The sequence below is a fragment of the Anarhichas minor genome, unplaced genomic scaffold (assembly GCF_050575085.1).
Source record: "Anarhichas minor isolate MPS153535 unplaced genomic scaffold, ASM5057508v1 ptg000069l, whole genome shotgun sequence".
Lineage (NCBI taxonomy): Eukaryota > Metazoa > Chordata > Actinopteri > Perciformes > Anarhichadidae > Anarhichas > Anarhichas minor.
In genome coordinates this window covers 207,085-441,887 of record NW_027466515.1, presented here as the reverse complement: position 1 = coordinate 441,887, position 234,803 = coordinate 207,085, and the positions used below count along the sequence as shown (strand labels likewise).

General features: G+C 41.5%; 6 protein-coding genes and 401 non-coding genes across 409 annotated transcripts in view; 2 read left to right on the top strand and 405 right to left on the bottom strand.

The window, feature by feature from the left end:
* The window catches only part of LOC142934563 (clathrin heavy chain linker domain-containing protein 1-like), a 13,214-nt gene extending 8,707 nt beyond the window's left edge, over positions 1-4,507 (bottom strand). For 2 of the 3 annotated variants that reach the window (XM_076078968.1, XM_076078967.1), the window contains exons 1-9: positions 3,652-4,507; positions 3,219-3,406; positions 2,482-2,570; positions 1,445-1,643; positions 1,203-1,318; positions 711-810; positions 525-631; positions 271-442; positions 1-192 (exon numbers count right to left, since the gene is read on the bottom strand). The exon at positions 1-192 is cut by the window's left edge and continues 11 nt beyond it. In XM_076078968.1, coding sequence (XP_075935083.1) covers positions 1-192; positions 271-442; positions 525-631; positions 711-810; positions 1,203-1,318; positions 1,445-1,643; positions 2,482-2,570; positions 3,219-3,406; positions 3,652-3,849 — 1,361 coding nt within the window. In that variant the 5' untranslated portion in view covers positions 3,850-4,507. The remainder of the gene's footprint in view (positions 193-270; positions 443-524; positions 632-710; positions 811-1,202; positions 1,319-1,444; positions 1,644-2,481; positions 2,571-3,218; positions 3,407-3,651) is intronic. The other variant, XM_076078969.1, reaches the window with a different exon arrangement.
* rps27a (ribosomal protein S27a) lies at positions 4,245-6,287 on the top strand. The gene is made up of 6 exons (XM_076078971.1): positions 4,245-4,329; positions 4,442-4,506; positions 4,889-4,943; positions 5,602-5,687; positions 5,789-5,920; positions 6,095-6,287. The coding sequence occupies exons 2-6, from the start codon at positions 4,459-4,461 to the stop codon at positions 6,242-6,244; spliced, it is 471 nt and encodes a 156-aa protein (XP_075935086.1). The 5' UTR covers positions 4,245-4,329; positions 4,442-4,458; the 3' UTR covers positions 6,245-6,287.
* A 1,417-nt stretch (positions 6,288-7,704) lies between these two features.
* Positions 7,705-19,571, bottom strand: LOC142934565 (bone morphogenetic protein receptor type-1A-like). Its single transcript, XM_076078970.1, has 11 exons — positions 19,505-19,571; positions 13,636-13,798; positions 13,391-13,493; positions 13,157-13,256; positions 12,982-13,069; positions 12,682-12,817; positions 12,199-12,391; positions 11,608-11,905; positions 11,344-11,519; positions 10,367-10,497; positions 7,705-9,755 (listed from the first exon to the last, which is right to left on the bottom strand). The coding sequence occupies exons 1-11, from the start codon at positions 19,569-19,571 to the stop codon at positions 9,630-9,632; spliced, it is 1,581 nt and encodes a 526-aa protein (XP_075935085.1). The 3' UTR covers positions 7,705-9,629.
* Positions 19,572-43,853: 24,282 nt separating this feature from the next.
* Positions 43,854-43,927, bottom strand: trnat-agu (transfer RNA threonine (anticodon AGU)). Its single transcript has one exon. It is a non-coding gene; the product is annotated as a tRNA-Thr (tRNA).
* An 88-nt stretch (positions 43,928-44,015) lies between these two features.
* Positions 44,016-44,089, bottom strand: trnat-ugu (transfer RNA threonine (anticodon UGU)). The gene has a single exon. It is a non-coding gene; the product is annotated as a tRNA-Thr (tRNA).
* Positions 44,090-44,177: 88 nt separating this feature from the next.
* On the bottom strand, positions 44,178-44,251 carry trnat-ugu (transfer RNA threonine (anticodon UGU)). The gene has a single exon. It is a non-coding gene; the product is annotated as a tRNA-Thr (tRNA).
* A 159-nt stretch (positions 44,252-44,410) lies between these two features.
* trnat-agu (transfer RNA threonine (anticodon AGU)) lies at positions 44,411-44,484 on the bottom strand. The gene has a single exon. It is a non-coding gene; the product is annotated as a tRNA-Thr (tRNA).
* A 159-nt stretch (positions 44,485-44,643) lies between these two features.
* Positions 44,644-44,717, bottom strand: trnat-ugu (transfer RNA threonine (anticodon UGU)). The gene has a single exon. It is a non-coding gene; the product is annotated as a tRNA-Thr (tRNA).
* Positions 44,718-44,806: 89 nt separating this feature from the next.
* On the bottom strand, positions 44,807-44,880 carry trnat-cgu (transfer RNA threonine (anticodon CGU)). Its single transcript has one exon. It is a non-coding gene; the product is annotated as a tRNA-Thr (tRNA).
* An 88-nt stretch (positions 44,881-44,968) lies between these two features.
* On the bottom strand, positions 44,969-45,042 carry trnat-agu (transfer RNA threonine (anticodon AGU)). The gene has a single exon. It is a non-coding gene; the product is annotated as a tRNA-Thr (tRNA).
* A 159-nt stretch (positions 45,043-45,201) lies between these two features.
* On the bottom strand, positions 45,202-45,275 carry trnat-cgu (transfer RNA threonine (anticodon CGU)). Its single transcript has one exon. It is a non-coding gene; the product is annotated as a tRNA-Thr (tRNA).
* An 88-nt stretch (positions 45,276-45,363) lies between these two features.
* trnat-agu (transfer RNA threonine (anticodon AGU)) lies at positions 45,364-45,437 on the bottom strand. Its single transcript has one exon. It is a non-coding gene; the product is annotated as a tRNA-Thr (tRNA).
* Positions 45,438-45,596: 159 nt separating this feature from the next.
* On the bottom strand, positions 45,597-45,670 carry trnat-ugu (transfer RNA threonine (anticodon UGU)). Its single transcript has one exon. It is a non-coding gene; the product is annotated as a tRNA-Thr (tRNA).
* Positions 45,671-45,758: 88 nt separating this feature from the next.
* trnat-cgu (transfer RNA threonine (anticodon CGU)) lies at positions 45,759-45,832 on the bottom strand. Its single transcript has one exon. It is a non-coding gene; the product is annotated as a tRNA-Thr (tRNA).
* A 159-nt stretch (positions 45,833-45,991) lies between these two features.
* trnat-ugu (transfer RNA threonine (anticodon UGU)) lies at positions 45,992-46,065 on the bottom strand. The gene has a single exon. It is a non-coding gene; the product is annotated as a tRNA-Thr (tRNA).
* Positions 46,066-46,224: 159 nt separating this feature from the next.
* trnat-agu (transfer RNA threonine (anticodon AGU)) lies at positions 46,225-46,298 on the bottom strand. Its single transcript has one exon. It is a non-coding gene; the product is annotated as a tRNA-Thr (tRNA).
* Positions 46,299-46,386: 88 nt separating this feature from the next.
* On the bottom strand, positions 46,387-46,460 carry trnat-ugu (transfer RNA threonine (anticodon UGU)). The gene has a single exon. It is a non-coding gene; the product is annotated as a tRNA-Thr (tRNA).
* A 159-nt stretch (positions 46,461-46,619) lies between these two features.
* trnat-agu (transfer RNA threonine (anticodon AGU)) lies at positions 46,620-46,693 on the bottom strand. The gene has a single exon. It is a non-coding gene; the product is annotated as a tRNA-Thr (tRNA).
* An 88-nt stretch (positions 46,694-46,781) lies between these two features.
* On the bottom strand, positions 46,782-46,855 carry trnat-ugu (transfer RNA threonine (anticodon UGU)). Its single transcript has one exon. It is a non-coding gene; the product is annotated as a tRNA-Thr (tRNA).
* A 159-nt stretch (positions 46,856-47,014) lies between these two features.
* Positions 47,015-47,088, bottom strand: trnat-cgu (transfer RNA threonine (anticodon CGU)). The gene has a single exon. It is a non-coding gene; the product is annotated as a tRNA-Thr (tRNA).
* A 160-nt stretch (positions 47,089-47,248) lies between these two features.
* On the bottom strand, positions 47,249-47,322 carry trnat-agu (transfer RNA threonine (anticodon AGU)). The gene has a single exon. It is a non-coding gene; the product is annotated as a tRNA-Thr (tRNA).
* Positions 47,323-47,410: 88 nt separating this feature from the next.
* trnat-ugu (transfer RNA threonine (anticodon UGU)) lies at positions 47,411-47,484 on the bottom strand. Its single transcript has one exon. It is a non-coding gene; the product is annotated as a tRNA-Thr (tRNA).
* Positions 47,485-47,573: 89 nt separating this feature from the next.
* trnat-cgu (transfer RNA threonine (anticodon CGU)) lies at positions 47,574-47,647 on the bottom strand. The gene has a single exon. It is a non-coding gene; the product is annotated as a tRNA-Thr (tRNA).
* Positions 47,648-47,735: 88 nt separating this feature from the next.
* On the bottom strand, positions 47,736-47,809 carry trnat-agu (transfer RNA threonine (anticodon AGU)). Its single transcript has one exon. It is a non-coding gene; the product is annotated as a tRNA-Thr (tRNA).
* A 159-nt stretch (positions 47,810-47,968) lies between these two features.
* trnat-cgu (transfer RNA threonine (anticodon CGU)) lies at positions 47,969-48,042 on the bottom strand. Its single transcript has one exon. It is a non-coding gene; the product is annotated as a tRNA-Thr (tRNA).
* An 88-nt stretch (positions 48,043-48,130) lies between these two features.
* trnat-agu (transfer RNA threonine (anticodon AGU)) lies at positions 48,131-48,204 on the bottom strand. The gene has a single exon. It is a non-coding gene; the product is annotated as a tRNA-Thr (tRNA).
* Positions 48,205-48,363: 159 nt separating this feature from the next.
* On the bottom strand, positions 48,364-48,437 carry trnat-ugu (transfer RNA threonine (anticodon UGU)). Its single transcript has one exon. It is a non-coding gene; the product is annotated as a tRNA-Thr (tRNA).
* An 88-nt stretch (positions 48,438-48,525) lies between these two features.
* trnat-ugu (transfer RNA threonine (anticodon UGU)) lies at positions 48,526-48,599 on the bottom strand. Its single transcript has one exon. It is a non-coding gene; the product is annotated as a tRNA-Thr (tRNA).
* A 159-nt stretch (positions 48,600-48,758) lies between these two features.
* Positions 48,759-48,832, bottom strand: trnat-cgu (transfer RNA threonine (anticodon CGU)). The gene has a single exon. It is a non-coding gene; the product is annotated as a tRNA-Thr (tRNA).
* Positions 48,833-48,991: 159 nt separating this feature from the next.
* Positions 48,992-49,065, bottom strand: trnat-agu (transfer RNA threonine (anticodon AGU)). Its single transcript has one exon. It is a non-coding gene; the product is annotated as a tRNA-Thr (tRNA).
* Positions 49,066-49,153: 88 nt separating this feature from the next.
* trnat-ugu (transfer RNA threonine (anticodon UGU)) lies at positions 49,154-49,227 on the bottom strand. Its single transcript has one exon. It is a non-coding gene; the product is annotated as a tRNA-Thr (tRNA).
* A 159-nt stretch (positions 49,228-49,386) lies between these two features.
* Positions 49,387-49,460, bottom strand: trnat-cgu (transfer RNA threonine (anticodon CGU)). Its single transcript has one exon. It is a non-coding gene; the product is annotated as a tRNA-Thr (tRNA).
* Positions 49,461-49,620: 160 nt separating this feature from the next.
* On the bottom strand, positions 49,621-49,694 carry trnat-agu (transfer RNA threonine (anticodon AGU)). Its single transcript has one exon. It is a non-coding gene; the product is annotated as a tRNA-Thr (tRNA).
* An 88-nt stretch (positions 49,695-49,782) lies between these two features.
* On the bottom strand, positions 49,783-49,856 carry trnat-ugu (transfer RNA threonine (anticodon UGU)). The gene has a single exon. It is a non-coding gene; the product is annotated as a tRNA-Thr (tRNA).
* An 89-nt stretch (positions 49,857-49,945) lies between these two features.
* On the bottom strand, positions 49,946-50,019 carry trnat-cgu (transfer RNA threonine (anticodon CGU)). The gene has a single exon. It is a non-coding gene; the product is annotated as a tRNA-Thr (tRNA).
* Positions 50,020-50,107: 88 nt separating this feature from the next.
* Positions 50,108-50,181, bottom strand: trnat-agu (transfer RNA threonine (anticodon AGU)). The gene has a single exon. It is a non-coding gene; the product is annotated as a tRNA-Thr (tRNA).
* Positions 50,182-50,340: 159 nt separating this feature from the next.
* On the bottom strand, positions 50,341-50,414 carry trnat-cgu (transfer RNA threonine (anticodon CGU)). The gene has a single exon. It is a non-coding gene; the product is annotated as a tRNA-Thr (tRNA).
* An 88-nt stretch (positions 50,415-50,502) lies between these two features.
* trnat-agu (transfer RNA threonine (anticodon AGU)) lies at positions 50,503-50,576 on the bottom strand. Its single transcript has one exon. It is a non-coding gene; the product is annotated as a tRNA-Thr (tRNA).
* Positions 50,577-50,735: 159 nt separating this feature from the next.
* Positions 50,736-50,809, bottom strand: trnat-ugu (transfer RNA threonine (anticodon UGU)). Its single transcript has one exon. It is a non-coding gene; the product is annotated as a tRNA-Thr (tRNA).
* An 88-nt stretch (positions 50,810-50,897) lies between these two features.
* trnat-ugu (transfer RNA threonine (anticodon UGU)) lies at positions 50,898-50,971 on the bottom strand. The gene has a single exon. It is a non-coding gene; the product is annotated as a tRNA-Thr (tRNA).
* Positions 50,972-51,130: 159 nt separating this feature from the next.
* On the bottom strand, positions 51,131-51,204 carry trnat-cgu (transfer RNA threonine (anticodon CGU)). Its single transcript has one exon. It is a non-coding gene; the product is annotated as a tRNA-Thr (tRNA).
* Positions 51,205-51,363: 159 nt separating this feature from the next.
* On the bottom strand, positions 51,364-51,437 carry trnat-agu (transfer RNA threonine (anticodon AGU)). Its single transcript has one exon. It is a non-coding gene; the product is annotated as a tRNA-Thr (tRNA).
* Positions 51,438-51,525: 88 nt separating this feature from the next.
* On the bottom strand, positions 51,526-51,599 carry trnat-ugu (transfer RNA threonine (anticodon UGU)). Its single transcript has one exon. It is a non-coding gene; the product is annotated as a tRNA-Thr (tRNA).
* A 159-nt stretch (positions 51,600-51,758) lies between these two features.
* trnat-cgu (transfer RNA threonine (anticodon CGU)) lies at positions 51,759-51,832 on the bottom strand. Its single transcript has one exon. It is a non-coding gene; the product is annotated as a tRNA-Thr (tRNA).
* A 160-nt stretch (positions 51,833-51,992) lies between these two features.
* On the bottom strand, positions 51,993-52,066 carry trnat-agu (transfer RNA threonine (anticodon AGU)). Its single transcript has one exon. It is a non-coding gene; the product is annotated as a tRNA-Thr (tRNA).
* An 88-nt stretch (positions 52,067-52,154) lies between these two features.
* trnat-ugu (transfer RNA threonine (anticodon UGU)) lies at positions 52,155-52,228 on the bottom strand. The gene has a single exon. It is a non-coding gene; the product is annotated as a tRNA-Thr (tRNA).
* An 89-nt stretch (positions 52,229-52,317) lies between these two features.
* On the bottom strand, positions 52,318-52,391 carry trnat-cgu (transfer RNA threonine (anticodon CGU)). The gene has a single exon. It is a non-coding gene; the product is annotated as a tRNA-Thr (tRNA).
* Positions 52,392-52,479: 88 nt separating this feature from the next.
* Positions 52,480-52,553, bottom strand: trnat-agu (transfer RNA threonine (anticodon AGU)). Its single transcript has one exon. It is a non-coding gene; the product is annotated as a tRNA-Thr (tRNA).
* Positions 52,554-52,712: 159 nt separating this feature from the next.
* Positions 52,713-52,786, bottom strand: trnat-cgu (transfer RNA threonine (anticodon CGU)). The gene has a single exon. It is a non-coding gene; the product is annotated as a tRNA-Thr (tRNA).
* An 88-nt stretch (positions 52,787-52,874) lies between these two features.
* Positions 52,875-52,948, bottom strand: trnat-agu (transfer RNA threonine (anticodon AGU)). The gene has a single exon. It is a non-coding gene; the product is annotated as a tRNA-Thr (tRNA).
* A 159-nt stretch (positions 52,949-53,107) lies between these two features.
* Positions 53,108-53,181, bottom strand: trnat-ugu (transfer RNA threonine (anticodon UGU)). The gene has a single exon. It is a non-coding gene; the product is annotated as a tRNA-Thr (tRNA).
* An 88-nt stretch (positions 53,182-53,269) lies between these two features.
* Positions 53,270-53,343, bottom strand: trnat-ugu (transfer RNA threonine (anticodon UGU)). The gene has a single exon. It is a non-coding gene; the product is annotated as a tRNA-Thr (tRNA).
* A 159-nt stretch (positions 53,344-53,502) lies between these two features.
* trnat-cgu (transfer RNA threonine (anticodon CGU)) lies at positions 53,503-53,576 on the bottom strand. The gene has a single exon. It is a non-coding gene; the product is annotated as a tRNA-Thr (tRNA).
* Positions 53,577-53,735: 159 nt separating this feature from the next.
* trnat-agu (transfer RNA threonine (anticodon AGU)) lies at positions 53,736-53,809 on the bottom strand. Its single transcript has one exon. It is a non-coding gene; the product is annotated as a tRNA-Thr (tRNA).
* An 88-nt stretch (positions 53,810-53,897) lies between these two features.
* Positions 53,898-53,971, bottom strand: trnat-ugu (transfer RNA threonine (anticodon UGU)). The gene has a single exon. It is a non-coding gene; the product is annotated as a tRNA-Thr (tRNA).
* A 159-nt stretch (positions 53,972-54,130) lies between these two features.
* trnat-agu (transfer RNA threonine (anticodon AGU)) lies at positions 54,131-54,204 on the bottom strand. The gene has a single exon. It is a non-coding gene; the product is annotated as a tRNA-Thr (tRNA).
* An 88-nt stretch (positions 54,205-54,292) lies between these two features.
* Positions 54,293-54,366, bottom strand: trnat-ugu (transfer RNA threonine (anticodon UGU)). The gene has a single exon. It is a non-coding gene; the product is annotated as a tRNA-Thr (tRNA).
* Positions 54,367-54,525: 159 nt separating this feature from the next.
* On the bottom strand, positions 54,526-54,599 carry trnat-cgu (transfer RNA threonine (anticodon CGU)). The gene has a single exon. It is a non-coding gene; the product is annotated as a tRNA-Thr (tRNA).
* Positions 54,600-54,759: 160 nt separating this feature from the next.
* trnat-agu (transfer RNA threonine (anticodon AGU)) lies at positions 54,760-54,833 on the bottom strand. The gene has a single exon. It is a non-coding gene; the product is annotated as a tRNA-Thr (tRNA).
* Positions 54,834-54,921: 88 nt separating this feature from the next.
* trnat-ugu (transfer RNA threonine (anticodon UGU)) lies at positions 54,922-54,995 on the bottom strand. The gene has a single exon. It is a non-coding gene; the product is annotated as a tRNA-Thr (tRNA).
* Positions 54,996-55,084: 89 nt separating this feature from the next.
* Positions 55,085-55,158, bottom strand: trnat-cgu (transfer RNA threonine (anticodon CGU)). The gene has a single exon. It is a non-coding gene; the product is annotated as a tRNA-Thr (tRNA).
* An 88-nt stretch (positions 55,159-55,246) lies between these two features.
* trnat-agu (transfer RNA threonine (anticodon AGU)) lies at positions 55,247-55,320 on the bottom strand. Its single transcript has one exon. It is a non-coding gene; the product is annotated as a tRNA-Thr (tRNA).
* An 88-nt stretch (positions 55,321-55,408) lies between these two features.
* trnat-ugu (transfer RNA threonine (anticodon UGU)) lies at positions 55,409-55,482 on the bottom strand. Its single transcript has one exon. It is a non-coding gene; the product is annotated as a tRNA-Thr (tRNA).
* An 89-nt stretch (positions 55,483-55,571) lies between these two features.
* Positions 55,572-55,645, bottom strand: trnat-cgu (transfer RNA threonine (anticodon CGU)). Its single transcript has one exon. It is a non-coding gene; the product is annotated as a tRNA-Thr (tRNA).
* Positions 55,646-55,733: 88 nt separating this feature from the next.
* On the bottom strand, positions 55,734-55,807 carry trnat-agu (transfer RNA threonine (anticodon AGU)). The gene has a single exon. It is a non-coding gene; the product is annotated as a tRNA-Thr (tRNA).
* Positions 55,808-55,966: 159 nt separating this feature from the next.
* On the bottom strand, positions 55,967-56,040 carry trnat-cgu (transfer RNA threonine (anticodon CGU)). Its single transcript has one exon. It is a non-coding gene; the product is annotated as a tRNA-Thr (tRNA).
* Positions 56,041-56,128: 88 nt separating this feature from the next.
* trnat-agu (transfer RNA threonine (anticodon AGU)) lies at positions 56,129-56,202 on the bottom strand. Its single transcript has one exon. It is a non-coding gene; the product is annotated as a tRNA-Thr (tRNA).
* Positions 56,203-56,361: 159 nt separating this feature from the next.
* On the bottom strand, positions 56,362-56,435 carry trnat-ugu (transfer RNA threonine (anticodon UGU)). The gene has a single exon. It is a non-coding gene; the product is annotated as a tRNA-Thr (tRNA).
* Positions 56,436-56,523: 88 nt separating this feature from the next.
* Positions 56,524-56,597, bottom strand: trnat-ugu (transfer RNA threonine (anticodon UGU)). The gene has a single exon. It is a non-coding gene; the product is annotated as a tRNA-Thr (tRNA).
* Positions 56,598-56,756: 159 nt separating this feature from the next.
* trnat-cgu (transfer RNA threonine (anticodon CGU)) lies at positions 56,757-56,830 on the bottom strand. The gene has a single exon. It is a non-coding gene; the product is annotated as a tRNA-Thr (tRNA).
* A 159-nt stretch (positions 56,831-56,989) lies between these two features.
* Positions 56,990-57,063, bottom strand: trnat-agu (transfer RNA threonine (anticodon AGU)). The gene has a single exon. It is a non-coding gene; the product is annotated as a tRNA-Thr (tRNA).
* An 88-nt stretch (positions 57,064-57,151) lies between these two features.
* On the bottom strand, positions 57,152-57,225 carry trnat-ugu (transfer RNA threonine (anticodon UGU)). The gene has a single exon. It is a non-coding gene; the product is annotated as a tRNA-Thr (tRNA).
* Positions 57,226-57,384: 159 nt separating this feature from the next.
* trnat-agu (transfer RNA threonine (anticodon AGU)) lies at positions 57,385-57,458 on the bottom strand. Its single transcript has one exon. It is a non-coding gene; the product is annotated as a tRNA-Thr (tRNA).
* Positions 57,459-57,546: 88 nt separating this feature from the next.
* On the bottom strand, positions 57,547-57,620 carry trnat-ugu (transfer RNA threonine (anticodon UGU)). The gene has a single exon. It is a non-coding gene; the product is annotated as a tRNA-Thr (tRNA).
* Positions 57,621-57,779: 159 nt separating this feature from the next.
* Positions 57,780-57,853, bottom strand: trnat-cgu (transfer RNA threonine (anticodon CGU)). The gene has a single exon. It is a non-coding gene; the product is annotated as a tRNA-Thr (tRNA).
* Positions 57,854-58,012: 159 nt separating this feature from the next.
* Positions 58,013-58,086, bottom strand: trnat-cgu (transfer RNA threonine (anticodon CGU)). Its single transcript has one exon. It is a non-coding gene; the product is annotated as a tRNA-Thr (tRNA).
* Positions 58,087-58,174: 88 nt separating this feature from the next.
* Positions 58,175-58,248, bottom strand: trnat-cgu (transfer RNA threonine (anticodon CGU)). Its single transcript has one exon. It is a non-coding gene; the product is annotated as a tRNA-Thr (tRNA).
* Positions 58,249-58,407: 159 nt separating this feature from the next.
* Positions 58,408-58,481, bottom strand: trnat-cgu (transfer RNA threonine (anticodon CGU)). Its single transcript has one exon. It is a non-coding gene; the product is annotated as a tRNA-Thr (tRNA).
* An 88-nt stretch (positions 58,482-58,569) lies between these two features.
* trnat-cgu (transfer RNA threonine (anticodon CGU)) lies at positions 58,570-58,643 on the bottom strand. The gene has a single exon. It is a non-coding gene; the product is annotated as a tRNA-Thr (tRNA).
* Positions 58,644-58,965: 322 nt separating this feature from the next.
* Positions 58,966-59,039, bottom strand: trnat-cgu (transfer RNA threonine (anticodon CGU)). The gene has a single exon. It is a non-coding gene; the product is annotated as a tRNA-Thr (tRNA).
* Positions 59,040-59,127: 88 nt separating this feature from the next.
* Positions 59,128-59,201, bottom strand: trnat-agu (transfer RNA threonine (anticodon AGU)). Its single transcript has one exon. It is a non-coding gene; the product is annotated as a tRNA-Thr (tRNA).
* An 88-nt stretch (positions 59,202-59,289) lies between these two features.
* On the bottom strand, positions 59,290-59,363 carry trnat-agu (transfer RNA threonine (anticodon AGU)). The gene has a single exon. It is a non-coding gene; the product is annotated as a tRNA-Thr (tRNA).
* Positions 59,364-59,451: 88 nt separating this feature from the next.
* On the bottom strand, positions 59,452-59,525 carry trnat-agu (transfer RNA threonine (anticodon AGU)). The gene has a single exon. It is a non-coding gene; the product is annotated as a tRNA-Thr (tRNA).
* An 88-nt stretch (positions 59,526-59,613) lies between these two features.
* Positions 59,614-59,687, bottom strand: trnat-cgu (transfer RNA threonine (anticodon CGU)). Its single transcript has one exon. It is a non-coding gene; the product is annotated as a tRNA-Thr (tRNA).
* Positions 59,688-59,846: 159 nt separating this feature from the next.
* On the bottom strand, positions 59,847-59,920 carry trnat-agu (transfer RNA threonine (anticodon AGU)). The gene has a single exon. It is a non-coding gene; the product is annotated as a tRNA-Thr (tRNA).
* An 88-nt stretch (positions 59,921-60,008) lies between these two features.
* trnat-agu (transfer RNA threonine (anticodon AGU)) lies at positions 60,009-60,081 on the bottom strand. The gene has a single exon. It is a non-coding gene; the product is annotated as a tRNA-Thr (tRNA).
* Positions 60,082-60,241: 160 nt separating this feature from the next.
* On the bottom strand, positions 60,242-60,315 carry trnat-agu (transfer RNA threonine (anticodon AGU)). The gene has a single exon. It is a non-coding gene; the product is annotated as a tRNA-Thr (tRNA).
* Positions 60,316-60,403: 88 nt separating this feature from the next.
* trnat-cgu (transfer RNA threonine (anticodon CGU)) lies at positions 60,404-60,477 on the bottom strand. Its single transcript has one exon. It is a non-coding gene; the product is annotated as a tRNA-Thr (tRNA).
* Positions 60,478-60,799: 322 nt separating this feature from the next.
* Positions 60,800-60,873, bottom strand: trnat-cgu (transfer RNA threonine (anticodon CGU)). The gene has a single exon. It is a non-coding gene; the product is annotated as a tRNA-Thr (tRNA).
* An 88-nt stretch (positions 60,874-60,961) lies between these two features.
* trnat-agu (transfer RNA threonine (anticodon AGU)) lies at positions 60,962-61,035 on the bottom strand. The gene has a single exon. It is a non-coding gene; the product is annotated as a tRNA-Thr (tRNA).
* Positions 61,036-61,123: 88 nt separating this feature from the next.
* trnat-agu (transfer RNA threonine (anticodon AGU)) lies at positions 61,124-61,197 on the bottom strand. Its single transcript has one exon. It is a non-coding gene; the product is annotated as a tRNA-Thr (tRNA).
* An 88-nt stretch (positions 61,198-61,285) lies between these two features.
* Positions 61,286-61,359, bottom strand: trnat-agu (transfer RNA threonine (anticodon AGU)). The gene has a single exon. It is a non-coding gene; the product is annotated as a tRNA-Thr (tRNA).
* An 88-nt stretch (positions 61,360-61,447) lies between these two features.
* Positions 61,448-61,521, bottom strand: trnat-cgu (transfer RNA threonine (anticodon CGU)). The gene has a single exon. It is a non-coding gene; the product is annotated as a tRNA-Thr (tRNA).
* An 88-nt stretch (positions 61,522-61,609) lies between these two features.
* On the bottom strand, positions 61,610-61,683 carry trnat-cgu (transfer RNA threonine (anticodon CGU)). The gene has a single exon. It is a non-coding gene; the product is annotated as a tRNA-Thr (tRNA).
* A 322-nt stretch (positions 61,684-62,005) lies between these two features.
* trnat-cgu (transfer RNA threonine (anticodon CGU)) lies at positions 62,006-62,079 on the bottom strand. Its single transcript has one exon. It is a non-coding gene; the product is annotated as a tRNA-Thr (tRNA).
* Positions 62,080-62,167: 88 nt separating this feature from the next.
* On the bottom strand, positions 62,168-62,241 carry trnat-agu (transfer RNA threonine (anticodon AGU)). The gene has a single exon. It is a non-coding gene; the product is annotated as a tRNA-Thr (tRNA).
* Positions 62,242-62,329: 88 nt separating this feature from the next.
* Positions 62,330-62,403, bottom strand: trnat-agu (transfer RNA threonine (anticodon AGU)). Its single transcript has one exon. It is a non-coding gene; the product is annotated as a tRNA-Thr (tRNA).
* Positions 62,404-62,562: 159 nt separating this feature from the next.
* On the bottom strand, positions 62,563-62,636 carry trnat-agu (transfer RNA threonine (anticodon AGU)). Its single transcript has one exon. It is a non-coding gene; the product is annotated as a tRNA-Thr (tRNA).
* An 88-nt stretch (positions 62,637-62,724) lies between these two features.
* On the bottom strand, positions 62,725-62,798 carry trnat-agu (transfer RNA threonine (anticodon AGU)). The gene has a single exon. It is a non-coding gene; the product is annotated as a tRNA-Thr (tRNA).
* Positions 62,799-62,957: 159 nt separating this feature from the next.
* trnat-cgu (transfer RNA threonine (anticodon CGU)) lies at positions 62,958-63,031 on the bottom strand. The gene has a single exon. It is a non-coding gene; the product is annotated as a tRNA-Thr (tRNA).
* An 88-nt stretch (positions 63,032-63,119) lies between these two features.
* On the bottom strand, positions 63,120-63,193 carry trnat-agu (transfer RNA threonine (anticodon AGU)). Its single transcript has one exon. It is a non-coding gene; the product is annotated as a tRNA-Thr (tRNA).
* Positions 63,194-63,281: 88 nt separating this feature from the next.
* On the bottom strand, positions 63,282-63,355 carry trnat-cgu (transfer RNA threonine (anticodon CGU)). The gene has a single exon. It is a non-coding gene; the product is annotated as a tRNA-Thr (tRNA).
* A 322-nt stretch (positions 63,356-63,677) lies between these two features.
* trnat-cgu (transfer RNA threonine (anticodon CGU)) lies at positions 63,678-63,751 on the bottom strand. The gene has a single exon. It is a non-coding gene; the product is annotated as a tRNA-Thr (tRNA).
* An 88-nt stretch (positions 63,752-63,839) lies between these two features.
* trnat-agu (transfer RNA threonine (anticodon AGU)) lies at positions 63,840-63,913 on the bottom strand. Its single transcript has one exon. It is a non-coding gene; the product is annotated as a tRNA-Thr (tRNA).
* Positions 63,914-64,001: 88 nt separating this feature from the next.
* trnat-agu (transfer RNA threonine (anticodon AGU)) lies at positions 64,002-64,075 on the bottom strand. The gene has a single exon. It is a non-coding gene; the product is annotated as a tRNA-Thr (tRNA).
* An 88-nt stretch (positions 64,076-64,163) lies between these two features.
* Positions 64,164-64,237, bottom strand: trnat-agu (transfer RNA threonine (anticodon AGU)). The gene has a single exon. It is a non-coding gene; the product is annotated as a tRNA-Thr (tRNA).
* Positions 64,238-64,325: 88 nt separating this feature from the next.
* trnat-cgu (transfer RNA threonine (anticodon CGU)) lies at positions 64,326-64,399 on the bottom strand. The gene has a single exon. It is a non-coding gene; the product is annotated as a tRNA-Thr (tRNA).
* Positions 64,400-64,487: 88 nt separating this feature from the next.
* Positions 64,488-64,561, bottom strand: trnat-cgu (transfer RNA threonine (anticodon CGU)). The gene has a single exon. It is a non-coding gene; the product is annotated as a tRNA-Thr (tRNA).
* A 322-nt stretch (positions 64,562-64,883) lies between these two features.
* trnat-cgu (transfer RNA threonine (anticodon CGU)) lies at positions 64,884-64,957 on the bottom strand. The gene has a single exon. It is a non-coding gene; the product is annotated as a tRNA-Thr (tRNA).
* Positions 64,958-65,045: 88 nt separating this feature from the next.
* On the bottom strand, positions 65,046-65,119 carry trnat-agu (transfer RNA threonine (anticodon AGU)). Its single transcript has one exon. It is a non-coding gene; the product is annotated as a tRNA-Thr (tRNA).
* Positions 65,120-65,207: 88 nt separating this feature from the next.
* Positions 65,208-65,281, bottom strand: trnat-agu (transfer RNA threonine (anticodon AGU)). Its single transcript has one exon. It is a non-coding gene; the product is annotated as a tRNA-Thr (tRNA).
* A 159-nt stretch (positions 65,282-65,440) lies between these two features.
* On the bottom strand, positions 65,441-65,514 carry trnat-agu (transfer RNA threonine (anticodon AGU)). The gene has a single exon. It is a non-coding gene; the product is annotated as a tRNA-Thr (tRNA).
* Positions 65,515-65,602: 88 nt separating this feature from the next.
* trnat-agu (transfer RNA threonine (anticodon AGU)) lies at positions 65,603-65,676 on the bottom strand. Its single transcript has one exon. It is a non-coding gene; the product is annotated as a tRNA-Thr (tRNA).
* A 159-nt stretch (positions 65,677-65,835) lies between these two features.
* On the bottom strand, positions 65,836-65,909 carry trnat-cgu (transfer RNA threonine (anticodon CGU)). Its single transcript has one exon. It is a non-coding gene; the product is annotated as a tRNA-Thr (tRNA).
* An 88-nt stretch (positions 65,910-65,997) lies between these two features.
* On the bottom strand, positions 65,998-66,071 carry trnat-agu (transfer RNA threonine (anticodon AGU)). The gene has a single exon. It is a non-coding gene; the product is annotated as a tRNA-Thr (tRNA).
* Positions 66,072-66,159: 88 nt separating this feature from the next.
* On the bottom strand, positions 66,160-66,233 carry trnat-cgu (transfer RNA threonine (anticodon CGU)). The gene has a single exon. It is a non-coding gene; the product is annotated as a tRNA-Thr (tRNA).
* A 322-nt stretch (positions 66,234-66,555) lies between these two features.
* trnat-cgu (transfer RNA threonine (anticodon CGU)) lies at positions 66,556-66,629 on the bottom strand. Its single transcript has one exon. It is a non-coding gene; the product is annotated as a tRNA-Thr (tRNA).
* Positions 66,630-66,717: 88 nt separating this feature from the next.
* Positions 66,718-66,791, bottom strand: trnat-agu (transfer RNA threonine (anticodon AGU)). The gene has a single exon. It is a non-coding gene; the product is annotated as a tRNA-Thr (tRNA).
* Positions 66,792-66,879: 88 nt separating this feature from the next.
* Positions 66,880-66,953, bottom strand: trnat-agu (transfer RNA threonine (anticodon AGU)). The gene has a single exon. It is a non-coding gene; the product is annotated as a tRNA-Thr (tRNA).
* Positions 66,954-67,112: 159 nt separating this feature from the next.
* On the bottom strand, positions 67,113-67,186 carry trnat-agu (transfer RNA threonine (anticodon AGU)). Its single transcript has one exon. It is a non-coding gene; the product is annotated as a tRNA-Thr (tRNA).
* An 88-nt stretch (positions 67,187-67,274) lies between these two features.
* trnat-agu (transfer RNA threonine (anticodon AGU)) lies at positions 67,275-67,348 on the bottom strand. Its single transcript has one exon. It is a non-coding gene; the product is annotated as a tRNA-Thr (tRNA).
* Positions 67,349-67,507: 159 nt separating this feature from the next.
* On the bottom strand, positions 67,508-67,581 carry trnat-cgu (transfer RNA threonine (anticodon CGU)). Its single transcript has one exon. It is a non-coding gene; the product is annotated as a tRNA-Thr (tRNA).
* An 88-nt stretch (positions 67,582-67,669) lies between these two features.
* On the bottom strand, positions 67,670-67,743 carry trnat-agu (transfer RNA threonine (anticodon AGU)). Its single transcript has one exon. It is a non-coding gene; the product is annotated as a tRNA-Thr (tRNA).
* Positions 67,744-67,902: 159 nt separating this feature from the next.
* On the bottom strand, positions 67,903-67,976 carry trnat-agu (transfer RNA threonine (anticodon AGU)). Its single transcript has one exon. It is a non-coding gene; the product is annotated as a tRNA-Thr (tRNA).
* Positions 67,977-68,064: 88 nt separating this feature from the next.
* Positions 68,065-68,138, bottom strand: trnat-agu (transfer RNA threonine (anticodon AGU)). Its single transcript has one exon. It is a non-coding gene; the product is annotated as a tRNA-Thr (tRNA).
* Positions 68,139-68,297: 159 nt separating this feature from the next.
* Positions 68,298-68,371, bottom strand: trnat-cgu (transfer RNA threonine (anticodon CGU)). Its single transcript has one exon. It is a non-coding gene; the product is annotated as a tRNA-Thr (tRNA).
* An 88-nt stretch (positions 68,372-68,459) lies between these two features.
* trnat-agu (transfer RNA threonine (anticodon AGU)) lies at positions 68,460-68,533 on the bottom strand. Its single transcript has one exon. It is a non-coding gene; the product is annotated as a tRNA-Thr (tRNA).
* Positions 68,534-68,621: 88 nt separating this feature from the next.
* On the bottom strand, positions 68,622-68,695 carry trnat-cgu (transfer RNA threonine (anticodon CGU)). The gene has a single exon. It is a non-coding gene; the product is annotated as a tRNA-Thr (tRNA).
* Positions 68,696-69,017: 322 nt separating this feature from the next.
* Positions 69,018-69,091, bottom strand: trnat-cgu (transfer RNA threonine (anticodon CGU)). The gene has a single exon. It is a non-coding gene; the product is annotated as a tRNA-Thr (tRNA).
* Positions 69,092-69,179: 88 nt separating this feature from the next.
* On the bottom strand, positions 69,180-69,253 carry trnat-agu (transfer RNA threonine (anticodon AGU)). Its single transcript has one exon. It is a non-coding gene; the product is annotated as a tRNA-Thr (tRNA).
* Positions 69,254-69,574: 321 nt separating this feature from the next.
* Positions 69,575-69,648, bottom strand: trnat-ugu (transfer RNA threonine (anticodon UGU)). Its single transcript has one exon. It is a non-coding gene; the product is annotated as a tRNA-Thr (tRNA).
* Positions 69,649-69,737: 89 nt separating this feature from the next.
* On the bottom strand, positions 69,738-69,811 carry trnat-cgu (transfer RNA threonine (anticodon CGU)). The gene has a single exon. It is a non-coding gene; the product is annotated as a tRNA-Thr (tRNA).
* Positions 69,812-69,899: 88 nt separating this feature from the next.
* On the bottom strand, positions 69,900-69,973 carry trnat-agu (transfer RNA threonine (anticodon AGU)). The gene has a single exon. It is a non-coding gene; the product is annotated as a tRNA-Thr (tRNA).
* An 88-nt stretch (positions 69,974-70,061) lies between these two features.
* On the bottom strand, positions 70,062-70,135 carry trnat-agu (transfer RNA threonine (anticodon AGU)). Its single transcript has one exon. It is a non-coding gene; the product is annotated as a tRNA-Thr (tRNA).
* Positions 70,136-70,224: 89 nt separating this feature from the next.
* trnat-cgu (transfer RNA threonine (anticodon CGU)) lies at positions 70,225-70,298 on the bottom strand. Its single transcript has one exon. It is a non-coding gene; the product is annotated as a tRNA-Thr (tRNA).
* Positions 70,299-70,386: 88 nt separating this feature from the next.
* On the bottom strand, positions 70,387-70,460 carry trnat-agu (transfer RNA threonine (anticodon AGU)). Its single transcript has one exon. It is a non-coding gene; the product is annotated as a tRNA-Thr (tRNA).
* Positions 70,461-70,619: 159 nt separating this feature from the next.
* On the bottom strand, positions 70,620-70,693 carry trnat-ugu (transfer RNA threonine (anticodon UGU)). Its single transcript has one exon. It is a non-coding gene; the product is annotated as a tRNA-Thr (tRNA).
* An 88-nt stretch (positions 70,694-70,781) lies between these two features.
* trnat-agu (transfer RNA threonine (anticodon AGU)) lies at positions 70,782-70,855 on the bottom strand. The gene has a single exon. It is a non-coding gene; the product is annotated as a tRNA-Thr (tRNA).
* A 159-nt stretch (positions 70,856-71,014) lies between these two features.
* On the bottom strand, positions 71,015-71,088 carry trnat-ugu (transfer RNA threonine (anticodon UGU)). The gene has a single exon. It is a non-coding gene; the product is annotated as a tRNA-Thr (tRNA).
* Positions 71,089-71,177: 89 nt separating this feature from the next.
* On the bottom strand, positions 71,178-71,251 carry trnat-cgu (transfer RNA threonine (anticodon CGU)). The gene has a single exon. It is a non-coding gene; the product is annotated as a tRNA-Thr (tRNA).
* Positions 71,252-71,339: 88 nt separating this feature from the next.
* Positions 71,340-71,413, bottom strand: trnat-agu (transfer RNA threonine (anticodon AGU)). The gene has a single exon. It is a non-coding gene; the product is annotated as a tRNA-Thr (tRNA).
* An 88-nt stretch (positions 71,414-71,501) lies between these two features.
* Positions 71,502-71,575, bottom strand: trnat-agu (transfer RNA threonine (anticodon AGU)). The gene has a single exon. It is a non-coding gene; the product is annotated as a tRNA-Thr (tRNA).
* Positions 71,576-71,664: 89 nt separating this feature from the next.
* trnat-cgu (transfer RNA threonine (anticodon CGU)) lies at positions 71,665-71,738 on the bottom strand. Its single transcript has one exon. It is a non-coding gene; the product is annotated as a tRNA-Thr (tRNA).
* An 88-nt stretch (positions 71,739-71,826) lies between these two features.
* Positions 71,827-71,900, bottom strand: trnat-agu (transfer RNA threonine (anticodon AGU)). The gene has a single exon. It is a non-coding gene; the product is annotated as a tRNA-Thr (tRNA).
* A 159-nt stretch (positions 71,901-72,059) lies between these two features.
* Positions 72,060-72,133, bottom strand: trnat-ugu (transfer RNA threonine (anticodon UGU)). The gene has a single exon. It is a non-coding gene; the product is annotated as a tRNA-Thr (tRNA).
* Positions 72,134-72,221: 88 nt separating this feature from the next.
* Positions 72,222-72,295, bottom strand: trnat-agu (transfer RNA threonine (anticodon AGU)). Its single transcript has one exon. It is a non-coding gene; the product is annotated as a tRNA-Thr (tRNA).
* Positions 72,296-72,454: 159 nt separating this feature from the next.
* trnat-ugu (transfer RNA threonine (anticodon UGU)) lies at positions 72,455-72,528 on the bottom strand. The gene has a single exon. It is a non-coding gene; the product is annotated as a tRNA-Thr (tRNA).
* Positions 72,529-72,617: 89 nt separating this feature from the next.
* On the bottom strand, positions 72,618-72,691 carry trnat-cgu (transfer RNA threonine (anticodon CGU)). The gene has a single exon. It is a non-coding gene; the product is annotated as a tRNA-Thr (tRNA).
* Positions 72,692-72,779: 88 nt separating this feature from the next.
* trnat-agu (transfer RNA threonine (anticodon AGU)) lies at positions 72,780-72,853 on the bottom strand. Its single transcript has one exon. It is a non-coding gene; the product is annotated as a tRNA-Thr (tRNA).
* An 88-nt stretch (positions 72,854-72,941) lies between these two features.
* Positions 72,942-73,015, bottom strand: trnat-agu (transfer RNA threonine (anticodon AGU)). The gene has a single exon. It is a non-coding gene; the product is annotated as a tRNA-Thr (tRNA).
* Positions 73,016-73,104: 89 nt separating this feature from the next.
* trnat-cgu (transfer RNA threonine (anticodon CGU)) lies at positions 73,105-73,178 on the bottom strand. Its single transcript has one exon. It is a non-coding gene; the product is annotated as a tRNA-Thr (tRNA).
* Positions 73,179-73,266: 88 nt separating this feature from the next.
* On the bottom strand, positions 73,267-73,340 carry trnat-agu (transfer RNA threonine (anticodon AGU)). The gene has a single exon. It is a non-coding gene; the product is annotated as a tRNA-Thr (tRNA).
* An 88-nt stretch (positions 73,341-73,428) lies between these two features.
* On the bottom strand, positions 73,429-73,502 carry trnat-agu (transfer RNA threonine (anticodon AGU)). Its single transcript has one exon. It is a non-coding gene; the product is annotated as a tRNA-Thr (tRNA).
* An 89-nt stretch (positions 73,503-73,591) lies between these two features.
* trnat-cgu (transfer RNA threonine (anticodon CGU)) lies at positions 73,592-73,665 on the bottom strand. The gene has a single exon. It is a non-coding gene; the product is annotated as a tRNA-Thr (tRNA).
* An 88-nt stretch (positions 73,666-73,753) lies between these two features.
* On the bottom strand, positions 73,754-73,827 carry trnat-agu (transfer RNA threonine (anticodon AGU)). The gene has a single exon. It is a non-coding gene; the product is annotated as a tRNA-Thr (tRNA).
* A 159-nt stretch (positions 73,828-73,986) lies between these two features.
* Positions 73,987-74,060, bottom strand: trnat-ugu (transfer RNA threonine (anticodon UGU)). Its single transcript has one exon. It is a non-coding gene; the product is annotated as a tRNA-Thr (tRNA).
* An 88-nt stretch (positions 74,061-74,148) lies between these two features.
* Positions 74,149-74,222, bottom strand: trnat-agu (transfer RNA threonine (anticodon AGU)). The gene has a single exon. It is a non-coding gene; the product is annotated as a tRNA-Thr (tRNA).
* Positions 74,223-74,379: 157 nt separating this feature from the next.
* Positions 74,380-74,455, bottom strand: trnat-ugu (transfer RNA threonine (anticodon UGU)). The gene has a single exon. It is a non-coding gene; the product is annotated as a tRNA-Thr (tRNA).
* Positions 74,456-74,544: 89 nt separating this feature from the next.
* Positions 74,545-74,618, bottom strand: trnat-cgu (transfer RNA threonine (anticodon CGU)). The gene has a single exon. It is a non-coding gene; the product is annotated as a tRNA-Thr (tRNA).
* Positions 74,619-74,706: 88 nt separating this feature from the next.
* On the bottom strand, positions 74,707-74,780 carry trnat-agu (transfer RNA threonine (anticodon AGU)). Its single transcript has one exon. It is a non-coding gene; the product is annotated as a tRNA-Thr (tRNA).
* A 159-nt stretch (positions 74,781-74,939) lies between these two features.
* On the bottom strand, positions 74,940-75,013 carry trnat-ugu (transfer RNA threonine (anticodon UGU)). Its single transcript has one exon. It is a non-coding gene; the product is annotated as a tRNA-Thr (tRNA).
* An 89-nt stretch (positions 75,014-75,102) lies between these two features.
* On the bottom strand, positions 75,103-75,176 carry trnat-cgu (transfer RNA threonine (anticodon CGU)). Its single transcript has one exon. It is a non-coding gene; the product is annotated as a tRNA-Thr (tRNA).
* An 88-nt stretch (positions 75,177-75,264) lies between these two features.
* trnat-agu (transfer RNA threonine (anticodon AGU)) lies at positions 75,265-75,338 on the bottom strand. The gene has a single exon. It is a non-coding gene; the product is annotated as a tRNA-Thr (tRNA).
* Positions 75,339-75,497: 159 nt separating this feature from the next.
* trnat-ugu (transfer RNA threonine (anticodon UGU)) lies at positions 75,498-75,571 on the bottom strand. Its single transcript has one exon. It is a non-coding gene; the product is annotated as a tRNA-Thr (tRNA).
* An 89-nt stretch (positions 75,572-75,660) lies between these two features.
* On the bottom strand, positions 75,661-75,734 carry trnat-cgu (transfer RNA threonine (anticodon CGU)). Its single transcript has one exon. It is a non-coding gene; the product is annotated as a tRNA-Thr (tRNA).
* Positions 75,735-75,822: 88 nt separating this feature from the next.
* trnat-agu (transfer RNA threonine (anticodon AGU)) lies at positions 75,823-75,896 on the bottom strand. Its single transcript has one exon. It is a non-coding gene; the product is annotated as a tRNA-Thr (tRNA).
* An 88-nt stretch (positions 75,897-75,984) lies between these two features.
* Positions 75,985-76,058, bottom strand: trnat-agu (transfer RNA threonine (anticodon AGU)). The gene has a single exon. It is a non-coding gene; the product is annotated as a tRNA-Thr (tRNA).
* An 89-nt stretch (positions 76,059-76,147) lies between these two features.
* Positions 76,148-76,221, bottom strand: trnat-cgu (transfer RNA threonine (anticodon CGU)). Its single transcript has one exon. It is a non-coding gene; the product is annotated as a tRNA-Thr (tRNA).
* Positions 76,222-76,309: 88 nt separating this feature from the next.
* On the bottom strand, positions 76,310-76,383 carry trnat-agu (transfer RNA threonine (anticodon AGU)). The gene has a single exon. It is a non-coding gene; the product is annotated as a tRNA-Thr (tRNA).
* Positions 76,384-76,542: 159 nt separating this feature from the next.
* trnat-ugu (transfer RNA threonine (anticodon UGU)) lies at positions 76,543-76,616 on the bottom strand. Its single transcript has one exon. It is a non-coding gene; the product is annotated as a tRNA-Thr (tRNA).
* Positions 76,617-76,704: 88 nt separating this feature from the next.
* Positions 76,705-76,778, bottom strand: trnat-agu (transfer RNA threonine (anticodon AGU)). The gene has a single exon. It is a non-coding gene; the product is annotated as a tRNA-Thr (tRNA).
* Positions 76,779-76,937: 159 nt separating this feature from the next.
* On the bottom strand, positions 76,938-77,011 carry trnat-ugu (transfer RNA threonine (anticodon UGU)). Its single transcript has one exon. It is a non-coding gene; the product is annotated as a tRNA-Thr (tRNA).
* An 89-nt stretch (positions 77,012-77,100) lies between these two features.
* trnat-cgu (transfer RNA threonine (anticodon CGU)) lies at positions 77,101-77,174 on the bottom strand. The gene has a single exon. It is a non-coding gene; the product is annotated as a tRNA-Thr (tRNA).
* Positions 77,175-77,262: 88 nt separating this feature from the next.
* Positions 77,263-77,336, bottom strand: trnat-agu (transfer RNA threonine (anticodon AGU)). Its single transcript has one exon. It is a non-coding gene; the product is annotated as a tRNA-Thr (tRNA).
* An 88-nt stretch (positions 77,337-77,424) lies between these two features.
* Positions 77,425-77,498, bottom strand: trnat-agu (transfer RNA threonine (anticodon AGU)). The gene has a single exon. It is a non-coding gene; the product is annotated as a tRNA-Thr (tRNA).
* Positions 77,499-77,657: 159 nt separating this feature from the next.
* Positions 77,658-77,731, bottom strand: trnat-ugu (transfer RNA threonine (anticodon UGU)). The gene has a single exon. It is a non-coding gene; the product is annotated as a tRNA-Thr (tRNA).
* An 88-nt stretch (positions 77,732-77,819) lies between these two features.
* Positions 77,820-77,893, bottom strand: trnat-agu (transfer RNA threonine (anticodon AGU)). The gene has a single exon. It is a non-coding gene; the product is annotated as a tRNA-Thr (tRNA).
* Positions 77,894-78,052: 159 nt separating this feature from the next.
* trnat-ugu (transfer RNA threonine (anticodon UGU)) lies at positions 78,053-78,126 on the bottom strand. The gene has a single exon. It is a non-coding gene; the product is annotated as a tRNA-Thr (tRNA).
* Positions 78,127-78,283: 157 nt separating this feature from the next.
* Positions 78,284-78,359, bottom strand: trnat-ugu (transfer RNA threonine (anticodon UGU)). The gene has a single exon. It is a non-coding gene; the product is annotated as a tRNA-Thr (tRNA).
* Positions 78,360-78,448: 89 nt separating this feature from the next.
* Positions 78,449-78,522, bottom strand: trnat-cgu (transfer RNA threonine (anticodon CGU)). The gene has a single exon. It is a non-coding gene; the product is annotated as a tRNA-Thr (tRNA).
* Positions 78,523-78,610: 88 nt separating this feature from the next.
* Positions 78,611-78,684, bottom strand: trnat-agu (transfer RNA threonine (anticodon AGU)). Its single transcript has one exon. It is a non-coding gene; the product is annotated as a tRNA-Thr (tRNA).
* Positions 78,685-78,843: 159 nt separating this feature from the next.
* Positions 78,844-78,917, bottom strand: trnat-ugu (transfer RNA threonine (anticodon UGU)). The gene has a single exon. It is a non-coding gene; the product is annotated as a tRNA-Thr (tRNA).
* An 89-nt stretch (positions 78,918-79,006) lies between these two features.
* On the bottom strand, positions 79,007-79,080 carry trnat-cgu (transfer RNA threonine (anticodon CGU)). The gene has a single exon. It is a non-coding gene; the product is annotated as a tRNA-Thr (tRNA).
* An 88-nt stretch (positions 79,081-79,168) lies between these two features.
* On the bottom strand, positions 79,169-79,242 carry trnat-agu (transfer RNA threonine (anticodon AGU)). Its single transcript has one exon. It is a non-coding gene; the product is annotated as a tRNA-Thr (tRNA).
* Positions 79,243-79,330: 88 nt separating this feature from the next.
* On the bottom strand, positions 79,331-79,404 carry trnat-agu (transfer RNA threonine (anticodon AGU)). The gene has a single exon. It is a non-coding gene; the product is annotated as a tRNA-Thr (tRNA).
* An 89-nt stretch (positions 79,405-79,493) lies between these two features.
* trnat-cgu (transfer RNA threonine (anticodon CGU)) lies at positions 79,494-79,567 on the bottom strand. The gene has a single exon. It is a non-coding gene; the product is annotated as a tRNA-Thr (tRNA).
* An 88-nt stretch (positions 79,568-79,655) lies between these two features.
* On the bottom strand, positions 79,656-79,729 carry trnat-agu (transfer RNA threonine (anticodon AGU)). The gene has a single exon. It is a non-coding gene; the product is annotated as a tRNA-Thr (tRNA).
* Positions 79,730-79,888: 159 nt separating this feature from the next.
* On the bottom strand, positions 79,889-79,962 carry trnat-ugu (transfer RNA threonine (anticodon UGU)). Its single transcript has one exon. It is a non-coding gene; the product is annotated as a tRNA-Thr (tRNA).
* An 88-nt stretch (positions 79,963-80,050) lies between these two features.
* On the bottom strand, positions 80,051-80,124 carry trnat-agu (transfer RNA threonine (anticodon AGU)). Its single transcript has one exon. It is a non-coding gene; the product is annotated as a tRNA-Thr (tRNA).
* A 159-nt stretch (positions 80,125-80,283) lies between these two features.
* On the bottom strand, positions 80,284-80,357 carry trnat-ugu (transfer RNA threonine (anticodon UGU)). The gene has a single exon. It is a non-coding gene; the product is annotated as a tRNA-Thr (tRNA).
* Positions 80,358-80,446: 89 nt separating this feature from the next.
* trnat-cgu (transfer RNA threonine (anticodon CGU)) lies at positions 80,447-80,520 on the bottom strand. The gene has a single exon. It is a non-coding gene; the product is annotated as a tRNA-Thr (tRNA).
* An 88-nt stretch (positions 80,521-80,608) lies between these two features.
* trnat-agu (transfer RNA threonine (anticodon AGU)) lies at positions 80,609-80,682 on the bottom strand. The gene has a single exon. It is a non-coding gene; the product is annotated as a tRNA-Thr (tRNA).
* Positions 80,683-80,841: 159 nt separating this feature from the next.
* On the bottom strand, positions 80,842-80,915 carry trnat-ugu (transfer RNA threonine (anticodon UGU)). The gene has a single exon. It is a non-coding gene; the product is annotated as a tRNA-Thr (tRNA).
* An 88-nt stretch (positions 80,916-81,003) lies between these two features.
* Positions 81,004-81,077, bottom strand: trnat-agu (transfer RNA threonine (anticodon AGU)). Its single transcript has one exon. It is a non-coding gene; the product is annotated as a tRNA-Thr (tRNA).
* Positions 81,078-81,165: 88 nt separating this feature from the next.
* trnat-agu (transfer RNA threonine (anticodon AGU)) lies at positions 81,166-81,239 on the bottom strand. Its single transcript has one exon. It is a non-coding gene; the product is annotated as a tRNA-Thr (tRNA).
* Positions 81,240-81,398: 159 nt separating this feature from the next.
* Positions 81,399-81,472, bottom strand: trnat-ugu (transfer RNA threonine (anticodon UGU)). The gene has a single exon. It is a non-coding gene; the product is annotated as a tRNA-Thr (tRNA).
* An 89-nt stretch (positions 81,473-81,561) lies between these two features.
* trnat-cgu (transfer RNA threonine (anticodon CGU)) lies at positions 81,562-81,635 on the bottom strand. Its single transcript has one exon. It is a non-coding gene; the product is annotated as a tRNA-Thr (tRNA).
* An 88-nt stretch (positions 81,636-81,723) lies between these two features.
* trnat-agu (transfer RNA threonine (anticodon AGU)) lies at positions 81,724-81,797 on the bottom strand. Its single transcript has one exon. It is a non-coding gene; the product is annotated as a tRNA-Thr (tRNA).
* Positions 81,798-81,956: 159 nt separating this feature from the next.
* trnat-ugu (transfer RNA threonine (anticodon UGU)) lies at positions 81,957-82,030 on the bottom strand. The gene has a single exon. It is a non-coding gene; the product is annotated as a tRNA-Thr (tRNA).
* Positions 82,031-82,118: 88 nt separating this feature from the next.
* trnat-agu (transfer RNA threonine (anticodon AGU)) lies at positions 82,119-82,192 on the bottom strand. Its single transcript has one exon. It is a non-coding gene; the product is annotated as a tRNA-Thr (tRNA).
* Positions 82,193-82,351: 159 nt separating this feature from the next.
* On the bottom strand, positions 82,352-82,425 carry trnat-ugu (transfer RNA threonine (anticodon UGU)). The gene has a single exon. It is a non-coding gene; the product is annotated as a tRNA-Thr (tRNA).
* Positions 82,426-82,616: 191 nt separating this feature from the next.
* Positions 82,617-82,690, bottom strand: trnat-agu (transfer RNA threonine (anticodon AGU)). Its single transcript has one exon. It is a non-coding gene; the product is annotated as a tRNA-Thr (tRNA).
* Positions 82,691-82,849: 159 nt separating this feature from the next.
* On the bottom strand, positions 82,850-82,923 carry trnat-ugu (transfer RNA threonine (anticodon UGU)). Its single transcript has one exon. It is a non-coding gene; the product is annotated as a tRNA-Thr (tRNA).
* Positions 82,924-83,012: 89 nt separating this feature from the next.
* On the bottom strand, positions 83,013-83,086 carry trnat-cgu (transfer RNA threonine (anticodon CGU)). Its single transcript has one exon. It is a non-coding gene; the product is annotated as a tRNA-Thr (tRNA).
* An 88-nt stretch (positions 83,087-83,174) lies between these two features.
* trnat-agu (transfer RNA threonine (anticodon AGU)) lies at positions 83,175-83,248 on the bottom strand. Its single transcript has one exon. It is a non-coding gene; the product is annotated as a tRNA-Thr (tRNA).
* An 88-nt stretch (positions 83,249-83,336) lies between these two features.
* trnat-agu (transfer RNA threonine (anticodon AGU)) lies at positions 83,337-83,410 on the bottom strand. Its single transcript has one exon. It is a non-coding gene; the product is annotated as a tRNA-Thr (tRNA).
* Positions 83,411-83,569: 159 nt separating this feature from the next.
* On the bottom strand, positions 83,570-83,643 carry trnat-ugu (transfer RNA threonine (anticodon UGU)). Its single transcript has one exon. It is a non-coding gene; the product is annotated as a tRNA-Thr (tRNA).
* Positions 83,644-83,732: 89 nt separating this feature from the next.
* trnat-cgu (transfer RNA threonine (anticodon CGU)) lies at positions 83,733-83,806 on the bottom strand. The gene has a single exon. It is a non-coding gene; the product is annotated as a tRNA-Thr (tRNA).
* Positions 83,807-83,894: 88 nt separating this feature from the next.
* trnat-agu (transfer RNA threonine (anticodon AGU)) lies at positions 83,895-83,968 on the bottom strand. Its single transcript has one exon. It is a non-coding gene; the product is annotated as a tRNA-Thr (tRNA).
* Positions 83,969-84,056: 88 nt separating this feature from the next.
* On the bottom strand, positions 84,057-84,130 carry trnat-agu (transfer RNA threonine (anticodon AGU)). Its single transcript has one exon. It is a non-coding gene; the product is annotated as a tRNA-Thr (tRNA).
* A 159-nt stretch (positions 84,131-84,289) lies between these two features.
* trnat-agu (transfer RNA threonine (anticodon AGU)) lies at positions 84,290-84,363 on the bottom strand. The gene has a single exon. It is a non-coding gene; the product is annotated as a tRNA-Thr (tRNA).
* Positions 84,364-84,522: 159 nt separating this feature from the next.
* Positions 84,523-84,596, bottom strand: trnak-uuu (transfer RNA lysine (anticodon UUU)). Its single transcript has one exon. It is a non-coding gene; the product is annotated as a tRNA-Lys (tRNA).
* Positions 84,597-84,685: 89 nt separating this feature from the next.
* On the bottom strand, positions 84,686-84,759 carry trnat-ugu (transfer RNA threonine (anticodon UGU)). Its single transcript has one exon. It is a non-coding gene; the product is annotated as a tRNA-Thr (tRNA).
* An 88-nt stretch (positions 84,760-84,847) lies between these two features.
* On the bottom strand, positions 84,848-84,921 carry trnat-agu (transfer RNA threonine (anticodon AGU)). The gene has a single exon. It is a non-coding gene; the product is annotated as a tRNA-Thr (tRNA).
* Positions 84,922-85,009: 88 nt separating this feature from the next.
* On the bottom strand, positions 85,010-85,083 carry trnat-agu (transfer RNA threonine (anticodon AGU)). Its single transcript has one exon. It is a non-coding gene; the product is annotated as a tRNA-Thr (tRNA).
* Positions 85,084-85,242: 159 nt separating this feature from the next.
* On the bottom strand, positions 85,243-85,316 carry trnat-ugu (transfer RNA threonine (anticodon UGU)). The gene has a single exon. It is a non-coding gene; the product is annotated as a tRNA-Thr (tRNA).
* An 88-nt stretch (positions 85,317-85,404) lies between these two features.
* Positions 85,405-85,478, bottom strand: trnat-agu (transfer RNA threonine (anticodon AGU)). The gene has a single exon. It is a non-coding gene; the product is annotated as a tRNA-Thr (tRNA).
* Positions 85,479-85,566: 88 nt separating this feature from the next.
* trnat-agu (transfer RNA threonine (anticodon AGU)) lies at positions 85,567-85,640 on the bottom strand. Its single transcript has one exon. It is a non-coding gene; the product is annotated as a tRNA-Thr (tRNA).
* A 159-nt stretch (positions 85,641-85,799) lies between these two features.
* trnat-ugu (transfer RNA threonine (anticodon UGU)) lies at positions 85,800-85,873 on the bottom strand. Its single transcript has one exon. It is a non-coding gene; the product is annotated as a tRNA-Thr (tRNA).
* An 89-nt stretch (positions 85,874-85,962) lies between these two features.
* trnat-agu (transfer RNA threonine (anticodon AGU)) lies at positions 85,963-86,036 on the bottom strand. Its single transcript has one exon. It is a non-coding gene; the product is annotated as a tRNA-Thr (tRNA).
* Positions 86,037-86,195: 159 nt separating this feature from the next.
* trnat-ugu (transfer RNA threonine (anticodon UGU)) lies at positions 86,196-86,269 on the bottom strand. Its single transcript has one exon. It is a non-coding gene; the product is annotated as a tRNA-Thr (tRNA).
* Positions 86,270-86,357: 88 nt separating this feature from the next.
* On the bottom strand, positions 86,358-86,431 carry trnat-agu (transfer RNA threonine (anticodon AGU)). Its single transcript has one exon. It is a non-coding gene; the product is annotated as a tRNA-Thr (tRNA).
* Positions 86,432-86,519: 88 nt separating this feature from the next.
* On the bottom strand, positions 86,520-86,593 carry trnat-agu (transfer RNA threonine (anticodon AGU)). The gene has a single exon. It is a non-coding gene; the product is annotated as a tRNA-Thr (tRNA).
* A 159-nt stretch (positions 86,594-86,752) lies between these two features.
* trnat-ugu (transfer RNA threonine (anticodon UGU)) lies at positions 86,753-86,826 on the bottom strand. The gene has a single exon. It is a non-coding gene; the product is annotated as a tRNA-Thr (tRNA).
* Positions 86,827-86,915: 89 nt separating this feature from the next.
* trnat-cgu (transfer RNA threonine (anticodon CGU)) lies at positions 86,916-86,989 on the bottom strand. The gene has a single exon. It is a non-coding gene; the product is annotated as a tRNA-Thr (tRNA).
* An 88-nt stretch (positions 86,990-87,077) lies between these two features.
* On the bottom strand, positions 87,078-87,151 carry trnat-agu (transfer RNA threonine (anticodon AGU)). Its single transcript has one exon. It is a non-coding gene; the product is annotated as a tRNA-Thr (tRNA).
* An 88-nt stretch (positions 87,152-87,239) lies between these two features.
* Positions 87,240-87,313, bottom strand: trnat-agu (transfer RNA threonine (anticodon AGU)). Its single transcript has one exon. It is a non-coding gene; the product is annotated as a tRNA-Thr (tRNA).
* A 159-nt stretch (positions 87,314-87,472) lies between these two features.
* trnat-agu (transfer RNA threonine (anticodon AGU)) lies at positions 87,473-87,546 on the bottom strand. The gene has a single exon. It is a non-coding gene; the product is annotated as a tRNA-Thr (tRNA).
* Positions 87,547-87,705: 159 nt separating this feature from the next.
* Positions 87,706-87,779, bottom strand: trnak-uuu (transfer RNA lysine (anticodon UUU)). The gene has a single exon. It is a non-coding gene; the product is annotated as a tRNA-Lys (tRNA).
* An 89-nt stretch (positions 87,780-87,868) lies between these two features.
* trnat-ugu (transfer RNA threonine (anticodon UGU)) lies at positions 87,869-87,942 on the bottom strand. Its single transcript has one exon. It is a non-coding gene; the product is annotated as a tRNA-Thr (tRNA).
* Positions 87,943-88,030: 88 nt separating this feature from the next.
* Positions 88,031-88,104, bottom strand: trnat-agu (transfer RNA threonine (anticodon AGU)). The gene has a single exon. It is a non-coding gene; the product is annotated as a tRNA-Thr (tRNA).
* An 88-nt stretch (positions 88,105-88,192) lies between these two features.
* On the bottom strand, positions 88,193-88,266 carry trnat-agu (transfer RNA threonine (anticodon AGU)). The gene has a single exon. It is a non-coding gene; the product is annotated as a tRNA-Thr (tRNA).
* A 159-nt stretch (positions 88,267-88,425) lies between these two features.
* trnat-ugu (transfer RNA threonine (anticodon UGU)) lies at positions 88,426-88,499 on the bottom strand. The gene has a single exon. It is a non-coding gene; the product is annotated as a tRNA-Thr (tRNA).
* Positions 88,500-88,587: 88 nt separating this feature from the next.
* On the bottom strand, positions 88,588-88,661 carry trnat-agu (transfer RNA threonine (anticodon AGU)). The gene has a single exon. It is a non-coding gene; the product is annotated as a tRNA-Thr (tRNA).
* An 88-nt stretch (positions 88,662-88,749) lies between these two features.
* On the bottom strand, positions 88,750-88,823 carry trnat-agu (transfer RNA threonine (anticodon AGU)). Its single transcript has one exon. It is a non-coding gene; the product is annotated as a tRNA-Thr (tRNA).
* Positions 88,824-88,911: 88 nt separating this feature from the next.
* trnat-agu (transfer RNA threonine (anticodon AGU)) lies at positions 88,912-88,985 on the bottom strand. The gene has a single exon. It is a non-coding gene; the product is annotated as a tRNA-Thr (tRNA).
* A 159-nt stretch (positions 88,986-89,144) lies between these two features.
* Positions 89,145-89,218, bottom strand: trnat-agu (transfer RNA threonine (anticodon AGU)). Its single transcript has one exon. It is a non-coding gene; the product is annotated as a tRNA-Thr (tRNA).
* Positions 89,219-89,377: 159 nt separating this feature from the next.
* trnak-uuu (transfer RNA lysine (anticodon UUU)) lies at positions 89,378-89,451 on the bottom strand. The gene has a single exon. It is a non-coding gene; the product is annotated as a tRNA-Lys (tRNA).
* Positions 89,452-89,540: 89 nt separating this feature from the next.
* trnat-ugu (transfer RNA threonine (anticodon UGU)) lies at positions 89,541-89,614 on the bottom strand. The gene has a single exon. It is a non-coding gene; the product is annotated as a tRNA-Thr (tRNA).
* An 88-nt stretch (positions 89,615-89,702) lies between these two features.
* trnat-agu (transfer RNA threonine (anticodon AGU)) lies at positions 89,703-89,776 on the bottom strand. Its single transcript has one exon. It is a non-coding gene; the product is annotated as a tRNA-Thr (tRNA).
* Positions 89,777-89,864: 88 nt separating this feature from the next.
* On the bottom strand, positions 89,865-89,938 carry trnat-agu (transfer RNA threonine (anticodon AGU)). Its single transcript has one exon. It is a non-coding gene; the product is annotated as a tRNA-Thr (tRNA).
* A 159-nt stretch (positions 89,939-90,097) lies between these two features.
* trnat-ugu (transfer RNA threonine (anticodon UGU)) lies at positions 90,098-90,171 on the bottom strand. Its single transcript has one exon. It is a non-coding gene; the product is annotated as a tRNA-Thr (tRNA).
* An 88-nt stretch (positions 90,172-90,259) lies between these two features.
* trnat-agu (transfer RNA threonine (anticodon AGU)) lies at positions 90,260-90,333 on the bottom strand. The gene has a single exon. It is a non-coding gene; the product is annotated as a tRNA-Thr (tRNA).
* An 88-nt stretch (positions 90,334-90,421) lies between these two features.
* Positions 90,422-90,495, bottom strand: trnat-agu (transfer RNA threonine (anticodon AGU)). Its single transcript has one exon. It is a non-coding gene; the product is annotated as a tRNA-Thr (tRNA).
* Positions 90,496-90,654: 159 nt separating this feature from the next.
* trnat-ugu (transfer RNA threonine (anticodon UGU)) lies at positions 90,655-90,728 on the bottom strand. The gene has a single exon. It is a non-coding gene; the product is annotated as a tRNA-Thr (tRNA).
* An 89-nt stretch (positions 90,729-90,817) lies between these two features.
* Positions 90,818-90,891, bottom strand: trnat-agu (transfer RNA threonine (anticodon AGU)). Its single transcript has one exon. It is a non-coding gene; the product is annotated as a tRNA-Thr (tRNA).
* Positions 90,892-91,050: 159 nt separating this feature from the next.
* On the bottom strand, positions 91,051-91,124 carry trnat-ugu (transfer RNA threonine (anticodon UGU)). Its single transcript has one exon. It is a non-coding gene; the product is annotated as a tRNA-Thr (tRNA).
* An 88-nt stretch (positions 91,125-91,212) lies between these two features.
* On the bottom strand, positions 91,213-91,286 carry trnat-agu (transfer RNA threonine (anticodon AGU)). Its single transcript has one exon. It is a non-coding gene; the product is annotated as a tRNA-Thr (tRNA).
* An 88-nt stretch (positions 91,287-91,374) lies between these two features.
* Positions 91,375-91,448, bottom strand: trnat-agu (transfer RNA threonine (anticodon AGU)). Its single transcript has one exon. It is a non-coding gene; the product is annotated as a tRNA-Thr (tRNA).
* Positions 91,449-91,607: 159 nt separating this feature from the next.
* Positions 91,608-91,681, bottom strand: trnat-ugu (transfer RNA threonine (anticodon UGU)). Its single transcript has one exon. It is a non-coding gene; the product is annotated as a tRNA-Thr (tRNA).
* Positions 91,682-91,770: 89 nt separating this feature from the next.
* On the bottom strand, positions 91,771-91,844 carry trnat-cgu (transfer RNA threonine (anticodon CGU)). The gene has a single exon. It is a non-coding gene; the product is annotated as a tRNA-Thr (tRNA).
* Positions 91,845-91,932: 88 nt separating this feature from the next.
* Positions 91,933-92,006, bottom strand: trnat-agu (transfer RNA threonine (anticodon AGU)). The gene has a single exon. It is a non-coding gene; the product is annotated as a tRNA-Thr (tRNA).
* Positions 92,007-92,094: 88 nt separating this feature from the next.
* On the bottom strand, positions 92,095-92,168 carry trnat-agu (transfer RNA threonine (anticodon AGU)). The gene has a single exon. It is a non-coding gene; the product is annotated as a tRNA-Thr (tRNA).
* Positions 92,169-92,327: 159 nt separating this feature from the next.
* On the bottom strand, positions 92,328-92,401 carry trnak-uuu (transfer RNA lysine (anticodon UUU)). The gene has a single exon. It is a non-coding gene; the product is annotated as a tRNA-Lys (tRNA).
* Positions 92,402-92,490: 89 nt separating this feature from the next.
* trnam-cau (transfer RNA methionine (anticodon CAU)) lies at positions 92,491-92,564 on the bottom strand. The gene has a single exon. It is a non-coding gene; the product is annotated as a tRNA-Met (tRNA).
* An 88-nt stretch (positions 92,565-92,652) lies between these two features.
* trnat-agu (transfer RNA threonine (anticodon AGU)) lies at positions 92,653-92,726 on the bottom strand. Its single transcript has one exon. It is a non-coding gene; the product is annotated as a tRNA-Thr (tRNA).
* An 88-nt stretch (positions 92,727-92,814) lies between these two features.
* trnat-agu (transfer RNA threonine (anticodon AGU)) lies at positions 92,815-92,888 on the bottom strand. Its single transcript has one exon. It is a non-coding gene; the product is annotated as a tRNA-Thr (tRNA).
* A 159-nt stretch (positions 92,889-93,047) lies between these two features.
* On the bottom strand, positions 93,048-93,121 carry trnat-ugu (transfer RNA threonine (anticodon UGU)). The gene has a single exon. It is a non-coding gene; the product is annotated as a tRNA-Thr (tRNA).
* An 89-nt stretch (positions 93,122-93,210) lies between these two features.
* trnat-cgu (transfer RNA threonine (anticodon CGU)) lies at positions 93,211-93,284 on the bottom strand. The gene has a single exon. It is a non-coding gene; the product is annotated as a tRNA-Thr (tRNA).
* Positions 93,285-93,372: 88 nt separating this feature from the next.
* trnat-agu (transfer RNA threonine (anticodon AGU)) lies at positions 93,373-93,446 on the bottom strand. Its single transcript has one exon. It is a non-coding gene; the product is annotated as a tRNA-Thr (tRNA).
* An 88-nt stretch (positions 93,447-93,534) lies between these two features.
* On the bottom strand, positions 93,535-93,608 carry trnat-agu (transfer RNA threonine (anticodon AGU)). The gene has a single exon. It is a non-coding gene; the product is annotated as a tRNA-Thr (tRNA).
* Positions 93,609-93,696: 88 nt separating this feature from the next.
* On the bottom strand, positions 93,697-93,770 carry trnat-agu (transfer RNA threonine (anticodon AGU)). Its single transcript has one exon. It is a non-coding gene; the product is annotated as a tRNA-Thr (tRNA).
* Positions 93,771-93,858: 88 nt separating this feature from the next.
* trnat-agu (transfer RNA threonine (anticodon AGU)) lies at positions 93,859-93,932 on the bottom strand. Its single transcript has one exon. It is a non-coding gene; the product is annotated as a tRNA-Thr (tRNA).
* Positions 93,933-94,091: 159 nt separating this feature from the next.
* trnat-ugu (transfer RNA threonine (anticodon UGU)) lies at positions 94,092-94,165 on the bottom strand. Its single transcript has one exon. It is a non-coding gene; the product is annotated as a tRNA-Thr (tRNA).
* An 89-nt stretch (positions 94,166-94,254) lies between these two features.
* trnat-ugu (transfer RNA threonine (anticodon UGU)) lies at positions 94,255-94,328 on the bottom strand. Its single transcript has one exon. It is a non-coding gene; the product is annotated as a tRNA-Thr (tRNA).
* An 88-nt stretch (positions 94,329-94,416) lies between these two features.
* trnat-agu (transfer RNA threonine (anticodon AGU)) lies at positions 94,417-94,490 on the bottom strand. The gene has a single exon. It is a non-coding gene; the product is annotated as a tRNA-Thr (tRNA).
* Positions 94,491-94,578: 88 nt separating this feature from the next.
* trnat-agu (transfer RNA threonine (anticodon AGU)) lies at positions 94,579-94,652 on the bottom strand. The gene has a single exon. It is a non-coding gene; the product is annotated as a tRNA-Thr (tRNA).
* A 159-nt stretch (positions 94,653-94,811) lies between these two features.
* On the bottom strand, positions 94,812-94,885 carry trnat-ugu (transfer RNA threonine (anticodon UGU)). The gene has a single exon. It is a non-coding gene; the product is annotated as a tRNA-Thr (tRNA).
* Positions 94,886-94,974: 89 nt separating this feature from the next.
* On the bottom strand, positions 94,975-95,048 carry trnat-cgu (transfer RNA threonine (anticodon CGU)). Its single transcript has one exon. It is a non-coding gene; the product is annotated as a tRNA-Thr (tRNA).
* An 88-nt stretch (positions 95,049-95,136) lies between these two features.
* Positions 95,137-95,210, bottom strand: trnat-agu (transfer RNA threonine (anticodon AGU)). Its single transcript has one exon. It is a non-coding gene; the product is annotated as a tRNA-Thr (tRNA).
* An 88-nt stretch (positions 95,211-95,298) lies between these two features.
* On the bottom strand, positions 95,299-95,372 carry trnat-agu (transfer RNA threonine (anticodon AGU)). Its single transcript has one exon. It is a non-coding gene; the product is annotated as a tRNA-Thr (tRNA).
* A 159-nt stretch (positions 95,373-95,531) lies between these two features.
* Positions 95,532-95,605, bottom strand: trnak-uuu (transfer RNA lysine (anticodon UUU)). Its single transcript has one exon. It is a non-coding gene; the product is annotated as a tRNA-Lys (tRNA).
* Positions 95,606-95,694: 89 nt separating this feature from the next.
* Positions 95,695-95,768, bottom strand: trnam-cau (transfer RNA methionine (anticodon CAU)). The gene has a single exon. It is a non-coding gene; the product is annotated as a tRNA-Met (tRNA).
* An 88-nt stretch (positions 95,769-95,856) lies between these two features.
* On the bottom strand, positions 95,857-95,930 carry trnat-agu (transfer RNA threonine (anticodon AGU)). The gene has a single exon. It is a non-coding gene; the product is annotated as a tRNA-Thr (tRNA).
* Positions 95,931-96,018: 88 nt separating this feature from the next.
* Positions 96,019-96,092, bottom strand: trnat-agu (transfer RNA threonine (anticodon AGU)). Its single transcript has one exon. It is a non-coding gene; the product is annotated as a tRNA-Thr (tRNA).
* Positions 96,093-96,251: 159 nt separating this feature from the next.
* trnat-ugu (transfer RNA threonine (anticodon UGU)) lies at positions 96,252-96,325 on the bottom strand. The gene has a single exon. It is a non-coding gene; the product is annotated as a tRNA-Thr (tRNA).
* An 89-nt stretch (positions 96,326-96,414) lies between these two features.
* trnat-cgu (transfer RNA threonine (anticodon CGU)) lies at positions 96,415-96,488 on the bottom strand. Its single transcript has one exon. It is a non-coding gene; the product is annotated as a tRNA-Thr (tRNA).
* Positions 96,489-96,576: 88 nt separating this feature from the next.
* Positions 96,577-96,650, bottom strand: trnat-agu (transfer RNA threonine (anticodon AGU)). Its single transcript has one exon. It is a non-coding gene; the product is annotated as a tRNA-Thr (tRNA).
* An 88-nt stretch (positions 96,651-96,738) lies between these two features.
* On the bottom strand, positions 96,739-96,812 carry trnat-agu (transfer RNA threonine (anticodon AGU)). Its single transcript has one exon. It is a non-coding gene; the product is annotated as a tRNA-Thr (tRNA).
* An 88-nt stretch (positions 96,813-96,900) lies between these two features.
* Positions 96,901-96,974, bottom strand: trnat-agu (transfer RNA threonine (anticodon AGU)). Its single transcript has one exon. It is a non-coding gene; the product is annotated as a tRNA-Thr (tRNA).
* Positions 96,975-97,062: 88 nt separating this feature from the next.
* Positions 97,063-97,136, bottom strand: trnat-agu (transfer RNA threonine (anticodon AGU)). Its single transcript has one exon. It is a non-coding gene; the product is annotated as a tRNA-Thr (tRNA).
* Positions 97,137-97,295: 159 nt separating this feature from the next.
* trnat-ugu (transfer RNA threonine (anticodon UGU)) lies at positions 97,296-97,369 on the bottom strand. Its single transcript has one exon. It is a non-coding gene; the product is annotated as a tRNA-Thr (tRNA).
* Positions 97,370-97,458: 89 nt separating this feature from the next.
* trnat-ugu (transfer RNA threonine (anticodon UGU)) lies at positions 97,459-97,532 on the bottom strand. The gene has a single exon. It is a non-coding gene; the product is annotated as a tRNA-Thr (tRNA).
* An 88-nt stretch (positions 97,533-97,620) lies between these two features.
* On the bottom strand, positions 97,621-97,694 carry trnat-agu (transfer RNA threonine (anticodon AGU)). Its single transcript has one exon. It is a non-coding gene; the product is annotated as a tRNA-Thr (tRNA).
* Positions 97,695-98,015: 321 nt separating this feature from the next.
* trnat-agu (transfer RNA threonine (anticodon AGU)) lies at positions 98,016-98,089 on the bottom strand. The gene has a single exon. It is a non-coding gene; the product is annotated as a tRNA-Thr (tRNA).
* A 159-nt stretch (positions 98,090-98,248) lies between these two features.
* trnat-ugu (transfer RNA threonine (anticodon UGU)) lies at positions 98,249-98,322 on the bottom strand. Its single transcript has one exon. It is a non-coding gene; the product is annotated as a tRNA-Thr (tRNA).
* Positions 98,323-98,411: 89 nt separating this feature from the next.
* On the bottom strand, positions 98,412-98,485 carry trnat-cgu (transfer RNA threonine (anticodon CGU)). Its single transcript has one exon. It is a non-coding gene; the product is annotated as a tRNA-Thr (tRNA).
* A 319-nt stretch (positions 98,486-98,804) lies between these two features.
* trnat-agu (transfer RNA threonine (anticodon AGU)) lies at positions 98,805-98,880 on the bottom strand. The gene has a single exon. It is a non-coding gene; the product is annotated as a tRNA-Thr (tRNA).
* A 159-nt stretch (positions 98,881-99,039) lies between these two features.
* On the bottom strand, positions 99,040-99,113 carry trnat-ugu (transfer RNA threonine (anticodon UGU)). Its single transcript has one exon. It is a non-coding gene; the product is annotated as a tRNA-Thr (tRNA).
* Positions 99,114-99,201: 88 nt separating this feature from the next.
* On the bottom strand, positions 99,202-99,275 carry trnat-agu (transfer RNA threonine (anticodon AGU)). The gene has a single exon. It is a non-coding gene; the product is annotated as a tRNA-Thr (tRNA).
* A 321-nt stretch (positions 99,276-99,596) lies between these two features.
* On the bottom strand, positions 99,597-99,670 carry trnat-agu (transfer RNA threonine (anticodon AGU)). The gene has a single exon. It is a non-coding gene; the product is annotated as a tRNA-Thr (tRNA).
* A 159-nt stretch (positions 99,671-99,829) lies between these two features.
* Positions 99,830-99,903, bottom strand: trnat-ugu (transfer RNA threonine (anticodon UGU)). The gene has a single exon. It is a non-coding gene; the product is annotated as a tRNA-Thr (tRNA).
* An 88-nt stretch (positions 99,904-99,991) lies between these two features.
* trnat-agu (transfer RNA threonine (anticodon AGU)) lies at positions 99,992-100,065 on the bottom strand. Its single transcript has one exon. It is a non-coding gene; the product is annotated as a tRNA-Thr (tRNA).
* Positions 100,066-100,386: 321 nt separating this feature from the next.
* On the bottom strand, positions 100,387-100,460 carry trnat-agu (transfer RNA threonine (anticodon AGU)). The gene has a single exon. It is a non-coding gene; the product is annotated as a tRNA-Thr (tRNA).
* Positions 100,461-100,619: 159 nt separating this feature from the next.
* On the bottom strand, positions 100,620-100,693 carry trnat-ugu (transfer RNA threonine (anticodon UGU)). Its single transcript has one exon. It is a non-coding gene; the product is annotated as a tRNA-Thr (tRNA).
* Positions 100,694-100,781: 88 nt separating this feature from the next.
* trnat-agu (transfer RNA threonine (anticodon AGU)) lies at positions 100,782-100,855 on the bottom strand. Its single transcript has one exon. It is a non-coding gene; the product is annotated as a tRNA-Thr (tRNA).
* Positions 100,856-101,176: 321 nt separating this feature from the next.
* Positions 101,177-101,250, bottom strand: trnat-agu (transfer RNA threonine (anticodon AGU)). Its single transcript has one exon. It is a non-coding gene; the product is annotated as a tRNA-Thr (tRNA).
* Positions 101,251-101,409: 159 nt separating this feature from the next.
* Positions 101,410-101,483, bottom strand: trnat-ugu (transfer RNA threonine (anticodon UGU)). The gene has a single exon. It is a non-coding gene; the product is annotated as a tRNA-Thr (tRNA).
* An 88-nt stretch (positions 101,484-101,571) lies between these two features.
* trnat-agu (transfer RNA threonine (anticodon AGU)) lies at positions 101,572-101,645 on the bottom strand. The gene has a single exon. It is a non-coding gene; the product is annotated as a tRNA-Thr (tRNA).
* Positions 101,646-101,966: 321 nt separating this feature from the next.
* trnat-agu (transfer RNA threonine (anticodon AGU)) lies at positions 101,967-102,040 on the bottom strand. The gene has a single exon. It is a non-coding gene; the product is annotated as a tRNA-Thr (tRNA).
* A 159-nt stretch (positions 102,041-102,199) lies between these two features.
* Positions 102,200-102,273, bottom strand: trnat-ugu (transfer RNA threonine (anticodon UGU)). Its single transcript has one exon. It is a non-coding gene; the product is annotated as a tRNA-Thr (tRNA).
* An 88-nt stretch (positions 102,274-102,361) lies between these two features.
* Positions 102,362-102,435, bottom strand: trnat-agu (transfer RNA threonine (anticodon AGU)). The gene has a single exon. It is a non-coding gene; the product is annotated as a tRNA-Thr (tRNA).
* A 321-nt stretch (positions 102,436-102,756) lies between these two features.
* Positions 102,757-102,830, bottom strand: trnat-agu (transfer RNA threonine (anticodon AGU)). The gene has a single exon. It is a non-coding gene; the product is annotated as a tRNA-Thr (tRNA).
* Positions 102,831-102,989: 159 nt separating this feature from the next.
* On the bottom strand, positions 102,990-103,063 carry trnat-ugu (transfer RNA threonine (anticodon UGU)). The gene has a single exon. It is a non-coding gene; the product is annotated as a tRNA-Thr (tRNA).
* Positions 103,064-103,151: 88 nt separating this feature from the next.
* trnat-agu (transfer RNA threonine (anticodon AGU)) lies at positions 103,152-103,225 on the bottom strand. Its single transcript has one exon. It is a non-coding gene; the product is annotated as a tRNA-Thr (tRNA).
* Positions 103,226-103,546: 321 nt separating this feature from the next.
* trnat-agu (transfer RNA threonine (anticodon AGU)) lies at positions 103,547-103,620 on the bottom strand. The gene has a single exon. It is a non-coding gene; the product is annotated as a tRNA-Thr (tRNA).
* A 159-nt stretch (positions 103,621-103,779) lies between these two features.
* On the bottom strand, positions 103,780-103,853 carry trnat-ugu (transfer RNA threonine (anticodon UGU)). Its single transcript has one exon. It is a non-coding gene; the product is annotated as a tRNA-Thr (tRNA).
* Positions 103,854-103,941: 88 nt separating this feature from the next.
* On the bottom strand, positions 103,942-104,015 carry trnat-agu (transfer RNA threonine (anticodon AGU)). Its single transcript has one exon. It is a non-coding gene; the product is annotated as a tRNA-Thr (tRNA).
* A 321-nt stretch (positions 104,016-104,336) lies between these two features.
* trnat-agu (transfer RNA threonine (anticodon AGU)) lies at positions 104,337-104,410 on the bottom strand. Its single transcript has one exon. It is a non-coding gene; the product is annotated as a tRNA-Thr (tRNA).
* Positions 104,411-104,569: 159 nt separating this feature from the next.
* Positions 104,570-104,643, bottom strand: trnat-ugu (transfer RNA threonine (anticodon UGU)). Its single transcript has one exon. It is a non-coding gene; the product is annotated as a tRNA-Thr (tRNA).
* An 88-nt stretch (positions 104,644-104,731) lies between these two features.
* On the bottom strand, positions 104,732-104,805 carry trnat-agu (transfer RNA threonine (anticodon AGU)). The gene has a single exon. It is a non-coding gene; the product is annotated as a tRNA-Thr (tRNA).
* A 321-nt stretch (positions 104,806-105,126) lies between these two features.
* trnat-agu (transfer RNA threonine (anticodon AGU)) lies at positions 105,127-105,200 on the bottom strand. The gene has a single exon. It is a non-coding gene; the product is annotated as a tRNA-Thr (tRNA).
* A 159-nt stretch (positions 105,201-105,359) lies between these two features.
* Positions 105,360-105,433, bottom strand: trnat-ugu (transfer RNA threonine (anticodon UGU)). Its single transcript has one exon. It is a non-coding gene; the product is annotated as a tRNA-Thr (tRNA).
* Positions 105,434-105,521: 88 nt separating this feature from the next.
* On the bottom strand, positions 105,522-105,595 carry trnat-agu (transfer RNA threonine (anticodon AGU)). Its single transcript has one exon. It is a non-coding gene; the product is annotated as a tRNA-Thr (tRNA).
* Positions 105,596-105,754: 159 nt separating this feature from the next.
* On the bottom strand, positions 105,755-105,828 carry trnat-ugu (transfer RNA threonine (anticodon UGU)). Its single transcript has one exon. It is a non-coding gene; the product is annotated as a tRNA-Thr (tRNA).
* An 88-nt stretch (positions 105,829-105,916) lies between these two features.
* trnat-agu (transfer RNA threonine (anticodon AGU)) lies at positions 105,917-105,990 on the bottom strand. The gene has a single exon. It is a non-coding gene; the product is annotated as a tRNA-Thr (tRNA).
* Positions 105,991-106,078: 88 nt separating this feature from the next.
* trnat-agu (transfer RNA threonine (anticodon AGU)) lies at positions 106,079-106,152 on the bottom strand. The gene has a single exon. It is a non-coding gene; the product is annotated as a tRNA-Thr (tRNA).
* Positions 106,153-106,311: 159 nt separating this feature from the next.
* trnat-ugu (transfer RNA threonine (anticodon UGU)) lies at positions 106,312-106,385 on the bottom strand. Its single transcript has one exon. It is a non-coding gene; the product is annotated as a tRNA-Thr (tRNA).
* An 88-nt stretch (positions 106,386-106,473) lies between these two features.
* trnat-agu (transfer RNA threonine (anticodon AGU)) lies at positions 106,474-106,547 on the bottom strand. Its single transcript has one exon. It is a non-coding gene; the product is annotated as a tRNA-Thr (tRNA).
* A 159-nt stretch (positions 106,548-106,706) lies between these two features.
* On the bottom strand, positions 106,707-106,780 carry trnat-ugu (transfer RNA threonine (anticodon UGU)). Its single transcript has one exon. It is a non-coding gene; the product is annotated as a tRNA-Thr (tRNA).
* Positions 106,781-106,868: 88 nt separating this feature from the next.
* trnat-agu (transfer RNA threonine (anticodon AGU)) lies at positions 106,869-106,942 on the bottom strand. The gene has a single exon. It is a non-coding gene; the product is annotated as a tRNA-Thr (tRNA).
* Positions 106,943-107,263: 321 nt separating this feature from the next.
* On the bottom strand, positions 107,264-107,337 carry trnat-agu (transfer RNA threonine (anticodon AGU)). The gene has a single exon. It is a non-coding gene; the product is annotated as a tRNA-Thr (tRNA).
* Positions 107,338-107,496: 159 nt separating this feature from the next.
* On the bottom strand, positions 107,497-107,570 carry trnat-ugu (transfer RNA threonine (anticodon UGU)). Its single transcript has one exon. It is a non-coding gene; the product is annotated as a tRNA-Thr (tRNA).
* An 89-nt stretch (positions 107,571-107,659) lies between these two features.
* On the bottom strand, positions 107,660-107,733 carry trnat-cgu (transfer RNA threonine (anticodon CGU)). Its single transcript has one exon. It is a non-coding gene; the product is annotated as a tRNA-Thr (tRNA).
* Positions 107,734-108,054: 321 nt separating this feature from the next.
* Positions 108,055-108,128, bottom strand: trnat-agu (transfer RNA threonine (anticodon AGU)). The gene has a single exon. It is a non-coding gene; the product is annotated as a tRNA-Thr (tRNA).
* Positions 108,129-108,287: 159 nt separating this feature from the next.
* Positions 108,288-108,361, bottom strand: trnat-ugu (transfer RNA threonine (anticodon UGU)). The gene has a single exon. It is a non-coding gene; the product is annotated as a tRNA-Thr (tRNA).
* An 88-nt stretch (positions 108,362-108,449) lies between these two features.
* trnat-agu (transfer RNA threonine (anticodon AGU)) lies at positions 108,450-108,523 on the bottom strand. Its single transcript has one exon. It is a non-coding gene; the product is annotated as a tRNA-Thr (tRNA).
* Positions 108,524-108,844: 321 nt separating this feature from the next.
* trnat-agu (transfer RNA threonine (anticodon AGU)) lies at positions 108,845-108,918 on the bottom strand. Its single transcript has one exon. It is a non-coding gene; the product is annotated as a tRNA-Thr (tRNA).
* A 159-nt stretch (positions 108,919-109,077) lies between these two features.
* trnat-ugu (transfer RNA threonine (anticodon UGU)) lies at positions 109,078-109,151 on the bottom strand. The gene has a single exon. It is a non-coding gene; the product is annotated as a tRNA-Thr (tRNA).
* Positions 109,152-109,239: 88 nt separating this feature from the next.
* Positions 109,240-109,313, bottom strand: trnat-agu (transfer RNA threonine (anticodon AGU)). Its single transcript has one exon. It is a non-coding gene; the product is annotated as a tRNA-Thr (tRNA).
* Positions 109,314-109,634: 321 nt separating this feature from the next.
* On the bottom strand, positions 109,635-109,708 carry trnat-agu (transfer RNA threonine (anticodon AGU)). The gene has a single exon. It is a non-coding gene; the product is annotated as a tRNA-Thr (tRNA).
* Positions 109,709-109,867: 159 nt separating this feature from the next.
* trnat-ugu (transfer RNA threonine (anticodon UGU)) lies at positions 109,868-109,941 on the bottom strand. Its single transcript has one exon. It is a non-coding gene; the product is annotated as a tRNA-Thr (tRNA).
* Positions 109,942-110,029: 88 nt separating this feature from the next.
* On the bottom strand, positions 110,030-110,103 carry trnat-agu (transfer RNA threonine (anticodon AGU)). Its single transcript has one exon. It is a non-coding gene; the product is annotated as a tRNA-Thr (tRNA).
* A 159-nt stretch (positions 110,104-110,262) lies between these two features.
* On the bottom strand, positions 110,263-110,336 carry trnat-ugu (transfer RNA threonine (anticodon UGU)). The gene has a single exon. It is a non-coding gene; the product is annotated as a tRNA-Thr (tRNA).
* An 89-nt stretch (positions 110,337-110,425) lies between these two features.
* On the bottom strand, positions 110,426-110,499 carry trnat-cgu (transfer RNA threonine (anticodon CGU)). Its single transcript has one exon. It is a non-coding gene; the product is annotated as a tRNA-Thr (tRNA).
* A 319-nt stretch (positions 110,500-110,818) lies between these two features.
* trnat-agu (transfer RNA threonine (anticodon AGU)) lies at positions 110,819-110,894 on the bottom strand. The gene has a single exon. It is a non-coding gene; the product is annotated as a tRNA-Thr (tRNA).
* Positions 110,895-111,053: 159 nt separating this feature from the next.
* Positions 111,054-111,127, bottom strand: trnat-ugu (transfer RNA threonine (anticodon UGU)). Its single transcript has one exon. It is a non-coding gene; the product is annotated as a tRNA-Thr (tRNA).
* Positions 111,128-111,215: 88 nt separating this feature from the next.
* Positions 111,216-111,289, bottom strand: trnat-agu (transfer RNA threonine (anticodon AGU)). Its single transcript has one exon. It is a non-coding gene; the product is annotated as a tRNA-Thr (tRNA).
* Positions 111,290-111,610: 321 nt separating this feature from the next.
* trnat-agu (transfer RNA threonine (anticodon AGU)) lies at positions 111,611-111,684 on the bottom strand. Its single transcript has one exon. It is a non-coding gene; the product is annotated as a tRNA-Thr (tRNA).
* A 321-nt stretch (positions 111,685-112,005) lies between these two features.
* Positions 112,006-112,079, bottom strand: trnat-agu (transfer RNA threonine (anticodon AGU)). Its single transcript has one exon. It is a non-coding gene; the product is annotated as a tRNA-Thr (tRNA).
* A 159-nt stretch (positions 112,080-112,238) lies between these two features.
* trnat-ugu (transfer RNA threonine (anticodon UGU)) lies at positions 112,239-112,312 on the bottom strand. Its single transcript has one exon. It is a non-coding gene; the product is annotated as a tRNA-Thr (tRNA).
* An 88-nt stretch (positions 112,313-112,400) lies between these two features.
* trnat-agu (transfer RNA threonine (anticodon AGU)) lies at positions 112,401-112,474 on the bottom strand. Its single transcript has one exon. It is a non-coding gene; the product is annotated as a tRNA-Thr (tRNA).
* Positions 112,475-112,795: 321 nt separating this feature from the next.
* On the bottom strand, positions 112,796-112,869 carry trnat-agu (transfer RNA threonine (anticodon AGU)). The gene has a single exon. It is a non-coding gene; the product is annotated as a tRNA-Thr (tRNA).
* A 159-nt stretch (positions 112,870-113,028) lies between these two features.
* On the bottom strand, positions 113,029-113,102 carry trnat-ugu (transfer RNA threonine (anticodon UGU)). The gene has a single exon. It is a non-coding gene; the product is annotated as a tRNA-Thr (tRNA).
* Positions 113,103-113,190: 88 nt separating this feature from the next.
* trnat-agu (transfer RNA threonine (anticodon AGU)) lies at positions 113,191-113,264 on the bottom strand. Its single transcript has one exon. It is a non-coding gene; the product is annotated as a tRNA-Thr (tRNA).
* Positions 113,265-113,423: 159 nt separating this feature from the next.
* Positions 113,424-113,497, bottom strand: trnak-uuu (transfer RNA lysine (anticodon UUU)). The gene has a single exon. It is a non-coding gene; the product is annotated as a tRNA-Lys (tRNA).
* Positions 113,498-113,585: 88 nt separating this feature from the next.
* Positions 113,586-113,659, bottom strand: trnat-agu (transfer RNA threonine (anticodon AGU)). Its single transcript has one exon. It is a non-coding gene; the product is annotated as a tRNA-Thr (tRNA).
* Positions 113,660-113,818: 159 nt separating this feature from the next.
* On the bottom strand, positions 113,819-113,892 carry trnat-ugu (transfer RNA threonine (anticodon UGU)). The gene has a single exon. It is a non-coding gene; the product is annotated as a tRNA-Thr (tRNA).
* Positions 113,893-113,980: 88 nt separating this feature from the next.
* Positions 113,981-114,054, bottom strand: trnat-agu (transfer RNA threonine (anticodon AGU)). Its single transcript has one exon. It is a non-coding gene; the product is annotated as a tRNA-Thr (tRNA).
* An 89-nt stretch (positions 114,055-114,143) lies between these two features.
* Positions 114,144-114,217, bottom strand: trnat-ugu (transfer RNA threonine (anticodon UGU)). Its single transcript has one exon. It is a non-coding gene; the product is annotated as a tRNA-Thr (tRNA).
* A 159-nt stretch (positions 114,218-114,376) lies between these two features.
* Positions 114,377-114,450, bottom strand: trnat-ugu (transfer RNA threonine (anticodon UGU)). The gene has a single exon. It is a non-coding gene; the product is annotated as a tRNA-Thr (tRNA).
* An 89-nt stretch (positions 114,451-114,539) lies between these two features.
* On the bottom strand, positions 114,540-114,613 carry trnat-cgu (transfer RNA threonine (anticodon CGU)). The gene has a single exon. It is a non-coding gene; the product is annotated as a tRNA-Thr (tRNA).
* Positions 114,614-114,772: 159 nt separating this feature from the next.
* On the bottom strand, positions 114,773-114,846 carry trnat-ugu (transfer RNA threonine (anticodon UGU)). The gene has a single exon. It is a non-coding gene; the product is annotated as a tRNA-Thr (tRNA).
* Positions 114,847-114,934: 88 nt separating this feature from the next.
* trnat-agu (transfer RNA threonine (anticodon AGU)) lies at positions 114,935-115,008 on the bottom strand. Its single transcript has one exon. It is a non-coding gene; the product is annotated as a tRNA-Thr (tRNA).
* Positions 115,009-115,167: 159 nt separating this feature from the next.
* Positions 115,168-115,241, bottom strand: trnat-ugu (transfer RNA threonine (anticodon UGU)). The gene has a single exon. It is a non-coding gene; the product is annotated as a tRNA-Thr (tRNA).
* Positions 115,242-115,329: 88 nt separating this feature from the next.
* On the bottom strand, positions 115,330-115,403 carry trnat-agu (transfer RNA threonine (anticodon AGU)). Its single transcript has one exon. It is a non-coding gene; the product is annotated as a tRNA-Thr (tRNA).
* A 159-nt stretch (positions 115,404-115,562) lies between these two features.
* Positions 115,563-115,636, bottom strand: trnat-ugu (transfer RNA threonine (anticodon UGU)). The gene has a single exon. It is a non-coding gene; the product is annotated as a tRNA-Thr (tRNA).
* An 88-nt stretch (positions 115,637-115,724) lies between these two features.
* On the bottom strand, positions 115,725-115,798 carry trnat-agu (transfer RNA threonine (anticodon AGU)). Its single transcript has one exon. It is a non-coding gene; the product is annotated as a tRNA-Thr (tRNA).
* A 159-nt stretch (positions 115,799-115,957) lies between these two features.
* Positions 115,958-116,031, bottom strand: trnat-ugu (transfer RNA threonine (anticodon UGU)). Its single transcript has one exon. It is a non-coding gene; the product is annotated as a tRNA-Thr (tRNA).
* An 88-nt stretch (positions 116,032-116,119) lies between these two features.
* On the bottom strand, positions 116,120-116,193 carry trnat-agu (transfer RNA threonine (anticodon AGU)). The gene has a single exon. It is a non-coding gene; the product is annotated as a tRNA-Thr (tRNA).
* A 159-nt stretch (positions 116,194-116,352) lies between these two features.
* On the bottom strand, positions 116,353-116,426 carry trnat-ugu (transfer RNA threonine (anticodon UGU)). Its single transcript has one exon. It is a non-coding gene; the product is annotated as a tRNA-Thr (tRNA).
* Positions 116,427-116,514: 88 nt separating this feature from the next.
* Positions 116,515-116,588, bottom strand: trnat-agu (transfer RNA threonine (anticodon AGU)). Its single transcript has one exon. It is a non-coding gene; the product is annotated as a tRNA-Thr (tRNA).
* Positions 116,589-116,677: 89 nt separating this feature from the next.
* trnat-ugu (transfer RNA threonine (anticodon UGU)) lies at positions 116,678-116,751 on the bottom strand. The gene has a single exon. It is a non-coding gene; the product is annotated as a tRNA-Thr (tRNA).
* Positions 116,752-116,839: 88 nt separating this feature from the next.
* On the bottom strand, positions 116,840-116,913 carry trnat-ugu (transfer RNA threonine (anticodon UGU)). The gene has a single exon. It is a non-coding gene; the product is annotated as a tRNA-Thr (tRNA).
* Positions 116,914-117,002: 89 nt separating this feature from the next.
* Positions 117,003-117,076, bottom strand: trnat-cgu (transfer RNA threonine (anticodon CGU)). Its single transcript has one exon. It is a non-coding gene; the product is annotated as a tRNA-Thr (tRNA).
* A 159-nt stretch (positions 117,077-117,235) lies between these two features.
* trnat-ugu (transfer RNA threonine (anticodon UGU)) lies at positions 117,236-117,309 on the bottom strand. Its single transcript has one exon. It is a non-coding gene; the product is annotated as a tRNA-Thr (tRNA).
* An 88-nt stretch (positions 117,310-117,397) lies between these two features.
* On the bottom strand, positions 117,398-117,471 carry trnat-agu (transfer RNA threonine (anticodon AGU)). The gene has a single exon. It is a non-coding gene; the product is annotated as a tRNA-Thr (tRNA).
* Positions 117,472-117,630: 159 nt separating this feature from the next.
* Positions 117,631-117,704, bottom strand: trnat-ugu (transfer RNA threonine (anticodon UGU)). Its single transcript has one exon. It is a non-coding gene; the product is annotated as a tRNA-Thr (tRNA).
* An 88-nt stretch (positions 117,705-117,792) lies between these two features.
* trnat-agu (transfer RNA threonine (anticodon AGU)) lies at positions 117,793-117,866 on the bottom strand. The gene has a single exon. It is a non-coding gene; the product is annotated as a tRNA-Thr (tRNA).
* A 159-nt stretch (positions 117,867-118,025) lies between these two features.
* Positions 118,026-118,099, bottom strand: trnat-ugu (transfer RNA threonine (anticodon UGU)). The gene has a single exon. It is a non-coding gene; the product is annotated as a tRNA-Thr (tRNA).
* Positions 118,100-118,187: 88 nt separating this feature from the next.
* trnat-agu (transfer RNA threonine (anticodon AGU)) lies at positions 118,188-118,261 on the bottom strand. The gene has a single exon. It is a non-coding gene; the product is annotated as a tRNA-Thr (tRNA).
* A 159-nt stretch (positions 118,262-118,420) lies between these two features.
* Positions 118,421-118,494, bottom strand: trnat-ugu (transfer RNA threonine (anticodon UGU)). The gene has a single exon. It is a non-coding gene; the product is annotated as a tRNA-Thr (tRNA).
* An 88-nt stretch (positions 118,495-118,582) lies between these two features.
* On the bottom strand, positions 118,583-118,656 carry trnat-agu (transfer RNA threonine (anticodon AGU)). The gene has a single exon. It is a non-coding gene; the product is annotated as a tRNA-Thr (tRNA).
* Positions 118,657-118,815: 159 nt separating this feature from the next.
* Positions 118,816-118,889, bottom strand: trnat-ugu (transfer RNA threonine (anticodon UGU)). The gene has a single exon. It is a non-coding gene; the product is annotated as a tRNA-Thr (tRNA).
* Positions 118,890-118,977: 88 nt separating this feature from the next.
* On the bottom strand, positions 118,978-119,051 carry trnat-agu (transfer RNA threonine (anticodon AGU)). The gene has a single exon. It is a non-coding gene; the product is annotated as a tRNA-Thr (tRNA).
* Positions 119,052-119,210: 159 nt separating this feature from the next.
* On the bottom strand, positions 119,211-119,284 carry trnat-ugu (transfer RNA threonine (anticodon UGU)). The gene has a single exon. It is a non-coding gene; the product is annotated as a tRNA-Thr (tRNA).
* An 88-nt stretch (positions 119,285-119,372) lies between these two features.
* Positions 119,373-119,446, bottom strand: trnat-agu (transfer RNA threonine (anticodon AGU)). Its single transcript has one exon. It is a non-coding gene; the product is annotated as a tRNA-Thr (tRNA).
* Positions 119,447-119,605: 159 nt separating this feature from the next.
* Positions 119,606-119,679, bottom strand: trnat-ugu (transfer RNA threonine (anticodon UGU)). Its single transcript has one exon. It is a non-coding gene; the product is annotated as a tRNA-Thr (tRNA).
* Positions 119,680-119,767: 88 nt separating this feature from the next.
* trnat-agu (transfer RNA threonine (anticodon AGU)) lies at positions 119,768-119,841 on the bottom strand. Its single transcript has one exon. It is a non-coding gene; the product is annotated as a tRNA-Thr (tRNA).
* Positions 119,842-120,000: 159 nt separating this feature from the next.
* On the bottom strand, positions 120,001-120,074 carry trnat-ugu (transfer RNA threonine (anticodon UGU)). Its single transcript has one exon. It is a non-coding gene; the product is annotated as a tRNA-Thr (tRNA).
* An 88-nt stretch (positions 120,075-120,162) lies between these two features.
* Positions 120,163-120,236, bottom strand: trnat-agu (transfer RNA threonine (anticodon AGU)). The gene has a single exon. It is a non-coding gene; the product is annotated as a tRNA-Thr (tRNA).
* A 159-nt stretch (positions 120,237-120,395) lies between these two features.
* trnat-ugu (transfer RNA threonine (anticodon UGU)) lies at positions 120,396-120,469 on the bottom strand. The gene has a single exon. It is a non-coding gene; the product is annotated as a tRNA-Thr (tRNA).
* Positions 120,470-120,557: 88 nt separating this feature from the next.
* On the bottom strand, positions 120,558-120,631 carry trnat-agu (transfer RNA threonine (anticodon AGU)). Its single transcript has one exon. It is a non-coding gene; the product is annotated as a tRNA-Thr (tRNA).
* An 89-nt stretch (positions 120,632-120,720) lies between these two features.
* On the bottom strand, positions 120,721-120,794 carry trnat-ugu (transfer RNA threonine (anticodon UGU)). Its single transcript has one exon. It is a non-coding gene; the product is annotated as a tRNA-Thr (tRNA).
* Positions 120,795-120,882: 88 nt separating this feature from the next.
* On the bottom strand, positions 120,883-120,956 carry trnat-agu (transfer RNA threonine (anticodon AGU)). The gene has a single exon. It is a non-coding gene; the product is annotated as a tRNA-Thr (tRNA).
* Positions 120,957-121,115: 159 nt separating this feature from the next.
* On the bottom strand, positions 121,116-121,189 carry trnat-ugu (transfer RNA threonine (anticodon UGU)). Its single transcript has one exon. It is a non-coding gene; the product is annotated as a tRNA-Thr (tRNA).
* An 88-nt stretch (positions 121,190-121,277) lies between these two features.
* Positions 121,278-121,351, bottom strand: trnat-agu (transfer RNA threonine (anticodon AGU)). Its single transcript has one exon. It is a non-coding gene; the product is annotated as a tRNA-Thr (tRNA).
* Positions 121,352-121,510: 159 nt separating this feature from the next.
* trnat-ugu (transfer RNA threonine (anticodon UGU)) lies at positions 121,511-121,584 on the bottom strand. The gene has a single exon. It is a non-coding gene; the product is annotated as a tRNA-Thr (tRNA).
* An 88-nt stretch (positions 121,585-121,672) lies between these two features.
* Positions 121,673-121,746, bottom strand: trnat-agu (transfer RNA threonine (anticodon AGU)). The gene has a single exon. It is a non-coding gene; the product is annotated as a tRNA-Thr (tRNA).
* A 159-nt stretch (positions 121,747-121,905) lies between these two features.
* On the bottom strand, positions 121,906-121,979 carry trnat-ugu (transfer RNA threonine (anticodon UGU)). The gene has a single exon. It is a non-coding gene; the product is annotated as a tRNA-Thr (tRNA).
* Positions 121,980-122,067: 88 nt separating this feature from the next.
* Positions 122,068-122,141, bottom strand: trnat-agu (transfer RNA threonine (anticodon AGU)). Its single transcript has one exon. It is a non-coding gene; the product is annotated as a tRNA-Thr (tRNA).
* Positions 122,142-122,300: 159 nt separating this feature from the next.
* trnat-ugu (transfer RNA threonine (anticodon UGU)) lies at positions 122,301-122,374 on the bottom strand. The gene has a single exon. It is a non-coding gene; the product is annotated as a tRNA-Thr (tRNA).
* Positions 122,375-122,462: 88 nt separating this feature from the next.
* On the bottom strand, positions 122,463-122,536 carry trnat-agu (transfer RNA threonine (anticodon AGU)). Its single transcript has one exon. It is a non-coding gene; the product is annotated as a tRNA-Thr (tRNA).
* An 89-nt stretch (positions 122,537-122,625) lies between these two features.
* Positions 122,626-122,699, bottom strand: trnat-ugu (transfer RNA threonine (anticodon UGU)). The gene has a single exon. It is a non-coding gene; the product is annotated as a tRNA-Thr (tRNA).
* A 159-nt stretch (positions 122,700-122,858) lies between these two features.
* On the bottom strand, positions 122,859-122,932 carry trnat-ugu (transfer RNA threonine (anticodon UGU)). The gene has a single exon. It is a non-coding gene; the product is annotated as a tRNA-Thr (tRNA).
* An 89-nt stretch (positions 122,933-123,021) lies between these two features.
* Positions 123,022-123,095, bottom strand: trnat-cgu (transfer RNA threonine (anticodon CGU)). The gene has a single exon. It is a non-coding gene; the product is annotated as a tRNA-Thr (tRNA).
* A 159-nt stretch (positions 123,096-123,254) lies between these two features.
* Positions 123,255-123,328, bottom strand: trnat-ugu (transfer RNA threonine (anticodon UGU)). Its single transcript has one exon. It is a non-coding gene; the product is annotated as a tRNA-Thr (tRNA).
* A 159-nt stretch (positions 123,329-123,487) lies between these two features.
* Positions 123,488-123,561, bottom strand: trnat-ugu (transfer RNA threonine (anticodon UGU)). The gene has a single exon. It is a non-coding gene; the product is annotated as a tRNA-Thr (tRNA).
* An 88-nt stretch (positions 123,562-123,649) lies between these two features.
* Positions 123,650-123,723, bottom strand: trnat-agu (transfer RNA threonine (anticodon AGU)). Its single transcript has one exon. It is a non-coding gene; the product is annotated as a tRNA-Thr (tRNA).
* Positions 123,724-123,882: 159 nt separating this feature from the next.
* trnat-ugu (transfer RNA threonine (anticodon UGU)) lies at positions 123,883-123,956 on the bottom strand. Its single transcript has one exon. It is a non-coding gene; the product is annotated as a tRNA-Thr (tRNA).
* An 88-nt stretch (positions 123,957-124,044) lies between these two features.
* Positions 124,045-124,118, bottom strand: trnat-agu (transfer RNA threonine (anticodon AGU)). Its single transcript has one exon. It is a non-coding gene; the product is annotated as a tRNA-Thr (tRNA).
* Positions 124,119-124,277: 159 nt separating this feature from the next.
* On the bottom strand, positions 124,278-124,351 carry trnat-ugu (transfer RNA threonine (anticodon UGU)). The gene has a single exon. It is a non-coding gene; the product is annotated as a tRNA-Thr (tRNA).
* Positions 124,352-124,439: 88 nt separating this feature from the next.
* trnat-agu (transfer RNA threonine (anticodon AGU)) lies at positions 124,440-124,513 on the bottom strand. The gene has a single exon. It is a non-coding gene; the product is annotated as a tRNA-Thr (tRNA).
* A 3,616-nt stretch (positions 124,514-128,129) lies between these two features.
* On the bottom strand, positions 128,130-156,836 carry LOC142934575 (LIM domain-binding protein 3-like). The gene is made up of 13 exons (XM_076078986.1): positions 156,687-156,836; positions 147,192-147,343; positions 144,563-144,632; positions 140,553-140,575; positions 138,502-138,675; positions 133,191-133,280; positions 132,281-132,337; positions 130,225-130,565; positions 129,778-130,141; positions 129,052-129,232; positions 128,715-128,835; positions 128,508-128,623; positions 128,130-128,219 (listed from the first exon to the last, which is right to left on the bottom strand). Exons 1-13 carry the CDS (start codon positions 156,780-156,782, stop codon positions 128,130-128,132), a joined length of 1,875 nt encoding a protein of 624 aa, XP_075935101.1. The 5' UTR covers positions 156,783-156,836.
* trnat-agu (transfer RNA threonine (anticodon AGU)) lies at positions 149,895-149,968 on the bottom strand. Its single transcript has one exon. It is a non-coding gene; the product is annotated as a tRNA-Thr (tRNA).
* A 7,222-nt stretch (positions 156,837-164,058) lies between the features above and the next one.
* LOC142934571 (melanopsin-A-like) lies at positions 164,059-184,679 on the bottom strand. The gene is made up of 11 exons (XM_076078982.1): positions 184,482-184,679; positions 171,964-172,106; positions 170,137-170,270; positions 168,968-169,171; positions 167,870-168,041; positions 167,217-167,393; positions 166,835-166,942; positions 165,747-165,942; positions 165,497-165,661; positions 164,759-164,818; positions 164,059-164,223 (listed from the first exon to the last, which is right to left on the bottom strand). The coding sequence occupies exons 1-11, from the start codon at positions 184,677-184,679 to the stop codon at positions 164,059-164,061; spliced, it is 1,722 nt and encodes a 573-aa protein (XP_075935097.1).
* Positions 184,680-195,909: 11,230 nt separating this feature from the next.
* On the top strand, positions 195,910-231,080 carry arfgef3 (ARFGEF family member 3). The gene is made up of 41 exons (XM_076078984.1): positions 195,910-195,994; positions 198,223-198,274; positions 201,153-201,234; positions 201,593-201,727; positions 202,165-202,233; positions 205,429-205,579; positions 206,813-206,897; positions 207,199-207,303; positions 207,539-207,657; positions 208,349-208,563; positions 208,862-208,974; positions 209,342-209,474; positions 209,632-209,933; positions 210,057-210,236; positions 210,518-210,870; positions 211,725-211,891; positions 212,030-212,192; positions 212,483-212,590; positions 213,326-213,541; positions 214,964-215,074; positions 215,595-215,745; positions 216,155-216,466; positions 217,086-217,219; positions 217,780-217,925; positions 218,273-218,452; positions 218,555-218,696; positions 218,945-219,067; positions 219,424-219,527; positions 219,810-219,954; positions 220,064-220,192; positions 220,518-220,694; positions 221,324-221,438; positions 222,280-222,382; positions 224,761-224,892; positions 225,878-226,008; positions 227,208-227,426; positions 227,574-227,745; positions 228,391-228,492; positions 228,970-229,333; positions 229,762-230,156; positions 230,294-231,080. The coding sequence occupies exons 1-41, from the start codon at positions 195,910-195,912 to the stop codon at positions 230,483-230,485; spliced, it is 6,612 nt and encodes a 2,203-aa protein (XP_075935099.1). The 3' UTR covers positions 230,486-231,080.
* The last annotated feature ends 3,723 nt before the right edge of the window (positions 231,081-234,803 follow it).

Below are 234,803 nucleotides of genomic sequence, written 5' to 3'. Positions count from 1 at the left end.
TCACAGCAGTGGTTCATGAACTCGGCGGCGCTGTGGATGAAGCCTCTCCTGCAGAGGCTCAGGGCGGTCTTCCTTTCCAGCCTGCAGGCCTCGTAGACGGTGGTGGCCAACGCCAGACACAAGTCAGCCACGCCGGGGTTCTTCTGAGCATGCTCAGTCAGGATGTCGCCCACATCCTCAGAGAAGGTCAGTCTGGATAAAGGAGGATAAAGACTGTTAAGAGCCGAGCAGCAGCAGCTGATCATAAAAACAAACACTTGTTGTGTTTACTTGTTGTTGTTGACAGCGTGGGTGATGAGCTGCCTGGCGCCCTGCTGCAGGGAACAGCTGACGAGTTGCAGGGAGAGAGCAGCTGATAGCTCCTCACCGGTCGGGACGGTCACCAGTAAGGCCTGGAGGAAGAGGAAGAGAGGGGGGAGAGAGCCCGGGGGGCCCTTCACACCTGGGAGAGAGACAGGTGTACAGGGAGACATGTTTCAATAACAAACAAGAACCAATAAACAGAAACAAACTTTGTTTCCCACCGTTAAACATCTCCATGGTGTCGAGGTTCCTCAGGACTCCTCGAGGAGATCTAGCAGCGAGGAGAGCCGCCTCCTCATACTGAGCCGAATCAAAGAGCTCAATGAACCTGTTGAAGAGAGAAATGTGATTCAGCGAGTCCGCAGAGTTCAGATAAACTGACCAAGAGTTGTTTGTGAACGCAGCACCTGTTCAGGTAGTCCGCCAGCAGTTTAGACTCGTCCACTCCGGTCGGCTCTTCGTGCTCGAACAGTTCGGCGTCGATGCTGCGGCCTTCATCCTCTGTCACTGCAGGATGAAGGGGAAGATTAAAGGTGTTTAAATATGAAATATATTTAATGGGACGCCTTCACTTCACCTAAGAGGTGACACATTGAATACCCCCGAGGATAACATTTAGATTGTTACATGCTGAAATATAAAGGCAGGTTTTGACAATTATGAAAATAACTTTTGTGTAAATGTGTTTGTTAAAGACATAAAATTAAATTGGGTGTTGGAACTTTATGAAATGATACCTAAAAACAATTTGTAGTGAACATTTTTACCATTTTAATGCTAGAATGCTAGAAGCTGTTGGTTGATCAACATCAGATTGCATAGATCGACTACACTTGCTCCCACATAAAACCCATGAAGATGAATCCTAAAGTTGTTTTTTGTTTGCAGCAGTGTCTCACCGCTGGTCTGTCTGATGTTCTCCAGTGTGGAACCAAAGAGTTCCTCCAGAGGAACCGGCTGATTCTCGCCCTCCCAGCTGGACAGACTGTCAGACACTAATCTCAGACGCTTGTATCTGCAGACAAACAGTGTGTGACTGTTGTTATGAATGTGTGACAGTTGTAAACGTGGTAGGTTGATGTCTTATGCTAAGTTCGTCTTCAGCTCCATTTAAATATGAGCCACTTCACAGGGCTCTTACAGGACTTTCAGTTGGTTGTTCTTGATGCTCAGCTGGTCTCTGTGGTCCTTGGCGGCCTGCAGCTCGGCGTCCAGCTCAGCTTTGACCTCCAGAGAGACGCAGTGACTCTTCCTGTCCAGTAGAGCAGCTCTCTGGGATTCCAGATGCTTCAGGTGTCCGTCCAGAGACTCCGGGTCCTCCGATTCAGCTACCGTCAAACCTGGGAGACGAGACGGACGTGAGGAGGAAATGTGGATGCTTTACCGGAGATGATACAGTGTTTACAAATGATTGTGAGACAACCTCTCCTACAAGACATCCAGACTGAGCCTGGGTCTTAAGCAGTCGCATTTTTAACACTACCACGGTTTTAAGGGGTTTAAAAGGGTCCTTTTAGTTTGGACGGAGGGCTGAAGACGAGAGAATAAGATGCTTAATGTGAATGTTTTCTGAAAATAGCCGCAAAACACTTCTTTCAATGCGTCTCTTCTCTCGTTTTGGGTCTTTTTTTAGTAGTTTTGCATCTCTTAGTCATCATTTTGTGTCTATTTATAGTAACTCTGTGTCTCTTGTGCCGTATTTCTAATGCATGGTAGGTCACGGCTCTTAATCAACACGACTGACTCTTTTTTGATTTTCCATTAGCAGAAGTTGTGGCTCGTACCAATACATCAATAATAATCTCTTCGTGGTCATTTTGTGTCTGTTTGTAGCTCTTTGTTTATCTTGTTCGAGTCTCTTTGTTGTCATTTTCCGTCTCTTTGTGGTCACTTGAAACAAAAGCTCGGCCCGATTTACTATAGAAACAATGCAACACAACTGACTGATAAGTGAACATGGACAACATGTATAACGAGATGATGTCTGTTTTTGTTTTCATGCAGACACTGCATGGACCATAAACCACCTCTACTTTCATACAAATACATAGGTATATAAATCAATTTATCACGGTAGAACGAGTTGTCTACCACAGACAAACCCCAAAGTTACATTGCCTGTATATAACACTTAATACACTGTATTCTATCAGGCCTGAGTGTTCGTATCAGTGGTACCAGGTATCCATGTGCTCTGCTCTTGAGATGATTTCTGTCTCTTCATCTCCTCTTCAAGTTCTGCTGTTTCCTTCTGAACGACACAGATTCTGGAGAGAGTCAAAGAGAGGAATGCAGTCAGTAAATGGACGGAAATTTGTGTTTAAAACCTCACAACGATCCCTCAGACAAACTTTCAAACATCGCCATCACATCAGGAACTCACACAAAAGGTTTATCTTCTAATTAAATAGGCAGCCATGACACTTTTTGTTTTAGGTCAGCCAGGTCTATTTTGTATAAAACATAATGTACCTCAAAAAACGTTCTGCATAAAATACATCTAATTATATTGTATGTACCCCCTTACCTTAAAGAGGTAATAGAAGGGCTTCGCTTCTTAAGCTTTTATAAATAACATTAAATATTTATGACTAAATAGGCACCAAAGTTAAAGTTTTGATAAATACTATCTTCTTTGTAGTTTGTAGTGTAGTAGTAGTGTTTGTAGTAGTGTTTGTAGTGTTGTAGTAATTTGTAGTGTGGATTGAACAGATGTATTTGTATCTGAAATTCGTATTTGTATTTGTACAATAATACAAGAAGTGGGTACTTTAATTGAGCGTTTTCTTTGCATCTCACTTTATTCATTTTAAATTAGCTAAAATAGAGTTTCAGGGCCTTTAACTAAAGTTTGAACCCAAACACATTCTTCTCAAGATAAAATGTCCTCACAAACATAGCACAATAGCACACACCTGTCCCTCAGGTGTGCGGCTCGTCTCTGGCAGGTCATCAGTGATTTTGGGTGTGACGTTGTGGCCGCCAGAGTTCTCTGAGCCGTCCTGGCCTCGTCCTCCCTCTTCTGCAGCGCCCCGATCACATCATCATACTCCCCCTTTATGGTCAGCAGAAGTCTCTTATAGGCCGTCGCTCGTCCGATCACCTGTAGACAAGACCAGGAGGGAAAATAACAAGTGAGAGAGTCACAGTCAGAGATACAAACACAATCATCGAGTACCAGCAATAATACTAGTGTGTGGAAAATACCCACAGGTTACATGTAAAAATACTATCTGTCTGTCTGTCTGTCTGTCTGTCTGTCGGTCTGTCTGTACTCAAGAAGTAACAGTAACGTTGTTTGAGTAAATCTACTTTACATTCCACCACAAAGTTTCGATGACGTAATACCTTGTTAAACACGTAGCGGTAGACCATGTACCGGAGTTTGTCCTCTTCTGGACACCGTAGGTACCGTATCTCATGTTCGATAAACTCATCCAGAGATCTGAGAAACCTCTCATCGCTCCCATAAACCAAAATGTCCGGTGTTGAACATCTTTCTTCTGTTCTTGAAGATAAACTGCTGGAGTTTCGTGGCTCAGACATTTGTTATTATTTTATACACCTATTTTTTTAACGCTATCTTTCTTTCTTTCTTTTTTAAGCATTTGGTTGTTTCCTTTTTACATATGCCCCAACATACATTTAGACTAATACCAACTTAAATAGCGATAGAGTTATCAAAAAAGACGTAAATCGACCACAACATAAAACATTTGGACTAACTAGGATTGCTCGTCTACCGCGTTGTTATGGTTACAGTGAAAGTGTACCTGGGGAATTATGTTTTTTTATATATTTCAGTTTCCTTTTTAATTAGATAAAAATTATGCGCGGTGATACATGTTTAGACCAACGTTATTACCGATACGTTTGACAAAAAGGTCACAAAAAAATTAATGTGTTGATAATTTCGATCAGGCATTGTTGACGGGCTACCCACCCCGTGCAAACTCGGGCAGAAAACCCCGTCGCTGGCTTTCGGAAGCCCTCTTCTCATGATCCGCCATTAGGAGTGAGCCTGTGGTAAGATCGTGCTCTGTGTTTAAAACCGAATGATTACCACAAAATAACGATTTTAGCGAGCATTTCTTTGCAGCAGCAACAGCTCATAAGAATTGTGTGTTTTTCCGTGTAGGTGGGTTGAACGCCAGGATGCAGATTTTCGTCAAAACCCTCACGGGGAAGACCATAACCCTCGAGGTGAGCGAGCCGGGATGTGGCGTTCAATGGCTGCAGTTACCTCAAGTTGTATTTACTGAATTGTCAAATATGCGAATATTTACGCCTATAATTAACCCCATTATTACTTAAATCAGCTGCGACTGTGCTTAAACGTATTTAAACACCGCTAGAGTAGATGATATTCACTGTCGTAGCTTATAATTTAAGCTAAGTGGCTAAGCTAGCAGTTACGCAGAGCATCGTAAACACGTGTGGCTGAAGCAGACTTAAAATCACTATATTTCCACTTTTCAATATCGTATTGATGGAAAAAACGTTTTGGGCCTTATACCCCAAATGTGATGTCAGTATTGACCGGAAGAAGATGTCATAGCTGACATGTCTCTTTACTCGTTCACAGGTTGAACCTTCAGATACTATCGAAAATGTCAAGGCCAAGATCCAGGACAAAGAGGGTGAGTTACTTTAACTGTTTATTTTTGTCATATGTGACGTTATTGCTTTGGTGGCAGATAACTCACTGCTGAGTTACTGTAGGCAGGAAACCAGCGGTTGAATGTAACTAAAGTGTAACTTAACTACACATGTGTGGCACTTGTACTACTACAGGGGACATTTATGTACATCTATTTACATACATTTTGTTTGTTGTTTCAACTCACTGAAGCTACATGTTGAGCTGAGATATATTTGGCTTCTTTTGAAACGTTGAGAGCTCCACTAGAAATGAAAATACGGATCTGAGTGTTTGAACAAAGTCTGGCTCCTCAGCTGTAACTTGTTATAAATTAACAAATGAATGTCAGAGAAAAACAAGAGATTTTCAAATAGCCGATGTGTAATTGTAGAATCAAGCAAATTGTATGTATATAACGTTGGTTATTAAGGTGAACATAAGGTGAACATTAAACATGCTGTGCTGCATAACTTAAGTCTTATTTCCTTGGATCAGTTTTTACCTGAAACAGTCAAATTTGATGTGTTCAGCTCAGCCAGGAGTTTTGAAATAATTGGATGTAAATCAAATTTTTCTGGCGCGACATTGGTTTTAACATTTAAATACACATCTGTCAGTCGGACTATCAGTGTGTTGATCTGTTTTCTTGTCTGCAGGAATCCCTCCTGATCAGCAGAGGTTGATCTTCGCTGGAAAGCAGCTGGAGGACGGACGCACGCTGTCCGACTACAACATCCAGAAGGTGAGACAAAAGTCCTGACCGGACCTAAAATAGATGTTTTTATCTCTTATGAAAAATAACTGTTTTTGAAAGACCAACAAGCTAACTTCTCTTGTCTTCAGGAGTCCACCCTTCACTTGGTGTTGAGGCTGCGTGGTGGTGCTAAGAAGAGGAAGAAGAAGTCTTACACCACCCCCAAGAAGAACAAGCACAAGAGGAAGAAGGTCAAGCTCGCAGTGCTCAAGTACTACAAGGTACAAAATATTACATTATTTAAATAGTGTGTAATGTCATTCAGGTTGAACTACGTCATCGGTTTTGATCAAGTGAGGAAGCAACATCTGAAATACTGAGTTCGATCTTTGAAAACAACGTTTTACTAAGTTTATTCTTTCTGAACTAAAGTGTTTTTGTTTTTTCTCCTCCAGGTTGACGAGAACGGTAAAATCCACCGGCTGAGGCGCGAGTGTCCCGCTGACGAGTGCGGTGCCGGTGTTTTCATGGCGAGCCACTTCGACCGTCACTACTGTGGAAAGTGCTGCCTCACCTACTGCTTCAACAAGCCCGAGGACAAGTAGACTGGTGTTAATAATAAAATAAAGACTCAAATGTTTTGACACATCTCAAACTGTTTTCTCTGAAGCTTTTCCATCCTATCGTCTTTACGATAAATATATAACCCTATATTACGACATTATAGCCATGACTATACATTTATAACCTGGTAGCTAGAATCTATGGATAGTGAAGTGATAGTCTTTCTAAGAATGGATACCCAGAAATACTTCCAAGTATCAACGTAAAATAATTTTGTAACTATTTTGTGGAATGTCAAGTCTTAGATTAGAGCAAAAATTACAAATTTCCAGCGACTAAACTGAATATTTTGGCATCGGACTTCAGGAAATTAGGTTTGTTTTGCCTTTTTATTTCATAGAAAATATCAAATTTGGTTACATCTGGAAAGATTATATACAGAGGACTTGATGTTCAAGATGAAGTTTAAAAACCCTAACCTGACACGTAACCTCATTTACACTGATGCTGCATCAGGAGACCGAATTTAAACCAAGTTCAGTGGACGACCTGCTCACCTCAGTTATAGTTAGTGCACGTCTGGAGTTAAAACATGATAGTTGAGTCCTGATGAGGATAATTACAGCATTTAAAGACAATCTTGGGCACAAGGAAATTAAATTGACATTCCTCAGTCATTGCTGATTATAGGTAAATGATTTGTATCCTTTTGAGTTTAAAATCATGTAAACTGTCCTTTCAGACTTTCCCACCTGGTTCTTACATTTGTGTAAGTTGTAGCAGCAGCTTTTGTCCAGCAGGTGGAGCTGTTCAGTGTTCAAAGGTCTGGAAAAAAACCTGCAGAACCAAAGTAAAAAAATGTTCCACATTCCTCACATCTGACCAAAAAGCGTTAAATGGGAATTGGCAATTGAAATGCAAATATTTACTTCCATGTAAAAATATTAAATTATAAGGTGGGTCAAAATATAATATATAATTTAAGACATTTAAGACAAGGTTTTCATATCGGTAACATACGTAACGTCAATATGGTTTTAACTTTGTTTCAGGTGTGACATAAATAACTCCTGACGTTCATTTCTCGTCTTTTCAACATTCCGCTCCAGATAAGAAGGAAACATTAAGAAATGAGGAATCTAAATCATCTTTAAAGTAAACAGGTAAAAAAATGTGATTTATCAGTTTAGATTTTCTCAGTCTTCACAAATTGACATTTTAAAGTCTTAACTTTGACTTCCCAGTAAATTTGTCTTTTCCTGGCATCTTATAAAAAATCAAAACAAAGCTAGGTTTTATTTTGCCAAAAATACTTAAAATGTATATTTTGGGAAATTGTTAATCAAAGTTTGACCATCTGGTTATTTTCAGTTTCATTACAAATTGCTTTGAAAATAAATAAAGATGGTCTGTATGTCATAGCATATTTTAATCTCTTTTCCTGTCAGAAACAAGCTTCCATGAGTCAAAAAACAAACCACAGGTGAAAGAGGAGTTCGTGTACTAAAATAAGGTTATTTACTTAAAAATCGTTACATTGGACAGACTGTATACAGAGTTTATCATTTCCTTGGTAAACTCATAAGGCACCAAACCAGATGCTGTACAAAACAACAACAGCAAAACATTACAGATTTACATATTAGAGATTATTCCTATACGTTGTCCTGCATATTTATTACAGAGAAAAACACTAAAGTCGCTGCTCTTAAATGTATGAACTATGATCGGTTAGCTTCATTCACACACACACGTGCACACCGAGCCATCACGTGCACATCATCCGACCGCTGAGGAGAATAAAGGAACAGGTGAATGTGTCCAGTAGAGATAGGCCTAGGGTGCGTTTAGCCTAGCTTAGCACAAATACTGTAAGCATAGGGGAAGCTACTAGCCTAGCTCAAATGCTAACTGCTACTAAAATGTTTAATTTTATATATTTGTTTCTAAACCTGTTCCAAAAACCCGGATTAAACGCATCAATCCAAAAATATTTAGAGCACTTTATCATGCTAAGCTAACAGTTTCCCCCCGCTTCCAGTCTTTGTGCTAAGCTAGGCTAAACATTCTGGACTTGTTTCCAAAATATTATTAATGAGAAAGTCCCAAACTGCAACTTAAGTAATGCTTTTAATGCAGCAGAATGAATAATTATTGAAATAAATCTGATTGAAGAGTGAAACCTGAGTGGGAGGAGCCAAAGTTATTACAGCAACAATTTTAAGAGCAACTGGTTTTGTTTTATTTATAAATGGAGTCACGTCCTTTTTTTAAACCATATTTAAAAATGTTTTGAAATTTTAACGTCTGAGACTTCAGTTTTAGACTTCATCTTTCTTTTTACTTAGTAGCCTGAAATGTTAAAAACAGCAAATTAAGAGATGTGGGCGTTGATCCAGAGGTTTTTAGGGAGTCAGAACGAGCTAAAGCGGAGCAAAAAGGACGTATTTACTTTGATATTTTTGCATATTTCTGCAGTTCTTGTTCCGGTGGACCACCATGGGACATTATTTCAGAAAAAATATGTATGGTAGTAAACGGTTAGAGACAGAAATCTGTGATCATGTTTGAATTGTGCCATGAATTACACACGTTTGTCCATTTAAGGGCCCTCTGGTCCTTTAGGCTCCACCCACTGAGGTTTAACTCAACCAATCAGGTTTCTTTGTGACACCGGAGCAGCTCAACCTCTTCATAACTGATCAAACCTTCAGACAGACAGCTGACAGACAGACAGACGGACGGACAAACAGACAGACAGGACGGTAGACGTCTCTGTGGTGACTCATCGTCTCCTGGAGTCAGCTGGACGTCAACACCACTGCAGCACAGTGTTCTGTTGTGTTTTAAATCCTCTCGTGAGGAGGCACGATATGATAACATTTATTTACACGTTAAAATTCACGTTATAATAGTACCTTTTTTTTTTATAATTAACTCTACTTTTTAGAGTGGAGATATATTTCAATATGGCAGGAGAACTCAGTCCTGAAAGTAACAACAAAAAAATCTGCTTTTTTTGCGTTTTGAAACAGGCAGAAGTTGAGGAAGGTGACGAGGGTCCTTTAAAAAAACAAAAATAAATCTGTGTTCATTCACAACGAGCATCGAGAGCTCTCCTTCTCTTCCCTCCATCAAAATTATCTTTATCGCCGCGTTTGGCTTTCACAGAAAGCGTCAAACCCGGCAGAGAGCGGAGGAAGAGGAGGAGGAAGGACTCCATGTTTGTTTCCAGACAGACTGAAGATGGAGGAAGGAGGAGGAGCAGACGCACAGTTCAGCCCTGAAATGGGTCCATTATTATTATCTCCCAACTTCTCCTCCTCTTCCTCCTCCTGATGAAGAGGAGCTGCACTGAGCCTGAGCAGGTCGAGTGTGTTCAGGGTTCAGGTGGGACGAAGAGGAGGAAGAAGAGGAGGAGGGCGGTCAGATCTTGATGTCCTGGGACTCCACCATCTTGGAGAGCGTCTTCTTCACTCGGAGGATGGTGAGGCGGGAGGCGGGGTTAGGAGCCCAGCACTCTGACATCAGCTTCAGCATGGCCCGAAGGCACTACGGAAGGAGGAAGGAAGGAAGGAAGGAAGGAAGGAAACACACACACACAGAGTTAGGAAAACATATTTTTTTAGTTTTACCGTTTTAATTATTCATTTTCTATTTGATTACTTATTTATTATACTTTTGTTTTTTTTACTGAGGCCTTTTGTTGTTTCAATCTCCCCTTTGCTGCTGTAATAATACTACATAATAATAATAATAATAATAATAATAATAATAATAAAGGACAATCTTATGTTTCAGCAGTTTCAATTTCAGTAATTTTCTAGAAAAACAAATGACAAAATTCTCTGGATCCACTCTCTCGAAAGTGAGAATTTTCTGTTTTTCTCAGTTTCATATCTCAGTAAAATTAATCTCTGGGCTGTTGGAAGTTATACCATTTTTCCCTGACATTTTACAGACAAAAATGTCCAAATTTGATGCTTTTCATCATCATATATGACAGCAAAGTTGAGTTTTGGAGTGTTTGTTGCACAAAACAAACAATTTAAATACATCTCCTTAAGCTGTTGAAAGTTTTAACATGATTTTTTTAAATTATCTTTCTGTTTTATGTCACAATAAATGTAACATTTTTGGGTTTTTGACTGTTGAAGTCTCACCTCATCACTGTTCCAGCGGTTGGACACCGTCGGCCGGAGTCCTTTCACACAAACCACCTCCAGCATGTCTTCATACGACGGGTCAGAAGGAACCATCTCGTAGTACGGCAGCTGGTAGTCCTCCGCAATACCTGAGACAAAAAATACATTTTATTACACACATCTGGATCACGTCTGTTCAGAAAAATGTAAAAAGGTAAAGTTTAGAAAGTACATTAGAACAAAAATATTGTCTATTAACATGCCAAATACTTTGTTGATTAATCATTTAAATGTTTGGTCTATAAAATTTCAATTTTAAAATCTATAAAAATGTTTTTCCCACTAATGTTTTAATAATATTTTGGTAAAGATGGAAGATCCTCTGAACGGTGTGCAGTAACGTGTTTTCACCAGCAGGTGGAGCCTCTTCATTTAATAAAGAAACTAACTGTAGTTCTGCTCTGTGCTGATTTCATTAGACAGGAAGCAGCTGACGTTAACTCAACAAGATTAAAGCTTTGAATGTTTTCACTGACCAATCACAGCCGAGCATCAAACCAAAGAACATCTGCACTCGCAGAAAATGACAGAAATGGGTTGTGACATTAAATTAAGGATGAAGCCAATGATGATTGACGACTGACAGAACATCTGAGAAGCTGAAACCAGAAAACTTTTGGCTTTTTTGCTTGAAAATGACTGAAACTATTTAAAGTTACCAGTTAAATTTCTGTTGATCGACTATTTTTAATTAAGATCAGCCTCAAAATAGTTTGAAATCCTATTAATGCGTTTATTTTCCTCGTTAAAATTAAATACAGACATACCACTTCATTAGGAAAACCTGTACATTCTAATGCAATCCAGTACAACACAAGAGAGTGAGTGAGTGAGTGAGTGAGTGAGTGAGTGTGTGAGTGAGTGAGTGAGTGAGTGTGTGAGTGTGTGAGTGTGTGTGTGTGTGTGTGTGTGTGTGTGTGTGTGTGTGTGTGTACCTCCGGTGACGCAGCGTCTGGCCATCTCCCAGATGACGAGGCCGTAGCTGTACATGTCGGCCATGATGTAAGCCTGGAAGTGGTTCTTGTTGAGGCTCTCGTCCAGGACCTCGGGGGCCATGTAGCGCCTCGTCCCGACCCGGGTGCTCAGGGGGACGTCCACCTCGTTAGTGTCGCTGAGCAAAGGACAAAGAGAGAGCGCCGTCAGTCACATGCTGAGATCACAGAAGTCCGTACAGTGGACTCAGAAACGCGTCCGTCTACCTGTTGAACTTGACGGCGAGGCCGAGGTCGGCGATGCAGCAGGCGCCGTTCTTCTTGATCAGGATGTTCTTGCTCTTCAGGTCTCGGTGGGCGATGGCCGGCTTTCCCTGCGTGCCGTAGATCTCGGTGTGCAGGTGACAGAGGCCGCAGGCGGCGGAGTACGCCAGCCGCAGCAGGGTCTGCGTGTCCAGCGTGGTCAGCTTCAGGTAGTCGTACAGAGAACCGTTCTCGTGATAGTCGGTGATGAGGAAGAGCTGCGTGAAGGCGCCGGTGCCTTTGATGTCGGCCGCGATGAAGCCTGCAGGACGGAGAGAGAGAGAGAGATGATTGACAGGTCAGACCTCCACCGATAATGAAATATGGAAAGAAAACTGAAATAAACTGCATCCATGTTTACTTTCCTCCTGACACCTTCAGCTTAAAATATATAAAGAAGTGTTAAAAATAATGAGACAACTCGACTGTTTCTCCCTCTACACTCCAACATTAAAACGTACCAATAATTATGATAAAGAAGTCCCAAAACTGTGGAACTGCCTTTAAAGAACCTGTTGTAAAAGTGAAGTATAAGTGAAGGATGTGATTCGGTACCGAGGATGTTTTCGTGTCTCATCAGGACCGTCTGGTAAATCTCCGTCTCTCTGAACCAGCTGGCTTCCTCTCGGGTGAAGAAGACTTTGACGGCCACCTTCTCTCCCCTCCAGCGGCCGAGCCACACCTCTCCGTACCGCCCCTTACCGATCTGACGCACCATCTGGATCTGCTTGGCGATGGTCCGTTGCACCTGAGAGGCCGAGAGAGGAAGAAGAAGAGTGGAGAGACAGAGAGAGAGAGAGAGAGAGAGAGAGAGAGAGAGAGAGAGAGAGAGAGAGAGAGAGAGAGAGAGAGACAGACAGTCTTTGTTAAATGGCATTACAAAAAGTTAAATTGTTGGTTGCATTGTACACGTTTAACTTTAGAGTCTAAATTCTGGGGAAACTTGGATAAACATGTAAATACTATTCCTTTAATTTTGAATGTGCATGTTTATGTAATGAATGTGATTGTCCTCCAGGTGCAGTGCTGTGTTCCTACCAGCAGGGGGAGCCCAGAGCCGCTGCCGGAGCTCTGTGATTGGTGGATGAGGTCTTTGAGGGACTCTCCAACCGGGATGAAGACCTCCTGCTCCAGATCCTTGTGATACCGCTGACGCTCACTCTGCCACTTGTACCTGACACACAGAGTTATATCACTAAATACAGAATAACAGGCAGTTTATTTCAACCGACAGTCACTTCTACCTGAGAGACCACCTTCATTAAAAGGTTACATGGCCTACAAGTCTTAAAATGATGATATCTTTAGGTATACGAGGTGCTGAGGATGACGTCCTACCTGTAGTAACAGACCACGGTGACACAGATCAGAGTGCAGCAGCAGACCGCCATCGAGATGAGGAAGGCCAGCCAGTGAGGGCTGCCGTCTGTAAAACAAAAAACACTGGAGGTTAACTCTACGATCACCTGATGAACACCTGAACCTCTCCGCTGTGGGGGAGTGTGGATGTTACCGGGGGGAGGCTGAGGGGGGAGGGTGGGCTGCAGGTCTCTGTTGCAGAAGTCGGTGTTGCAGCACTCGATCGTCCTCCTGGTCTGAGCGTTGGGAGAGTCCTGTCGATCACAACGATCACACGATCAATCAATTAAACATTGTTTTCTGTCTCACAGCTGACAGGAACACTCTCACTCTTATAGTGACACAAGTGTGTGTGTGTGTGTGTGTGTGTGTGTGTGTGTGTGTGTACCTTGCACTGGAAGTGTGATCCTTCATACTTCATGCAGCCGGAGGTGAGGACGGCATCCCCGTGCTCGTCCTCCTCGATGATGGCGAAACACTGACCGTTGGTCCTGAGGATCAGATCACAGATCAGTCATACGGATCAATAACAATGACTTTAACCTTCTGTGGCTGATTGGATGTCAGTCTACCATCCTTCAAAGCTGGACTGAATGTTTTCAGGGCCCTTGGTCAGATTTATCCTCTACTCACTGGCAGGTGCTGTTGATGGCGTCCTCGGGACAGTGTCCGGAGCACGAGCAGCTGAGGAAACGGGCGGCGTCCTCGGGAGCAATCGTCGAGTCCTCGCCGGGCCGCCGGGCCTCAGGTTTCACCCCCGTCCCCTGCAGGACGTGGTCCGGGTTCTGACCTGCAGCTGGAAGGAGAAACGCGGACAAGAAGTCAGAACCAGAACCAGGTTTAGAGTTTAATTGAATGTTTTAAATGAAGAAAGAGAATAATTCTTCAGTCAATACAATCTAATCTCATTTAATGGTCTCAATTTAAACTCAGTGTTAAATACAGGACTCATGAGGGGAGAGCTGAGAGGTCAGACCTATCAGAGTGACTCCTGCAGGAGGTGAAACATTCCTCCTCTATCAGCAGAACAGGAGGAGGAGGAGGAGGAGGAAGACCATAAAAGGACCACAGGCTATTTATACAACTGTGACTGAATCCCATTATAATCTTTACATTTTAGGCAATTTTATTCTCCTTTTATTATACGCATATTAAATCATTGGATGAACACTTTACTATGAAAATGATTATGATCCCAACTAACAGACCAATTACCCTCCATGTGGGACAACGATTATGTTCAACATCTGCCGATATTTTCAGATTAATTGCTTCGTCTGTAAAATGCCAGGATATTGTTAAAGATGCAGATATCGATAATCAAGTTTCTGTTTAAAAATCACACAATAAGCACATTTAAAAAGGGGCCATTGGCTACAAACGCTTGGTTAAGGAGATAATATTCCAGAGATGTAAAGAGGTCAGACAGACTTAATCCACTTTAACGGTCTTTTGATTATCTCCAGTCCTCCTTTAATCTCTCTTCTCTCCGTTACTTTGTATTTCTTTTGCATCAACCTCACATCTCTCCTCTCTTTCTTTAAGCTCAAAGTAAAAACAGAGTGAGGTGTGCAGACGTGGATGCTGTCATGTCTGGACATGAACTACCTGCACAGCTACACTTTGAGCTGCCTGTCTGTCTGCACGTCTCTCTCTCTCTCTTTTCTCTACTGCCACCACAGAAGACATCTACTGTGACTCTGCAGACTGGAACGCAGACGTAATTGTGAGAAAGCAGACTAATAATAATAATAATAAGAAGAAGAAAAAACGCCTGATTTTGATGAGCTTCCTCTTATTAAGCCGAGTCGGCACATTAGGGCTGAGGGCAGCTCTGATTGGCTAAAATAAAATAAAGTTACGCGTGCCTGAAGCGAGGAGAAGGAGACGTAAAGGCAATGGTGGGTGTGCTGAGGCTGGAAATGGCTGCTCCATACACATGTGTGCTTAATTGTACCGGCAGCCAGAGTGGAGACTGAGGTCTGGCAGAGAGCACGCTGGGTAATCAGACTCTTAAAGTCACAGCGTCGTTTCAGGCCGACTGTTTATTTACATCCAGCAGCAGCAGCAGCAGACTGATGAAACACTCTTGATCTGAACGCTGCCGTCCTCTCTCATTTTAAAACACCGAACTAGAGGAAGCTGTGAACACGGACGCTCAGTTTCGGGTCGAAGCCGTCGGTGAGGTCCGCAGACACAAAGTGAACGGCTCAGCTCTCACGCAGAGACACTTTACGACTGTGAGTTAGTCAACAATGACTCACTGTCTGCTAAAGTTTATAAAAAAAAAAAAAAAAAAGAAAAAAAAATAAAAAATAAAAAATAGAAACCAAAACAGCTGAAAGAATGAATCAATCGAAGGAGAAAGAATCGGCACCTCTCTTGTTAATCAAGAGATTTAATTCAGTTGAAAGATTTGCTGCTTTTCTCCGATAATTAATATCTTTAGGTTTTAGACTTCACAACAGTCAAAGACATCACCTTGGAAATTAAGCAGGTTTACGGATGAAAGTATGAAGTTCGGAATGTGGGTGAGAGCAGACTGGGGAGCGTTTGTTTTAGCCGTTTTATGTTCCAGTTGCTGAATTTGCTCAGTTTTGGTCGGTGCGGTCTGCAGACACAACGTTATCTGTTCTGCTCTCCTGCAGAGAAACTTTACGACGCTGAGCGAGTCAACAATGACTCACTGACTGCAAATACGCAGAGAAATAAAGATGGTTTGATCAAACTCAATGGACACCCACACTGTAAACAAATGGAAATAAAAGATGGTAAAAGAATAATTGAGATGTAGATAACAGGAAACAGCACTTTGGGAATATAAATACTTCAGTCTATGAACTGTTCCCTCCCTTTAGTAAAACAACTGTGGTGGAGGAAGTATTCAGATCCTTTACTTCAGTAAAAGTACAAATAGAACACAGTAAAAGTACTCCGTTACAAGTAAAAGTCCAGTGAATGTGGCCGAGCTGCTGGTAAAGCAGGCCACAGAGCGCTTGTTTTACCACCCGGCCCGTCCCAGTTGCTTGTTTTTTAAAGTGTGGCTGAAGGAGAGGAGTTGAACGGTATCTGAAAGTCGGCGTTATCTCCTCCTCTGTGTTGGAAATGTACCAGACTCACTCTGAACTACCCCGAGGTGATAAGCTCCACCCGTCTGGTACGGCATGCGTTGTAAAACAAACAAATGATCTGTAAACACTGTGACTTCACAGCAGGGCTGAGGACAGGAGTGTTATTGTTGTTTGGGCTGAATGAGTGGCAGCTGTGACACGTGACACTCAATATAAACTATCTGTTTTGGTTGTGGATGATACGATCAGACGGGGATATTTAATAGTTTTAAGTGTGATGATTTTATTTGTTTTTGGGATATCCGGCCTCTGATAAGACATCACTGGACTCTCGTTTCAGGCCACAAAACGGTGAAGTACTGAATATTATTTATAATCTTGCAAGTGTTTTCTTAAAGAAATGTGTTTGTAAATCTGCTTGTGTTCATAAAACATTTAACAGCTTTGGCTATAAAAAGGCATTTTGTAGCAACATTTATACTATTTTTTTTGGTATCAGACGCCTTTTAAAACTATTTTTTAATTCAAACATTAAGGTTAAAAGGTGTAAATGATTTTACTGCTGCCCGTCCAAACAGAGACAAATAAAAAAAAGAGGAAAGAGAGGACAGAAAGGAAAGAGAGGAAAGGAAAGAGAGGACAAAGGAAAGAGAGGACAGAGAGGAAAGGAAAGAGAGGACAAAGGAAAGAGAGGACAGACAGGAAAGAGAGGACAGGAAAGAGAGGACAAAGGAAAGAGGACAAAGGAAAGAGGGGACAGCTCAGCTGTCGAACACACTGAAACCCCGAGAGGATGATCGGTGTCTCCTCCCACCGCCTCCTCTGACCTTGGACGAGGAGGAGGAGATGAGGAGGAAGAGCAAGTGTACGAGACGAGAAAGAGAAACGGGGACAAACTGCCTCTGAGGCTGAGAGGGTGAAAACGATATACTGCAGGATTCACTTCACAATCAATTCTCGATCCACTGAACAGAAATAAGGGAACTGTTTCTGTGTTTCCTGTTTAGTTCCACTGCAGCACACCGCTGACTCGTTTCTCCACTGAAACATGAACATGAATCATAACTGGTGCTTAAGCTGAATGGCCCTGATGACGGTCACTGTCAGAAGCTGAGAACAGTGTAACAGCACACATCTTCCTCATGCATTGATCTGAGCGTGTTGCAGTATGTTTTCTGAATGAGAATGAAATAAAAGTAACTTAATTACCAACATCACAGGTCCATTGTTGTTTTTGTAAAAACAGAAGTTGAGTGTAAAGAGAGTAAGGAAGGAAACACCGTCAGTGGTCCGTTTAAGTTGTTCTGTAGGCGATGGATTACAAAGCATTCACACAATGCTTCAATCTCCATATCGCAAAGCTCATTATTAAGTTATTAAATCACAGATACTGCCTTTTTTATCTGAACGGCAAACACACGTTATTAACATTATTTATTACAGAAAGAATTTTGTGAATCGCTTCAGAGTTGTAGAAGATAAGAATTGCTGCTATTTTTTTTTTTAAATGAGCACCAACAGACATTGAAAGAGTCATTTCTTGAGCTCGAACAAAGCTTGAGTGTGTCCAAAATCTACAGTGTGAAGCTCATCCTGCCAAAATGTCAGCGATTTGATAGTTTGTGACATACTTGACATGTGGAGACTTGTTGTAAAATAACTTTTAGAGTGGGAAGTATTTCGGGAGGAACCTGGCGATAGCAAATAAACATCCTGAATATCCTCACAGACTTCTTTCTGTCTACCGTCTGAAGGAGGACCGGGACGCAGAGGAGAGACGGGTTCGCTCTCGTTACGAGCCGTCATCACTTCTGCAGGTCGACCGGAGAGGACGACGCACAGCTGATGATCAGAGAACGTGATCCATTCCTGATACAACACCCTGCACCAGTCATGTCACCTCTATCACCTGAGAGTAGCTGTACAGGTACAGCCACGTATGCAAAGGCATTTCAGGGTATTTCAGCTAATTATTTAAGTTTATTCATCAGAAACTTGGACATCAGGAGTTGAAGCATTCTTACTTATGTCATGCTCTTATTTTGAAGGCCTCTATAATTATTATTATCGAGAAACACAGTTGAAGCGTGAAATCAGCCGCAACTCTCGATGTCAGTGTCAGAAAAGATCCAGTGAGAGGAAATAAACAGTGTTTCAAAGCGTCTCCAGAGGGACTGAAGGATATTTCCGGAGAACAATGGCTGTTTGGAGCATTTAGCGCCGCTGACAGCTCGTACAGCGCCATACAGGAAGCAGTTAATGTGCAGAGAGGAAACCAGAGCGGCAGCAATCAGCTCAACAGCTTCCTGCAGGACGAGAGAGAGAGAGAGAGAGAGAGAGAGAGAGAGGGGGGGGGGGCGTCTACTGCCACATTCAGACCAGCACTGGAAATTTAAAGCCAGTGCGAAGGACTTTCGAGGGAAGTCTTTTGAGTCTGGAAACGTGAATAAACAAGAGGAGAAATAGTCCGATAGTCTGATAAGACGACAGAAGCGGTCTCTCCTTTTCCTCCACAGATTTGACAATCACAGTCCGTAACACTGTGCAGAGCACCGCCCTGCTCTTATCAGCCGGCTCGCTGTGTTTGCAGGGCAGAAGGTGACCTTTCACATGTTCAGGGCGGCCGTTTTTGTGACTATGGACACATCCACTCAGTGCTGACGAAATCTGAACAAAAAGCATATCTATATTCCTGTTTTAGCCCCAAAAACTGAGCTTTAAAACCGGTTATCTTCCCTTTGTTTCACATAAGGAAAAACTAATGCGGGTTGGAAAAAGCTATTTGTTTTTAGCTCTTGGGTGCTACACGAACACCTTTCTTTTAATGCATTAAATACTGCAGTTTTAAGCTTGCTATTTTACTCAAAAAGACTTCCTCTTACCAAACACCATTTTAGAAAACACTAAATCAACTAGTTAGTTGCACAAGCTTCCCAAACACATGATCATCTAGTTACTTCAGAAAGGTAAAGGAGTGAAAATGTTCCCGTCAGGATCTGTTTTAGTTTTAGAGGATTCTCTATTGTTTCTAAAAGTCCCTCCATTATCAGCCAATTGACACTTAATCACAGCTTTAACAAAAGTCCTCTGATACAGAGCTGTGTGCACAGGGAGGGGGGGCATAATGACTTTTAATGTTAATATACTGCTTATCTCACTGAAAACAAACCGAAGGGTTAATGAGTAACTCTACTCATGAAACTCCCTCGGTGCGTTTAAAGTCGATGACTGAAAAACAAGGATAGATCAGAGGGGATGTTGTAATTCATGAAATGGTTGAGCTTGTATGTTTTGCAGCGTAACGTTAGAGAAGTATGTCTCTCATGTCTGCGGATGATGATTTTTAAGGTATTTCAAAGATGCAGTTTGATATAATCCCCATATAAATGATTGAAAAAGCCGAGCAGTGAAGTGGATGTTGAATGTCTTACCGTCAGCCCTGAGGGTCAGCAGCAGAGCGGCGGCCATCACAGCCAAACAGAGCGGTAGACCTGCCATCCTGCAGCAGAGACCGGACTGAGACCGGACCGGAACTGGGCCCAGACCGGGCCGGGCTCTGTGGTCAGGAGCTTTCTGGTTTGCTGATACTCAAAGAGTCTTGATAAAAGTTTTTAATAATCCACAGCAGGAGTCAAGGGAGGTGGGGGGGCCCGAAGAGGCCTCAGAGAAGATGAGGATCCGCAGGAAAAGAGGCAGGAGTGATGCAAAAAGGGGGGAGACAACGGGGAGGGTGATATCACAATATCAGGTCTTCTTCTGTCTCACTGGCTCTTTGGGTCCAAAACCCTGAAGAAGGAGAAGATACACAATTAGGTTGATTTAAACATCAGCTGATAAAGTCTGTGAGAACAGAGTAAGACTTGGTTTTTAAACTTCTAACAGGTGGTTTGGTTTAGTTGGGCTCCTTTTCTCTCCCTCTACACCTCCCCCCCCCTCAGTGAGCCGTGACCCGGTGACCCCAGCCGGCCCGGCGCTGGCCTTCGACGGTCCAACTAACTACCAAATCATTTGTCCAGGGATGTTCTGCAAATTACAGGCGCTGGCCCTGCGCAGCGCTTATAAAGGCATGTCGCAATTAGTGGGTGCCGAAAGGGATGGAGGGGTGTGTGTGTGTGTGTGTGTGTGTGTGTGTGTGTGTGTGTGTGTGAGAGTGAGAGTGAGAGTGAGAGTGAGAGAGAGAGTGAGAGTGAGAGAGAGAGAGAGAGAGAGAGAGAGAGAGAGAGAGAGAGAGAGAGAGAGAGAGAGAGAGAGAGAGAGAGAGAGAGTGATTAGTGGTGATGCGTGGCCGGTGTCCGTCACTTTTCATTTGCCCGGGGGGACAAAGAGGCCCGACCTGCGACCCACTTTTCACACATCTCTGGCTGAGGAGACCGAGAACAAAGACAAAGACAAAGACACACACACACACACACACACATACACACACACACACACACACCCTGACGGGTGTATATGAGTAAGCGTGTGCATGTGTGTATTATGGCAAGTGAATGAGGGGTCAGCGTAGTGGGATGTGAGACAGGAAAAGTGTGTGTGTGGAATGAGAGGCAAGATAGGGAAACGAGTGGATGTATGTGTGGGCTTGTATTGCCCTCTTTGTGAGGACCACTTTCAGCTTTAAACCATCGTAGTGAGGACATTTCTGCATTGTGAGGACAGTCTGAATCAAGGCACAACATGGTGTCTCCAGCCACCTCTTTTCACCAGCAAGCAGTCTGATAACATGATATTGCTCAACAGTAAAAGCTGTATTTAACAAAGACGTCAAACTCTCAGGACCCACGTTTTTGTATAATAAAAGAGGGTTTTATGATCCTGGAAGGCAAAACACTGGAGAGTGATATATTTATTTGGACTTTTCCAGTTCCATCTCCCTGTGGCATTTATAATCTTTCAGTCATGTTGGGGAGCGACTCCAAACAGATATTATGACATTTTCAAACCCACGAGTACAGATAAGTAATGTGCATGAGAGAAAAGGAGGATTTTTGGTGTGTGTGTGTGCAGTAACTGAAGGTGTGTGTATTGAGATACTGTATGCAACACCGAATGGGTTTTTATCTGTGTGTCGGCGTCACTGTGTCGATAACAGGAAAGTGGAAGAATTTGCACCTCGCTGCCACAACAAAACCTTTAGTTTATGTGTGTCTCTTTGCTCCATTTAGAGAGCAGACAACAACAAGAGCAGCAGTACCAGCAGGAGGAAGAGGATGGTGAGATAACACACACACACACAAAGACATACATTCAGATATTCAGAGAGGAGGGCAAGACAAGGCAGGTTCAGGAAGACAGGAAGCTGCCTCCACTCCATGCAACCCCCTCCTCTGTTCACCCACCCTTTCCTAAATCAGCTAACACACACACTTCCCTTTAAAAACACAAGGTAAAGTGGTTGCATACACTGCACACAGTATATACACACACACACACACATATGGAGGCTGAGATACAACAAATGATTACATCAGTCAAATTGAAATGTACATTTAAGAGAGGAAATGCAAGAGTCTACAAACTCTAAACCCTCAAGGTGTCAGGAAACTTTCACTCCTCCTCTTCTTCTTCCTCCTCCTGTTCAAACTTGTCTCTAATCCTTCGTCTGTTTCTCGGTCAAACAACAAACTCCTTCCCTCAGCAGCAGAAGCTGACAGAGAGCGATGCAGAGATTTACTAAATAAATGCCGATGCCAGTGTCACGTTTCTGCCGACTCATGTTCTCCGGATATCGATTATTAAATGCACAACGTTAAGATGTTGACATGCAGATTTTCAAATAATCAGCTATCATGAGTGTTGAGGTTACCTTATTATATTTCTAAGAATAGTATTTGTAGAAAGTAACATTTACTAAAGTACTGTATTTATGTGTGTATTTATATATAAAGGTTTGATACAAATGAAGGTCCTAGTGGATGTACAAATAACTGAAGGAGCTCCATACGAATGCAATGTTTGCTATAAACCTGCTCTATCCTGTCCTGTCCCTGGTCTGTCCTGGTCTGGTCTGTCCTGTCCTGTCCCTGGTCTGTCCTGGTCTGTCCCTGGTCAGTCCCATCTCCCTCCTCCTCAGCTAACAGGAGGTTAATGTAGCGTAGCTGCTCTGTCCTGTCCCTGGTCCGTCCCATCTCCCTCCTCCTCAGCTAACAGGAGGTTAATGTAGCGTAGCTGCTCTGTCCTGTCCCTGGTCTGTCCCTGGTCTGTCCTGTCCTGTCTCCCTCCTCCTCAGCTAACAGGAGGTTAATGTAGCGTAGCTGCTCTGTCCTGTCCCTGGTCTGTCCCGTCTCCCTCCTCCTCAGCTAACAGGAGGTTAATGTAGCGTAGCTGCTCTGTCCTGTCCCTGGTCTGTCCCGTCTCCCTCCTCCTCAGCTAACAGGAGGTTAATGTAGCGTAGCTGCTCTGTCCTGTCCCTGGTCTGTCCCGTCTCCCTCCTCCTCAGCTAACAGGAGGTTAATGTAGCGTAGCTGCTCTGTCCTGTCCCTGGTCTGTCCCGTCTCCCTCCTCCTCAGCTAACAGGAGGTTAATGTAGCGTAGCTGCTCTGTCCTGTCCCTGGTCTGTCCTGTCTCCCTCCTCCTCAGCTAACAGGAGGTTAATGTAGCGTAGCTGCTCTGTCCTGTCCCTGGTCTGTCCCTGGTCTGTCCTGTCCTGTCTCCCTCCTCCTCAGCTAACAGGAGGTTAATGTAGCGTAGCTGCTCTGTCCTGTCCCTGGTCTGTCCCGTCTCCCTCCTCCTCAGCTAACAGGAGGTTAATGTAGCGTAGCTGCTCTGTCCTGTCCCTGGTCTGTCCCGTCTCCCTCCTCCTCAGCTAACAGGAGGTTAATGTAGCGTAGCTGCTCTGTCCTGTCCCTGGTCTGTCCCGTCTCCCTCCTCCTCAGCTAACAGGAGGTTAATGTAGCGTAGCTGCTCTGTCCTGTCCCTGGTCTGTCCTGTCTCCCTCCTCCTCAGCTAACAGGAGGTTAATGTAGCGTAGCTGCTCTGTCCTGTCCCTGGTCTGTCCTGTCTCCCTCCTCCTCAGCTAACAGGAGGTTAATGTAGCGTAGCTGCTCTGTCCTGTCCCTGGTCTGTCCCGTCTCCCTCCTCCTCAGCTAACAGGAGGTTAATGTAGCGTAGCTGCTCTGGCTACCTGGACGTGACATCAGAGTCTTGGAGGACGGGAATGAAAGGAGTCATTGTTAGCGGTCCCACCTGTACAGAATAAAACACCCGTATAGGGAACCACTGAGCCGTAGCCAGTTCCCCCCCCCCCCCCCTCGGGGGAAGGAATTTGAGGTCACACTGCCCTGGGGATGCTGGGAAATCTGCTGGGACAGAAACCCAAGCAGCGGGTTAAGAGTCGTAGAAGAAAGAGAGCTCTTTAAAAGCTTCTGGGTATAATAACTTTTCATTTGGCTGGAGAGGTAGCTGGCAATAAAAACTATTATGTAAAGTGATATTACACTGCCATGAGCGGTGGCTACTGCAGCAGACTGTATGAATACACAGAGTTATACTGCGAGTACTTCTATTATTACCAGGGTCAGTAAAATGATTAGTCAATTAATCAATTAGTTGATTGACAGAATTTGTTGATAATTGATTAATCAGCCATTTAACAAGCAAAGAGTTGAATTGTTCACTCCAGTTTCTCAAACTTGAGTATTTGATACTTTTCTCTGCTGTAGATCATTTTAAATTCAATATATTTTGGTTCGAGGACAAAATAAGACATTTAACATAATGCCTTAGTTACTTTGACACTTGCTTCAACACAATACTAACTTTTGGAAGGTCTGTGCGTTCGTTGGGTGAAAGGTTTTACGATACCGAAATGTTGGACAGCTTGTTTTGGAAAGCGCTGCAGCTCTGAAGCAGTTCCAGCTCCTCGCGTTCACATGTGATTTATTAACTTTACCTCATCGAGCTGTTAAAATACTGGAAAATGACACTAGACCTTTGGTAGAGAGGCATTAATAATCCATCTCTCGTACCCCCCCACCTCCTTGTCCCTCCTGGACGGACTGAGGCGCGAGGGGCCAGACATCAATAATCAAGCCTTAATGTGTCTCCACTTCCTGCTCCGGGAGAATGGCGGCAGACTAAATAAACGACACGAGAGGCCCGATTGGAGGACCGGCGGAGACCGACAGCTCCTGAGCTCTACAAATAAATGCAGTAATGAGGGAGATCGGGATCGCTGAGGTGGAGATTATTAACGGGACAGCTGGGATGGAGCTCAGCGGGGTGACGGGACGGACTGAGACGTGTTTGTTTTTATGCATTAGTTTCATCCCCAGCGTCTTATCAGACCAATTAATACAATTTTTATCTATTTATTAATTGATTCGTCTATAAAATGTTAGAAAATAGTGAAAGGTTCATGTCAAAGGGACTTAAGGCACATTTCTAAATGAAATAGTTTTAATAAAAGGAGCATTGTAATGTATTTTAACAATAACAATGTTATTATGCAGATTTTCATCAGTTTCCAGAGATAATAAAACAGCTGCGTTGACAAACTATTTCAGAATTAATAAAGAATCAAACTAAAGTTATGACTCAAAGAATGAGTTTTTTATTCTTCCCTTTTACTGATATATTTTGTGTTTATTACCTTACATTCCAGTATCTTATTTACCCTTTTCCTCTCTTTTTGTTGACTCTTTCCCCTCTTCATTTATGTCTCTTACGTCCTCCCTTCCTCTTCTTTCCTTCTCTTTTCCTTCATCTTACCCCTTTCTTCCCCCAGTCTCCATTTCCATTTGTTGCTTTCCCTTTCCCGTTTCCCTCCCCCTCTTCTCTTCCTGCTGCTTCTCATTTCTCCTCTCCTCTCTCTCTCGCTCTCTCTCTCTCTCCATCTCGGCCCCGTTCCCCGTCCCCTCCGGGGCCCCCTCCTTGCAGGCGGGCCTCTGGGTGCTGCAGCAGCAGCAGCAGCAGCAGCAGCAGCCTCCCTGTTGCCCGACATGCCTTTCGGGGCCTGGGAGACTGCAGGCCAGACTTTCTGGCTCCACCGCCATTGTTTGCTTGGCTGCTCTGCTCCTCATACCCGGCGATGGATTAGCATAAGAATACCCAGAACCACCCAGAGCCTCTTCCTCCCTGCATCTTCATCTTCATCATCATCACCATCCTTCAGTAAATCCCACAAATGAACCTAGGATTCTCTTCTTCTACCACCACGGAGTTAATGTGGTTAATGACACGATGTTTACTTCTCTGGCTTTTAGGTACAGCGGGAATTAAACCCACAACCCAGACAGGTTTCTTGCTTCATCTATTAGATTGATGAAGCAAGAAACTTGTCTGGGTTGTGGGTTAAATAGACCTATATAATGCAGATTATCTTCATTTTAAAGCTAAATTTAAATGAATGATGAATGTGTATGATTTCGAAGTGGACGATTACTAGATATGCAGCCGTTAGGCTCCTAAAAGAGCGAGTAGCACCACACAGGTTTTGGCTTTTAGTCTTTGTCTCAGAGGGAATTGAACCCGTCAGTGTTTGAGTCTCGTTCGTCTCAGAAACACAAATGAATACGAGGAGGGAGAGTGTGCCGCTCAGAGAGTGGGCAGCAGAGAAGCCTAACTTCATTATCTGCTGAGCAGCTTTAGCTACAAACTGGAAACATTTGCTTCCTCACATTCCTCCCTCTTCATTTATCATGTTAGAGCAACACAAATTACCCAGCATCCTCGGGGGCAATACAGGTTTATGGTCCATTTGAAGGAGAGCTGGGCGATATATCGATTTTATCAATTCATTTGAATGCATGGCTTTAGGACGACGTTTATAAAATGAAAAAGGATCTTGGCTTTAACTTTGGCATTAATGGTATTGAACTGCTGCCGCTTCCATTAAGGGTCCAGTAGTTCATAGTAAACATGCTCGATCTCTTCAGACACAGATAACATATCGAGATGGGAGCGTGTGCCAATGAGGGCCGTCACCAGTTATTCTAAATTTGAATATATATTTAAAAAGGTAAAAAGACAAAGACAACTCATATTTGGATAAGAAAATCATTTCTCATTCCTCGTCCCTTGCAGGCTTTTAGAGTGAGCGTCAGGAATAGGGCTGAGGCGATTCGTCGACACAATTGAGACAGACAGACATTGAGCTCGGCCACAGAGTCATTAAGTAATAAACCAGCACAACATGGTTCCCTAAAGGTGATTTTAATCACTCTAATCGCCATAGAAAACAGGTCGATCCATCACCGGCACAGCGTCGCCTTTGTCCCGCCACAGAAGAGTCTTAAAGCAAACATACTCAACATCATAAAAACCAACGTTATGATCATAAATCACACTGATGAGTGCGCGGACACCAGAGGACGGGGAGGTTCCCAACACAACACAGTCTTCCCCAGTTAAACCAGTTAGCTCACATAAGTCAGAACCAAGCTCCCAATAGCATCGGTGGAATGGTTTCAAGGGAGGTAAACAAAAAAAAGATGTATTTTCTAAACAAAACGCACACACGTCAATCCCCCGAAAATGCCAAATTTCCCCTCTGGGTCATCAATGTCTCCTTTGCATCACTTTCAATCAACTATTATACAAACGGGCCCGCATCTGACAATTGATTAAAAGATTACAAACTTGTATTCAACCACAGACCTCATTTAAGGCATCTAACCAAAAATACAATCAAAGAACCAATCGACTTCAAGACGAGGGAACCAGAAGTGCACAAATTGTAACTCATTAGCGTGTTTTTGGACTCATTACCGTGCATCACTCTATTTAACAACATGACTACGTCAACGAGCCATTAAGCAACACAGGTAATGTAAAACACACCCCAACAGCACACACTGAAGCAAGTCACAGCACTGATAGCGTCCTCACTGTGGACCGAGTGCGACCTCTCTCTCAGAGACAGGAAGTTTACCGTTAAGCCCCGCCCTCCTCACCCTCATGTGCCTGTCAATCTTTTTTTCTGTCTGAGGTCAGCAGCATTCGGAGCCAATCAGACTCCGATGTTAAGAACTTATTTTCTGGTGTTTTTGGAAGGCCATTTTCTGCCTCGGCTGCTGCCAGCGGGCCTCACTGGTTTGATCCCAGTATGAAGGAATGGAAACTGGACAGACGACTGGAACTCAGACAGCTTTCCCCAGAGACACAAAAAAAAACGAACATAAAACTAAAATATAACTAATTATAGCAGACAGAATATTGGCTGTGTGTGTGTGGGTGGGTGGTCTGGTCCGAGACCGGACTCCGTGAAGGGAGGCCGGATGGTTTCATCCACCGTGTCGCATTGGAAACTACAGCCAGGCCACAGAGCCGAGCACGGACAACCCACCGGTATAGGTGGTCCTGTGTGTGTGTGTGTGTGTGTGTGTGTGTGTGTGTGAGTGAGTGAGTTTTTGTTTAAAGAAGCAGCTAAAAAATAAAATATATGTACCGATGTATAATCAGAAATAGAAAGTTAGGGGTGAACACAAAATGGCAAAGTCTACAAAGACACAGAAAAACAGGAATCAAGTAAATAAAGTACAAAGCAGAAATACATAAAGTGAAAGATAAACAGGATCAGAAATCAGTTTACGTTCTGGGGTTCAACCTCCAAATGTCCATGTGTGTGTGTTTAGATCACAACCTCAGTATCCTCTTATTAATCTCTAAAATCGCAATTGTTTAAATTATGTTATCTTTTATATATATATATCCTGTCTTTTCAGGATTTACTCTTATTATTGGTTATTATTCACAAGGCACTTTGTAACTTTGTTTTGAAAGGTGCTAAATTAAGGTACTTGCAGTGTAAACTGCTTATAATGAACACGGTAAACGTGACATTGGATCAAACAGCTTGGCACAGAATCAAATGCTCTTTAAATCATTTGTATTGTTTACTTTGTTTTACACATCTCTCCCTTGATACGTGTGGTAACCCGTGTGTTTTCCGGCTACTTGAGGCTGTTGCTGCGTGCGCATTGAAAATCAAAGCAAGTTAAACATCTGATAATCCCGGTTTTAGTCAGAAGCCACATTCAGGACGCATTCACCTCAGATACTGCTCATTTTAAAATCTTAAAACAAATGATAAGAGTGAAGCTGTGACTGTAAGCTCACCACAGTGACTCAGTCTGAGGAGTGTCGGAAGGAATTTATGAGCCCGACTGCAGATTTTCAGATAACCAGCAGAATCCAAACACTGCAGACCACTGGGGAGGCAGTAAAGATACACCGGACCTCACACAGTATCACGATATACACTCGGTGGCCACTTCATTGAGGGCACCTGTACAATACAACAACTCTGCCACGACCATGGACTGTGTATAAGAAGTCGTTTTGAAGCCTCTGGTTTTTTTTGCAACCAGTGAACGGAAGATACCATATTTGGGCAGCGGAGGAGTGACGTAGAGACCTGTCAATCACAAGGCCTCTGCTTCATGGTCTATTTTACTCTCATTGAACATCACGCATGTCGTGAAGAAGACTTGAAACTAGCAATTTAGCCCATAAGCTCATGTTCACGATGTTAACTGAGGTAATAAATCAGGTAAGAAGTCGGGTTAAGTAAGTTTAAGACACTTCAGCGTTGGCTTCACTCGTCAGAACTGTTGATAAATGTATAATAAATATGTAAATGAAATGATATAGTCAATTATATTTGTATATTCACGTGTTTTAAATGTTTTGTCCTCTCTCTTCACATACCTGAATATAATACAGTCCAGTACAACATCACTAACTATGAGCTCAACGCTAAAACATTTCATTTATATTATTTAAACTCCTTTATGACAGCTTCAACTAAACATCTAAAACAGTATAAGCATCATAAAAGAAGCAATTGATAGTCTATTGATATACAATTACATTGCCATGCTAATTTTTGCAGCAGGATTTACTTTGAAATACGATCCGACTTTTTGTATTTTCTGTGGATTCAGCCTAAAATCATCCGTACCTAAAACCTGAACGTCGTCTAACCTTCGTCACTATGCCAGGACAAACTGTAAGCCGAGCCGGGCCGACCTGATCCGAGCCAGGCTGCAGTGTGTGGGCGAAGCGTGCAGGGCGGTATGTGTGTGTGTGTGTGTGTATGTGTGTGTGCTGAGGGACATATGGGAGTGATTTTGTGCTGCAGACTGGCCGGCTCTGTTTGAAGGTCTGACAGCGAGCTGAGATTCAGACGCTTGAGTCACCTCGTCCTGAAACAAAAGGCAGCATTGCTGCCTTGTTTTAAACACACAGTCACAGTCCTTCTAAAAAAACTCATGATGAAAACAAACAACTTCCCGTCCGTAGCACGGTCCTGATTATCACAGAGCTAACAGCTACCGTAACGTCAGCGGAGGATGAACATTAGGGTGCGTTTGATGTCCTAAAAAGTAAAGATGAGTATTGGTGCGAAGGTATATTACAACTTATCATGATGTGTTCAAAGGAAATCTGAGTTTTTCATGAGAAACTTGAATAAATACAGTTGTAGATGTTTTTGCAACAATATAAAATAGATATGTTTAACTGACAAACACGAGCACGAAGCAGCTTATAATGTGTGATTAAAACTACTAATGTACTAATTCAGGAACGACAGCTCTATTCCAACACAACAACACTCGTTTCCGTTGTTGTCACATGACACAATAAACTAAACGTATAGCTAAAGGTAAGAATTCTTGGAAAGTCTGTCAACGTAGTTTCAAAAGGCCAAACGGCAACAAACGGGGAAGAAGAAGAGTATTTCGTGAGATGAAAACACATGAATTTACATCTATCTTTTGGACTGCAATAACAGCGATTGCCGCGAGCGAGAGTGAGAGAGAAGGTTGGAGGTGGACTTGTCACGACTGCACGCAATGCTTCTGGAAGCATTTTTTTTTTTTTTCTGGCAGAAAAGTGCTGGCAGGTCACGAGGAAGTGCAGCACTTTTCTGAAAAGTTTCAACTAGAAACGCCCGGAGCATTCGCACAAAAAGAAAAATCGGAGCGCTCTGAAACAAAGACCCAGGCAGCCAGAAAAATAATCTGTGGACACTCCAGGAGCAACACACACCAACCAAAAACAGACACACACACACACTTTCCCCACATGAAGGTATGACTTCACCCTTCACACACATGTGGATACCAACACACACACACACACTTTCAAGGCATTACTACACCTATATCACAGACGCACACACACGTACACGCACACACGCAGCCTTCGGGCTCCGTGTAATCACCGCTCTTCCTGCTCTCTTGGTTATTAATCAAACCAGATGACAGCGCAAATGACTCAATCAGAGCCTGTAATTAAAAGCCAGGAAGCCTCCTGATTGGCCAGCTCTGCCTTCGGCACAAAGGTCAAGGGGTTAATCTCCTCAAAGAGGAGGGGGGGAGGGGGGGACTGGCTAATCAAGTAAAAAAAAAAAAAAAGGAGAGTGTATGGATGTTTGTGTGTGTGTGTGTGTGTGTGTGTGTGTGTGTGTGTGTGTGTTGGAGACACAGGGTAAAGCCACCCAGTGATGTTTTTCATGTAAACACAATAAACATCCTGCAGACGTTACACACCGACTGAAGGGGACTGAGCTGGAACAGCCTTCCGACTGGTGTGTGTGTGTGTGTGTTTCCATACCTGACTGGTGGCTCCATGGTACAACAGTATGTGTGTCAGCGCACAGCTCCATGGGAAATGTAGTCTTGAAGCCGAGGAAACCGGCCGGATTTAGTCCGACATCACAATCACCGACCTGTCAGAGAGACAAACGAGAATTATGAAACTAAAACATTTGTATATTTCAGTGATTATCAAACACTTTGTTGTGACTTTACAGGACGAGCTGCTTCTCCAAGTTTTGTTAATGACTCTAAATGACACCTTGATTCCTCCCAATGACTCTTTGATTCCTCTCAATGACTCCTTGGATCCAATTACTAATGGAAGCTTCTCTAAAACCTCCAAGGACTGATGAAAACTCATGCATCCTTCCTAGGACCCCATAAACGACACATACACGTCACTAACAACCCCTCCAAGAATCAATGGAACCTCCTCAGACCCTCCTCGAGACCTCCTGGACATGAACATGCTCAAAGATCCCTGTTAATGTCAGTGTGTCAGCGGTTTGTTGCTGTTTGTAAAGAGATAAGTGGAGCAGTGTGGCTGACAGTCGGATCATCGTCCTCCTCCTCCCCTCCTCTTCGTCCCCTCAAACACAGAAGCCTCTTTATTTGACAGCACAGAGCTCCTCAAAGGAGGCTTTATTTAGTCAAGGAGGCAGACGTCAGGAGAGTGAGTTAATATTCACACCCGGAGATTTGAGAGGAGAGTCAAACACGAACCAGCGGGTTTACGGATTCTGAGCAGAGATACAGAACAGGAAGCTGCTCACACAGTCAGACAAACTAACAAAATAAAACTCCTGACGTAAGAAACCACGAGGGGGCAGAACATCTGAAACCCAGCCATGACCTTTCACCACAGAAACACATTTTAAGTCAAAAATAGCACCACTTAAAAATGTTACTAAGATGTGTGTGATACCAGGAAAACTACCAGGATGTAGGCAGATGTAAAACACCATCACAAAAAACCTTTTCAACAAACCACGAGAGGCCCGATCCCTACGAACGTTTCCTGACCAGAATCCCACTTTATTTAAATCTTCATGTATTTTAGATTTTGACTAAATCACACATTTAATTTAAATACACCGCAAGTAATAATTGAATCATGAATGATTTCATAATTAGATGACAGATGAGGAGATTTCTCACGCTGGACCGATGTTCTGGACAGACAGATGTGGATGTCGATATTGTAGTTAAAAATAGTAAATAAATAACAATGCTATCTTCAGCTAACACCACCCTGCTGCCGCCTGAACTAACACACTCAGCTGGAAAATGTACTTAAGAATAGTGTGGAAAACTGTGTTGATGAGTTGACCAGCAGCTTCAGTGTATGTGTGCGTGTGCGTGTGCGTGTGTGTGTGTGTGTGTGTAGCTCCACCTCAGGAGAGGGGAAAACGGCAGCGGTGGGGATTCAGCCGCTGAGTTATTATAGAACAGACGAGGAGAAAATAGATGTCCGAAGACGGGGGCTGACAGCGGTCACGAGGTTGGCGAAAAAACAGCTGCTGCCTTCTCTGTCCAGCGCACACGCACGCACACACACACACATATACACACACTTCGTTTATGGATGGGAAGGCGGTGCCAAGGAAAAGACAGACGGAGGGAAAAACAGATCTCCCACACACAAAGGTGGACTGAAGCTCTGCACCAGAATATTTTCACATGAACGATGCATTCTAACAGCTGAGTGGAAACAGCATCAAGATGTTTAAATTATTTTGGTTGAAATGTTAAGAAATGATTCAAACTGTGACGAGCAGCACGGAGAACATTTATGCAGCAGATCATGTTTGTTTACAACATCTGTGTTGACATTTTTAAATTGCAAAAGGCCTTATGGGAATTTCGATAAAGTTTGCACGTTGTGGTGCAGGGGGAGGAGCGGGTCTTCAACATCAGACATGTGCAGGATTCTGACTTTGTACAAACTCATAATCTATTCAGTATTTATTATGACTTATTATTCTACGGTCCTCCGTTCTCTACCGTGTTCTCCACTGCGTTTATTTATCATCTTCTACTTTCTCTAAAGAAACCGCAGCAAAGTTCAGAAAAGAACCGCAGTAGAGCACACAGTAGAGAACCGCAGAAGAGAACCGCAGTAGACAACCAGCAGCCTGTCATGCAGTCAGATGATGATGCGTGTTCATCCTCAGTAGAAGCTGCAGTACGAGGCTCTGGGCTGTTTACACTCTGAAACACAACCAGCAGCTCTTTAGAGGAAACACAACAGAGACACACTGACCTCATCTTTACGAGGCATTCCTTCTGCTTTGTCAGACTCACTTTCATTTTATCAAATTTACATTTAATCCTCTACACAAAGATAATCCGATGGCTTTAAAACATCACTCTAACATCTTTCAATTATGCAAATAACCAGCTGAAAACAGTCGTGATCGAAATTGCAGCACGAGAGGAACCAGATTGTTATGTTTTCATAATTAAACGCACTTTATAGTCGCGCGTGTGTGAGCGGCAAAGCAAATACTTTGCTCGACTTTTGAGCTAATTTCTCAACTAGAAATGATCAAATAAGTTCTCCAGACTTTCACAAACCTGCACATGCAGCGCGATATAATTCTATTGATTGACATCTAGTTTCCAGAGTTCCACGTCTGTTCTGAAGCATAAACTCCTCAGAGGCAGCTGATGGGGAAATTTGAATTCCTAAACGTCGGAGCGACGTGTCAGACGAAGGTGTGAAACCACCGTGTGACAGAAAAGCTGTGAAACCAGTCCTCCTCTGGTCAGGAATGCCGGCTGTGATGCTGCATAAACACACAAATACAGACAGTGACAGCAGAGCTCCAGAGAACAAACACAGACTCATTTTCTGCAGTTTCATAAGTTTAGTTTATCTGCAGTGGAAACATGTTTTTTCTGCTGTTAAGGAAGAGGCATCTGTCTCCATAGATCCATCTGCTCAAGCTCAAACTTAATGTATTACCGCTTGTTACCTGCATGCATCCTTAAAAAGGTGCATTTATAAAACTGTAGAAACGTCAGAGGATGATCTCCATCCTGTCAGTCATTTAATTGAGCTTTGCTAACAGGACGGCCCGCCTACATTTTCCTCATGAACAGACCATACAGAGTCTTCAGTGTGTGAGTGTGAGTGTGTGTGGACGCTGGCAGGAAGTGGAAGCGAAGCGTTCAGATTCTGATCGCAGCAGTTAAAGCCACCGGCTTTCGCAAAACCAACAAGTGAAGACGAGAGCAAAGGGACGAGTGTGGAGGAGAGGAGGAGAGGCTAATGCCATCAAAGTCAACCGGCAGCGTGAGCTAATTGAAATTAAAGACCAGAAACGAGGAGGCGGGGGGCAGAGAGGAGGACTGATCTTTCTTCATGACTGCAGCCTGCAGGGCAGCCATGGATAAAAAATAAAAACAGTTAAGCCTGAAAAACATCCTCCTGCAGTTCATCAGCCTGATGATGTTTGGTAGCAAACAGAAACTGGGTGTGTACAGAGCGTAGATTCAGAGAAACAATTCAGAAAACACACTTTACTTACAACACACACCATCTTCTGACTATCACTTTTCCTTTCTTTCAGACAATGACACAAAAATACAGAATCAGTAATACAGAATAGTGACTAAGGATGTCACAAGAAACGATACTTCGGTAACAAGTCGATGCCAAAATTATGAAAACGTGACGAGACCAACGGCGTCTAAAAATCCTAAAGAACGCAGTAAACTCACCATCAACGGGCACATTATTTCTCCCTGATAATACTACATGTGAACAACAACATCAGCTGGAGGAAAGCTAGTTAGCGTTAGCTGCCGGTGGGCAGCACAGTCCTAACGTTAACGGAGGTTGCATTAAGTTTTATTTATAATGCATTCAAGCTCTGAGTAAAAATGAGTATCAGGTGAAGATAAGTTATTACATTCTCATGACGTGTTCAAAAGTAATCTTGTAGAATGTAGAATAAATACAGTTGTTTGTAGGTGGTGTTTCTGCAGCAATATAAAAAAAGATATTAGAGAGGGAATATTGTTAATATATTGTTCTCTAAAACAGCTGAACGGAAATTGTACGACTGGTTCATGGTTTCATGCTGCTTCGTCGTTGTTTATATTGTTTAATGTCGTTTAGTTTTCATGCAAGAACAACAACATGTTTGTTTTGTCACAGACATGTATACAAAAATGAACTTAACCTCAAATACTCAAGAACCAACAAGTAAAAAAGCCGTAAGCCGATCTGAAAGTGTCTCTGCTGAACTCCATTGTATTATATATTATATTTCACCGTGCGAGTAGATTCAGATAACAAACCCAACATCCAGCCTCATCCCAGCTCTCACGAGCGCCCTGAGAATGATCCAATTCATCAGCCGACAGTATCTGCTTTTGTGAATAAAGAAAATCAATGTTAAGTCGGTAAGACGGGTCTAATCCACACGGGGGAGGAGACCGCTCTGTTAGTGGCAAGCTGACGGGGGTTGAGGGGTCAGCATTGAGGTCGGGGGTCACCGTCACTTCAGAGGGATCACTGCACCTATCAGGCCGGAGGATTACCGACAAAAGGAAACGCAAATCCCCGTAAGAATGAAGACGGAACGCAACCAACGGCATCCATGTTATGCTCTAGGTCCATTTCAGCATTCACAAAACACAGTTAAAGAACCACAGACTGGTTTAGGTTGTTTTTATTTAAGCTTTATCTTAGTTTTGAGCTTGTACCACATTTGTAAATATCTTATCCAAAAAGATTAGTTTGGTTTATGATGAACAATGAAACCTGGTTAGTTAACGTCAAAAGTTAAAGTCACGCTTAAAGGAGATCTGTCAAAAAGTGGCAACCAAGAAAGGAAAAGAAATGCGAGAGCAACCAACGATGGTTTCATTATTGATTGATTAATTAATCTTCATATTCTTTAAATGTCCATTTCAATTTTCCCAGACGTCGTGGTTTTCAGATATGTTGTTTTGTGCAACCAACAGTCCAAAACCAAAAAGATATTCAGTTCACAGTTACAGGGAAAATTAATTCATCTTCACATTGAAGGAACTGAAACAACCCCGACAGGTTTGCCACCTCAATGTGTGTCCAGATGTTGGGAGAGTTTCACTGCACGTGTTAAACGTAAAAGGAAACAAAAGTGTACATCACACTGAGACCAAACGAGAGACATGAGCTAAAACACAGCTAGAGTTATTTACTACAGTAAACAACAACAACAACAACAACAACAACAACAACAACAACAATAAAGCCATAGTTTGTGACGTGAAGGTAGAGAAAGCATTGTTCCTGTGGTTCCGTTAACCCTTCAGGTTTTTGAACTCTTGAGGAATGCCGTCCCGTTTGCTGCCGGTCACATGACCACACAAAATCACACATCGCCACAAATAATCTCATTTTCATAGGGAGTGGAGCCCCCCCCCCCCCCCCAACAGAACGAGCGGAATGTTTTCTGTCCTACCCGTCAAACCACTGAGGGGAGGTGGATCTGAATTATTCACTGGGATGGGCTGGGTGTGTTTAAAGCAGAGATCAATACCATTAAGAGCTGGAGATTGTGAACGCGGAGGCTGCGTCGACCTTCAGCTGAAGCCCGGACAGAAGAGGAAGCATCACTGCAAAAATGAAACCAACTATTTTGTCACGAGTGACTCTTTGTGTGCTAATTGTAAAGCGGTCCGTGTTTCTTCAGGTGCAGTACAGCAGCAGAGGACTATTGATCTAGTAGAAACTTCAGATGAGCTGAAATACTTTAATTCAACAAGTAAACCCTTGAAGCAGTAGAAAGAGTAGTTTTCTCTGTTTAAATCATTGTAAAGTGAACATCCTTTAGTTCTGGACGGTTGTTAGACTTCACGACACATTCTGAAAAGCTGAATCAATTAATCACTAAAGTAATCCGCAGCTATATTCAAAAACAAAAAGGATAACTAGCTGCAGCACGACATCAATACAGACGTAGATGCAAAGCCTTTGCCAGGAAAAAAAAAGTATAAAGTTAAAAACCTCCAAACAAGGCACAACATCATTAAATAAAGATTACTACCGTATTTGTTAAAGCCACAAGTGTCTCACAACGACCACTACGAGAGCCGCCCCTCACGTTTTACTACCAGAAACACATTTTACTGATTTCTGAGTCTCAGGTTTGATCTTCAAGCTTTTGGTGGTCTCAAGAAAACCAAAGTCTCCCTGAAGCCGTTTCACCTTTGCCACACATCCAGGAGAATGAAAACACACGGCGCAGGATATAAAATATCTCTGCAGGGATGGAGGAGAGGGGGGGGTGATGGTGGTGAAGAATCGTCCCTCTGTGTGCTCAGCTTTACTGCCTTTATTTATCTGCTATGCTGCAGCAAAGAGGCTGGACGTATGGCAGAGGAGGAGGAGGGTTGCATGTTTTCCTCCCTGGCTCAGCCACTCTGTCTCCAGGCTGCTGGAGGAGGTGGAGGAGGTGGAGGAGGGAGGCGAGGCAGACCGAGCAGAGCGCTGGAGATGTGAAACTTGATCTCCTTCCCTACCTCCTCCCTCCCTCCCTCCTCCTCCACCACTGCCACCTCGCCAGAGAGCCTCCGAGACTCCCTGAGTAATCTGATCCTCAGTCTCTGGGACTGGAAACACACTCCTAGACAGAGAGAGAGGTGGAGGAGGGTAAGAAAAGGAGAAATGGAGAAAAAAAAATAGAAACAGAGCCGAGGGAAAGAGAGAGATCCCCGAGCTCAGAAACACTCCCAGGAGACAGAAAGCTGAGAGGAAGTAGACCGAGAAGAGGAATGAAGAAAGGGGACGAAACAGAGAAGGAAACAGAGTAGAAAGGACAGACTAGAGACGAGAAACACTCTGTGATCGACGTCAAGATACCGTCACGATAACTGCAGCATTACATTTGTAAAAACCGCCATTTTCCACATTCAAATAATCATATTTATCATTACTCATAGTTTGGATGTGAGCGGTTACTTTCTTTAAGGTGAATCTAGTTCAGCTTCTAACGAGGAGCCAATAAAAGAAGTAATGTGAAAGATGTAGGAAACAAAGAAGGGAACAAAACCAAATGAGGGAGAGTGAAGGAGAAATACATGCTGATGGATTTCAGTGTTTTTTTAATTTAATGTGATTTAATAAGAATATCAATTGAGTCACAAATTATGTGAAACACAAATAGGAAAGTTGATTTAGACAGTAATAATCTGTCCACCGACAGTCTGGCGATAACAGAAAATGTCCACCTGTGAAATTATTTTCAATCAGTGGCCACGTGACTTTATTTACCAACACATAGTTTGTAGACTTGACTGTTGAAAGTGTGGATATGAAAAGTTTGGTCTACAACGAACCACAAGGTACACCCTACTCTATAAGCTACAATGTCAACACTCCAAGCTACACGTTACAAGCTACAATGTCTTGTGCTACCACAAGGTACATGCTGCAAGATGCTACAGGCTACAAGCTAAAAGCTACACGGTTTTCTAGCTGGCGAGTGTGTTTCCATGCATTTGATTAGCCAGTAAAGTCACTGACACTGGACTGTTCAGTGGAAAAATCTAATCTGTTATCAATTGTATTTCGTTCCGAGCCCTCTGTGGCAGCACGTCTGGTCTGAGGCGAGCGTTTCTCTGGCTGATATTTGATTTTTCCTAAAAGCAGCCCGGCCAGACTCCAGCAGCATTAACTGGTCTTTTCCTGGAGACTGGTCTGGTCCCAGTACAGAGGTGGTGGTGGTGTCATTCTATGAGAATAGATCTGCAGCTACAAACACCACACGCGGTATAGACTGAGCGACACCACGGACTAATCACTGAATGATAAACAATCAGTGGGTGAAGGAGAGATATCACGGCGTCTGTGTCCTCACTGATAGATGGAAGGTGGACATAAAATGAAAGCGTGGCGAGACATATTTTAACCTTTGTCCGTCCGTCAGTGCTGCCTGTAGAATACAGGTCTAACTGTGTCAGTGGCATTTAGTGCCATGCAACATATAACTAAATAACAATGTTGTGCTAGAGCTGAGGAGATTGGTCAATTAATGGATTAGCCTTTAGTAATGTTTCAAGAAACATTTCTAAACATCCCGTAGTACCGGCCAGCTTCTCCAGATGTTCTGCTTTTCTTCGTCTTATGCGACAGTAAACTGCGTATCTCCGACTCCAAACAGCAAAGACGTGAAGAAGAAGACAGAGGTGACGAACACTCCGCTGAACAAATACGCGTCCTCGGATTGTATTTAGTCTTTGGCTTCAGCAATACGTCGCTCTATCTCCCTCTCTTTTGTTGTGGCTTTAGCTCGCCCACCGTCAGTCACTCTGTTATTTCGGTAACACAGATCCTGGGCTGGGCTGAGGAATGTACAGCTGTCTGGCATATGGATAATACTAGATTTTAATTTCCAACAACGCCCCCCCCCCCCCCCCTCCAATATGGAGGAGGAAATGGACTGCAAAGGGATAGAAGTGCAGAGTGTCTTTCTTTTTAAATGGTAGAGCTGAAGGTACAAGACTCAAACTATCTTCAGTGCTTTTTAAGCTCATCATTGATATTCTATCACATAAAAAAGATCTTACTAGAGTGATGGGGGACAAAAATGCATCCAAACATGTATCTGAGGATAATTTAAGGTCTGTGTTAATCAAAAGTCACAAGTCTGTGTGTGTTACTCCATCGAAGCTCAACACAAAGTGGGCATTCTGTGCTGAAGCTTCGTGTTAACGTCAGATAAACTTTGGAATATATTTTTGCGTAGAATGAAGTGTGGAAGTTGTTCCCCGTCTCTTTAAATAGCCAGTACGGAGAGGAAGGAACAATGATGACAACAAAGCAAAGCCTGCTTCAACATTCACACGAACGAATTTTATCAACTGTTAAACTTGACCGACATTTAGGCGGATGCGACGGCTGACTGACCATCTAACCTGCAAAACCATGATATCAAGAACACAAGTTAATTTACCGGACAAGAGTCTGATTGACGTTAAAATGTTCGTGCATCACCACACCGACTATCGACTGGTGTCAGCTACAATCTTGCTCTAATTTAGTGTAACGTAAATTGCTCGTTTAGTCTAAAAGCAAAGATGAAATCTGTTCATGTGGATGAATAAATACACCTTCCCCGATACATAAACAGACATTCATGAGACCAACATATTCAGAATCTAAGATATTATTTTCTCTTCTTTCAACATTGTTTTCTTAATGTTTGATGCCTCCTCTGATCTAAACAGTGACGTCAAGATAAAAGCAAAAACAGGAACATCAGATAAAAAAAGATATTTATGAACTTTGGTCATTTAATGGAAGATGACTTGATGCAATAGGTTTATTTTTAAGTACTTATTTCCCCTTTTTTCAGACAAATTTATTTCCACAGAAGTGAACTCAGAATAAAGGTTTGTTAAGTTAAGTTAACTAAAAGGGTTTTAAATACAGCTGGACTCAATGTGACACCTGTATGTTGCTTGTTCCTTGTTGCTCGTTCCTAGTGATAATAAAGATGGTGAAAGTCACAATGAACTTAAAGCCAAAAGGCATTCGATTGGTCAGACAATCCATCAGTGAGCAGGGAGCGCTTGATTTCAACACACACTGAGTGGAAACGATCAATAATCGCACCCAGTTTAAGAGTTAAATGGTGTCGCATGAGGAACTGTACAGACTCAAAACAGACAGAATTTTAGATTATGACATTTTAAAGATGTAGTCAGGAACGGGTGAGGTGAGAGCAGACTTGACACTTCAAGAGAGACACTTATGATCACTAGAGCTGATCGATTGATCCACATATTGATTATTTAATTAACCCTTTCAGCATCAGAGTGAGCAGCCAGATTAATTCAGACCAAGACAACAAGCGACCCACATTATCCAACAGTTAAAGTAAAACTATGTTTACCATTAGCAGGTAAAACTACCAGCTCACCGCTAAGACTGAAGCTGTGAACAGAAATCAATCCTCATCGATAGAAAGTGGAACCGAATCTTCTACGAAAACAGAAATAAATGGTTTGTATTTAAAAAAAGAAGCATCATTCACGAGAGCTGGACATTGGTTCATTGTGTTAGTAATACTGGTGAAGTTTGTGTAAAACAGACATTTGTTTTGGATGATGATGATCTATAGAAACACTAAATTCTTCAGTTTTCCCGACACTAATATGGTCAGAAATAGTTACCGGTGAAGCCTTTAAGGGTCCAAATAACAAATATTGTCAGTCATCCATTGATACAATGATATTGTTCACTAGTCATTGTAATGTGTTTATTATCATCTTCATGGACTTGTATACATGATCAGTAATAACAACTCCTCTTAAAGGCTTGACGACTGCGTGGGATCTTCTGCTGCTGTACAAAGTGAATATAGTTGGGTTTTTGCACAAAACAAATCACTTGTTTACTGTTTTATGATGTTTTATAGATTAAACATATTTAAAGTACGATACACAGATTACCTGATAATGAATATAACATTTAGTTTCAGTATTAAATGTGTGCGACAAGAAACTAATACAGATAATTGGTCATTTTTTCTGAATGGTCCTTTTTACAGAGTGCAACAAGTGTGTTTCACATAAACTATAAAACGTAAACTTTAAGTCTCTAAAGTGGATCTAAGCCAAAGTAACAAAGCCCACATCTGCTGATCTGATTGTGTTTTGTTCTGCTTCTCTGTTAAATTTAATTAAGCTTGTTTATCTCTTGAACAGAGCCATAAACAACACACAGGCTGGTACAACCAAACCGAAAACAACAACATCAAATGTTGATTTAAAAGTCTTGTTTAAATGTAATAAAAACCTGAAAACATGCAACATTATAAGTTATTTCCCAGACAAAGTTAGCAGACGATGCTAACAACATAAACTATGTTTTAGTGCAAGAAAACAACAACTTTAACGAAATAAAAAATGACTAAAAACCAGCATGCACTCCTCTTTGACCACAATAACGTGGACGCTAACTTGGTAGCACACGTTCAGGCTTTACTATAATTACAGGCGAGCGATGTAAACTATGCAGCAAAGTGAGCTAACAGAGGAATGTGGCAACAACTCAGCAACTTCTATACAAAACTACTGCAAAAGTCTCCGTGATCAACAATATTAAGTTCATTATTTGCTTGTTGTTTTAAACTGTGATTACAAACTTCGTGCCGCAACCAGAAGTGAATCAAAGTTTTTATTTTTCCACGACAGCAGCCAGAAAGGGTCCGTCTATCTCCTGGCGCACAACTCACACACACACACACACACACACACACACACACACACACACACACCGAAATAAAATCTGTTCGCCGAACTACCTGTTGTTTACAGTAACGTTTTCCACGACCTTAATACACAGTAATGAGCATAATATATTCATGCATGTACATTTTTTAAATATCCATATTGTAAAGTATTAAAGTCAGGTTGTTAAACTCGAAAAATACGTAAACACGGAGTGTGTTCGCCCCAGGGTTTAGACGGAGCCCAGAAGTAGGGCTCAGATCGGGAATGAAGTTTTGGGATTCTTCCTTACCTTTTCTCCTTCTTTCTTTAATTTATCTCTGCGTGTGCTGAACTCATTTCGACGCTATTTCTTCGTAGTAGTTCAAGTAAAAGTCCCACCATAATAACATGATAAAAAACCGCAATTTAACACGTTTGTTTCTCCAATATTTTCGCCGTCGTACAGTCCTCAAGCTCCCCGATCCAGTCGGTCTGTGGTCGGGGCTGCTTGATGATGGAGGACAGCAAATACCAGTCGAACAAAGATCGCCTATGATCGGGAAGGATGGATCACTCTGTTGTGGTTCAAAAACAAAAAGGCCGATTTCCGGTTGACAAAGAGGTGGGTGTTGACTGACCACGCATGCGTCAAAGATGTACACCTTTCAGGTGTCTTCAAGTGGGTCTTGACTGACTACGCATGCGTCAAATATGTTCACCTTTCAGGTATCTACAAGAGAGTGTTGAGTTTTCATTTTCTGATGGACTATCTGAATTTTCAAGTTGTGACATCTACACACACAAGCTAGTTATTTTTTTATTTTATTTATTGGTTTATTTCATAAGGGACAGTGCACATTAATACAAACATTGCTGTAAATGCGCCAGAGTTAGCCAAGAGGCTATTTAGCATCTGTAGTCCCAAGAGGCACAAAGTAAACATAAAAACAGAATATAAGATTCAATTTACAAAGTTATGCAATATTGACCCTTTACAATGCGTGCATAAAACAATGAAAGAAGTGAAAATATTAATATAAGTAGTATCATCAATCAGGAGAATCTTATACTACATTGTTATGTACTAACAAGACATGCAACACAGAGGCTCTCCAAATTAAACACACACAAAGCAAATAAAACGAGGGATATATGTTAAACAAGGTTGACAAATAAATCTGAGTCCATATCTCAGGGTTGACTACTGAGCAGACTCTATCCACAGATGAAGATGAGATTATGTTGTTAAGATCTGGAAAAACCTTGTAGTTCTATTCTAAGTGGATTCAACATTATTTTGTCAAACTTTTTTCTTGATAAAGCTTTTTAAGAGTTGTTTGACAAAACATCTCCACTTACCTTTCAACAGTCAATTGTAAACCTCCAAGCTAAAATAATATATATGTAAAACAAAAATCTACGATGTTGTTTGCAAACCACCAGTGAAAAAAAACAGTATTATGAAACCCAGCATTTCAGTTGAGCTTTTATTCTTCTGAACATAAGTAAATATCAACAAGTATATTACTCATTACTTTTGGTGTCCCGATATAGTGGCAGAGTGAACACTCTTGTCTATTTTTCCTCCTCTGTGCTTCCAATCACTGCGGCTCTCTGACTGGGACTTTTATTTTGAAGTCAAATATAAGAGCGACTCAGGCGCCCTCTGGTGTTGATTAAGGGAACATCATGTTCTCGAACCTACCTCTACTACTACTATTAGTAAATATGAAACAATAAAGCTGAAGCCTACACTGCTGGGATTTGAATCCAGGATCTCCTGTTTACGAGACAGGCACTTTGACCAACTAAGCCACAGCACCTCTGTGAGGATCTTTTTCACAAATTGTAAACGGTCGTTAATTTTCTCAAATATGAAACCAAAAAGTTGAAGTCTACACTGTATTGCAGCAGGCAGTGCGTCACCAAATTGATTAAGTCTGATCCTTTTTAACAAATTTCATACGGTCTTTAATTTTCTCAAATATGAGCGCAAAAAGTTGAAGTCAAGACTACCCAGGAGAGGCGCTGCTGGGATTTGAACCCAGGATCTCCTGTTTACTAGACAGGCACTTTGACCAACTAAGCCACAGCACCTCTGTGAGGATCTTTTTCACAAATTGTAAACGGTCGTTAATTTTCTCAAATATGAGAGCAAAAAGTTGAATTCATGACTACCCAGGAGAGGCGCTGCTGGGATTTGAACCCAGGTTCTCCTGTTTACAAGACAGGCACTTTAACCAACTAAGCCACAGCACCTCTGTGAAGGTCTTTTTCACAAATTTTAAACGGTCGTTAATTTTCTCAAATATGAGAGCAAAAAGTTGAATTCATGACTACCCAGGAGAGGCGCTGCTGGGATTTGAACCCAGGTTCTCCTGTTTACAAGACAGGCACTTTAACCAACTAAGCCACAGCACCTCCGTGAAGGTCTTTTTGAAAAATTCTAAACCGTCTTTAATTTTCTCAAATATGAAACCAAAAAGTTGAAGTCTACACTGTATTGCAGCAGGCAGTGCGTCACCAAAAAGATTATGTCTGATCCTTTCTCATTTAGTGCTCTGACTATTTTTATCTTTGAGGCGCTGCTGGGATTTGAACCCAAGATCTCCTGTTTACTAGACAGGCACTTTGACCAACTAAGCCACAGCACCTCTGTGAAGGTCTTTTTCACAAATTCTAAACCGTCTTTAATTTTCACCAATATGAAATCAAAAAGTTGAAGTCTACACTGTATTGCAGCAGGCAGTGCGTCACCAAAAAGATTAAGTCTGATCCTTTCTCATTTAGTGCTCTGACTATTTTTGTCTTTGAAGCGCTTCTGGGATTTGAACCCAGGATCTCCTGTTTACAAGACAGGCACTTTGACCAATTAAGCCACAGCGCCTATCTGACTGACTATTCCTTAGATTTTGAACTTTCGGTCATATTCACAGATATGAAACAATAAAGCTGAAGGCTACTCTGCTTTGTCACAGGCACTGCTGGGAATTGAACCCAGGATCTCCTGTTTACGAGACAGGCACTTTGACCAACTAAGCCACAGCGCCTCTGTGAAGGTCTTTTCAACAAATTTTAAACGGTCGTTAATTTACTCAAATATGAGAGCAAAAAGTTGAAGACAAGACTACCCAGGAGAGGCGCTGCAGGGATTTGAACCCAGGATCTCCTGTTTACTAGACAGGCACTTTGACCAACTAAGCCACAGCACCTCTGTGAAGGTCTTTTTCACAAATTCTAAACCGTCTTTAATTTTCACCAATATGAAACCAAAAAGTTGAAGTCTACACTGTATTGCAGCAGGCAGTGCGTCACCAAAAAGATTCAGTCTGATCCTTTCTCATTTAGTGCTCTGACTATTTTTGTCTTTGAGGCGCTGCTGGGATTTGAACCCAGGATCTCCTGTTTACGAGACAGGCACTTTGACCAACTAAGCCACAGCGCCTCTGTGAAGGTCTTTTTAACAAATTTCATACGGTCGTTAATTTTCTCAAATATGAGAGCAAAAAGTTGAAGTCAAGACCACTCAGGAGAGGCGCTGCTGGGATTTGAACCCAGGATCTCCTGTTTACTAGACAGGCACTTTGACCAACTAAGCCACAGCACCTCTGTGAAGGTCTTTTTCACAAATTCTAAACCGTCTTTCATTTTCACCAATATGAAACCAAAAAGTTGAAGTCTACACTGTATTGCAGCAGGCAGTGCGTCACCAAAAAGATTCAGTCTGATCCTTTCTCATTTAGTGCTCTGACTATTTTTGTCTTCGAGGCGCTGCTGGGATTTGAACCCAGGATCTCCTGTTTACAAGACAGGCACTTTGACCAACTAAGCCACAGCGCCTCTGTGAAGGTCTTTTTAACAAATTTCATACGGTCGTTAATTTTCTCAAATATGAGAGCAAAAAGTTGAAGACAAGACTACCCAGGAGAGGCGCTGCAGGGATTTGAACCCAGGATCTCCTGTTTACGAGACAGGCACTTTGACCAACTAAGCCACAGCACCTCTGTGAAGGTCTTTTTCACAAATTGTAAACCGTCTTTAATTTTCACCAATATGAAACCAAAAAGTTGAAGTCTACACTGTATTGCAGCAGGCAGTGCGTCACCAAAAAGATTCAGTCTGATCCTTTCTCATTTAGTGCTCTGACTATTTTTGTCTTCGAGGCGCTGCTGGGATTTGAACCCAGGATCTCCTGTTTACAAGACAGGCACTTTGACCAACTAAGCCACAGCACCTCTGTGAATGTCTTTTTGAAAAATTCTAAACCATCTTTAATTTTCACAAATATGAAACCAAAAAGTTGAAGTCTACACTGTATTGCAGCAGGCAGTGCGTCACCAAAAAGATTATGTCTGATCCTTTCTCATTTAGTGCTCTGACTATTTTTATCTTTGAGGCGCTGCTGGGATTTGAACCCAGGATCTCCTGTTTACTAGACAGGCACTTTGACCAACTAAGCCACAGCACCTCTGTGAAAATCTTTTTCACAAATTGTAAACGGTCATTCATTTTCTCAAATATGAGAGCAAAAAGTTGAATTCATGACTACCCAGGAGAGGCGCTGCTGGGATTTGAACCCAGGTTCTCCTGTTTACAAGACAGGCACTTTAACCAACTAAGCCACAGCACCTCTGTGAAGGTCTTTTTGAAAAATTCTAAACCGTCTTTAATTTTCACAAATATGAAACCAAAAAGTTGAAGTCTACACTGTATTGCAGCAGGCAGTGCGTCACCAAAAAGATTATGTCTGATCCTTTCTCATTTAGTACTCTGACTATTTTTATCTTTGAGGCGCTGCTGGGATTTGAACCCAGGATCTCCTGTTTACTAGACAGGCACTTTGACCAACTAAGCCACAGCACCTCTGTGAAAATCTTTTTCACAAATTGTAAACGGTCGTTCATTTTCTCAAATATGAGAGCAAAAAGTTGAATTCATGACTACCCAGGAGAGGCGCTGCTGGGATTTGAACCCAGGTTCTCCTGTTTACAAGACAGGCACTTTATCCAACTAAGCCACAGCACCTCCGTGAAGGTCTTTTTGAAAAATTCTAAACCGTCTTTAATTTTCACAAATATGAAACCAAAAAGTTGAAGTCTACACTGTATTGCAGCAGGCAGTGCGTCACCAAAAAGATTATGTCTGATCCTTTCTCATTTAGTACTCTGAATATTTTTGTATTTGAGGCGCTGCTGGGATTTGAATCCAGGATCTCCTGTTTACGAGACAGGCACTTTGACCAACTAAGCCACAGCACCTCTGTGAATGTCTTTTTGAAAAATTCTAAACCATCTTTAATTTTCACAAATATGAAACCAAAAAGTTGAAGTCTACACTGTATTGCAGCAGGCAGTGCGTCACCAAAAAGATTATGTCTGATCCTTTCTCATTTAGTGCTCTGACTATTTTTTATCTTTGAGGCGCTGCTGGGATTTGAACCCAGGATCTCCTGTTTACTAGACAGGCACTTTGACCAACTAAGCCACAGCACCTCTGTGAAAATCTTTTTCACAAATTGTAAACGGTCGTTCATTTTCTCAAATATGAGAGCAAAAAGTTGAATTCATGACTACCCAGGAGAGGCGCTGCTGGGATTTGAACCCAGGATCTCCTGTTTACAAGACAGGCACTTTGACCAATTAAGCCACAGCGCCTATCTGACTGACTATTCCTTCGATTTTGAACTTTCGGTCATATTCACAGATATGAAACAATAAAGCTGAAGGCTACTCTGCTTTGTCACAGGCACTGCTGGGAATTGAACCCAGGATCTCCTGTTTACGAGACAGGCACTTTGACCAAGTAAGCCACAGCGCCTCTGTGAAGGTCTTTTTAACAAATTTTAAACGGTCGTTAATTTACTCAAATATGAGAGCAAAAAGTTGAAGACAAGACTACCCAGGAGAGGCGCTGCAGGGATTTGAACCCAGGATCTCCTGTTTACTAGACAGGCACTTTGACCAACTAAGCCACAGCACCTCTGTGAAGGTCTTTTTCACAAATTCTAAACCGTCTTTAATTTTCACCAATATGAAACCAAAAAGTTGAAGTCTACACTGTATTGCAGCAGGCAGTGCGTCACCAAAAAGATTCAGTCTGATCCTTTCTCATTTAGTGCTCTGACTATTTTTGTCTTTGAGGCGCTGCTGGGATTTGAACCCAGGATCTCCTGTTTACGAGACAGGCACTTTGACCAACTAAGCCACAGCGCCTCTGTGAAGGTCTTTTTAACAAATTTCATACGGTCGTTAATTTTCTCAAATATGAGAGCAAAAAGTTGAAGTCAAGACCACTCAGGAGAGGCGCTGCTGGGATTTGAACCCAGGATCTCCTGTTTACTAGACAGGCACTTTGACCAACTAAGCCACAGCACCTCTGTGAAGGTCTTTTTCACAAATTCTAAACCGTCTTTCATTTTCACCAATATGAAACCAAAAAGTTGAAGTCTACACTGTATTGCAGCAGGCAGTGCGTCACCAAAAAGATTCAGTCTGATCCTTTCTCATTTAGTGCTCTGACTATTTTTGTCTTCGAGGCGCTGCTGGGATTTGAACCCAGGATCTCCTGTTTACAAGACAGGCACTTTGACCAACTAAGCCACAGCGCCTCTGTGAAGGGCTTTTTAACAAATTTCATACGGTCGTTAATTTTCTCAAATATGAGAGCAAAAAGTTGAATTCATGACTACCCAGGAGAGGCGCTGCTGGGATTTGAACCCAGGTTCTCCTGTTTACAAGACAGGCACTTTAACCAACTAAGCCACAGCACCTCCGTGAAGGTCTTTTTGAAAAATTCTAAACCGTCTTTAATTTTCACAAATATGAAACCAAAAAGTTGAAGTCTACACTGTATTGCAGCAGGCAGTGCGTCACCAAAAAGATTATGTCTGATCCTTTCTCATTTAGTACTCTGACTATTTTTGTCTTTGAGGCGCTGCTGGGATTTGAACCCAGGATCTCCTGTTTACGAGATAGGCACTTTGACCAACTAAGCCACAGCACCTCTGTGAATGTCTTTTTGAAAAATTCTAAACCATCTTTAATTTTCACAAATATGAAACCAAAAAGTTGAAGTCTACACTGTATTGCAGCAGGCAGTGCGTCACCAAAAAGATTATGTCTGATCCTTTCTCATTTAGTGCTCTGACTATTTTTATCTTTGAGGCGCTGCTGGGATTTGAACCCAGGATCTCCTGTTTACTAGACAGGCACTTTGACCAACTAAGCCACAGCACCTCTGTGAAAATCTTTTTCACAAATTGTAAACGGTCGTTCATTTTCTCAAATATGAGAGCAAAAAGTTGAATTCATGACTACCCAGGAGAGGCGCTGCTGGGATTTGAACCCAGGTTCTCCTGTTTACAAGACAGGCACTTTATCCAACTAAGCCACAGCACCTCCGTGAAGGTCTTTTTGAAAAATTCTAAACCGTCTTTAATTTTCACAAATATGAAACCAAAAAGTTGAAGTCTACACTGTATTGCAGCAGGCAGTGCGTCACCAAAAAGATTATGTCTGATCCTTTCTCATTTAGTACTCTGAATATTTTTGTATTTGAGGCGCTGCTGGGATTTGAATCCAGGATCTCCTGTTTACGAGACAGGCACTTTGACCAACTAAGCCACAGCACCTCTGTGAATGTCTTTTTGAAAAATTCTAAACCATCTTTAATTTTCACAAATATGAAACCAAAAAGTTGAAGTCTACACTGTATTGCAGCAGGCAGTGCGTCACCAAAAAGATTATGTCTGATCCTTTCTCATTTAGTGCTCTGACTATTTTTTATCTTTGAGGCGCTGCTGGGATTTGAACCCAGGATCTCCTGTTTACTAGACAGGCACTTTGACCAACTAAGCCACAGCACCTCTGTGAAAATCTTTTTCACAAATTGTAAACGGTCGTTCATTTTCTCAAATATGAGAGCAAAAAGTTGAATTCATGACTACCCAGGAGAGGCGCTGCTGGGATTTGAACCCAGGATCTCCTGTTTACAAGACAGGCACTTTGACCAATTAAGCCACAGCGCCTATCTGACTGACTATTCCTTCGATTTTGAACTTTCGGTCATATTCACAGATATGAAACAATAAAGCTGAAGGCTACTCTGCTTTGTCACAGGCACTGCTGGGAATTGAACCCAGGATCTCCTGTTTACGAGACAGGCACTTTGACCAAGTAAGCCACAGCGCCTCTGTGAAGGTCTTTTTAACAAATTTTAAACGGTCGTTAATTTACTCAAATATGAGAGCAAAAAGTTGAAGACAAGACTACCCAGGAGAGGCGCTGCAGGGATTTGAACCCAGGATCTCCTGTTTACTAGACAGGCACTTTGACCAACTAAGCCACAGCACCTCTGTGAAGGTCTTTTTCACAAATTCTAAACCGTCTTTAATTTTCACCAATATGAAACCAAAAAGTTGAAGTCTACACTGTATTGCAGCAGGCAGTGCGTCACCAAAAAGATTCAGTCTGATCCTTTCTCATTTAGTGCTCTGACTATTTTTGTCTTTGCGGCGCTGCTGGGATTTGAACCCAGGATCTCCTGTTTACGAGACAGGCACTTTGACCAACTAAGCCACAGCGCCTCTGTGAAGGTCTTTTTAACAAATTTCATACGGTCGTTAATTTTCTCAAATATGAGAGCAAAAAGTTGAAGTCAAGACCACTCAGGAGAGGCGCTGCTGGGATTTGAACCCAGGATCTCCTGTTTACTAGACAGGCACTTTGACCAACTAAGCCACAGCACCTCTGTGAAGGTCTTTTTCACAAATTCTAAACCGTCTTTCATTTTCACCAATATGAAACCAAAAAGTTGAAGTCTACACTGTATTGCAGCAGGCAGTGCGTCACCAAAAAGATTCAGTCTGATCCTTTCTCATTTAGTGCTCTGACTATTTTTGTCTTCGAGGCGCTGCTGGGATTTGAACCCAGGATCTCCTGTTTACAAGACAGGCACTTTGACCAACTAAGCCACAGCGCCTCTGTGAAGGTCTTTTTAACAAATTTCATACGGTCGTTAATTTTCTCAAATATGAGAGCAAAAAGTTGAATTCATGACTACCCAGGAGAGGCGCTGCTGGGATTTGAACCCAGGTTCTCCTGTTTACAAGACAGGCACTTTAACCAACTAAGCCACAGCACCTCCGTGAAGGTCTTTTTGAAAAATTCTAAACCGTCTTTAATTTTCACAAATATGAAACCAAAAAGTTGAAGTCTACACTGTATTGCAGCAGGCAGTGCGTCACCAAAAAGATTATGTCTGATCCTTTCTCATTTAGTACTCTGACTATTTTTGTCTTTGAGGCGCTGCTGGGATTTGAACCCAGGATCTCCTGTTTACGAGATAGGCACTTTGACCAACTAAGCCACAGCACCTCTGTGAATGTCTTTTTGAAAAATTCTAAACCATCTTTAATTTTCACAAATATGAAACCAAAAAGTTGAAGTCTACACTGTATTGCAGCAGGCAGTGCGTCACCAAAAAGATTATGTCTGATCCTTTCTCATTTAGTGCTCTGACTATTTTTATCTTTGAGGCGCTGCTGGGATTTGAACCCAGGATCTCCTGTTTACTAGACAGGCACTTTGACCAACTAAGCCACAGCACCTCTGTGAAAATCTTTTTCACAAATTGTAAACGGTCATTCATTTTCTCAAATATGAGAGCAAAAAGTTGAATTCATGACTACCCAGGAGAGGCGCTGCTGGGATTTGAACCCAGGTTCTCCTGTTTACAAGACAGGCACTTTAACCAACTAAGCCACAGCACCTCTGTGAAGGTCTTTTTGAAAAATTCTAAACCGTCTTTAATTTTCACAAATATGAAACCAAAAAGTTGAAGTCTACACTGTATTGCAGCAGGCAGTGCGTCACCAAAAAGATTATGTCTGATCCTTTCTCATTTAGTACTCTGAATATTTTTGTATTTGAGGCGCTGCTGGGATTTGAATCCAGGATCTCCTGTTTACGAGACAGGCACTTTGACCAACTAAGCCACAGCACCTCTGTGAATGTCTTTTTGAAAAATTCTAAACCATCTTTAATTTTCACAAATATGAAACCAAAAAGTTGAAGTCTACACTGTATTGCAGCAGGCAGTGCGTCACCAAAAAGATTATGTCTGATCCTTTCTCATTTAGTGCTCTGACTATTTTTTATCTTTGAGGCGCTGCTGGGATTTGAACCCAGGATCTCCTGTTTACTAGACAGGCACTTTGACCAACTAAGCCACAGCACCTCTGTGAAAATCTTTTTCACAAATTGTAAACGGTCGTTCATTTTCTCAAATATGAGAGCAAAAAGTTGAATTCATGACTACCCAGGAGAGGCGCTGCTGGGATTTGAACCCAGGATCTCCTGTTTACAAGACAGGCACTTTGACCAATTAAGCCACAGCGCCTATCTGACTGACTATTCCTTCGATTTTGAACTTTCGGTCATATTCACAGATATGAAACAATAAAGCTGAAGGCTACTCTGCTTTGTCACAGGCACTGCTGGGAATTGAACCCAGGATCTCCTGTTTACGAGACAGGCACTTTGACCAAGTAAGCCACAGCGCCTCTGTGAAGGTCTTTTTAACAAATTTTAAACGGTCGTTAATTTACTCAAATATGAGAGCAAAAAGTTGAAGACAAGACTACCCAGGAGAGGCGCTGCAGGGATTTGAACCCAGGATCTCCTGTTTACTAGACAGGCACTTTGACCAACTAAGCCACAGCACCTCTGTGAAGGTCTTTTTCACAAATTCTAAACCGTCTTTAATTTTCACCAATATGAAACCAAAAAGTTGAAGTCTACACTGTATTGCAGCAGGCAGTGCGTCACCAAAAAGATTCAGTCTGATCCTTTCTCATTTAGTGCTCTGACTATTTTTGTCTTTGCGGCGCTGCTGGGATTTGAACCCAGGATCTCCTGTTTACGAGACAGGCACTTTGACCAACTAAGCCACAGCGCCTCTGTGAAGGTCTTTTTAACAAATTTCATACGGTCGTTAATTTTCTCAAATATGAGAGCAAAAAGTTGAAGTCAAGACCACTCAGGAGAGGCGCTGCTGGGATTTGAACCCAGGATCTCCTGTTTACTAGACAGGCACTTTGACCAACTAAGCCACAGCACCTCTGTGAAGGTCTTTTTCACAAATTCTAAACCGTCTTTCATTTTCACCAATATGAAACCAAAAAGTTGAAGTCTACACTGTATTGCAGCAGGCAGTGCGTCACCAAAAAGATTCAGTCTGATCCTTTCTCATTTAGTGCTCTGACTATTTTTGTCTTCGAGGCGCTGCTGGGATTTGAACCCAGGATCTCCTGTTTACAAGACAGGCACTTTGACCAACTAAGCCACAGCGCCTCTGTGAAGGTCTTTTTAACAAATTTCATACGGTCGTTAATTTTCTCAAATATGAGAGCAAAAAGTTGAATTCATGACTACCCAGGAGAGGCGCTGCTGGGATTTGAACCCAGGTTCTCCTGTTTACAAGACAGGCACTTTAACCAACTAAGCCACAGCACCTCCGTGAAGGTCTTTTTGAAAAATTCTAAACCGTCTTTAATTTTCACAAATATGAAACCAAAAAGTTGAAGTCTACACTGTATTGCAGCAGGCAGTGCGTCACCAAAAAGATTATGTCTGATCCTTTCTCATTTAGTACTCTGACTATTTTTGTCTTTGAGGCGCTGCTGGGATTTGAACCCAGGATCTCCTGTTTACGAGATAGGCACTTTGACCAACTAAGCCACAGCACCTCTGTGAATGTCTTTTTGAAAAATTCTAAACCATCTTTAATTTTCACAAATATGAAACCAAAAAGTTGAAGTCTACACTGTATTGCAGCAGGCAGTGCGTCACCAAAAAGATTATGTCTGATCCTTTCTCATTTAGTGCTCTGACTATTTTTATCTTTGAGGCGCTGCTGGGATTTGAACCCAGGATCTCCTGTTTACTAGACAGGCACTTTGACCAACTAAGCCACAGCACCTCTGTGAAAATCTTTTTCACAAATTGTAAACGGTCATTCATTTTCTCAAATATGAGAGCAAAAAGTTGAATTCATGACTACCCAGGAGAGGCGCTGCTGGGATTTGAACCCAGGTTCTCCTGTTTACAAGACAGGCACTTTAACCAACTAAGCCACAGCACCTCTGTGAAGGTCTTTTTGAAAAATTCTAAACCGTCTTTAATTTTCACAAATATGAAACCAAAAAGTTGAAGTCTACACTGTATTGCAGCAGGCAGTGCGTCACCAAAAAGATTATGTCTGATCCTTTCTCATTTAGTACTCTGACTATTTTTATCTTTGAGGCGCTGCTGGGATTTGAACCCAGGATCTCCTGTTTACTAGACAGGCACTTTGACCAACTAAGCCACAGCACCTCTGTGAAAATCTTTTTCACAAATTGTAAACGGTCGTTCATTTTCTCAAATATGAGAGCAAAAAGTTGAATTCATGACTACCCAGGAGAGGCGCTGCTGGGATTTGAACCCAGGTTCTCCTGTTTACAAGACAGGCACTTTAACCAACTAAGCCACAGCACCTCCGTGAAGGTCTTTTTGAAAAATTCTAAACCGTCTTTAATTTTCACAAATATGAAACCAAAAAGTTGAAGTCTACACTGTATTGCAGCAGGCAGTGCGTCACCAAAAAGATTATGTCTGATCCTTTCTCATTTAGTACTCTGAATATTTTTGTCTTTGAGGCGCTGCTGGGATTTGAATCCAGGATCTCCTGTTTACGAGACAGGCACTTTGACCAACTAAGCCACAGCACCTCTGTGAATGTCTTTTTGAAAAATTCTAAACCATCTTTAATTTTCACAAATATGAAACCAAAAAGTTGAAGTCTACACTGTATTGCAGCAGGCAGTGCGTCACCAAAAAGATTATGTCTGATCCTTTCTCATTTAGTGCTCTGACTATTTTTTATCTTTGAGGCGCTGCTGGGATTTGAACCCAGGATCTCCTGTTTACTAGACAGGCACTTTGACCAACTAAGCCACAGCACCTCTGTGAAAATCTTTTTCACAAATTGTAAACGGTCGTTCATTTTCTCAAATATGAGAGCAAAAAGTTGAATTCATGACTACCCAGGAGAGGCGCTGCTGGGATTTGAACCCAGGATCTCCTGTTTACAAGACAGGCACTTTGACCAATTAAGCCACAGCGCCTATCTGACTGACTATTCCTTAGATTTTGAACTTTCGGTCATATTCACAGATATGAAACAATAAAGCTGAAGGCTACTCTGCTTTGTCACAGGCATTGCTGGGAATTGAACCCAGGATCTCCTGTTTACGAGACAGGCACTTTGACCAACTAAGCCACAGCGCCTCTGTGAAGGTCTTTTTAACAAATTTCATACGGTCGTTAATTTTCTCAAATATGAGAGCAAAATGTTGAAGTCAAGACTACCCAGGAGAGGTGCTGCTGGGATTTGAACCCAGGATCTCCTGTTTACTAGACAGGCACTTTGACCAACTAAGCCACAGCACCTCTGTGAAAATCTTTTTCACAAATTGTAAACGGTCGTTCATTTTCTCAAATATGAGAGCAAAAAGTTGAATTCATGACTACCCAGGAGAGGCGCTGCTGGGATTTGAACCCAGGATCTCCTGTTTACAAGACAGGCACTTTGACCAATTAAGCCACAGCGCCTATCTGACTGACTATTCCTTCGATTTTGAACTTTCGGTCATATTCACAGATATGAAACAATAAAGCTGAAGGCTACTCTGCTTTGTCACAGGCACTGCTGGGAATTGAACCCAGGATCTCCTGTTTACGAGACAGGCACTTTGACCAAGTAAGCCACAGCGCCTCTGTGAAGGTCTTTTTAACAAATTTTAAACGGTCGTTAATTTACTCAAATATGAGAGCAAAAAGTTGAAGACAAGACTACCCAGGAGAGGCGCTGCAGGGATTTGAACCCAGGATCTCCTGTTTACTAGACAGGCACTTTGACCAACTAAGCCACAGCACCTCTGTGAAGGTCTTTTTCACAAATTCTAAACCGTCTTTAATTTTCACCAATATGAAACCAAAAAGTTGAAGTCTACACTGTATTGCAGCAGGCAGTGCGTCACCAAAAAGATTCAGTCTGATCCTTTCTCATTTAGTGCTCTGACTATTTTTGTCTTTGAGGCGCTGCTGGGATTTGAACCCAGGATCTCCTGTTTACGAGACAGGCACTTTGACCAACTAAGCCACAGCGCCTCTGTGAAGGTCTTTTTAACAAATTTCATACGGTCGTTAATTTTCTCAAATATGAGAGCAAAAAGTTGAAGTCAAGACCACTCAGGAGAGGCGCTGCTGGGATTTGAACCCAGGATCTCCTGTTTACTAGACAGGCACTTTGACCAACTAAGCCACAGCACCTCTGTGAAGGTCTTTTTCACAAATTCTAAACCGTCTTTCATTTTCACCAATATGAAACCAAAAAGTTGAAGTCTACACTGTATTGCAGCAGGCAGTGCGTCACCAAAAAGATTCAGTCTGATCCTTTCTCATTTAGTGCTCTGACTATTTTTGTCTTCGAGGCGCTGCTGGGATTTGAACCCAGGATCTCCTGTTTACAAGACAGGCACTTTGACCAACTAAGCCACAGCGCCTCTGTGAAGGTCTTTTTAACAAATTTCATACGGTCGTTAATTTTCTCAAATATGAGAGCAAAAAGTTGAATTCATGACTACCCAGGAGAGGCGCTGCTGGGATTTGAACCCAGGTTCTCCTGTTTACAAGACAGGCACTTTAACCAACTAAGCCACAGCACCTCCGTGAAGGTCTTTTTGAAAAATTCTAAACCGTCTTTAATTTTCACAAATATGAAACCAAAAAGTTGAAGTCTACACTGTATTGCAGCAGGCAGTGCGTCACCAAAAAGATTATGTCTGATCCTTTCTCATTTAGTACTCTGACTATTTTTGTCTTTGAGGCGCTGCTGGGATTTGAACCCAGGATCTCCTGTTTACGAGATAGGCACTTTGACCAACTAAGCCACAGCACCTCTGTGAATGTCTTTTTGAAAAATTCTAAACCATCTTTAATTTTCACAAATATGAAACCAAAAAGTTGAAGTCTACACTGTATTGCAGCAGGCAGTGCGTCACCAAAAAGATTATGTCTGATCCTTTCTCATTTAGTGCTCTGACTATTTTTATCTTTGAGGCGCTGCTGGGATTTGAACCCAGGATCTCCTGTTTACTAGACAGGCACTTTGACCAACTAAGCCACAGCACCTCTGTGAAAATCTTTTTCACAAATTGTAAACGGTCATTCATTTTCTCAAATATGAGAGCAAAAAGTTGAATTCATGACTACCCAGGAGAGGCGCTGCTGGGATTTGAACCCAGGTTCTCCTGTTTACAAGACAGGCACTTTAACCAACTAAGCCACAGCACCTCTGTGAAGGTCTTTTTGAAAAATTCTAAACCGTCTTTAATTTTCACAAATATGAAACCAAAAAGTTGAAGTCTACACTGTATTGCAGCAGGCAGTGCGTCACCAAAAAGATTATGTCTGATCCTTTCTCATTTAGTACTCTGACTATTTTTATCTTTGAGGCGCTGCTGGGATTTGAACCCAGGATCTCCTGTTTACTAGACAGGCACTTTGACCAACTAAGCCACAGCACCTCTGTGAAAATCTTTTTCACAAATTGTAAACGGTCGTTCATTTTCTCAAATATGAGAGCAAAAAGTTGAATTCATGACTACCCAGGAGAGGCGCTGCTGGGATTTGAACCCAGGTTCTCCTGTTTACAAGACAGGCACTTTAACCAACTAAGCCACAGCACCTCCGTGAAGGTCTTTTTGAAAAATTCTAAACCGTCTTTAATTTTCACAAATATGAAACCAAAAAGTTGAAGTCTACACTGTATTGCAGCAGGCAGTGCGTCACCAAAAAGATTATGTCTGATCCTTTCTCATTTAGTACTCTGAATATTTTTGTCTTTGAGGCGCTGCTGGGATTTGAATCCAGGATCTCCTGTTTACGAGACAGGCACTTTGACCAACTAAGCCACAGCACCTCTGTGAATGTCTTTTTCACAAATTGTAAACCGTCTTTAATTTTCACCAATATGAAACCAAAAAGTTGAAGTCTACACTGTATTGCAGCAGGCAGTGCGTCACCAAAAAGATTCAGTCTGATCCTTTCTCATTTAGTGCTCTGACTATTTTTGTCTTTGAGGCGCTGCTGGGATTTGAACCCAGGATCTCCTGTTTACGAGACAGGCACTTTGACCAACTAAGCCACAGCGCCTCTGTGAAGGTCTTTTTAACAAATTTCATACGGTCGTTAATTTTCTCAAATATGAGAGCAAAAAGTTGAAGACAAGACTACCCAGGAGAGGCGCTGCAGGGATTTGAACCCAGGATCTCCTGTTTACGAGACAGGCACTTTGACCAACTAAGCCACAGCACCTCTGTGAAGGTCTTTTTCACAAATTGTAAACCGTCTTTAATTTTCACCAATATGAAACCAAAAAGTTGAAGTCTACACTGTATTGCAGCAGGCAGTGCGTCACCAAAAAGATTCAGTCTGATCCTTTCTCATTTAGTGCTCTGACTATTTTTGTCTTTGAGGCGCTGCTGGGATTTGAACCCAGGATCTCCTGTTTACGAGACAGGCACTTTGACCAACTAAGCCACAGCGCCTCTGTGAAGGTCTTTTTAACAAATTTCATACGGTCGTTAATTTTCTCAAATATGAGAGCAAAAAGTTGAAGTCAAGACCACTCAGGAGAGGCGCTGCTGGGATTTGAACCCAGGATCTCCTGTTTACGAGACAGGCACTTTGACCAACTAAGCCACAGCACCTCTGTGAAGGTCTTTTTCACAAATTGTAAACCGTCTTTAATTTTCACCAATATGAAACCAAAAAGTTGAAGTCTACACTGTATTGCAGCAGGCAGTGCGTCACCAAATTGATTAAGTCTGATCCTTTCTGATTTAGTGCTCTGACTATTTTTGTCTTTGAGGTGTTGCTGGGATTTGAAGCCAGGATCTCCTGTTTACAAGACAGGCACTTTGACCAATTAAGCCAAAGCGCCTATCTGACTGACTATTCCTTAGATTTTGAACTTTCGGTCATATTCACAGATATGAAACAATAAAGCTGAAGGATACTCTGCTTTGTCACAGGCACTGCTGGGAATTGAACCCAGGATCTCCTGTTTACGAGACAGGCACTTTGACCAACTAAGCCACAGCGCCTCTGTGAAGGTCTTTCTAACAAATTTCATACGGTCGTTAATTTTCTCAAATATGAGAGCAAAACGTTGAAGTCAAGACTACCCAGGAGAGGTGCTGCTGGGATTTGAACCCAGGATCTCCTGTTTACTAGACAGGCACTTTGACCAACTAAGCCACAGCACCTCTGTGAAGGTCTTTTTCACAAATTTTAAACGGTCGTTAATTTACTCAAATATGAGAGCAAAAAGTTGAAGACAAGACTACCCAGGAGAGGCGCTGCAGGGATTTGAACCCAGGATCTCCTGTTTACTAGACAGGCACTTTGACCAACTAAGCCACAGCGCCTCTGTGAAGATCTTTTTAACAAATTTCATACGGTCGTTAATTTTCTCAAATATGAGAGCAAAAAGTTGATGTCAAGACCACTCAGGAGAGGCGCTGCTGGGATTTGAACCCAGGATCTCCTGTTTACTAGACAGGCACTTTGACCAACTAAGCCACAGCACCTCTGTGAAGATCTTTTTTACAAATTTTAAACGGTCGTTAATTTTCTCAAATATGAGAGCAAAAAGTTGAAGACAAGACTACCCAGGAGAGGCGCTGCAGGGATTTGAACCCAGGATCTCCTGTTTACGAGACAGGCACTTTGACCAACTAAGCCACAGCACCTCTGTGAAGGTCTTTTTCACAAATTGTAAACCGTCTTTAATTTTCACCAATATGAAACCAAAAAGTTGAAGTCTACACTGTATTGCAGCAGGCAGTGCGTCACCAAATTGATTCAGTCTGATCCTTTCTCATTTAGTGCTCTGACTATTTTTGTCTTTGAGGCGCTGCTGGGATTTGAACCCAGGATCTCCTGTTTACTAGACAGGCACTTTGACCAACTAAGCCACAGCACCTCTGTGAAGATCTTTTTCACAAATTGTAAATGGTCGTTAATTTTCTCAAATATGAGAGCAAAACGTTGAAGTCAAGACTACCGAGGAGAGTTGCTGCTGGGATTTGAACCCAGGATCTCCTGTTTACTAGACAGGCACTTTGACCAACTAAGCCACAGCACTTCTGTGAAGGTCTTTTTCACAAATTCTAAACCGTCTTTAATTTTCACCAATATGAAACCAAAAAGTTGAAGTCTACACTGTATTGCAGCAGGCAGTGCGTCACCAAAAAGATTCAGTCTGATCCTTTCTCATTTAGTGCTCTGACTATTTTTGTCTTTGAGGCGCTGCTGGGATTTGAACCCAGGATCTCCTGTTTACTAGACAGGCACTTTGACCAACTAAGCCACAGCACCTCTGTGAAGATCTTTTTTACAAATTTTAAACGGTCGTTAATTTTCTCAAATATGAGAGCAAAAAGTTGAAGACAAGACTACCCAGGAGAGGCGCTGCAGGGATTTGAACCCAGGATCTCCTGTTTACGAGACAGGCACTTTGACCAACTAAGCCACAGCACCTCTGTGAAGGTCTTTTTCACAAATTGTAAACCGTCTTTAATTTTCACCAATATGAAACCAAAAAGTTGAAGTCTACACTGTATTGCAGCAGGCAGTGCGTCACCAAATTGATTAAGTCTGATCCTTTCTGATTTAGTGCTCTGACTATTTTTGTCTTTGAGGTGTTGCTGGGATTTGAAGCCAGGATCTCCTGTTTACAAGACAGGCACTTTGACCAATTAAGCCAAAGCGCCTATCTGACTGACTATTCCTTAGATTTTGAACTTTCGGTCATATTCACAGATATGAAACAATAAAGCTGAAGGATACTCTGCTTTGTCACAGGCACTGCTGGGAATTGAACCCAGGATCTCCTGTTTACGAGACAGGCACTTTGACCAACTAAGCCACAGCGCCTCTGTGAAGGTCTTTCTAACAAATTTCATACGGTCGTTAATTTTCTCAAATATGAGAGCAAAACGTTGAAGTCAAGACTACCCAGGAGAGGTGCTGCTGGGATTTGAACCCAGGATCTCCTGTTTACTAGACAGGCACTTTGACCAACTAAGCCACAGCACCTCTGTGAAGGTCTTTTTCACAAATTTTAAACGGTCGTTAATTTACTCAAATATGAGAGCAAAAAGTTGAAGACAAGACTACCCAGGAGAGGCGCTGCAGGGATTTGAACCCAGGATCTCCTGTTTACTAGACAGGCACTTTGACCAACTAAGCCACAGCGCCTCTGTGAAGATCTTTTTAACAAATTTCATACGGTCGTTAATTTTCTCAAATATGAGAGCAAAAAGTTGATGTCAAGACCACTCAGGAGAGGCGCTGCTGGGATTTGAACCCAGGATCTCCTGTTTACTAGACAGGCACTTTGACCAACTAAGCCACAGCACCTCTGTGAAGATCTTTTTTACAAATTTTAAACGGTCGTTAATTTTCTCAAATATGAGAGCAAAAAGTTGAAGACAAGACTACCCAGGAGAGGCGCTGCAGGGATTTGAACCCAGGATCTCCTGTTTACGAGACAGGCACTTTGACCAACTAAGCCACAGCACCTCTGTGAAGGTCTTTTTAACAAATTTCATACGGTCGTTAATTTTCTCAAATATGAGAGCAAAAAGTTGAAGACAAGACTACCCAGGAGAGGCGCTGCAGGGATTTGAACCCAGGATCTCCTGTTTACGAGACAGGCACTTTGACCAACTAAGCCACAGCACCTCTGTGAAGGTCTTTTTCACAAATTGTAAACCGTCTTTAATTTTCACCAATATGAAACCAAAAAGTTGAAGTCTACACTGTATTGCAGCAGGCAGTGCGTCACCAAATTGATTAAGTCTGATCCTTTCTGATTTAGTGCTCTGACTATTTTTGTCTTTGAGGTGTTGCTGGGATTTGAAGCCAGGATCTCCTGTTTACAAGACAGGCACTTTGACCAATTAAGCCAAAGCGCCTATCTGACTGACTATTCCTTAGATTTTGAACTTTCGGTCATATTCACAGATATGAAACAATAAAGCTGAAGGATACTCTGCTTTGTCACAGGCACTGCTGGGAATTGAACCCAGGATCTCCTGTTTACGAGACAGGCACTTTGACCAACTAAGCCACAGCGCCTCTGTGAAGGTCTTTTTAACAAATTTCATACGGTCGTTAATTTTCTCAAATATGAGAGCAAAACGTTGAAGTCAAGACTACCCAGGAGAGGTGCTGCTGCGATTTGAACCCAGGATCTCCTGTTTACTAGACAGGCACTTTGACCAACTAAGCCACAGCACCTCTGTGAAGGTCTTTTTCACAAATTTTAAACGGTCGTTAATTTTCTCAAATATGAGAGCAAAAAGTTGAAGACAAGACTACCCAGGAGAGGCGCTGCAGGGATTTGAAACCAGGATCTCCTGTTTACTAGACAGGCACTTTGACCAACTAAGCCACAGCACCTCTGTGAAGGTCTTTTTCACAAATTCTAAACCGTCTTTAATTTTCACCAATATGAAACCAAAAAGTTGAAGTCTACACTGTATTGCAGCAGGCAGTGCGTCACCAAAAAGATTCAGTCTGATCCTTTCTCATTTAGTGCTCTGACTATTTTTGTCTTTGAGGCGCTGCTGGGATTTGAACCCAGGATCTCCTGTTTACTAGACAGGCACTTTGACCAACTAAGCCACAGCACCTCTGTGAAGATCTTTTTCACAAATTGTAAATGGTCGTTAATTTTCTCAAATATGAGAGCAAAACGTTGAAGTCAAGACTACCCAGGAGAGGTGCTGCTGGGATTTGAACCCAGGATCTCCTGTTTACTAGACAGGCACTTTGACCAACTAAGCCACAGCACTTCTGTGAAGGTCTTTTTCACAAATTCTAAACCGTCTTTAATTTTCACCAATATGAAACCAAAAAGTTGAAGTCTACACTGTATTGCAGCAGGCAGTGCGTCACCAAAAAGATTCAGTCTGATCCTTTCTCATTTAGTGCTCTGACTATTTTTGTCTTTGAGGCGCTGCTGGGATTTGAACCCAGGATCTCCTGTTTACGAGACAGGCACTTTGACCAACTAAGCCACAGCGCCTCTGTGAAGGTCTTTTTAACAAATTTCATACGGTCGTTAATTTTCTCAAATATGAGAGCAAAAAGTTGAAGTCAAGACCACTCAGGAGAGGCGCTGCTGGGATTTGAACCCAGGATCTCCTGTTTACTAGACAGGCACTTTGACCAACTAAGCCACAGCACCTCTGTGAAGATCTTTTTTACAAATTTTAAACGGTCGTTAATTTTCTCAAATATGAGAGCAAAAAGTTGAAGACAAGACTACCCAGGAGAGGCGCTGCAGGGATTTGAACCCAGGATCTCCTGTTTACGAGACAGGCACTTTGACCAACTAAGCCACAGCACCTCTGTGAAGGTCTTTTTCACAAATTGTAAACCGTCTTTAATTTTCACCAATATGAAACCAAAAAGTTGAAGTCTACACTGTATTGCAGCAGGCAGTGCGTCACCAAATTGATTAAGTCTGATCCTTTCTGATTTAGTGCTCTGACTATTTTTGTCTTTGAGGTGTTGCTGGGATTTGAAGCCAGGATCTCCTGTTTACAAGACAGGCACTTTGACCAATTAAGCCAAAGCGCCTATCTGACTGACTATTCCTTAGATTTTGAACTTTCGGTCATATTCACAGATATGAAACAATAAAGCTGAAGGATACTCTGCTTTGTCACAGGCACTGCTGGGAATTGAACCCAGGATCTCCTGTTTACGAGACAGGCACTTTGACCAACTAAGCCACAGCGCCTCTGTGAAGGTCTTTCTAACAAATTTCATACGGTCGTTAATTTTCTCAAATATGAGAGCAAAACGTTGAAGTCAAGACTACCCAGGAGAGGTGCTGCTGGGATTTGAACCCAGGATCTCCTGTTTACTAGACAGGCACTTTGACCAACTAAGCCACAGCACCTCTGTGAAGGTCTTTTTCACAAATTTTAAACGGTCGTTAATTTACTCAAATATGAGAGCAAAAAGTTGAAGACAAGACTACCCAGGAGAGGCGCTGCAGGGATTTGAACCCAGGATCTCCTGTTTACTAGACAGGCACTTTGACCAACTAAGCCACAGCGCCTCTGTGAAGATCTTTTTAACAAATTTCATACGGTCGTTAATTTTCTCAAATATGAGAGCAAAAAGTTGATGTCAAGACCACTCAGGAGAGGCGCTGCTGGGATTTGAACCCAGGATCTCCTGTTTACTAGACAGGCACTTTGACCAACTAAGCCACAGCACCTCTGTGAAGATCTTTTTTACAAATTTTAAACGGTCGTTAATTTTCTCAAATATGAGAGCAAAAAGTTGAAGACAAGACTACCCAGGAGAGGCGCTGCAGGGATTTGAACCCAGGATCTCCTGTTTACGAGACAGGCACTTTGACCAACTAAGCCACAGCACCTCTGTGAAGGTCTTTTTAACAAATTTCATACGGTCGTTAATTTTCTCAAATATGAGAGCAAAAAGTTGAAGACAAGACTACCCAGGAGAGGCGCTGCAGGGATTTGAACCCAGGATCTCCTGTTTACGAGACAGGCACTTTGACCAACTAAGCCACAGCACCTCTGTGAAGGTCTTTTTCACAAATTGTAAACCGTCTTTAATTTTCACCAATATGAAACCAAAAAGTTGAAGTCTACACTGTATTGCAGCAGGCAGTGCGTCACCAAATTGATTAAGTCTGATCCTTTCTGATTTAGTGCTCTGACTATTTTTGTCTTTGAGGTGTTGCTGGGATTTGAAGCCAGGATCTCCTGTTTACAAGACAGGCACTTTGACCAATTAAGCCAAAGCGCCTATCTGACTGACTATTCCTTAGATTTTGAACTTTCGGTCATATTCACAGATATGAAACAATAAAGCTGAAGGATACTCTGCTTTGTCACAGGCACTGCTGGGAATTGAACCCAGGATCTCCTGTTTACGAGACAGGCACTTTGACCAACTAAGCCACAGCGCCTCTGTGAAGGTCTTTTTAACAAATTTCATACGGTCGTTAATTTTCTCAAATATGAGAGCAAAACGTTGAAGTCAAGACTACCCAGGAGAGGTGCTGCTGCGATTTGAACCCAGGATCTCCTGTTTACTAGACAGGCACTTTGACCAACTAAGCCACAGCACCTCTGTGAAGGTCTTTTTCACAAATTTTAAACGGTCGTTAATTTTCTCAAATATGAGAGCAAAAAGTTGAAGACAAGACTACCCAGGAGAGGCGCTGCAGGGATTTGAAACCAGGATCTCCTGTTTACTAGACAGGCACTTTGACCAACTAAGCCACAGCACCTCTGTGAAGGTCTTTTTCACAAATTCTAAACCGTCTTTAATTTTCACCAATATGAAACCAAAAAGTTGAAGTCTACACTGTATTGCAGCAGGCAGTGCGTCACCAAAAAGATTCAGTCTGATCCTTTCTCATTTAGTGCTCTGACTATTTTTGTCTTTGAGGCGCTGCTGGGATTTGAACCCAGGATCTCCTGTTTACTAGACAGGCACTTTGACCAACTAAGCCACAGCACCTCTGTGAAGATCTTTTTCACAAATTGTAAATGGTCGTTAATTTTCTCAAATATGAGAGCAAAACGTTGAAGTCAAGACTACCCAGGAGAGGTGCTGCTGGGATTTGAACCCAGGATCTCCTGTTTACTAGACAGGCACTTTGACCAACTAAGCCACAGCACTTCTGTGAAGGTCTTTTTCACAAATTCTAAACCGTCTTTAATTTTCACCAATATGAAACCAAAAAGTTGAAGTCTACACTGTATTGCAGCAGGCAGTGCGTCACCAAAAAGATTCAGTCTGATCCTTTCTCATTTAGTGCTCTGACTATTTTTGTCTTTGAGGCGCTGCTGGGATTTGAACCCAGGATCTCCTGTTTACGAGACAGGCACTTTGACCAACTAAGCCACAGCGCCTCTGTGAAGGTCTTTTTAACAAATTTCATACGGTCGTTAATTTTCTCAAATATGAGAGCAAAAAGTTGAAGTCAAGACCACTCAGGAGAGGCGCTGCTGGGATTTGAACCCAGGATCTCCTGTTTACTAGACAGGCACTTTGACCAACTAAGCCACAGCACCTCTGTGAAGATCTTTTTTACAAATTTTAAACGGTCGTTAATTTTCTCAAATATGAGAGCAAAAAGTTGAAGACAAGACTACCCAGGAGAGGCGCTGCAGGGATTTGAACCCAGGATCTCCTGTTTACGAGACAGGCACTTTGACCAACTAAGCCACAGCACCTCTGTGAAGGTCTTTTTCACAAATTGTAAACCGTCTTTAATTTTCACCAATATGAAACCAAAAAGTTGAAGTCTACACTGTATTGCAGCAGGCAGTGCGTCACCAAATTGATTAAGTCTGATCCTTTCTGATTTAGTGCTCTGACTATTTTTGTCTTTGAGGTGTTGCTGGGATTTGAAGCCAGGATCTCCTGTTTACAAGACAGGCACTTTGACCAATTAAGCCAAAGCGCCTATCTGACTGACTATTCCTTAGATTTTGAACTTTCGGTCATATTCACAGATATGAAACAATAAAGCTGAAGGATACTCTGCTTTGTCACAGGCACTGCTGGGAATTGAACCCAGGATCTCCTGTTTACGAGACAGGCACTTTGACCAACTAAGCCACAGCGCCTCTGTGAAGGTCTTTTTAACAAATTTCATACGGTCGTTAATTTTCTCAAATATGAGAGCAAAACGTTGAAGTCAAGACTACCCAGGAGAGGTGCTGCTGCGATTTGAACCCAGGATCTCCTGTTTACTAGACAGGCACTTTGACCAACTAAGCCACAGCACCTCTGTGAAGGTCTTTTTCACAAATTTTAAACGGTCGTTAATTTTCTCAAATATGAGAGCAAAAAGTTGAAGACAAGACTACCCAGGAGAGGCGCTGCAGGGATTTGAAACCAGGATCTCCTGTTTACTAGACAGGCACTTTGACCAACTAAGCCACAGCACCTCTGTGAAGGTCTTTTTCACAAATTCTAAACCGTCTTTAATTTTCACCAATATGAAACCAAAAAGTTGAAGTCTACACTGTATTGCAGCAGGCAGTGCGTCACCAAAAAGATTCAGTCTGATCCTTTCTCATTTAGTGCTCTGACTATTTTTGTCTTTGAGGCGCTGCTGGGATTTGAACCCAGGATCTCCTGTTTACTAGACAGGCACTTTGACCAACTAAGCCACAGCACCTCTGTGAAGATCTTTTTCACAAATTGTAAATGGTCGTTAATTTTCTCAAATATGAGAGCAAAACGTTGAAGTCAAGACTACCCAGGAGAGGTGCTGCTGGGATTTGAACCCAGGATCTCCTGTTTACTAGACAGGCACTTTGACCAACTAAGCCACAGCACTTCTGTGAAGGTCTTTTTCACAAATTCTAAACCGTCTTTAATTTTCACCAATATGAAACCAAAAAGTTGAAGTCTACACTGTATTGCAGCAGGCAGTGCGTCACCAAAAAGATTCAGTCTGATCCTTTCTCATTTAGTGCTCTGACTATTTTTGTCTTTGAGGCGCTGCTGGGATTTGAACCCAGGATCTCCTGTTTACGAGACAGGCACTTTGACCAACTAAGCCACAGCGCCTCTGTGAAGGTCTTTTTAACAAATTTCATACGGTCGTTAATTTTCTCAAATATGAGAGCAAAAAGTTGAAGTCAAGACCACTCAGGAGAGGCGCTGCTGGGATTTGAACCCAGGATCTCCTGTTTACTAGACAGGCACTTTGACCAACTAAGCCACAGCACCTCTGTGAAGGTCTTTTTCACAAATTCTAAACCGTCTTTAATTTTCACCAATATGAAACCAAAAAGTTGAAGTCTACACTGTATTGCAGCAGGCAGTGCGTCACCAAAAAGATTCAGTCTGATCCTTTCTCATTTAGTGCTCTGACTATTTTTGTCTTTGAGGCGCTGCTGGGATTTGAACCCAGGATCTCCTGTTTACTAGACAGGCACTTTGACCAACTAAGCCACAGCACCTCTGTGAAGATCTTTTTCACAAATTGTAAATGGTCGTTAATTTTCTCAAATATGAGAGCAAAACGTTGAAGTCAAGACTACCCAGGAGAGGTGCTGCTGGGATTTGAACCCAGGATCTCCTGTTTACTAGACAGGCACTTTGACCAACTAAGCCACAGCACTTCTGTGAAGGTCTTTTTCACAAATTCTAAACCGTCTTTAATTTTCACCAATATGAAACCAAAAAGTTGAAGTCTACACTGTATTGCAGCAGGCAGTGCGTCACCAAAAAGATTCAGTCTGATCCTTTCTCATTTAGTGCTCTGACTATTTTTGTCTTTGAGGCGCTGCTGGGATTTGAACCCAGGATCTCCTGTTTACGAGACAGGCACTTTGACCAACTAAGCCACAGCGCCTCTGTGAAGGTCTTTTTAACAAATTTCATACGGTCGTTAATTTTCTCAAATATGAGAGCAAAAAGTTGAAGTCAAGACCACTCAGGAGAGGCGCTGCTGGGATTTGAACCCAGGATCTCCTGTTTACTAGACAGGCACTTTGACCAACTAAGCCACAGCACCTCTGTGAAGATCTTTTTTACAAATTTTAAACGGTCGTTAATTTTCTCAAATATGAGAGCAAAAAGTTGAAGACAAGACTACCCAGGAGAGGCGCTGCAGGGATTTGAACCCAGGATCTCCTGTTTACGAGACAGGCACTTTGACCAACTAAGCCACAGCACCTCTGTGAAGGTCTTTTTCACAAATTGTAAACCGTCTTTAATTTTCACCAATATGAAACCAAAAAGTTGAAGTCTACACTGTATTGCAGCAGGCAGTGCGTCACCAAATTGATTAAGTCTGATCCTTTCTGATTTAGTGCTCTGACTATTTTTGTCTTTGAGGTGTTGCTGGGATTTGAAGCCAGGATCTCCTGTTTACAAGACAGGCACTTTGACCAATTAAGCCAAAGCACCTATCTGACTGACTATTCCTTAGATTTTGAACTTTCGGTCATATTCACAGATATGAAACAATAAAGCTGAAGGATACTCTGCTTTGTCACAGGCACTGCTGGGAATTGAACCCAGGATCTCCTGTTTACGAGACAGGCACTTTGACCAACTAAGCCACAGCGCCTCTGTGAAGGTCTTTTTAACAAATTTCATACGGTCGTTAATTTTCTCAAATATGAGAGCAAAACGTTGAAGTCAAGACTACCCAGGAGAGGTGCTGCTGCGATTTGAACCCAGGATCTCCTGTTTACTAGACAGGCACTTTGACCAACTAAGCCACAGCACCTCTGTGAAGGTCTTTTTCACAAATTTTAAACGGTCGTTAATTTTCTCAAATATGAGAGCAAAAAGTTGAAGACAAGACTACCCAGGAGAGGCGCTGCAGGGATTTGAAACCAGGATCTCCTGTTTACTAGACGGGCACTTTGACCAACTAAGCCACAGCACCTCTGTGAAGGTCTTTTTCACAAATTCTAAACCGTCTTTAATTTTCACCAATATGAAACCAAAAAGTTGAAGTTTACACTGTATTGTAACAGACAGTGCATCACCAAAAAGATTCAGTCTGATCCTTTCTCATTTAGCGCTATGACTATTTTTCTCTTTGAGGCACTGCTGGGATTTGAACCCAGGATCTCCTGTTTACAAGACAGGCACTTTGACCAACTAAGCCACAGCGCCTATCTGACTGACTATTCCTTAGATTTTGAACTTTCGGTCATATTCACAGGTATGAAACAATAAAGCTGAAGGATACTCTGATTTGTCACAGGCACTGCTGGGAATTGAACCCAGGATCTCCAGTTTACGAGACAGGCACTTTGACCAACTAAGCCACAGCGCCTCTGTGAAGGTCTTTTTAACAAATTTCATACGGTCGTTAATTTTCTCAAATATGAGAGCAAAACGTTGAAGTCAAGACTACCCAGGAGAGGTGCTGCTGCGATTTGAACCCAGGATCTCCTGTTTACTAGACAGGCACTTTGACCAACTAAGCCACAGCACCTCTGTGAAGGTCTTTTTCACAAATTTTAAACGGTCGTTAATTTTCTCAAATATGAGAGCAAAAAGTTGAAGACAAGACTACCCAGGAGAGGCGCTGCAGGGATTTGAACCCAGGATCTCCTGTTTACTAGACAGGCACTTTGACCAACTAAGCCACAGCGCCTGTCTGACTGACTATTCCTTAGATTTTGAACTTTCGGTCATATTCACAGATATGAAACAATAAAGCTGAAGGCTACTCTGCTTTGTCACAGGCACTGCTGGGAATTGAACCCAGGATCTCCTGTTTACGAGACAGGCACTTTGACCAACTAAGCCACAGCGCCTCTGTGAAGGTCTTTTTAACAAATTTCATACGGTCGTTAATTTTCTCAAATATGAGAGCAAAACGTTGAAGTCAAGACTACCCAGGAGAGGTGCTGCTGGGATTTGAACCCAGGATCTCCTGTTTACTAGACAGGCACTTTGACCAACTAAGCCACAGCACTTCTGTGAAGGTCTTTTTCACAAATTCTAAACCGTCTTTAATTTTCACCAATATGAAACCAAAAAGTTGAAGTCTACACTGTATTGCAGCAGGCAGTGCGTCACCAAAAAGATTCAGTCTGATCCTTTCTCATTTAGTGCTCTGACTATTTTTGTCTTTGAGGCGCTGCTGGGATTTGAACCCAGGATCTCCTGTTTACAAGACAGGCACTTTAACCAACTAAGCCACAGCGCCTCTGTGAAGGTCTTTTTAACAAATTTCATACGGTCGTTAATTTTCTCAAATATGAGAGCAAAAAGTTGAAGTCAAGACTACCCAGGAGAGGCGCTGCAGGGATTTGAAACCAGGATCTCCTGTTTACTAGACAGGCACTTTGACCAACTAAGCCACAGCACCTCTGTGAAGGTCTTTTTCACAAATTCTAAACCGTCTTTAATTTTCACCAATATGAAACCAAAAAGTTGAAGTTTACACTGTATTGTAACAGACAGTGCATCACCAAAAAGATTCAGTCTGATCCTTTCTCATTTAGCACTATGACTATTTTTCTCTTTGAGGCACTGCTGGGATTTGAACCCAGGATCTCCTGTTTACAAGACAGGCACTTTGACCAACTAAGCCACAGCGCCTATCTGACTGACTATTCCTTAGATTTTGAACTTTCGGTCATATTCACAGGTATGAAACAATAAAGCTGAAGGATACTCTGCTTTGTCACAGGCACTGCTGGGAATTGAACCCAGGATCTCCTGTTTACGAGACAGGCACTTTGACCAACTAAGCCACAGCGCCTCTGTGAAGGTCTTTTTAACAAATTTCATACGGTCGTTAATTTTCTCAAATATGAGAGCAAAACGTTGAAGTCAAGACTACCCAGGAGAGGTGCTGCTGCGATTTGAACCCAGGATCTCCTGTTTACTAGACAGGCACTTTGACCAACTAAGCCACAGCACCTCTGTGAAGGTCTTTTTCACAAATTTTAAACGGTCGTTAATTTTCTCAAATATGAGAGCAAAAAGTTGAAGACAAGACTACCCAGGAGAGGCGCTGCAGGAATTTGAACCCAGGATCTCCTGTTTACTAGACAGGCACTTTGACCAACTAAGCCACAGCGCCTGTCTGACTGACTATTCCTTAGATTTTGAACTTTCGGTCATATTCACAGATATGAAACAATAAAGCTGAAGGCTACTCTGCTTTGTCACAGGCACTGCTGGGAATTGAACCCAGGATCTCCTGTTTACGAGACAGGCACTTTGACCAACTAAGCCACAGCGCCTCTGTGAAGGTCTTTTTAACAAATTTCATACGGTCGTTAATTTTCTCAAATATGAGAGCAAAACGTTGAAGTCAAGACTACCCAGGAGAGGTGCTGCTGGGATTTGAACCCAGGATCTCCTGTTTACTAGACAGGCACTTTGACCAACTAAGCCACAGCACTTCTGTGAAGGTCTTTTTCACAAATTCTAAACCGTCTTTAATTTTCACCAATATGAAACCAAAAAGTTGAAGTCTACACTGTATTGCAGCAGGCAGTGCGTCACCAAAAAGATTCAGTCTGATTCTTTCTCATTTAGTGCTCTGACTATTTTTGTCTTTGAGGCGCTGCTGGGATTTGAACCCAGGATCTCCTGTTTACAAGACAGGCACTTTAACCAACTAAGCCACAGCGCCTCTGTGAAGGTCTTTTTAACAAATTTCATACGGTCGTTAATTTTCTCAAATATGAGAGCAAAAAGTTGAAGTCAAGACTACCCAGGGGAGGCGCTGCTGGGATTTTAACCCAGGATCTCCTGTTTACTAGACAGGCACTTTGACCAACTAAGCCACAGCACCTCTGTGAAGGTCTTTTTCACAAATTCTAAACCGTCTTTAATTTTCACCAATATGAAACCAAAAAGTTGAAGTTTACACTGTATTGTAACAGACAGTGCGTCACCAAAAAGATTCAGTCTGATCCTTTCTCATTTAGCGCTATGACTATTTTTCTCTTTGAGGCACTGCTGGGATTTGAACCCAGGATCTCCTGTTTACAAGACAGGCACTTTGACCAACTAAGCCACAGCGCCTATCTGACTGACTATTCCTTAGATTTTGAACTTTCGGTCATATTCACAGGTATGAAACAATAAAGCTGAAGGATACTCTGCTTTGTCACAGGCACTGCTGGGAATTGAACCCAGGATCTCCTGTTTACGAGACAGGCACTTTGACCAACTAAGCCACAGCGCCTCTGTGAAGGTCTTTTTAACAAATTTCATACGGTCGTTAATTTTCTCAAATATGAGAGCAAAACGTTGAAGTCAAGACTACCCAGGAGAGGTGCTGCTGCGATTTGAACCCAGGATCTCCTGTTTACTAGACAGGCACTTTGACCAACTAAGCCACAGCACCTCTGTGAAGGTCTTTTTCACAAATTTTAAACGGTCGTTAATTTTCTCAAATATGAGAGCAAAAAGTTGAAGACAAGACTACCCAGGAGAGGCGCTGCAGGGATTTGAACCCAGGATCTCCTGTTTACTAGACAGGCACTTTGACCAACTAAGCCACAGCGCCTGTCTGACTGACTATTCCTTAGATTTTGAACTTTCGGTCATATTCACAGATATGAAACAATAAAGCTGAAGGCTACTCTGCTTTGTCACAGGCGCTGCTGGGAATTGAACCCAGGATCTCCTGTTTACGAGACAGGCACTTTGACCAACTAAGCCACAGCGCCTCTGTGAAGGTCTTTTTAACAAATTTCATACGGTCGTTAATTTTCTCAAATATGAGAGCAAAACGTTGAAGTCAAGACTACCCAGGAGAGGTGCTGCTGGGATTTGAACCCAGGATCTCCTGTTTACTAGACAGGCACTTTGACCAACTAAGCCACAGCACCTCTGTGAAGGTCTTTTTCACAAATTTTAAACGGTCGTTAATTTTCTCAAATATGAGAGCAAAAAGTTGAAGACAAGACTACCCAGGAGAGGCGCTGCAGGGATTTGAACCCAGGATCTCCTGTTTACTAGACAGGCACTTTGACCAACTAAGCCACAGCGCCTGTCTGACTGACTATTCCTTAGATTTTGAACTTTCGGTCATATTCACAGATATGAAACAATAAAGCTGAAGGCTACTCTGCTTTGTCACAGGCGCTGCTGGGAATTGAACCCAGGATCTCCTGTTTACGAGACAGGCACTTTGACCAACTAAGCCACAGCGCCTCTGTGAAGGTCTTTTTAACAAATTTCATACGGTCGTTAATTTTCTCAAATATGAGAGCAAAACGTTGAAGTCAAGACTACCCAGGAGAGGTGCTGCTGGGATTTGAACCCAGGATCTCCTGTTTACTAGACAGGCACTTTGACCAACTAAGCCACAGCACTTCTGTGAAGGTCTTTTTCACAAATTCTAAACCGTCTTTAATTTTCACCAATATGAAACCAAAAAGTTGAAGTCTACACTGTATTGCAGCAGGCAGTGCGTCACCAAAAAGATTCAGTCTGATTCTTTCTCATTTAGTGCTCTGACTATTTTTGTCTTTGAGGCGCTGCTGGGATTTGAACCCAGGATCTCCTGTTTACAAGACAGGCACTTTAACCAACTAAGCCACAGCGCCTCTGTGAAGGTCTTTTTAACAAATTTCATACGGTCGTTAATTTTCTCAAATATGAGAGCAAAAAGTTGAAGTCAAGACTACCCAGGGGAGGCGCTGCTGGGATTTTAACCCAGGATCTCCTGTTTACTAGACAGGCACTTTGACCAACTAAGCCACAGCACCTCTGTGAAGGTCTTTTTCACAAATTCTAAACCGTCTTTAATTTTCACCAATATGAAACCAAAAAGTTGAAGTTTACACTGTATTGTAACAGACAGTGCGTCACCAAAAAGATTCAGTCTGATCCTTTCTCATTTAGCGCTATGACTATTTTTCTCTTTGATGCACTGCTGGGATTTGAACCCAGGATCTCCTGTTTACAAGACAGGCACTTTGACCAACTAAGCCACAGCGCCTATCTGACTGACTATTCCTTAGATTTTGAACTTTCGGTCATATTCACAGATATGAAACAATAAAGCTGAAGGCTACTCTGCTTTGTCACAGGCACTGCTGGGAATTGAACCCAGGATCTCCTGTTTACGAGACAGGCACTTTGACCAACTAAGCCACAGCGCCTCTGTGAAGGTCTTTTTAACAAATTTCATACGGTCGTTAATTTTCTCAAATATGAGAGCAAAAAGTTGAAGTCAAGACTACCCAGGAGAGCCGCTGCTGGGATTTGAACCCTGGATCTCCTGTTTACTAGACAGGCACTTTGACCAACTAAGCCACAGCACCTCTGTGAAAGTCTTTTTCACAAATTCTAAACTGTCTTTAATTTTCACAAATATGAAACCAAAAAGTTGAAGTTTACACTGTATTGTAACAGACAGTGCATCACCAAAAAGATTCAGTCTGATCCTTTCTCATTTAGCGCTATGACTATTTTTCTCTTTGAGGCACTGCTGGGATTTGAACCCAGGATCTCCTGTTTACAAGACAGGCACTTTGACCAACTAAGCCACAGCGCCTATCTGACTGACTATTCCTTAGATTTTGAACTTTCGGTCATATTCACAGGTATGAAACAATAAAGCTGAAGGATACTCTGCTTTGTCACAGGCACTGCTGGGAATTGAACCCAGGATCTCCTGTTTACGAGACAGGCACTTTGACCAACTAAGCCACAGCGCCTCTGTGAAGGTCTTTTTAACAAATTTCATACGGTCGTTAATTTTCTCAAATATGAGAGCAAAAAGTTGAAGTCAAGACTACCCAGGAGAGCCGCTGCTGGGATTTGAACCCTGGATCTCCTGTTTACTAGACAGGCACTTTGACCAACTAAGCCACAGCACCTCTGTGAAAGTCTTTTTCACAAATTCTAAACTGTCTTTAATTTTCACAAATATGAAACCAAAAAGTTGAAGTTTACACTGTATTGTAACAGACAGTGCATCACCAAAAAGATTCAGTCTGATCCTTTCTCATTTAGCGCTATGACTATTTTTCTCTTTGAGGCACTGCTGGGATTTGAACCCAGGATCTCCTGTTTACAAGACAGGCACTTTGACCAACTAAGCCACAGCGCCTATCTGACTGACTATTCCTTAGATTTTGAACTTTCGGTCATATTCACAGGTATGAAACAATAAAGCTGAAGGATACTCTGCTTTGTCACAGGCACTGCTGGGAATTGAACCCAGGATCTCCTGTTTACGAGACAGGCACTTTGACCAACTAAGCCACAGCGCCTCTGTGAAGGTCTTTTTAACAAATTTCATACGGTCGTTAATTTTCTCAAATATGAGAGCAAAACGTTGAAGTCAAGACTACCCAGGAGAGGTGCTGCTGCGATTTGAACCCAGGATCTCCTGTTTACTAGACAGGCACTTTGACCAACTAAGCCACAGCACCTCTGTGAAGGTCTTTTTCACAAATTTTAAACGGTCGTTAATTTTCTCAAATATGAGAGCAAAAAGTTGAAGACAAGACTACCCAGGAGAGGCGCTGCAGGGATTTGAACCCAGGATCTCCTGTTTACTAGACAGGCACTTTGACCAACTAAGCCACAGCGCCTGTCTGACTGACTATTCCTTAGATTTTGAACTTTCGGTCATATTCACAGATATGAAACAATAAAGCTGAAGGCTACTCTGCTTTGTCACAGGCACTGCTGGGAATTGAACCCAGGATCTCCTGTTTACGAGACAGGCACTTTGACCAACTAAGCCACAGCGCCTCTGTGAAGGTCTTTTTAACAAATTTCATACGGTCGTTAATTTTCTCAAATATGAGAGCAAAACGTTGAAGTCAAGACTACCCAGGAGAGGTGCTGCTGGGATTTGAACCCAGGATCTCCTGTTTACTAGACAGGCACTTTGACCAACTAAGCCACAGCACTTCTGTGAAGGTCTTTTTCACAAATTCTAAACCGTCTTTAATTTTCACCAATATGAAACCAAAAAGTTGAAGTCTACACTGTATTGCAGCAGGCAGTGCGTCACCAAAAAGATTCAGTCTGATCCTTTCTCATTTAGTGCTCTGACTATTTTTGTCTTTGAGGCGCTGCTGGGATTTGAACCCAGGATCTCCTGTTTACAAGACAGGCACTTTAACCAACTAAGCCACAGCGCCTCTGTGAAGGTCTTTCTAACAAATTTCATACGGTCGTTAATTTTCTCAAATATGAGAGCAAAAAGTTGAAGTCAAGACTACCCAGGGGAGGCGCTGCTGGGATTTTAACCCAGGATCTCCTGTTTACTAGACAGGCACTTTGACCAACTAAGCCACAGCACCTCTGTGAAGGTCTTTTTCACAAATTCTAAACCGTCTTTAATTTTCACCAATATGAAACCAAAAAGTTGAAGTTTACACTGTATTGTAACAGACAGTGCGTCACCAAAAAGATTCAGTCTGATCCTTTCTCATTTAGCGCTATGACTATTTTTCTCTTTGAGGCACTGCTGGGATTTGAACCCAGGATCTCCTGTTTACAAGACAGGCACTTTGACCAACTAAGCCACAGCGCCTATCTGACTGACTATTCCTTAGATTTTGAACTTTCGGTCATATTCACAGGTATGAAACAATAAAGCTGAAGGATACTCTGCTTTGTCACAGGCACTGCTGGGAATTGAACCCAGGATCTCCTGTTTACGAGACAGGCACTTTGACCAACTAAGCCACAGCGCCTCTGTGAAGGTCTTTTTAACAAATTTCATACGGTCGTTAATTTTCTCAAATATGAGAGCAAAACGTTGAAGTCAAGACTACCCAGGAGAGGTGCTGCTGCGATTTGAACCCAGGATCTCCTGTTTACTAGACAGGCACTTTGACCAACTAAGCCACAGCACCTCTGTGAAGGTCTTTTTCACAAATTTTAAACGGTCGTTAATTTTCTCAAATATGAGAGCAAAAAGTTGAAGACAAGACTACCCAGGAGAGGCCCTGCTGGGATTTGAACCCAGGATCTCTTGTTTACTAGACAGGCACTTTGACCAACTAAGCCACAGCACTTCTGTGAAGGTCTTTTTCACAAATTCTAAACCGTCTTTAATTTTCACCAATATGAAACCAAAAAGTTGAAGTCTACACTGTATTGCAGCAGGCAGTGCGTCACCAAAAAGATTCAGTCTGTTCCTTTCTCATTTAGTGCTCTGACTATTTTTGTCTTTGAGGCGCTGCTGGGATTTGAACCCAGGATCTCCTGTTTACAAGACAGGCACTTTAACCAACTAAGCCACAGCGCCTCTGTGAAGGTCTTTTTAACAAATTTCATACGGTCGTTAATTTTCTCAAATATGAGAGCAAAAAGTTGAAGTCAAGACTACCCAGGGGAGGCGCTGCTGGGATTTTAACCCAGGATCTCCTGTTTACTAGACAGGCACTTTGACCAACTAAGCCACAGCACCTCTGTGAAGGTCTTTTTCACAAATTCTAAACCGTCTTTAATTTTCACCAATATGAAACCAAAAAGTTGAAGTCTACACTGTATTGCAGCAGGCAGTGCGTCACCAAAAAGATTCAGTCTGTTCCTTTCTCATTTAGTGCTCTGACTATTTTTGTCTTTGAGGCGCTGCTGGGATTTGAACCCAGGATCTCCTGTTTACAAGACAGGCACTTTAACCAACTAAGCCACAGCACCTCTGTGAAGGTCTTTTTCACAAATTCTAAACCGTCTTTAATTTTCACCAATATGAAACCAAAAAGTTGAAGTTTACACTGTATTGTAACAGACAGTGCGTCACCAAAAAGATTCAGTCTGATCCTTTCTCATTTAGCGCTATGACTATTTTTCTCTTTGATGCACTGCTGGGATTTGAACCCAGGATCTCCTGTTTACAAGACAGGCACTTTGACCAACTAAGCCACAGCGCCTATCTGACTGACTATTCCTTAGATTTTGAACTTTCGGTCATATTCACAGATATGAAACAATAAAGCTGAAGGCTACTCTGCTTTGTCACAGGCACTGCTGGGAATTGAACCCAGGATCTCCTGTTTACGAGACAGGCACTTTGACCAACTAAGCCACAGCGCCTCTGTGAAGGTCTTTTTAACAAATTTCATACGGTCGTTAATTTTCTCAAATATGAGAGCAAAAAGTTGAAGTCAAGACTACCCAGGAGAGGCGCTGCTGGGATTTGAACCCTGGATCTCCTGTTTACTAGACAGGCACTTTGACCAACTAAGCCACAGCACCTCTGTGAAAGTCTTTTTCACAAATTCTAAACTGTCTTTAATTTTCACAAATATGAAACCAAAAAGTTGAAGTTTACACTGTATTGTAACAGACAGTGCATCACCAAAAAGATTCAGTCTGATCCTTTCTCATTTAGCGCTATGACTATTTTTCTCTTTGAGGCACTGCTGGGATTTGAACCCAGGATCTCCTGTTTACAAGACAGGCACTTTGACCAACTAAGCCACAGCGCCTATCTGACTGACTATTCCTTAGATTTTGAACTTTCGGTCATATTCACAGGTATGAAACAATAAAGCTGAAGGATACTCTGCTTTGTCACAGGCACTGCTGGGAATTGAACCCAGGATCTCCTGTTTACGAGACAGGCACTTTGACCAACTAAGCCACAGCGCCTCTGTGAAGGTCTTTTTAACAAATTTCATACGGTCGTTAATTTTCTCAAATATGAGAGCAAAACGTTGAAGTCAAGACTACCCAGGAGAGGTGCTGCTGCGATTTGAACCCAGGATCTCCTGTTTACTAGACAGGCACTTTGACCAACTAAGCCACAGCACCTCTGTGAAGGTCTTTTTCACAAATTTTAAACGGTCGTTAATTTTCTCAAATATGAGAGCAAAAAGTTGAAGACAAGACTACCCAGGAGAGGCGCTGCAGGGATTTGAACCCAGGATCTCCTGTTTACTAGACAGGCACTTTGACCAACTAAGCCACAGCGCCTGTCTGACTGACTATTCCTTAGATTTTGAACTTTCGGTCATATTCACAGATATGAAACAATAAAGCTGAAGGCTACTCTGCTTTGTCACAGGCACTGCTGGGAATTGAACCCAGGATCTCCTGTTTACGAGACAGGCACTTTGACCAACTAAGCCACAGCGCCTCTGTGAAGGTCTTTTTAACAAATTTCATACGGTCGTTAATTTTCTCAAATATGAGAGCAAAATGTTGAAGTCAAGACTACCCAGGAGAGGTGCTGCTGGGATTTGAACCCAGGATCTCCTGTTTACTAGACAGGCACTTTGACCAACTAAGCCACAGCACTTCTGTGAAGGTCTTTTTCACAAATTCTAAACCGTCTTTAATTTTCACCAATATGAAACCAAAAAGTTGAAGTCTACACTGTATTGCAGCAGGCAGTGCGTCACCAAAAAGATTCAGTCTGATCCTTTCTCATTTAGTGCTGTGACTATTTTTGTCTTTGAGGCGCTGCTGGGATTTGAACCCAGGATCTCCTGTTTACAAGACAGGCACTTTAACCAACTAAGCCACAGCGCCTCTGTGAAGGTCTTTCTAACAAATTTCATACGGTCGTTAATTTTCTCAAATATGAGAGCAAAAAGTTGAAGTCAAGACTACCCAGGGGAGGCGCTGCTGGGATTTTAACCCAGGATCTCCTGTTTACTAGACAGGCACTTTGACCAACTAAGCCACAGCACCTCTGTGAAGGTCTTTTTCACAAATTCTAAACCGTCTTTAATTTTCACCAATATGAAACCAAAAAGTTGAAGTTTACACTGTATTGTAACAGACAGTGCGTCACCAAAAAGATTCAGTCTGATCCTTTCTCATTTAGCGCTATGACTATTTTTCTCTTTGAGGCACTGCTGGGATCTGAACCCAGGATCTCCTGTTTACAAGACAGGCACTTTGACCAACTAAGCCACAGCGCCTATCTGACTGACTATTCCTTAGATTTTGAACTTTCGGTCATATTCACAGATATGAAACAATAAAGCTGAAGGCTACTCTGCTTTGTCACAGGCACTGCTGGGAATTGAACCCAGGATCTCCTGTTTACGAGACAGGCACTTTGACCAACTAAGCCACAGCGCCTCTGTGAAGGTCTTTTTAACAAATTTCATACGGTCGTTAATTTTCTCAAATATGAGAGCAAAAAGTTGAAGTCAAGACTACCCAGGAGAGGCGCTGCTGGGATTTGAACCCTGGATCTCCTGTTTACTAGACAGGCACTTTGACCAACTAAGCCACAGCACCTCTGTGAAAGTCTTTTTCACAAATTCTAAACTGTCTTTAATTTTCACAAATATGAAACCAAAAAGTTGAAGTCTACACTGTATTGCAGCAGGCAGTGCGTCACCAAAAAGATTCAGTCTGATCCTTTCTCATTTAGTGCTCTGACTATTTCTGTCTTTGAGGCGCTGCTGGGATTTGAACCCAGGATCTCCTGTTTACAAGACAGGCACTTTGACCAACTAAGCCACAGCGCCTCTGTGAAGGTCTTTTTAACAAATTTCATACGGTCGTTAATTTTCTCAAATATGAGAGCAAAAAGTTGAAGTCAAGACTACCCAGGAGAGGCGCTGCTGGGATTTGAACCCAGGATCTCCTGTTTACTAGACAGGCACTTTGACCAACTAAGCCACAGCACCTCTGTGAAGATCTCTTTCGCAAATTTTAAACGGTCGTTAATTTTCTCAAATATGAGAGCAAAAAGTTGAAGTCAAGACTACCCAGGAGAGGCGCTGCTGGGATTTGAACCCTGGATCTCCTGTTTACTAGACAGGCACTTTGACCAACTAAGCCACAGCACCTCCGTGAAGGTCTTTTTCACAAATTCTAAACCGTCTTTAATTTTCACCAATATGAAACCAAAAAGTTGAAGTTTACACTGTATTGTAACAGACAGTGCGTCACCAAAAAGATTCAGTCTGATCCTTTCTCATTTAGCGCTATGACTATTTTTCTCTTTGAGGCACTGCTGGGATTTGAACCCAGGATCTCCTGTTTACAAGACAGGCACTTTGACCAACTAAGCCACAGCGCCTATCTGACTGACTATTCCTTAGATTTTGAACTTTCGGTCATATTCACAGATATGAAACAATAAAGCTGAAGGCTACTCTGCTTTGTCACAGGCACTGCTGGGAATTGAACCCAGGATCTCCTGTTTACGAGACAGGCACTTTGACCAACTAAGCCACAGCGCCTCTGTGAAGGTCTTTTTAACAAATTTCATACGGTCGTTAATTTTCTCAAATATGAGAGCAAAAAGTTGAAGTCAAGACTACCCAGGAGAGGCGCTGCTGGGATTTGAACCCTGGATCTCCTGTTTACTAGACAGGCACTTTGACCAACTAAGCCACAGCACCTCTGTGAAAGTCTTTTTCACAAATTCTAAACTGTCTTTAATTTTCACAAATATGAAACCAAAAAGTTGAAGTTTACACTGTATTGTAACAGACAGTGTGTCACCAAAAAGATTCAGTCTGATCCTTTCTCATTTAGTGCTCTGACTATTTCTGTCTTTGAGGCGCTGCTGGGATTTGAACCCAGGATCTCCTGTTTACAAGACAGGCACTTTGACCAACTAAGCCACAGCGCCTCTGTGAAGGTCTTTTTAACAAATTTCATACGGTCGTTAATTTTCTCAAATATGAGAGCAAAAAGATGAAGTCAAGACTACCCAGGAGAGGCGCTGCTGGGATTTGAACCCAGGATCTCCTGTTTACTAGACAGGCACTTTGACCAACTAAGCCACAGCACCTCCGTGAAGGTCTTTTTCACAAATTCTAAACCGTCTTTAATTTTCACCAATATGAAACCAAAAAGTTGAAGTTTACACTGTATTGTAACAGACAGTGCGTCACCAAAAAGATTCAGTCTGATCCTTTCTCATTTAGCGCTATGACTATTTTTCCCTTTGAGGCACTGCTGGGATTTGAACCCAGGATCTCCTGTTTACAAGACAGGCACTTTGACCAACTAAGCCACAGCGCCTATCTAACTGACTATTCCTTAGATTTTGAACTTTCGGTCATATTCACAGATATGAAACAATAAAGCTGAAGGCTACTCTGCTTTGTCACAGGCACTGCTGGGAATTGAACCTTTCTCTTTCGCAAATTTTAAACGGTCGTTAATTTTCTCAAATATGAGAGCAAAAAGTTGAAGTCAAGACTACCCAGGAGAGGCGCTGCTGGGATTTGAAACCTGGATCTCCTGTTTACTAGACAGGCACTTTGACCAACTAAGCCACAGCACCTCTGTGAAAGTCTTTTTCACAAATTCTAAACTGTCTTTAATTTTCACAAATATGAAACCAAAAAGTTGAAGTTTACACTGTATTGTAACAGACAGTGCGTCACCAAAAAGATTCAGTCTGATCCTTTCTCATTTAGCGCTCTGACTATTTTTCTCTTTGAGGCACTGCTGGGACTTGAACCCAGGATCTCCTGTTTACAAGACAGGCACTTTGACCAACTAAGCCACAGCGCCTATCTGACTGACTATTCCTTAGATTTTGAACTTTCGGTCATATTCACAGATATGAAACAATAAAGCTGAAGGCTACTCTGCTTTGTCACAGGCACTGCTGGGAATTGAACCCAGGATCTCCTGTTTACGAGACAGGCACTTTGACCAACTAAGCCACAGCGCCTCTGTGAAGGTCTTTTTAACAAATTTCATACGGTCGTTAATTTTCTCAAATATGAGAGCAAAAAGTTGAAGTCAAGACTACCCAGGAGAGGCGCTGCTGGGATTTGAACCCAGGATCTCCTGTTTACTAGACAGGCACTTTGACCAACTAAGCCACAGCACCTCTGTGAAGATCTCTTTCGCAAATTTTAAACTGTCGTTAATTTTCTCAAATATGAGAGCAAAAAGTTGAAGTCAAGACTACCCAGGAGAGGCGCTGCTGGGATTTGAACCCTGGATCTCCTGTTTACTAGACAGGCACTTTGACCAACTAAGCCACAGCACCTCTGTGAAGGTCTTTTTCACAAATTCTAAACCGTCTTTAATTTTCACCAATATGAAACCAAAAAGTTGAAGTCTACACTGTATTGCAGCAGGCAGTGCGTCACCAAAAAGATTCAGTCTGATCCTTTCTCATTTAGCGCTCTGACTATTTTTCTCTTTGAGGAACTGCTGGGATTTGAACCCAGGATCTCCTGTTTACAAGACAGGCACTTTGACCAACTAAGCCACAGCGCCTATCTGACTGACTATTCCTTAGATTTTGAACTTTCGGTCATATTCACAGATATGAAACAATAAAGCTGAAGGATACTCTGCTTTGTCACAGGCACTGCTGGGAATTGAACCCAGGATCTCCTGTTTACGAGACAGGCACTTTGACCAACTAAGCCACAGCGCCTCTGTGAAGGTCTTTTTAACAAATTTCATACAGTCGTTAATTTTCTCAAATATGAGAGCAAAACGTTTAAGTCAAGACTACCCAGGAGAGGTGCTGCTGGGATTTGAACCCAGGATCTCCTGTTTACTAGACAGGCACTTTGACCAACTAAGCCACAGCACCTCTGTGAAGGTCTTTTTCACAAATTTTAAACGGTCATTAATTTTCTCAAATATGAGAGCAAAAAGTTGAAGACAAGACTATCCAGGAGAGGCGCTGCTAGGATTTGAACCCAGGATCTCCTGTTTACTAGACAGGCACTTTGACCAACTAAGCCACAGCACCTCTGTGAAGGTCTTTTTCACAAATTCTAAACCGTCTTTAATTTTCACCAATATGAAACCTAAAAGTTGAAGTCTACACTGTATTACAGCAGGCAGTGCGTCACCAAAAAGATTGAGTCTGATCCTTTCTCATTTAGTGCTCTGACTATTTCTGTCTTTGAGGCGCTGCTGGGATTTGAACCCTGGATCTCCTGTTTACTAGACAGGCACTTTGACCAACTAAGCCACAGTACCTCTGTGAAAGTCTTTTTCACAAATTCTAAACTGTCTTTAATTTTCACAAATATGAAACCAAAAAGTTGAAGTTTACACTGTATTGTAACAGACAGTGCGTCACCAAAAAGATTCAGTCTGATCCTTTCTCATTTAGCGCTCTGACTATTTTTCTCTTTGAGGCACTGCTGGGATTTGAACCCAGGATCTCCTGTTCAAAAGACAGGCACTTTGACCAACTAAGCCACAGCGCCTGTCTGACTGACTATTCCTTAGATTTTGAACTTTCGGTCATATTCACAGATATGAAACAATAAAGCTGAAGGCTACTCTGCTTTGTCACAGGCACTGCTGGGAATTGAACCCAGGATCTCCTGTTTACAAGACAGGCACTTTGACCAACTAAGCCACAGCGCCTCTGTGAAGGTCTTTTTAACAAATTTCATACGGTCGTTAATTTTCTCAAATATGAGAGCAAAAAGTTGAAGTCAAGACTATCCAGGAGAGGCGCTGCTGGGATTTGAACCCAGGATCTCCTGTTTACTAGACAGGCACTTTGACCAACTAAGCCACAGCACCTCTGTGAAGATCTCTTTCGCAAATTTTAAACGGTCGTTAATTTTCTCAAATATGAGAGCAAAAAGTTGAAGTCAAGACTACCCAGGAGAGGCGCTGCTGGGATTTGAACCCTGGATCTCCTGTTTACTAGACAGGCACTTTGACCAACTAAGCCACAGCACCTCTGTGAAGGTCTTTTTCACAAATTCTAAACCGTCTTTAATTTTCACCAATATGAAACCAAAAAGTTGAAGTCTACACTGTATTGCAGCAGGCAGTGCGTCACCAGAAAGATTCAGTCTAATCCTTTCTCATTTAGTGCTCTGACTATTTTTGTCTTTGAGGCGCTGCTGGGATTTGAACCCAGGATCTCCTGTTTACAAGACAGGCACTTTAACCAACTAAGCCACAGCGCCTCTGTGAAGGTCTTTTTAACAAATTTCATACGGTCGTTAATTTTCTCAAATATGAGAGCAAAAAGTTGAAGTCAAGACTACCCAGGAGAGGCGCTGCTGGGATTTGAACCCAGGATCTCCTGTTTACTAGACAGGCACTTTGACCAACTAAGCCACAGCACCTCTGTGAAGATATGTTTCGCAAATTTTAAACGGTCGTTAATTTTCTCAAATATGAGAGCAAAAAGTTGAAGTCAAGACTACCCAGGAGAGGCGCTGCTGGGATTTGAACCCTGGATCTCCTGTTTACTAGACAGGCACTTTGACCAACTAAGCCACAGCACCTCTGTGAAAATCTTTTTCACAAATTCTAAACTGTCTTTAATTTTCACAAATATGAAACCAAAAAGTTGAAGTTTACACTGTATTGTAACAGACAGTGCGTCACCAAAAAGATTCAGTCTGATCCTTTCTCATTTAGCGCTCTGACTATTTTTCTCTTTGAGGCACTGCTGGGATTTGAACCCAGGATCTCCTGTTTACAAGACAGGCACTTTGACCAACTAAGCCACAGCGCCTATCTGACTGACTATTCCTTAGATTTTGAACTTTCGGTCATATTCACAGATATGAAACAATAAAGCTGAAGGCTACTCTGCTTTGTCACAGGCACTGCTGGGAATTGAACCCAGGATCTCCTGTTTACTAGACAGGCACTTTGACCAACTAAGCCACAGCACCTCTGTGAAAGTCTTTTTCACAAATTCTAAACTGTCTTTAATTTTCACAAATATGAAACCAAAAAGTTGAAGTTTACACTGTATTGTAACAGACAGTGTGTCACCAAAAAAATTCAGTCTGATCCTTTCTCATTTAGTGCTCTGACTATTTCTGTCTTTGAGGCGCTGCTGGGATTTGAACCCAGGATCTCCTGTTTACAAGACAGGCACTTTGACCAACTAAGCCACAGCGCCTCTGTGAAGGTCTTTTTAACAAATTTCATACGGTCGTTAATTTTCTCAAATATGAGAGCAAAAAGTTGAAGTCAAGACTACCCAGGAGAGGCGCTGCTGGGATTTGAACCCAGGATCTCCTGTTTACTAGACAGGCACTTTGACCAACTAAGCCACAGCACCTCTGTGAAGATCTCTTTCGCAAATTTTAAACGGTCGTTAATTTTCTCAAATATGAGAGCAAAAAGTTGAAGTCAAGACTACCCAGGAGAGGCGCTGCTGGGATTTGAACCCTGGATCTCCTGTTTACTAGACAGGCACTTTGACCAACTAAGCCACAGCACCTCTGTGAAGGTCTTTTTCACAAATTCTAAACCGTCTTTAATTTTCACCAATATGAAACCAAAAAGTTGAAGTTTACACTGTATTGTAACAGACAGTGCGTCACCAAAAAGATTCAGTCTGATCCTTTCTCATTTAGCGCTATGACTATTTTTCCCTTTGAGGCACTGCTGGGATTTGAACCCAGGATCTCCTGTTTACAAGACAGGCACTTTGACCAACTAAGCCACAGCGCCTATCTAACTGACTATTCCTTAGATTTTGAACTTTCGGTCATATTCACAGATATGAAACAATAAAGCTGAAGGATACTCTGCTTTGTCACAGGCACTGCTGGGAATTGAACCCAGGATCTCCTGTTTACGAGACAGGCACTTTGACCAACTAAGCCACAGCGCCTCTGTGAAGGTCTTTTTAACAAATTTCATACAGTCGTTAATTTTCTCAAATATGAGAGCAAAACGTTTAAGTCAAGACTACCCAGGAGAGGTGCTGCTGGGATTTGAACCCAGGATCTCCTGTTTACTAGACAGGCACTTTGACCAACTAAGCCACAGCACCTCTGTGAAGGTCTTTTTCACAAATTTTAAACGGTCATTAATTTTCTCAAATATGAGAGCAAAAAGTTGAAGACAAGACTATCCAGGAGAGGCGCTGCTAGGATTTGAACCCAGGATCTCCTGTTTACTAGACAGGCACTTTGACCAACTAAGCCACAGCACCTCTGTGAAGATTTTTTTCACAAATTCTAAACCGTCTTTAATTTTCACCAATATGAAACCTAAAAGTTGAAGTCTACACTGTATTACAGCAGGCAGTGCGTCACCAAAAAGATTGAGTCTGATCCTTTCTCATTTAGTGCTCTGACTATTTCTGTCTTTGAGGCGCTGCTGGGATTTGAACCCTGGATCTCCTGTTTACTAGACAGGCACTTTGACCAACTAAGCCACAGCACCTCTGTGAAAGTCTTTTTCACAAATTCTAAACTGTCTTTAATTTTCACAAATATGAAACCAAAAAGTTGAAGTTTACACTGTATTGTAACAGACAGTGCGTCACCAAAAAGATTCAGTCTGATCCTTTCTCATTTAGCGCTCTGACTATTTTTCTCTTTGAGGCACTGCTGGGATTTGAACCCAGGATCTCCTGTTCAAAAGACAGGCACTTTGACCAACTAAGCCACAGCGCCTGTCTGACTGACTATTCCTTAGATTTTGAACTTTCGGTCATATTCACAGATATGAAACAATAAAGCTGAAGGCTACTCTGCTTTGTCACAGGCACTGCTGGGAATTGAACCCAGGATCTCCTGTTTACAAGACAGGCACTTTGACCAACTAAGCCACAGCGCCTCTGTGAAGGTCTTTTTAACAAATTTCATACGGTCGTTAATTTTCTCAAATATGAGAGCAAAAAGTTGAAGTCAAGACTATCCAGGAGAGGCGCTGCTGGGATTTGAACCCAGGATCTCCTGTTTACTAGACAGGCACTTTGACCAACTAAGCCACAGCACCTCTGTGAAGATCTCTTTCGCAAATTTTAAACGGTCGTTAATTTTCTCAAATATGAGAGCAAAAAGTTGAAGTCAAGACTACCCAGGAGAGGCGCTGCTGGGATTTGAACCCTGGATCTCCTGTTTACTAGACAGGCACTTTGACCAACTAAGCCACAGCACCTCTGTGAAGGTCTTTTTCACAAATTCTAAACCGTCTTTAATTTTCACCAATATGAAACCAAAAAGTTGAAGTCTACACTGTATTGCAGCAGGCAGTGCGTCACCAGAAAGATTCAGTCTGATCCTTTCTCATTTAGTGCTCTGACTATTTTTGTCTTTGAGGCGCTGCTGGGATTTGAACCCAGGATCTCCTGTTTACAAGACAGGCACTTTAACCAACTAAGCCACAGCGCCTCTGTGAAGGTCTTTTTAACAAATTTCATACGGTCGTTAATTTTCTCAAATATGAGAGCAAAAAGTTGAAGTCAAGACTACCCAGGAGAGGCGCTGCTGGGATTTGAACCCAGGATCTCCTGTTTACTAGACAGGCACTTTGACCAACTAAGCCACAGCACCTCTGTGAAGATATGTTTCGCAAATTTTAAACTGTCGTTAATTTTCTCAAATATGAGAGCAAAAAGTTGAAGTCAAGACTACCCAGGAGAGGCGCTGCTGGGATTTGAACCCAGGATCTCCTGTTTACTAGACAGGCACTTTGACCAACTAAGCCACAGCACCTCTGTGAAGGTCTTTTTCACAAATTTTAAACGGTCATTAATTTTCTCAAATATGAGAGCAAAAAGTTGAAGACAAGACTATCCAGGAGAGGCGCTGCTAGGATTTGAACCCAGGATCTCCTGTTTACTAGACAGGCACTTTGACCAACTAAGCCACAGCACCTCTGTGAAGATTTTTTTCACAAATTCTAAACCGTCTTTAATTTTCACCAATATGAAACCTAAAAGTTGAAGTCTACACTGTATTACAGCAGGCAGTGCGTCACCAAAAAGATTGAGTCTGATCCTTTCTCATTTAGTGCTCTGACTATTTCTGTCTTTGAGGCGCTGCTGGGATTTGAACCCTGGATCTCCTGTTTACTAGACAGGCACTTTGACCAACTAAGCCACAGCACCTCTGTGAAAGTCTTTTTCACAAATTCTAAACTGTCTTTAATTTTCACAAATATGAAACCAAAAAGTTGAAGTTTACACTGTATTGTAACAGACAGTGCGTCACCAAAAAGATTCAGTCTGATCCTTTCTCATTTAGCGCTCTGACTATTTTTCTCTTTGAGGCACTGCTGGGATTTGAACCCAGGATCTCCTGTTCAAAAGACAGGCACTTTGACCAACTAAGCCACAGCGCCTGTCTGACTGACTATTCCTTAGATTTTGAACTTTCGGTCATATTCACAGATATGAAACAATAAAGCTGAAGGCTACTCTGCTTTGTCACAGGCACTGCTGGGAATTGAACCCAGGATCTCCTGTTTACAAGACAGGCACTTTGACCAACTAAGCCACAGCGCCTCTGTGAAGGTCTTTTTAACAAATTTCATACGGTCGTTAATTTTCTCAAATATGAGAGCAAAAAGTTGAAGTCAAGACTATCCAGGAGAGGCGCTGCTGGGATTTGAACCCAGGATCTCCTGTTTACTAGACAGGCACTTTGACCAACTAAGCCACAGCACCTCTGTGAAGATCTCTTTCGCAAATTTTAAACGGTCGTTAATTTTCTCAAATATGAGAGCAAAAAGTTGAAGTCAAGACTACCCAGGAGAGGCGCTGCTGGGATTTGAACCCTGGATCTCCTGTTTACTAGACAGGCACTTTGACCAACTAAGCCACAGCACCTCTGTGAAGGTCTTTTTCACAAATTCTAAACCGTCTTTAATTTTCACCAATATGAAACCAAAAAGTTGAAGTCTACACTGTATTGCAGCAGGCAGTGCGTCACCAGAAAGATTCAGTCTGATCCTTTCTCATTTAGTGCTCTGACTATTTTTGTCTTTGAGGCGCTGCTGGGATTTGAACCCAGGATCTCCTGTTTACAAGACAGGCACTTTAACCAACTAAGCCACAGCGCCTCTGTGAAGGTCTTTTTAACAAATTTCATACGGTCGTTAATTTTCTCAAATATGAGAGCAAAAAGTTGAAGTCAAGACTACCCAGGAGAGGCGCTGCTGGGATTTGAACCCAGGATCTCCTGTTTACTAGACAGGCACTTTGACCAACTAAGCCACAGCACCTCTGTGAAGATATGTTTCGCAAATTTTAAACTGTCGTTAATTTTCTCAAATATGAGAGCAAAAAGTTGAAGTCAAGACTACCCAGGAGAGGCGCTGCTGGGATTTGAACCCAGGATCTCCTGTTTACTAGACAGGCACTTTGACCAACTAAGCCACAGCACCTCTGTGAAAATCTTTTTCACAAATTCTAAACTGTCTTTAATTTTCACAAATATGAAACCAAAAAGTTGAAGTTTACACTGTATTGTAACAGACAGTGCGTCACCAAAAAGATTCAGTCTGATCCTTTCTCATTTAGCGCTCTGACTATTTTTCTCTTTGAGGCACTGCTGGGATTTGAACCCAGGATCTCCTGTTTACAAGACAGGCACTTTGACCAACTAAGCCACAGCGCCTATCTGACTGACTATTCCTTAGATTTTGAACTTTCGGTCATATTCACAGATATGAAACAATAAAGCTGAAGGCTACTCTGCTTTGTCACAGGCACTGCTGGGAATTGAACCCAGGATCTCCTGTTTACTAGACAGGCACTTTGACCAACTAAGCCACAGCACCTCTGTGAAAGTCTTTTTCACAAATTCTAAACTGTCTTTAATTTTCACAAATATGAAACCAAAAAGTTGAAGTTTACACTGTATTGTAACAGACAGTGTGTCACCAAAAAGATTCAGTCTGATCCTTTCTCATTTAGTGCTCTGACTATTTCTGTCTTTGAGGCGCTGCTGGGATTTGAACCCAGGATCTCCTGTTTACAAGACAGGCACTTTGACCAACTAAGCCACAGCGCCTCTGTGAAGGTCTTTTTAACAAATTTCATACGGTCGTTAATTTTCTCAAATATGAGAGCAAAAAGTTGAAGTCAAGACTACCCAGGAGAGGCGCTGCTGGGATTTGAACCCAGGATCTCCTGTTTACTAGACAGGCACTTTGACCAACTAAGCCACAGCACCTCTGTGAAGATCTCTTTCGCAAATTTTAAACGGTCGTTAATTTTCTCAAATATGAGAGCAAAAAGTTGAAGTCAAGACTACCCAGGAGAGGCGCTGCTGGGATTTGAACCCTGGATCTCCTGTTTACTAGACAGGCACTTTGACCAACTAAGCCACAGCACCTCTGTGAAGGTCTTTTTCACAAATTCTAAACCGTCTTTAATTTTCACCAATATGAAACCAAAAAGTTGAAGTCTACACTGTATTGCAGCAGGCAGTGCGTCACCAAAAAGATTCAGTCTGATCCTTTCTCATTTAGCGCTCTGACTATTTTTCTCTTTGAGGCACTGCTGGGATTTGAACCCAGGATCTCCTGTTTACAAGACAGGCACTTTGACCAACTAAGCCACAGTGCCTATCTGACCGACTATTCCTTAGATTTTGAACTTTCGGTCATATTCACAGATATGAAACAATAAAGCTGAAGGCTACTCTGCTTTGTCACAGGCACTGCTGGGAATTGAACCCAGGATCTCCTGTTTACGAGACAGGCACTTTGACCAACTAAGCCACAGCGCCTCTGTGAAGGTCTTTTTAACAAATTTCATACGGTCGTTAATTTTCTCAAATATGAGAGCAAAACGTTGAAGTCAAGACTACCCAGGAGAGGTGCTGCTGGGATTTGAACCCAGGATCTCCTGTTTACTAGACAGGAACTTTGACCAACTAAGCCACAGCACCTCTGTGAAGGTCTTTTTCACAAATTTTAAACGGTCATTAATTTTCTCAAATATGAGAGCAAAAAGTTGAAGACAAGACTATCCAGGAGAGGCGCTGCTGGGATTTGAACCCAGGATCTCCTGTTTACTAGACAGGCACTTTGACCAACTAAGCCACAGCACCTCTGTGAAGGTCTTTTTCACAAATTCTAAACTGTCTTTAATTTTCACAAATATGAAACCAAAAAGTTGAAGTTTACACTGTATTGTAACAGACAGTGCGTCACCGAAAAGATTCAGTCTGATCCTTTCTCATTTAGCGCTCTGACAATTTTTCTCTTTGAGGCACTGCTGGGATTTGAACCCAGGATCTCCTGTTCAAAAGACAGGCACTTTGACCAACTAAGCCACAGCGCCTATCTGACTGACTATTCCTTAGATTTTGAAATTTCGGTCATATTCACAGATATGAAACAATAAAGCTGAAGGCTACTCTGCTTTGTCACAGGCACTGCTGGGAATTGAACCCAGGATCTCCTGTTTATGAGACAGGCACTTTGACCATCTAAGCCACAGCGCCTCTGTGAAGGTCTTTTTAACAAATTTCATACGGTCGTTAATTTTCTCAAATATGAGAGCAAAATGTTGAAGTCAAGACTACCCAGGAGAGGTGCTGCTGGGATTTGAACCCAGGATCTCCTGTTTACTAGACAGGCACTTTGACCAACTAAGCCACAGCACCTCTGTGAAGATCTCTTTCACAAATTTGAAACGGTCGTTAATTTTCTCAAATATGAGAGCAAAAAGTTGAAGTCAAGACTACCCAGGAGAGGCGCTGCAGGGATTTGAACCCTGGATCTCCTGTTTACTAGACAGGCACTTTGACCAACTAAGCCACAGCACCTCTGTGAAGGTCTTTTTCACAAATTCTAAACTGTCTTTAATTTTCACAAATATGAAACCAAAAAGTTGAAGTTTACACTGTATTGTAACAGACAGTGCGTCACCAAAAAGATTCAGTCTGATCCTTTCTCATTTAGCGCTCTGACCATTTTTCTCTTTGAGGCACTGCTGGGATTTGAACCCAGGATCTCCTGTTTACAAGAAAGGCACTTTGACCAACTAAGCCACAGCGCCTATCTGACTGACTATTCCTTAGATTTTGAACTTTCGGTCATATTCACAGATATGAAACAATAAAGCTGAAGGCTACACTGCTTTGTCACAGGCACTGCTGGGATTTGAACCCAGGATCTCCTGTTTACGAGACAGGCACTTTGACCAACTAAGCCACAGCGCCTCTGTGAAGGACTTTTTAACAAATTTCATACGGTCTTTAATTTTCTCAAATATGAGAGCAAAAAGTTGTATTCAAGACTACCCATGAGAGGCGCTGCAGGGATTTGATCCCAGGATCTCCTGTTTACTAGACAGGCACTTTGACCAACTAAGCCACAGCACCTCTGTGAAGATCTTTTTCACAAATTGTAAACGGTCGTTAATTTTCTCAAATATGAGAGCAAAAAGTTGATTTCATGAATACCCAGGAGAGGCGCTGCTGGAATTTAAACCCAGGTTCTCCTGTTTACTAGACAAGCACTTTGACCAACTAAGCCACAGCACCTCTGTGAAGGTCTTTTTAACAAATTTCATACGGTCGTTAATTTTCTCAAATATGAGAGCAAAACGTTGAAGTCAAGACTACCCAGGAGAGGTGCTGCTGGGATTTGAACCCAGGATCTCCTGTTTACTAGACAGGCACTTTGACCAACTAAGCCACAGCACCTCTGTGAAGATCTCTTTCACAAATTTTAAATGGTCGTTAATTTTCTCAAATATGAGAGCAAAAAGTTGAAGTCAAGACTACCCAGGAGAGGCACTGCAGGGATTTGAACACTGGATCTCCTGTTTACTAGACAGGCACTTTGACCAACTAAGCCACAGCACCTCTGTGAAGGTCTTTTTCACAAATTCTAAACTGTCTTTAATTTTCACAAATATGAAACCAAAAAGTTGAAGTTTACACTGTATTGTAACAGACAGTGTGTCACCAAAAAGATTCAGTCTGATCCTTTCTCATTTAGCGCTATGACTATTTTTCTCTTTGAGGCACTGCTGGGATTTGAACCCAGGATCTCCTGTTTACAAGACAGGCACTTTGACCAACTAAGCCACAGCGCCTATCTGACTGACTATTCCTTAGATTTTGAACTTTCGGTCATATTCACAGATATGAAACAATAAAGCTGAAGGCTACACTGCTTTGTCACAGGTACTGCTGGGATTTGAACCCAGGATCTCCTGTTTACAAGACAGGCACTTTGACCAACTAAGCCACAGCGCCTCTGTGAAGGTCTTTTTAACAAATTTCATACGGTCGTTAATTTTCTCAAATATGAGAGCAAAAAGTTGAAGTCAAGACTACCCAGGAGAGGCGCTGCTGGGATTTGAACCCAGGATCTCCTGTTTACTAGACAGGCACTTTGACCAACTAAGCCACAGCACCTCTGTGAAGATCTCTTTCACAAATTTGAAACGGTCGTTAATTTTCTCAAATATGAGAGCAAAAAGTTGAAGTCAAGACTACCCAGGAGAGGCGCTGCAGGGATTTGAACCCTGGATCTCCTGTTTACTAGACAGGTACTTTGACCAACTAAGCCACAGCACCTCTGTGAAGGTCTTTTTCTCAAATTCTAAACTGTCTTTAATTTTCACAAATATGAAACCAAAAAGTTTAAGTTTACACTGTATTGTAACAGACAGTGCGTCACCAAAAAGATTCAGTCTGATCCTTTCTCATTTAGCGCTCTGACTATTTTTCTCTTTGAGGCACTGCTGGGATTTGAACCCAGGATCTCCTGTTTACAAGACAGGCACTTTGACCAACTAAGCCACAGTGCCTATCTGACCGACTATTCCTTAGATTTTGAACTTTCGGTCATATTCACAGATATGAAACAATAAAGCTGAAGGCTACTCTGCTTTGTCACAGGCACTGCTGGGAATTGAACCCAGGATCTCCTGTTTACGAGACAGGCACTTTGACCAACTAAGCCACAGCGCCTCTGTGAAGGTCTTTTTAACAAATTTCATACGGTCGTTAATTTTCTCAAATATGAGAGCAAAACGTTGAAGTCAAGACTACCCAGGAGAGGTGCTGCTGGGATTTGAACCCAGGATCTCCTGTTTACTAGACAGGAACTTTGACCAACTAAGCCACAGCACCTCTGTGAAGGTCTTTTTCACAAATTTTAAACGGTCATTAATTTTCTCAAATATGAGAGCAAAAAGTTGAAGACAAGACTATCCAGGAGAGGCGCTGCTGGGATTTGAACCCAGGATCTCCTGTTTACTAGACAGGCACTTTGACCAACTAAGCCACAGCACCTCTGTGAAGGTCTTTTTCACAAATTCTAAACTGTCTTTAATTTTCACAAATATGAAACCAAAAAGTTGAAGTTTACACTGTATTGTAACAGACAGTGCGTCACCGAAAAGATTCAGTCTGATCCTTTCTCATTTAGCGCTCTGACAATTTTTCTCTTTGAGGCACTGCTGGGATTTGAACCCAGGATCTCCTGTTCAAAAGACAGGCACTTTGACCAACTAAGCCACAGCGCCTATCTGACTGACTATTCCTTAGATTTTGAAATTTCGGTCATATTCACAGATATGAAACAATAAAGCTGAAGGCTACTCTGCTTTGTCACAGGCACTGCTGGGAATTGAACCCAGGATCTCCTGTTTATGAGACAGGCACTTTGACCATCTAAGCCACAGCGCCTCTGTGAAGGTCTTTTTAACAAATTTCATACGGTCGTTAATTTTCTTAAATATGAGAGCAAAATGTTGAAGTCAAGACTACCCAGGAGAGGTGCTGCTGGGATTTGAACCCAGGATCTCCTGTTTACTAGACAGGCACTTTGACCAACTAAGCCACAGCACCTCTGTGAAGATCTCTTTCACAAATTTGAAACGGTCGTTAATTTTCTCAAATATGAGAGCAAAAAGTTGAAGTCAAGACTACCCAGGAGAGGCGCTGCAGGGATTTGAACCCTGGATCTCCTGTTTACTAGACAGGCACTTTGACCAACTAAGCCACAGCACCTCTGTGAAGGTCTTTTTCACAAATTCTAAACTGTCTTTAATTTTCACAAATATGAAACCAAAAAGTTGAAGTTTACACTGTATTGTAACAGACAGTGCGTCACCAAAAAGATTCAGTCTGATCCTTTCTCATTTAGCGCTCTGACCATTTTTCTCTTTGAGGCACTGCTGGGATTTGAACCCAGGATCTCCTGTTTACAAGACAGGCACTTTGACCAACTAAGCCACAGCGCCTATCTGACTGACTATTCCTTAGATTTTGAACTTTCGGTCATATTCACAGATATGAAACAATAAAGCTGAAGGCTACACTGCTTTGTCACAGGCACTGCTGGGATTTGAACCCAGGATCTCCTGTTTACGAGACAGGCACTTTGACCAACTAAGCCACAGCGCCTCTGTGAAGGACTTTTTAACAAATTTCATACGGTCTTTAATTTTCTCAAATATGAGAGCAAAAAGTTGTATTCAAGACTACCCATGAGAGGCGCTGCAGGGATTTGATCCCAGGATCTCCTGTTTACTAGACAGGCACTTTGACCAACTAAGCCACAGCACCTCTGTGAAGATCTTTTTCACAAATTGTAAACGGTCGTTAATTTTCTCAAATATGAGAGCAAAAAGTTGATTTCATGAATACCCAGGAGAGGCGCTGCTGGAATTTAAACCCAGGTTCTCCTGTTTACTAGACAAGCACTTTGACCAACTAAGCCACAGCACCTCTGTGAAGGTCTTTTTAACAAATTTCATACGGTCGTTAATTTTCTCAAATATGAGAGCAAAACGTTGAAGTCAAGACTACCCAGGAGAGGTGCTGCTGGGATTTGAACCCAGGATCTCCTGTTTACTAGACAGGCACTTTGACCAACTAAGCCACAGCACCTCTGTGAAGATCTCTTTCACAAATTTTAAATGGTCGTTAATTTTCTCAAATATGAGAGCAAAAAGTTGAAGTCAAGACTACCCAGGAGAGGCACTGCAGGGATTTGAACCCTGGATCTCCTGTTTACTAGACAGGCACTTTGACCAACTAAGCCACAGCACCTCTGTGAAGGTCTTTTTCACAAATTCTAAACTGTCTTTAATTTTCACAAATATGAAACCAAAAAGTTGAAGTTTACACTGTATTGTAACAGACAGTGCGTCACCAAAAAGATTCAGTCTGATCCTTTCTCATTTAGCGCTATGACTATTTTTCTCTTTGAGGCACTGCTGGGATTTGAACCCAGGATCTCCTGTTTACAAGACAGGCACTTTGACCAACTAAGCCACAGCGCCTATCTGACTGACTATTCCTTAGATTTTGAACTTTCGGTCATATTCACAGATATGAAACAATAAAGCTGAAGGCTACACTGCTTTGTCACAGGTACTGCTGGGATTTGAACCCAGGATCTCCTGTTTACAAGACAGGCACTTTGACCAACTAAGCCACAGCGCCTCTGTGAAGGTCTTTTTAACAAATTTCATACGGTCGTTAATTTTCTCAAATATGAGAGCAAAAAGTTGAAGTCAAGACTACCCAGGAGAGGCGCTGCTGGGATTTGAACCCAGGATCTCCTGTTTACTAGACAGGCACTTTGACCAACTAAGCCACAGCACCTCCGTGAAGGGCTTTTTGAAAAATACTAAACTTTCTTTAATTTTCACAAATATGAAACCAAAAAGTTGAAGTCTACACTGTATTGCAGCAGGCAGTGCGTCACCAAAAAGATTCAGTCTGATCCTTTCTCATTTAGTTCTGTGACTATTTTTGTCTTTGAGGTGTTGCTAGAATTTGAACCCAGGATCTCCTGTTTACAAGACAGGCACTTTGACCAACTAAGCCACAGCGCCTCTGTGAAGGTTTTTTTAACAAATTTCATACGGTCGTTAATTTTCTCAAATATGAGAGCAAAAAGTTGAAGTCAAGACTACCCAGGAGAGGCGCTGCTGGGATTTGAACCCAGGATCTCCTGTTTACTAGACAGGCACTTTGACCAACTAAGCCACAGCACCTCCGTGAAGGGCTTTTTGAAAAATACTAAACTGTCTTTAATTTTCACAAATATGAAACCAAAAAGTTGAAGTTTACACTGTATTGTAACAGACAGTGCGTCACTAAAAAGATTCAGTCTGATCCTTTCTCATTTAGCGCTCTGACTATTTTTCTCTTTGAGGCACTGCTGGGATTTGAACCCAGGATTTCCTGTTTACAAGACAGGCACTTTGACCAACTAAGCCACAGTGCCTATCTGACTGACTATTCCTTAGATTTTGAACTTTCGGTCATATTCACAGATATGAAACAATAAAGCTGAAGGGTACACTGCTTTGTCACAGGCACTGCTGGGATTTGAACCCAGGATCTCCTGTTTACGAGACAGGCACTTCGACCAACTAAGCCACAGCACCTCTGTGAAGGTCTTTTTCACAAATTCTAAACCGTCTTTAATTTTCACCAATATGAAACCAAAAAGTTGAAGTCTACACTGTATTGCAGCAGGCAGTGCGTCACCAAAAAGATTCAGTCTGATCCTTTCTCATTTAGTTCTGTGACTATTTTTGTCTTTGAGGTGTTGCTAGAATTTGAACCCAGGATCTCCTGTTTACAAGACAGGCACTTTGACCAACTAAGCCACAGCGCCTCTGTGAAGGTTTTTTTAACAAATTTCATACGGTCGTTAATTTTCTCAAATATGAGAGCAAAAAGTTGAAGTCAAGACTACCCAGGAGATGCGCTGCTGGGATTTGAACCCAGGATCTCCTGTTTACTAGACAGGCACTTTGACCAACTAAGCCACAGCACCTCCGTGAAGGGCTTTTTGAAAAATACTAAACTGTCTTTAATTTTCACAAATATGAAACCAAAAAGTTGAAGTTTACACTGTATTGTAACAGACAGTGCGTCACTAAAAAGATTCAGTCTGATCCTTTCTCATTTAGCGCTCTGACTATTTTTCTCTTTGAGGCACTGCTGGGATTTGAACCCAGGATTTCCTGTTTACAAGACAGGCACTTTGACCAACTAAGCCACAGCGCCTCTGTGAAGGTCTTTTTAACAAATTTCATACGGTCGTTAATTTTCTCAAATATGAGAGCAAAAAGTTGAAGTCAAGACTACCCAGGAGAGGCTCTGCTGGGATTTGAACCCAGGATCTCCTGTTTACTAGACAGGCACTTTGACCAACTAAGCCACAGCACCTCCGTGAAGGGCTTTTTGAAAAATACTAAACTGTCTTTAATTTTCACAAATATGAAACCAAAAAGTTGAAGTCTACACTGTATTGCAGCAGGCAGTGCGTCACCAAAAAGATTCAGTCTGATCCTTTCTCATTTAGTTCTGTGACTATTTTTGTCTTTGAGGTGTTGCTAGAATTTGAACCCAGGATCTCCTGTTTACAAGACAGGCACTTTGACCAACTAAGCCACAGCGCCTCTGTGAAGGTTTTTTTAACAAATTTCATACGGTCGTTAATTTTCTCAAATATGAGAGCAAAAAGTTGAAGTCAAGACTACCCAGGAGAGGCGCTGCTGGGATTTGAAACCAGGATCTCCTGTTTACTAGACAGGCACTTTGACCAACTAAGCCACAGCACCTCCGTGAAGGGCTTTTTGAAAAATACTAAACTGTCTTTAATTTTCACAAATATGAAACCAAAAAGTTGAAGTTTACACTGTATTGTAACAGACAGTGCGTCACTAAAAAGATTCAGTCTGATCCTTTCTCATTTAGCGCTCTGACTATTTTTCTCTTTGAGGCACTGCTGGGATTTGAACCCAGGATTTCCTGTTTACAAGACAGGCACTTTGACCAACTAAGCCACAGCGCCTCTGTGAAGGTCTTTTTAACAAATTTCATACGGTCGTTAATTTTCTCAAATATGAGAGCAAAAAGTTGAAGTCAAGACTACCCAGGAGAGGCGCTGCTGGGATTTGAACCCAGGATCTCCTGTTTACTAGACAGGCACTTTGACCAACTAAGCCACAGCACCTCCGTGAAGGGCTTTTTGAAAAATACTAAACTGTCTTTAATTTTCACAAATATGAAACCAAAAAGTTGAAGTCTACACTGTATTGCAGCAGGCAGTGCGTCACCAAAAAGATTCAGTCTGATCCTTTCTCATTTAGTTCTGTGACTATTTTTGTCTTTGAGGTGTTGCTAGAATTTGAACCCAGGATCTCCTGTTTACAAGACAGGCACTTTGACCAACTAAGCCACAGCGCCTCTGTGAAGGTTTTTTTAACAAATTTCATACGGTCGTTAATTTTCTCAAATATGAGAGCAAAAAGTTGAAGTCAAGACTACCCAGGAGAGGCGCTGCTGGGATTTGAACCCAGGATCTCCTGTTTACTAGACAGGCACTTTAACCAACTAAGCCACAGCACCTCCGTGAAGGGCTTTTTGAAAAATACTAAACTGTCTTTAATTTTCACAAATATGAAACCAAAAAGTTGAAGTTTACACTGTATTGTAACAGACAGTGCGTCACTAAAAAGATTCAGTCTGATCCTTTCTCATTTAGCGCTCTGACTATTTTTCTCTTTGAGGCACTGCTGGGATTTGAACCCAGGATTTCCTGTTTACAAGACAGGCACTTTGACCAACTAAGCCACAGCGCCTCTGTGAAGGTCTTTTTAACAAATTTCATACGGTCGTTAATTTTCTCAAATATGAGAGCAAAAAGTTGAAGTCAAGACTACCCAGGAGAGGCTCTGCTGGGATTTGAACCCAGGATCTCCTGTTTACTAGACAGGCACTTTGACCAACTAAGCCACAGCACCTCCGTGAAGGGCTTTTTGAAAAATACTAAACTGTCTTTAATTTTCACAAATATGAAACCAAAAAGTTGAAGTCTACACTGTATTGCAGCAGGCAGTGCGTCACCAAAAAGATTCAGTCTGATCCTTTCTCATTTAGTTCTGTGACTATTTTTGTCTTTGAGGTGTTGCTAGAATTTGAACCCAGGATCTCCTGTTTACAAGACAGGCACTTTGACCAACTAAGCCACAGCGCCTCTGTGAAGGTTTTTTTAACAAATTTCATACGGTCGTTAATTTTCTCAAATATGAGAGCAAAAAGTTGAAGTCAAGACTACCCAGGAGAGGCGCTGCTGGGATTTGAAACCAGGATCTCCTGTTTACTAGACAGGCACTTTGACCAACTAAGCCACAGCACCTCCGTGAAGGGCTTTTTGAAAAATACTAAACTGTCTTTAATTTTCACAAATATGAAACCAAAAAGTTGAAGTTTACACTGTATTGTAACAGACAGTGCGTCACTAAAAAGATTCAGTCTGATCCTTTCTCATTTAGCGCTCTGACTATTTTTCTCTTTGAGGCACTGCTGGGATTTGAACCCAGGATTTCCTGTTTACAAGACAGGCACTTTGACCAACTAAGCCACAGCGCCTCTGTGAAGGTCTTTTTAACAAATTTCATACGGTCGTTAATTTTCTCAAATATGAGAGCAAAAAGTTGAAGTCAAGACTACCCAGGAGAGGCGCTGCTGGGATTTGAACCCAGGATCTCCTGTTTACTAGACAGGCACTTTGACCAACTAAGCCACAGCACCTCCGTGAAGGGCTTTTTGAAAAATACTAAACTGTCTTTAATTTTCACAAATATGAAACCAAAAAGTTGAAGTCTACACTGTATTGCAGCAGGCAGTGCGTCACCAAAAAGATTCAGTCTGATCCTTTCTCATTTAGTTCTGTGACTATTTTTGTCTTTGAGGTGTTGCTAGAATTTGAACCCAGGATCTCCTGTTTACAAGACAGGCACTTTGACCAACTAAGCCACAGCGCCTCTGTGAAGGTTTTTTTAACAAATTTCATACGGTCGTTAATTTTCTCAAATATGAGAGCAAAAAGTTGAAGTCAAGACTACCCAGGAGAGGCGCTGCTGGGATTTGAACCCAGGATCTCCTGTTTACTAGACAGGCACTTTAACCAACTAAGCCACAGCACCTCCGTGAAGGGCTTTTTGAAAAATACTAAACTGTCTTTAATTTTCACAAATATGAAACCAAAAAGTTGAAGTTTACACTGTATTGTAACAGACAGTGCGTCACTAAAAAGATTCAGTCTGATCCTTTCTCATTTAGCGCTCTGACTATTTTTCTCTTTGAGGCACTGCTGGGATTTGAACCCAGGATTTCCTGTTTACAAGACAGGCACTTTGACCAACTAAGCCACAGCGCCTCTGTGAAGGTCTTTTTAACAAATTTCATACGGTCGTTAATTTTCTCAAATATGAGAGCAAAAAGTTGAAGTCAAGACTACCCAGGAGAGGCTCTGCTGGGATTTGAACCCAGGATCTCCTGTTTACTAGACAGGCACTTTGACCAACTAAGCCACAGCACCTCCGTGAAGGGCTTTTTGAAAAATACTAAACTGTCTTTAATTTTCACAAATATGAAACCAAAAAGTTGAAGTCTACACTGTATTGCAGCAGGCAGTGCGTCACCAAAAAGATTCAGTCTGATCCTTTCTCATTTAGTTCTGTGACTATTTTTGTCTTTGAGGTGTTGCTAGAATTTGAACCCAGGATCTCCTGTTTACAAGACAGGCACTTTGACCAACTAAGCCACAGCGCCTCTGTGAAGGTTTTTTTAACAAATTTCATACGGTCGTTAATTTTCTCAAATATGAGAGCAAAAAGTTGAAGTCAAGACTACCCAGGAGAGGCGCTGCTGGGATTTGAAACCAGGATCTCCTGTTTACTAGACAGGCACTTTGACCAACTAAGCCACAGCACCTCCGTGAAGGGCTTTTTGAAAAATACTAAACTGTCTTTAATTTTCACAAATATGAAACCAAAAAGTTGAAGTTTACACTGTATTGTAACAGACAGTGCGTCACTAAAAAGATTCAGTCTGATCCTTTCTCATTTAGCGCTCTGACTATTTTTCTCTTTGAGGCACTGCTGGGATTTGAACCCAGGATTTCCTGTTTACAAGACAGGCACTTTGACCAACTAAGCCACAGCGCCTCTGTGAAGGTCTTTTTAACAAATTTCATACGGTCGTTAATTTTCTCAAATATGAGAGCAAAAAGTTGAAGTCAAGACTACCCAGGAGAGGCGCTGCTGGGATTTGAACCCAGGATCTCCTGTTTACTAGACAGGCACTTTGACCAACTAAGCCACAGCACCTCCGTGAAGGGCTTTTTGAAAAATACTAAACTGTCTTTAATTTTCACAAATATGAAACCAAAAAGTTGAAGTCTACACTGTATTGCAGCAGGCAGTGCGTCACCAAAAAGATTCAGTCTGATCCTTTCTCATTTAGTTCTGTGACTATTTTTGTCTTTGAGGTGTTGCTAGAATTTGAACCCAGGATCTCCTGTTTACAAGACAGGCACTTTGACCAACTAAGCCACAGCGCCTCTGTGAAGGTTTTTTTAACAAATTTCATACGGTCGTTAATTTTCTCAAATATGAGAGCAAAAAGTTGAAGTCAAGACTACCCAGGAGAGGCGCTGCTGGGATTTGAAACCAGGATCTCCTGTTTACTAGACAGGCACTTTGACCAACTAAGCCACAGCACCTCCGTGAAGGGCTTTTTGAAAAATACTAAACTGTCTTTAATTTTCACAAATATGAAACCAAAAAGTTGAAGTTTACACTGTATTGTAACAGACAGTGCGTCACTAAAAAGATTCAGTCTGATCCTTTCTCATTTAGCGCTCTGACTATTTTTCTCTTTGAGGCACTGCTGGGATTTGAACCCAGGATTTCCTGTTTACAAGACAGGCACTTTGACCAACTAAGCCACAGCGCCTCTGTGAAGGTCTTTTTAACAAATTTCATACGGTCGTTAATTTTCTCAAATATGAGAGCAAAAAGTTGAAGTCAAGACTACCCAGGAGAGGCGCTGCTGGGATTTGAACCCAGGATCTCCTGTTTACTAGACAGGCACTTTGACCAACTAAGCCACAGCACCTCCGTGAAGGGCTTTTTGAAAAATACTAAACTGTCTTTAATTTTCACAAATATGAAACCAAAAAGTTGAAGTCTACACTGTATTGCAGCAGGCAGTGCGTCACCAAAAAGATTCAGTCTGATCCTTTCTCATTTAGTTCTGTGACTATTTTTGTCTTTGAGGTGTTGCTAGAATTTGAACCCAGGATCTCCTGTTTACAAGACAGGCACTTTGACCAACTAAGCCACAGCGCCTCTGTGAAGGTTTTTTTAACAAATTTCATACGGTCGTTAATTTTCTCAAATATGAGAGCAAAAAGTTGAAGTCAAGACTACCCAGGAGAGGCGCTGCTGGGATTTGAACCCAGGATCTCCTGTTTACTAGACAGGCACTTTAACCAACTAAGCCACAGCACCTCCGTGAAGGGCTTTTTGAAAAATACTAAACTGTCTTTAATTTTCACAAATATGAAACCAAAAAGTTGAAGTTTACACTGTATTGTAACAGACAGTGCGTCACTAAAAAGATTCAGTCTGATCCTTTCTCATTTAGCGCTCTGACTATTTTTCTCTTTGAGGCACTGCTGGGATTTGAACCCAGGATTTCCTGTTTACAAGACAGGCACTTTGACCAACTAAGCCACAGCGCCTCTGTGAAGGTCTTTTTAACAAATTTCATACGGTCGTTAATTTTCTCAAATATGAGAGCAAAAAGTTGAAGTCAAGACTACCCAGGAGAGGCGCTGCTGGGATTTGAACCCAGGATCTCCTGTTTACTAGACAGGCACTTTGACCAACTAAGCCACAGCACCTCCGTGAAGGGCTTTTTGAAAAATACTAAACTGTCTTTAATTTTCACAAATATGAAACCAAAAAGTTGAAGTCTACACTGTATTGCAGCAGGCAGTGCGTCACCAAAAAGATTCAGTCTGATCCTTTCTCATTTAGTTCTGTGACTATTTTTGTCTTTGAGGTGTTGCTAGAATTTGAACCCAGGATCTCCTGTTTACAAGACAGGCACTTTGACCAACTAAGCCACAGCGCCTCTGTGAAGGTTTTTTTAACAAATTTCATACGGTCGTTAATTTTCTCAAATATGAGAGCAAAAAGTTGAAGTCAAGACTACCCAGGAGAGGCGCTGCTGGGATTTGAACCCAGGATCTCCTGTTTACTAGACAGGCACTTTAACCAACTAAGCCACAGCACCTCCGTGAAGGGCTTTTTGAAAAATACTAAACTGTCTTTAATTTTCACAAATATGAAACCAAAAAGTTGAAGTTTACACTGTATTGTAACAGACAGTGCGTCACTAAAAAGATTCAGTCTGATCCTTTCTCATTTAGCGCTCTGACTATTTTTCTCTTTGAGGCACTGCTGGGATTTGAACCCAGGATTTCCTGTTTACAAGACAGGCACTTTGACCAACTAAGCCACAGCGCCTCTCTGAAGGTCTTTTTAACAAATTTCATACGGTCGTTAATTTTCTCAAATATGAGAGCAAAAAGTTGAAGTCAAGACTACCCAGGAGAGGCGCTGCTGGGATTTGAACCCAGGATCTCCTGTTTACTAGACAGGCACTTTGACCAACTAAGCCACAGCACCTCCGTGAAGGGCTTTTTGAAAAATACTAAACTGTCTTTAATTTTCACAAATATGAAACCAAAAAGTTGAAGCTTACACTGTATTGTAACAGACAGTGCGTCACTAAAAAGATTCAGTCTGATCCTTTCTCATTTAGCGCTCTGACTATTTTTCTCTTTGAGGCACTGCTGGGATTTGAACCCAGGATTTCCTGTTTACAAGACAGGCACTTTGACCAACTAAGCCACAGCGCCTCTGTGAAGGTCTTTTTAACAAATTTCATACGGTCGTTAATTTTCTCAAATATGAGAGCAAAAAGTTGAAGTCAAGACTACCCAGGAGAGGCGCTGCTGGGATTTGAACCCAGGATCTCCTGTTTACTAGACAGGCACTTTGACCAACTAAGCCACAGCACCTCTGTGAAGGACTTTTTAACAAATTTCATACGGTCTTTAATTTTCTCAAATATGAGAGCAAAAAGTTGTATTCAAGACTACCCATGAGAGGCGCTGCAGGGATTTGATCCCAGGATCTCCTGTTTACTAGACAGGCACTTTGACCAACTAAGCCACAGCACCTCCGTGAAGGGCTTTTTGAAAAATACTAAACTGTCTTTAATTTTCACAAATATGAAACCAAAAAGTTGAAGTTTACACTGTATTGTAACAGACAGTGCGTCACTAAAAACATTCAGTCTGATCCTTTCTCATTTAGCGCTCTGACTATTTTTCTCTTTGAGGCACTGCTGGGATTTGAACCCAGGATTTCCTGTTTACAAGACAGGCACTTTGACCAACTAAGCCACAGCGCCTCTGTGAAGGTCTTTTTAACAAATTTCATACGGTCGTTAATTTTCTCAAATATGAGAGCAAAAAGTTGAAGTCAAGACTACCCAGGAGAGGCGCTGCTGGGATTTGAACCCAGGATCTCCTGTTTACTAGACAGGCACTTTGACCAACTAAGCCACAGCACCTCCGTGAAGGGCTTTTTGAAAAATACTAAACTGTCTTTAATTTTCACAAATATGAAACCAAAAAGTTGAAGTTTACACTGTATTGTAACAGACAGTGCATCACTAAAAAGATTCAGTCTGATCCTTTCTCATTTAGCGCTCTGACTATTTTTCTCTTTGAGGCACTGCTGGGATTTGAACCCAGGATTTCCTGTTTACAAGACAGGCACTTTGACCAACTAAGCCACAGCGCCTCTGTGAAGGTCTTTTTAACAAATTTCATACGGTCGTTAATTTTCTCAAATATGAGAGCAAAAAGTTGAAGTCAAGACTACCCAGGAGAGGCTCTGCTGGGATTTGAACCCAGGATCTCCTGTTTACTAGACAGGCACTTTGACCAACTAAGCCACAGCACCTCCGTGAAGGGCTTTTTGAAAAATACTAAACTGTCTTTAATTTTCACAAATATGAAACCAAAAAGTTGAAGTCTACACTGTATTGCAGCAGGCAGTGCGTCACCAAAAAGATTCAGTCTGATCCTTTCTCATTTAGTTCTGTGACTATTTTTGTCTTTGAGGTGTTGCTAGAATTTGAACCCAGGATCTCCTGTTTACAAGACAGGCACTTTGACCAACTAAGCCACAGCGCCTCTGTGAAGGTTTTTTTAACAAATTTCATACGGTCGTTAATTTTCTCAAATATGAGAGCAAAAAGTTGAAGTCAAGACTACCCAGGAGAGGCGCTGCTGGGATTTGAACCCAGAATCTCCTGTTTACTAGACAGGCACTTTGACCAACTAAGCCACAGCACCTCCGTGAAGGGCTTTTTGAAAAATACTAAACTGTCTTTAATTTTCACAAATATGAAACCAAAAAGTTGAAGTTTACACTGTATTGTAACAGACAGTGCGTCACTAAAAAGATTCAGTCTGATCCTTTCTCATTTAGCGCTCTGACTATTTTTCTCTTTGAGGCACTGCTGGGATTTGAACCCAGGATTTCCTGTTTACAAGACAGGCACTTTGACCAACTAAGCCACAGTGCCTATCTGACTGACTATTCCTTAGATTTTGAACTTTCGGTCATATTCACAGATATGAAACAATAAAGCTGAAGGGTACACTGCTTTGTCACAGGCACTGCTGGGATTTGAACCCAGGATCTCCTGTTTACGAGACAGGCACTTCGACCAACTAAGCCACAGCACCTCTGTGAAGGTCTTTTTCACAAATTCTAAACCGTCTTTAATTTTCACCAATATGAAACCAAAAAGTTGAAGTCTACACTGTATTGCAGCAGGCAGTGCGTCACCAAAAAGATTCAGTCTGATCCTTTCTCATTTAGTTCTGTGACTATTTTTGTCTTTGAGGTGTTGCTAGAATTTGAACCCAGGATCTCCTGTTTACAAGACAGGCACTTTGACCAACTAAGCCACAGCGCCTCTGTGAAGGTTTTTTTAACAAATTTCATACGGTCGTTAATTTTCTCAAATATGAGAGCAAAAAGTTGAAGTCAAGACTACCCAGGAGAGGCGCTGCTGGGATTTGAACCCAGGATCTCCTGTTTACTAGACAGGCACTTTGACCAACTAAGCCACAGCACCTCCGTGAAGGGCTTTTTGAAAAATACTAAACTGTCTTTAATTTTCACAAATATGAAACCAAAAAGTTGAAGTTTACACTGTATTGTAACAGACAGTGCGTCACTAAAAAGATTCAGTCTGATCCTTTCTCATTTAGCGCTCTGACTATTTTTCTCTTTGAGGCACTGCTGGGATTTGAACCCAGGATTTCCTGTTTACAAGACAGGCACTTTGACCAACTAAGCCACAGCGCCTCTGTGAAGGTCTTTTTAACAAATTTCATACGGTCGTTAATTTTCTCAAATATGAGAGCAAAAAGTTGAAGTCAAGACTACCCAGGAGAGGCTCTGCTGGGATTTGAACCCAGGATCTCCTGTTTACTAGACAGGCACTTTGACCAACTAAGCCACAGCACCTCCGTGAAGGGCTTTTTGAAAAATACTAAACTGTCTTTAATTTTCACAAATATGAAACCAAAAAGTTGAAGTCTACACTGTATTGCAGCAGGCAGTGCGTCACCAAAAAGATTCAGTCTGATCCTTTCTCATTTAGTTCTGTGACTATTTTTGTCTTTGAGGTGTTGCTAGAATTTGAACCCAGGATCTCCTGTTTACAAGACAGGCACTTTGACCAACTAAGCCACAGCGCCTCTGTGAAGGTTTTTTTAACAAATTTCATACGGTCGTTAATTTTCTCAAATATGAGAGCAAAAAGTTGAAGTCAAGACTACCCAGGAGAGGCGCTGCTGGGATTTGAACCCAGGATCTCCTGTTTACTAGACAGGCACTTTGACCAACTAAGCCACAGCACCTCCGTGAAGGGCTTTTTGAAAAATACTAAACTGTCTTTAATTTTCACAAATATGAAACCAAAAAGTTGAAGTTTACACTGTATTGTAACAGACAGTGCGTCACTAAAAAGATTCAGTCTGATCCTTTCTCATTTAGCGCTCTGACTATTTTTCTCTTTGAGGCACTGCTGGGATTTGAACCCAGGATTTCCTGTTTACAAGACAGGCACTTTGACCAACTAAGCCACAGCGCCTCTGTGAAGGTCTTTTTAACAAATTTCATACGGTCGTTAATTTTCTCAAATATGAGAGCAAAAAGTTGAAGTCAAGACTACCCAGGGGAGGCGCTGCTGGGATTTGAACCCAGGATCTCCTGTTTACTAGACAGGCACTTTGACCAACTAAGCCACAGCACCTCCGTGAAGGGCTTTTTGAAAAATACTAAACTGTCTTTAATTTTCACAAATATGAAACCAAAAAGTTGAAGTCTACACTGTATTGCAGCAGGCAGTGCGTCACCAAAAAGATTCAGTCTGATCCTTTCTCATTTAGTTCTGTGACTATTTTTGTCTTTGAGGTGTTGCTAGAATTTGAACCCAGGATCTCCTGTTTACAAGACAGGCACTTTGACCAACTAAGCCACAGCGCCTCTGTGAAGGTTTTTTTAACAAATTTCATACGGTCGTTAATTTTCTCAAATATGAGAGCAAAAAGTTGAAGTCAAGACTACCCAGGAGAGGCGCTGCTGGGATTTGAACCCAGGATCTCCTGTTTACTAGACAGGCACTTTGACCAACTAAGCCACAGCACCTCCGTGAAGGGCTTTTTGAAAAATACTAAACTGTCTTTAATTTTCACAAATATGAAACCAAAAAGTTGAAGTTTACACTGTATTGTAACAGACAGTGCGTCACTAAAAAGATTCAGTCTGATCCTTTCTCATTTAGCGCTCTGACTATTTTTCTCTTTGAGGCACTGCTGGGATTTGAACCCAGGATTTCCTGTTTACAAGACAGGCACTTTGACCAACTAAGCCACAGCGCCTCTCTGAAGGTCTTTTTAACAAATTTCATACGGTCGTTAATTTTCTCAAATATGAGAGCAAAAAGTTGAAGTCAAGACTACCCAGGAGAGGCGCTGCTGGGATTTGAACCCAGGATCTCCTGTTTACTAGACAGGCACTTTGACCAACTAAGCCACAGCACCTCCGTGAAGGGCTTTTTGAAAAATACTAAACTGTCTTTAATTTTCACAAATATGAAACCAAAAAGTTGAAGTTTACACTGTATTGTAACAGACAGTGCGTCACTAAAAAGATTCAGTCTGATCCTTTCTCATTTAGCGCTCTGACTATTTTTCTCTTTGAGGCACTGCTGGGATTTGAACCCAGGATTTCCTGTTTACAAGACAGGCACTTTGACCAACTAAGCCACAGTGCCTATCTGACTGACTATTCCTTAGATTTTGAACTTTCGGTCATATTCACAGATATGAAACAATAAAGCTGAAGGGTACACTGCTTTGTCACAGGCACTGCTGGGATTTGAACCCAGGATCTCCTGTTTACGAGACAGGCACTTCGACCAACTAAGCCACAGCACCTCTGTGAAGGTCTTTTTCACAAATTCTAAACCGTCTTTAATTTTCACCAATATGAAACCAAAAAGTTGAAGTCTACACTGTATTGCAGCAGGCAGTGCGTCACCAAAAAGATTCAGTCTGATCCTTTCTCATTTAGTTCTGTGACTATTTTTGTCTTTGAGGTGTTGCTAGAATTTGAACCCAGGATCTCCTGTTTACAAGACAGGCACTTTGACCAACTAAGCCACAGCGCCTCTGTGAAGGTTTTTTTAACAAATTTCATACGGTCGTTAATTTTCTCAAATATGAGAGCAAAAAGTTGAAGTCAAGACTACCCAGGAGATGCGCTGCTGGGATTTGAACCCAGGATCTCCTGTTTACTAGACAGGCACTTTGACCAACTAAGCCACAGCACCTCCGTGAAGGGCTTTTTGAAAAATACTAAACTGTCTTTAATTTTCACAAATATGAAACCAAAAAGTTGAAGTTTACACTGTATTGTAACAGACAGTGCGTCACTAAAAAGATTCAGTCTGATCCTTTCTCATTTAGCGCTCTGACTATTTTTCTCTTTGAGGCACTGCTGGGATTTGAACCCAGGATTTCCTGTTTACAAGACAGGCACTTTGACCAACTAAGCCACAGCGCCTCTGTGAAGGTCTTTTTAACAAATTTCATACGGTCGTTAATTTTCTCAAATATGAGAGCAAAAAGTTGAAGTCAAGACTACCCAGGAGAGGCGCTGCTGGGATTTGAACCCAGGATCTCCTGTTTACTAGACAGGCACTTTGACCAACTAAGCCACAGCACCTCCGTGAAGGGCTTTTTGAAAAATACTAAACTGTCTTTAATTTTCACAAATATGAAACCAAAAAGTTGAAGTCTACACTGTATTGCAGCAGGCAGTGCGTCACCAAAAAGATTCAGTCTGATCCTTTCTCATTTAGTTCTGTGACTATTTTTGTCTTTGAGGTGTTGCTAGAATTTGAACCCAGGATCTCCTGTTTACAAGACAGGCACTTTGACCAACTAAGCCACAGCGCCTCTGTGAAGGTTTTTTTAACAAATTTCATACGGTCGTTAATTTTCTCAAATATGAGAGCAAAAAGTTGAAGTCAAGACTACCCAGGAGAGGCGCTGCTGGGATTTGAACCCAGGATCTCCTGTTTACTAGACAGGCACTTTGACCAACTAAGCCACAGCACCTCCGTGAAGGGCTTTTTGAAAAATACTAAACTGTCTTTAATTTTCACAAATATGAAACCAAAAAGTTGAAGTCTACACTGTATTGCAGCAGGCAGTGCGTCACCAAAAAGATTCAGTCTGATCCTTTCTCATTTAGTTCTGTGACTATTTTTGTCTTTGAGGTGTTGCTAGAATTTGAACCCAGGATCTCCTGTTTACAAGACAGGCACTTTGACCAACTAAGCCACAGCGCCTCTGTGAAGGTTTTTTTAACAAATTTCATACGGTCGTTAATTTTCTCAAATATGAGAGCAAAAAGTTGAAGTCAAGACTACCCAGGAGAGGCGCTGCTGGGATTTGAACCCAGGATCTCCTGTTTACTAGACAGGCACTTTGACCAACTAAGCCACAGCACCTCCGTGAAGGGCTTTTTGAAAAATACTAAACTGTCTTTAATTTTCACAAATATGAAACCAAAAAGTTGAAGTTTACACTGTATTGTAACAGACAGTGCGTCACTAAAAAGATTCAGTCTGATCCTTTCTCATTTAGCGCTCTGACTATTTTTCTCTTTGAGGCACTGCTGGGATTTGAACCCAGGATTTCCTGTTTACAAGACAGGCACTTTGACCAACTAAGCCACAGCGCCTCTGTGAAGGTCTTTTTAACAAATTTCATACGGTCGTTAATTTTCTCAAATATGAGAGCAAAAAGTTGAAGTCAAGACTACCCAGGGGAGGCGCTGCTGGGATTTGAACCCAGGATCTCCTGTTTACTAGACAGGCACTTTGACCAACTAAGCCACAGCACCTCCGTGAAGGGCTTTTTGAAAAATACTAAACTGTCTTTAATTTTCACAAATATGAAACCAAAAAGTTGAAGTCTACACTGTATTGCAGCAGGCAGTGCGTCACCAAAAAGATTCAGTCTGATCCTTTCTCATTTAGTTCTGTGACTATTTTTGTCTTTGAGGTGTTGCTAGAATTTGAACCCAGGATCTCCTGTTTACAAGACAGGCACTTTGACCAACTAAGCCACAGCGCCTCTGTGAAGGTTTTTTTAACAAATTTCATACGGTCGTTAATTTTCTCAAATATGAGAGCAAAAAGTTGAAGTCAAGACTACCCAGGAGAGGCGCTGCTGGGATTTGAACCCAGGATCTCCTGTTTACTAGACAGGCACTTTGACCAACTAAGCCACAGCACCTCCGTGAAGGGCTTTTTGAAAAATACTAAACTGTCTTTAATTTTCACAAATATGAAACCAAAAAGTTGAAGTTTACACTGTATTGTAACAGACAGTGCGTCACTAAAAAGATTCAGTCTGATCCTTTCTCATTTAGCGCTCTGACTATTTTTCTCTTTGAGGCACTGCTGGGATTTGAACCCAGGATTTCCTGTTTACAAGACAGGCACTTTGACCAACTAAGCCACAGCGCCTCTGTGAAGGTCTTTTTAACAAATTTCATACGGTCGTTAATTTTCTCAAATATGAGAGCAAAAAGTTGAAGTCAAGACTACCCAGGAGAGGCACTGCTGGGATTTGAACCCAGGATCTCCTGTTTACTAGACAGGCACTTTGACCAACTAAGCCACAGCACCTCCGTGAAGGGCTTTTTGAAAAATACTAAACTGTCTTTAATTTTCACAAATATGAAACCAAAAAGTTGAAGCTTACACTGTATTGTAACAGACAGTGCGTCACTAAAAAGATTCAGTCTGATCCTTTCTCATTTAGCGCTCTGACTATTTTTCTCTTTGAGGCACTGCTGGGATTTGAACCCAGGATTTCCTGTTTAAAAGACAGGCACTTTGACCAACTAAGCCACAGCGCCTCTGTGAAGGTCTTTTTAACAAATTTCATACGGTCGTTAATTTTCTCAAATATGAGAGCAAAAAGTTGAAGTCAAGACTACCCAGGAGAGGCGCTGCTGGGATTTGAACCCGGGATCTCCTGTTTACTAGACAGGCACTTTGACCAACTAAGCCACAGCACCTCCGTGAAGGGCTTTTTGAAAAATACTAAACTGTCTTTAATTTTCACAAATATGAAACCAAAAAGTTGAAGCTTACACTGTATTGTAACAGACAGTGCGTCACTAAAAAGATTCAGTCTGATCCTTTCTCATTTAGGGCTCTGACTATTTTTGTCTTTGAGGCACTGCTGGGATTTGAACCCAGGATCTCCTGTTTACAAGACAGGCACTTTAACCAACTAAGCCACAGCACCTCTGTGAAGGTCTTTTTAACAAATGTTATACGGTCGTTAATTTTCTCAAATATGAGAGCAAAAAGTTGAAGTCAAGACTACCCAGGTGAGGCGCTGCTGGGATTTGAACCCAGGATCTCCTGTTTACTAGACAGGCACTTTAACCAACTAAGCCACAGCGCCTCGCTGACTGACTTTTCCTTAGATTTTTAACTTTCGGTCATATTCACAGATATGAAACAATAAAGCTGAAGGCTACTCTGCTTTGTCACAGGCACTGCTGGGAATTGAACCGAGGATCTCCTGTTTACAAGACAGGCACTTTGACCAACTAAGCCACAGCACCTCCGTGAAGGTCTTTTTGAAAAATACTAAACTGTCTTTAATTTTCACAAATATGAAACCAAAAAGTTGAAGTTTACACTGTATTGTAACAGACAGTGCGTCACTAAAAAGATTCAGTCTGATCCTTTCTCATTTAGCGCTCTGACTATTTTTCTCTTTGAGGCACTGCTGGGATTTGAACCCAGGATTTCCTGTTTACAAGACAGGCACTTTGACCAACTAAGCCACAGTGCCTATCTGACTTACTATTCCTTAGATTTTGAACTTTCGGTCATATTCACAGATATGAAACAAGAAAGCTGAAGGGTACACTGCTTTGTCACAGGCACTGCTGGGATTTGAACCCAGGATCTCCTGTTTACGAGACAGGCACTTCGACCAACTAAGCCACAGCACCTCTGTGAAGGTCTTTTTCACAAATTCTAAACCGTCTTTAATTTTCACCAATATGAAACCAAAAAGTTGAAGTCTACACTGTATTGCAGCAGGCAGTGCGTCACCAAAAAGATTCAGTCTGATCCTTTCTCATTTAGTTCTGTGACTATTTTTGTCTTTGAGGTGTTGCTGGAATTTGAACCCAGGATCTCCTGTTTACAAGACAGGCACTTTGACCAACTAAGCCACAGCGCCTCTGTGAAGGTTTTTTTAACAAATTTCATACGGTCGTTAATTTTCTCAAATATGAGAGCAAAAAGTTGAAGTCAAGAGTACCCAGGAGAGGCGCTGCTGGGATTTGAACCCAGGATCTCCTGTTTACTAGACAGGCACTTTGACCAACTAAGCCACAGCACCTCCGTGAAGGGCTTTTTGAAAAATACTAAACTGTCTTTAATTTTCACAAATATGAAACCAAAAAGTTGAAGTTTACACTGTATTGTAACAGACAGTGCGTCACTAAAAAGATTCAGTCTGATCCTTTCTCATTTAGCGCTCTGACTATTTTTCTCTTCGAGGCACTGCTGGGATTTGAACCCAGGATTTCCTGTTTACAAGACAGGCACTTTGACCAACTAAGCCACAACGCCTCTGTGAAGGTCTTTTTAACAAATTTCATACGGTCGTTAATTTTCTCAAATATGAGAGCAAAAAGTTGAAGTCAAGACTACCCAGGAGAGGCGCTGCTGGGATTTGAACCCAGGATCTCCTGTTTACTAGACAGGCACTTTGACCAACTAAGCCACAGCACCTCCGTGAAGGGCTTTTTGAAAAATACTAAACTGTCTTTAATTTTCACAAATATGAAACCAAAAAGTTGAAGTTTACACTGTATTGTAACAGACAGTGCGTCACTAAAAAGATTCAGTCTGATCCTTTCTCATTTAGCGCTCTGACTATTTTTCTCTTTGAGGCACTGCTGGGATTTGAAGCCAGGATTTCCTGTTTACAAGACAGGCACTTTGACCAACTAAGCCACAACGCCTCTGTGAAGGTCTTTTTAACAAATTTCATACGGTCGTTAATTTTCTCAAATATGAGAGCAAAAAGTTGAAGTCAAGACTACCCAGGAGAGGCGCTGCTGGGATTTGAACCCAGGATCTCCTGTTTACTAGACAGGCACTTTGACCAACTAAGCCACAGCACCTCCGTGAAGGGCTTTTTGAAAAATACTAAACTGTCTTTAATTTTCACAAATATGAAACCAAAAAGTTGAAGTTTACACTGTATTGTAACAGACAGTGCGTCACTAAAAAGATTCAGTCTGATCCTTTCTCATTTAGCGCTCTGACTATTTTTCTCTTTGAGGCACTGCTGGGATTTGAACCCAGGATTTCCTGTTTACAAGACAGGCACTTTGACCAACTAAGCCACAACGCCTCTGTGAAGGTCTTTTTAACAAATTTCATACGGTCGTTAATTTTCTCAAATATGAGAGCAAAAAGTTGAAGTCAAGACTACCCAGGAGAGGCGCTGCTGGGATTTGAACCCAGGATCTCCTGTTTACTAGACAGGCACTTTGACCAACTAAGCCACAGCACCTCCGTGAAGGGCTTTTTGAAAAATACTAAACTGTCTTTAATTTTCACAAATATGAAACCAAAAAGTTGAAGTTTACACTGTATTGTAACAGACAGTGCGTCACTAAAAAGATTCAGTCTGATCCTTTCTCATTTAGCGCTCTGACTATTTTTCTCTTTGAGGCACTGCTGGGATTTGAACCCAGGATCTCCTGTTTACAAGACAGGCACTTTAACCAATTAAGCCACAGCACCTCTGTGAAGGTCTTTTTAACAAATGTTATACGGTCGTTAATTTTCTCAAATATGAGAGCAAAAAGTTGAAGTCAAGACTACCCAGGTGAGGCGCTGCTGGGATTTGAACCCAGGATCTCCTGTTTACTAGACAGGCACTTCAACCAACTAAGCCACAGCACCTCGCTGACTGACTTTTCCTTAGATTTTTAACTTTCGGTCATATTCACAGATATGAAACAATAAAGCTGAAGGCTACTCTGCTTTGTCACAGGCACTGCTGGGAATTGAACCCAGGATCTCCTGTTTACAAGACAGGCACTTTGACCAACTAAGCCACAACGCCTCTGTGAAGGTCTTTTTAACAAATTTCATACGGTCGTTAATTTTCTCAAATATGAGAGCAAAAAGTTGAAGTCAAGACTACCCAGGAGAGGCGCTGCTGGGATTTGAACCCAGGATTTCCTGTTTACAAGACAGGCACTTTGACCAACTAAGCCACAGTGCCAATCTGACTTACTATTCCTTAGATTTTGAACTTTCGGTCATATTCACAGATATGAAACAAGAAAGCTGAAGGGTACACTGCTTTGTCACAGGAACTGCTGGGATTTGAACCCAGGATCTCCTGTTTACGAGACAGGCACTTCGACCAACTAAGCCACAGCACCTCTGTGAAGGTCTTTTTCACAAATTCTAAACCGTCTTTAATTTTCACCAATATGAAACCAAAAAGTTGAAGTCTACACTGTATTGCAGCAGGCAGTGCGTCACCAAAAAGATTCAGTCTGATCCTTTCTCATTTAGTTCTGTGACTATTTTTGTCTTTGAGGTGTTGCTGGAATTTGAACCCAGGATCTCCTGTTTACAAGACAGGCACTTTGACCAACTAAGCCACAGCGCCTCTGTGAAGGTTTTTTTAACAAATTTCATACGGTCGTTAATTTTCTCAAATATGAGAGCAAAAAGTTGAAGTCAAGAGTACCCAGGAGAGGCGCTGCTGGGATTTGAACCCAGGATCTCCTGTTTACTAGACAGGCACTTTGACCAACTAAGCCACAGCACCTCCGTGAAGGGCTTTTTGAAAAATACTAAACTGTCTTTAATTTTCACAAATATGAAACCAAAAAGTTGAAGTTTACACTGTATTGTAACAGACAGTGCGTCACTAAAAAGATTCAGTCTGATCCTTTCTCATTTAGCGCTCTGACTATTTTTCTCTTTGAGGCACTGCTGGGATTTGAACCCAGGATTTCCTGTTTACAAGACAGGCACTTTGACCAACTAAGCCACAACGCCTCTGTGAAGGTCTTTTTAACAAATTTCATACGGTCGTTAATTTTCTCAAATATGAGAGCAAAAAGTTGAAGTCAAGACTACCCAGGAGAGGCGCTGCTGGGATTTGAACCCAGGATCTCCTGTTTACTAGACAGGCACTTTGACCAACTAAGCCACAGCACCTCCGTGAAGGGCTTTTTGAAAAATACTAAACTGTCTTTAATTTTCACAAATATGAAACCAAAAAGTTGAAGTTTACACTGTATTGTAACAGACAGTGCGTCACTAAAAAGATTCAGTGTGATCCTTTCTCATTTAGCGCTCTGACTATTTTTCTCTTTGAGGCACTGCTGGGATTTGAACCCAGGATTTCCTGTTTACAAGACAGGCACTTTGACCAACTAAGCCACAACGCCTCTGTGAAGGTCTTTTTAACAAATTTCATACGGTCGTTAATTTTCTCAAATATGAGAGCAAAAAGTTGAAGTCAAGACTACCCAGGAGAGGCGCTGCTGGGATTTGAACCCAGGATCTCCTGTTTACTAGACAGGCACTTTGACCAACTAAGCCACAGCACCTCCGTGAAGGGCTTTTTGAAAAATACTAAACTGTCTTTAATTTTCACAAATATGAAACCAAAAAGTTGAAGTTTACACTGTATTGTAACAGACAGTGCGTCACTAAAAAGATTCAGTGTGATCCTTTCTCATTTAGCGCTCTGACTATTTTTGTCTTTGAGGCACTGCTGGGATTTGAACCCAGGATTTCCTGTTTACAAGACAGGCACTTTGACCAACTAAGCCACAACGCCTCTGTGAAGGTCTTTTTAACAAATTTCATACGGTCGTTAATTTTCTTAAATATGAGAGCAAAAAGTTGAAGTCAAGACTACCCAGGAGAGGCGCTGCTGGGATTTGAACCCAGGATCTCCTGTTTACTAGACAGGCACTTTGACCAACTAAGTCACAGCACCTCCGTGAAGGGCTTTTTGAAAAATACTAAACTGTCTTTAATTTTCACAAATATGAAACCAAAAAGTTGAAGTTTACACTGTATTGTAACAGACAGTGCGTCACTAAAAAGATTCAGTCTGATCCTTTCTCATTTAGCGCTCTGACTATTTTTCTCTTTGAGGCACTGCTGGGATTTGAACCCAGGATCTCCTGTTTACAAGACAGGCACTTTAACCAACTAAGCCACAGCACCTCTGTGAAGGTCTTTTTAACAAATGTTATACGGTCGTTAATTTTCTCAAATATGAGAGCAAAAAGTTGAAGTCAAGACTACCCAGGAGAGGCGCTGCTGGGATTTGAACCCAGGATCTCCTGTTTACTAGACAGGCACTTTGACCAACTAAGCCACAGCACCTCCGTGAAGGGCTTTTTGAAAAATACTAAACTGTCTTTAATTTTCACAAATATGAAACCAAAAAGTTGAAGTTTACACTGTATTGTAACAGACAGTGCGTCACTAAAAAGATTTAGTCTGATCCTTTCTCATTTAGCGCTCTGACTATTTTTCTCTTTGAGGCACTGCTGGGATTTGAACCCAGGATTTCCTGTTTACAAGACAGGCACTTTGACCAACTAAGCCACAACGCCTCTGTGAAGGTCTTTTTAACAAATTTCATACGGTCGTTAATTTTCTCAAATATGAGAGCAAAAAGTTGAAGTCAAGACTACCCAGGAGAGGCGCTGCTGGGATTTGAACCCAGGATCTCCTGTTTACTAGACAGGCACTTTGACCAACTAAGCCACAGCACCTCCGTGAAGGGCTTTTTGAAAAATACTAAACTGTCTTTAATTTTCACAAATATGAAACCAAAAAGTTGAAGTTTACACTGTATTGTAACAGACAGTGCGTCACTAAAAAGATTCAGTCTGATCCTTTCTCATTTAGCGCTCTGACTATTTTTCTCTTTGAGGCACTGCTGGGATTTGAACCCAGGATTTCCTGTTTACAAGACAGGCACTTTGACCAACTAAGCCACAACGCCTCTGTGAAGGTCTTTTTAACAAATTTCATACGGTCGTTAATTTTCTCAAATATGAGAGCAAAAAGTTGAAGTCAAGACTACCCAGGAGAGGCGCTGCTGGGATTTGAACCCAGGATCTCCTGTTTACTAGACAGGCACTTTGACCAACTAAGCCACAGCACCTCCGTGAAGGGCTTTTTGAAAAATACTAAACTGTCTTTAATTTTCACAAATATGAAACCAAAAAGTTGAAGTTTACACTGTATTGTAACAGACAGTGCGTCACTAAAAAGATTCAGTCTGATCCTTTCTCATTTAGCGCTCTGACTATTTTTCTCTTTGAGGCACTGCTGGGATTTGAACCCAGGATTTCCTGTTTACAAGACAGGCACTTTGACCAACTAAGCCACAACGCCTCTGTGAAGGTCTTTTTAACAAATTTCATACGGTCGTTAATTTTCTCAAATATGAGAGCAAAAAGTTGAAGTCAAGACTACCCAGGAGAGGCGCTGCTGGGATTTGAACCCAGGATCTCCTGTTTACTAGACAGGCACTTTGACCAACTAAGCCACAGCACCTCCGTGAAGGGCTTTTTGAAAAATACTAAACTGTCTTTAATTTTCACAAATATGAAACCAAAAAGTTGAAGTTTACACTGTATTGTAACAGACAGTGCGTCACTAAAAAGATTCAGTGTGATCCTTTCTCATTTAGCGCTCTGACTATTTTTGTCTTTGAGGCACTGCTGGGATTTGAACCCAGGATTTCCTGTTTACAAGACAGGCACTTTGACCAACTAAGCCACAACGCCTCTGTGAAGGTCTTTTTAACAAATTTCATACGGTCGTTAATTTTCTCAAATATGAGAGCAAAAAGTTGAAGTCAAGACTACCCAGGTGAGGCGCTGCTGGGATTTGAACCCAGGATCTCCTGTTTACTAGACAGGCACTTCAACCAACTAAGCCACAGCACCTCGCTGACTGACTTTTCCTTAGATTTTTAACTTTCGGTCATATTCACAGATATGAAACAATAAAGCTGAAGGCTACTCTGCTTTGTCACAGGCACTGCTGGGAATTGAACCCAGGATCTCCTGTTTACAAGACAGGCACTTTGACCAACTAAGCCACAACGCCTCTGTGAAGGTCTTTTTAACAAATTTCATACGGTCGTTAATTTTCTCAAATATGAGAGCAAAAAGTTGAAGTCAAGACTACCCAGGAGAGGCGCTGCTGGGATTTGAACCCAGGATCTCCTGTTTACTAGACAGGCACTTTGACCAACTAAGCCACAGCACCTCCGTGAAGGGCTTTTTGAAAAATACTAAACTGTCTTTAATTTTCACAAATATGAAACCAAAAAGTTGAAGTTTACACTGTATTGTAACAGACAGTGCGTCACTAAAAAGATTCAGTCTGATCCTTTCTCATTTAGCGCTCTGACTATTTTTCTCTTTGAGGCACTGCTGGGATTTGAACCCAGGATTTCCTGTTTACAAGACAGGCACTTTGACCAACTAAGCCACAACGCCTCTGTGAAGGTCTTTTTAAGAAATTTCATACGGTCGTTAATTTTCTCAAATATGAGAGCAAAAATTTGAAGTCAAGACTACCCAGGAGAGGCGCTGCTGGGATTTGAACCCAGGATCTCCTGTTTACTAGACAGGCACTTTGACCAACTAAGCCACAGCACCTCCGTGAAGGGCTTTTTGAAAAATACTAAACTGTCTTTAATTTTCACAAATATGAAACCAAAAAGTTGAAGTTTACACTGTATTGTAACAGACAGTGCGTCACTAAAAAGATTCAGTGTGATCCTTTCTCATTTAGCGCTCTGACTATTTTTCTCTTTGAGGCACTGCTGGGATTTGAACCCAGGATTTCCTGTTTACAAGACAGGCACTTTGACCAACTAAGCCACAACGCCTCTGTGAAGGTCTTTTTAAGAAATTTCATACGGTCGTTAATTTTCTCAAATATGAGAGCAAAAAGTTGAAGTCAAGATTACCCAGGAGAGGCGCTGCTGGGATTTGAACCCAGGATCTCCTGTTTACTAGACAGGCACTTTGACCAACTAAGCCACAGCACCTCCGTGAAGGGCTTTTTGAAAAATACTAAACTGTCTTTAATTTTCACAAATATGAAACCAAAAAGTTGAAGTTTACACTGTATTGTAACAGACAGTGCGTCACTAAAAAGATTCAGTGTGATCCTTTCTCATTTAGCGCTCTGACTATTTTTCTCTTTGAGGCACTGCTGGGATTTGAACCCAGGATTTCCTGTTTACAAGACAGGCACTTTGACCAACTAAGCCACAACGCCTCTGTGAAGGTCTTTTTAACAAATTTCATACGGTCGTTAATTTTCTCAAATATGAGAGCAAAAAGTTGAAGTCAAGACTACCCAGGAGAGGCACTGCTGGGATTTGAACCCAGGATCTCCTGTTTACTAGACAGGCACTTTGACCAACTAAGTCACAGCACCTCCGTGAAGGGCTTTTTGAAAAATACTAAACTGTCTTTAATTTTCACAAATATGAAACCAAAAAGTTGAAGTTTACACTGTATTGTAACAGACAGTGCGTCACTAAAAAGATTCAGTCTGATCCTTTCTCATTTAGCGCTCTGACTATTTTTCTCTTTGAGGCACTGCTGGGATTTGAACCCAGGATCTCCTGTTTACAAGACAGGCACTTTAACCAACTAAGCCACAGCACCTCTGTGAAGGTCTTTTTAACAAATGTTATACGGTCGTTAATTTTCTCAAATATGAGAGCAAAAAGTTGAAGTCAAGACTACCCAGGTGAGGCGCTGCTGGGATTTGAACCCAGGATCTCCTGTTTACTAGACAGGCACTTTAACCAACTAAGCCACAGCGCCTCGCTGACTGACTTTTCCTTAGATTTTTAACTTTCGGTCATATTCACAGATATGAAACAATAAAGCTGAAGGCTACTCTGCTTTGTCACAGGCACTGCTGGGAATTGAACCCAGGATCTCCTGTTTACAAGACAGGCACTTTGACCAACTAAGCCACAGCACCTCCGTGAAGGTCTTTTTGAAAAATACTAAACTGTCTTTAATTTTCACAAATATGAAACCAAAAAGTTGAAGTTTACACTGTATTGTAACAGACAGTGCGTCACTAAAAAGATTCAGTCTGATCCTTTCTCATTTAGCGCTCTGACTATTTTTCTCTTTGAGGCACTGCTGGGATTTGAACCCAGGATTTCCTGTTTACAAGACGGGCACTTTGACCAACTAAGCCACAGTGCCTATCTGACTTACTATTCCTTAGATTTTGAACTTTCGGTCATATTCACAGATATGAAACAAGAAAGCTGAAGGGTACACTGCTTTGTCACAGGCACTGCTGGGATTTGAACCCAGGATCTCCTGTTTACGAGACAGGCACTTCGACCAACTAAGCCACAGCACCTCTGTGAAGGTCTTTTTCACAAATTCTAAACCGTCTTTAATTTTCACCAATATGAAACCAAAAAGTTGAAGTCTACACTGTATTGCAGCAGGCAGTGCGTCACCAAAAAGATTCAGTCTGATCCTTTCTCATTTACTTCTGTGACTATTTTTGTCTTTGAGGTGTTGCTGGAATTTGAACCCAGGATCTCCTGTTTACAAGACAGGCACTTTGACCAACTAAGCCACAGCACCTCCGTGAAGGGCTTTTTGAAAAATACTAAACTGTCTTTAATTTTCACAAATATGAAACCAAAAAGTTGAAGTTTACACTGTATTGTAACAGACAGTGCGTCACTAAAGAGATTCAGTCTGATCCTTTCTCATTTAGCGCTCTGACTATTTTTCTCTTTGAGGCACTGCTGGGATTTGAACCCAGGATTTCCTGTTTACAAGACAGGCACTTTGACCAACTAAGCCACAACGCCTCTGTGAAGGTCTTTTTAACAAATTTCATACGGTCGTTAATTTTCTCAAATATGAGAGCAAAAAGTTGAAGTCAAGACTACCCAGGAGAGGCGCTGCTGGGATTTGAACCCAGGATCTCCTGTTTACTAGACAGGCACTTTGACCAACTAAGCCACAGCACCTCCGTGAAGGGCTTTTTGAAAAATACTAAACTGTCTTTAATTTTCACAAATATGAAACCAAAAAGTTGAAGTTTACACTGTATTGTAACAGACAGTGCGTCACTAAAAAGATTCAGTCTGATCCTTTCTCATTTAGCGCTCTGACTATTTTTCTCTTTGAGGCACTGCTGGGATTTGAACCCAGGATTTCCTGTTTACAAGACAGGCACTTTGACCAACTAAGCCACAACGCCTCTGTGAAGGTCTTTTTAACAAATTTCATACGGTCGTTAATTTTCTCAAATATGAGAGCAAAAATTTGAAGTCAAGACTACCCAGGAGAGGCGCTGCTGGGATTTGAACCCAGGATCTCCTGTTTACTAGACAGGCACTTTGACCAACTAAGCCACAGCACCTCCGTGAAGGGCTTTTTGAAAAATACTAAACTGTCTTTAATTTTCACAAATATGAAACCAAAAAGTTGAAGTTTACACTGTATTGTAACAGACAGTGCGTCACTAAAAAGATTCAGTCTGATCCTTTCTCATTTAGCGCTCTGACTATTTTTCTCTTTGAGGCACTGCTGGGATTTGAACCCAGGATTTCCTGTTTACAAGACAGGCACTTTGACCAACTAAGCCACAACGCCTCTGTGAAGGTCTTTTTAACAAATTTTATACGGTCGTTAATTTTCTCAAATATGAGAGCAAAAAGTTGAAGTCAAGACTACCCAGGAGAGGCGCTGCTGGGATTTGAACCCAGGATCTCCTGTTTACTAGACAGGCACTTTGACCAACTAAGCCACAGCACCTCCGTGAAGGGCTTTTTGAAAAATACTAAACTGTCTTTAATTTTCACAAATATGAAACCAAAAAGTTGAAGTTTACACTGTATTGTAACAGACAGTGCGTCACTAAAAAGATTCAGTCTGATCCTTTCTCATTTAGCGCTCTGACTATTTTTCACTTTGAGGATCCTGTGTTCACTTTGAACACAGGATCTCCTGTTTACTAGACAGGCACTTTGACCACACATGCCACAACGCTTGTGTGGATGACTTTATGACAAATTTCAAACCTTCGTTAATTTTCACAAATATGAAACCAAAAAGTTGAAATCTTCACTGTTTTGTGACAGGCACTTCTGGGATTTGAATACAGGATCTGTTCTTCTCTAATGATAAACCTTAGTTCCATTTCGACAGCAATGAGACAACATTTTGTCCAGAAATATGTCACATAAAGGTTTCATCCTAAAACTCTTTTTCTACAGATAAAAGGCACTGCTGGAATTCGAAGGAAGATCTTCAAAATGTATAATTTTTCCATGGCCCTAATCCTAAATGAATTACTCCTGTGACTCCTCAACCAAAATTAAACAGAATGTCCTGTCAACTAAACCCAACAATCCTGCAGGAGAAAGTAGCATCCTAAATACACAAAAAAAGAAGCTTGACAGCAAATGTTTTAATGTGTTTTAAGTGCTCAATTTATTCAACTTGCAACACATATATTTATCAAATATTTAAAACCTGTTAACAAATGTAGTAAAGCAGCTGAATCTCCAACAACCAGGAGAGTCTTAATGTTACTGCAGCATTAATAATATTTCACTTTACAGCTCATTGACACCAAAACCAGTTCAAACACTCTTAATCATGTTAAACAGTGACGCAGTGACACCAACACTAACCAATACGGACGTTGACTCGCTCCACATGCTGTGACAAGCTGTGACGTTCTGCATGCACACATTCACCCTCTGAAAAATACACAAACTGTATAAAATACTCAAATGAAAAACTGTACACCAGCACACAAACACATCACAACTGTCCGAGTGAGTGTGTGCCAGTCAGACAGACAGATCAAGGAGTGGCCTAAGGCACAATACACTGCAGGAAGTATGAACAAGCTTCCCCACATAAACTTGTGTCAAAGTAAATTTAAGTTCATCTGAAAAAGACATATTTCTAAAACCAAAAAATCTTACCGTTCTAAATCATGTATTCAGTGCACCCGAGGCTCTGTTCACAGTGTAAAAACATCAGATCTGATGCTGTAAGATCACAGGATGTGTTGACACTTCATGATAAAAGTGAACCAGGCAGTTTCATTTTTTTTTTTCACCTTTAACAGAGCATCATTCAACGTACCTGGAACAAAGAAAGACAGGATCTGAAATGGATCATGCTTTTTGTTGCAGTTTGTTGAGGTGCAGTTCTTCTGACGGCCAACAGATGCTGTTAAAAACACTATGCTCGTATTTAAGTGAAAGGGAAACCCACCCAATTTCTCTTTATAAATACAAGGCAATACAAAGTTCAGCTCCCAGGCAATATCACCTTTTCTAAGTACATCTGAGACCAGACTTTGAATGTGGCAGGCTGAAAACACCTGTCCAGGTGTTCAGTTTAAAATGACACATATATCGATCACAGACAGATATTGCCCTAAAGAGTTGGTCGAGACCAAAAACGGAGCTAAAAGAGAGTCAATATTGTACTTACATTCATCAGCTGGACACAAACATCCTTTGCTGCCCCAGAAGTTACATTGTTTTAGATCTTGTGTGCACAAGATAAAATAAATAAAATCTATAATCTTTTGGGACTTGAGGGCCTTCCTAGTATCCTGTAATAGTCATTGAATAAAACAGTCAATGCTAAGGCATGAGGTTTGAACCGAGCCATGAAGTGGCCTTGTCGTGAAAAATGCCACCGTGATAAACATTCAAGCTCTTACAGTTCAGGACAACAACAAACATTAACACAATAAATATACAGAAAGACTAAATCAACACATAACATCCAGAAGACAAATTAAACTATTAATTTGATTAGCACCAAACACAGCAGTGATGATATATTAGCTTTTAAATAAATATCAAACTGATGAGTAGTCTATTAATATGAAATTCAAGGTTATTTGTTGCACAGTAACACCTACTGTACGTGAAGTCAGAGAGGGATTAGTAGTTACACTCCACATCACATCATCAGACACCATCCACACTCTGCAGCAGCCAGGGGTTCACCTGGATAAACATATACACTGAAATACTGTCCTTCAGAATTAAACACACTCTGTACAGGTGAACAATGGTGGTTAAAACTATATATTTGTGTCTCTTTGTCGTCGTTTTCTGACTCTGTAGTTATTTGGCGTCTCTATGTGGCTGTTTTGTGTCTCTATGTAGTGGTTTTGTGTGTCTTTTAATTGTTTTCTGTCCCTTTGTGATCGTTTAGCAGCTATATGTGTCTCTATGGAGTTGTGCCTATTTGTGGTAATTTTGGGTCTGGGTACTCTCACAGTATCATTGTGCATTTAGACTTGTTTTTCATATTCGACCACACAGGTGAACCTGCTGGAATGAGGAAACACCTGGTCATGTTACATTCATTGCCAGTCTCACTTCTAACAGCATGTCAGATAAGGCTTCTTCATGGGCTGCTCTGAGGTTCATTTCACTGTCACACAGCTGCAGGAAACAAACTGTTTATAAAATGTAAAAGTAATACTTTAGTGTTTTATCTGCTGCTCTGAAAAAACAATGAACTGAAGTTTGAGGGCATTTTAGCTTCTATAGAGGCTGTGATTTTAAATCGCAGTGAACTGAACCAAACATTAATAAAATATTTTTGTTAGTTTAGTTAAGTGAAAAAAAAAGCATTCAAAAGACCTATAAAGGTCTGAATCAAAATAGGCACATTACTGAGTCAAGTCCAAGATATGATGAGAACAATAATTTTGAGACAAACTACCGTTTTGCAGTTCAAGCTTATGGAGTCTCCAGTGTGCCACTAGAACAATCATATCATTTCCCAGGATACGTAGATGTAGATTTACAATTATATATTTGGTGCTTTTGTCCAACGCGACATACAAATGAGGTGCAATCCGAGCTACAAATGGATTCGATTATCAACTATATTATTATTAATATTTCATGTAATGATATCTTTATTATTAATCTTTTTTGTATTATCAATTTAATTCCATATATTTTACATTTCACATTTATTAACTGATGAGAATATATAAAAGTTATTTAATTTGGCACACTCAAGACTCCAAATAAAAATAAATTTCTGAGCTGAACAGAACAACGGTCACATTGAGCACACAAGTAGTTTCTGGTAGAAAACATAGGAAAATTAAAAGAACATAATACAGTGGGTTGGATGGCAAACAGCAACAACAACATCATGACTTGTTTTTGTTCCTGTTTTGAAGCGGGATCACCAGGCAGCGTCGTTTTAATCATTAATATTAATGCACAAAAAGAAAAACCAAAATGTATTTTGCATAAAGAGCCTTTACACACACATCTTGCAAAAGTTGTTGTCGTTGGCTTGGGTTCGTTTTCCACGCCCGGCAGCGTTGCCCCCGGTGGCGGCCAGAGCAGCAGGTCTGCAGCTTTTTGGTCTACACGTTGATGGCGTGAGCGTGCTTCTTGCACAGAGGTTTGTCTTTCTTTGAGTAGAAAGGCTGGCCCTCAAGGTTCACATGGCAAACCTGCAGGTACAACAAATATTGTAAAGTTGTGCAAATTAATTTCACAGTGCTAATTTCTGGACAACACAGAACACTACAGTTTTCAGAGGGACTTTTTCTTCGGCAGAAAGATGTTCTGAATAAAAACTCTTGAGTGATTATTTTTATCCAGCGCAACAAAGACACTGTTTCTGCAAAAAGATGTTGCTGTTGAATTATGTAAATGCTATTTTCCAAAATGTTTGAGTGCCACAAACGTAATTGTTGACTTATTTTACAGGTGAAATGATGTTTGTTTCTGTTTCTCACCGCACAGACGAAGCAGGTGTCGTGCCAGGTGTGGCCCAGAGCCTCAATGAACTTATCACCCGCTTCAACAGGGAAGTCACAGCCATGACACTTAGTGCTGAAGAGTGAGATATAATCTGACAAGAGAGAGAGAGAGACAGAGACCATGTAACATGAAAATACAATCTGAACAGTTTATAGCCCGACCCCGTGTGAACATCGTTGTACCTTTTTCGCAGTACGGCTCTCCGTCCTCCATGTGGAAGAGGCTGTTTCCGAAGGGTTGGCCGCAGGCCGCGCAAACGAAGCAGGTGGTATGCCACGTCTGCCGCAGGGCGTGCATCACTTCCTGTAACACACATGACACAACGTGTCAGACGGGCTGAAGTGTGTGTATGTATGTGTGTGTGATAGCGAGCATTTAAAGGGCCATTGCAGTGTCTTCAACCATTTGCTACAAATAATATATTATTTCCATCACTGTTAACCTGAATGCTGTACCGCATCAATGTCAGAATGCACTGCAGGTATACAGGTGGACAGGTAGGAAAGTGGAGCATCTCACCCCCATAATCTTGGTGTTGCAGCGGGCACAGGTCGGAGCGAAGAACTCCTCGTAACAGTTCTCGCAGTAGACGTTGTTCTGCTCCTCCACGAAGCTGGCGTCAGCCAGAGACATGTGGCAGTAGTGACAGTTAAACTCCTCGGGGTGCCAGGACCGGCCGAGGGCCACCAGGAAGGGGCCCCTGGAAACACCAACAACAACAGGCTCTCAGGTTCAGTCAGTTTGAGGTGACATGTTTTTATGATGTTCTGACTTTAAGCTACCTGCATTCTTCTTGTTTTTCATCACTTTTTAAATTTGCATCCTTAGATGTCCAAAATAAATAAACTTAATACTTAACAACCATAATCAAATTGATTTATCATTATTAGAAACTCTTTAAATCAGGAAGTTTCGTTGAGATTGAGACCTTGTTTTCAAGAGAATTATTCATAATCATAAAAAAAGCCAGAAAACACAATCGAATAAAAACTGCCAGAGGAATGAACAAATACATCTTGAGGACAGTTATTATTAATGGAAAAATGTATGTGAATTTAAGGTAAAGAAAATAAAAAATAGAGATTCAGTTTCACAGTGATTAGCATTATTACGGTAATATACATATTCATATACTGTACATATACCCATTCATTAACAAAACATATTTATCTGTATGACAAAGCAGTCCAAACCAGAATACAGTGCAGCATAATATCATATATAATCAAAAATTGTGTAAATTACCTGATGATGCTGTTACAGGACCCACACAGAGGCGTGCGGCTGCTGGCGGCATACCTCTCCGCCCTTTGGGCCACACCCCTCGCCACAGGTGAGAATGGGGCGGGGCTTGGTGTGATGGGGGCGGGGCTAGGAGCTGCAGGTGCGGAGGGAGAGCGGTTGGGGATGTATGCTGGAGGAGGAGGTGCGCCCTGGGGAAGCGGCTGAATCTTCATGGTGGTTGTTGTCTTACTGGGGTCGAACTTGCCGGCGAAGTTGGTGTCGGACACCCAGGGGGGTCGGTTAGAGGAATCGGGGCCACCTGGAGCCGGGGATTGGGCAGCAGCTGGAGGGCGGGACTGAAGTGGAGCAGGAGGTGGAGCTGAAGCTGGAGGAGAAGAAAACGATTTGTGTAAAAGTTTCGAATCTAGTGAAATCACAACAATAACTGTGTTTTACAGGTGTTCTCACCTGGTTGCGAGGGGTAGATGCACGCGGTGCTGACCACCTTGGGAGGGGGGGAGCCAAGAGGGATCTGAATGGAGCTCTGCTGAGTGGGCGGGGCCTGTTGCGTGGGGGGCTGCTGGTACTGCTGTGGGATTGGCTGCTGGTACTGCTGCGGGATTGGCTGCTGGTACTGCTGCGGGATTGGCTGCTGGTACTGCTGCGGGATTGGCTGCTGATACTGCTGCGGGATTGGCTGCTGATACTGCTGCGGCATTGGCTGCTGATACTGCTGTGGGATTGGCTGGTACTGCTGCGGAGGCGGGGCTTGTGGAGCCTGATGCATGGCAGGAGGCTGACCATATTGGCTAGAGAGGGATGAAAGATTGTTGATTCATCATCAGGATTTTGTGAACAGTTGGTTTTGAGCCTCCTGCAACTTTAAACTCATTAAAGAGATCAACTTGTAGTTTAAACATCAGTCTAAATGTGCACAAATTCTTACCTGACTTCTTTCCATGTGTCAGGCACCGATTTGTTAATTTGCAGGTCAAAAGTCGTCTCGGATACATAAAACTATCTTTGACGTTGTATTAAAATGCTGTTGTATGTAATCTAGTAATTTCTATTTTTCAACTTCATCATTTGACCTGCAAATCACCAAATCAGTGTTTACTGGGTTGTGTAAATCTTAGCTATGTATACAGAAAATACATACACAAGATACTTAAAAGTTAGTGGAAGTTTTAATAAAGAAAGCTGAGGAAAACCAGCCTGGAAGAAATGAGTGTCAGTATCTTCACAATTAAGATAAAGATGAAAATGTGACAGCTGGACTGTCATCTTTCAGAGCCAGTTTCAGAGATTCAGCATGTTATTCAGCTGATGAATGGATGAAGTTGTTACTCCACAGTTACATGGTCCTGGACTGAGCGATGCACCAGCGGTGGCAGGGTTAGGAGTTCGATTCCCATCAGGGTTATCCATTTTAAAATAAAGGCCTCAGTCTGCTTCAAACTAAGTGTTTGTTGGATCTTCTAACATTGTCTGAAACTCTCTTTTTGATGGCGCAATCAGGTCGGACTCTTACTCCAACTTTACACAGAGATGATTCATTTTTCATTCTTTAACTACTTCTATTATATCTGTAATATATATTATAATATATATATTGATTTAGAAATGATTTTTGACTGAAAACAAAATAATTACGTCCAGAGTTTAGCAGTGTGGTGTTTGATATTCCATACTAACATGCTATTTTTCAGAATTGTGTGCATCGTTAAATGCTGCAGAAAGCAGCCGCTAAACGGGTTGCAATGTAATTGCTCGTGGCAACTCCTCACCGTCAATGTACGACCACTAAAAGGACTTGTTTCTGCCACTGACAGGCTCAAATTGTTATTATAGGTGTTCAATTATGTAAAGAACCCTACAGAGAAATAAAACTTCTTTACCTTTTGCTTGATCCGGTCTGTTTGCACTTTTAGTGGACGTACATTGACGGTGAGGAATTACCAGATATGATTACATTGCAGCCTTTTTAGCAGGTACTCCCTGGAGCAATGTCAAAAATTGTTGCACCCAATAGTCATTTAGACACAGAAACATGATAAAATAGGGTCCAGGTTGAAAAATACCAAAGTTACCCTTTAAGGTTGTGCTAATTTTAACTCCTTTATATACTGTTGGGTAGTCTAATCTACAGCAATGCATCATATTCTACAAGATCTTTTCAGCTTTGTGACGATGCATTTTCCAGCTGACCCAAGAGACATTTTAACTAGTTTATTTATCTTAAAAAGTAGGAGCCAAGCAGAATGGAGTATTCACCCAGACCAAGGTATAAAGTAGCATAACAGACCTTAGACGAGGTCGAACGACGTCATACACACTAGTTAACGTGAAGCATACTGAGGCCTTAAGTCCGCTCATGGTTCTGCAAAGAGAGTTTTAGATGAAGAAGCCTCCGTTTGATGGCAGATGTTGTGTTACAGAGCATAGGACAAGAGGCAGCGTGAAGTGAAATAGAAACGCTGGCAGCATGTGGATTCGAGCGCTGGATCCCTGCAGGTGTCGGTACCTGGAGACTGCAGCTCTGTGCTGGAGGCTGTAACCAGCGGCAGACTGGCGCTTCAGGCTGCAGGTGTAGAGACAACAACAGCAGTGGTCACCATGATGATCTGCATCTCCACCAGGGTCACGCCTACTGCTGACGACGCTTCAGTGGGCTGTTTTCTAACCACAGCTGCCTTTTTAAGATTGTGTTTGTTATGTTTCTCAGCCTCTAAGTAACATGTTCTCAGATTTATCTGTTGTCCCAAAAACAGCAAAAGAAGCCCTGAGATATAACAACAAAGTATGTCTCACTCAGAACATCATCAGCACCATCAAAGAGCCAACAAACAAGCACATGAAAACACTTCGACCCCTTTTAGATGACATCCTGTGAGTTCCAGATGTCCCACCAGCCTTGAACGCAACACACCTGTCTCACCACAAACTCAAAATCCTCCAGTAGCACGGGTTAAAACACAACATCATATTGCTGACGTATTGTCAGTAGAGATTTGCTTATGAATGCAAACAGAGGGTCAATATAGTATTTCTGCAAAATTTTAAGTAAAATAAAATCAAGAGGAACAATATTTGTTAATTAAACGCAAGAATAGTTAGACATTACTGTCATGAAAAGACAGTGAAGCGTTCTTTTAAATGTTTCAGGTCAACATAAATCAATCATGCTTCCATTAACCTGCGAAATAAAGTCACCAGAAAACAGGCAAATATCCTGTATCCTGTAAGAATATGTTTTTCTTCCGGTCAACAAATCTCATGTTTGGACTCAAACCAACAACATGTTCATGGGTTTCTCAGTACTTTCTGACTTCCTGTCTAAGCTCCAAGATGAACACACGATACTTGTTGGTTTATAATGCTGGTGTGAGTCTGCACATATGAACACAATATAAAGCCCACAGCTGATTGGTTACCTGTGAGGGGCGGGGTCAGGTGAAGCTGGGTTCAAAGGCTGCGGAGAGACGGGGGCGGAGCCGGCAGAAGCTGGAGCATGCTCAGTAGGGCTAAAGCACAGGAAGCGTTAGGACAGCAGTGAGAGAGACAGAGACACTCAGAGCTGGAATCATGATATATACAGTTTACACTGCACATTTACAGTATATATTTAGACATGCAGTCGTTACAACCCTGCTTGCACATATATGCTGTTTAGATCAGATTAGTGAAAGTTCAGATCAGATTAGTTGAAGCATGAAAAGAGAAAAATATAGAACATTGTTATTGTCTCATGCACAAATCAAAAAGCTCGATATTGCTCGTTAAAAATCTGATCAAATTAATTCAATATGATACTCAAATTAGCTGGTAACATTGTTTTTTAATTTTCTAAATGATCTGTATATAGGTGTGCATCGGGGGGGCTTCAGTATTTATAAAATTCATTAAGACAAACGTATTTCTTTGTGTTTTATCTTTCTGTGAGTCACGTCTGAGCTGCTGCCCTTCAGGATGACTTAGAGACAAAAGGGAAAAACCACAGTCTCTTTATTGGCGGATAAAAGCTTGACCTCCGCTCCTATTGATTCACGTTGAGTCATTACAAAGCGAACACAGACTGACGGGAGGATGGTGGGGGCAGCAGGGATCGATTCTGCATAATGGAGGGATGATTAAATAAGTGTGCGGAGCAGAGAGAGCTCCATCCATCAGTGTTCAGGATGGAGGAGGAGGGGGGAGGGTTAAAAGCTTTGTCCGTCCACTCAGAGACCTCCACGCTCTGATATAGAGCGTCTGATTCTCCATCAGCTCGGCTTCTATTTCACAAACACTTTGACAACAAAAGCAGCTAAAACACAAGGAAAACAAACTGAGAGAGCAACAGGAGACATGGAATAAAAATCCTCATTTAGCCAGAAACTCCAGATATTTGGTCCAAATTTAAAGACAGACTTTATATCTTCTGCAGTCGCAGGATGTTTTATACAACCTCTCGGTTACTTCTTGTAAAGGTCTGTTGAGTATTTACATACTGAAATGTTTCCTTAAATCTTTCAATTCATTAAATTGAACCTGCTGCAGAACAAAACATATGTCATAGTGTTTGGTCTTGAAACGATCTGCAGGCCAGGTTTAAACGCTGATTTTAAACTTAAAATGAAGGAAGTGGTAACTGCAGTTGCTTCAATTAAATAACAAACGCGTACATGCTGCTTTGTTATGACATGTATTTGTATTTATCGTCATGTCTGTTGTTGCTGCTGCGACTTGCATGACATTTTTCTACATAAAAAATGACTTCAACCATCAACATAGTCAGCAAATATATTTTCTGCTAATCTACAGTATTTTCTGTTAATCAACTAATTGATTAATATCCTGATTGTTTCAGCTGCACTTGTATAAACAAAACATAATATTTTATAAACTCCTTTTAGTGAGTAGAAATCTCTTTTGAATTTGATTAGTAAAGTAACTAAAGCTGTCAGATAAATGTAGTGACATGAAGAGAAAATACTCAAGTAAAATACAAGTACTTCACATTAGTACTTGCGAACAGTACTAATTAAGCTCTCAATCTCATCACTGTGTTTCAATGCGAACATTCAGGCCGTGAATAAGAAAAACTTTGTTTGAGAACTGAGACCTCTCTGATACAAGTCTGTGATCCAGGAATTAAAATCGATTATTCATGTCAATATAACTGTAATGGAGGATTGTGCTCTTCATACTGGAGACTCTTTCCCCTGTTATTGTTCCCCTGGTGACAGTCACAGTCAGGCCAAAATGCTCTAATGCTCTCTTTGATCAATCAATACCAAGTTTGATCAATACAAAAAGGATTCATGTGATCTCATGTCAGACGGCAAAACCTTTGTGTTTGTCAGTCCCACTGCTCCCCCTTCTGGAGAAACCAGATCTTTACATCGGACTCATAACTAATCAATAACTTACTATGATTCTGCCGACATAACAAATCTCCAACCTGCAACCAGCTAAATCATTGTATGATTCGTTAATGTTGACTCCACACTCCAGCTTATTTTCAGTGGTAAAACATGTTCTACTGGTGGTTTAAGAATAGGACAATAAAGATTTCATTAAGATAGATTAATTTAATCACAATTAAGAAGTCTACATGCTAACCTATCACAACAGTGATCAGTGTTGCCTTTATTTCAGATTATAACTAATTATAATTATTATTCTGATTATTATTATTGTTATGAACTATTATTATCACTGTTGATGGTGTAGCCGGTCGAGGTGGAGCTGATTTAAATCAAATACTTGAAATAAGTTAATATTTGGTAGTTAAACCCTCACGACATATTATTTTATGAACTCATTATAGGTTCTATGTGTACAATTCTAAGTAACTAAGCTGTCAGATAAATGTCGTGGGGTATAAAGTACAATGCTTCCTTAAAGATGTAGTGAGGTAGAAGTATAAAGTAGCAGAAAACGTAAATACTTCAGTAAAGTACTTGAGTAAATGTACTGTCCACCGCTGCTGTATTTCAAAATAAAAGTCTAAAAGCAGGCCAAGATGAGTTTACCTGAACGTTCAGGATCATTTTAAGACAGAGGTGACCTATAGGGGCAGTGAGAAGAGGTGAGGGGCGGGGCAAGGTGTTCGGGGGCGGGGCAGAGTGTACAGGTGAGCAGCCGGTGGGGAGGGGGGGTCTGCAGCTGTCTAATGGAGCTCTGCTGCCTACCTGCTCGTCCTCAGAGCCTCCTCCTCCTCCTCCTCCCCTGGTACTGTAACAGACAAAACAAAGCGGAGAGCAGACATCAGTGAGCATCCTCAGTTTAAAGTTAGTGAGGCAGGTAAGTCAGCTTTAATAGAAACACAAATTAAAATGTTCAAACAGTATTCTCCCCTGTCATACAACACCGTGGGCACGTTGACTAAATTAAAGTTTAAATAACTTTTTCTTCTTTTGGGGCCAAACTATTTCAAATGTAAATATTATATTTGGTGTCTGGATTATACAGTTTTTATCTCTGTTAAAATAGTTATTATTGAAGGAAAACATTATCAACAGCTGATTCAGACTTCAGACAACGGTGGTGTACATTTATAGGAAAACTTCAGACTCAAATAAAAAGAAACAGGAAACTTACAGGACTCAGTGCCGGTCATGTGGGCCAGGGCCCGGAAGGACTTGGACTGCATGTTGACTGCACAGCTGCGACGGCCCCATTCGCCCAGGGCCGGGTCCTTCTCTGCACTCTGGACGGCCTGATAGACCGGGGAGTCGCTGTCTACAAGACCATCTTTAACTGGGAGAGGACTGCAACCCCCCCCCCGACACCAAACCAAGTCAATACCAGGACACTAAAGCTCGAGTGGACTTTAAGGAGAGTGTTTGTATTTTGGGTGGATGAGGGTAAAGTGTTTGATGCCCTGCCGCCTTTTCACTAAAACCTGGAAAACGAGCTGGTGTTGATTTGATCATGCATGAAAATGAAAATAAAGATGAAAATGGAGACAGTGGATGCAAATGAGAGGAAGAGCAAAATATGAGAAATAAAACATTTTGTAATGAGTTTCAGGATGAGTTTGTTAGACACAGATGTATCCCACTAAAAGAAGGAGAAAAGGGTTCAGAACATCCAGTTTGTGACCAGTAACACCAGTTTAACGTCTTTCCTTCAGCCTGTTTAATGTTTCTTTTTATTTCCTTTACTCAGCGTTTTTTCATCTGTTTAGTTTTGTATTCCGACGCTGTTTCTCAGTAAATGAGAGTTTGATGACTGGAGAGACGATAAGGAGGAGGACGAACGCAACACACACGAGTGCAATTGGTTTTCCAGTGAAGCTCGTCCTGTGTACAGCTGGATGGTTTCGTTCAGACTGACATTTAAATTAAAGCCGGGTGTAAAAGTAGAGCATGAATGAAGACTGCATGTAGATGTCCAGAGCAATTATAATGTTTTTGTTCTCTCGGGGGAGAGAAAGAGAGAGAGCGGTTTTTCATGCATACACTGCAGCACAAATCCTGATGCAATTTTCCAGCAGCATGGAGAATTGATTGGTCGTGTGAGAAGAGGAAGAAGAACACACAGCAGTATTTCTCCCCATAATTGCCATAACACACAACACACTACAACACACTACAACAACAGATGGATCTCTGTAATGCTTCAGAGAGTAAAACACGGCACTTAATGAGCTGTTTTTAACATGCAGACCATGTTTGAAGGATACCGCCCTGCAACCACAGATTTAATCTGAAGGTAAATCTAGAAGATGTCCATGTAATATAGGTGATGTCTGAGGTTATGAATCACATCTGATATTGTAATCCCGTATCTGAATGAGATGTGAATGCGTGGTTGCTCATAGACTCTTGTTAGTGACTTAATGCTTCAAATACTTCAAATCACACATTCACCGCATGAACACAAACACTGCAGCAGCACCAACAACTCTAAACGCACCCCGAACAAACTGCTTTAAAACCTCCAACGATCACATAAATCACAACACTGCAGCAACATTTGTACAATCACTGTTTTCTTCTTTCTAACCTTCAGAAATCATCAAGACAAAAGAGTCAGAACTAATGTCGGCTAATAAGAAGGAGGAAGAGGAGGAGGAGGAGGAGGAGGAGGAGAGGAGGAGGAGGAGAGGACTGGGCAACAAGAGAGTGTTTGGGATTTAACTACTTTAATATCCACCATCTTAAAAGAAAGAATAAATATACAGAGAGACTGAGAAAAGTGGTGATGACGAGGAGGGGATACAAGAAGGAGGGAGTGAAGAGAGTCAACCCTGAAGTGATGTTAATATATACAACTAATTTGTTTTGCCAAATATGATTTTTAAGGAAAATACAACTGCTGACTGGAATATGTTTCATATTTATAAAGTGAAGGAAGTGTGACATGTTTGTAAATTATTAGTATTTAAACATTATTTGAGTGTTTAGAAAGGAGGATGATCTTGTCAGAATATACGCTCACTAAACACTACACAAAATTGTTATTTAATCTTTCTTTAAATTAACAAAAAAAATGTGGTCAGCAAAATACCTCAGTATTTGGCAATTATTTCAAGGAAAATTGACGGTATATAAATGTAATTTTGAAGAGGAAGATGAGAAAGTAGGAGAAGCTGGAAGTATCGGAAGAAGTAAGAGGAGGCAAAGGAAGAAGGATGGATCTTTGGTGAGGAAGAGGAGTACACGGAGTGATGGTGAGGAGCACAAACACAACAGAAGAGAATAAAAAGGACGACAGTGGTGGAGGAGGATGACGAGGAAGAGGAGGTGTTCTTACCCGCCGTCGTGCCCCTTCCCCTGCGTCTGCCCTGCGATTACGTCCATGATGGCGTCCTGCGAGTACATGCTGATGGGCGTGTTGTACTGGGCGTGGATGATGGTGGCCTTGCCGCCGGGGCCCTTCACCTCGATGGGCCTTTGGGTGGGGAGGGCGGCGGGGTTGAAGCCGGCACTGTTGTTGGCAGGAGGGGCGACGTGGCGGTGACGGAGAGAGAGGGAGGAGAGGACGAAGGAGGACGTAGAGGTGGAGGAAAAGGTAGAGGGGAAGTGTGTGAGGGAAGGTGGGCGATGTAGCTGACGGAGTTAAAAAGAAGAAACATCCAGCCATGCTCACAGCAAACATCTAATGCAACAATTTAATGCTTCCATCAAAAGTCTGTTCTCATGAGAAACAGCTCATAGAGCATCACTGAACTCTTCTCTGGTTTATTTAAAAATCCAACATCCATCCATCTCTATGAGCCTGTCCACACCAAATCCCACATTTTTGTATTTCGTGGTGCATTGCAGAACATTGTGTTAGTTTCAGCAGCTTCACATTGTCTTTGTAGTTTCTGTTGTAACTAAAGCTTGAAAATATTTACACCATTACAGTTTCAACCTCTACAAAGTCCATTAATCCGATTTATGAACGTTTCCTCGTTGTCTGTCACGGATCAACTTTAAGTCCTTTACAGCTCCGGAAACAAGCAGGAAAAAGCATCAAACCAACCAAGCACACCAGGACATAAACACTCAGTTACAGATTATAAACCTGATTTGATCTGTTGTGTTCATCCTTCGCATTAATCAAGCCTCATGCATGTTCAAACTGTTCAACCGGAACATCAGATAAAATGCGTCAAACTGTGACCTTTATTTAAATGCCAAAGAGACGTAACATAGATGATTGTATCAGTCCATAGCACAGCAGAGATTTAATCAATTGTACCCCCCGCCCATTTATTTAAATATATGGCTGTGTCTGAGGATGCATGCAGAGCCAATCAGCACACCACAAACACCAGAGGAACATTAAAACATTCACAAAAACCCAGACGGAGATTCTGATGGCTAATTAACTCACTGCTACTGAATTAGCTGGAGACTCATTTGTCTCTTAGTTTTAAAGAAGCCATCACTCTCTTGGTAATGAACAACAACTTTTCAGTCTGAAACACACAGCAAACCATGATGATGCAGATTCACGCTGCACAGACAGCAGAAAATGTCCTTTGGTAGAAAACTATTGGTTCTTGTTTTAGCTTGTGCGGAGTACCAGGTGGGTTTAAGACGTACTGCGAAGTTAATCAAACATACCTGGTTGTGACTGACTGACGGTGTCTAAATGGCTCATAAACTCCACCCATCCGGTGCTCCCTGCAGGTTAAACCAAATTCTAAAAAACACTTGGAGGTATAATTTATAGTAACTGGGATTTTAGAGAGAAAATAAAGGGATACTTCAGAAGAACTCCATCAATAATGACCCATGTACCCGAACCAACATGTCGGGCTTCTGCTACATTCTTCATCTTCTATTTTAGGGAATTTTGTGAGGCACCCCGAAGTGCTTGTCGGATCATCGAGGAGGAGTCTGGAACCTCCTCCTCATATCTGTCAAACATCAGACGACATTTTTAACTTCCAGAAACCGACAACCTGACATTCACAGACACTTAACATTGTGATTGTTCAGCTGTGTGGAGATGTGACAGTAAACTGGGATTAAACTTTTATCTCAGCTCTCTTTTTTCATTCTTTTATTCTGAAATTTCCTCTGAAAACGGACCAGTCGAGGGCAATGTTCTATAAGGGGGCAGGGAAACCACTGGGGCTGATGGGATACGTCTTTAAAACAGAGGCAACCAACTAGTCCCACCATGGTTTTTATTTGCTTTTGGTAACTTTACCCAGTAATCTATTATTGGACATGTATGTACTGATGACTGAAAAAGGCCACAGGCAGCACTTCATCCCAACAGGGAACACAAAGACACCCACAGAGCCAAACCATGCCTTAAAAAGGACCAAACGACACAAGATGCACTCAGCAGGAGAGGATACTAACTTGGGAGCAGCTGGGGAGAAAATCTTGTTTGACCGACATCGAAAGGGCAGAAGAAAGAGAAGATGAAGTCATTAGAAAACACGTGCACATGTTTGCTTTGTGAGCAGGACAACGTCCGCTACAGAGAGGAAAGAAGAATAAAGGTCAGAGGTCAGAGATGAACCCAATGTCCTCGCACTACTCTCGAGGCTGCAGAGCTGTCAGATCTGTGAGCGAAGAGAGATTCTTCATTAAGAGACAATAAGGGGGAAAAATCTTCTCCACATGACTTTTATAGCAGAGACAATAATAATAGTAAAAGAAGAACAACCGGTCTTCCCCCTACCGATTTATAAGCCATAACATTTATTTCTGAAGACATCTGTTTTTCATTTGGATGTATAAGTTTACTGATGTAATGACGTGTATATTGAATACATTGTTAATACCCAAATTCTTTGAAATGGGTTACAGGGTCAGAGATTTGAAGTCTTAAAAAACAGCCAAGAGTGTGATCTTAAGTCCCGTCGAGCACATCTTATCCCCTCGCAGACATGATGTGATGACAATGAACACAACACTTCTAACGTTCTAATGATCACTGATGTGGGGTTGAAGAAAGCTTGAAGATGAGGTTTTCGGTTCCACATACTGCATCAATACGTCGCTTTTTTCACCACAATGGAGTTCTATGCACCCTCAAATAACAGTAGAACGGCTTTTTACTACGCTGTGAGTGTTTTTCCATATTAATTACTGTAAGGGTGTTGTATTTGTGCACTCTGTTGTCGTCTCACTGCTTGTATTTCCATTTTTAGGAGTGTAAAATATACTTGATGTACCTTTGGATGGATGGATGGATGGATGAATAAATAGGCTGATTGTACTTTCAGTGTGTAGGATTTGGCGTCATCTAGCGGTGTGGTTGCTGATTGCAACAAACTGAAACTTCTCCAGTGCGTGAAGCGTGTAGGAAAACTACGATGGCCGACATGAAAAGGTGACAGACGGCCCTGTCTAGAGCCAGTGTTTGTTCGTTCTGTGCTACTGTAGAAACATGGTGGCCGGCTCTGTGAAGAGAACGGCTCATTTTAAGATAACGAAAGCACAACGATTCTTATCGTCAGGTGAAAATACACAACAGAGAGAATACACCTGTTCTTTAATAAAGGGATGGTTTGACATTTTAGACGTCTGCATTTAGGAAGACACGAAGTAAGCCTGTAAGTAAGAGTGTGTGTGTGTGTGTGCGTGTGTGTGCGTGTGTGTCTAGAAGGTTCCCTGACCTTTAACAGCAGCCAGAGAAACAAACAGGTGTTTGGCCACTTCAGTGACACTGTAACCGAATCACACTGTGAACTGAGGAAACACCAAAGGCATGCTGGGTAACAGACTGTGTGTGTGTGTGTGTGTGTGTATGTGGCTATGATTACGAATAGTTATGGTAACAGTCACACACTTCCCCTTACAGCTCTGTAATAATCCAATGTAGAAACAGTTACAATTAAAAGTACAAAATGTTTTGCATAAAAATATACTTGAAGTACCAAAAGTAAAAGTACTCATTATGCAGAAATAATATATTATTACATTAAAATTGTTGCTGCAAATATGTGTTTATCACTTTAATGTAAAGGTGAAGCTCATTGTCTTTACTTTAAATACTGCTGGTTAGTGTAATCTATCAGTTGATTATATTTTGCATATTTTGTTACTCATAATACTGCTGTGAGTCTTCTTCTTCATGTTTCACAGCACAATTTATGTATATGTATTCAGGTGCAGCCCATGTTTTGTTTTTGGGAGACTTTAAGACACTGAATGTCCAGATGAGTCCACTTTTCTCCTTCTTCTCTGGGTTAAAGGTCAGCAGAGCAGAGGTTTTAGAGGAGTCAGTTATTAATCTCTAATCAGTGTGGGACATTTTGGTCAACATGGCAGGATGAGGCTGCTAAAAGGTAGCAGAGATCTCAGAGGAGGAGCTGCTGCTTCAGGTTCAGAGAAAACCGAAGAACCAGTTTGTCTAAGAATCGTAAACGATATATAATTAACTGTGGTTAAAATATAAACAAATATCATGTAACTTTCGTTTTGTAAAAATGTTTAAGCCGGAATGATTTGCTGAGGTCAACAAACTAACTAACTGTCATTACTTAGCAGCATGCTAGGCATCGTAGCTGACGTTAGCATCTGTTCTCGTTTCTCATCATGTTGGAAACAACTTGGAGAGGTTCAATGAGTTCAAACATCTGCATCCACATCATGCAGAGCTGGAGTCAGGATGTGGTTAGCCTAGCTTAGCATTAAGACGAACTAGGGGTAAACAGCCAGCGTGTCTCTGTTAAACGCTCAAACATACACCGACCAACATCTCTAAGGGCCTTTCTACACCTGTCCAAACTAAGGTTGATGTTTTTGATTACATTGTTTGGATTTGATCCGGTTAGTTTTGGTTTCATGTTGCAATGATGCGAGCGCATCTAAAGAACTCTCCATGACATATATACGTCCTGTCATCATTGACATTGATTGGTTTATAGACGGACTGTCCCATCATCGTATATATCTCTCTCTCTCTCTCATCGTATGTCTCTCTCTCCTTCGTTTTTTCCAACTGACTCTTTATAAAAGTAGTCAGGTCATAAGTCAGTTAAACATCTGGCCTTCTCCCCTCTCCATGCGCTAACAGCTCATTTTGTTTTGTTGTTTTGTTGTTTTTACAGTTCTGACGACAGCCTACCAGAACTTCCTGCTATTGGTCTGAACAGTCCAAAGAAATGTGTTCACACTAGAAACAGTTTGATCTGGAAAGAGGCCGCCTCTGTTCCTCAGACCAAGGTCCGGCTGTTTGGTTATTTAGGGAGCAACAAATCTGAATCTGAACTGTACGACATGAATCAACACAGAAAAGTTGATAGGATATCAATTAAATTAGCCTGAAAAACGTGGTTCTTTAGGTCCTCATTCCCTCTTCTATCAGCAGCTCTGCCTCCGAGAGCAAACTCCCGCCATGTTTATTCCTCCTCTTCGTCTCTACGTACCCAGAAGGCCGACCCGCCTGAACGGCCGCCATCTCCCTCATAGTCTCCTCTGAGTACAGGCCGATCGGTGAGTTATACTGCTTCCTCTTAGTGGGGCTGACCGCCGCCGACCTCCTCCCGGGAGAGTCTGCCTCTGCAGGCCCGGAGGAGGCGCTGCAGGCCGACAGGCGGCCGTTGAGCTGCACTGACTGAGGCTTCAGGTGGAGCAGGAGGTGGGAGGAGACGGGGCGGGGAGGGAGCAGAGAATGTTGGGCAACAACTATCAATATCTGATCAATGTTTTGAGAGACAAATTATACTGTAAATATGTCTTATTATAGGAACCGTAGAGTAAAACTGTCAACATTTATTTTTCTTTTTTTTTTACTGTTACAAAATCAAGTAATTTTCTTTTTTAAATTTTATTTTTGTAATTACAATCATATCATAATATGCATTAATATTATAATCTCTTTTTGCATTCCAGTCTTATCAGATGATGCAAAAGCTTCAAAGTGTATATTATCTTTTGTCAACATAACTATGTAAACACTGTGCAAAACATCATGTTTTTTTAGGGATTTAAGATATTGATCATTACATCTTCGGGTTCATCCAGTGGTTTTTGAGAGGTTTCCAGTAGAACAAAGTGTGTTGTGCTTTATGTGAATTTGTCTGATGGTACTTTTTGTGACAACATGGATGAAGTGCATGTTCTTCTTCCTGCAGCCACCAGGAGGTGACAACTCATTACATTGAACTAGTGTGACTGAAACTGAGATTATGGAGTGAACCGTCCTGATTTAGATGCTTACAAGGAGAAAAAAAGAATCAATACATGTGCTGACAAAACTCCATATTTAGCTGGCTAAAATTGTATGCCATAACAGTGTGATCAATACCAGATAGCAGTTGTTCAGTTTCACCACAGTATCCAGGCCGCATTGGGTACAGCATCCATCTACTGTACAGTTATGTGCAGCAGCAGAAATGCATTATGGGTAAAGTTACCTGTTGGTGTGGGATCATGGGGATAGAGACGTCGATTCTTGGTGTCTGCATCGGAGCAAGACGCTTGGCCCTGCAAGAGGAAAAAGAAAAACAGAGGTGATGATCTGTGAGATGACTTTTGATTAACTTTCGTTTGCAATGCTTTGCTTCGTCATAACCATTCATATCCAGACAACCAATGAGTTTATGATTATTCTACTGATCACATCCGAAAGCAGTGGAAGATTGATAGAGAATGTCAGATAGAAGAAGATATCTGGGCATCAGTTATAGAAAACAAACGTACTATTCGGCGGTGAAATACTTTATTGTACTCTACACCATTTGTGAGGAAGAAGTTTGGTTCAAAGCTCTCCTAAAGGTGTTGAAAGCAATTCACAAAATTGGCACATATGCACACGTTTTGGAAGTGTGAAAATATACAAAATAATTTTGGGGAGAAGTGAAAGATGAGGTGATCACCTTAGTTGGACGTGACTTGGAGCTACCACCTCTTCGGTGTTTTATGGCAGCTTAAGTAGACAGTGCAAGGAACAACAATAATAATAAATTGTTTGGAATACTTATTGTTGTACCGAGAAAGACTATTCTCAAACTTCTAAGGACATCCCTGCACTGGACGATTGTATAAGGAGATACTGAGAATACTCCCTCTGGAAAGGCTGACCTAAGCTCTTCATAACAATGTCGAGCGATTTATTAAGATATGGCAACCAGTCTTGGACACAGTGGACCCCTCTGGACCAGACTGCGTTGTAGCGCATTCTTTCCCAAAGACTAGGTCGGGACCCACAGGTGGGTTGCAGGCGATTTCATTACGGTCTCCAAACAAATTTGCAGAATTTCTTCCGTAGTCTTTTATTACATATATATCTGCAGTACACCTCTGGGCCACATGAGGGAGTCTGAATGTTTGTATTTTTTCAATAGTTGTAGCCTACTTATAATAGTGAATCTAATATGAAAGGCTAACATACTTTCTGTTTGTCTTACTAAAGAGAGGACAATAACGAGAGCCTGTTTACTCTGCCTAATGCGTTTATTTGGTCCCATTTATAAAATATCTAACCCTAACCCTGGACTGAAGGAATGTAAGCGTTTCAAATAGTTTATTTAGCTTAAGAATTAGGAGGATTTTCTCAACACATAAAGGAACACTTTATCCTTCAGTTTATCACACGCAGTACTTGCTCATATTCTTCAAGGTGAGAGAAGTGAGAAAGTAATAAACGGTATATCCTGTCGTTTATTTTAGACGACTTGCTGGAATGAGTCTAGAAATCTCAGATCAAATCCAACCGAGTGACAATAACAGATTTATAACTGTCATTTTGTGTTGCTTGGAAGAAGAAAAAAACACCCAGTGACCCTGAATTGAAAATTGATTGTATTTAATGTGATTCTGTGCATTGTGTGTTTTCTGTGTCACACATTTCATCAGAGGAGGGAGTAATAAGGGTCAACAGGTGTCAAACAGCTTTATATATTATTTTTGCGTGTCAAAGCGTCACCTCTATTTCCTGACCTTTGTGTCCTGCGGCCCACCACAGACCTCAATGTCCACTTTACACTTAAAAAACAACACGAGTGACGTGAAAAAATTATGAGAAAGGGCTCCTCATCCTCAGCCGAACGTCGTATCTTCATCACCCAGAGGGTTTGCAGTTATGAAACTCTGCTGTGGACCAACATTCATTTCCTCACCGAGCTTATCTGATCTCTTCTGTAAGACACCTTCAGGTTACCAGAAGGATGGTTTCACTCTATTTTGGTCTTGAGTGACACCAAAACGGCCCGATGTTCAATATCTGCAGCAGCCATCTTTTCCCTTTGTTTACCCTAAAGCATTTAAGATGCCCAGCAACCTCAGAACTATCCATCTATAATCCTCCATTATTACTATAATATTAGACCAGTAGTGGAATGTAACCAAGTATATGCACTTAGGTAATGTATTTATGTACACATTTGAGATACTTGTACATTACTTCAGTGTTTTCTCTTCATGCTACTTTCTACTCCACTACATTTATCTGACAGCTTTAGTTATTTTACAAATTAAGATTTGTATGCATAAAGCATATGCAGAGTTTATAAAATATGATGTCTTGTTGTAAATGAAACCCCAAAACAGTTTAAGTACAGCTGAAACAATTAGTCCATTCATCAATTAGGCGATTGAATTTGGTTCTACTTGATCGGAATGCTGCATTCAGTTGATCAAAACGTTATTTCAAATAGACGACACTGACTCGTCTGCAACAGTTTTTTTTAAAACTGGTTCACCTCTTATCTTTCTTTGTTTCAACAAATGATCAATACTCATATCTCCAACTATTTTTTGGGGTTCCTCAAGGCGCAATTTTAGGGCCATTACTTTTTAAATCTTTAAATTATTCCTTGGTGGTTTCATCAGGAGACAATGCACCTCTTTCCATGCTGATGACACAGAGGTTTAACTAATCTAATTAACTTAATTAATGAAAAGTTAATTAGTTTGGAAATACAGGAGAAGAATATCAAGTATTAAAAACTATTTCTTGTTGAGTCGATGAAGTAACAGGAACTATTTCTTGCACAGAGAAGAAAAGAAAAACAGTTAAGTTCAGTCATTAGTTTCTGCCCTTACTTGGTCATGGTGAGCGCCAGGTTGTAGTTAGCCATCTTGATCTTGTTCTGGGCCTCCAGGTGAGTCATCCCGTCGGTGCCGACGCCGTCTATGGCGACGATGACATCACCCTGGACCAGGTTAACCTGCGCTGCTTTGCTGCCCGGAGTGATCTGTCCAAACACAAAAACAAAGACATTGAGATCTCATGTTTGCTCTGAGCATCTTTAATCGGACACATGATGGGATGACACAAACAAATCAAGAACAAACCTGCAAAACAAAGTCCACTCTGGTTTAAAAAATAAAGAACAAAAAAGTTTAATTGAATAGTAAACATTTCCTGTCTTTACGTCATCTTTTAGAGATGTGCTGAGGTAGGTTCAAGTTACACCACAGGTCAGCGCACACGTCAATCTGAATCTATCAATCACATAATCAGGAAAAACTGGATGGAAAAAGGTTCACTGTTTCACGTGAAACAATCAATCAAATGGGAACAGAATTAATGAGTTCAGGATTAATATGCTAAAGTCCCCTTAATCTAAAAATCCAACTCAGGAGTGGAGTTTTGACCCTCATTCACAACACAGTTACACAAACAAAAAGGGTCGACAAGTCTGCCTTCAGATTAAACTGTTAACATGTATTTAAAAATGTATGAAATTCAGAGACTTGGTGGATTTTTAAATGCTGTAAATCCTGTATACATTTTTAACTGAAAATATCTGAAATTTGTTTCATGAAGAAAACCAACGTGACTTCAGAGGATCACAGACTGTCTTATGTGAGATCAGGTGTCATCCTCAAAAGGAGACACAGCAACACCAACGAGAGTCCATGAGCTATTTTCACTGGGAGAAACCTGCTCCCTCTTATCTTTGTATTTCAGTCTGTCTGCTCACGAGATTTCACCTAAACCTGTGACTAATTAGCATGAAACAGCATCTGTGATTTCTGAGCTGTTAATCAAGTAGTTAGCATGCTAACATTTGCTTATTATCAGTAAACTCAAAGTACTGCTGAGGCTGAAAGGAATGTCATTAGTTCTGCCGGTATTTGGTCATTAACCAAAGTATTGGACAGATTAAAATGCTGGATGAAAAGTCAGAGGATTACACAAATTATTACAATTCGTTCTGAGGGGAACATGAAATGTCTGAACCACATATTATCACAATAGTTGAGATATTTCAGTCTGTAACAAAGTCGTGAACAGACAAGTTAGCTGACACGCCGCTACCGTGGCTATAAATAGTGATTAGCGGGTGTTTAAGTTAACAACCCCAAAACTGTAAAAAGAAAGTGAGAAGTTTCATCCATCAGATAACGCGTGAGACTCTAAGCAGGATGGAAACAAATGAATGTGTTCACCTTGTGACCTTTAACTCAGAGAGTCGGTCTGTAGCCTCGTGGCGCCTCGAACACAATGCCGGGACACAAGTGTTCATGCCTGAGTGTTAAACTCTGGACAGCTGTCTGTACACCGCTAACCCCCGCTGAGTCACATCCACTCTGATTACTCCCAAAAATCCCTCCTGCTCCTGTTTGCTTTGTCTTTCTTTTTTTAACTTCTCCATAATTTCCATCCACAGGAGTTATACTATATCTCCAGTCTGAATAATGTGACCTTTGACTTCTGCAGCTGTAGGAGAGAGTGGAGGAGGAGTAGAAGAAGAAAGAGGTGAGGTGAAGAAGGAGGATCATGATTAGGTTGGAGGCCGGGATGGCGGAGATGCGGAATGGGGAGGTAAAAGATGAAGGTTGGGACCGTGGTGGAATGTACTCAAGTACTCTACTTAAGTACTTAAGTACTTGTACTGTACTTTACTTGAGTATTTCCGTTTTATACCAAATCATACTGAATTTCAAAGCTAAATATTTTTCTTTTCACTTCACTACATTTATGTGACAGCTTTAGTTACTCTGCAGATTAGTTTTTCATTTCCTCCCTGTCCAGTGAAAACCACATACCTCCAGATGTGTTGATGTTAAATGTTTGTGATAAACTGAAGGATGAAATGTTCCTTTATGTGTTGAGAAAATTCTCCAACTCCTTAAGCTAAATAAACTATTTAAAAAGCCTCTTATATCAGCATTGTCACAAGGTAAAAAAACGGGCTGTTTTTCTTTTTAGAGAAACGTGGTTCTCAGAGAACATTTGATGATCTTATAGAATATGAAGCATTGCTGTATATTAAACTAGCCAACAGGATATAAAGTAGTTAAAATAAGCTCAACCTTAAATATCCACAGCAGTAAAATGCGCACACACGCACACACACACACACACACACACACACAGTCAGTGATAAAGTTTAAATAGCGCTGTGACACTTAGCTGCAGCTCTTATCTCACTCTGACTCATCCGGCTGACATTTCCACAGAATGCGGGTCAATGCGGCGTGAATGAAACATCGCCCCCTGGAGACGAACTGTTAGCTGCCGCTGACAGTGACGGACAGCAGGGAGCCGGTCCCAGTTTACACTCTGCTCAGCTTACTGGTGTACCTCCAGCTGGAAGAATTCCTGCACACCGGGGACTGATCACAGAATGAATTAAGCAGAGCTCCGAGCTGAAGGGAGCTTTAACACCTAAGTCAGAGCAAGATATGCTCTGACTTAGGTGGTTAAAGTGCAACATTTTCCTCAATATCTTTGTACATATCGCATCACATGCATGACAGGTAAACTTGCATTTCATGGATGGAAAAGTAACATGCAGGCACTGCAGGGATTTGAACCCAGGACCTCCTGTTCACTAGAGAGGCACTTTGACCAACTAAGCCACAGCGCCTCTATGCTAACACTATCAGGGGGGACAACACTCACAGGTTTGCTGTGGCTTAGTTGGTTAAAGAGCCTGTCTCGTAAACAGGAGATCTTGGATTCAAATCCCAGCAGTGCTGCAGTCAGATAACTTCCTACAGGAAACTCTGATGCATCATGTTGAAGCCTCCTGTTTGCTGACTCTATCTGATTTCAGCTTCCAGATTATTTCATCACAGCTGCTTTGGATTAAAGTGAACAAATGTTTGGAGAGTTTGTCTCACTGAGTTTGAACAATGCGAGTCCTGTCCCGGCTGCAGAGTGGCCTACTTTCCCTCTGAGCCATTGACACTGACCCACATACACACTTCCTATGTTCACACCACACCGAGTACATTTTCAACATATGCAGCTCTACTGGACAGTTTTCTTAGCAAAACCATTGAGAAAGTGAAATTATTTATGTACATTATGTGATGAAGTCTTCTCTTCCATCCGCCAACAACCTGGATTCTTCATCCAGAGTTAAAAATATGAATCTGGATTTTATCGAACACACTGACCCGACAGCAGTAGGTCTGTAACAGTAGAAGAAGAGCTGATAAAACCGGTCTGTATGTGTATGTGTGTGTGTGTGTGTGTGCGACCTTCACAGGCTAAAAACAGCCTTCCGCCTGTCAGCAGCCACAGACGCTCACCGCCACTCTGCAGGCCTCAGTATGCTGCTGCTACAAGTGTCCGTGTGCTGTAGGAGCAGTGAGAAGTGCAACTTGTGGAGGCAAAAAAATTGATTATGTTCACTCACATTTTTACTCCACAGATCACCTGGAAAATTGCAATTTTCATGGCTTGTTGGTGGCAGTGACCATTCATACAAGTTTGCTTTGGTTCCCTTTTGAAGTGGTTTTGAATAAGTGTATTAACAGTCATTTTGCATAGCTGTTTTGTGTCTCGCTGTGGTTCTCTGGCGTATCTTTGAAGTCGTTTTGCATCTCGTTAGCCAGCAAGCGTGTCTTTTTGTCCCTTTAGCATTTGTTTTATAGTAATTTTGCATCTCTTTTGGATGTTTTGCATAACTTTCTAGTCATTTTGCATCTCTTTGTGGTTGTTCCAAGTCTCTTTTCAATGTTGTTTTGTGTCACTGTGGTCGTTCAGTGTCTCTTTGTAGTCGTTTTGTGTTGTTTCTTGCATGTCTGATTAAGTTTTCCACAAGAAATGTTAATAGTAATAATAATACATTTTATTTATTTTATTTTTAGTCACTTCAGAAAGAGGATCTGGCCCAGCTGGGGTCTCCCTGAACCCTTGGGCCCCTGGTGCCTCTGGGCCTGTATCCTGTATGCCCGCTCAGTAATCAGTCCATGCCTGCAGACCCTGAAAACAAGCATAATCTGTCTTTCTGTAACAGAACTGTATTTCGGCAGCATGATGAGATAATCTACCAAATTATATCTAGAAAAGATCCAGATCAGTCCTGGATCAAATTTGGGGTTCCCTGATGTGAAGCCGTTTGGGTTCCCCTGATCTGTAACTGGATGCGGTGGGATCAAGGGCTCACTGAGCGCTGAGTCAGCTCCATGTGTGACAGCAAACAGACTGTAAAACTGTATTTAAGCAGCTCAGAGCGACACAGACAGAGAATTCAAGTTGCACTACAATTTACACACAAATGTCTGCAGAGTGGGATTGTTTAAAAGGTTTATCTGAGTGAAAATAAATCATTTGAAAACACAGGCTCAAAGAAATGAATGTGAAGGTTGAATTCATAATAAGTTTATGTCATTCAGTGGCTGCAAACTCTAAAACATATTCTTTTATTTAATCTATTATTTATCTAATTATTTGATATTTATTTGTATCAGCTACAAAATAAAGCAGCACAGTTGCAGAGATGCAGCAATAAATAATAAGACCCAGATATCTACATAATACTGAATAATGCTTTCACATTAAACCTGATTATCTGGACAAGAGATACAGGAGCTCTAATATACTTTGAGTATTTCTATTCATTCTTTCTCAGAGTAATCTGAAGGCCGAGGTGAGGTGTTGTTGTAGTTCACACATCATTTTTGATCCCTCACTGCAGTTTTAATCCACGAACCTTCCTCTTGTTCTTTATTCCTTTTGTGTCGAGAGTTGTGTTCAGTTTCTCTGTTCTCATCCGCCTGCCACTCAAACTCAAACTCTCCTGACATTTCAGTCGGCTCTTCAGGGAAAATGTCGGTCTGCTTTATTGCAGAGTTGAGAATAATGCAAAAGAAATGCGTACAGGTTTCTGAACATCCATCAGGTCAGAGAGAAAAACCAAGAGACATGTGAAAACCTGCCGGGACATCGGAGATCATCCATGTCTTCCTGAGTTCACTTGAGTGCGAGAAATCATATTAAAACTTAAAGACCGTGTGGGGAAACTAACAAACGAAACCAGTGTGAAGCTTTTATAAAGTTCTTCTAAAAAAATAAACAAGACAAGAAGCATTTGTTCGAAGCTGCAGCCTCTATTCTGGCATCTGAGCTCACATTAACTCAAACTATCGAAGCTAAGAGTTTTTCCACTAAATATCAGCCAATTGTTTTTGAATCTATTTATGACAAACACACAAAAGAGCTGTATCTCTTGTGTTGGAGACTATTAACCTGATGACATCTGCTTGTTTTTGACAAGTAGTGCAACAGGAGCTGTTGAAACTTCACTGCCTGCATGTTTAAGGTGCTTAATCTTAAAGTTCAAGTCTGCTGTTATTTATTTTTATTGTCAACAAAATCCCAAGCTTCAAGAGCATTGGTTCCTACTGAATATGTAAATCTTTGAAAACATATATATATATATATATATAGTATTTCCTAAAACAGCTGGTCGCTGTTGTTTTTATCAAACAAAAATAAGTAATAGGGACTACTTTCAGCCACATTTGGTGCTCTAATGAGCATTTGTGGCAGCAGGACAGTGTGTGTGGGATTGAGTCAAAATAAACTACAGTGTGTGTGTTCTTGGTAATGAAGGAAACTGTCCCCCAGAGCAACAGTGGAGCTCATTGATGAGTTTTTAAAGGTTTTTGAACAACAGTGGCGCTCTATGGTACAAAGGAAGAAGATATCAGGCTTTGATATACACACACAATACTTTTCAGTAGACACATTCACTTTTGGTTCGAGTCTGAACATGAAGAACAATATAGAATATCACCAGAGTTATCCTAACGAAAATCCACTTATCGACGGATAGAAAGCAAAACATCCACCTAAATATTAGGAATCCAACAGATTGGGACTGATTCTTCCTCATCTGTTCGTTTATCCCACTGTTTTACGTCTGCTCCCTGAACATGCTGCTCTGAACCGCTGAACCTGAGGAGACAATGAAGCCCCGAGCCCAGCGGGATGATGGAAAGCATCTGCCGTCCCTCGCTCGTCCAGAAACTCTCTGGCATGCAGCATAAAAGTCGCCAGTGGCAGAAAATGCAGCGTAAATCAAATTCAAAGAGCACGTCTGCTGTCACACCGACGGCAGATTAGAGCCACAACGCACCGCACACTGAGATGGGGATACTTTTTCCCAACAAAGCCCAGGCTTTTTGTGTCGTTATCAGTGTGTGTGTGGGCTTGTGTTTATTTCAGTAATATGGGTACATTTGTAGTGAAAGCGGATTTATGCGTGTCTAACAGGCTTTTCTGTTACACACACACACACACACACACACACACACACACAGTATGCAAACAAGTGCAGAACAAATCAGAGGGAGTACTTTTTTCATGCCCAAATTGCAATGAATGATTGAATGAGTAGGTCTTGTGCAGTGCATACAGATCGCCGGGTTTGGTGAATTTTAATATTCTCTCAGCCAGTCACATTATTAACAAATGGAGAGTTTCTAAATCTAAATCATATCGTCTGAATGGTGCAGAGCTGCACACAGCCTGTTAGAAGAGCGATGAATGAATAAAATCGAAACATTATATGTTGAAGCAGTTTATATATCACTAATCGCATCCATCTGATGTAATTTCTTAACTTTTTAACTCTAATGTTGGGGAGTAGAAGTAACATAAAATATAATAACTCAAGTAAAGTACCTCAAAACTGTAAAGTACAGAAACTGAGTAAATGTACTTAGCTATTTTCCACTGCAAACTACTAATCCACTGTAACTACTACAGATACTATGACGGCAGCTAGCGCTGCCACACAGTTAATTGAAGCCATAAACATCCATAAAAGATTAGTGCAGCGTATTGATTAGATCTCATCGATCAAACAAATCAGATCAGAGCACAATGAGTCCGTGACTTTTGGCTGAACGTCACGCTGAACCGACACAATGACATCCAGCAGCTGACACACACACACACACACACACACACACACACACACACACACACACACACACACACACACACACACACACACACACACACACACACACACACACACACACACACACACACACACACACACACACACACACACACACACACACACACACACACACACACACACACACACACCAACAGCAGTCTCAGTCATTCAGGAACAGCTGACGAGGAGCTTCCCCTCTGTTTCTCTCTGAGCTTCGTAGTATTCCGTGACATCATCCCGCGGCCATGTTGGAAGACAAACCACAGTTGTTTACAGTACAACATGTTTTGTCAGCAAAGGTGAAATGAAAAGATAAAGGCTGAATGGAGGCTTGAAGTTTCCATCCGAGTGCACCGTTACAAGTATGCAGAATGATCCGTTAGCAGATCCTGTTTGCAGTGAAGCCATAGAGGCACAGACAGCTGGCATTGGATTGTTTTGAAACTGAAGAAAACTTAAAAAACATGATGAAGTTCTGTCTTTTTTTCTATGACTTCTAAGATCCATGGATGTATTTAAAGTGCCTCCATTTCCTTTGTGCATTACACTGAAGGACAATAGAGTCCATAAAGAATATAATGTAGTGTTTTTGACATACACACTGACAGGAGTATACACAAGATTTGACAAAAGTCCACATTATTGTGTCATTGATGTCATATGCTCAACAACTTTCCAATGCTTTCTGTAAAAACTTGCACCACGTAACATCCAGCATCTCAATAAACCACCAACGTTCATTTAGCCTTTTTCTATTTTCTTGCCAGGGCTTTATTTGAACTTGCAGCTATCTCAAACCACAAAGAGCTGCAGATCTTTTTCCCATCAACATGAATCATCCACCTTCTGCACAGATCTGCAGATGGCAGTCGGTCACAAGCATCCCCGACAACAGCAAGCAGATAATGTGTCGGAAAAGCAAACAGAAAATTCCTCCGTTACCCAGAGCAGCTCGCATGAGCCTCAACGCCTGAATCGCCAACAGAGAGAAGTTCAAAAGGTCAAGGATCACAGCATCCTGACAACGCATGCAGCAGATTCAGAGAAGAAGAAGTGGAGGAGCGTTTCCTCTCTCCGTCTCTGCTCTATTCAGAGAGACAAGGCTGTGAAACCAACACCAGCTCCAGTTTTAGGCCTCCGGCTGCTTTCGGCCTCCCTGACAAATCCTGGCAGCCGTTACGCCCTGCAGGTCTCACCCCGACAGGCTGCATGTGTGATTCTGAATCATCCGCAAATCACACTTTATCATCAAAACCCCTTTTTCAAAAAAACAGAAAAGAGCCGGAAACAAATAATCAACATGAAACAGGAAGCAGGTGACCGCAAAAAAACTGCAGTTTCAGGTTCCCAGAGCAGATTTAAAGGAATTCTCTGCAGCCATTGGTTTCCATTCATTCAGCTTTGAAAATCAACTTGCAGAGACTTGGAAAGCGCCTTGCTGTTAACTACATGTCTACACTTATCGTTAAAGTTACACGACCACTCTGTGATTTATTTGACTGGTTTCATTAAAACTCAAATAAAAGAACTTCGACAAAAATAAAATAAAAAGGTTTCATTTAGATTTTCATTCAAATTCATTCTCATTTTCATTCAAATCACCTTGAAATGAAAAAATATCCTTCTTATGAAATCACTAATGTATGCAACAGCGTCCTTGAAATCATTATATTCCAAGTAAACACATCTTCCAGTTTCATTAAATTCATTGACTATTGCGTTAGTCTGATTTTAATTGATTTAAATTTCCTTTTTTGAATGTTGTTCTTATGCATTTTCTCGTCTTATGTAAAGCACTTTGAATATTTTGAAAGGTGCCATACAAACAAAGCTGCCTTGTTCTTTCTTTTAAGTATTTTTGGGGGCTTCTTATTTTGAAGAAGAGCGATGACAAGAAATGAGGACATGCAACAAAGGTTTCCTGCAAAACTCCAACCGGGGACGTTTCAATTACACGACCAGCGTCCTAAACCCTTTGGCCACCAGGAGGCCTGGCCTCCATCTTTTATGTTTCAAGATACATACATACATACATACACACATAGAACATTCATCAAATTAGCTTATTTTGATTAGAAACTGGTTGAGATATTCTTACTGCACCAACAGATTTATTTCACTTGTTTTTAAGAAGATAAAACTTCAGAGATAGAATATTATTAAGAATATATTACTTGGTAAAACTAGATTTTTTTTATTCCCACTGTTGAAGATAAAAAAACATTAAAATGATTTACACATGCAAAAAATACCGACAGAAAAAGCAGGCCAAACAGAAAGCAAACTGAATTCAGGTGCACCTGCTGATGGAGGAATTGCAGTTGAGATGAAAAATAAAAAATCCTGAACTAAAAAAGTAGTTTTTAAAAAATCAGTTTCTTACCCTGGAGATGGTCAGCGGCATGTTGAAGTCCTTGCCCCCCTGCAGCCTGAAGCCCCAGGGCCCGGGGCCGGGCAGCGACACGGTGTAGGCGCTCATTGTTCCAGGCGACTAAAAGATCCTCCGAAATGGACGACGGTGATTAAACCAACTTTTATTTTAAAACCCTACAGCTGCTGGAGGGATGGCCGGCACCGAGTAGCCTCTAGAAGGAAACAGAGAAAAGATACTACATAAGTGAAATGATGAAGAAAAAACCTGAAAATTATTATTTTTTTTAAATGTGTGAAGTGCACGAACCAAAACTATGAGAGAAAGAAATTAGAAGAAGCTGAGAGAGGAGATAGAAGAGAACTTGCCTGTTCAGAGAAGCTGAAGTGACAGCCTAAGAATAGCCAGAGATAGCACTGGTGCATTGTAGGGGGTGGAGGGGTGAGGCAGGGTGAGGCAGGGGCGGGGGAGATCGAAGGGAAAAGGAGGGGGGGTGGACTTATATGGTGTGAAAGGGGACACCCAGTATGCCAGGCTCGCCGTGATTCACCGGGGCCAATATAGACCCAGCGGACTCTTCTAGACTCCCTCACCTCAGCCCCCTCCCATCCCTCCCTCCCTCCCTCCCTCACGCTCAGGGTCTCCCTCGGACCCAATCAGGGGTGATGCCAGGAAACGTCTCATTATCGTCCTGGTGATAAAAGCCCAAACTGAAATGCCACGAGTTAAGTGGCTCCGATAGCTGAAAGGTCAGCAGCAGATAGGTCATTAAGGCGAGGTTGCTGGTTCAATTCCCCCATATGTCACTGCTGGAGTTCCCTGCAGCGAGGCATCAAACCACAGCCTGCTCTACGAGATCTGCGTGGTCAATAAACAGTATGAATCTTTTTTAGATACTAGTGCACGTCCCGATAGCCTGTTCGAAAACCTGTGCCTCTTGCTTGGCTTCTGGTCCCAGATGTGCTGCAGAGAGTTTGGTTCTAACATCAGCATATCCAGCAGTCAATGAGCCGCGGCCTGTAAAGCCCTGATTTCAGTCTGAACCTGAAATATACTCAAGTTTATTATCATATATGTCAAAGAAAAGCAGCAAAAACAAAGAATATTTTGCTTGAAAAATGACTGAAACTGTTATTTAAATATCAACATAGTTGCAAATTATTTTCTGTCAAACCAACAACATGTTAGTCCATCTCTCAATACCGTCTGACTTCCTGTCTGTGGCTCTCAGCTCCAAGCCCATTGCTTCCTACTGAGGACGTATATCATTAAAAACACAAAGATATAATTTCATGTAAAAAAAAAAAGCTCAGTAGTTTCCTTTAACAGCTGGTCACTGTAGTTCTTAATCAAACAAAAAGGGGGTGATAGGGCATTTGTTGGGGACTATTTTCAGCGGCAGATTAATCCACATTTGGTGCTCTGGTGAGTATTTGTGGCAGCAGGACGGTGTGTGTGGGATTGAGTAAAAATAAACTGTGTGGTCTTGGTAATGAAGGAACATGTCGCCCAGTGCAACAGTGAGGCTCATTGATGTCTTTTTTTGGAAAACAATAGAGCTCTATGGCACAGAGGAAGAAGATGTATCAGGCTTTGATTTCACAGTATCAGTATGTTAACTGTATGTTCCTAATAAATAATTGAAGGTTGACATTGTGCAGTTGTGATGACAAGTCAAACTGGAAACAGCTTCTGTCTGTAGAGTAACAGATGTATGTCGGAGTAATGGTCTATAATTTTGGCAGGCGCTAACAGGTGAGAATTCCCTGACAAACACACACACACACACACACAGCTGATCTGTCAGCACGTGTGTGGTTTCATGTAATTGGTACAGAAACATTACTATGTTAAATAAGTGTACTCAACTCATTACCCATAACCCCTCTTGTCATTGCAGTTGGACTCACCCTTTCATACCTGTTTTGTTTTGTTCACGTTGTCTTCTATGATGACGCCATATTTAGCATTACAAAAAATTGGTTAGCTCGGGCGTTCGTGAACATTAGTTGCCAGATCTTGATTTTAGTGAAAACAAGGTTCAGAAGATATGTGTTTTGTGAAAAACGGGTTCAACAATATTTACTCTGGTGACTATGAAGCGAAAGAATCGGGTCATAATTTGTGTTCACGTTCACTGCTCTCATTGGAGTTAATGGACATTTAAGTCGATATGTTGACCTTATTTGTGTCCATCTGATGAGAATAAGTCTAATATTCTCTCTCTTTTAGCTCTGTTTTTGGTCCCCACCAACTCCTGAGGGAAAAATCACTCACTTTAAAGCTACATAAAGCTGATTCAGCTGGTCATTCACTACCAGAGAGACCTTTCACAATAAAAGACCGACACAGTGACACTGGTCAAGACCACATCTGCAGCCTGACTTTTGTTAACAGATGTGTCTACTGTGTTGGAAAATAATTAAACGATATTGACATGTAAAATTATCCAAATGTGTTAATGTTACAAAGTTCATGAATGTAACATGTCTGTAGGGGGGCAGAGACTGACAGGCTGATCCCAGAGCAGCCTGATCTGCTCAGCCTGTTATATCACCGGCTAAGTTTAGACGCCTTTGTCACAGAGAGGAATCTGATGGAGTGAGCTTTCCCAGGGTGCAACAGACCAATAGGTATAAATATAAGTACATAACATTCAATGTTACTCCCCAAAAATGGTTGCAATATTTCAAATAGTGCTTTATCTATACTTCCATGTTTGCTAGTTACTTTGTAGGTGCATCGCTGCTTTTGGTGACGCAACAGTTAAGTTCAGTACTTGAGTAACATTTGGACGTACTTTCACTTGTGTTTATTGTTTATATTTTTTTCCTTCAATCACAGCACAAAAAAACACAGTCGATTTCAATACAAAGTGGTAACCGCTGCATGTGAATGCACGAATAGGCCAACCAGGCTCCCACATCGTCCTCTAAGTATGAGCAAGCATTCCCTGCTTGGAGCTCATGGTGAATATAAAACACACACACAAACTCCTGTTTGTGTGTGTGTGTGTGTGTGTACTGACCTGAACTGACCTTTAACAAAGCGGCTCAATTAAGAAGCTGTTTAAAATGACATACTATTCACAAGTGATCTGAGGTCAGTTATGTGTTGTTAATGCTGAGAGAGAGATTCACTATCACACCACCCTCCCCTTTCATCTCTCTCTCTCACACACACACACACACACACACAATTTACCACCCTCCTCATGTAGCTGTGAATTGTTTTGGCGCTGCTCACTGCTCTCTATGAGCAGTTGGCTCAGTTTGTTTTCTAAACTTGAATCTCCAAAATGTCGTGAACTGAAAACAATACTTACGGTCTAAATTTGCACTCGCACCTCCTGTGGTGGTCCAGCATTTAAAATGTACATAAAAAAGTATGTAAGTATGACTAGGAAAATGTTTAAAGTATTAAAACAATAAAAATGTCCCTTGTGACTGTTCTACTATTATATATTACATCAATAGATTATTATTATTTATACACTAATGTAAATTAGGATTTTATTGTTGTAGTTGGTTTAGCTGGAGCTAATCTTGAACTATTAACTAATGATTATTTTTATGATGTGTATTTTATGCCGTTAAACTATTGTTTGTGTTTGGTAAAGCGGGACCCATGAATGTCTTATAGTTTAATAGTTTGTTTTCTAGTGAGTGGCCAGTGTTCTTGTACACAAGCTGTTACCATCTGATTCATGAATGAATGTGTTCACCTTGTATCTCAGGTGTTCTGCAGACAGACACCGCCCACCTGCTCCTGCTGCTTCCCGCACTGTGCTCCGCCCAGCAGGGCCGCTCCGTGCACAACCTGAGAGCAAAACAAACCGAAGATGACACTTTAAACCTGGAAAAAAAACTAAAAAACAGCAGCAGCTTCAGCGGGTGAAAGTTGCCGGTGTGACCCGGCTTGAGGGAGCTGTGAGCCGGCGGGCGGGGGTGGTGCAACTTGTTACCGGCTGCTCCTGGTGAAGATGAAGAAGTGGATTAGAGAGCAGTGGCACGTGGGGGCACAAACAGGTGGGAAAAGGTGTGATAGGGGAACAGCCTACCTGCAGCCGCTGTTTGTCTCCCTGCAGCTTCTAGAACCGAACACACCGACCGCGACAGCCTGCGGTGCCCGGCCCGGGCAGAAAGCAGGGAGGCCGAGGGGAAGACGGGAAAGAGGGGTGTTAACGGTGGATTATCATTAGCGGGGTTTCTATTTAAAGAGACAGGAGTCAGACAGACTGCTGGTGAAAAACTGAAATACATCCAGATAACACTATAAAAATGCACACAACACAAGAATATTTTATTTATTTACAGAACATTGAATTTTCTTCATCTTTCTAATATAAATATGTATTTGTGAAATTAAGTTTACACTTACAAATATTGTGATTTTAATTCGAATCATAATTTCTGATATTATTTATGGTCTGCGTTTTTACAGCAGTAGCCATTTCATTTTAAAACATGCAAATTGGCAGTGTAGCCTATGTAATTTCTGTCTCTGCAGAGATGAAGGCACAAATAGAGGCATTCCACAATGAATACAGTTAATAATAGATATTTATTAAGAAAAATAAATGAGACCAACATTGAAGTTAACAGGAAACAAATCCACAATAAATTCTCTTTTCCGTATTCCAACAAAAGTCTTTTGGACCATAAACTTTACACCAGAACTAAGATGAAAAACACCTCCATTTATATTCAGTATTATTACTAATATTTACTGCATCACACTGCTGCAGCATTATACTGTAGAGTACTTCCTTCTTTCCGATACCAGTAGGAGGAATTATTAGGACACTAGTTTAAGCTGACATACAGTAGAGACGTGTGTTACTGCAGACCTCAGGCCTAAAATATTTCAATAAAAGCTTAGTTTGGTTTGGTTAATGTTTCAGTTAAACAGCTTAATAAACAGTTTCATTTTAGCTAAAGGTCGGTTCACCAAGAAAACAGCTTAACAGCATAGTTTGACTCCTAAAACATTTTTGATTAGGTTAGCGAACGATTTAGCTTAGTTCCACTTGGCTTGTGGTTCAGTTACTTTTATTGACTTGAAATAATGCAAACTGCAGCAGAAAATGTGTCATGTGTTGACTGTGTTATTGTATAGAAACATTCAAATAGACTCTTAAAGAATGCACAAATAACGTCACCCAGACCAACAGGTCAGATGGGCTTATCAAGAGCTGCTTTACGATCAACAATTATGTCCCTTATTCAGCCCCGTACCAACACCAACAACATCACAATCACATTTCCTCTAAACTGTCCTTCAGCAAAATACACACTTTAAATATGCAATCAAGAAGAAGAATGAAAAAAAACACGAACAGGATGAAAAACACAAACTGAACAACAGGGAAACATTTCAAATATCTTGTTCCTTAATAAAAGTGCAATTGCAGGCCTCAGGGCTTTTAGGATTAAGTGCGATAAGGAGAAACATTTGAATTAACATGACGTTTTGGAAAATCCTATTGATTCCCAGAGATTATTCAACACTGAAGTAGAAATCAGTCACTTCTCTGTGTGTCCAGTACAGATGTAGGCCTACTGCAAGTCCAGGGTCCGTTTGGCTTAGTTTATTACCAAACGTGGAAGCAGAGGAAAACTGCAGCTAGCTTAGCATCAGCAAAAGTGGAAACATCTATTTGAAATGATGGCAAGAGGATTTCCCAAATGATCAAGCAGTTACATTCCTTGAAACCTAATTTTATTTAGCTGTTTCTCCTTTTCCAGGCTACTTCTATACCAAGTGAAGTTGTTTTCATATAGTATCTCAGTTCTTAAGTTTACACAGAAAATAAAAACTGCAGAGGATTAAGATGGAAACACACGGACAAATAAATCAAAAGCAACAGACAACAAGAACACAAAAAGGAAACAGTATTTTTTTCTTTGCAGAAAAATCGCATAGTCCACTGCAAAAAAACTCGATCTTAACACAAACAGTTAATAACTTTTCCTAAAACATGAAAACACGTTTGCTAAAGGGCTCAGGGCCTTCACTTGTCTCAGAGGAACTAAGACAAACACAACCAGTCTGTTTGCATCCATCTAAAACCGGGACAAGAGATCAGGTGCAGGAACATGAGTTTCTTTGGGTTAAACTAAAAGCAAAAACGTTTGGCTTCAGAACCATAAAAAACATGTCTTTCCTCACAGGTGTTTTAACTCAAATTGTCTGATTAGACCTCCTTCTCCAGACTGTGTGGACACTCTTACCACACTTTGTATTTGTTTATACTTTCTATACACTCGGGTCTAACCAAACAGAATAACTAAAAACACCTGAGTGTCTGTAGCATAAAAGTAAAAAGTAAATAAACCAACGTAGGTATTTTAGGGTGATTTTAATTCTATAACCAATAATTCACAGTATTTCTAAAGAGCAACGTAACCAGAGATCAATGAGTCTGTGACATTGTCTCTACCGTAAAGACACCGTCATGCTCACTCAGATCTGATCTGATTTTTTATTTTTTTTATTCACAGGAAATTGTGCTAATGATGCAAGTGCAAAAACACCCAAAAAGTTTTGCAGCTGAATACAATTTGTCCTTTTTTGCAGAGAGGGAAGAAATAATTCATTTTTTGCCGTTTAAATAATTACCTTATTTTTAATTTTTTCTCTATAATTTTCCAAAAAGTATACGTAGGGGAGCTTCATGCATTTATTTTTCATGCAAATGAGTTTAAGCAGAGCATGAAAATACCTTTGCCTGGCAACAACCACTGCTGCTTCAGTTACCGCCAACAAGGACGCCAATAATTTCACTATAACTGCATGTGGCTATTAGCCCGAATTTTTGTAAATTTGACTTTTTTTGCAATGAGGCTTATTTGCATATAGAAAGGGGCCAATTTTGTGCCAAATGTACATGAATATTACATCATTTAAATACATAGCACAGGGGTGCATTTCACCCTTTGTGGATGCTTTGAGATTTACACAGGTTTCTTTTGTTTTATTTGTGCAGGTTTAGCAGCCGCAAAAACTGCACAATGCTTTTAAGAGTTTGCAACTCTATGTGTTTAATGTCACCCCTCTACATTTTGCCTTCACTTAATTCTGCACACTGGTGCAATCATTTTTTACAATATGTGAAGGGTGTATGTTCAAGCTTATACAAGTTGCTCTTTAATTGATACCACTTAAACTGTCTGTTGTCATTTCATTGGTCACTCTCTGTGTTCAAGTGAAAACTAAATTCAAAAGAAATTGACATAAATTCTCTACGAGGTGAAAAGACTTGCTCAGAAATGTAATCATGACTTCCTGTAATACTGTAGTTTGTTTCTGATCTACAGGTGAACCCTGTCTACATTTCTAAACATCTGACTGGACGTGAGCTGATCACATGGCTGCAGGTGCTCTACCCAGACCCCGCCCCCGAGTTGCTGTTATTGGCTGTCTTTGGGCGAGCAGTGCAGGAACCATTCCGTCCAGTGGGGAGGAAGGGGCTGGACTCCGAGGTGATGACGATGCTCGGGATTCGACCAATCGTGCCCCTCCTAACGTGTCCCTCTACAATATCCGTCTGTCAAACAGAAAACATACAGTCATCATTTTATTTTAATGATTATTTTGCTTTTAACTTTTTAAGATTTTTATGAAAATCCATCATTCATGTTGTGTTTTTTATCTGGATTGGACCAAAGTACACAGCAGGGGCTGATTGGAATGCCATTGGTTTTGCAGGTATTAAGTCACAAATCAAAGTATTGGACAAATTAAAATGTTGACCTGATGATGTTGTTGGTTTCATCCTGTAAGTGTCGCATTGAGCCTGATGTTTTAGGTAAATACATCTCTCTGCACTAATATTATTAACTCAATTACCAGAATTTTATTATACTAATGTCAGAGCAGTATCAAATACAAGTTCAGCAACATTTTGGGGTTTATATACTCTAATATCTGATATCTAGAATCACAATGACATCGCCAAAATCAAAAGTATAACATGAAATAAATACTTTACTATATCTTGTTTATTTGAAATGGAAACAAGTAAAACAAAGATTTGATAATTCATTGTGTTTGTGCTGATGAATAAATCTGACAGTACTCACATTTGGGATGCTGCCGCGTTCCCCGACTCCTGTCATGGAGATATCAGTGTCAAAGGACGTCTGAAAGAAAAAACAAACACATGTAAACCTGTGAGGGGATTATTACATTATCATACTGACTAACCAGCATCCTGCAGCGGCAGCCATGAAGTCCTCCTCAACATTAATATTAGATAAGATAATTAGATCATTATATACACCTAAATTAGATTTTAATGAAATGCATCAGCATCAGAGAGGCAGACAGAAAACCATCACACTCATCTCTAATCAATTACCCAGAATTTTAATACAGCTTTAAAAAAAATACAGATTTCAGTCAATGATTAACATCAAAAGGAAAAGAGAGATTTTCTGATCCGAGATGAAAAGCACATCAAGCAGATTAAAGAGCACAAAAAACACAGTGCAACAGATTATCATGAACACCGGTGTTATGAAAGAAGATGTTTTTCTTTCACCGCACACAAACCGCCTCAACTGACCCTCGAAATAACCCCGAATCCCTGCGACTCCCCCTCAGGTGACCCCCTAACATCCCCCTCCTCCGCTGAGAGTAACATAATAATAATAATCTACATTAAGAACCTTTTTAAAAGGTCTAAACCTCCTGCTGTTTTATCCGACTCCGGCTGTTGTCAAGCGGCCTGAAGGTCGACCACATTTCAAGCCATATTTGAAGAGCTGAACAATCCTTAAAGCGCCAACAATCAAATCGAAGGAGTCGAAGAGGCGTACTTTTTCGAAGATGCCCGAGTCGTGGCTCTTCATCTTGGACTTGAAGCTGGAGGAGGGTTTGAATTCTGGGAGCTCGGCGGTGTCTCTGCTGATGTCACAGGACACCTGGCGGCTGGCTGGTCTGGAGCCCATACTGGAGAGCTCAGCCTCAGTGTCCGTCAGAACCTTTCAGAAGAAAACACACACTTTGACACACACAATCTGTGTTACATCGCTACATATGACGTCACGGTTCCGTTTCCCAGCTCACCGATTCGCTGTCGGAGACGGAGGAGTGGCGGGACTTGCGGGTGCTCTGCCGCATCAGCTGGCTGCTGATGTCGGAGGTCTGGCTGGTCACGGTGGAGCGTCGCGTCGACATGAAGCTGCTGCTGGTCGAGTGGATGTCGCGAGGACGAACGCAGAGCAGAATGCCGAGACACGGGATGTACTTAGCTAACGCTATCCTGCACAGAGAGAGATCATAATACCATTAGACAAGGTGGCCGATCGCACGGGTCCCCCAGCTAGATAGAGGGCCCCTGATAAAGGGCCCCAAGTAAAACCTAGGGTTTCCACCAGCGTATTGCAAGCACGGTGACCCAAAAAGCCGAAGTTGACTCTTCATGGTCAACGCACTACTTTTCCTTCACCATGATGTTGATGTTACATGACATTGATAAATAACTACAGTTATATAAGCTGTTTTATTTTCATCCTGCAGCTTTCAAATCTCTTCGTATGTGTCTGTGTGTGACTAATTCTCTCCAGTCGAGTTAACATTCAGGTTAATCGAGCAGCGGTTAGTTCAGATGAGGTGTCGGAGCTCTTACAGTGCCGGCGGAGCATTCTCTGATTGAATCAATTCACTGAGCCGCAGCCATGTTAGCTGCAGTCAAATTCAAAAGAAATCACCAGTCATTGGTTAAAGAAACTGGAAGCTTGGCATCAAGATGTGAGCAGATTCAAATAAAAACAGTAAGGTAGCAAATAACAAGATTGAACTAACCGGCAACGTGTTGCTTTAGCAAAGTTCTTCTTCAAACTATTTCAAAATATAAATACAAGGTTAGTGTAGTGTTAGCACTAATGTAAAATCAGCTGAACATACTGAAAAACTAATTCAAAATCCAACTTCCAACAGTAGTCTTCCCTGTCATGCAGCCCTGTGGGGACATCGACTAAAGTTTGAATCTTCTTCTTTTGGGACCGAAACTATTTTGAATGTAAATAATTCATTCAGTGTCTGAATTTTACTCTTTTTAAAAATCTCTGTTAAAATAGTCAGTATTGAAGGAAAGAAGAAAAACATCAAGAGCGTTGTAGATATTGTTCAACCGTGTGTGTGTGTGTGTGTACCTGTATTTTGGGTGTGTGATGGCGTAGATGATGGGGTTGTGGATGGCGGAGGCCTTGGCGATGATGGCGGGCACAGAGTTCATGTAGGGAGTCAACATGTCTGCGTACCTGTAGCAGAGAAACAAAGTAATAACAGTGAGGAAACAGAAGAAACTTTGCTCATGGACACTTCAGCAGCAAATAGGGCAACGGGGGTCTAATTCTCATCCAATAAATGAGCGATTCTCAACCGGTGGGACACAGACTTGGACAACGCAACATTCTGAGTGGATTTTGAGAACATGTGGGTCAACTTCTAGACTCGTTTTTTTTTTTTTTATTGCAAATACAATTTCCTGCTGCAGAGTGAGTGAGAGGTTTTCTGCTGCTGGTGATTTTGTACCCGGCGAAGGCGGTGAGAGCGACGGCGGAGTATGGCGACCAGGAGACGACGTAGAGCAGGATGACGATCAGAGCGATCTTCGCCATCTTCCACTCGTTCTGCAGCCGGTGGAATTTCTTCGACGAGTCTCGACTGCTGCCGTGACTGTGAATGCTGCCGTTAACCTTCCCCACAGCCCTGAAACACACACAAACTTGTATATCTATACCTGTGTGTACAATGTGTTGACCCACATTCTTTTAATGAAGGTTTATCCTGAACTAAGGCTCTTTTTCAGACATTTTAAGTTGCACAGATCCAAAAGGCTGTGTTTGCTTGTTACACGACAATAAGAAACTGTTCACTTCATTTCTTACCTCAGTTTTACCTTTTTAATGTATCAACAAACTATAGACCTACCTAGAGTATAGACCTACATAATCTGCTTTACAACAGGGAGGGTGGAACACAGATTACATGAAACTCATTATTTATGTTCTTTTATGTTCCAAAAAGAAGAAAAAAACATGTGTGGGAACATAAGATGCAGAAGAAAAATCAATTACAACTAAGTTACTCCTTTTATAAATACAGGAAAAATCAATTACAAAAAAGACACACAGGAACGGACAAAAACGTAAATAAAACACACAAAAAACACCAAACACACAGACCGGTTGGTGGTGCGGATGGCGCGGAAGATGAAGAAGTAGCAGTAGATGATGATGAAGAGCGGCAGGAAGAAGACGAAGATGAAGAGCAGCATGGTGTACGCTCGCACCGATGGGGTAAAGGTCATGTAGTCCCACGAGCAGGAAGTCAGCAGGCCCTCAGGGACATAGGCACCTGAGGGGCGAGAGACGTGGAGACAGACAGAGAGTTTTAATATCCCATCATGCTCTTTGAGGCGGGGGCCAGCGGCGAGTCCGGGACCCCACTGAAATGCAGCATCCATTCACCTTATGTTTTGTCAAATAATAGACACTCAGCTGTTTGTCACAGCAATATGTTCCCCTTATTTCAGGAGTTTCCTCAAACATGTGAAACAGCGCCCCCTCTGTGTTCTGCTAGATGTCAGCCAGTGTTGGTGGTCAAACACGGTATTGCACCCTCACAGAAGTCTACTGAAAAGGAAGAAAGTTGGTATCCTTTGTATCTGTGCTTTATGAGCATTGTGTCTTTCAGATGTAAATATTTATCTGTTGTCCAATTGTATTTGATAATATGTCGTTAATATGTATAACACCAATAGAGCCACATTGTCCTACATCTTCTTTTTATAGATGACCTGTCTCACTCTGCTGCTGCTAAAATGAGCTCCGAGTTTCATTTAACTGACCCCCCTAAAACAACAGCTGGCCCCCGTCTGGCTCCAGTCTGGTCCCTGTGAACTGTCACCGCTATCAGGGGTTTTCTGTTTGGACAAGATTTATAGGAGATTTTCTGTTTCCATATATTATAATTTACATTCAAGTGTGTGTGAGAGAGAGAATGAAAACCAGGTGAGAGGAAGAAGAAAAACACACCACATGTAGAGTGTGTGTGTGTGTGTGCGTGTGTGTGAAGTTGAACTGATAATAAATGGGATTTGAAGGGTAAATGAGCAATAAGTTTGATAAGATAGAAAAAGCTTTGAGGCAGAACAGAGCGGATTTATGTGCAGCAGATAACAACAGAGCAGCAGATTAAATCCCAGAAAAGTAGAAATACACTTCGGTCGGGATGGCTCATGGTGTGTGTGTGTGTGTGTGTGTGTGTGTGTGTGTACTCACTCCAGCCAAAGAACGGCGGCAGGCTCCAGCCCAGAGAGTAGAACCAGGCCCCCAGGAGGATGAGGAGGGCCCGTTTTCGCGTCAACACACCGATGGAGGTCAGGGGTCGCGTGATGACGAAGTAGCGGTCGACAGCGATCACCGTCAGCGTGATCATGGAGCAGATCCCGAAGAGAGCGCCGCAGAACGCGTACAGCTCACAGCCTATAGACGGGCAGATGAAGAATATTGTCATTTTCATTTAATAATGATACTGATAATAATTTGTATCAACATCTGTCTGTCTGTCTGTCTGTCTGTCTGTCTGTCTGTCTATCTATCTATTTATTCTGGATGGACATTGAGGAAAATCAAGGCAACAAAAGCACAGCTTTGTACTTTGTCTGAAATTATAACATTATGGCTGTGGGATCTTTAGAAACTTCTCTGCGATACTGAATACATTTCTATTGTTGAACCTCATTCTGTATGAACAGTTTTGGGAACCTCAGAGCTAACGTTAAACTTCAGGAAGACACAACAACCTCCTCTCTTAGAGCTTAATCAGTTAAAGTGTGGCTTAATGAACTGATCTATTCTCTGCAGCTTGACAGAGTTAATTCTTGGTAAAGGAAAGCCTCTGATTAACTTCCATTCAATAAAACATCCCGAGGAAAATATAACCAAAACCATCTGCATGAAGAGATACCAGAAGAGACAAGAGAATTGTTTTCCTTTTGTGAAATGGGTGAACTGACCCTTGAAACCGAAACACACAGGAAGGAAATTATTTAATGTGAAATAAAATATTTGGCAGGGCTTGCAAGTGTTAACTCAGGTTATATTAATAAAAAGCTGCAAGTCAACACCTCCCTCATACTAAAATGACCTCGGAGCGTCTCTCTCTAGGGAGACTGAGGAGCATCGACTGTTTTCTCTGAGCTTAAGTTCACTAATTCACAATGAAAACAGATGTGAAAGAGTGACGGTGGAGGGAGATGAGACAAGGACCGGATCGACTCATCTTTACGTTCTGCAGCAAGAACACACCAAAGAAATGTGTGAGAAACTGCTTTAAGTTTCAAGACTGCGAGTTTATGTTTACTGGAAATGTGTGTGTGTGTGTGTGTGTGTGTGTGTGTGTGTGTGTGTGTGTGTGTGAGTGTGTGTGTGAGTGTGCAGTGGGGTACCTTTCTCTCCAAAGATCCACCTCTTGTGCATGCTGGTGGTGAAGAAGATGGGTGCCTGGGTGACGCACATCAGTAAGTCTGTGATTGCCAAGTTAATGATGAACATGTTGGCCGGCGTCCGCAGGCTGCGACTCCTGCAACACACACACACACACACACACACACACACCCACACACACACACACAGGTAGTGTAGTCCATTAATTAAATTAGACGAGTGACAGCTAATTAATTGGTGACTATTTTGATGAAGTAATTTTTCATACAGATTTGCTGCTTTTAATAATGTTAATAATTGAAATGTACAAATAATAGTGTTGAGGTTCGGACTGTTGGTTGGACAAAATAAACATTGTGAAGGTTTCCCCTTGGGCTCTGGGTAATTGTGACGGCATTTCTCACTATTTTCACCATTTTTGCAAACCAAATCGATAAATGGAGAAAATAATCAGCAGATTAATCCATACTGAAAATAATAATTAGTTAATAATTCAAAATGAGCTCCACCTCAAACACCTACAACAGTCAAATCCTGCTTTGACATTAATGCGTGAGTAATAATAATCTAATGATATTATATCTATATATCACAGGGGACATATTTATACTTTTAATACTTTTAACTAAAATTTCCTGATTATACCGACATACTTTTAGTGAAGTAACATTTTCAATGGAGGACTTTTACTTGAAACAAAGTCTTTCTACAGTGTGGTATTCACTTCCTCCACCACTGCTCATCTGCACATGTTTTTCAACTCCAACACAAGCTGTGAAGTGTCTTGTAAAGCTGCAGAGGTTTTCATAATCAAGTCTCCTCCCGCTGTGATCAGCAGGAAGTTGCTGTTAACTGGCTGAATGAGTCATGTGTTCTCATGAAGTCTGTTTTAGAGGACGAGGAAGAGCCTGCGTGGAAAAATCACTTGGTGCTGCTTCAGTTCTATAATTAACATGTAATCACTGAAGCACACATCACAGACATAAAGGACTGATTTTAATGAGAGATCAATATATGTGGGCAGAAGTCATCTTAAGTGCTTAAGCTTCTTCAAAAGACTCCAGAGAACTCTGTGTGCCGTAGAGAGACATTTTCTGTGACACACATTGAAGATAAAAGATGCGAGTGTGTGGTCGATACAAGGCAGCCATGACACATTTAGAAGACGTACTGCCGATTTAACCTCAGTCTGAAAACCTCTGCAGCTTTAGAAGACAGCCCATCACAGCAGTGTTTCTTCCACAGGTGAAGCTTTAAGGGGACAAACAGGAACACTGTCCAATTAGTTCCACCTCAAACACCATTTTCCCTTAAATATGTTGTGGCTTATTTTATTTCAACACCAAGGAGGAATAAGTCATTTTGTACAGACTGACTCTCAGCCTCTCAAAGAGCAAAACAACATTGTAACAACATATTGTGGGATTGAAGAAAAAATGGAAGAATTATCACTTTACATCATGTGCTGATGTATTTTCAGTACGTTTACAAATGTCTTTAGAGTATATAAGAATAAAACACTGAATGGTCATGGTCCCAAAACACAAGTTTATAAACTGGATTTGAACTGGCAAGTGTGATTTCATATTTCCTGGACAACATTAGAATTATTTTTTAAACACTGTTTAACCTTAAAATTACTTTTAAACAATAATTAACTGCATTATCAAACAGATTTTTGCAAACTGCATGAACATTGCATTTAGTATTCCTATTAGAATTGACAGCATGTCTGTTAGTCTGTTGCAGTACGGTTAGTAAAAAGCAGTGTTTTCCGTTGTCTCCTGAGGATCAGCGCGACCATATTTGGGCACAGGAAGACATCTTACTTGCTGAAAGCGTATATGACCAGCAAGTTGCCGATCATACCGGTGATGCCGATGACGAGGATAACGGAGCCGATGGTGTAGTGGGCGTGGTCGGGCACGTCCACTGTGGGGTAGGGGTGCGGGGCCTCGGGTATCATCGCCACCTGGAGGAACCAAACAGGAAAATGATAAACATGACGATGCTGCAGGCTGATAACATTTAAACAGATCACATTCATGGTGGATAACGTTCTGTTTCTGACGTTTAATCTTTGGTTGCGAAAGACAACTTTTCAGAGTTGTAAAATTCACTCTCAGGTTTTGTCGACACTTATATGGATATTTTTGAAAATGGAATTTTTTCCCTCCATTTAAAAAAAAACAACAACAACTGTCCACACAACCCTTGTTTTACAAATAATAACGCAAAAACACGTTGCTGTGTTGTGTAGTCGGACCCCCGATTGCCACCGGGGATTTGGCACACTCGTCCAACTGTTACAAAACTCTCAAAGAAGAACATTCGGCCACTATGTCAACGATACAGCAAATACCAGAGAAGAAGAACGTTCTGAGCAGCGTGTATTGAGCTTATTCTCCTTTGGCGGTAACTTGAACACACAAACAATAGCAGCTTATTCCTTAGTTAGTTATACTTTTTTGACACCTAATTCATCACTTCTTATTTATATAGCATCAAATAATTCAAATAAATGTAAAAATACAAGAATTCACTTGATTTTGTTAAATATTTTTACTAAGAAGTCAAAATGAAACTAAGCTCAATGTCAGAGTGTTTTTGGGCTTCCTGCGTTTTCAGCACGTAGCCATGGTTGCAGAAAGATGGTTCAGAAGGTGCGATTAAACTGGTGCCAAACCACTAAAACAGTTTAACACACACACACACACACACACACACACACACACACACACACACACACACACACACACACACCATCCAGCCAATCAGACTTGAGTACACTCGAGCACGATGTTGATGCTGCAGTGACCCATGAAACCAGAAGTCACATCCAGTGTGTTTGGGTTTAAATGTGCATTAAGTCGTTTTGGTATTTTTTCGCTCACAGAACAAACAGTCAGTATTAAAGAAAGAAGGGGAAGAAGAAGCTGTGAAGGACGCGGAGACAGTGATGGAGTCAGACTTATTGTGACAGCAGACGGCTGATGCAGCAGGAAACAAACAAACAAACACGTCAAGGACACACATGCATCTGACCGCCTGCAGCCTCAAAGTCACAATCAGCAGTTGAACTGAACGAACTCACACAAAACTCAGCGTGAATTATTGGAGCTACAATCATTTGTTTCTGTCAGGTCCCCTCTGCTTTCCTGAGATGTAAGGCGATTCTCAGCTCATTGTTTTTCTGTCTGGCTCACAACTTAGCTGTTGTGGTGAACATAGTGGATCAACTAGCAGCTAAAGAGACAGATATTTCACCCATGGGTTGGAAGTGAAGTCTCCTCCTCTGGGATGTGGGGTTACTTCAGCCTCTACTTCTGTAGGAGGATTATTGAAATGTGCAGCAAGTGGACAGGACAAAACATCAAGGCAAAACAATCCATTCAGAATACTCCTCCAGTCTGTGGCTTTCTTCATTATCAAAATGTGTTTCCATCTCGTCAGCAGCGAGTGTTTCCTGCTGCAAGGGCACCAATCTGTCACCGCATTATCCCCGGCACGTCGAGAGCAGCGTGGCTTGTCACAAAGGATTCAGCGCCTCAGCTTGGCCCACCTTTGACTCAGGGAGGATCAGTCTGATCTCTGAAACATCCTCGCATCCCTGATGCTTCCTCCATGGGTCTCCTCCTCCCTCTGCTCCTCATTTACTAAATGTTATACAGAGCTAAGGGGTCTGTTAAACCGCTCGCAGTATTTTTGTTGGTTTTAAAACAGGCTTCCTTACATTTTCCGGCCTCTGACGTCATATTCAAGCCTTGGAAATTTGCAACTATTTTGTAAACGACTAATCAATTTTGCAAGCAAAAATGAAAAAAAAATGTTTAAACTGGCCTCTGTGACCTATACATCAGCTGCAGTTCAGTTCATCTTGTGTTGCTACAGCTCTAACAACTTAACTACCTTTAAATAATGTGTGAGTCAGGAGAGACTCGTGCCGACGTTATCAACAGGAGATAGAGAATCTTCTCTGAACTGGAATATAAGTGGATCAGTGTTGGCAGGCTTACAGCAAGCAGGAATCCATTTCTACTGCGATTATGTAACACAATCACACGTGTACCTTTTCTATATGCGGCTTACTCTCAATGTAATTACAGTCTGTCTGAATCACTCTATGTAATTAAAGTTCCATCACTCCTTATCTGCTCTGTAAGTCTTTTTTCTCATTCCAGTCAATCTCATGATGTTTCTCCAGCGACCGCTGAAGACTGATGAAGTCATCTGCAAGTCACAAAATCATCTGAAACCGAAGCTGCGTTTGTCAAAGTCCGAGTCTGGACAGGAGAAGATGTTTAAAAGGGCCAGCTGAGGGAGGACAACAGAGCCTATTAGACTAGGGATTAAAAAGGAGGTCTAGTAGGTCTTCAAAATCTTCATTTCAGTATATATCTTGCAGCCAAATCAAATTGTTTGCAGGATATTCAATTTGTTTCTTTATAATGTATGTAATACAGGGCTTGTATAAAGGCAATAAAGTAGTCCATGAATATGAGATAACAGATAATTACAGTCCCTCCTCGTCAGTGTGGAGGTTGGTTTATGACGTTCTGCTGATTACACCAACAGTCTATGGGCATATCTGTGGGTTGTCTTTTTGATTCTTCACAGTTCGTTTTGTTCGTACGTCCTCTGGCGTTTCTGAGATTAATGCAGCGCACAGCGCATCGAGTATAAACGCTTTCATACGTACACAGAGCTTGCGTGCCGTCTGCGGAGGCTCGCACTACGGTGCCAAGCACGAGTATAGACAAAGATTTAGAACTATGCTATTTGTAACAAGGCAGAACAGCCAATGTGGCTACTTTCACCGTATACATGCTGTCAACTAATTTTGGATATTAGTACAACTGAATTACAAAAAAAAGCCCAAAATGTCACATTTTCCTTCTTCTCCTTCACTGACATGTAGGCACAACAAATAATATTGTGTCTGTACTAAGATTGCAGCTACCTTTACAAGTACTACCAATACTTGTACACCAGTACTTTAAATGCTACCTCCACTCCTAGTGCCTCTATCACTATTGTAAATTTCACTTTTAATAACATTACTGTTATTGGGTTGATGTATCAGTTTAACTATCAAAGTGGTCATGAGAATCTTTTGTGTCTGCGGTGGTTTGTCTGTCTGTCTGTTTGTGTATGTGTGTGTTTGTTTGTTAGTGTGTGTGTGTGTGTGTCTGTCTGTCTGTTTGTGTGTGTGTCTGTTTGTCTGTTTGTTAGCGTGCGTGTTTGTCTGTTTTTTTGTTAGTGTGTCTGTTTGTTTGAAATTGTGTGTATTTGTTTGTCTGTTTGTTTGTTAGTGTGGCTGCTGGTCTGAGCAGCTCTGCTGTGACGTCAGGTCAACAACCATCACCAGAGATAAACAGACTGAGGCGACAAGAGCATGATGGGAAGAATCAGAACGAGGCAGCGTGCCGTGTCAATTCCACTTCCCATCAGCCCTCGGTGTGATGCTGGTTCTCGCAGACAGGAACTGTACTGCGGAGCAGGAGAAACGCTTTAGTATGTATAAGAGCAGAGGAAGTCTCTAAAGATGAGATACAGTACTAACACATTGTACCAGACAGTAGAGTACATGCAGTACTACGAGTACTACTACTACTATAGTTGCTGCAACCAAATCCCAACTGCTGCCAATGAAGACACATATGGATAGCTGTTGGCTCGCTGCTTAACTGTTATTGTTGTAACTAAACAGTTAAAGTGCAAAAGCTTTTCTTCTTCTGGTGTTTGTGTCTGTCACCGCCTCCTTCTGGACTGGAGGAAGGAAAACCCTGGTTTGCATGTTGCCCAGAAAACAAAGACAGATTTGTGATCTAAGATTTGTGGCCGAGTATAAAATGATTGCACTGCCGATATGCTCATGCCAAAGTTGCTTTCTGCTCCTAATGAATGCTTATCCTTCTGTGGTATTTTTGTTATTGTTGATATAACTACTTTTTAATGGTCTTCACCACCAGTTTACCTCCAGTTCACCCCCAGTTTAGGATTTTAAAAAAAATAAAGCTCGATTAAAAGCCAAACTAAAAAGGTGAAATTCAATAAATAATTAGAAAGATAAATAAATAAACATTGATTAAAAGCCAGACTAAAAAGGTAGGTCCTCTGCTCTCCAGAGACGTGGACCATAGTAGTAAAAGGATGCTTCTCCATTGGTTATTGTTGACTTTAGGAATAATTAAAAGGCCATTACCAGAAGACCCGAGGGTTCTAGAGGCTTCATAGGATAAAGCAAATCTGATAAATAGACAGGACAAAGACCATTAAGAGCTTTATAATCCAATAAAAGCACCCTGAAATCAATTATTGAAGCAAACAAGTACCCAAAGCAGAGATTGGTATAATATGTTTTTTTTCTTTCTAGTCAGCAAACATGCAGCTGAGTTTTGCAGTACTTGTAATCGAGAAATATTCTTAATAGAGCATTGCAATCGTCAATCCTGCAGGCAATAAATACGTACATTAGTGTCTCTGTATTGGCTTGAGATAAAACGGTCGCAAGACGGTAACATGCATTCTTGGTTATGTATCTAATGTGAGGTTTGAAACTAGGATCTACATCAAAGATGACCCACATTAAGTTTGTCTCTCTGAGCTTCAGTATCAATTAGCAGGACTTTGGCTTTGTCCTGCATGAGCTGTAGAAACTTCTCAGCCATCCATACTTAATATCTAAAATGCAGTTAAAAAGGACATCTATTGGCCCTGGGTCATCAGGAGACACAGCAGTGTAAAGCTGGGTGGCATCAGCATAGCTTTGGGAATTTATGCCATGCCTCCTGATGACATGTCCAGGTGGCAGCACTGAAAGGTTTTAAAGTGTAGGACCAAAAGTTGAACCTTAAAGAACACCACATGTAATTACCACTTACCATCAGTTTATCGCCAGTTTAGCTCCAGTTCACCATCAGTTAGAGGCCTCAAGGTCAGAACGTCAAGTGGTCCTCACAAAGATAGAACACACACACACACACACACGCACACACACTCTGGCAAAGTACCATGTACCACTTGTACACCTGCATGGCACAAACACACACAAACGTTCCACCTGAACACACACACAGTTGATGTATTACAACAGGATCAGACAAAGTCAAACTGTGAAGAAAATCTGTGGAGACAATTCAAATCACAGGCTCGATAGGGCTTAAAACGCAAGTGTGTGTGTGTGTGTGTGCGTGTGTGTATGTGTGGGTTTAACCTTTAAGAACATTTTTACAAACTGAGGATATTCAGTAAGTGTTAACAAGATGCATCTCTCTTCTTGTTGCATTTGGCTGAATAAAAAAGGATTCACGGAAATCTGAACAACAGTTGTGTAATAGATTCAAGGATTTATTATTTTCATTACAATACAGGATTACACATAGTGGTAGTTGTAGCCCCCCTTTACACAGAATATGAAGAAACAACAGATATTCTAAATATCTAAATATTGATATCTATCTATCTATATACAGTATATATATATATATATATATATATATACTGTATATATATATATATATATATCAGTGACAGCTGGACTCAACATTGTTACTGATATTTTATTGACAAAAACTGAATGAACTGGGTGAAACATAAGCAATAAATTGCTAGAAATGAGATAATCACTAGCTGCAGCTGTGGCTTAAAGATAACGAGGCTAAAACAACTGTTGTGAACAACATCAATTTAAAAAAGAGAGAGCGAGGAAAGAGCGTGTGTGTCCTCTTTTCATCAGTCAGCCCTGAAAGCTTCCCACGCCATAGCTGACTGAAATGCTGAAACACAGGCCAACCATACGCATTATATATGTACGTGTGTGTGAGTTCACCGTCTCTTATACAACAGGCACTGTAACAGAACAAAATCAGGTCAGGGTTTGATCCTCTCACATATCAATAACTCCACCAACACTGAGTGGAATAAATCTCCTGAAGTCCTTTACTGTTACTTTAATAAAACAAGAACACATTTGTATTACTTTTACACAACAAGCCTGAGGAGATAGTATTAGTCGAGCTAAGGTTATCTGTGTTTTAAATATACATATATATATTTTTACTTTCAGTGCAAAATAAGTGAATCCAGTTTAAATATCTGACCAGTTAAATGCGACTCCAATTTCCTAAAGACGTAGTGTGTCACAAAACAAAAACATATTTTCTTGCTCTTGCGGTATTCAACACCACTAAAATAAGCTGAACGGAGTTTAGTTTCTGCTCACAATATTGAACAAGTTTGTAAAGTTTGTTTTCATACACGACTGACAAAAATCCTGATTGTGTTTTTGGACCAGTGACCTGAAATGAAAAGGTATAAATGTCCGATGAAAAGGACAGGACCAGATCTCGTACAGAGACAGAAGACTTTATTTACACACGGCTTCACCTTCAGACGGACTGATGTGGAGCTCTGCATTCTGAGACTCACTGAGCCACGGAAGTACTTTGAATTCCCATCATCTACATCGTCAAAGACGATTACAAGTCTGTAGTTGTGCTGTAACACTCATTCATTACACAGCAGGGAACCAAACAGCTGGATGGATGAAACATGGAGAGACAGACAGCTTTTCTTTTCTTAAATCCTCAACACTAATCTCTGAATTAAATTCCGCATTTCTCATTTTTAACTGCCACTCAATCAGGTCTGTTGGGCTTTGTAGCTTTGTGAACAGGCTTCCACATTGATTTGAAATGTAGCTTTCTATCCCTCTTCAATAACTCTCTATTGAATGACATGATAACAAAATGTCAGGTAACAGCTCAGTGCAGAGAAAATATATTGAAGCTCAGAGAGATAACGTGACTGAGAAGCACTGTTCCCAACAGGGTCAAACCTTTGTTCACAGCTTCCTATGTTCCCTAGACTTATATATATATATATATTTTAAAAGTTCTTAGAAGGCTGATATCAAGTTTGACAAAATTAACAAAACAGGTAGTTTTTTAATGTGCCACATCCTAACTTTGGGTTATTCTTCAAACTTCATTCATAACGTGCTTTTACCCACTTAGAACTATGACTTTATCATAGAGTTAAAATGATGGTTTGAAAGCGGTGTAAGTCGCAGTAAGTTGTTCTAAAACATCGTATTGTTCCAGAGCTCCGTCCTCTCAAAGTTGTTCTGTTGCTCGTCTTCTGTTTTGGGTCGTTCCAGCCTTGTATTGAGTTTTGAGAATGTGTTCCTCTTCCTATCATTGCGGTTCAAATTGCAAAAAAAAACGAAGGTAGATGGACGTTTCAAATCCGAATAGTAAAACTCCATTCAGCTGATTGGTCCGTGCTCTGGCTTGCCAGACACAAACAAATGTTTGTGTTATTTGTGATCCACCGAGTCCCGAGGAATCCAGCTAGTGTGCAAGGTGAACTAATGGTGGGGAAACATACGGTGCTGAGAATCACTGTGAAATCACAGGTTTGCATTTAGCTGGATTATGAGCTGGCCTTTTCAACCTGACCCATCTGTGAACTTCATTCCTCAGAGAAGAGTCAACAGATCATGGACTTTATTATAATTACAGCAGCTTCTATGACACCAGGATCCTTTGGTGCTTGGTAGATACAAATTTGAAGGCCAGCAGGAGGGATTATTTACAGATTATAGTACAGATTCTGACTCTTTCCCACGTCCTCTATGGACTGGTGGCTCCGAGGTCCAAACAAACCACAGGCTCAGGACATTTTCTGCCTCGTTATTTAACATTTAAAGAATTGACATGTTTATAAAACATCCACAGGTCTGATTTTCGTCTACAAAATACATCTTAGAACCAACAGCTTCTCTGTTATGTTGAAATTCAACAGCTCAGATTTTTAGAAAACAACCGAATACAAATCATCCTGTTAACCAAAACGTATTGTTTGACGTCTCACGTTCATTTTCTGGTGACAGAACTCTGCAATGAAATGCTTTTTATCAGCCAGCTCTCTAATTTTGGATGTCAAAGTGTTCTAAAATGTGTTTGCGTGGGCTGGCTTTCCATAACTGCATTACCACATGACATGAGCACAAAGTTAAATAAAATAATAAATGAATGATCCGCTTTATTTGTAGGAAATTGATCTTAGAAAACCAGACCGATGGCCGCCTAGAAGGAAAAACATCAACCTCAAAGCTTATTTGGATAAAGATCAACAGGAACGCAACGTTTATGTTTTTTGGACAAAAGCCTCCAGTTCTTGATGTTTATAAGCTGATAAAAAAAACGTATTATTACATCTGATTTCAGTTAGATAATCAGAAGAAGTATTCAGATCCAAAATTCTTCTTAAGAAATGTACGGAGGTTTTATCAGCGTCACACTTTGGAAGTATCAGCAGTTAAAGTAAAGACGTATTCTAAATGTATGTAGTAAAAGTATCTAAATGTCATTGAGTGGAAGCTTAAAGTATAGCAGAAATACTCATACTGTAGTACAGTACTTGAATGAATGTACTTTCCTCCACTTTAAATAATACAGTGTCGGGGTTGCATTCCAGTCCTTTGAACCTGCCTCAGTAATCCTGAGTTTTGGTCCAAAAAGAGTTAAACATGGGACGCTTCGACTCTATAAATCCAGCCCTCAGCTTCACCTCCAGGCGATTATCTACACATATGAAACAGACTTTGACATATCTCATTATGGCCTCAAATCCCTGCTGTGTGTGTGTGTGTTAGTGTGCGTGGGGGTGATATAATATATATTAGCTGCACATATTTCCTGCTATCAATGGATCTTTTTATCCTTGCTGTCTGTTTTCATTCCCTTCATGCCTCCTTTGATTTGTTCAGAGATGACATCCTGAGCGCTGTGCATCTTCTTCAGCCTCCAAACTAAATGACAAAATATGTTGTTTATCATTTCTTTTTTCAAAATGACCAAGGGTGGAATGTACATTTATTTAAGGTACTTGTCCTTGAGTCTTTTCTTTTCGTGCTACCTTCTTTCTTTACTTCACCACAATATTTTACTTTTTACTGCGCTAGCAGGTAAATTATCAAGCGGTCACTACTGAAGTTAACTCAGTTCAACTAAAGCTTTGCTCAAGATTACCGAGACACTGATTGGTCTTTATGTTTCAGTCTGGCTGAGGAGACTTTGACCATCACAGCCTTCTGGACACTGTCAACTGAAAAGACTGCAGAATAACACCCGCAAACACAGGCAGATACATGCAGATACTGCATCCACACAGCTATGCAAAGTATGCACACGTGTGACACGCTCATTATGTCTTCAGTTATCAGTTTTGACAACAGGAAGTTATTTTGTCCTTCCCGGTCTGGGACTCGGCGTCGGCGTCTGTCCACAGTTCAGGTTCAGCTTCAGTTCAACTTAAACTTTAGAAGATGAAATTCCTTCTCCTTCATGAAATCACTCATAGAAACTTCTGTTTAGACTATTCCATTGTACTAGAGCAGAATAAAGACACTACCGAGTGAAATGTAACTCCTTAAATGAAGGAACAGATGTTTTTTTTCACTGTTTCTTAAGGAAATTTAAGAAGATTCCTGTGCCAAACTATTGATAACTTTTCACAGAGAATATAAAGCATCCTTTCTACCTCTATCTTGGTAACAGTTTTCAAACCTCAATGTTTTTACTGTTGATCTTTACTTCACTCATATCAGTTTAGTTCCCTTCGCTTCATGGCATTACGTCTGAAGTCACGTGACTTAAAGTCAAAATTCTGTATTGACGTATAAACTGTATTTTAAGTTTTAATTTTGCGGCACAACAAATAGTAACAGTAGCAGTATTGGTTGAAGTAGTGCTTAGAGTAAGTAGAAACTTTTGTGTCACATCACATTTGGGAAATTTACATCAAGCGTTATCAGCCGTGTAACGCTGGCAGAGCCTCTCCGAGCGGGTGCCATGTAAAATAAAAACATTCACCAAAATACCAAATGATTGTGTGAGGTGAGGCCAGACGGCTGCCGGCAGACGCACATCACGAGAGAGAGAGAGAGAGAGAGAGTCATGATACTAAACGTCTGCAGAGGGTTTAAAGAAACCTGTTCACGGATCAGCGGATCAGCACCAGAGCTCACAAATATGAGCTCAATAATTTCAGGGGACGTCTGGGATCCCCAACACAATTCCTCCTTTCACCCAGAAGGTGTATGAGTAATTGATGCAGTGCTACAACAGGAAGTAATTATTGTTCTATTATTGTGGGCACGTCAGGACCGTTATCGTTGCCAACCAATATCTTGTTGAATAATAATCTCCTAGTCTGAAGATCCTTCGGAGTAGGGCCCCACACACTCACATAAACATACACATACAACACTTTACTGTGTGTCTTAAGTAGATTTCCCACAGTGATAGGAGAGCATTTCCTTGAACAACACGCACACACAAAAGCTTTGCAGCAACAGTAACGAAAGGAGACGGAAACCTCAGACTAATATCTCTTGAGCTGAGCAAAGACAACCAAGACTATCTGAAAACACGAAAACAGGTTTGAACCAGCTGAGTAAATATCAACACTGCCAGCTGAATATCAACACGGCCTCACTGTCGTAGAGTAGCTACCATCCAGGTCCCCGAGCTCCAACCACAAGCTACTCCTCTATTGTTTGTTTTTGTGAATGACATCATGTTAATCGCCCCCGCGTCAGCCTCTATGACAGCTGTAATGGAACAATCAATACAAGTGAGCCGATAATGTGTATCCATCAAGATTTATCTTCCAATAAAAGTGACTGGATTGAGTCGTGGAATGTAAAGTAAAAGTATGCATTAGTGACTTTGTACCACTGATTATTATATGTATATTAATTAGTATATTAATGGTGTGTAATTTCAAAAACCGATTGTCCCAAAGCGTCAGTGGAAAGTTGTCATGAGAGGGAACCACAGCTGGCAGCTAGAACAGCTTTACAAAGACAACCCGTGCACCAATGTGGAATCAATACAACATTTGCAGATGCAGAAGAATGTTCTGAATATAGACGTCAATATGTGTTTGTTCATCAACGAGCAGCAGTTGGAAAATGCGCAATCAATTCACGGACACACAACACGATCCTCGGGAAGCGCGTTATCAGTCCTCCACCCGATCACCTGCAGGTGTGTACAGTAACCTCCCCGCCGGAGGAGAATATAAAGTCGACCCTTCAGCTGTGCAGCGTGACGTCTGTGCAGCTCCGAGGTGTCGGTGAAGCAGAGCGATAAGGAGAAACATTTCTGCACTGCATCCCTTAATCTGTGTGTGTGTGTGTGTGTGTGTGGGTTTTCTGATACCACACAGCATCAGCAGCCTCTGTGGTGATCACACCAGGCTGATGTACCATCAGAAATAATCTAAAACATTTTTTTTTTCTTGTGCAGCCAAGTGTTATGTGTTTACATGAAGCCCAGGCGGCGCAAACAGTGTGTCTGATGAAGCAAACGAAGCCCTCGGTGGAGGAAAGTTGCATTCATGCATTTCATGCTGATGCGTTCAAGAGACACGTCGTGCAGTCAGCACATCCCTCTGTAACTCTCTCTCTCTCTCTCTCTCTCTCTCTCTCTCTCTCCATCTCCCATCCTCTCTGTCAAAGTAGCTCAGATGGAACAACACAACATTGCAAATGCAGATAAACTGAAATGGGTCTGCAGAAGTGGAGGATTTCAGCACATGCACACAGTAAAACAGTTTTTATTTATCAAATATCATCATAGGCTGAACTAATACATATAATCATATATCAAACTGTCAAAACAAAATGGAATCTGATTTACAACAAACATTTATTTGTAGTGTTTTCAATGTGATGACTCCTCAAAGTGATTTCGCTCATTCAAGTTCTATTTCATCTTATAAATAAGTAGCTATGACCTGATGATATTGTCAATAATATATGTCATCGAAGCTGCATTTTGAACATCTTTGAAAATAACCTTGCTATGTGTCAGAGAGCGCAACGAACTCTGTGGGGAAGATGTGTCTTTAATATTGATTTGCTTACTATCAATTGCAGGCACTCTATAGAGTATGTAATCAGATTGTTTTCCGATTAATATGACTGATTACTCAATTCGGCACTATTAAAATTACCAGTGAAGATTTTTTTCTTTCTTTTTCCTTGTTGTTTATGAATGCAGTATTAATGAATTAAGGGATTCAGGCAAACCAACTCTCAAAAGAGACACATTCATTAAATGATTCACTGCTTGATGAATTAAATGCATGCATGAAATAAACACTTCTCCCGGTGCCTTTTGAGTTGTAGGCTATATTGCATACTTCATTGACATTATTTTGCCAACAAGCCTGCAAATATTAAATAACCAGTGGTTTATGGAGTTGGGTTACGACTGAGCCGTTTCCAGACCTGTGGCACCGCAACACAGAAAAACACCGAGAAGTTACTGACCGTTGGGGCGGCCGAGGCGGGAAGCTGGAGCTCCACGAGTCGGTACGCATCCACTGCCGAGCCGTTGCCTCTCACCGCGGATGCTGCAGACAGCGCCAGGGTCTCCGTGTTGCGCGCCGTGCAGTTCGGCTCGCGGTCGCCGCACCAGATGATGCTCTGCCGCGTGGGCAGCAGCAGCTCGCTCTTCCTGCCGTTCATCCTCCTACGCCTCCTCTTCCTCACCCCTCCTCTGTCTGAGGGAGGAGAGAGAGAGATGACTGACAGGTGACCAGATGTGCAGCAGGTGGAATTAAAAGGACAACTATAGTGACTACGGAAAGTGGTTCTTGCATAACAAAAACATCTAACTCCAATACAAGTATTTCATGATACAATAGACTTTAGACTCTCTACAGCAGGGGTGTCAAACTCAAGGCCGAATCCGGCCCGCCACGTCATTTTATGTGGCCCGCGAATCCGCCAGCAAAAATAAATAAAATAAATAAATACATTTTTTAAGTTAGACTTCATAATAAAAATATCCCCATAATCGAAATTATGAGATAGAAAGTCATAATTTGAGATATTTGAGTATTTGAGATACTTAAACAACAGTCATAGAAGCAGCTCTTTGGCTGGTTACTGTACATTAGACATGGAAATGTATTGTGAGTACATTGAAGACTACTTTAAACGTGGCTTTAAAACACATGAATTACTTCACGTGGGATTGTGCAAACGCACAGCTTTGAACAAAGTTATTGTAATAACTTGTGTTTGATGATATTTGTAATATGTGATATTTGTTATTTTCTTTAAAAGTTTGATCTTTGATAGAGTAATGTGGGTTTGGTAACCTTAATTAAAAATAATTTAAGTTATAATAACAGAAATGTGCTTAAATATATTTTTACACTTGAATAAACAATAATCAAATGCAGAGACAGTTATTTACCAATATGTTAGGAGTAGTTACATTTACAACCGGCCCTTTGAGGGCAACCATGATGCTGATGTGGCCCAGAGTGAAAATGAGTTTGACACCCCTGCTCTACAGGGTAAATGTACACATCTGTGCTTTGTCATGCAATTACACACTGGAAATGTAGTTTGTAGTTCCCAATAGATACAAACATGCCACAGAAGAGAAATCAATACAGGAAACAACAGGCCTTGTTTTTTATTTTTTATTTCACTCAGTCTGCTCCTCCGTCTCCAGACACTCCCCACCATGCATTACTCTCCAGACCTGAAATTCTCCATCTGTCCACCAGATGACCTGAGACTTTCCCACCTGTCTCAGTCACCTGACTCTCTCATCCACCTGCTCACCTTGATTTATTACCTCAGTAAACATTGTAAATATGAGTTTATGGTCTTAATCGATAGTTTCAAGTCTTTTTCAATACAGCATGATGTTCATTTAGTAAATGATGGTCCCATTCTGAGTAAAACAGACGTATGCTTTAGGACGTGGCTAAAGACTACAAGTTTGAAAAGTAAAACAATCTGGAGGTGTGGAGTTATAAAGAAGTGAGCTAACCAGACCTCTGTATCCCGCTGCTCGTCTCTTCTGCTGGCTAGCTCCAGGCTACATTAGCTGCTGCTAGCATAACAAACCTTAACCCCAAACTCAACTGACAGCAGGTCGGGTTGCATTGTTTGGTGGATAAGATCTACCTGCTCATGAATGTTTCATGGGTAATGGCTTCATGGATATGCAACCGTCACTAGAATAATACATCTGCCACCAAGACTGCAGGACTGGATTCACTTTCACTTCAAACAACATTAAATGCATTTGCATTATGTCCGACATTTCACACCCAATTTAGAAATGAAAATGATCTAAAAACAATAAACGAGTATAGCACATGTTTACAATTAGAGTGAGCCGGCCGGAGGGAAAAATGCTTTTGTTTCATATTAAAAATAAAAAGGTGCTGTGAAATCAATCCTGAGAGGCTTCAGAGTGCTTCACCCCTCAAAATAAGGAAAAAATAATGAAGGCGACAAACATGAAAGCAGTTTATACAGCTGCTGTGATTGATAACTTATCATCAACAACGCAGTTATGTGAAAACATTTAAATGTATAAACACTTAATTCAATCTATAGCTCTACATTAAAAGTGTGTGCAGGAAATGTATCTGTTATAAATCACTTCATAAAACTTATATATTCTAAATGTTTTGTGTATTGTGGGTTTGTTTGTATGTCAACATTAATACTCCGTAATCAAACAGCTAATGTTTTAAGGACAGAACCATGCTACCAATGAAAATGCTAAAGACTCTAGATAATAGAGTTTTATACTTTGCACATCAGTGGGCAGTTAGCATGAGGAGACAGCTTTTTATTTGGTGTTTTTGTAACTGTGTGATGCAAATATAGAAAAGTTTAAATAGTAATGGAATGAAGAGTTTGCTTTTACAAGAGATGATGATATTTTATGATTTAGTTTTTTATGTGTAGAGAGACAAAGAGGCCCCTAGTTTCAGAAATTGCAAAATACTATAATTATTGATGCATTAATGTGTTCATCACATTAATGTTGCAGCTGGTAAAGGTGGAGCTCATTTTAATTAGTTGCTGCTGGGTAGTTTGATCTATAATAATACAGACTGTAGTGGAAGGAGGGATGTGTTGGAAACAGAGACAGATTTCTGGGTGTCCTTAAGGACGAGGTGCCAACTATGAATTGTAAACATCCTCGCTTCACATCTGGTCGGGGTTTTTGTGGTTCCTCATTTTTCTCTTCCCTCATTTCCTGTCTTCTGTCTACTGTTGCTATCTAATAAAAGCATCACATTTTTTTGCTTTGAATTAAAATCCAAATATGATGTGAACACAGGACCAAAATACATCAGTATGTCATAGAGAAGAGGGGTTTTCTCTGTACCTGAACGAGTCTTGAGAAGATGAACGTGAAAATCCAGGACCTGGACCAGAACCACAACCAGGTTCAATGTTGTCAGGAAGAGTAACTGCAGCCAAACTCTGGTGACGCTCTGGGGGATGATGGGTAATTCAGCTCCTGGCTTTTGTCTTCAGAAGTTTTGATGCACTGAGGAAAACACTCTCCTCTTCACCATCCTTTACTTGTCTGCTCAGGTATTTAACTCTCGGACTATTTAACTCTGATTCGATTAAACCTGCAGGAAACCCACAAAGCTCCGAGTCCACGCTGCAAAAACAAAGCAAACCAACGTTCACTAACAGACGTCCGGCCGTCAACTCCTGCATTTGTTCAGTGATTCAAAAGCCTGAAAGTGTTTGCTGCAGGGAGAAGGTGAGAAGACGAATAAGCAGATTCATTCAGTGAGACATGTTTATAAGGCAGAGAGAACCCCCCCCCCCCCCACACACACACACACACACACATTATGTCTGTGGGCTATGTGTGTCTCTAGGTCAGCACTCTAATGAAAAGTCATTACTTGTATTATCTGCTGACCTGCTGCTTCGCCTTAATGCAAATGATGAGACAAGGACAAACTCTCTCACTGATGAACACATGATTACAGTGTGTGTGTGTGTGTGTGTGTGTGTGTGTGTGTGTGTGTGTGTGTGTGTGTGTGTGTGTGTGTGTGTGTGTATTAAACTGTGAACTCTGAGAATCTTACTTCTGATCACTTTAATGGACGACAGAGATCAAACTGAAATCACTTTAAATGGATTTGGACGCCCAAATCTGACAAAGTAAAGAGACTGTACTGAGCTCATGATGGCTGCTGCTGTTTACCTTTGTACAGCCCCAAAACACTGGTGGAAAGTACATTTACTTCAGTACAAGTTTGAAGTGCTGAGAATTTCTATTTGCTGCTACTTTATACTTCAACCCAAACTTTTTACTGCACTTCATTTATTTTGACAACATTAGTTACTTTGCAGATCAAGATATATAACCAGGAACTAGATTATGATGTATTATTGTAGGACAAGATAAGACTATTGATCCCCGGGGGATATTTGGAGATATCAGGAGAATGGGACGAACGTGATCAAATCAGTTCATCCTTCATAAATAACAAACAAATAATTTCATGTATGAATTGGTCTGAATTATTGAGCATCGATATAAATAACCCACCATAGACAAAACATTTAGAATATAACAACCTGTCTGCACAAACTTTCTATTATAAACCATCAAACTTTTAAATGTGACTGTGTGCTTTCGCGTAACTCATTTTTTAATGATTTCTGTTTTCAAACACAGTTTTTTATCCCCTTCCTGATCAGTGAAAACCACGAATCTCCAGATTGAATGACAAGTCGTCGCTGGGAAATGGTCGCGTTTAGGCAACAAAACCACTTAGTTAGGAACAACATCATGTGTGGGCTTAATATATGTATGTTAACTAAGTACAATATAAACAACATAAGGATTATTCCTCAGTTAGCCTAATTTAATTTCATAATGAATTGCTGTGAACACATTTGCTGTTGTTAGAGTCGTCTAAGTGTCATACACAAGAGGAAGTTTCTTCTTTTCATGGATCTAGAGAAACGTGTAGGACACTTTAACTCAGCTAAAAGAAAAAGCAACAAAAAAACAGAAGAGCTTCAGTCTCAGCATGCTGACGTCAACGGGCTGAATAATACTCACAATTAAATGTGTGTGGATGTAACCTGCATCCATTTAATCACCTAAACTGATGGAATGTAGGAATGTAGGACACTGAATAATTAACACGTGACAACACAGAAATGAGGATACACACCTGAAGGTTGTGCCTCGGTTTGAATAGAAAGAGTCTCTAGACTCCATACAGATACACAATAGAGGCGTACAGGGTTCAGTCTGAGCTAAAAACTGCTTTAACCCTGAAGGGAAAGGTTTCTCTTGCCAACAAAGCTTGATTAGGTCCAGTCAGATGGCTGGGAGGACTACTCTATATCCTTTAATGATCTTTTAGGTTTGTAGGAAGTCCTCTTTACAAATATTTATCATTTAGTATGAAGGGTAGTTGGAGGAATGGTCCAACCAGACTGATAAAAGAAATGGTAGAAAGAGACAAACATCCCTCTGAGCGACAGTTGAATACTTGTGTGTTATCACAGATGATCTTTATGTCTTCACATGCTGAGCTGAGGCACCTTAACATGTACATTACAATCATTTAGCAGACGCTTTTATCCAAAGCAAGTTACAATTCAGATTCTATCATATTTCTACACCGTAGGCAGACGTGAGCAATTTTGGATTTACGCGTCTTGCTCAAGGACACATCGGCATGCGACTAGCAGAGCCGGGGATCGAACCGCCGATCCTCTGATTGAAGGACGTCCCTGCTCTCCACTTATCCGCATGTAATGATCATTCATATATACCGGTTTAAGGTTGCCTCGGTTTCTGCTTAAAAATCAACAAATAGCAGTCTGGTTCCTTTTTAGGTCAAAACGTTTGATTGCATTTAATGAAGTAATAAAAAGTTGTTATAATCCAGAGTCCAGATAATCTTTGTTCAACCTCTTTTATCCGCTCTGACCTAAATATACAATCTCCAAAAGATGGAGAGTTATTTTTTGCTTTTTTTCACAGTTTCTTTTGGACTGTATTACCTAAGTACCTTCAGTACACTTCTACTTGTACTTTACTTTTCCATTTTCCACTACCGTATACCTCTCACTTCTGAAGCAAATATTGTACCTATTACCTCCATGGATTTTAAAGCTTCATAATTACAAAATATAATTAACTGATGAATTATGATGTATTATTATATATTAAACTACCCATCAGTGATACAGTAATAAAGATGATCTCTACCTTTACCACCTATATTTATACAATAATATAATATATCTTTTTTTCAAATGGACCATTCTGCATGATGAGTTTTACTTTTGATACTTTAAGTACATTTTGATTGTAATACTTTTGTACTTTTACTTAAGTAAGATTTTTAATGCAGTACTTTTAACAGATTATTTCTTCTTATTTGACATTTTATTCTTCATATACGTTGAACTGTATATTTTTACATGTTCAGCTCAGCTGACCTGCTGACGTTGTGACTAAAACAAATCATTTCTCTTTTCACTTTTCAGGAAATTATTAGAAAATTATCAAAAATAGATATGTCTTCCATGTTAGTCTAATATTCACTCCCCTTTTAGCTCTTTTATTTGATATAGATTTAGTTGATTTTACTCTAAATATAATAAATGCATTGACAGGTGGAGGAGTTAACCTGATGGTGTTGAATGTAAAGAAACCTCATTCATCTCAATAAAGAATAACTTCCACGGATCTGATGTTTGTCTGTCTCTCAGGACTTCTGCTTGATTGCCGGCTGATGCAGGAAACACCAGGGTGTGTGTGCGTGTGTGTGCGTGTGTGTGCGTGTGTGTGTGCGTACAAAAAATGTATTGAAAAAAACCAGACTCCATCTTAAGGTCAAAAGGACAAAAATAATCCATGAATATTAAGTTTATCAGTTCTCTTATTGGTCACGGATACATTTTCATTCTGACTAAAAAACTAAAAAACATATTTATCATCGCTTTATCACTTTGACTCTTCATGACTTTTAAATATTTTAAGAGATTTGCTCATATTCCCGATTTAAACGGATGACATGTTTCAGAAAAATGGCTCTTTAATTAAGTTTGACTGTTTGACTTTGACTTATTTTACAACACGGGGGGGCAAAAAGAAATTTAAGTTGTAAGTTAATATATATGCTTATACATATATATATATGTACCTATGTAAATACACAGAAAATATGGTATTGGGTAGAGTACTGCAGAAGGTAGCTGTATGGAGAAATGGATAGAAAGTTCTAAGTCATTTATTAATTATTAACATATAATTATCTGGTGTAGAAAATATGCTTTGTGCATACATGGTTTTAATTAGGTCAGAGGAAAAGAAACAAGGTAGTTAAAGGAAAAACGTGTTGATTTAGTAATGATCCTCATTATTATTTAACTGCAGCAGGAAGAACAATGACACACACCACGAGGAAGTGAAGCAAATCTCTATAAATCAAAAGGGAATTAATTAATGTTTTTTTCATTAGGTGTCATAGAGATTCTTTAAACTGTATTTCCATTTTTTAATTTCCAGTCCAGACTTCACACAAGGCAATCATGAGATGTAGCTGCTGTGGTCGGCTCAATTAGAAGAGATGAAGTATGCCGTCAAGCCTGCTGCTTCTATGTCAGCTGTCAATCAAGCCGAAGTCCTGTGTGTGTGTGCGTGTGTGTGCGTGTCTGTGTGTGTGTGTGTGTGCGTGCGTGTGTGTGTGTTCCTAACCGAACAAAAGCTCAAGAGAGGGAGAAAACATTTAATGTAGAAAGACTTCGATTTAAAGTTGAAGTATGACCAGGTTTACGTTAAAATCAGTGGTGGATATAACTGTGAACTTTACCTGGTGAAATCAAAAATGGTTTCTCGGCTTCTATTCATCCTTTTTCCTCCTCTGCAGTTAGAGTCCATCGATCTTTTCTTTGTCAGTATTTTTCTCTGAAGATATTGTTGTCTTGTTCTTAAAGGTGCTGCAGTTCAGCTGGGGAGGAGAGTAGTTAGTGCTAATGAGAGCTTCTTGACAACAGCGCGGAGAGCATACAATAAAAGAAAACCTTCAAAACATGTGTGAACACGTATGGACAAAAAAGCCTCATTTTTTAAGTAGTGAAAGTAGTGAGAAATGCCGTCACAATTACCCAGAGCCCAAAGTGACACCTTCACAACATTTGTTTTCTCCAGCAAGAGTATAACTTTTTGACAAAATATTATATTTTATAAACTTTTCATATGTTTTATGTGCAGAAATCTAGTTGTAAAGTAGCTAAAGCAGTCAGATAAATAAAGTGAAAAAGTAGAACGTAGCATGAAAAGAAAATACTCAAGTATAGTACAAGTACTTCACATTTGTAATTAAGTACAGTATCAGATTTTCTCTCAGTGGTGGAATGTGAAGTACATTAACTCGAGAATTGTTGTCATTTTATACTTGAATTCTCATGCTCAAATGTTGTAGCCTTTTTACGACTTTAAATACTACAGTACCCATCAGCCTCAGCGGCTGCAGCGACAGAGAAAACTTCATTGTTCCATTCAGGAACAAAACTCAGCATCAAAGCCGCGAAAAAGGTTCCAACACTCATGCAAAAATAAAAATATAATACATTAAAATGAACTTCTGCCGCAAACAGCTGAGAGTCTGAAGCTCTCTGATTGGATAAGTCTTACAGCAATGCAATCTGGGACTTGTAGTGAACCAAAGTTGTATGACCACAGTATTGTTCTTCTGGCTTTCTATCATTAAAGCAGGATATATTCAGCTCAGCATGTCATAGTTTACATCTGACACATGAAACAGACAGATATTGTCTGATATCATATTTATTACTATTATTTGGGCCTTGGAGGGGTTTGATGCTTTGATGCAGTCACGACCCAAATCTCACATCGTTGCGTAATGTTAATTTGCTAAAAGTGCGACAGGTTCAGCGACGCTAACCTTGTGTTCTGTATCAAACTGGGTCATTGTGGTGACTCAATGCTTCATCCATTATGGGCCAATACGTTTCACAGCACACAATGTTCAGGTGCTAGTGGGACGCTGACAACATGACCTTCAGTGTGTCTTCACGTCATTTACTCAGAACGGGCTGAATGCTTGGCTGGTGGTGTTTTGCTGCAACAAAGCCTTTTTCTGATGCAATGCCCTTCGACTCTGGAATGAATGAACGTCCATAAATCTGCTCAGAGATCATAGAAAAGAGATCACTCCTTATAACTGCAGAACTTGTCTGATGTTGAAAGTTTTCTTCAGTATAAAAGTAATCCAGTGATTGTTGTCTGTACGTCCACGGGTACATTGTAAAGAGGAGCTAATAGCTAATAGCTTATTGAATATACTTTTTACAAAATGTACACAAATATGGGGTGAGAAAACAACTGGGACTCGTGTTCTGATCTGATGACCATTGCAGAAAAAGGGTCCATAAATCCATATAGTAAGAGTATAAGTAGTAAGTAAGAGAGAAAGTAAGTGCTGCAGAAGTCAATAATCATAAATCTAGAACAGATTAAAAAAAATAGAATATAACATATGTAATAGCCCATTTAAAGAGGATGTCATATTCTAAATAAATTGATCCATCCTGTTTACAACCATGGTTGCAAAAGTTGAAAATAATGCAAATAAGAAAAAGAAAACCAAAGTGAAATTCATTAAAATTGATTATTTATTTACCCCTTTGAGTTTCCATCCAAATGAAGCTCACATTTTAACCGAGGATTTCCAGAAAATCACCAAAATTAATCATGTGTGATCTCTTGATTCCATCCACTCCTGTTGTGTTAAGATTAGTATCATATACATGAACAGCAGGTGGAGCTAATTCACCAGTCGGTGCCATTAAACCACTGCAGAAGAGAAGGAGGATACAACAAGATGAGGTCTTTACAAGAGCTCCAAGTTCAAATGATGGAAAACCAGATGGAAATCAGACATTTCTGTTTGTTTCATGTATTAATGTGATGTTTACAGTCTCCCTATCGCTCAGATCTGATGCTTTCAGTTCTTCACTTTAAGTCATACGCTTCATGTACTTTTACATCTCAAGCGTAAATACCTGTGGTTGCGTATGTAGGTATAGGACCAGCATGCACCTGGGTGGCTCTGTGGTTTTTTAACTGAGGCAGCGATAGCCTTCATTTATTTGTTGTTTTGTTTGAATTGCTTGTTTTTGGATCATTAAATCATAAGTAACACAGAAACGTTGCATCAATTAACCCTAACCCTGTTATGTATTCATCTTTAGTAGGTTAGATCTTTGGGAACATGGTCATAATTGCTGGCTCTGGGACTTTAGGTAAAGCCATCGAAATGAGTAGAAACTCTTTTATCCAACACTGCCATCAGGTGGACACACAAGTGACACACACTTCTATCTGTGGGAATATAAATGTCGTTCTGTTGTGGAAAGTTACTTAAAATTAACATTGTGACTACTGACTTTGTCCTGACAGAGATGTTCTGCAGATTAACAAGAACGGACCATGACCCTACACATGCAGGAATGTTGGAAATTAGTGTGTGTGTGTTCTAATTCAAATTATGTCAATACATACATATATCACAGGCAATGCATGACATTACTGTTTTTATGGCCTTTATTTTGGTACAGCATTTAATAGTTTTATAAACGGTTCAAACTCTTTGTCAAAAACACAAAAAATAGGTCTATGACTTGTAAACTTAATGTATATACATTTTGTGAAATGTTGACATTATATAGGTGGAGGCTTTAAATAAGCCCAATGGGGATTCTGCCTCTTCCTACAGTTTGATATTATTTATTGCTGTTATGTTTGTGTATTTTAAATTGTGCAAAATAAACTAAGCTAAAACTAAACTAAACTAAACTGAACTCTAGCTTTTACGGCTGTTACACTTACAAATTCTCAAATATTAGCAAACTTTACTTTAAAAAAAACAACGAAATTTATGTTTCTAAATACGTATGTCGTTGCTCTATATATGGATATTGTAAATCGATTCATTTATTGACTACTAATTAGCACATCCGTTGACGTGACTCTCTCTTAACACGGCTCTGGTTAGGCCTACTGCTAACGTTAGTAGGTTGACGTTAACAGGAATTTAACGGGAGTGTTAGCATCTTAGCATACAGTTAGCTTCCAGATTGTGTGTCAGACAGCAGAGATATTCATTTTACTTTAAAATAGGAAACAAATAAGAAAGCCATAACATTTTACTTTATGTAAAATGATCACTCTGAAGGCAGATTCGCCTGAAGGCAGCTCCATCTAAGCTTCCTCCACCTGTCGCCCTGCCGACGCAGGAAGTCCCATTCCAGTGCCTCCATTGATCCCTGCCACAGTTTCAAGCTTTACGGTGTAAATACTGTGTTGCCTGATTTGAGTTCAAATCCTCCTTTTTCAGAGCGGAGCACCATGGGTAGCGCTTTGGAGTGTTCCTTGATTTTGAGGGATAAAAAGAAACCGGATCTGGACACCGGGAAGCTAATGACAATCCACTGGAACGGATTCCAAAACACGGTAGTAGCCGAGGAATAAGACGACTGGCGAAGATGGGGAGAGTGGCGTTTATTCGTTGTGTTTATCCACACCGCTGGATGGGTGACAATTTATGTTGATTGTTTATCAGCTGTCAGATTACCTTGGCTGTTAGAGGTGGATTTATGCAACGACAACAACAACAACAAAAAGGGAAGCTTCCTTCTTCCACATCCAGAGGATTGGCGGTTGGCCTGACATCATTGGCTGGTCGTTGGTGAATGAATCATCGCCTTCATCAGGGGGGGTCAGGGATGCTGTCACTGTCACTGTATCCTTAAAAAAAATAATACCGCCCACGTAACACAGACCGACCTGGTCCCCCGGAGTCTCTCTGTCCCGTCTGAGATTTAAACGCCTGCTTGTTTCCTCGGAGCCAGCATGGAGGAAATCCTGCGAAAGCTGCAGAAAGACGCGTCCGGCCACAAGCACAGAGGTATCCGGGATGCCTGCGTCTACGCCCGCGGTGAGTGCACAACAGCGGCCGCCGTCCTCCTCCTCCGGTTCTCCGGCTGCAGGAGGGTGGCAGAGGGGGAGAAATCTGCGGGGTTTTAGGTAACATGGAGCCGCTACACTAATCCAGGCCTAAAGGGTGGTATAGAAATATATCAAATAAACCACGACATCTTAAGGGAAATCAATATTTCTTATAAATTAATTAAAGGTGGTCAACCGAAAAGACTGTCTATGTGGGGAGGGGGGAAGCTCCATTATCCAAAACAGGAATAAAAAAAGCTGCACCTGCTGTTGTGTTTTAGCTGCTGGCTCTTTGGGATCAACAAGCACAGCTGAGAAAAGAAACCGTAATTTCAAACTCATTCAGTTCTTTAAAGACAATTCATAAAATATCATCTGATCTGTGCAACGTCACAGTAACTTCCAATAAAGAAGGTTCAATTATCCCGTATGCACCTAAATGCACCATTCTGGCAGACTTTTCAGTACAAACTTTAAACTGCCCAGATTATTTAAATACACAATAAACATACATGACACTACAGAGTACCACAGATTTCTAATTGCATTGCTCGGAGCTTTATGCATAATGTTAAGCGGCTGTGACAATATGATGTCATATGATGACATCATGCATAGAGCAGCTCACTCAATAGTATTCACATCGGTTGTGCTTTCAAAGAAGACGTGAGGCTGTGGGTCTTAATAAATCATCATCAATGCTGACGTTTTTGCTGACTCACTCGTCATCTCTTACCGTAAAAGGGTTGTTCAAGTTTTAAATGATTCACACAAGTACCGTGACTTATATCTTCCATACACGGAAAGCATCAAAATCCTTTTCAAGAAAATAGAGCTTTGCAGACTTTTATTTGAAGACTCTTTGCTGTGTCTCATTAGTGTCTGTCTGCGCAGGTCAGTGCTTTCCCCAGAAGTGCTCTCCTCAGCAAAGCAGACAAAGCCTCTAAAACAGCATTCAGAACACATGACAGTAAAAACACCATTCAAGCAGGTGGAAAACGAGCTTTCCACTGACGTCAGTATTAAAAGGCACGATTCGCCAACCTGACCTTTTGGTGGCAGGTGAAACTCTGTTACACAGTAGAGAATGGGCTCAGATTGTGCTGATGAAGGCAAACTCATTTAATCTTACACACGCACACAAAGTTAAAGCACACACACACACACACACACACACACACTGCAAAGGTGTGTTTAAACCTAATGGGGCATGAAGTGGTCTGCAGACCTTGGAACCATGGATGTGCGAAAGCATCGTGTGTGTGTAAGAAGTGAGGTCTCCATTGTGAGAAAACCGACACTATCCCATGCGTCATGTTTCAGTAATGTCGGCCCTCTTACTGACGTGAATGGACTTCCTCATGTTTTACAGACTGGTTTGAAATGACGCGCCCTTAACGGCAGCTTATATGTTTGCCTCTGAAGTTACGCGAAGGACGGAAAACATCCAAAGTGAACGCCACCTTAGACACACACACACACACACAGATACAGGACACGTGCCTGATAATATAGTATACTTGTACAGTTTAAGGGCAAGGCTAGTGTCCACTAAACCTTGAAGTATGCAACATGACAGCCTGTGCAGACTAACAGGAGATGTATGCTGTGTTTTAGAGATGTCAGCAAGTCTCATATTTCAAGTTTAGACAAGGGAAATGGCAGCAGCAGTGTATCCCTTGTGTGAAGCCAAGGTGACGCTTCTCAAGGTTCCTTAGATACAGTTCGAGGTAATTGCAACACGAGAGGTGATGAGATGAATTTTAATGAAGCACAGCGTTATTCTTAATAAAGCTGTTTCATATTTATCTTTTTTTTTACAGCATGTAGTTGTAAACTGAAGTGTTCATGACAATGAAGGAATATGTCACTCTGAAAATATTGAGATAAGAAAATAAACGATACGTTTTTTCCTCATCTCTGTGAACACCTCTGTGCCGAATTGTTACATGTATTTAAATTTGAAAACGAGCTTTGATCTCATACCCTCTCTGAGCTAATGTTTTATGCTAACCAGCTAGCTAATGTTGTCAAATACTGTTGACATTAGCTTTAGTGTGGGGAACCAGATTTAGCTTTGGGTAAAGCTTCTCCTGAGCTCAACAAACAGCACGTAACAGCTGGGGAATTTATTGGTTTAATAAAATGTAATCCAGCATATCTGTGAGGTAATTATTAATCACCATGTTCTCTTTTCTCTGTTCCATTAATTTACAGAAACGCTGGAGTCTCAGAATGGATCCGGCAAGGTTTCCCCTTCGCAGCTCCGGTAAGTTGAACAGTCAGTTTCACTTCAACTCAAAGCTTCGGAGGCATGAAGTCAAAAACATTGAGCCCAACAGAACCTCAACAAGAACTATTATGAGCTGTGGGATCATTGGTTGCCAGGAGGTTCATCAGACCATGAAATGCTTGAAGTTAGCTTTGCCTTCCAGCTACACATGCTCTACAGTGTGTGTTTATTGCAGATATACACGGGTAACCAAATATTGAAATTCAAAGTGTTCAAAGCCTTCCTCTATTTTACACACCGTGTATGATTTGAATGAATTTGAATGATCAAATCATTCCTGGGATGGTAATGCAAATATTGAATTTAAGCAGTTTGTCTATGCATCAGTGTTACACATCACTGTGTTTAAACACAGGTCGAACACCACTGCAGTATAATTGCCAGAGAAAATAGTATATAGGCAGTGGATGGGCTCAAACAGATGGGGTTGTTTCTCTCCACACACCTAAATGTGTGTTTCCTGCATCAAGAAGACGTATATCAGCCGTGTAAAATTATATATGGGTCTCCTTGCGGATGAGCGCGCCTCACAAAAGAAAAATACGAGAAGAAGAGAACAGAAGCTGTTGATCGTGTGCCAGAGTTCCTCGAATAAATCGAAGACACAATTAACAGTAAAACTACGTTGCCGCACTGCCAGTTCTATTTTTATCATCTGATTTTTCACCTATTTCTGTTGGATGGATTTTTTTCACTCACACCTTCCACAAACTGAGGTGCAAGGTCTCCAGACGTCATCACATCTAAGTGTGTGTGTGTGTGTGTGTGTGCACCAATAAACTGAACTGTACAAACTGGCTGGATTTGTTTTTATTAGATTAGATTATATGTTGTTCAGTTCACTTTAATACTAATCATGTTCACGTTTATCATCGTGTGTATTACAACACTGTGAAACGCTGTCAACTGTTCAGCGACCCGACTGCTTGAGAAAAGAAGCTGTTATTGGTGGTGTGTGATTTGATGCTCTGGTAACGTTTTTTTAGATGGAAGGAGTGAGGACAGAGCTTGTGTCCTTAATGATGCTTTGGGCTTTCCTTTTTGCAGCGAGCGGTATAAATGTTGTGTTGGGCAAAGAAACTCTTAGTCGACTAATCGATCAGTTGATTTAATCCAACTGCTTTCTTTAAAGTCCTTTTGTAGCCGTCTGCAGTCCTGAGCGGTAAGGTTGTAAAGCCACACAGTAATACTGTTTTATCAGAACACTCTCAATGGTGCAGCGATAACAGTTTGTGTGCCAAACTACTTTAGACGCCGCAGAATGTACAGTTTCTGTTGTGCTTTCTTTAAGGTGCAGTTGGTGTTAAGAGACCATGTGAAGGTGTCTGAATGGCAAGAAATCAACTATTTCAGCAGAAGACCCACTAATGAAAATATAAGTGGGTCATTAAATCAAACTGGGCATTTAGAAATGCAGACAGCTGGAATATTTCTTGCAACTTTTCATGGAAAAAATCTTGTATATGCAGCATTGAAGCTCAATCTCTTTTCCCACATGTTTTAGGTAGAATGGTTGGCTTTAAATGTATAAAGTGAATGGAGCGCCGTTGTAATGAAGGTGCCATAAATTCTGGATGCAGCTCGAAGCACTGTGAATTATTCATTCAATAACCTCTGTTGTTTTATTAGGGATTATTGGATTAAATATTGATGATAATGTATTTGTGATGCAGTGCGATGGTCCTCGTCCAGTGAGCTCCTCTGTCTCTACAGAAGAGAATTCAAAGCTCAGACGTTCGAACAAAGAGGACACTTACTGTTACACACTGACTGACAGGAAGCAGGATGAGACGACGGTTCCCTCTGAAGGATAGTGGCCACGAGACGTGCTTTATTTACAGAATACTGAAATTATGAGAAAATACTTTGACAAGGAATGTTTTTGTGTTTCTTCTATTGTGTAAATCATCCAAAATAATTGGGTTGACTTTGAAATTCTCATCCAGATTAATATTTCTTTCTTCATTCAGACTTCTTTGTGTATTTTGAGGCCGGATGCTGTAATTGTGCGTTTCTTTGTGGCGTTCTACGTGCTCATAAAGAAAGCGTCTGATCCCATTAAGACTGTTGGGGACTGTGGCTCCTTGCAGCCCATTTGAACCGGTGTAGTTGTGACAACTCGGAGCCGCCTGAGAACTCCGAGATGAAGCCCAGTGTGGGCTGCTATCAGCGGCAGAGCACCGTGACTCAACCAACTACAAATAATGAGAGCGAGATAGACGGAGCGAGATAGAGAGAGAGAGTGTGCAGCAGAAAACGAGACAAAGAAAGATAGAAGGAATGGAGAGGGATAAAGAATCAAACACAGTTGCTTTGTTATGTAACTGACTCTGTTCTACACTGTGTGAAACAAAACGAATATGGTTACTAAGACATTTTATTTTTAAATGAATGAAAATATTCAGATTTATTTTAGTTATTTATGTTGCAATTTCACAAATAATATTATTCTAGTACTTTCTAAACAAAGGCTGGTTTGTACTGAACCTGTAGCTTCCTCATAACATCAGTGACCGTCTACAATTAAAAGAAAATTACAAAGAATGCACAAGGAAAAATATATAAGGAATACAATATAACATTAACTTTTTAAGCAGCATTAAAGGCAACACGTTGATTTTTTTTTGTTCGTCATTTATTTGAACTCAATATATATATATGTTATACAACCCAATACAGCGCTGCAGGGATGACATATTTTTGAAGGCCAACTCCAGATGTTGGCATCACACTGGTTCCCACGACAAAAGTTTGGGTGTGATTGCAGACAACTAAAACTATTGCCAAACAACTGAAAGCCATAATGGGGACAGAGTTGTTGTAACCTGTTGGTGTTTCTGCTTGTGTGCTTCAGAGAGCGCTGCCTGCTGCCTCTACAGATGGCTCTGGAGTCCAAAAACACCAAACTGGGACAGGCGGCGCTTACTGGGATGCAGGTACCTCAACATACAGCAGAAAGATTATTTATCCTTTTTATTTTGATCCATGTCCTTCATTGTATTTATCTGGTTCTGGATTGAATCTGTGGTTTGCAACAACTTAAACTTAAATTAAAAAAAATAAATGTTACAATCTACCTTTTTACAATTGAAAAGCAATAAAATGCATCTTTGTTCAACTCGATACACGCTGCAGCCTTACTTGGTCTAGTATGACCAAGCAAGCAAACCTAAGATTTTTTTCTGGAACTTTTTCCACAACAGAAATTAAAGTTTAAAATATTTATTATGTGGACACCACGAGGGAAGCAGCTGCTTCATTAAAACTCTCTTCCCTCTGCCGTCGTCCAATCAGAAGCTCCTGTGTGAGGACAGGTTTGTGGGCGGGGTCGGCGTGGAGGTCCTGGAGAAGCAGCTGCTCAGCCAGATGTTGGAGGCTATCAGAGTCACTCCATCCCTCCATGAAGACCTGCAGGTGGAAGTGATGAAGGTAAAACCTGGCGATGTGCGGATGCACCGAATCCTGATGTTAGGTCCTGAATATATATTCTATACATAGAGTGAACTGATGTGTATTTTTTAAGTGTTTATCTTTATATTGCACTGTGCCCACTCAATCTGCAGGAGACTTGGCAGCTGAATCACTCTGCATGAAAAACATTTGCAGCAGCTTTTACTTTGATGGTTTCCTGTCACAGCTCTGTTATCAACTCATGTTGCTTTGCATATTTTGTGTTCAACTTAAATGGACTAACTTTGTCACAGCACTTATGATTGTAATTAGTTTACATCAGTTCAAGTCCTTTTTCTCCTGAGCTGTTAAATCTATCCACCCCATAATGTTAAAGAATGATAGAAACATTCATTACTGACTTCACTCTCCTTTAGAAAGTAATATATAACTGTGTATCTGTCTCCTGTGTGCAGGTCCTGCTGTGTATCACCTACTCATCAAACTTTGACATCAATGGAGACTCCATCCTCCGGATAGCTGAGGTAGGACAGCGTGACCCTCATCAGATATGTGAGATTATACACGTAGCAACAAAAAAGGGACTTTCTGTTTGCTTTTGCAAAACTAATCAGCGATGTGCAGAAATTAATATTTTAGTTTACTTGTTCAGCTGCTGTTGGGAATGTTGGAGACAGCTGTATTTTAAAATGCGTCTAATAAATAGCAGAGGGTTGATCCGTTTAGGTTTCTGTTGGTTTACCTCATTAAAGGGATTGTTTGTGTCCCAAAAAGTGATTTACTTTATGTACCTGGTGTTAGACATGAATAATTAAATGGACTAGATGGACTTAACTAGGACTAAATGCAGAGAATAGTTTCACAGATGTTTACTAGTGAACCCTCAAGCTGTGTTTTAAGCTGAAAAGGGGGGAAAGCTGTGCTCGCAAGAGGCTTTGAGTTGCAGCTAAGACTGGAAAAGTGCTCTATAAATGCAGTTCCATTCACTTTTGTTCGCTGTTTCTTCTCTGTGGAGTTCTTAACAACAAAGCAAAATCGAGGCATAGATTCTTTCATGGTCACAGTATTGATTGGACTGTTCCCAGACCGTACTAATGACAGACAGCATTGCTTTTTTTTTTTTTTGAAAGACAGTGAACTGTTTGAAAAGCAAGCGGTACATGAGCTCGATCTATTTTTAAAGGTGAAGCTATGCTCCGTCCCTACACACCCGAAGGCCTTGTCTCGTGCTGTAATCTCATCCATTATTCAGACAGTTGAGATGAGTGGTCCTGCACACACACACACACACACACACACACACACACACACACACACACACACACAGGCATGAAGATGTGCTACTTTTTTAGAAATATAATAACAAGAACACGAGAGTGGTTTGAGATGAAGGGAGGTATTTGCCACATTGTAATAAACTGGATCACAATGGAATTCAAGCTGATTACAGCTGCCTATGCAAAGGGGCAAGCTACACACTTTCCACAGCCACCTTTAAAGACCATGTGGGGTGAGTATGTGACACTCAAAAGCTTGTCTTTTGATAAGGGTGTGCATAATTCTTCAAAAAGCACATTGTAACAGTCAACAAATGAAACCATAAAGGGCCCCCGGCTCCTGCAGGTGCTCCACCTGAGCAGCAATCTAATGAACTGACAACAACCAGCCACCCCTGTTATCTCCAAACTTAAGCCTAAATGAGTGTTATCTGTAGTGTGTTTTCCTTTAACATCACTTCAATCAGCAGAAGCTCCTGTACTGTATGTCTGACGTCCATTAACGGGTCATAAAAACCTGGTCAACATGTTGAGTTAATAGGCTCTGTGCTGCCAGGGACGGCCATCTGGTGTGTGTGTGTGTGTGTGTTTCTGTTTGTGTGGGTCATCATAACTCAGAGAGGCTTGAGAGGTTGTCAGCACCACTCTATTATCAGTACCATCCCATACAAACAGTGAGGCTCAGCACAGGTTCTTAATCCGGGGATTGGCAGCGCTGAGGGATTTATCCAGTTTCAACCACCGGGAGCTGGAGGTTAATACTTTACCTCGAATACCATGATGTCAATTACAGTACATGACGGCGCAACACTAACTTTTAAAAGCCTTTAATTTACAGCCCTGCATGAAAGGTAATTTGCAGATCATTCCCGTCACCTACAATTGAGTTTAACGGCATTGTGCCACTTTTTTGTGCCATGTCATGAAACTCACGTTCACGTTTTAGCAAGCAGCTGATTTTCTGTCAGCAGTAGCAGTTGTGTCATTGTCTACAGCTGGCAGCCTGCACCACCTAGAGGACAGGAAAGGCATGACATGGTGTTATCGCCACCTGCAGGCAAAGGAAGGAATGGCTGCAGTCATTTTATCACTTGTGCCGCTTGCAGGCAACGAGTGTTACAGCTGCAGGTGTTCCTTTTCCTCGATCAGCTGCTGTTAAGTTTACATTTGACACATGTACTACCTGATAAATACACCATTGTGTCAGACTAACCTCTATATAGAGAGTAATACATGCACAGATGTCGCTGTAAAATACCTAATTATCTTTTGAAAATGTTGTAAATATATGTGTTGCCGTTTGCTTGGACCACGTTCATACTTACATTTGACTGCAGTTATAAAAAACAGTAACATTGATTGCTCGCAAGAAGTAAAACTGCCGGAGCTAGAGGACGTTTTAATTTTGGGAGGCAGCAGGAGGCCGCTCCCTATACTCTCTTAATCACCTCACACACATGCTGGGTCTGGAAGGCTTAATGATGCAGGATCTATTGATCCTCCACTGATGAGGCCCAGGTGGTGGAGGTGGAAAACATCCCAGAGGCTGCCAAGACTTAACATCTGAATATAATGATCAGATATGGTCTCTGCTTGGAGCTCGACATGAGTCTGGGAGACGGTAAACTCTCAGGTCCTCCTCACACCATTTAACAGACCTTTTTGTAATTAGTGAAATAAATCACATTCCATTGCTGACATGCTCTCTATCTCTTCCCTAAAACCCTTCTCCGGTTTACCTGTTTAAGGATTTGTGATGTGTGACAAGAGAGAGTGTGTGTGTGTGTGTGTGTGTGTGTGTCTTTGGTGTAAAGAGCTAAGACCTAATATAATGCTGACAACTTTCAATTCCAAGCTAATGACCCACCTGTTTACAATTGCTTTTAATGAATTTTCTTTTTAAATCTCATGTGTCTATTTAGTTTCATTGTTTTTATTCTGTGTGCTTTTGTTTCTTTCGTGCGTTTCTTGTGTAATCTGTAAAGAACTTTGGGTTGCCTCTGGCTATGAAATGTGCTGTATACAAAAATGTGCCTTGCCTTTGTGTGTGTGTGTTTGTGTATTCACTGCCTGAATGTAAAGAGTGAGGCACTGGCACTCCTGGGGCCTTGTGTGCTTAAAACATACGACACTCTTGTGATACTGAAAGGCACATTTGATAAAAGCCTCTGAAAAGCTCGTGTCGTATCACAGGAAGCGTTGTGTTGCACAGCTGCTCACTAACTGCCGTCTTACCTTCCGCAGTGTTTACTCTGTGACCTTCTAATCTGGCTGGAAGATGTTTGTAACCCTGACAATACCCCCCCCCCCCCCCTCCCTTTCATTAGTCTGGTAATGTCTGCTTTCCTGGGGACTTGTGCGTCAGGACCTGATCTGCTTTTGTGACTCAGACATTAGAAAGATCACACGCTGACTGAAATAATTGTGTGTGTGTGTGTTTAGGTGTGTATCCAGACCTACGTGTCCAGCTGTCACCAGCGCAGCATCAACACGGCGGTCCGAGCCACTCTGAGCCAGATACTGGGAGACCTGACGCTGCAGCTGAGACACAGACAAGAGGTCACACCCTCATACAAAACACACACACAATACAGTAGACACAGACACACACATGTAGACATTGACAACTGAATATAATGCTATAAAAATACTATCATTACTATTACACCATATCAAATGCTGCAAGAGAAATAAAACTAAGTGCAGAGACCTTGCAGTGTTAAAAAAAACAAAAACTTTAGTTTTGTCTGCTTAGAAAAACAGAAAAAGTTCTGAAAATAAAAGTTGAGAAGTTGGAGAGCCAATCAACAGAAATTTAATCTTGTGTTCACAAACACACATATACATACCTATTACACACAGACACATGTAAGTCAATCAGAAACACATACTGTATACTGTGAATAGACGAGTACGAGACTCAAACTACCCACCGAGCCTGCAGACAATAACACTTCGCTTGACAACACTCTTTCACACTACATCTGTGTTGACACTGAAGCCCAAAAAGACCCACTCCCAGTAAACACGCCCCCTGTCGTGTGCTCCTCCACAGGGTGCAGATGGAGACGAGGTGACTGCACCGCCACTGCATAGAAGAGGTAGGCTACATCATTACCAGCTCTATCCTTCACCTCTGCAGCTCTCGTCATCAGCTCCAGAGCTGCCATCACCTCTCTGTCGATCTTGACAGCTTGTCGAGCTGTTACTGCCAAATGAGCACGGTGCAGAGCGGCGGCTGTGAAGCTCGTCAGTGGGGCACGCTCACACCCAATAGCATGCATCCACAGCCGGCCCGGCTATGTAAACAAAGCACAGAGAAGCTCTGATTCAAACAGACACAGAGCGAGAGTGACTTCACTCTTCTCAGGTAGACATTACTCCACGATGTTACTTAACGGACACTCTCCCAGGAAGCTTGTGTAAAGCTGAGGCCAACAAAGTTCTAACATGGCACCCTCAGGACTCCATGAGCATTAAAGCTTTATGGAGCACCTAGTGGCTGTGGGACTTATCGTCTTCTTTAGTGTTCAGAACAAACTGTTTTATAGCCGTTATAAAGCTACTGTTATCCCCCGTCTGCAGGTAGTAAGAAACTCCTCCACAGTGAGAGTGTCGGGGGTTCTCTGTGATACTATACAGCCACACACACACGCAAACACAGAGACTAACGACATCACAGTTGATTCATCTTATTTATTACAAAGAAACGAGGAGGACAGAGAGGAAGTGAGAGACAGGCGAATATCATTTTTATCACTTCGTGAACATATTCAATAAAGTAGGTGTCATGAATTCACTTGTTATTGTATGTGTGTGTTTGCAGACATTTCTCCCACCAGCCAGGCTCTGTGTGAAGATGTGGTGACGGTTCTGACTGTTTTCTGTGAAAAGCTGGAGTCAGTGGACAGGTAACCCTGCAGCTTTACTATTACTTGGCGTACTATTCTTTCTCTTGTCGTACTATTTAGGTGGTAATTGATTTTCTATGTGCCAGATGAAACATTCAAAGAAACAAAAGCTTTAGCTGAAAAGGTGTGTCAACAGACTGTGTTGATTGACACTCTCCTCTGACTGACCCGCTCGCATGTCATTAATAGTGCTGGTTAGTTTTGGGCGAGATGCTGATGTCAGCCTCTTTTAAAAATACAGTCTAATGTGTAATATGTTCCTCTGAATCACTGACTGTTGTTGTGTCTTTCCATCCGAAAGTGAGAACCAGCTCCTGCAGCTCCTCTACCTGGAGTGCATCCTCTCCATGCTCAGCAGCTGCCCTCCCACAATGCACCTGTCCAGAGGGTTCACCGACCTCGTATGGTAAGACATGCAACTCTTCTATAATCCCGTGTTTGTGGAATGGTGTCAGTGATCTCATTTAAATGTTTAGGAGATGCTTTATGTGATATTTTTTGGAAACCTTTTTTCCAGTTAATGATAGTTTTTGTAAATGTTGTGTTTTTTTTTTTTTTCAATTCCTCAACTCACCTTATTTTAGGTCACTGCACTCTAATGTATTCATTATCCTAAAAATCTATAATTTTCTTTCACCCAGGAAGCAGCTGTGTCCGTCCCTCGTGGCGATCATGGGAAATCCTGTCAACGACAAAACAATCGCTTCCCACCATGGCTACTCGGGCGCGTCAGACCGTCTCTCAGATAGACACAGTCTAGGTAACTGGATCCAACCACCGTGGGTGGTCAGCACAATTGTTGCATGTACAAAAATACGAGGGCTAGTTTGAGTCCGTAGCCCAGACACATCGAAAGAGAAACATTTCCACAGCTATAAAAGTTTGTGTGATGTTCACAAAGCTAACTGACTTAAAAGTGTCGCAGTTTCATTTGTCTCTTGCAGAAGCTTGTGCTTCAACTAAAGACACTGTTTCCACACATCCCATGTTATATAGTGTCTGTGCTGATTGGCCGGCCTGTTATCCTCTTAGAGCCGAGTCAAAGGTTGTAAAGACAAGCAGTTACAAAGCCTGACGTCGACATTGTTGTAACTGCTTTGGAACAAGCTCATTTACTTAATTAGAGATTAAATAATTAAACGGTCTGTGTCCATTTTGAACAAAATAAAGAGGAAGCGGTTGTTTTTACCTTGGAGAGCTTGGAAATTAAGACCATATATAATTATGTATTATCTCCTGCCAGCAGTCAGCTTGATGGTGTCCCCTTCCTTCAGCAGGAAACCTTTTTACTAGACATTACGGTGAGGTGATGATGTTTTTAGGTTATTCTGGTTCAGGCCTACAGACGTCTCTCGGCTTGTAAATGTGATATACTTTTAGTGCTTCATCTTCATGTCCCTTCTTGTTTTCACCTCCAGGAATCAGCCAGGAGTTGGACTCCTTTGGTGGAGGGGTATCCGATCAAGGCAGAGGGTCCGGCTGTTCCTCCAGCGCCCCCGCCAGGATTGCGCCGGTAGTGCGGACCGTGTGCTACATCGCCGCAGAGCTTGTGCGTCTGGTGAGCTGCGTGGAGTCGATGAAGCCGGTGCTGCAGTCGCTGTACCACAGGATCCTGCTGTACCCGCCTCCTCAGCACCGCACCGAGGCCATCCGCATCATGAAGGAGGTGGGAGGAGGAGGAGACGTTATTGCTCACCTTTGTGCCATTATAACTTTCAGATTGATTTTCCACCTTCAGTCAGCCATTTATTTCCTTCCACTAAAGTATAAGTAAGTATTACGCTGCAATCTATTTGTGTGTGTGTGTGTGTGTGTGTGTGTGTGTGTGTGTGTGTGTGTGTGTGTGTGTGTGTGTGTGTGTGTGTGTGTGTGTGTGTGTGTGTGTGTGTGTGTGTGTGTGTGTGTGTGTGTGTGTGTGTGTGTGTGTGTGTGTGTGTGTGTGTGCGTGTGTGCGTGCGTGTTAGATCCTGGGCAGTCCCCAGAGGCTGTACGACCTCGCCGGTCCGTGTGTGGTTGAGCCTGAAACCAGGAAGCGTTCCTTCTCAAAGAGGAAGTCCCACCTGGACCTGCTTAAACTGTTAGTAACTCCTCTCTCCTTGTTCTTTATTTGAGTTGTTGGAAAGTTAAAAAAAACAATTATTAGCAGAATTTACTTTATGAAGTTGAATAGCATCTGGTCGTAACGTTGCTCTTAAAGCTACACAGTGTTACTTTTCACAAAAATGCTTAAATAATGCATTTTATTCACTATATTTCAGTTGTTCTGATCTTGATGTTTTTCATTGACGATGTTCCTTAGATAAGAAGCTGTATAATTCATTTGGCACTGGTAATCTGACAGTCACAATGTTTCACAAAGTAATTAGATAATTAACCAAAGTACAACGTACTGAAAGCCAGCAAAGCGGCTAAGATATGATGTGCGTTTCTGCTTCCTTCTTCAGAGTGATGGACGGGATGACCGAGGCCTGCATGAAGGGAGGCATCGAGGCGTGTTACTCGTCGGTCTCCTGTGCCTGCGCTCTCCTCGGGGCGCTGGACGAGCTGTCGCACGGCCGCGGCATTCACTCTGAGCAGGTACGCTACTGTGACAGGACGCCACAAACATTAAACGGAGTACTCCAGTGATTCTGCACTCCACTTAGAGTAAACAGATGAAGTTGATTTTGCAGAAATCGTCTTAAGAATCCGTGGTTTTAAGTACAAAAAATGTAACGTAGCAGATGTTTCTCAGGCTCGACTTCTCCTCAGACGACTGGAGGATCTGAAAGAAGGGATGGAGTCGACACGCGAGTCCATGGAGATCAACGAGGCCGATTTCAGGTGGCAGAGACACATCCTGTCCTCTGAGCAGGCTCCATGGGACCCCAGCTCTTCTACCGCCAACGTGGCCACCACCGGGCCCACCGAGCTCGACATCAGCATCAGCATCACCACGGAAACAGGCCAAACCACTGTGGATCTGGAGGCGGGGGAGCTTGGCGTGGGTCCGGGCACTACTCCTGAGGAGTGTGGGGAGGACGCACGCCTCCCCTCGTCCTCATCCTGCGGCGAGCAGGAGGGAAGCAAACGTGAGCCGAGCATCGAGGCAAACCAGGGGAGCAAACAGGAGCAGGGAGGACGCGCAGTGGAGGTCGAGGGAAGAGGAGAAAAAGAAAGAGTAAGTGGTGGTGGTGGTGGAGACGTTGGTGGGGGAGAAAGAGGAGCTGTGGTTCCTCCAGATGTGGTGCAGCGAAGTCACGGCCTCGTCTACCCCGACATCACCAACTTCCTGTCTGTGGAGTCCAGGACCAGACCGCACCACGGAGGAGGGTCACGATACAGCGAGAGCAACTTCAGGTCAGTGTGTAAAGTGCAAAGACTGAAGTGAACGTACAATTGTTACTGTATTTGAGAAGCCTTTGATGTTCTATGCTTTTGTTACAACTGCTTAGCCACAGAATGATATGTTACTTTAAATAGATAAATGAATTATGTGACATTGTGACAGATTGTCTCTCTCAAGACCAACTCAAACCACTCACTGCCTGAAATCAATCAAACATTTTTACAGTATGCCTTAAGATGGCCAGCAACAATATATAAAAGTGACATAATTGATCCACCTGTTGGTTCCCCAGTATCGAGGAGCAGGACTTGTCGCGGACAGAGTTCGACTCGTGTGACCAGTACTCCATGGCTGCAGAGAAGGACTCGGGCCGCTCCGACGTGTCGGACATCGGCTCCGACAACGTCTCGCTGGCGGACGAGGAGCAGCAGACGCCTCGCGACTGCCCGGGCCACCGCTCCCTGCGCTCCGCCGCCCTGTCCCTCAAACTGCTCCGCAACCAGGAGGCCGACCAGCAGAGCGCCAGGCTGTTCGTCCAGTCCCTTGCGGCGCTGCTGCCCCGGCTGCTGGGATTGGCCACCGCCACGGAGGTGGACCTGTCGCTGCAGAACTTCTCCTCCTCCTTCTGCTCCGGACTGCAGGCTGGTGAGAGAATCAGAATCAGAAAGGAGGGAGAGGGTTGGAGCTGGTTTTAAAAATGTGTTGGTGTGACTTGGTTTGTTGTCGTGTTTGAAACCTGGGAGGTGGATAAACTCTGTGATTGTACGTGTGTGAGTGTGCTTGTGTGTGTAAGCTAAACAAACACGGGATATTTGCCGAAGGTCGAGCAATCCGTGCAGCAGTCTCCTCCTTTATTATTCAGCTCTGGCCACGGGGAAGTCTCTGCTGTTTTAAGTCCCAGAATGAGACACTCGCTGTTTGAACAAGAGATGTTGTAGAATAAATCTTTAAATACTGTGGGGACACTCTGGGCTATTCAGTAATATATAGTGCAGGTAAAGTGAACAATCAAATAAAATGTGAATATCTTATTGCAGGTAATCTTTAACCAGGTGAAACTAAAATAAGTTTCAATCTCAAACTATTTGATTGTATGTTCACAAGGATTTTAAGAAATTGCAATCTTAAACGTAGTCTGAATGTAGCGCCTCTATATTCAGTTCATCACTTCAGAGCAGTTTTAATAAAACGCTTTGTGCCTATGAATGAAATTAAACTATACGATTAAGTATATTCAGAAAAATATCTACAATATATCACAATTCTTTTTAGAAGTGATGTTTTTTTTGCAGAAATGTCTCAAACTGTCCAAGAAATGTACAAATGTTCAAGAAGAAGCCATATTAGGAACCAAATCCCTGCAAACCGTCCCACCAGAGTTAGTTGTTGCAGCCCGCATTAGTGTGGACTTGATGTTTTTTGTTATTGTTTATGATACAATAGTGACATAAATGTAAAGGAGTTTTGAAAAATTCCAAAATCCCTCCGCCTCCCTCCAGGTGGGATCCACTCTCCAGGTTTCGAGGCGGGGGACACCCTGAGCTGTCAGTCTCTGATGAACGCAGACGGTCTCTACCTGGTGTCGTACTACGTTCTTCTGCTCAATCTCAAACTCTGCTGCTGCGACTACTACAGGAGGCGAACGCTCGCACCCATCCTCAGCCTGGTGAGCAGCAAAACCACATTTATATTGCTAAAATGAAAGGAAAATGAGACAAAACGTATTTGCAGACTCCACTCACTTGTCACCAAGTCAGAGTAGGATAGATTCTGATGTGTGTTGTGTGTTTTTTTTTTGCAGAAGGAGTTTGTGCGTCTGATCCAGAGCAGCGGAGTCCTTGTGGTTCTCTCACAGAACTGGATCGAGGAGCTCTACAATCAGGTGTCAGAGCGCAACCTGCTGGGCGAGGCCGGGTACTGGGGCTCACTGGAGGACCACAAGCTGCCGCTCATCACCGTGCTGACAGGTACACATACACATTTGTATGTCCGGCTAGTCTCCACATAACCTAACATACTGCAGGCTGTATTCTGTCTGCGCTACAAACACCTGGAAACATCATGACATGAAAAAATGCGCTCCTTTCCTTGGGGGAGATTTTCACCAACTTACTATATTCGAGCAAAGTTCTTGAACTTCTGCCTCTGTCACTTTTTACCTTGAAGATAATTAATCAATGTTTCTAATATTTCTAATATCGCTTATTTTTATTTTCTCATGATTTTCCCTCTTTCCTCACCTCTCCTCCTCCCTCAGATATTGACGGTCTGGGCAGCAGTGCGATTGGAGGACAGCTGATCAGGAGAGCGACCAACCAATCACCACTCAGCTGTGACAAGGCTGGCAGTGACACCGTGATGGCAGGTCAGTGGCCAAAACCCCAGAAATACGACGTATGGATTAATTGATCAATTTATGCACAGATTTACACAGTGAATTATTCATTCGTTCCGTATTGCTACAAGAGAAGTGTGTTTGTCTTGTGAAAAGTGTGAAATCTGAAAGATTTTTCATGGTTGTAGTATTTCTGGAGTAATGTTTAGAAGAGGAGCTTTTCCACAGCGCTGCTAAATCAGCCAAGCTCAACACTTCTAATTATATACGGTTCGCTCGCCCCTGAAGCTGTATTAATCAGTTTAAAATGCTGCGCTGGCTGTGTGCTGAAAGGTGAAGCTTCCCACAATAGTGCTGCATGGTCGACTGCTCCCACCTTTTTTTTGAGAGAGAGAGAGAGAGAGACCAGCCTCTCAACAACACTGCTCTCCAAACACCAACCAGAGTAAACCACATCATGGCGAGATGTAAAGAAGCCTATCTGGAGCACTGGAGAGACCACCTGCACTCCTTCTGGTTTCCCTGGAGTACAAAGGATTGGCCAGAATTGCCATGGTACCTGCTGCTGAGTCATAGCTGATGACAGAGACAATACTCTTTGTGTGTGTGTGTCCATCAGTTAATCAAGCTATTTGCTGTGTAAACACTCAGTAACAGCTCTGCTTTGTTGATGTAGTCTTAATGAAAGTGGAAAAATGACACTAATTTATTGTCTCCCCCCCTCTTTGACTTTCCTCAGTTGAGCATTTGTGTGTTTTTTTTCAGGCGCCGTGTTCTCGCGCTTCATCCTCACCGGCGTGTGGAAGAACCTGATCGACGTGCTGTCCACGCCGCTGACGGGTCGCATGGCGGGCAGCTCCAAGGGCCTAGCGTTCATCCTGGGAGCGGAGGGAGTCAAAGAGCAGAGCCAGAGGGAGAGAGACACCATCTGTCTGAGTTTAGACGGCCTACGGAAAGCTGCTGCGCTCAGCTGCGCTCTGGGTGGGTGACACATTTGTCTCCTGCGTCTGTATTAATGAGAAAAAACGAGATGCATCACTCATCAGGGAATCCTCTGTTCTCTTTCCCCTCAATACACGGAGAGGTCAGATACGCTGCCAATAGATGTTACTGAATGTTAATTAAAAGATACGCAACAGCAGCACAAGAGCTGGAAAAGTCTACATCTAATTAAAGGCACGTATGTGCTTTCAGTTGCACCAATTACTTTCAGCAACAATCACTCAAAGCTTCCAAATTGAATCAACCTGCCCGGATGTGGCTCCTTTTGAACTGTGAAATGTTCCAATCAATCTGAGTTCATGTTTAGTTTGGTGCCTGAGATCGTATCAAAGGTCCAACACAGCCGTTGTCCACCCGCACAGGTGTTTATTGGCATGTGTGGGTGTAGCACAGATTGTGCTTGATTGACTTTTCCCTCCCATCCTTCATCAATTACTCATTACTAAGGAGCACCTTGACGCCTTTCTGTTGAGCTGTCACATACTGCCTTCCTGTAATTGCAAAAGATCCATGAAAGGATCAGCAGCAACTGTCAAATAGAGTAAAGACAAGACCCAACATAAATGTGTGTGATGTTTCCTACATTACCCAGCAGCAGTGGATGAACAAGAAGTCAGCACCGTGTTGGTTTGGCCCTATAAATAGCAAACCTTCCCCATAAATGCACAAATGTTGGTGGAGTCAAGCCCGAGTGTAGTGCTGTCATGAGATTGAGCCCTGTTGTCATTAGTGTGTTTAGTTTCCTCATGTGATTCTCAGTGTAGCACCACCCAACTTCAACCTGATTCAACCAACTTAGCCAGAATAATTGCGAGCACCTGTGAAAGTGTACAGAGCTTTTATTTAACATTCAGTAACATCTATTGGCAGCACATCAAGTCACGGTAAAATACATTAACGATCACACAGATGAAGTGCAAATGTCAGCAGTGGGGTTTTGACACATCACATCTGTCTGGAATTAATCACAGGATCAAACTTGCACAGTAAGAGCCCGTCCTCCCCAACAGACCACAAGGACGCCCTTTTAATGGTGTCAACATCTATTTTTAACATTATCATTATTATCAACATCTGTTTCAAAATGTAATCATACAGGGAACGTTTTGCTGATTGTTTTTCAGCTTCATTCTGCTTCACATGAATCGAATTCAACACTTTCACAAGTTAAAGAGACGTTAAAGTTTTCATACAGACTGTTAACTGAATATGAATGAACACATGGTGTACAACCTCAACTGTTAGAGAGGACAGTATGGGGGAAGGGATGGTACAGTTTATGTACAGAGAGTTAAAATTTAAATACATACAAAGGTGAAGAAAACCAGACGCACGGTGCATCAATCTGAAATGTCTTATCGTGTGTGCGTGTGTGTGTGTGTGTGCATATGTGTTTTTCAGGTGTGGCTGCCAACTGTGCCTCAGCTTTGGCCCAGATGGCTGCAGCCTCATGTGTGCAGGAAGAGAAAGAGGAGAAGGAAGTGGGAGAGACGGGCGACGCCATAACACAAGGTACCGAGAGCAGCTCACACTGTGATGAATACACACATGCAGGCTCACACACACACACACACACACACACACAGACTAAATTAACACTGAATTTGAGTTGGCAGCATTGGCTTTGCACAAATTATCAAGAGGTTACAGCTCAGGCAAAAAGAGACTTGAATGATTATGGATACACGGATATGCGACTGTCCATTCTGAACAACAGTGAACCTCCTGAAGAGGTTTGCGTAGATGCTGCAACAGCATCATATCGATCAGAACTGGAGAATATTTCTTCATTGAAAAGAGAACAAAGAACGACACTGAAGACTTTTTCCTCAATGGAAAATATGTTTTCGCTCTTTTACAACCTCTCTTCGGGAAGAGTTCGATTGACAAATTGTTCAATGAGGTATTTTTCGTGACATCTAGTGAAAGCTAGAACGCAGCATACATTTAAGTTTAATAAAGTGGTATAAAGTTAAAGCTATATGTGTACTGTACGTTATATATCCGGATATGCATTTGTGTGTGTGTCCAGTGAAGCAGCGCGTTGAACAGCGTCTGGAGCAGATGGGTCGTCCTCAGGGAGTTCGCCTCCACACGGCTCATGTGTTGTGTATGGACGCCATCCTGAACGTTGGACTGGAGATGGGCAGCCACAACCACGACTGCTGGCCACATGTCTTCAGGTACACACACACACACACACACACACACACACACACACACACACACACATCTTTATTACTTTTCTAATTTCCAATTATATTTAACAGAACTTCTAAACACTTTTGGGAGAACTGAAAGAAGTAGAATTACCTGCTCCAAAAATCGAAAACCTAGTAAGTTAGTTTAACTTTCCCACATGAATAGAAGGATTGCATTTTCAGGAAGTTGCAATATCATTTGGGACATTAAATGTTTTAAAAAGCCCATTGATTAATTTCAAACACAGTTCTTTAGAAAACGGATACAGTGCTAATACAATATGTTTACATTCACGTAATTCTTTCTTGTATTCTACTTTTCTGTTTCACCTCCTTTACCTCGTTCTATTCTCTTCCTGCCCCTCACTCTTTGGCTCTCCTTCTCTCTCAGGGTGACTGAATACATCAGTTCATTGGAGCACACTCACTTCAGCGACGGCACCTTACAGCCGTCCTCTTTGACCACCATCACCCAGCAGAGCCAGCAGGCGGTCGGCGTGGACCTGGGGATGGAGCTGAGCTGCGAGCCCAGCCCGGAGGCCTCGGAGATGGGCCTGAGCCAGCCGGTCATCCAGCCCCTGTCCATCCAGGAGCTGCTGAGGGAGAGCAGCAGAGGCCGAGGTCTGGACCTGAAGATCGGCAGCCTGATGACTGGGACCAGCGCTGCCAAGGCTGTGTGTACGCTGTCAACACAGGCCGACAGGTAGGGCACGGATATCACAATACATCGTGGATTTATCTATAGAATCATACATGAAAGATCACATATATATATATATATTCTTTTAGTACCATTATATATCTAAACTCATCAAAGTCTATATTTTATCAACAACAATATCCTTATAACGACCAGAAGGTGGCAGCAGCAGCACAGCGCTACCTGAGACTGAGTTTTAGGATTAACTAAAAACTCAGTCTCACGAGTATGAAAAGTACAAACGTGTGTGTTACAAGTGTGCGTGCCAACAGTTCTGCACTTATTAAAGTTTGGCACAAGCAGGGAATAAACAGTGTTTATTTCAAGGATCATCTCTTATGTAACCAGTTATCTAGGCTGCTTTTAGGAGCAAAAAAAATGTTCCATCTGATCTTTTGCAGCAGATGGACAGAACACATTTACAAGCTGAAAATGGTGCCAAAACATAGTAAATCGTCCTCTGCACAGGGCTGTCAGTGAGCTTCAAGGGCCTTCAAACGTTGTTCCTCTGCACTGTGAATATTCTCTATTCTGATCTAACGTGTTTTCACCTCACTTCACTTTACAACAACCATTTAAAATGATTGTTATGATTCAGGGTCATTTTTTATGTGCGTTCCAGGTTGTTTGAAGAAGCAGCTACTAAGCTGAACCTGGTTGGTCTGGTCGGCTTCTTGCAGCAGCTCAGGAAAGCGTCTCAGTCTCAGCTGTTCGACTCTGTTACAGAAACTGGAGACTATTCACTGGCAATGCCAGGTACACAGACACACACACACACACACACACACACACACACACATACCTTGTTGCTTCAGTGAATATGCATTCCCTAACTCATAGCTATATCCTTCACCGGTAACCTTCCAGCCTCACAGCATTTTGAGATCATCTGACTCTCAAACCCTGGTGGTTGTTTCTGGTAGTGAAAGACACAACAAGCGATGGATGATGTAAAGGTGTTGAGCAGTTCAATATTAGTTTGGGAGAAAAATAAGTTTGTTAAAAAAACAAACAAGGATGGTTCTGTTTATTAAAGAGAGTAGTAGGATGATGAAAGAGTTGAGGGGTTACATGAGGTCATGCGCTTATATTGTAGCAACATATACTTCTGCTAAAGTGACCAAAATTCATTAATTACATTTGTTTTCTATTCTTAAGAGCTCTGTATGCTCTTTCTAATTACAGATTTACAAACACAGAATCCCTCGTTGGATAACGGATTACATTACCACACATTTGGGAAATTCATATTAGAGTTAATAAGGACCTGAATAAAGCCCGATCAGAGCCTGTATGCCTCCTCCGTGTGTCTGTAGGAGAGGCCAAGTCGACGCTGGACCGGCGCAGTGCTCTCCATCTCTTCCGTCTGGGCGAGGGCATGCTGAGGATCGTCAGGAACAGGAACCGACCTCTGCTCCACATGATGAGGGCCTGGAGCGTTGTGGCACCGCATCTGGTGGAGGTAGGCAACTTCTGCCTCTTTTAAAAAAAAAAAAAACCAAAGGGAGCGCTGCTGCGACAGGCTGCAGCGTGCACAGAGCCATCTAAAAGGGTTCATCAGGGGTCTTATTCCTGCAGACTGCCCATCATTCAAAAGCTTTCATATGAAATAGGTCAGGATGTTTTTGAAACGACCAAGTCCAACAGTTTTAAATTGCAGTGCCTTCGTGTTTGTGACCACCTAGTTCATGTTGAACAGCTTCTCCCGCTTGTCAAAGTCTTTGCTGGTACAATTGTGTACTTGCATACAATGTTTAGAGTATAGTTAAAGCTTGCTGCTAAAACAGTAAGAGTGTTTTCTTCTCCCAGGCTTCATGTCACAAAGAGCGCCACGTGTCCCAGAAGGCCGTTTCCTTCATCCATGATGTTCTGACGGAGGTGCTGACGAGCTGGGCGGAGCTTCCACACTTCCACTTCAACGAGGCGCTGTTCCGGCCCTTCGAGCACATCATGCAGCTGGAGCTGTGCGACGAGGACGTCCAGGACCAGGTAGAGTCCACTCATACTAACATCCATCACTAAACCGCGCGTGTAGCACCTTTATTTTGCCACACAGTTAACAAATGCGTCTCTCGGTTCGTCTCCCTGCAGGTGATAACGTCAATAGGCGAGCTGGTGGAGATGTGTTCTCCTCAGATCCTGTCAGGATGGAGGCCTCTGTTCAGCGCTCTGAGGACCGTCCACAGCAGCAAGACCGACACTAAAGACTACCTGCTGGGAGAATACTCCATGGGTACGTCTGACAGGCCCTGTTGCAAACCAACACACACGCATTTTATTAAAAGAAATACCTTAGTAAGTGTATCATCTGACAGAAACAACCAAATGTATTCTTCATCTTTCTTTCATTGCGTCCCTCCCTCTTCCCTCAATTCCTTTTTCCTCCCATCCTCCCTACTACTCTCTTCATCAACTCTTTTCCTCTTTCTTCCCCCTTCTTCCTTCCCTCCCTTCCTCCCTCCCTCATGTTCTCTCCTCTAGGGAAGTCCCAGGCTCCGGTGTTTGATGTCTTCGAGGCTTTCATCAACACTGACAACATCCAAGTTTTTGCCAACGCTGCCACTGACTACATCATGTGCCTCATGAAGTTCGTCAAAGGCTTAGGTTTGTCTCACTTGTACATGCTATTTTTTTCAGTTCATTACTTTTACACACCTTTAGGGATTCTTTCATTCTCCTGTGTGTAAGACGCTCATGACACACGTCCTAAATACGTACATGACAGGAGGGGAAGGTTTTTTTATGTTTGTAGATTCACTCATTTTCATCTTGCACGATTCTCAAAGATATCTGCTTTAATTTCAGATAATATTTTACAATTTAACAATCAGTATCATGACTTTTAGCTTTTACAATTCTGCTTATTTTTCATCATATACAAAAGTCAAAGACTTACCTTACACAGTAACAATTATTCTGTACCAAGCTATTATTGTGTGTGTGGTTGTCTGTGTGCGTAGGAGAAGTGGACTATAAGGAGATTGGAGACTGTGTCCATGCGTCGGGTTTCAGCTCCACTGACCTCTGCCTGCCGGCTCTGGACTACCTTCGCAAATGTTCACAGGTAGGAAGTTTTTATTGGGTTTTAAGCTAATTAGTGTAGCAAACGTTGCTGTTACACCATTAAAAAAAGAATTTCAAAGTAAAAGTTCCTTATCCTTTGTGCCTTTAAAGTTGTATTAAGAAATTACACCAAAAACACTTTTTCTTCTCAAAACTGTCCCACTAAGTGACAAAATAAATTAAATAATCTACAGTACTGTCCAGATTATTAGTCCAAATATTCATTGAGTAGCATATATGCACGCATTTGATCATGTGACATCGTGAAACATTTGATTGACAGCTGCTGGCAAAGATCTACAAGATGCAGACCAAGCCGGTGTTCTTGGGGGCGCGGCTTGCCAGCCTGCCAATGAGATCCCAGGAACGCTCAATCAGCACCGAGGACGGGATGGACTGTGTCCTGCAGGAGTTTGATGATGACACGGGTAACACACGTGTTTGTCTCATTTCCTTACTTTTTCATCCTCTCCATCCCCCTCCAACACTCTCTCTGACCCCCCCCTGCTGTGTGTCGCTGTGTTCTCCGTCCCGCAGGTCTGATCCAGGTGTGGATTTTGTTACTGGAGCAGCTCACAGCAGCAGTGTCAAACTGTCCCCGCCAACACCAACCTCCAACCCTGGAGCTGCTCTTCACTCTGCTCAGAGAGGTCATCACTGTGCCAGGTAACACACACACACACACAGACATGCGTGTGTTTGAGCCATTTTATACCTTAGTCTCAACGTTTTAGAACAATTAAGGAGGACAGTGATCCCTGAAACAAAAACAAGGTAAACAAAGAGGTTGTTTTTACAGCCAAACAGGGGAATGTTCTTGAATGGCCAAATCAGTCACATGACCTCAATCCAAATGAACTTGCAACAGACTGATGTGGGGAAAAAAAACCATAACAAGCATCTCAAGCTGGCTTAGCTCACTTAAGCGTCCATTGTCCAAGTAAGAATACCTGCTTACCCTTACAGTCCTAACTGTGTCTCCTCCCTCCAGGTCCGGGCTTCGCCATCTTCTCCGTCATCCAGCTGCTGCTTCCCGTAATGGCACTTTGGCTGCAGCGAAGCCATGGCGACCACTCCTACTGGGATGTGGCGGCTGCAAACTTCAAACACGCCATCGGCCTGTGCTGCGAGCTGGTGGTGGAGCACGTCAACAGCTTCATACACTCGGGTGAGACGCAGCTGTTTTTCCCATCGCGTTCCACATTTTGCAGTGTCTTTGAAATACTAAATAGTTAAACAGACATTGCTCCACATAAACCCCGGGCTAATTGCCACTTTGTCGACTCTCTTTTTGAGACAAGCACTGAAGAACTGTATTGTTTCCAAAGCTCAGCCTTCCTCTTAACAGGTCAAAAGCTCCCTGATGCTCAAATATTTCCTGCAACAACTGTCGTAATTTTTAACCTCAGGAACACGCATCTTATTATGTATTATAAGCTGAAGGTCCACCATCACAATGATGAATTGTTATCGGTCGTGTGCAAAGTGTGTTCGTGCATTGAAGTGAATGAAGTAGAGCGTGATGGATGACTTGTTATTCCACTGCCCTCCTCTTTAGTCAAATTAAATTGCGGCCACTCCATCTCTATCCCACCTGCTGATGGTTTACGTTGTGTTGTTGTGTGTGTGTGTGTGTGTGTGTGTGTGTGTGTGTGTGTGTGTGTGTGTGTGTGTGTGTGTGTGTGTGTGTGTGTGTGTGTGTGTGTGTGTGTGTGTGTGTGTGTGTGTGTGTGTGTGTGTGTGTGTGTGTGTGTGTGTGTGTGTGTGTGTGTGTGCCTCTGCCTTCCGCCATTGCAGATATTGGTTACGAGTCTCTGATCAACCTGATGTTGAAGGATCTGTTCAAGCTTCTTGTGGCTTGTGTGTCTGAGCCTGCAGAGACCATCTCCAGAGTCGGCTGCTCCTGCATCAGGTGACGACGCATAACTTCCTCGGTGTGAATTATACATCCGTCACCACACTGACAACCACGTGGAAACTGTAAATGCAGGAATTGCCTAAATTATGAACATAGTGTGAACCAGCTTTAAGAGGTGAAGGTTTTAGATATTGACCGCCAATATTAGATAGCCGGCACTGTTTGCAATCAGACGAAGATGGTGTCCTTGAACAAAAAAAAAAAAGCACCACTCACATTGATTGATTGATTTTGGACTTTGTCTTCTTGAACAGCAAATGAGGGGAGAGTATAATGTCTAAACACATCATCTGGCTGATAAAAATACATTATTATTTAAAATGGCCATTGGAATATTGCCTAGAAAAACTGCAATTAGACGATATCAATACTGGGTGACATGTTCCTTCATTTCCATGAACACACACTGTAGTTTATTTTGATTCAATCCCACACACCCCGTCCTGCTGCCAAAAAATACTTACTAGAACACACAATGTGCATTAATCCACCACTGAAAATAGTCCCCAGTAATTTCACTATTTACTCCAGTTTGATTCATGTTTGATGAAAACTAGAGCGGCCAGCTGTTTTAGGAACTTACTGAGCCTTTAAATAAAAGAGAAACTTAAAATGGCTCATGTATATATTTAAAGATTCACATCCTCAGGAGGAACCAACAGGTTTGAGGTGCCATATTTTTTGTGGGATTTACATGAACAAAAATACAAAATATCACCAGCATCATGTTCAGATAATAAACAATGGACAATGCGTTAGAAAGTAGGTGTTCAGATCACTTTTCCTCTCTCTAATGTAACCACTGCTGTTTCTATTGTTCCCCGTCTCTCTCCAGGTATATTTTGGTCACAGTGGGCCCAGTGTTCACAGAAGAGATGTGGAGGTTGGCCTGCTGTGCTCTGCAGGACGCTTTCTCTGCTACATTAGAGCCTGTCAAGGTAAACACACACACACACACACACACACACACACACACACACACACACACACACACACACACACACACACACACACACACACACAGATACAACTACATGCAGATACCAAGACATAAAATGGCTTCTAAGTCACATGTTCGCACACAAATGTAAACGGGAAGGAGGAATAAGCAGATTTGACAATTTTTTTGCTGCATAAAAAGGTAATTGTAATTGCTGTTAATTTTAAAGATTTTGAAGATGCCTGCCCAGGTTTCAGGATTGAAAAAGTCGGATCGGTGTATCTCTAGTGTTAATTTGTTAATGATGGAACTACCTGCTGTGTTTAAGTACCGTGGGAGATCACAAATGTTAGAGAGTACAGTCTGGAATCCAACCCCTGCTGTTCCATTTCAGCTACACAGGGAACAACTCTTAACCTTGTGTGTGTGTGTGTGTGAGTGTGATCAGTAGAGGTGACACAGCGCCAGGCATTTTATTGGTGGATGTTGTGTGTTCCTGCAGCTGATTGACTGCTGCTAAGCAGCTTTACAGCTTAGAGCCGTGTGTGTGTGTGTGTGTGTGTGTGTGTGTGTGTGTGTGTGTGTGTGTGTGTGTGTGTGTGTGTGTGTGTGTGTGTGTGTGTGTGTGTGTGTGTGTGTGTGTGTGTGTGTGTGTGTGTGTTTTCAGAGAGAGAGATGATGATGATGATCTAACCACCACTGACAGATTATCTTTGCTTGTTTCCAGAAGATACTATTTTAGGACTATAACCGACGCAATGAGTTGTGTTTATTTTCTGGGTTAATTAAGTTTTTAACGTCTTCAGCAAAAAGCATTAAGAAACACAAAGATGAAATGTTGGGTCCTTTGTGTTACTCGTTCTTGGGAAAGCACTTTGTGGAGGAAATCATCTCACACATGATCAACTGTGTCAAAGGATATTAAATAAAACTCTTTTTTGATCTCTACAATGCATCAGGAGTTTGTCGGGCTTAAAACTCCCAGTTTAATATAGAAAATCTCAACATATGGCTTAACATGCTCTTAGCCACATTGACAGACATGCGGCCATTTTGTTTATGTAACAGCCTTTGTGACTGTGTCGCATGTTGGGGCTAACAGTTTGGTTTTATGTGGCACATCGTATTTATTTCGGACTTATGGCCGTTTATATAAGAGCTCCTGTCATCAAGTGGCATGTTAGATGCTTTTACAGCTGCACTATCATAATGAACTGTAACTTTGAGTAGTATGTCGGGCAGTTTTACATAAATGTAGGTGTATACCATTACATGCCTGATATTAAAATGAGACATAAAGTAGCAATTTAGTTACTTTTCTTACTGCTTTTTGATGATTGTTCTTGATGATGTTATTGTCATGGGAGATTTATTACACTGATTTATTTAAATGTAGGCATAATTCACTATTAGTAAGAAGATGAGATGAAATGTTTTCTTTAAATATCATATATTTTATAACCCATTTCGAGGTGGCTTTAGGTACTCTACTTTTTCTGATATTAGTATTTTGCTCTACAAAAATTGGATCAAATATTTTAGATGGAACATATGTTTGATTTTTATTTATTCATGTTTTTATTGAGGGGGAGCCACCATGCTTCAAATGCCAGTTTATCTCCATTTTTATATTCAGAGACGAGATTCATTGTTTCGATTTTATTTCTTTGTGTCCAATCAAACATATTAGTTATTCTGTCAAGACATGTTTAATTCTAAGAGGTGCTGCATGAAAAATAAAATATATATACTGTATATACATATATATATACACACAAGCAAAGCACTTCTTGATTTGCAACGGAGAAAGATTTAGTGAAATACCCCGATGTAAATGAAAAAACTCATCCAAGAGAATGTATAGTGTCTATAGGACACTGCCAGCCCTGAATACAAAGCTTAGTCTTTAACATGAAGCTTATGCTTCCACACACGTCAACACGTGACCTTTGAATCAATAGATGGTCAAAGCTGAATTTTTTTTTTATAAGCACTGCATTCCGGTCACATCAGATATAATGTGAAGGCTGTATTAAACTGTGTAATACTTCATGACTTCATCGCGGTGGAAATCTACATTTTCTTCATCTGCTGGGCACATTTACAGTTTATTGATGAATTCACCAGCTTTTCACAGTTTTACCAGAGGCTATATATTGTAGAAGTACTATTGTATTATGTCAGCATGGGTTTGCATCATGCATAAAGTTCGTGATAACTGCGGTTGTTTTGCATCTTGTTTTTTTTCACATTTGTGTATTCAGGGAAGTATATTTTAGTTCAATTAAAACATGCCCTCTATTGAATCAATGTACAAACATCAGACAGATGCAAGAGGAGCTGCACGTTAACTCCTCTCTCTGTGTCTCTCTGTAGAACCTTCTCGCATGTTTTCATAGCGGTTCGGACAGTTTTTCTGGAGACGCCTGCGAGGTGAAGGTGGCGGCTCCGTCCCACTCTCCTTCAGCTGAGGCCGAGTACTGGAGGATCAAAGCAATGGCTCAGCAGGTCGGCACGACTTAAATACTGCGTCTTAACTATGACAAGTGCACTTCATATGAACCGGGACAGACAAAGTGGTTTTACATGTTCATCGGGCTGTTTTTTAACCATAAGGGTACACATGTCATTCTTAGTTGTCTCATTTTAAAAAGAAAGTTTGGCAAGAAATAAATGAGCTCTCTGGACAACAATGAGCTGGAAAGTTCATGAATTAACCACGAAGAAGTCAGAAGTGAATGTCAAGTCAGTTTTATTTTATAGCTCAATATAACAAAGCACACATTTGCGTTAAGGGGCTTGACACTCTGTGTATTGGCAGGTTAAAACCTTATGATTATGTTATGCTGGATTATATTTGGCTTATCTGTCTGTGCACTTGTCCTTTTCCACCTCCCGTGGAATCCGGCCTTTGGGCTTCACAGCCGATGATTTTAAAAACAAAGTCGTGGAGTTCAGGGGCAGAGAGAGACACTCTAGACATGAGGTCATGAATCTACAGACAAAACAACAGTGTGTTCAAAGACACCTCCTACGGGTGTAATTATGTCTAAGTATCCTTATCTGAGCTTCATTCAGTATCTCGCTCTTACCAGCCAGCTGGGAGATCCACATTTGTAAATGCAAACCTTATTTATTGCAATAAAACTCAAAAGGTACAACCTTGCTCTTAGTGAATTCATCTTTAAAGTGCCACAGCATATGACACCCTCTGTAGAAATTGTCAGTGCTTCCCAAAGCCCAAGATGACATCCTCAAATGTCTTGTTTGTTCAAAACTCAAAACATATTTAGTTACGGTCATAGAGAAGTCAAGAAACCAGGAAATATTAACATTTAAGCAGCTGGAAAAAGATTTTTGGGACTTTTTAAAAATATATTTTTAATTACTGAAACCAGGAGAATGACAACATTAATCTCAAATTGAACTAAACCTTCAATAAGCAAACATTACCCATTAACTACAGTACACTGTTGTCCTCTTTGTGTCCCAGGTCTTTATGTTGGACACCCAGTGCTCCCCAAAGACGCCCAACAACAAGGAGGGCTTTGAGCACGCTCAGTCCTGCGTTCTCATCATCGAGCTGCCGACCGACCAGCAGTCCAACGGGCACGCTCAGAAGAGGTGGACAACATGCACACAAACGCCCACACAACAAGCATGTTTCGCTCCACATGTGATAATGATTAACTGCTCTTATTATCTAACTAGAACTACAGTACACTCCCCTGATCCTGACCTCAAAATACATTCTGACCAAAACTATAACCAAGAAGAAGCATGTTATTGTTTTTCCTTTCAAAAATCTAATAAAAAAACAGAAAAGTCCAAATGAATTGAAGTAATGAGGGCAAAGTTTAACAACAGCAAAACTATATCAGCAACTGATATAGTTGCTGATATAAAAAACAGATGTTCATTATATGTTTGCTGTTGTTAAATGCGGTCACCATCTACTTTAAATAGTCTTTTCTACGACATTTCTCTGTTTTTTGATTCTGCGTTCGCCATAGCGGCATGCAAGAAAAAAAAAATCTTCACAAAATCAAAGTGACACAGGGTGAGTAATTGAGATACAAATGGTAACTGCTTGGGTGAAGTATTCCTGTAAGAAAGAAAACCAAATCAGTTTTTCTAAAATTTGCTGTCTTCTTTTGTTCAAAACTTGAAAAAACATGATTGGAAATGCAGCCAAAATCTAACCCTCACTTCCTGTCTTTGCTTGTCGTTCTGCTGCTGTGGTTGCAGGAAAATTGGGTAAGGCAGTTTTCTTTCACATTGTTCCTGTATGAAAAATGTGCATGAACAGTCAAACTAGCGTACCCACCTGTGGAGCCGCACAATGTGGAGATGGATTTGACGAATATTTGTGTTTTGTGTTATGACGAATCTTATGATTTACGTGAAGCTTCTAATGTTTAACCAATCATGGAGGTCAGATAGTAACAAAAATGGCTACAAGATTTATATTGACAGGATATAAGAGTTCCTCTTATGTAAAGTTTACTTGTAACAAAGCGATTTTATGGCTGCCAGTCTTTCCCTTATGTAATAAAAATCAGCTTTATTGGTGCAACAGCATTGCATGATTGCTCATTCTTCATTAAAGCTTTTTCGGTTTTGACTATTATTATCGACTGCTCCCTCTAAAAATTTAACATAATATACTGTATGTACTGAAGCCACAATACAGTAGCTATTAAATTGGTTTATCACAGCCTAGTTACAGTAGACAATTGTTTATTTGTTACTTGGGGCAAAGAGATTGTTCTTATCATTTAAAAACGTGTTTTAACCGGCTTCCTGGTTTCTGAATCCTGCAGTATCCCGTTCCGGACCATCGTGGTTAGCCTGTTGTCGCACCAGGTCCTGCTCCAAAACCTCTATGACATCCTGCTGGAGGAGTTCGTCAAGCAGCCCGAAGGAAACGAAAAGGTCACACCTGGGACCTCTGACCCCAGCCGGGCCACAGCAGGCTTCCTGCGCTACATCTCCATGACTAATTTAGCCATAATCCTGGATCTGCTGCTGGACTCTTACAGGTTACTGCAACAAGAAAATCAGACGATATGCAGATGACAGTGTCATATGTATCTGTAATCCCACTGGAGTCTGTAATCATAATAATAATGATAATGCTGATCAGCTTCACACTCGGCTGACTTATCTCCTGATCTCTTCTTCTGCAGGACAGCGCGGGACTTTGACACTCGGCCGGGTCTGAAGTACCTGCTGATGAAGGTGTCGGGTGTCTGCGGAGCGGCTAATCTTTACCGTCAGTCTGCCATGAGCTTCAACCTGTACTTCCAGGCCCTGCTGTGTGCCACTCTGAGCCAAGCTGACAGCATGACGGCACAGCAGGTAGAGTCATCAAAACTCTTGTTTTTCTCCAACTTTAAAGCTACACTAGTACATTTTATGTTAACGATGGATTTTTGTGAAACCCACAGAGAATTATCACCCCGCTCTGAAGGTCCACTCAGCTCCACAGAGCTTTTTACTGTCTTGCAGCTCATTGTTTTAATTATATAGCCCAAACTTAACGGTTTTCATTTAATAAGTTCGGATTAATTCACATCATACTTCCTGCTCAACACTAAAAAAACATTAGAGACTAGTTGGTTGATGTTCCACTTTTTTTACCTAAAGAGACAGATATTTTTCTTAGAAGTTGGTGGAGACCAAATAATAGCTAAAGCGAGAGTAAATATTGTATTCAAATTCATCAAATTCCATCATATTACATTAAACATGTCAACTTTATAAGGCTGAAGTTCAGTAATGAAGTTCAGAGCAGGTATTTTTTATTTTTTGAACAAAAGCATTACAAAAATAATACAATACAATTGGCTAATTCTTCTAATTGATTACATTTAGTATCTAATAATAACTAACCCGTTGGCATCCACCTACTAAAGATCACAACCTTGAAACATTGTGATAATAACTAACGAGTCATTAGCAATCAAAACTCAGTTTCACATTTGAACCTTTCGTTGTGTTTAGGTGAAGAGGATGCTGAATGAGGAAGAGGAGGGGAGCTCTGATTCCTCTCACCCTGGCTCTGCTTCCTCAGAGGACGAAGACATCTTTGAAGAAACGGCACAAGTAATGCACACACACACACACACACACACAGCTTCTGTTCTTCAGTGATAGTAGGTGTATATAGAATAATTGTCTTTTTTGATTGTGATAATAACAGTGATTCAACTTATTCTCAGTTAATAAAGCTTTTAACGGTTTAAAACGAGGACAAATCATCAACTGCTCAGAACAAGTTCTGTTTTTTTTTTTTTTTTTGTAAAAGACAAAGAAAACAGTGCTTACAGATTTGATATGTAAATTGTTAGAGGCCACAGTGATTGACAGGTGACCATAGAAACAAAACAACAAAAATAAAAGATTTGCCTATATAAGTCTGCTCTCTTATCCATTAGTAACGTCCTCTAGTTTTCTACAGTTTAACAAGCTCCATCCTTAGCGGGTTTCTTGAACTTTTCACCCTCCTAATGTAACGAGTGGGATGAATTACTAATGTTCTAATATCAAAAATCAACTCATGCTCTGCGTTTCCTCGGGCAGGTCAGCCCCCCTCGAGGCCGGGATAAACGCTATCACTGGCGAGCCCCCATCCCCTCTCTCAGCGTGCAGCCGCTGAGCAGCGCGGACTGGGCGTGGCTGGTCAAACGCCTCTACAAGCTGTGCATGGATCTGTGCAACAGCTACATTCAGATGCACCGCGACCTGGAGAACATGCTGGAGGAGATGGCGCTGCAGAGAGGAGGAGGAGGAGATCATGTCTTCTTCCTGCCTCACTTCCAGTCCGAGACTTCCACTCCGACTTCAGCGAGCGGGCTGTCGGCGAGGGGGACGCCATCAGAGGAAGGCGGGTACAGGTCTCAGCCAGCCGACAGCTCAGCATCACCAGGAGACACGCCCACACCCAGCCCAGGATTGAGGTCGGACTTCAGTCATTGTTATGTTGTTATAATGGCGACTTGCCGAATGTCTGTCTCCACCCTGAACACAAGAATCAAATGTAACACCTTATCCATCTGATGAACAGCTTTCTCTACCTGTCATGTAACAGCTGGCTCTTCACCTGTGCACAAGCATGTAACCCCTGCAGATGTGTTTTAATTGCACATTTGATCTTGTGCATTTTTGCAGAACATTTGACAGGCCTTAGTTTCAATCAATGCTTCACTCGCACATTACTCAGGTTACCTGCGCGCTCTTGTTCAGTGTAGCACCTGTCCAATTAAAGTGACCTGTTATTTTCTCCTTACAGCAGCACAGGCAGTCTGCCCCACCACATCCGGTATGAGGCCGAGAGGAGGGACTCCGGGGTGACCGGAAGCTCTGTAGGAGGAGCTCCTGGCGGCGCTGGACCAGGAAGGAGAAAGGAATGGTGGGAAAGTGCCGGGAACAAACTGTACACCATCGCCACGGACAAAACCATAAGCAAGCTGATGATGGAGTACAAACGCAGGAAACAGCAGCCGCAGCAGCAGAGCCACGTCAACCTGTTCATGAAGGAGCAGGGCCGGGCGGCAGCAGGAGGAGGAGGATGCGGGGAGAGGAGGGGCCTGGTGGATCCTCAAAGGCCCCTGCAGAGGCCCCAACATCTGGTGGACCAGCAGGTTCCCCCATTGAGGCACTCGGTCAGTGCGGGACCTGAGGTTCTGAGGCAGGAGAAGAGACCACGATCAGGATCCACCATCAGCTCCCACAGCATCTCACTGAGGGACTCTGAGGCTCAGATACAGGTGCGGATACAATTTTATTGTCACACAAGTTTAGACATTGTTTTGTCTAACAACAGGAAAGGGAAAGGGAGGGGTGTGTGGAAGACAAACATCTGCTTGAGTGTTGAGTTTTGTTGACATTTTTTCTCTCCCTGCAGGCGTGGACCAACATGGTCTTGACTCTCCTCAATCAGGTCCTCCTCCTGTCAGATGCCTCGTTCCTGGCGCTCCAGCCGGCGCTCTACCCCTGCCTCAGCCAGCTCTCCTGCCACGTGACCGACGGCCGCGTCCGCCTGGCGCTGCGCGAGTGGCTGAGCCGCGTCGGCAGACTCTACGACATCACCGTGTGACATTGCGGCGAGGAGAATGCAAACAAAAAGCACCGGACGAAGAGCGCAGTCTGTCGGGTCAGTGAAGGACGTAAACAGATGAAAGATGAATTAGATTGGTTTGATGGCGTGGCGTGAAGGCGCCGCTGTGCGGTAGATTGATGATGAGTTTGATTTTCTGATGATGCAACGCAAAGGCAGACTGACATCATAATGTAACAGACTGGTGGAACGAGCTGGACTTATGAGAAACCTGGTTGGTAGATGTTATCATATGGATTAGTGGCACTTTGGAAGAGCGAGGAGGACATTGACGCACGTCATGTGACATTAAAGGAACAGTGTTTAGGATTTAGTGGCATCTAGCGGTGTGGTTGCAGATTGCAACCAACTGAATACCCCCACCACAAGCGTGTCGCAGAAAGGTGGCGAAACGCTCTCGCTAGGTTTGTCCTCTCTGGGCTACTGTAGAAACGTGACGGAATCATTCTAAACTAACAAACACCCAACGATTCTTAGTTTCAGGTCATTGTAAACTGATGAAAGCATAGTTATGAATATCATATTCCCTTTTTTCTAATAGATCCCACAAAATGCTCAACACTGGCCCTTTAAGTTTTTGATTGGCAGATGAAATGATGTGATGAGAAGAATGAAGGAATTTTTTTGTATATCATGGAAATTCAACACATACACATACTGTGTCAAAGCATTTAAATATGATAAGCTTGTTGTCAGTTTTGAAAAACGAATGCGCTCATAATTTTGTCACAGTATTGTCGTATCGTCACAATACGCTTCCTCCAAGGTGGTAAACAATAACATTTAATTATTGCTTCATCCTAATGTGGATACAGACCTAAATGTGCGCATATGCAATGAATTATGATTACTGTTTATTTGCATACTTTTTAAAAGGTACGCTGTGGAGTTTTGTTTTGAGCTTTATTTACATTCAGAGGATCAGTTTCTTAGTACACTACTGCCAACAGCTGTTGGTGAGTTCAATGACATAACATTAGATTCTTCCAGCCGTTTGTCCGTTACAGCTGTTCAACACCGAAGTGTCTCATGGCTTCCATGTGCATGCTAGGGCTAGTTGAGCATAAGATTTAAACAAAACGGAGACTCGATCATCAAAACTTAACTCCATGTGGTCCAAAACTCTGCAGGGTAGCTTTAAGGAAAAGTTCTTCTTTCTCTTTTACAACTTGGGGTGTATTTTCAACTCCGTTTTGGCCAATATTACTACTCGTTATGAGATAAAGGTGAATAACAATAATGACTCCGCAGATGATGCAATGAGGGAAAATTGACTACGTTTCAGAACACAACAGATCACGAGCATTAAAGAAATACATCTAGTTAAAATAAGGTCAACTTTAGGTATTGTTATATTTATTTCTTCCAAATCAGAGAGTGAGGTCCGTTCCATCCGGTAGAGACACGTTTTGCATTTGAACTGATTGTACATGAATTTTTGTCGCTGCAATGCAATTTCTATATCAAGCTTTAAATAATGTGCAGTCATCATTTTACTTCAACTGAATGTTTATTATTCACTCTTAAACCTTGGAGCGATCGAGTATTTATTTTAACCAAAGTACACATGCAGTATGTGTACTTTAATGTTGAATGCATATAATATACAATGCGTTATCTTTCACTGTTTATGTGTGTACATGTATTTATGTAAATGATTTATTATTTAAGATATTTAACGTGTCATTTTGAGCATTTTCTATTTTTTTGAGAGTTTTCATCTTTTTTTACATTTCATATGCAACTAATAAGTAGATGTTTTTTTTTCTGTTTTGGATCAGTTATCGGAGCCCAAGTTGAAGTCTTCAAATATCTTCTTCTGTCCGACCAGCAGTCCAGAACACACAGATATATACGTAACAATGTTATGAGACAGAAAAAAGCGACACATTTAATAATAATAATAGTTATCAGAACTGCTGACATTTGCTGTGGATATTCTCAGTCTCATCTTCTCCGCTAACAACACAATCAGACCAGAACTTTCCACTTGTACGCATGCAATTTCGTCATTTAAGGCACGCAGATTTCTATGGAATTTACTGAGGTAATTCTTGCTCTACAGAGGATGAACCGCTCACATTTCAATGACCACATGACTTTTCTGAACGCGATCTTGTACTGTTTGCTACCCATCTTGGTTGGCATTAATCTGCAGTCTTTAGGTTGTTATCTTCTAATAAATAATGCCACTGCTCTCACCTGGATGCTGCTAAAAACATCCTTCATTCATGCCACTGTGCATTTTAGGACAGATTATAAAAGAAGAGCGTGTTGAATTGATGCTAACTTCAGCAGCTCTGACCATATTGAGGGCGGCAGGGCAGGCAGGTCGGGGAGGGAGGGGCATGTGAAGCTCCAAAGAAGATTTACTCTTCTTTTTTCACCCACTTTGTCAACCTCCTTTCGTTTGTCCCTCTCTCTTTGCCGGCTTCCTCACTTCCTCTGCTGATTCACTGTTCATCTTTGCCAGTTGGCTCTCTGGATAATGGAGCTCCAAACCACCAAAGATGCACCTAAAAACTACATGATTCTGCAAATGAAGGAGGTAGTGATGAGATGTAGGTCAGAGTGGAAACAAGTGTGTCTTTATTTCAGTTTATTTGTTGCAACAGCCTGTATATCTTAAAAAGACAAGCGCCAACCCCCAGGCCTGTAAAAATGAAGCAAATGCAGAAGTGCCTTAAACTTGCATTATTGCTAGTGACCACCAGGATGTGTAAAATAAGTCCGATCGATAGATGTCTATGAGAAAATTACCCAATTTCCTTGTCCCCCCTCAGCCCACAGACTTGCTGCCACACTGAACTAACATCAGATAACAGAATGTCAGACAAACCTCGGCCCAGTTCCTACTCGCAAACCTATCTTGCACATTTGATCCCAGGAAGCTTTAGTGTGTCTCGCCTCTCTGTCCTGTCTCTGCTGTCTCTCAACCCCATTCAGTGTCCCTGACCCGTCCCCATTCCCTGCTGTTGTAGGACGAGCATCGGGTGGACAGATGTTGTCGGCCGTCAGTGTGATCAGCAGCAGTGAAGGGAAGGATTTAGTTGGTGTTAAGTCCATGCCAGCGTTTCCATCTAAAAAAAAAGCAGTCGACTAATGTGTCAGTGTCATGCAACAGCAGTTTGTGTTGGTTCCTACTTCGCCTGGTTTTCATTCAGTCATTCCCTCTGATGATTGTCCTACTTTAAGTCTCAAGGCTGTTGTTTGTGTTTCTTATGTTAACGATGAGTCTTTTGTCTGAGCTGCTGAGTTTTACCACGAATGTGCGTTCGTCGTATAGCGCAGGGATTAAGACGAGATTGATTCCTGAACGTAGAAGTTGTGGCACGCTGAAGATCATCACGAGCACAAACGTTATCTGCACTCTAAGCAGATTTGATGCACGTGGGTAAAGTATAGTTCAAAACTGAGGAGAAGCTCCAAATCCGTCCGCTGTCATGTGTTCCATCGGCAGAAATATGTTCCCACAAAGTCTTAGATTTTAAGCTCTTATTGCTTTCTGTTATTGTAAAAGCTCCTTCTTTTGTCCTTTTGCTGTGAAGCTGTAATCTCATTTGTACTGATAATTTACAGTAAAACCATCTACAGTTTAGTGTGCAGTCGAGGGATTATTGGGTCCCTGAACAGATTGAAGGCAGTGACCTAATACGCTTGTTCTGCTCAGAGCTACGACAGTTTGCTAGTATAGCTTTAAAAAGAACTTCCTAAAGAAAAGTGTAAAACAATCTTTAGTTCAGAAGGTTCTGCTTATAAAAAAGAAGAAGAAAATAAACTAGTTTAGACAACTCGGATGAATGGTTGAGATATTTGGCTGGTTTGTTTTGCGAACAGTCGCTTAAGTTTAATTTGCAGCGTTCGCCTGGGAGTGAAGGAGGGAAAGCAAAGCAGCTTAAACTACATATGTCCTGTTGTCCGACACTGATGGAGAAAGTAGGCTGTATATGAGCCAGACTTTTGACACAGTTTCTAAAGTGGAAGAGCACATGACAGAGGGTGTCACGAGAACATATAGAACCCGAGAAATAAAAGCTACTACCAGTCAGCTGAACAGAAATATCCCTTTCTTTAAAAAAGGCATTTGTTAGAAATGATGCACGGTGGAAAATGAAGGATTCAGTGGTTTTGGAGCTTGACTCTGTCTTTCTTTCAATTTCGGTTATAACATGGTATCCGGGTGAAGTAAGTGTGATTGTTGGCTTAGATAGCATGGGATTAGATGTTATGTTTCCACATTGCTGCGTTTCATTACTTTCTCTTCTGTTACCTCTGTTTTTTTGTTCTTTTTTTAGCT

Coding starts and splice junctions, on each gene's coding strand:
- rps27a (XM_076078971.1), top strand. CDS start 4,459: ATGCAGATTTTCGTCAAAACCCTCACGGGGAAGACCATAACCCTCGAG. Junction 4,507..4,888: donor GGAAGACCATAACCCTCGAG/GTGAGCGAGCCG, acceptor ACTCGTTCACAG/GTTGAACCTTCAGATACTAT. Junction 5,688..5,788: donor CCGACTACAACATCCAGAAG/GTGAGACAAAAG, acceptor TCTTGTCTTCAG/GAGTCCACCCTTCACTTGGT.
- LOC142934565 (XM_076078970.1), bottom strand. CDS start 19,571: ATGGCAGGTCTACCGCTCTGTTTGGCTGTGATGGCCGCCGCTCTGCTG. Junction 13,070..13,156: donor CCCCCCTCAGCCTCCCCCCG/GTAACATCCACA, acceptor TTTGTTTTACAG/ACGGCAGCCCTCACTGGCTG. Junction 10,498..11,343: donor CAGACGCTGCGTCACCGGAG/GTACACACACAC, acceptor TTTTTGTCTCAG/GTATTGCGGAGGACTACCAG.
- LOC142934575 (XM_076078986.1), bottom strand. CDS start 156,782: ATGAGCGCCTACACCGTGTCGCTGCCCGGCCCCGGGCCCTGGGGCTTC. Junction 132,338..133,190: donor CCTGACCCCGCCCCTCACAG/GTAACCAATCAG, acceptor CTACACCTGCAG/CCTGAAGCGCCAGTCTGCCG. Junction 128,624..128,714: donor AGAGCCGTACTGCGAAAAAG/GTACAACGATGT, acceptor CTCTCTTGTCAG/ATTATATCTCACTCTTCAGC.
- LOC142934571 (XM_076078982.1), bottom strand. CDS start 184,679: ATGAACGGCAGGAAGAGCGAGCTGCTGCTGCCCACGCGGCAGAGCATC. Junction 167,394..167,869: donor GCCATCCGCACCACCAACCG/GTCTGTGTGTTT, acceptor TGTGTGTTTCAG/GGCTGTGGGGAAGGTTAACG. Junction 166,943..167,216: donor GCTCTCACCGCCTTCGCCGG/GTACAAAATCAC, acceptor TCTCTGCTACAG/GTACGCAGACATGTTGACTC.
- arfgef3 (XM_076078984.1), top strand. CDS start 195,910: ATGGAGGAAATCCTGCGAAAGCTGCAGAAAGACGCGTCCGGCCACAAG. Junction 211,892..212,029: donor TCGCACCCATCCTCAGCCTG/GTGAGCAGCAAA, acceptor TTTTTGCAGAAG/GAGTTTGTGCGTCTGATCCA. Junction 227,427..227,573: donor CTGCTGCTGGACTCTTACAG/GTTACTGCAACA, acceptor CTTCTTCTGCAG/GACAGCGCGGGACTTTGACA.